The sequence below is a fragment of the Epinephelus fuscoguttatus genome, linkage group LG15 (assembly GCF_011397635.1).
Source record: "Epinephelus fuscoguttatus linkage group LG15, E.fuscoguttatus.final_Chr_v1".
In the NCBI taxonomy this organism is placed as follows: Eukaryota; Metazoa; Chordata; class Actinopteri; order Perciformes; family Serranidae; genus Epinephelus; species Epinephelus fuscoguttatus.
This window is the reverse complement of record NC_064766.1, coordinates 25222838-25462813: the sequence shown is the minus strand read 5'-3', so window position 1 is coordinate 25462813 and position 239976 is coordinate 25222838. Positions and strand designations below refer to the sequence as shown.

At 41.1% G+C, this 239976-nt stretch overlaps 7 protein-coding genes and 2 long non-coding RNA genes across 14 annotated transcripts; 1 reads left to right on the top strand and 8 right to left on the bottom strand.

Moving 5' to 3' along the window:
- Window positions 1-13080: 13080 nt before the first annotated feature.
- On the bottom strand, window positions 13081-53181 carry cdc73 (cell division cycle 73, Paf1/RNA polymerase II complex component, homolog (S. cerevisiae)). The gene is made up of 17 exons (XM_049598275.1): window positions 53014-53181; window positions 52175-52280; window positions 51945-52014; window positions 50892-50954; window positions 50623-50675; window positions 49940-50028; window positions 49573-49786; window positions 44885-44983; window positions 44477-44555; window positions 41077-41141; window positions 26098-26155; window positions 19329-19364; window positions 19093-19180; window positions 17944-18105; window positions 16541-16641; window positions 15021-15162; window positions 13081-13942 (listed from the first exon to the last, which is right to left on the bottom strand). The coding sequence occupies exons 1-17, from the start codon at window positions 53142-53144 to the stop codon at window positions 13906-13908; spliced, it is 1593 nt and encodes a 530-aa protein (XP_049454232.1). The 5' UTR covers window positions 53145-53181; the 3' UTR covers window positions 13081-13905.
- Window positions 29390-42593, top strand: LOC125902135 (beta-1,3-galactosyltransferase 2-like). 3 transcript variants are annotated; one of them, XM_049598284.1, is made up of 3 exons: window positions 29390-29529; window positions 29862-29989; window positions 36613-42593. In XM_049598284.1, the coding sequence occupies exon 3, from the start codon at window positions 36841-36843 to the stop codon at window positions 38107-38109; it is 1269 nt and encodes a 422-aa protein (XP_049454241.1). In that variant the 5' UTR covers window positions 29390-29529; window positions 29862-29989; window positions 36613-36840; the 3' UTR covers window positions 38110-42593. The 3 variants fall into 3 exon arrangements, with proteins under 3 accessions (XP_049454241.1, XP_049454237.1, XP_049454238.1); XM_049598280.1 differs by having other exon boundaries at window positions 29862-34901; XM_049598281.1 differs by lacking the exon at window positions 29862-29989.
- A 1238-nt stretch (window positions 53182-54419) lies between the features above and the next one.
- ro60 (Ro60, Y RNA binding protein) lies at window positions 54420-68629 on the bottom strand. The gene is made up of 9 exons (XM_049598274.1): window positions 68509-68629; window positions 66230-66833; window positions 64041-64261; window positions 62327-62473; window positions 62102-62239; window positions 61887-62003; window positions 61441-61557; window positions 58146-58292; window positions 54420-56308 (listed from the first exon to the last, which is right to left on the bottom strand). Exons 2-9 carry the CDS (start codon window positions 66813-66815, stop codon window positions 56156-56158), a joined length of 1626 nt encoding a protein of 541 aa, XP_049454231.1. The 5' UTR covers window positions 66816-66833; window positions 68509-68629; the 3' UTR covers window positions 54420-56155.
- Window positions 68630-70813: 2184 nt separating this feature from the next.
- LOC125902140 (regulator of G-protein signaling 21-like) lies at window positions 70814-77524 on the bottom strand. 4 transcript variants are annotated; one of them, XM_049598293.1, is made up of 5 exons: window positions 77269-77524; window positions 75713-75781; window positions 75547-75604; window positions 75290-75456; window positions 70814-72166 (listed from the first exon to the last, which is right to left on the bottom strand). In XM_049598293.1, the coding sequence occupies exons 2-5, from the start codon at window positions 75728-75730 to the stop codon at window positions 71894-71896; spliced, it is 516 nt and encodes a 171-aa protein (XP_049454250.1). In that variant the 5' UTR covers window positions 75731-75781; window positions 77269-77524; the 3' UTR covers window positions 70814-71893. The 4 variants fall into 4 exon arrangements, with proteins under 4 accessions (XP_049454250.1, XP_049454247.1, XP_049454248.1 ...); XM_049598290.1 differs by having other exon boundaries at window positions 75547-75608; window positions 77269-77523; XM_049598291.1 differs by lacking the exon at window positions 77269-77524 and adding an exon at window positions 76785-76947 and having other exon boundaries at window positions 75547-75608.
- A 13385-nt stretch (window positions 77525-90909) lies between these two features.
- On the bottom strand, window positions 90910-92687 carry LOC125902141 (regulator of G-protein signaling 13-like). Its single transcript, XM_049598295.1, has 5 exons — window positions 92529-92687; window positions 92348-92407; window positions 92197-92258; window positions 91936-92102; window positions 90910-91824 (listed from the first exon to the last, which is right to left on the bottom strand). Exons 1-5 carry the CDS (start codon window positions 92597-92599, stop codon window positions 91639-91641), a joined length of 546 nt encoding a protein of 181 aa, XP_049454252.1. The 5' UTR covers window positions 92600-92687; the 3' UTR covers window positions 90910-91638.
- Window positions 92688-102810: 10123 nt separating this feature from the next.
- LOC125902018 (regulator of G-protein signaling 21-like) lies at window positions 102811-105110 on the bottom strand (the record flags this gene model as incomplete). Its single annotated transcript, XM_049598104.1, has 4 exons — window positions 102811-102987; window positions 104498-104664; window positions 104744-104823; window positions 105034-105110. Coding segments are annotated over 4 exons (501 nt in total), but the record flags the coding sequence as incomplete, so codon positions are not given.
- Window positions 105111-115078: 9968 nt separating this feature from the next.
- On the bottom strand, window positions 115079-123214 carry rgs18 (regulator of G protein signaling 18). The gene is made up of 5 exons (XM_049598289.1): window positions 122985-123214; window positions 122376-122480; window positions 122102-122163; window positions 119866-120032; window positions 115079-117454 (listed from the first exon to the last, which is right to left on the bottom strand). The coding sequence occupies exons 1-5, from the start codon at window positions 123104-123106 to the stop codon at window positions 117200-117202; spliced, it is 711 nt and encodes a 236-aa protein (XP_049454246.1). The 5' UTR covers window positions 123107-123214; the 3' UTR covers window positions 115079-117199.
- LOC125902144 (uncharacterized) lies at window positions 115079-156893 on the bottom strand. Its single transcript, XR_007451060.1, has 2 exons — window positions 156816-156893; window positions 115079-115769 (listed from the first exon to the last, which is right to left on the bottom strand). It is a non-coding gene; the product is annotated as an uncharacterized LOC125902144 (long non-coding RNA).
- A 28709-nt stretch (window positions 156894-185602) lies between these two features.
- Window positions 185603-186493, bottom strand: LOC125902145 (uncharacterized). Its single transcript, XR_007451061.1, has 3 exons — window positions 186358-186493; window positions 185798-185906; window positions 185603-185646 (listed from the first exon to the last, which is right to left on the bottom strand). It is a non-coding gene; the product is annotated as an uncharacterized LOC125902145 (long non-coding RNA).
- Window positions 186494-239976: the final 53483 nt, after the last annotated feature.

Sequence of the window (239976 nt, the reverse complement as noted above, 5' to 3'; positions counted from 1 at the left end):
ACGAAATGTTAATTCATGTTTCTCATTGTAAGTCTGTTCAGGTTTGTCTCTGTCTTGTAGGTCTTTTTAGACAATATATTCTATTTTATTATTATTTTTTTTTAAATGGCCAAAATAAATAAATCAAATCAAATAAGGAAAATCCAGCCTGTAGAATATGACACGCCCACAGATGTTGTCATACTTCGCATTTTAGGTTAACAAAAATCTGCTATTTTAGGACCAAATTGTTGGACTTCAAACCAATTTATTTTTGATCTAAATGCTCCGAATGGTTCAAATCTAGGTGCAGGAAACAGAATGGAGCCTGTTTCATGTTGGTGTGGTGGACCTGACGGAAGACAGAAATAACGGTGTTGGATCGAGATAGACGATTCAAGCAGCAGTAGTCTCAAATTTGTTGTGGCACAAGGTGCAATATTTTCGGTGTTTCATTCTGACATACTTTAAAAGTAATCCAAAAGTATTCAGATTAGATTACATTTTTTCATAACCCAATGGCGATACTGATTCCTACATCGTCGTGTAATTCGTATTCAGTAACTGACGACATTTCAAAGTAGTCTGACCCGGCCTTGCTTCCCAGCAAACGTTGCAGCATTCAGGAGTGTTGCCTCCATGTTTGTTTGCACAGTGATTCATTTGTTTAGAGTCAACATTTCAAAATGATTTCCCGGACTGCTGCGATCAGAGGTCAGCGTTATGAAATACCAAACACAGTTGGGCCAAAGGTCAATTTGAAACCACAGAGAGGAAATAACTCTGTGTTCTTTGTATTCGAGTGGAGAACAAAAACAGACAACCATCCTCTATATAAAGTGCTAACATAACTCATACTGATGATTATAATGTGATCATACAGTTTGTGTTTGACCTCAGCCTGTGATCGCCATCTGCTGGATCCTCATGTGCTCTGCACCCCCTCAGAGCAGTAAGAGCTCTACAGGCTTGCTGTCTTTCTGTCTGGGGCCAGATGTTGCCATGCAGTGTCTCAGGAAACATCTATGAACCTGAAGACGGAAATATATCTTATAAAATATGTGTTTATTTGTAAAATTGATTTACATTTGCTCACACTTTTATAAATATTGCTTTTATCTGTAGGTCATGAAACACACAAGACAACAGAAACATGAAATACACAGCTTTTTCAATTGATTTATGTTGTATTAAAAAACATTTAATAAAATAAAACTGAGTAATTTGTGTCCAAATGTAACTATTTTGACTGCTGCAGCATAAGACTCATTGAGTTTGACATATACAGTTTGTTATTTAAAGGTCCAGTGTGCAGGATTTAGGGGGATATATTGGCAGAAATGGAATATTATATAGTAAGTATGTTTTCATTTGCGTATAATCACCTGAAAACAGGAATAAAGAGTCATGTTTTCATTACAGTAGAGTGTTTGTATCTACACTGGAAGCAGGTCCTTGTCTGCATAGATCTCCATGTTGCACCGCCATGTTTCTACAGCAGCCCAAAACAGACAAACCAAACACCAGCATAATTAAAAGCCCCTACACAATGAGATTAAAAAAAAGATGAGCACACATTAGCAGGTGCTAGGCTAACGGCCCATCTGCAACTTGCCAAATCACATCGAAGAAACACTGATTTGTAACGTGCAACTGCTTCATTCAATATTTAATTATTTTTTTTGGAGAGGAAGAGACCTCTGTGGATATTTCAGCTCACAGTAAAAACTTCTTGAACAATGAACACTGAAGGAATCAAAGATTAAGCAAGTTGCAATTTGCAATCTTCACTGCTAGATGCCACTAAGACGCCACTGTGTTTGATTGAAGACCACAAGCATTCATTCCTCCATCTCTCTCCAACTCTTCTTGTCACATATTGTCTGCGATTGGACCCAAAATGTTCATACTTGGATCCGTCACTCCGTAATACTCTTTTCCACTGATCTTTATTCCAATCTTTGTGAGCTTTAGCATATCTTAGCCTTTTCAGTTTCTTGGCTGCTACCCTTCCACAAAGACCGTTCCTGATTAAGCTTCTTTGGACTGTAGAGGGGTCAACTTCCTGACGGATCCTGAGCCAGCTCCTTGCTGCACTTCATCCCATCTCTCAAAGACGAAACTGAGAAACTTCTCATCAGATTCTGACATTTTTCTTGCCCTTCCAGTCCTTTTTTTCGTCCTTGACCTCTCCTGATTCTTTAAATTTCTTTATAAGAGCTTGAATACCACATCTTGAGTATCCAGTTTGTTTGCTTGAGAGTGACCTTGCTGATGCAATATCATGATTTCATGTCTGTCAAATTCTTCGCAAGCCTCCAAAGACTTACACTCTTGCAACATGTGTATGCAATGCTGAAACATGTCTTGTGCAAACCTCCTTTTTTACAGGACAAATACAGAAGTTAACAATGACATTAATTAGGGTTCCATTCCATTTAGGTTTAAGAGAACCAGGTTCCTGCAATTGTTCAAATGTAAAAACAGCTCACTTAATACTTGTCACTTTAGCCTATAGAAGCTGCTTTTCTGATTTTTTTTTTGATTTTTTTTCCCCTGATAATAGTTTATTAATACTGCATATCCATTTGTTGATTTTCTGGTTGTATTCTAATGAAGAGATCAAGAAATTATTATATACAGTCATTATAGCATTGCTAAAACAACAAATCCTAAGGCCTAAGACTTTTGCACAGTACTGTATATATATTAAGGCTATCAAAGTTAACGTGTTAATAACAAGTTCACTCAAATTCCTTTTAATGCCACTAGTGTTTTGACTCGTGATTAACGCATGTACCTTCTATAACGATGACCCTTGGCCTATCCATTTGGGAAATCAGGAAGTGATGCAGCAGTAACGTGATGGATGGCGAGCAGAAACAAACCTCCGTGAGCAGAACTGGATTAAAAAAAAGTCGTCCCTCGAACAGTAAGTTCAGCTTCAAAGCTCTGCCGGATGGTTCTTTTGGCAAGACCAAAATTATTTGCATTTACTGTTGATGTGAATTGAGTTGCCGCCAGAGTACATCAAGCTGTTTAAAAAAACGGGATGCTTAGTTAACCTTTACAAGTGTAAAGTTGGACACTACATTGTGTTAATATTACTAAGTGATGTTACACTCAGGTCAATATGTCCATTGTGAATTTACCATGGTTTGCTTTCAGCATGCAGTCAATTTCAGGTTATTCTGGAGAATATTCTCGACAATATTTGCCATTGTTTTGGATGGCTGCAATAACATTATAAATAAACTAGTCCATACCCATTAGTAGCTTTGTCACCTTCTACCTATGCCAATCCTCAATGCCTCTGTGCAGTTTCACATAGATTGACCACGTCAGTGAGTAGAAAAACGTGGGACAGACAGAATGACTGACTGACAGAATGACACACCGACAGTTTCCGTGATTATGTACAGCATACCATACCATGACTTAGTCATACCAAAAATTAGAAAAAAACACCAACATTGGGCCACAGGGGGAGCCACAGCGATCGGTCACATTTTAGCCATTTTTAAGCATTTTTCTGTTGTTATAGCGCCACCCAGTTGCCAATTACAGTTAAATTTCTCCAGTCACCTTGAGGCGTCCTGTTCTACATATCTACCAAGTTTAGTAAAAATCGTTATGGCAGTTAAACCTAGATAAGAAATTAGCTCTCTAGCGCCCCCATTTTGTTTGATGGGGTCAATAATGGAGGGGTCCCCTCACTGCCCCTAATTGCCTTATAGAAGCTCAGTTTTAGTAAGTTTTCCAACTTTTGCCAAGAGGGAACTTTAGATATTGGTCCCTAGACTATGTTCACTGAGTTTCATGTAGATCGGTCAAACTTCCTAGGAAGAGATCGATTTCAAGTGTTTTCCAAAAAATTCAAAATGGCGGAAAATCTGTATAAGTTAGTTAGTTAATTCATTTATTGTCCACAATGTGGAAATTTGTCTTTGGTCTCATAACAAACAACAAGCAGGACAACACAACAACAACAACAACAACAGCAACAACAGCAACAAACAGCAACACTTACACACAGACTTACACTTACACTCACTGTCACTTACAGACAGATCTTCAGGGCAAAAAGCAGGACAGCAGTGGCAGTTACATTACAACACATCAACGGGACATGGTGTTCAATGCCCCAATTGCGTTAGGAATAAAGGAATTTTTAAAAATATTTCGATTAGCCCTTGGCACTTTATAACGTCTACCAGAGGGGAGAAGTTCAAACTCCCTATTGAGTGGATGAGAGGGATCGTTTGCTATTTTTTACAGCTTTTTTACTAAGCACTTCCTCATACACGCTACTTAAATGTTTCTGTCTTATCCCTATGATTTTTGAGGCAAGGTTTACTATCCTCTGCAGCTTGCTTCTTCCTTTTATGTTTAGGTTACCATACCACATTGCCATATTAAAAGTTAGAATTCCCCCTATCAAGCTCTTATAAACTGTTTCCATAATGTGCTTGCTCACTCTGAAGGAGTTGAGCTTGCGCAGTAGATGGAGACGTTGGTTACAGGTTTTAAAAATATAGTCTGTGTTTTCACTGAAATTTAGATTACAATCAATATATGTACCCAAATATTTGAACTTGTCTACTACCTCTTCAATTTGTCCCCTAATTATAAAGGGGCTGTACAGGGTCCTTTTCATGAAAAACAAGTTCCTGTGTTTTTATTACATTGATCTCTAAGGAACTTTCATCGCACCACTTCTGGAGAGATGACACATGTGCTCTATATACTTCCTCTCCGACTACGTCCCCCTTCTTTAATAAGGCAACCAGGGCCATATCATCCGCATACTTAAACAAACGAAACTTTTCCAGATCTAATTGGAATTCGTTTGTGTATATGGAAAAAAGTAATGGGGATAAAATAGTCCCCGGAAGTTATGGGTTCATGAGGCCAATTTGTTCCTCATGAGGAGAGGCATCTGTGTGCAAAGTTTCATGTCTATACAACATACGGGGCATGAGATATGCCCATTCAAAGTTTGCAATTTCAATCGGTTGCTATAGCGCCCCCCTTCGGCCAATTGATGTAATATTGCTTCATTCGCATCCTCCCATGACCCTCTACCACTGTGCCAAATTTCACATGGATTGACCAAGTCAGTGAGGAGAAAAACGTGGAACAGACACACAGACAGAGTTTTCATCATTATATAGTAAGATATTTGCATATAGCAGGCATATTTATCCACTACCATGCTCATACGAGTATTAAAAACTTAATATCCCTTTAAGGTACATTTTGAGCAGACAAAAATGGATGATTAATTTGCAATTAATCACAAGTTGACTATGGACAATCATGTGATTACTCACGATTAAATATTTAGATACATAGTATTCTGAATACACATTTAGTGAAGCTATTTTTTAAGGGATCAGGAGTCTGAATGCCTGACTGTAACCACACACTGTTTCAGAAAGATTCATCTCCTGGCTCGAGCAAGGACAAACCTCAACAACGTGCTGATGATCTACAGTAAATTCTACAATATTAATTGTTTTATTTTCTCCATGCTGAAACTGACACACAGAATTATCTTTGTTTTAAAGGATACTACAGTAATTACATTAATTACTGTAATTGCTAAATGTATGTATTTATGGTGCATGCTAAGAAATGTTGCAACCTCACTGATTTTGATTCACTCACACACACATTCCCTTTTTTCTTCCTTTTGATAAGTCATTCTCTTTAGGCAAAGTTTCTCTAATGCAGGCTTAAAAACAAAAGCAAACGTCACTCTCTTTGATCCCCAACCCCTCCTCACATGAATCTGTGGTGTGTGGAGAGTTCTAACAAAAACAGGAAATGTTTACAACCACTTTACTATAGTCAGAGCCATATTTTAACACTTTTGAACTTGTAAAGCTGCAGTGAGATAACTTCATGGTGAAACTACACCAGTAACACAGCAGCAGCGCTCAGTGACCGAGAAACAGGCTGCAGTGTAACCACATGGGGCATGTTTGCACCATCAATGTACGTCCATTAAAAGTGTTTGTTTTGGCCACTGACTGGCTCAGATTGTTATTCTAATGTCTGACAACATTATGGAAAGGATCCCTACAGAGACAGACCTTTTTGTTAAACAATAAGATCTTTCCAGCAAGATCCAAACAGCCTTGAAGGTGCCACCACCAAACCCACCAGACCACATTTAAATTAACATTAATTTAATCTTTGTAAAACCCTCTTCATTAAAGTCGACAGAAACGGAATAGAATACACAAAAAACATCTTAATTTTTCTAACTACTATTAAAAATCACCAAGTCTAGTTTGGTTGAAATTAACCCTTAAATCACCCAGTTAGATGTAAAAACATGCTGCCTCTATCTGTGCTAAAATGACTGGGCCATTTTGGGGCTGTTTCTGGTTAAACAAAAAGGTCTATCTCTGAAGGGATCCTTTCCATAATGTTGTCAGACACCTGTTTGAGCCTGTCAGTGGCAAAAACAAATACTTTTAGTGTGAGTGGTTGGTTACATTACAGCCTTTTTTGCCACTGCCTGCTGCAGCCCTCTCGCTCAGTACTGGACCAGTTTTTAAAATTTGTTGTTCACATAAGTCACAGACACAAAAAAAAATGGGAAAATAAGGTCCACATTGAAAAATACTTAACTTAACAGGGTTGTTTCTGGATATTGAAGCCCCGTTTCCACCGAGCAGTACAGTTCAGTTCGGATTGGTACGCTTTTTTTTCCATTTCCACTGTGAAAAGTTGTGGATGGTACCAATGCAACTGCTCCGTGCCGTCCCCATTTTTAGTCCCCCCTCTGTTGGGGTACCTAGCACACAGATCTGGTACTAAAAGGTGGAGCTGTGAACACTGCAGTCAGTTGATTGGTCAATAGAATCAAATCTCAATAGTGCAATTTTGACCATTACTTAGGTTTTTAATATGACGTACAATTTCAGTGGATCTTCAAGCATTTATCTTATAATGACGAAAACTCTGTCTGTGTGTCTGTTCCACGTTTTTCTCCTCACTGACTTGGTCAATCCATGTGAAATTTGGCACAGTGGTAGAGGGTCATGGGAGGATGTGAATGAAGCAATATTACATCAATTGGCCAAAGGGGGGCGCTATAGCAACCGACTGAAATTGCAAACTTTGAATGGGCATATCTCATGCCCCGTATGCTGTAGAGACATGAAACTTTGCACAGAGATGCCTCTCCTCATGAGGAACAAATTTGCCTCATGAACCCATAACTTCCGCTTATATAGATTTTCCGCCATTTTGAATTTTTGGAAAACACTTAAAATCGATCTCTTCCTATGAGGTTAAACCGATCTGCATGAAACTCGGTGAACATAATCTAGGGACCAATATCTAAAGTTCCCTCTTGGCAAAAGTTGGAAAACTTACTAAAAGTGAGCTTCTATAAGGCAATGAATATTGCGGAGGCATATGACCACACATAATCTGAGGGGACAAAATGGGGGCGCTAGAGAGCTAAGTTCTTATCTAGGCCTAACCGCCATATCGATTTTTACTAAACTTGGTAGATATGTAGAACAGGACGCCTCAAGGTGACTGGAGAAATTTAACTCTAATTGGCAACTGGGTGGCGCTATAACAACAGAAAAATGCTTAAAAATGGCTAAAATGCGACTGATCGCTGTGGCTGCAATCTTACTATCAAATTCACAAAAACTCTGTCTGAATACACTGCTCTTCTTAATGGGTTCAGTTGATTATTTAATCTGCAATTTCCTATGACCTGTATCCCAAACACACACCATGTGAAACTGTACGTGGGCAACTGTGCACTCAACGGGTATGGAGTAGGATATATTAATTTCGTCCGGGTTATGTGAACTGCATATATTCTAATCCTCACTCAAAGGAAAAAAAGCGTCATGGAGCGTTATTCCTGTGGGCTACAGCAACACTAAACCTTAGCGCCTGCCTGAGGACTAAATGCACAAACCCACTATTTTTAAATATCCCATGGAAAGACTCTCACTGCAGCCTGTTTTATTTTGTTCTGAGAATGTTGCCGTGCAGCCTTGTTCTGTGGACGATAAACGAGAGTCTGGTACCATGTTTGAAGGGTTACTTTTGGTTCCAAAGGTACCATACTGAAAGGGTTTAGTGGAAACGGTGCTGTAGGGGCTCTATCCACAGTGATGTTGCATTACAGGCCTCTGTACTTGACCTTTGAAAGCTCAATGAGTCAAGTCATTTCTGATCACGTCCTCTGTTTCAGCTGTCATGTCATGTGCATGTTTATCAGCCGAGTTACTCTCGTTATTGTACATATTCAGTACTACGTCCCAACATTTCCTGTGGCACTGACAGGATTGCTCAACATGCTTCAATTTGAGCTCCAGGGCCAGAAGGCCTCGCTGGACATCATCATCAAAAACCATCAGAAACCAATTACTGACCCACAAAGAGTACTGTATCTCTGCTGAGGGCGACTTTAGCAAGTGACACAGGATCGAAGGGTAGGATGTTGTAAAAGAGGGGGGAGGTCTGGATGTAATTTGTCCTCGTCTGTGTGCGAGGGCCCTCAGTCTCCTGAGAGGTCCGTATCGACTTTTCTTTCCATTATCTGCTTTATCAATCTCGTCCTGTCGTTGCTGATTGATGAGGAACCTCACTTGTCTGTTCTTCCTCGCTTGCCATTCGTCTCGCCACGCTACACCTTCCCTCGACCTAGATTTTCTTCGAACACCTTATTCGAAGCATCCAATTCCAATGCAGTGAAGTGAAAACCAGTGAGCTGAAGGAGGATATAATGAAGACACTTCTGTGCCAGTGAGTGGAAAAAAGCTCCTGTTGATATAAAATTAATTTCTCTGGTAGAGCTCGAGAAAACATGAATCATGATATCATGAGATAAATCTTCCATTTTATTTAATGCCTTCTAATTTGTGCAAATTGCCTCCAGATTCTTCATATTTGACTTTTCTGCATGTTTCAGCCTTGAAAGCGGCTCCTTAAACACCCACTGTGTGGACGAGCTGTGCGGATAAAGCGCTCATTACTCTTCATTTAGGAAACATCCCCTACAGACTTAATCTGCCAATACAGCTGCAGAATAATTACTGAGCTTTCAACACTTCATTTGGAGCCAGGATACTGAGGATATTTGCTACAGACACCTTGCAGCCAGCCTGCATTTTCTGTTAAAGATGGTGGAAGGAATGCATGATGCAAAGCGTATGCTTCATTACAGCTAAAGTTAATCTATCAAAAGTTCATACTGACCTTACAGCAAAAAGCTGCCAGTCGAAGTTAACTGAGAAGTTTATTTTTTTTAGGCTTTTAATGCTTTTTTCCCTCCGCTAATCTTTGAGCAGCAGAAGGAGCTCTGGCTGTGGGCCCTGGTCAAGTGCGGTTCATCAGATGAGTATTTATTACCACGAGTGTGTCATAGACTCTCATCACTCCCCCAAAACACACACACACACACAGAAGCAAAGGGATGTAAAGATGGTCACACGGTCTTTCAGAAGTGTGTTGATACCTCTAGCCACACGATGCGAGTCTGGAACCACCGGCTGACGTGGCTGCCTGCCTGCATGGCAGTGTGAAGCAGCAGATGGAGGGAAGGCCAGCGGGGGTGGTGGGGGAGGCAGTTGGTGCTCTCCCTCCAGAGCGGTCGCTGTGAATCTGCACGCCTCTGTGTGGAGCCTGAGAAGCAGAGGGCCATGGGAACGACGCATCTTCCTTCCAAGAGAGCACAGCTGATGAATCCCACAACAAAGGCTTCCTGTCAAAGCATCGATGTGAATCAAGCTGCAATCTGTGATCTGTGAAACTCTAAACAGCCGCGAGTTTAACATCCAAGTGTTGGGGTGTTTTCACATATAGTCCTTTTTAAACAAACCGAACTCAGTCTGCTGAAAGAGCACCAAAAATTGGACCAACAGAAGGGGGACTCATTTGAAAGACGACTCAGTCCTCCTTCAGTTCACACTATAGCCTGTATAATATATATATTGACATAGTTTTGTTTTTACATTGATGTGGCACTGCAGTACGGTTTTGAAACACCTTGCTTTCTGATGAACCTATAATTGGAGGAAAACCTCTAATCTGGAGACGTGCGGCATCTTCTGCAGACCAAACTACTCCTTGTCCTATGTCCTTATAAGTGTTACAGGTTGACGTGATTTTTTCAAGCGTCCCAGTGCAATAGCATGTGATCTAGAGGGCTAAATACAATGGCAAAGAGCAAAGTGAATCTGGAGCGCTTTGTGTTAACAAGGCATAGTTTTAGGTGTTTTCACACCAGGATAGTCCGGGGGACTCAGTTTGATTGGGTGGGGAATGCCAAAAAATTTCACATCTTCATTTGGTTTGGTTCACTTTCACGCTGCACTTTTTAAAGTGGACCAAACGTCACGCAGTTACAGCAGCCGTTCGTTTGGGTGCGGTATTGCCCGAAACGACCACTGACCAGGAAGAAACAAAGCATGAGGAAGAAGAAAACCCTACTCATCGATTGGCCAGGACCGAAAACGGAAATCCATCCCCTTCAGCCGGCTTGGTCACCACAAAAACAACAAAGCAACACCAAATTTATGCAGTCTTGGTGTTTCTGTTTTTACTTTGGTGTTCAAACCTAATTGTTTTTTCACAAGAAGCGGCCCAGTATGAGCAGCAGGCGAGGCAGCGAGTTATCCAGCATGTTGCTGTGTACATGAGACGAATGCAGCAGTGCCGAAAAAGTGAACCACACCGCGGACCTGAAGTGAACCATATCCAGCCAAGGAGCAGCCACGACAAATCCTTTGTAACATAGGTCAACGTGTCAAAGGAGTTACAAGACTCTGTTTACTGACTGGCTGTGGGTACTCTCAAACTGCAATTTGCCACTTAAAGTTTAGCCGTCTCCAACTTTTGGTGAGACGGCAGAATCAAACAGCTGCAGCGCAGAGCTTTCACTGGCCACTGCATAACTCACCACACACACCGATGCTTGGTGTGTTTTCGTAAACGTAGCAGCAGTTGTGCGATTAGTGTGGATATAGCCACAGCTGCACCCAAGTGGCCAAAATTATCACTTATTGTAGATTCAAAATAGCAAAATGCACCAATTTGAAAATACATATACGGCAGACCCACAATATTACAACATATTTCTGGAACTAGCGGATGTACCGTAAAACTGCAATTAGTAGCCCAGGCTATTATTTGCTTAAATCACTGAAATCACAGGCCTATATTTGGGACAGGTCTTAAATTCCTTTTACACAAAACTGTTTCTCAGCAAAGATGGGAAATATGATCAAATTGTTTATTTAAACTAGTATGAATATTGTATAAAAATTAGGCTTCAGATAACATATCGAATATGAATCATTTATTTGATCTCGCTCTGACAGCGCATCAGAGAGTTACAGCACTTCAGGATTTTGACACCTGGCATTCGGACACACCACCATTTTATCCTGTTAAAATAATACTCACAATTTGGATTCATTTTTATGAAAAACCCTTCTGATTCTTTCCATCCGAGGACCCTTACGCACTAAAGTAATATGAATGACTTACAGGGTAATCAAGGAATGGACACATAGTTTGAGGTAGCCAACAACCTGGTTTTCAATGTCCGAAAAACTTCTATGAAGACAATGAACTACTTGGGGAACAGACCAGGCCTCTAATTGAGACAGGCCTTTATTTGTCCAAATGTGTAGCCACACTGGGCTGGTAAAAGGGACTAGGCCTTTAATTTAGACAAGGCTTTTAAATTGACCTATGGCTAAGTCCCACCTTCAAACGCGATGAGCCAATCAAAGTACGTATAGTCATTCCCATAAACTCGGACATTCTCTGCCTGGACGTTCATTGAAATGCATTACAGAAAGTCAGTTTTTTTTTTTTTTTTGGTTTTATGAACTTTTTTGGAGATTTGAAGTTTAGAAATGGTCAAATGGTGTGCATGGGGTACATGCAACTCTGACACAAGGTATCCTGAGAGGCTGGGCGATGAGGTGTAATTTTTACACTTTAAACCACATCTCAAACGAGAAAAGTGTCTCCTATGGATAAAGTTGTGGGGTAACGTTAGACCACAACATCAACTCAACGTGAATAAGATTAACAATGATGTCTACATTTGTTTCAAGGTAAGTCAACATCGTGTTGAGGCAACATATTTTCACTTTGCTGCAAATAAATATAAAGTTATCTTTCACATCTCTAGCTAATGTTAGCTAAAGTTAGCCTAACGTTAGCTCCTAGCTGCGTTGTTCATCATGTCACCTTGTTTGCTGGGAGTTCATTAGCCTATTTTGTTCTAGTTTTGTACTTTGGTGATCGTACATCATTGTTAGCTGTTGTCCAAAGGGCTCTAGTTAAGCTAACGTTAACTTCTGGAGCTTAGCTTCATTAACTTATCTGTAATGGCAGAGATAACAAAGGTTGGCAAACGTTATGCTGAATGATTCAGTGTAAATACTGTAGCACCAAACTAATGGAGAGACACTCTTGGTAAAGATGGTAAAAAGGTCATTATGCTTTTCTCATATTCTGAGCCAAAAACCTTAACTTCAGTGGCACTTTAACTTGTTGTCTTTGATGGCGACGGCGATGAGATGCGGTTCACAAGCGTACACTGTGACTTGAAATTTGGTTTGTAATTTAAGCTTTTCATCGACCTTCTCAACAATGAAATGAGGAACATATCCCTCCAATGTGTAGTTTAGGCCCTTTTGGTTACTTCTCAATGACATCTGATCGTTATGTCTCCAAAAATCATCAATTGCCTCCTGCGAAATGCCGTGTACTGTGACACCTGCCATAGTGCCAGTCACTGAAAGTTGATAGTTTGTCCAAGTGAGTGGAGGGGGGCGTGGCTTAGCCATAGGTCAGTTGAAGTTTTTAGTGGTGCTAATTCCAAAGCAAATGTGTAAGTAATGAAATTAATAAAAAGCTACTGACCTTGCCCCGTTGGTAATCCAGCCTCGTTTCCTGTTTCCTAAAGAGGAGACTCCTCTTTGTTGGTTGTCTTTAAATGTATTCATTCTTTTACAATCAAATGAAACCCATATGAAGCTACATTGAAATGATTAATAAAGTGAACACTAATCATCTACAATAGGCAAAACACAGATATTCATTTCTCTGAGGCTTTATTGTCTATTTTCATGTGACGACTTAAAGCAATACTTTCCATCATTTCTCTCCTCTAGCACAACACCAACAAAGGAACAGAAAACTTAAACAGGGTCATTGCATGACCGAGAGATGTGCTGATCCATCAGAAACTGAGCTAGGGACCTGACTGCTTGGCTGAGATCATCTGGCTGTTGCAGAGCAGAGTAGTATTAACATATCACTTACCTGCATCCTCCTCTCTGCTCAAAGAGCTTTGGATCCGATAGGTTTTATCATATACTGTATGTACATTCAGACCACAAACACCCAAAAGAAAAGTAAAAGTGTAAAGGAAGTCTCTTTCCCCAAACTCAGTGGCCGTTTTGTTTCTACCGAGAGTCATTTTCACGTTTCTCTCAGTCTAAACAGTTCTTAGTTCACAATATTTCCCTCTTAACCATTGACAAAAATGAAAACCTCTGACCTCGTCCTGTTGCTTAATATCTCGTTTAAACTGTTTCCACAGTATGTTGCCTTTTTTTGTTTGTTTTTATACAAAACGTATTTTGGTATTTTTGTTGAACTACATGAAAACATTAGAAAACAATTACAACAAAAACACACACACAAAAAAAATCCCCCAAATCTCCTCTCCAGTGTCCAGAGTAACATATCCAGCGCATTGCATCAGGAGGAAGTGTCAGAGGAAGTTCACTGGATAACGCGTTAAAATGGGGGATCAAGTTGGAAGATGGCAGCTCGGATGAGAGGGGATACCTCTGCGAGAGGAGGGCCGAAGAATTCATTTGTAGGATTTTCGGAGATGGACGCTGTGATCTGGGCTCAGAACCTGAGGTGAGATTTGTGTTTCACCATGTATCTGATAAACGAGAAAGAGAAGACAGGTGAGTCAGTGCAATGTCATCATTGTCAAGAATTAAACATAATTCTATTAAACAGCTGAATAAGTAACAGAAGCACAGGAGACAAACAATAGCTGGGTTAACATTAGGGATGCACCGATATGGATTTTTTCAGCCCGTACTGATAACTGATAATCACTTGCTTCTCGTGGCTGATAACTGCAACAATAACCAATAATTTCACATTTTCGTATTTTAAAAAGAAGTGTATGACTTGTAGTTTATGTGTGTCTGTACGGTGTAGATGCACGATGCACGAGTAGACTGGAGGTTTAAAACAGCACAGTGGGAAATTGGAGAGATGTCCGTTTACATACTGTTTACATTCATACTACACGGAGCAAATGCCTCATTTCAGCTGAAATTTAATTATAATTAGATGTTTTATTAACTTTACAAGGCTGCTATCAACTGTCATGCAGTCGCCAGCCACTCGGGGGTGCTACCGAGCCGTCAGACAGCAGTTCCCCCCCCCCCCCCGAGGTAATGCACGAGTAGACTGGAGGTTTAAAACAGCACAGTGGGAAATTGGAGAGATGTCCGTTTACATACTGTTTACATTCATACTACACGGAGCAAATGCCTCATTTCAGCTGAAATTTAAAATCTGACATGGTTGCTGGAAGATTGTGATTAAAGGCTTCAAAGGGCTTTTAATGCACACAATATTTTATGGTGACTTCCTTCCTAAGTGTCTTCCTCTGGATCTGTGAAAGACGTCCACACTGCAACATGTTTTGCCCTCCTGACACCATACTGCAGTTGTTGTTCTTCTCTGTGTTTATTGGCGGCTCACAAGCCAAATTTGAAGGCACATGTACTGCCACCCACTGTGTCGGGTGTGCACATGCTGCCCTTGTTAAGTCATTAAAGCAGTCTGGCTTCATATTATCGCCACTTATTATCTGCTATTATTTTAATTATCAGAATAATGCATGATTATAAAACTGTCCCATTATCGGCTGATAATTTATTGGCCCAATATATATCGTGCATCCCTAGTCAACATAAACATACGCAAGAATAAAGATGCACCTGTCGAGGGTTTCCCAAAAGCGCAGGAAGACGGGCCGGTCCAGGTGGCGCCTGTGGCGGCTCAGCTCCAGGACGGTAACATCCCACTTCTGCACGTTGGGGTCTGTCTTTGCCTCATCATACTTCAAATGAAAGGCTCGAACTGGTGAGGAAATGTGCATGCACACATTTATATAGATGAATCCAGGTTTAGGGTGGAACAAGCTGCTGTCAGTGCAGTGACACCTCAATTATTCATTTATTTATTTAACCCATATTTAACCAAGTAAGTCCTGTTGAATTCAACAATCTCTTTTACAAGGGAAACCTGGCCAAGACAGCAGCACACAAAAAAGTTACAGCCAAACAACCACACAATGAAAAACATAAAAAGGTACACAGTAACGTAGAAATATTAGGACACCTACACACAATGACAAGACCCAACCGACTCTTTCATCCTTTTACTTATGAACTTTAAAGTTGGGTAAAGAGACCAGTTCACGTCTTGAGATCTCAGACTGTAGCTACAGTCAGATCTCTGTTCAATCAAAGTACAAATGTACGAAAAAAATGTTGAAAAATTGCAATAAATCAGAAATGAAAACAATAGTATAATTTCCTCCTACTATTATTAGAACAGTCATATGTCTGCCTTTGAACAGTGCCCACACTAATTTGTTTGCTTATAGTTTGCTGGAGGATTTGTTTCATTTTATATGGGCATGCGCAGTAAATTTTAAGTGACACGTTAGCAAAATGGCTTGATCACGTGACTTCCTGTGTAAAGCCAAGACATCATCAGTCACACATCGCTAAAAGGGGATTTCAAAGGTCATTATACTTTTTATTTGACCTCAGTCAACCAAGGGGAAGCGGTATAATCTGATATTTTAGATCAGATTTTTGAAAAAAGCATCAAATCTTGCAGCGGTCTCCCTCGCACATCTTACCGGGGAAGCGACGCATCATTCTCAGGGAGCAGCCTGTCACTGCTTGTCTTTTTGCAAAGGTGCTACAGTGGCATTCTGTAATGATTTTTCAAAAATTGCTCAGAAACCTATATTTTGACTTTCCTTGTTGTGAATTAAGCCATGAAAATAGAGAAATTATCATTCCGGGAAAAAATAACCACCAGGTAAAAATGTGTGCTTTTTGCATTTTACAATGGGTTTCAGTGGGGCCATCAGGAGGACAGGTGCCAATGTTGTATACAGTGCATTTTAAGGTGTAGACAGGAGATCTTCCATGAGCATGATGTACCCTGGAAAAGAGACCTAGGAATTTTATAGCATGATCACAGCCAAAACGACAACCAAATGAAACTCTGGAGAGTCCATAAAACGGCCCATCAGGACCTGAGGGTTTTAAATTTACATCAATTCAAATATTCAGATTTGCAATTTGACCAGCATGCCAATGCCAACAATAGACAGACCAGTGTCTGCTGAGTCATTCTGTCAACATTACCAACCACTCTATGATGACTTGTTAAAGTATGGCCACATTTTCGAAAGAACTTTAAGGTCTGTGTCACTCACTTTTGGCGAAAATGTCAACAGGAGATCCATCAGGCAGCAGCCATGGCCAGCCTTTGAACTGCCAGGCAGGACCCTGCACGAACACAGCCACCACTCGGTCCCTGCAGGAGGACACATTCACTTGAGTTCGGTACCATTCTTATTTGAACCAAAACTGGCACCTGGAATTCAGTACCTGTACCCACAGGTACTCCTCCTCTGTACTTTGCTCTCTCTGTTACAACAGAAATGAAATTTAGCCACCAAGCTCTTTAACAGAAATGTTTAATGATGGTTTGTGTTGTTTGCTGGTGCACAGTAAATATGTTCTGTTCTTTCAACACTGGATTGTGTTGTTAATATGCTAACTGGCTAACTAGCATCAAGATGGTCTTCCAGTCTCCCCTTTTGAATGACGAATACAGACGACAGCCTTCTGCTGGTATAAAGGGGTATATCCTCTCACACAGGTGCATAACATACATGCTTGCTGGCCGTCAGTTTGGTGTGTTAATGTACAACTTTTTGGCCGAGACAAAGCGACGAGAGGCAACGCACCATGACGCTCTTATCTGCACTAGTTCTCCCACGTTGGTTTGATGTGTCTGGTGCTTAAAACTAATACATAAGAATACAAAGAGGCCATTATTATTTTGTACCAATTAGATTCTAACACAGATTCTAAAATATCCTTGAAAAACAAAGCTTGTGCATGAAACACAGGCTGCATGTATAATCCTGACTCATATTTGTCAAACACTAATGACTCAGTCCCACAGACGCTGGTGTCAAGAGCTGAGCCATCTGAAGAGTGGACTAATATGTGGCTGTTTCATGATGTCACTGAAGGACACAACCAGCTGTACAACTGTGACTTGTCGTTCCTAGAAAGACATTAAGTATTTTTCCTCAAACATTACAAGCTCATACGTGTAATGAGGGTCAAAGGACAAAGTGTGTTGTAAGCTTCACAGATTGTAAAGCCACCTGAGACAAATTTGTGTCATTGGGCTGTATAAATAAATTGACAAGTAAAAGAAGCAAGTTGAAGTTATGCCAACCCCAGATCCCTCGCTGGTTCAATCCATGTACAGTATTTAATTACATATGTGTATGTCTTTGTGTTTGAATGTGTCGGAAAAAGTCCACAAAGGTAGAAAACCATTTAGAGTGTGTGTGTGTGTGTGTGTGTGTGTGTGTGTGTGTGTGTGTGTGTGTGTGTCTCAAAACATTGCTGAATAGGCTACACCACCCAAAAGGACATCCCACTCATGGCCCAAAGCACAACAGAAAAGTACAGCCTGCAGTATGAATCGAGCAAGGGAATGGCCATCGTATACTTCCATCACAATGTTACCCCATAAGAAAGGACAAAAATGGATCTATGGTAGAAAGGGATGGTGCTTAAGAGGTTAAACGCTCACCAGTCTTGTGGAGCCAGTTTGAGCGGCTGATCGATGATACGGTACGGCACAGTGACACTCAGTGTTGTGCCCCCGGGCTGGATCTGGTCTTTGCGCCTCTGAAGCAGAACCTCATTATCACGCTGGATGCCCTGCTTCTTCTTCTCCTCTGACGTGACAAACCTGGTGCGGCACAGAAAACAAGACCAGGTCAAACCTAGTAAATGGCTGGACCGAGTATGAACAGCTAGAGAGCTTGTAGTTTGAGACAAAGACTTTTAGTTTGAAAGAGGAAGCGGTGGCATATACACAGTCACAGACTACTGTCATGACATTCCCTTGCAGCGTCAGTGCCCCAGTCATCCCTCTCCCCAGCAACACTTTTCAGCTCCTCCTGGGGGACCCCAAGGTGTTCCCAGGCCAGATGAGATATGTAATCCCTCCAGCATGTTCTGGGTCTGCCCCGGGGCCTCCTACCAGTGGGACGTGCATGAAACACCTCCAGCGGGAAGTGCCCAGTAGGCATCCTGATCAGATGCCCGAACCACCTCAACTGACCCCTTTCAATGTGAAGGAGCAGCGGCTCTACTCCGAGCTCCCTGAGGATGTCGGAGCTCCTTACCCTATCTCTAAGGCTGAGCCCAGACACCCCACGAAGGAAACTCATTTTGGCCGCTTATATCTGCAATCTCATTCTTTCGGTCACTACCCAGAGCTCATGACGATAGGTGAGGGCTGGGACGTAGATGGACCAGTACATTGAAAGTGTCGCCTTCCAACTCAGCTCCCTCTTCACCACGACGGTCCGGTGCAGTGCCCGCATCACTGCAGACACTGCACCAAACCGCAGATCCATCTCATGCTCCATTTAACCCTCATTCGTGAAGAAGAAGACCCCAAGATACTGCAGTAACTCTCCCAGCTAAAAGGGGGCAATCCACGGTTTTCCTGCAAAGGCCTCACATTTGGAGGTGCTGACTCTCATCCCAATCACTTCACACTCAGCTGGAAACCGTCGTGTCTTCTCTCAGACTTTTAGAAAGATAACTTTCAAAATACACATTCACGTGTTAATTTTAGTTTTGATTTCTCTTCTGGAAATGTATGGTTTCATGGTAATACCTTTCTCCCCTTAAATGTTCTAACTTATTCACAGGTATGTCCACGTACTTTAGATCCTGCAGGAGATCCTTGGCATTGAGCATTGTGATGAGTGAGGTGGTGGCGGCGGGGATGATGACGATGGGTGTCCGGGACCCTGTGAAGAAAGTCATGGAAAAAAGGTCTTAAAAACTGGTAGTGACGGATAGACAGTCAAATAAAAAGACAGTTATATGACAAGGAAAAAATTAGGTTGTATAAATGTGTTGCTTTATATAGTATCTAACTAAGTGAAAGCAGTGTACCTTTCTTCTGATTCGGTGGAGGTCTGGCTTGTGAAACTAGAGAAGAAAAAGACAAGAAAAATATTAAAAATGTTTGTATAAATGCAAACATAAAGATGGCATTACAGTAAAAAAGGCAAAAAGCTGTTTTACTGTTGCAGGTCTGTTACTCCCGATGATTATTTTTCCAGCAACAGCCATAATAAGTATCAGAGGTCGGGCTGAATGACTTCAGTAATTACGATACTGTACTACAAGGTGCAAATATTACATGCTTTAGCCGGAGGTTAAACTACATGATTCTGTGAAATTATTTACTGCAAACTCACTCACTTAAAAAGCTAAAATAAAATCAAAGAAAATCAAAAGAGCCTGAGGCTGCATGTAGACCGTTTAGTCTGCAGGAGATGCACACCTTTCTTTGAGCTGCCCTAAAGTATGAATGTCTTTGGAGCAGATGTGTCACAGTCAAACCATGACTGACAACAGACAGACTGACGCTGCTTTGTTTCGCCCCCATATATCCTGCCAAAGAAAGGAAGAAAAGGCTGCAGAGGAGCATCCTGGGCCGAAACAGACACATGATTCTTCCCTCCGAACAAAAGCCCCTTTCACAGAGGCAGTTTCATCTGGAAATCATGTGCATATTTTCTATGCTATGGTCATGTGTGGCAGAGGTCGCTAACACAGAAACTGCGACCCTGCGGTTTTATGCCCAAGGCTGAGTGAAGCTTCCTGTAATTTTCCTCTGTGGCTGAGTGAAAGAAGAAGCACTGCTAAGTCAAGGTCAGCAATATCAAGAGTATGAAATCTGGTGACAGACTACGACAATATTAAAGGATATTTTGGTCATCTCATGTACCTTACATTTACCATCCCACCTTGGGTAATGATACACGGACACAAGCTTTTCTGCTGACATTGGACGGGGGCACATACAGTACAGGCCAAAAGTTTGGACACACCTTCTCATTCAATGCGTTTTCTTTATTTTCATGACTATTTACATTGTAGATTCTCACTGAAGGCATCAAAACTATGAATGAACACATGTGGAGTTATGTACTTAACAAAAAAAGGTGAAATAACTGAAAACATGTTTTATATTCTAGTTTCTTCAAAATAGCCACCCTTTGCTCTGATTACTGCTTTGCACACTCTTGGCATTCTCTCCATGAGCTTCAAGAGGTAGTCACCTGAAATGGTTTTCCAACAGTCTTGAAGGAGTTCTCAGAGGTGTTTAGTACTTGTTGGCCCCTTTGCGTTCACTCTGCAGTCCAGCTCATCCCAAACCATCTCGATTGGGTTCAGGTCCGGTGACTGTGGAGGCCAGGTCATCTGCCGCAGCACTCCATCACTCTCCTTCTTGGTCAAATAGCCCTTACACAGCCTGGAGGTGTGTTTGGGGTCATTGTCCTGTTGAAAAATAAATGATCGTCCAACTAAACACAAACCGGATGGGATGGCATGTCGCTGCAGGATGCTGTGGTAGCCATGCTGGTTCAGTGTGCCTTCAATTTTGAATAAATCCCCAACAGTGTCACCAGCAAAACACCCCCACACCATCACACCTCCTCCTCCATGCTTCACAGTGGGAACCAGGCATGTGGAATCCATCCGTTCACCTTTGCGGCGTCTCCCAAAGACACGGCGGTTGGAACCAAAGATCTCAAATTTGGACTCATCAGACCAAAGCACAGATTTCCACTGGTCTAATGTCCATTCCTTGTGTTTCTTGGCCCAAACAAATCTCTTCTGCTTGTTGCCTCTCCTTAGCAGTGGTTTCCTAGCAGCTATTTGACCATGAAGGCCTGATTCGCGCAGTCTCCTCTTAACAGTTGTTCTAGAGATGGGTCTGCTGCTAGAACTCTGTGTGGCATTCATCTGGTCTCTGATCTGAGCTGCTGTTAACTTGCGATTTCTGAGGCTGGTGACTCGGATGAACTTATCCTCAGAAGCAGAGGTGACTCTTGGTCTTCCTTTCCTGGGTCGGTCCTCATGTGTGCCAGTTTCGTTGTAGCGCTTGATGGTTTTTGCGACTCCACTTGGGGACACATTTAAAATTTTTGCAATTTTCCGGACTGACTGACCTTCATTTCTTAAAGTAATGATGGCCACTCGTTTTTCTTTAGTTAGCTGATTGGTTCTTGCCATAATATGAATTTTAACAGTTGTCCAATAGGGCTGTCGGCTGTGTATTAACCTGACTTCTGCACAACACAACTGATGGTCCCAACCCCATTGATAAAGCAAGAAATTCCACTAATTAACCCTGATAAGGCACACCTGTGAAGTGGAAACCATTTCAGGTGACTACCTCTTGAAGCTCATGGAGAGAATGCCAAGAGTGTGCAAAGCAGTAATCAGAGCAAAGGGTGGCTATTTTGAAGAAACTAGAATATAAAACATGTTTTCAGTTATTTCACTTTTTTCTGTTAAGTACATAACTCCACATGTGTTCATTCATAGTTTTGATGCCTTCAGTGAGAATCTACGATGTAAATAGTCATGAAAATAAAGAAAACGCATTGAATGAGAAGGTGTGTCCAAACTTTTGGCCTGTACTGTATTAAACAGGAGACTAAGGCTCCTCCCCCTGGGAAATTTTAAGCATCGATCAATTCATTTCCTGCATTCTAGTGAAGTTTATGCACCTATCGACTGTGGAAATGTCTTTATTCATGTAAAGGAAAATACAAAATTCTGCTTTTATGGACTTGAAAAGCTCATTCGTGTTTCAGCAAGATTTCTGCCAATGTTCAAAACTTTCTGCACATTCAACAGACATCCTACATATCTGTGTTCTCTGAGATTTCAAGAATAAAGTCGTGACATTTTGAGAAAACAACTACCTGTCCCATAGTCTGCTGTTAATTCCGTTACTGCTCGAGTGTGTGCTGCTCTTTAACCAAGATGGAAACCGAAACAAAATAGACAACACCTCTGATCGGGCATAAAGTTTGCTTCACCACCTCTGATAATCTGAAGCTCACAGCTGCTTCCCTGAGCTTTTCAGTGAAGCCGCCACACTGCAGTCCAAACTTTTTACAAGCCAAATTACTTGCAGGCTGCAGCAGGCTGGACTGTCAGGAAATGCTAAAACATGCACACGTGACTCTAGGCCCTGGCCATCAGTTAGCACTAGGCCGTTGGTGAGCGTCTGCCGCCCTCCTCTGCGCTAGTTGGCCTTTTTCCCCCCATCGGCACAGTGAAGCTCTGACAAGTCACTCTATTTGGCAATTCAGCTTGAGCACGGGAAGAAAGATGAAAGTAATGCAACGTAAGAAATGTAAACAAAGAGCTAAAGTCAAAACCAAAACAAACTTGTTACATAGCTAAGATTATTTTTCTTTAGTCACTGAGCGCTTTAGCAGAAACACTTCCTGATGGTTTGTGTTACTGTTCACCAGTGTGCGATAGATATTTTGTTTTACAAAATTGGATTGTGTATTTAGTTCATTTGAGAAGGGACAGTGCAAATTAATGAATACACTTGGTATAAAAAATGTGATGTTAATATGCTAACTGGCTAACCAGCGTCAAGACGGTCTTCCAGTTTCCCTTTTTTAATAAGGATTACAGACGACCACTGTCGGCTGGTATGGAGGAGTATGTCCTTTTACACAGGTGCAGAACACACGCGCTTGTTGCTCGTTAGTTTGGTGTGTTAATGTTCAACTTATGGCTGAGACACAGCGACGAGAGGCGATGAAGCAGGGGCTTTCATTGCCACTAGTTCTCCGACATCAGTTTGGTGTGTCTGACTCTATTCTTTCAATATTACAACTTTTTTCTCATAAAAACTGAGGCTTTTCTTGTAGTAATATAACTTAATTCTTGAAGTCTTAAATTCTTATTTTTTCTAAACAGTGGCCCTAATATACTGTCGTAGTATACAGAGTAGAACTCCACCTTATTTTCCGGGAGATTTGCAGCTATATTAGAGCAGCTATTGCCGTGTTTACTCCTGTCCTTCCTCTTCAGCCGCCACCAGCTCTATCTGCACTGTCCGTCAGAGCGGAGTCTCAACATCACTTCTTCTTTCTTGTTATGTCTGACTCGTGTTCTAGCAATTCTTCAAAATTAAGTCCTGAGGGGGACATATTCACTAGTAATAAATATTGAGAGGGCGTGTCCACTGCCAACCTCAAAAACCTATGCCTAGGGGCGTCGGTGGCTTAGGCCACAAGGCTGTTGCCGCAGTGGCCCGGGTTCGACTCCAGCCTGTGGCCCTTGGCTGCATGTCAGTACCCCCCTCTCTCTCCCCCTTCATACTTAAGCTGTCCTATCTATAAAGGCAAAAATGCCCCAAAATATCTTTAAAACCTACACCTACACATGGACATTTTATAAACAGTAGCCACAGATCAAATGAAACCCCCTGGAGCTACCGTCTTTAGAGTGTGACTGATTGGCTGAGGGGTTAATGTGGTGTTTTCCCTTCTCTCTTTGTCCCTGTAGATGCTGGCTGGTCCAAATGATGGATACATGCAGACAGCTGCCTGATATTTACTGACAGCCAACGCTGGGAGGGAAACCTCCCCCAGACAGGACAGCCAGGAGTTGGTAATCAGGCCTGTGTCAGTCAGGGTCAAGGATACAGAGGACAATGACAGAAAGCCAGGGTGCTACAGGAGACTTTTTCTAATTTTCTGAACAAAATTTATTAAATTGAAATACGTTTTTTTGAAGGGTAACAGAACATTTAACATTTTTTTGACCCTTGAGAAATTTAGCAGAAAAAAGGAACTAACTGAATCTGCACATGGGAAGAAAAGCTGCTTTGTTGCAGTACATACTGTAGTTATTTTATCCAGCAGAAGGATTTTCCTGCTCTTTCAGAGTGACAACTATTCATGAATGTTAGCAGATGCAGAAGGGAGCAGATGTTGCATGACATTTAGCACACTGAAACCACTTGTGTGTGTCAGTAAAAGTTACTCAGTCGCAAAACACTGTTTCCCTTTTCAATTAAGAGCATTAAGACTAATCGAGTCAACACAGCTAGATTTCTGGAGGAGAAACCCAATTACACGGCAATGCATTTAGCCAGATTTCATAGAGTTCCCGACCACATTTCATTATATTTAAACTTAGCAAGAGAGCTGAACTATAATCAAATTACTTTGAATCTGCATTATGAGTAAAATGTCAACATCATCAAAGCTGTGTTATTACAAAAAGATGACTTTTACTCAAAAAGTAATGGGTGAAAGTTGGCAACATCAGCTGCCAGGGGTCGTGACAGTCCTGTGAACTGTGGTAGGCGTGCATAAAACTCTGACATCATGACCCGAAATGTCTCCTGACTCCAGGTGGCCAGCTGGCTCAGGTCATCTCGTAGTGAGTTTAACAGTTGCCTCTACCTGAAGGGCAGACTGAAGAAGGACTCTGCACACTGACCGGCCCTCTCAGCTTGTGCTTGTTAACAATTATCATCTCTGGTGGTTCTGGTGTGTTATTATTCTTGCTCAAGTGTCATGCAAATTATGTCCTAAAAAATGGGATGTGTCAATCAAGCGAACAGATTTCATTTTTGGTCAAATCGTGCAGACCTCCTCAAGGGTAGGGCTGCTCCTTGAAAGTCGCAGATTCGAATCTCTCAGTCAGAGACTCCTCAGTTGACTGAGATTGCTTCTGGGACTGGGTTAAAATAATTGAGTCATTCGATTCAAATCGATCTGCATTTGAATGACCTGTAATTGATTCATAAAACCAGATATCGATCTTTAAAAATATAGGTTTTTCCCCCCCACAGATGTGTGACGCTAAGTTATTAACGACTGTAGTATTGAGAAGCTGAGAAGCTCCAACGTCACTGGCTCTTTCTATGTTTTGGTGTCAGCAGCCTCTCCTCCTGCTGTCTGTGCGTCGGGGCTGCTGATGCCGCAGATGAGACAGAGCGGTAAAGATAGAGATACAGGTTGACCACAGATACGCTTGTTTCTGTAAGTGCAATAAATCCTTTACAAGGAAAAAGCCAATACTTACTCAATACAGCTGTTGAGCAACATGTAATCATTCAATCTGCTCTGTCTTCAGTCTCTCGTCCAGCGCCACTAATATTATATTATAAACAAGTCAGTGTGCTGTGCAGTGTACTTCTAGGGACTTCTTGGTCCCCAGATTTTGCTGCAGAGTGAGCGCTCCGTACTTTCACGCTACTCTTTGGTCCAGGCTGCTGAGGATGGATGTGATGGAGCAGTAGAGGAGGAGAAACTTTCCAACATAGGGCTCCAAGACAGTATTATGTCCTCTCTTCTGCTTGTTTTACAGCTCACAGTTACTTAATATGATACAGTCTTTGACTTGTGTTTGATACCTAGTGTCGGCATATATGTTGTTGCACATTTCCCATCAGCCGTTAGCTTATTTACCAGATTACATGAATGCCGCTTTAACACTGAACGTCCTGCTGAGCCCAATCAACTTAAAAACTTTATATGTAAAAAAAAAAAAAGTGAAAAAAAAAAAAAAAAAGTTGAATATTTGGATTAACCAGCCGAATCTGATTCGACTGACATAATTCTGTGTTGGGTACAGCCCAAGGTGGGGCGCTAAAGTCTCTCACCATGCACCTTTTCTTTTTTCTGACAAAGACATCAACCAGTTTTCTGTTCTATAATTAAAAAAGTTCCCAAAAATTATTCTCACTTCCCCCTCTGATACAGACCAACATGTGGACTTCAGGGGCAGTTATGAAAACAAATGAGCAGTATGTAGCCTTTAAAAAACAAACAAAAAAAAAAAACACTGTAAGTAGACATATGCATTAAAGTACACCACCAACCTGGACGAGGGACAGGCTGCAATGCTGGGGTCTGGGCCTTCCGAGCAGATGCTCCTTCCTGGAAAACACGACAGCACCCAAATGTCATAATCAAAAACATACTATCCCTTTGACCAAGTAAACACTGCAGAAACAAAAACGTTGCTAGTTGTGTTGGTGTGCATGTAAAGGCCTGACCCACTGAATGGTGATGATTGATTCAGACGGCTCAGACACACTCACTGACTTAGAGACATATTTGAGAGTTTAAGTCATAAAAACAGTCTGAGAGGAAAATGTAGATTAAGAAAAAATGTGGGAAAAGTTCCGTTTAAAAATGGTGACCCAAACAGTTTTTTTTGTTGAGCACTGCTCACTGTCAACTCCCGCCAGGTCACTGTTGATTCCCTGTAGGGAAGTAAGTGTGTGTATGCGTGTGCATGTATGTATGTGTGTGTGTGTGTGTGTGTGTGTGTGTGGTAGGTGGAGAGGCCGGGGCCACGTTAGGGGTCACAGTCTAGCAGTAATCCATCATCGTGTGACATGTTTGCAGGCTGGAGCTAACGCTAATGGCGGAGCTACAGAAACATACAGACATTGTGGAGTTTGTGAAAACCTCACAGAGCGGCGTGAAGCCAATAAATTGCTTGTGTTGTCCGATCAACAGTCTAAAACCTGAAGATACTCAATTTACAATAACACAAAGTGCCAGATAATAAACATTAATGGCGTACTCCTTGGCTGAGTTGTAATGTTGGTTAGCTCAGTGGTGCTAGGTGAGCTAGCAGTAGGTGGACGCTTCCCTCTGCACGGTGATACAGATGGCAGGCGTAATGTAGCAGAAAGAAAATAGTTCCTACATGAAACTGCTCACAACAAGGTCTGTGGATTATCTTGAGTAACAAGGTCATGATTTATGGAAAGAGACACTGATGTTGAGTTTTCAAATGTATTTTTTGGTACTTTGGTGCAAACAGTGTGTGGGGTGAGTGAATCAAATGCTACTATGTGTGAGAAACTGTCTATTCACTCCGCTGAATAATTTTTAAAAGACAACACGCTGACACCATCAGTAAAGCAGCTGCCAGCTGTCACTTTCTCACATCACACATGATCTTGAGTGAATCTGCAGCTTGAAGTGCATGTGCTTGAATTCCAAGTGTCTCACATGTCAGACATCAACCACTGAAAATTAGGGCCCATATCTTTTTTCTTGTCCTTATGTAATCAAAATTAATATTTCAGTATTTTAATATTCTTCTCCTCACTTTTTGTGTATTTATGCAAAATTCAGTAAGTATTTTGTTCTACATTTTTTTCTTGACGAACGTGCAGGCCAGGCTTTCTTATTATTGTCAAATAATTCATTTATTCATTCCTTTGTTCAAAGAGGAGATTATGTTCCTGTTTCACTATTCTATAGGGGTAAAGGGAAAATACTGTTAATGCTTCATATGACTGAGAGATACGACAAAAAGTTACTTACAAAGATGTCTGAAGCTCTTCTAATGCATACCATACACTAGAAGACTTTGTAAAGACTTTGAAAGACTAAAGTTTGACACTCGCTCACATCTACAAAGCGCATTTATACTTGTGCGGCAGCTGTATGCAGAGTTTACGCTGCAGCCTACTCATGTAGCCTACGCTGTTGTGAGCATTTATACTTGTGCAGTGGTGTGTCTGTCACTCTGCAGTTACACCTTCAAAACACTGGACAGTGGTGAGGTTTCTGTGATTTCTGTGTTAAGTTGATTAAAAACACACATTAAACGCACATTAAACATGGATTAATAGAGACAATTTCAAACACAAGCACACAAATCAGCTTCACTATAACTCGCAGCATTCATAGACAAACACTTGTGTTTTGCTGGACACATTTTCCTCATAAATACACATGCTAATGTATTTAGCACAAGCTTATGGCATTTTATATTGTATAAATTAGCCTAGTGGCTAGTGGACTATTCCTCTACTCATGAGGCCAGGGACAACAGCAACATTTAACAAAGGTAACATTACAAAATTCAGCTCCATTACAATTCAAAGGTTCACTGCCAAAACAACTGTCTTATACTAAACAAGTTTTCCAAACAAATATAACATGCTAACATTATTAGCACAAGTCTATGGCATTTGACATTGTATACATAAGCCTAGCAACAAGCGAGATTTCCTCTGCTAATATGAAGCCAGGATAAATCACACGCACAAGACTTAAAATGCTATTTTTGTGAAGGCTTTATTGTCTACACTATTTATTGTTTCTTATCTGTGAAATGAAAGTAAATAACAGCTTAGTTTCCACTGAGGGAAATGGTACATTTCTGAGGGAGGTGCACATCAGGCTACTTCGCAGAAGTATAAATCCTGCATAAAGACTGAATTTTCAGTGACACACTATAATATTTTGCAAAGACTGGGGATCTCGCAGGGTCACTATTTGCTAGACTACAACTAGATTCCTTTTGAGATCATTTTCTGGTAGAAAATATTACGCCAAACTCCCTTAAAGCAATGTGACCTTAATGATCCCTTACATGTCCTTTCTTACATGTAGAGACATCTTATGCTGATGACAGTATTCTTGTTCATCCAGCAACAAAATTATCCATAAATGGTATTTGCGTACAAACCATTCATTTATTTATTTTGTTGCTTCAACTTGCTGCCAGCTTCTGTTGGTTAGCTGTGCTACTTTAGTGGAGGGAACCGGGGGTATGAGAGGTGAACTGTTTCAAAAATTAAGTTTTCTCACTAAACTAAGTGCTGGTTGGTGGATCAGATACATGTTTTTGGTATAAAGGCGACATAAAGTGTTAAAAGTGAAAAAATATTTGAGTTGGGTCATGATGTTGCTGAAAAATCTAAAATGCAAAACTTAACTGTTACACATGCTCTGTTATCGTGCTCATGAGCTCCCTTGAAAGACATTATTCAAGCTGTTTCCTCCGTACGAGTAATGAACAGTGTGTGAATATTTTATGAGATTCATTTAGAATATCCTCCATCGCTATAGCAAAGAAAAAAAACCTATGAAGGAGCTAAAAGGCGTCGTCCCGATCCTGTCAACTGATGGCAGGACAGTTCATCCCTGCCAGTCAAAGCAGCTCTAATGTCAAAACAGAGCACTGAGAAAGCAAAAGCTCTGCACCAATAAGATAAATGAAATACAAAGATAAATAGCTGTTAGTGGGCCCCAAGGTCTGCAGTATCAAATCTATCTACTCTCCTCCCATCCCCCGAGCTGCAGGGCAGAGTCTATCAGCAGCACTGCACGATCACTGTCAGTTACAGATAAACTGCTTGTCAGCAGCTCTGCAGCAGCTTTGGTGCATTTATGTCCTTTCCAGTGATGGTAAACGTCGCACCAAAATATGTTTTGCTTTACAATAGAGTATTTAAAGAACTGAAACGTGTAAAGAACCACCCATCAGGCTCTGGATGAAGGTAAGGCTGTAGTGAGTAGGGCTGGGTATCGAAGTAGGATACTTTTTAGGCACTGACCAGATTGCCTCCATACCATCGAGTGTCGTCGTTCCGTACCAAATTTCGATACCTAAGGGGTTAATCTCATCAACGTCAGTGAGCCAGTGATCATGCAGCATGTATGATTTGCTAATATTCAAAAGTGCTGGTGATTGGCTGTACTGAGAAATCCAGGAAAAACACTAGGTTATGTCACGGAGTTGCGCCTAGACACGGGGGTTATCACAAGTACGTGTTGTATTTTGAGAGGCTGTGTGTGTCTTCGTTGTCTACGCTCACTTTCTTGTTCACAGAGTAGGCCAGAGCTATTTGCTGAGGAGGACAAGGCGACTGAAGAACACAGACCGCTGTCAGCAGCAGTACAGAGAAGGGTCAGGCAGAGATAAAGCACTACAGAGGTTCTCCTCCTACGCTGACCTCAGTGAGTCCCGTAACCTGGTGATGGGATATGACGGACATTCTGCCAATAGTTTCTGACTTGGCAGAGCAAACGTGTTCTACTGATGGGGACAATATCAGCCAGGAGCGGGCTTGGCAGTTGCAGACATGTTGATTGATTTTTAAGAATTTCTGAATGATGTAAAGGTCTTACGGTGGATTTATACTCATACAGAGTGGATATGACGCATCAGTATAAATCCTACTTTAAGTATGCAGCAGTAAGCCTTATGTACTGACTTGCAACCGTTCATTTTTCACTGTATTGGTCACATTTTGCTCCTTTGTGCTTTTATATACTGTTGGAGCTGCAGTGGTTCAGGATACAAGGCAGTTGTGGTAATCTGAAGACGGACAGTTTGATTTTTGCGCAGTAAAAATGTAATTTAATGATGCTTCATAAAATTGGTATCAAAAACGTATAGTTCAGGAACCAGTGTCAAAGTCAAGGTATCGAAATTTTAGAATGATACCCATGCCTAGTGGGGAGAGAGGGCGGACCCACCGATCTGAGTGGGTTAGTGACAGTGAGGAGTGTCAGCATTTTACCCAAAGTTGAATATTTTCCAACTTTCAGCGACCATGACGTAGGACAACCACTGCCCCACCCAGCTTAGTCTTGGCAAGGTGCTGGAAACATCAGTAAGTCCAAATTGTATGTTCTGAGAGGATATAATAGACTGAAAGCTCCAGAATTAAAGCTACACTTACCTTTCTGGAAATTGTACGCTTTTCTTTGCTTATGTTTAAATGCTACTAGTCCATACCCATTAGTAGCTTTGTCACCTTCTACCTATGCCAATCCTCAATGCCTCTGTGCAGTTTCACATAGATTGACCACGTCAGTGAGTAAAAAAACGTGGGACAGACAGAATGACACACTGACAGTTTCCGTGATTATGTACAGCATACCATACCATGACTTAGTCATACCAAAAATTAGGAGAAAAAACACCAACATTGGGCCACAGGGGGAGCCACAGCGATCGGTCACATTTTAGCAATTTTTAAGCATTTTTCTGTTGTTATAGCGCCACCCAGTTGCCAATTACAGTTAAATTTCTCCAGTCACCTTGAGGCGTCCTGTTCTACATATCTACCAAGTTTAGTAAAAATCGATATGGCGGTTAGGCCTAGATAGGAAATTAGCTCTCTAGCGCCCCCATTTTGTTTGATGGGGTCCATAATGGAGGGGTCCCCTCAGATTATGTGTGGTCATATGTCTACAAAGTTGCGTGGTGATCGGTGAAACCCTTGAGATGTTATACACCTTTATGTGATGAGCCACGCCCTCCGCAATATTCATTGCCTTATAGAAGCTCACTTTTAGTAAGTTTTCCAACTTTTGCCAAGAGGGAACTTTAGATATTGGTCCCTAGATTATGTTCACCCAGTTTCATGCAGATCGGTCAAACTTCCTAGGAAGAGATCGATTTCAAGTGTTTTTCAAAAAATTCAAAATGGCGGAAAATCTATATAACCGGAAGTTATGGGTTCTTGAGGCAAATTTGTTCCTCATGAGGAGAGGCATCTCTGTGCAAAGTTTCATGTCTCTACGACATAGGGGGGATGAGATATGCCCATTCAAAGTTTGCAATTTCAATCAGTTGCTATAGCGCCTCCCTTTGGCCAACTGATGCAATATTGCTTCATTTGCATCCTCCCATGACCCTCTACCACTGTGCCAAATTTCACATGGATTGACCAAGTCAGTGAGGAGAAAAACGTGGAACAGACACACAGACACACACAGACAGAGTTTTTGTCATTATATAGTAAGATTAATAAACTGATGGCACACTAAAATGTAAGGGGATTCCACCAGAAATGAAAACTCATAATTATACCATTCTCATTTGGTTCTAAGAAAACTCTGACCAATCACTGCATTCGGACCAAGCCTCAGTATCATCTTCCTTGTTTGTTGCCAGTCACCAGTACTATCTAACGTTAGCATTTACGTTATATTATAAAACTCATCAGTCATCACTGACCCCGGATAAGTTTCAAAACACCGGGGCTGCATTTGACTGTGCAGGACAGGCGATGTTATGTTTAGTTTGCTTCTAATATAACATATAACGTTATATATGACAACACAGCATCCAGTTGCTAATAGCTAACATTAGCGTACTGTAGCGTAGCCTCTGAAACATTAACTTCCTTATGCATTTCCACTTACTACTATCTAACGTTAGCACTGTAACCTTATTCTAAAACTCATCAGTCATCACTGACTCCTGTTGAGTTTTAAAACTCTGGGGTTACATTTGACTTGGTTGTAACGTTACACTCACTCTCTTCTTCCGTGTAACTAAAAGTACATTGCCAACGCCTACGTCTATCATAGACGTAATGAGGACGTAATGGAGGAGGGGGGAGTAGGCCTTTGGAGGGAGGTGGAGTTGTGGGTGTTCAAACTGTTTCTAAGTGCTGTGTGAAATGCAAGAAACGTCAGAGTTGCTTTAATTGAAAGCCTGCATAGGTGTAAGTGTGTGGAAATCTTTTCTACCAGTTTGAACTCTTAGTGGCCCCCACTCAGTACAGACTAGACACTCAGCACCTCATCACACTGCTAGCAATAGTAGCAGAATGTAAATAAACTGCGCTTCTCTTAAGAAGAACACAGCAGTTTTGGTGGTTGCTTGTGGTTGTGGTTGTGGTTATTCCAACAGCCCTAATGAGGGACTTTCCAGGTGAATGGCAGCCATCAGACAAAAAAATAGTATGTACAAGACAGTTACTTTTACAGTCAAACAATTAGGGACATTTTATCTTCTGACAAGATCATGGCGTAAAACGGTAGCAATACATTGTTGACTTCATGAAGCAATCTATCAAGAATGGACTCTTGAACATATCCTAATGGCTAATAGGGCTGCAACTAACGATTATTTTCAATGCTGATTAATCTGTGGATTTTTTTTATCGTTTCGGGTTTTTAACGGTGAAAAATATATCAGTGTTTCCCCAAGTCCAAAATGACGTCATCAAATGACATGTTTTCTCCGCAACTCAAAAGCCCTTTTTAAATAGAAAACTTGGGCACCTCGGATCAACTCGCCAATCCGGCTATGTGTGTGTATAAATGCTCACAGCTTGCCGAAAATCTGGCAGTGTAAAAGGGGCTAAAGATATTCAGTTTACTGTCACAGAGGAGTAAAACAAAAAGAAGAAAAACAAAAACAAAAAACACAGAATATATTCAAATTTAAGAGGCTGGAATCAGATAATTTTAACTTTTTCTCAAAAATTCTAAAATTTCTCAAAACGATTATCAATATGATAGAATAGAAATTAATTTTACAGTTGACAACTAATCGATAATCGATTCGTCTTTGCAGCTCTTTTTGCCAACACAGCGCCTTGCTTGATATCGCTGCACTCGAGTTGAGCCATTTTCAACTTATTTTGCCAAATAACCCAGGGCCATACCGTTTCTATTTATTGACCATGTTAAGAATATAGCTCCCAGGAAATATAAATATGTCTGCTGAGGAAGCTACTTTCTAATTTTCCTGTGAATACACACAAAAAAAACAACCCTCCCCTCTTCCCCCACCCTCCTCATGAAAAAAATATTGCTCCGAGTCACAGTGTGGCAGAATTAAAATGACAATGTCTAAATATGAAAATTCAGGCATTGCAGACCACCACGGCTAAATGAGCATAGCGGAAACATTGGTGTAATTATCTGTGTTCTAATTATCCTCCAATACAAGAGACTGGCAGGAGACACATTAAAGACAGTGACTGAACAGGCTTCTGAGTTGCTCTGTCCATCACTGCACGAGTAAACTCAATCCTGATGTCTAAGCAAACCTTTCAAAATTTGTTGAAGTGCTGACATGAAGGCTTGCTTCTCCCCCTTCTCCTCTTATTTCATAGCAAATTGCGATAATGCTTTATTCCTCTTTCTGGAGAGTGGGTGTGAATACAAATAGGTCAGCAGCCCAACCCCCCCTCCACCACCACCCTCCCCTTTAACAGGGCAGGCAGCAACAGCAGCAGAGACGGCGTGATGTGGTGGGAGAACGTGCTGCCACCAAGCCTGGAGCTGCCTATCAGAACGAAAAACACACAAATCACAGCGCTACCTCCCGTTCATCTTCCTCCTCCCCCGCTGCTCTCAACCCTCCAGCCCTCTCGCAGACAACACAACGACAGCCCACAGGAGCTGCTGAATGAGGAGGGTGAGAAAAGGAAAGTGGAAAAAAAAGGAAAGCGAGGCACATGGTAGGGGGGAGGGAGGTTAACATGAGAGCATGTGAATTAAAGAGGAAGAGCGAGAGGAAACAAGGATCCACGAGGAAGTAGAGGCTGAACAAACGGAGAGATGCAAAGCTTGTGCATCATCCAGAGATGATCTCGATCTATCCGCTGCTGCTTTGATATACAGAATACGACAGGCGAGGACAGCGAAAGGACCCACGGCTGCAGCTAACTGTCAACCACTGACTCTATACTCCCTTTGGCAAAAGGCAGCAGCAGCAGCAGCAGCTCCGTTAGCATCAAGCCTCTGGGGACAATGCGCCAAGGCAGATGGAGAGACTGCAACACTGGAGCTCTGACACATGTTCTGCCCATGCATGCAAACACAGATACACTTGTGCATGCAAGTGGTAGTTAGCTTCGAGTGGCAGGAAAAGGACCAAATTTCTCCGTCCTTCTGCGTAACAGCCACATGTGGGCTGGGTTAAAAGAAGAGGATGATTTGTCACACGTTGAGAAGGAAATAAATAAGGACCTGAGTCGTCAAGCTGGAGCTGTATGTGATTTGGCTACAGGGACGAAAGGAGCAGTGACCAAGAGGGCAATTTGTGAGTGAGGATTGTAATTCATCATAGTCAGCAATGATGGATGCCAGAGAGAGACGAGTACTTGGATTAAAATGGGTGAGTTTATGCAGTTAAGATGCAAACGCACATCAACACAATGCTGAAAACAAAAATTCATGCTGCAAAATACGAGCCCAGTTTTTATGCACAGTACAGGATGTGAAGGGTGTGCCTTTTTTGAGGGGGAAACGTTCGCTTCTATTTCTGTTGATGCATGCAAGAGAGCTAACAGAAGTCTTTTCAGTGCTCCTGTGAGCTCTCACAAACCTCTCTTTGTCTTGTTGGGGTCCTTTAAGAGGGTAGTCTGTAATTCAGTAAAAAACTGAGAGACCACACTGCAACTGAGGGGGCCAGCAGCACGCAAACACAGACTGTTCTCTCTAAAACCATTTCTCATGTGGATGCTGTTCAAGAGCAAAAGAATGTTGAGCTGAGAAAGCAAAACATATTCTGTGTATTCTTGTCCTGAGAGCCATATAAGATATCCCTTCAACAGAATACACAAGGATTATGTAGACAGAAATAAAGTTCAGTGCACAATCAGTAATCATGAGGCTGTGAAGGTAACTTCTATAGTTAACAGTATATGGAGTTTATTTTATTCTGCATTGGCCTGCTGTGCTTCCCCACTGAGTGATAAAAATGTGTGCACTGTCTGAGAGGTTTTTGCTTGGGAGTTTGTAACATGCTGATATCGACACTGACATAGAAAAGCCGATTGATTCTTCACAATTTGTTACAGCTAGTATTTTACAGTCCCTTTGGGATGTCGCTATCACAGTGATGAATGCAAATTCAGCGCATACCCGCGGATTCTGCTGCTGGACACATTCAGTCGTGCTACATGGAGCGAGTGGATAGACTTCACAGCCTACAATCACCACAGCATTGGGACAGACAGTAATATGCAAATATGTAACATGGTTACAACAGACATGCTGCCGATAAACATCGTTGATGGACAGGGATTTCGAGAGGTGATAAACTACATTGAGCCAGGGTATAATATCCCCTCTAGAAGGACCATAACTACCCACATGGAAGCAAGCTACGTGAGGAAGAAGGCGGAGTTGAAAACACAACTTGCAACCGCGAATGTGGCCCTCACAACTGACTGTTGGACTTCCTTAAATACAGAAAGCTACATCACAGTTACATTAAAGTAGCCTACATATTATTGCATTCTTCTATTCAGGAATGTATTATTTAATTTTCTATTCAGAATTTATTTTTTTGCTGCTAAGAGACAGCGCACTCATTTATTTTCATGTTAAAGTAGCCTACATATTGTATTCTTCTATTCAGGAACGTATTTTATGCTGCTATTAATGTTTCCCATGTCACAGATGAGAGAATGCCCAATTTATTTTCATGTTAAGTAGCCTGCGTAATATTTTGATATTTACTGTTCAGAATATCTTTGATATGCTACCAAAATGCGATTGCCTGCCCTCAAGTGTATCCAAAATATATCCCAAAATAAATCTTTGCTTAAGGAACATGATTTGCATTTTTTCTGTATTTCATAAGGAAGATATAGCTTTTTATGTTATGTATAGATAGAACCTATTGATTCAGAGGGAAATTCAGCTTCTCAGGAAAATCGCCGCTTATCAATTAATCGATCAATAAGATAAAACAACTATCGATTAATGAATTAATCGATAATTTGCATCCCTAATTGAGTGTGACGGCTATGATGAGAATATGTTACATGCTGTATCAATCTCTTTGCTCACACATGTCCCCTTTCTCCTCTGTCTCATAGGCAATCATGAGCCGTACAGCATTAGAGTGGACTCACATCTTACAGCTGGCTTGCTGGACAACAACACTGTCTGTGATGAGAGATCAACATTGGGTCCAAGTCCCTTAAGGAACCCATCACACACACACACTTCACATTGCCTCAAGGGATCAAGGACTGGTCAGAAGCTGCTGACAGTAAGCCTTGGGAGCGTGACACCTGTCTGAGTGAATTCCTCCTTCTGAAACCATGCAGTGGAGACGACGCCACTGCTGTACACACACAGCTAAATTTCTCTCTCTCCTCACACTGTTGGGTCTGTTGGTCTTTCTGGTCCAACAGGTGTGGCTGCCTAAGCTCACAGGTATGCCACGGTGGAGAGGCCATCCTGTGGTGTACGGAGGGGGTGAACTGCATACCACCAAAGCCAAATGGAACATGAGTGCCCCACATTCAGCGTGGAGGTTTGTCATTGTCCCTCAGTCGACTTTCAAGGCTGATACTAACAACAGCTCCCCTGAGAAGGTGGGTGTCTCCTCATTTCAAGGAGACCCAACTTTTGAAAGCACACCAGCAGCCAACACTAGCCAAAGTGTAGAGGGAGACCTTCGTGACAATGTAACCCATGGGCCTTTCACTTATATCATCAACGAGCCAGACAAATGTGTAGACAGCGGACCTGCGCCTTTTCTGGTGTTGCTTATAGCCACTGAGGCTCGGCAGGTGGAGGCAAGAAATGCCATACGACAGACGTGGGGGAACGAGAGCGTGGCTCCAGCTCTGGGATTCATCCGGCTGTTTCTGCTGGGGAAGAATGAGGGAGAGCTGGGACTTCTACAGCAACGGATGCTAGAAGCAGAGAGCCGGAGGCACCACGATATCATTCAGCAGGACTTTCTGGATTCCTACAAAAACCTGACCATTAAGACATTGATGGGAATGAACTGGGTGGCAATGCACTGCCCAAAAGCCGGCTACGTCATGAAGACTGACAGCGACATGTTCGTCAACACAGAGTACCTCATTTACAAGTTGCTCAGACCAGAACTGCAGCCTAAGAAGAACTACTTCACAGGCAATAACATGAGAGGCTTTGCACCCAACCGAAACAAAAACAGCAAGTGGTACATGCCCCCTGAGCTGTACCCAGGTGAGAAGTATCCCACCTTCTGCTCTGGGACTGGTTACGTCTTCTCTGGAGACTTGGCGAGGAAGATCTATGGCGTATCGCTGAGAGTCAGCCGCCTGCATCTGGAGGATGTGTATGTGGGAATATGCCTGGCCGAGTTACGAATCGAACCCACTCCTCCGCCCAATGAGTTCCTATTCAACCACTGGCGGGTGTCTTATTCCAGCTGCAAATACAGCCATCTCATAACATCGCATGGGTTTCATCCCAACGAGCTACTTAAATATTGGCATCACCTGCAGAGCAACAAACACAATGCCTGCATCAACCCAATGAGAGGAGGCAGGGCACACTCAGGCAGAGTGTACAAAGAGAGACCAGCACAGTAACTGACAGATATCAATGAACTCCACTTGTCACAAGCTCTTTGTTAGATGCAAATAATGTTTTAATCTCAGACCGTTCTATTCTTAACATCAAGGGATTAATCCAAACTTTATCCACATACTCACTAAAATACAAATTCTACATCAATGTTGTGTGCAAACTCTACAGCTATTGCCAATTTTGTATAAAAGAGATTAAAATGTTTCTATGTCTGGGACAAACCACTGGAGATTTTATGTACAGTTATATTTTACAACAGAGTGAGCTGTGTTTCTCTGTGGTGCAAAGGCTACTTTTTTGTAATGATGTGAGATCTACTGTCTGTGTTTTATATATGCTGCCTTACAAGTACGGGCCACTCTAAAACTAGAGTGGACAGGGTACAGTGCCAATAAATGTTTCCACGTGTGTAGCAAAAAGTCAATCAAGTCATTTCAAAAGACACAAAAACAAGTCAGATACTACAGATTGTTGCATATCGACTTGGGAATTCTTGTGTGTCTGTACATATAAAAGTGCATTTAAAGTCAAAGCACGAAGTTCCCCTTGTTACTTGAGTGATGTACTGTCTCATGATAAAAAGAGTTACAATGGTAAATGATGACGCACCTCTAGAGACGCTTATCTTAAAAATGATAAGAGAAAAAACTTTCCATTCGGTGGTTTATGCTGATCCTCTTCAAGATACCAAAACAGAATGAGCAATATTTTTTTTTCATAGACTGAATACTCTATTCCTGACATTTTTAAAATGTGGTCACTTGTATTGACTTTATTTAGAGGGTAACTTGGGTAAAATTTAACCTTGACCATATTTTCCTCTGAATTGGTGTCTAAGTGACTAATGGAAACAACGATTTGCGAAAACTGCAGAGCAAGCGCTGCAACCAGCAGCTGTGAAACAGGCTGCAATGTAATGTGAATTGGCAATTGAACGCTGTCAATTTAAGTCCGCTTAAAGTGTTTTTGCCACTGACAGGCTCAGATTGTTATTCTAAGTGTCTGCAAACATTATGGATTGGATCCCCACAGAGATAGACGTTTTTGCCACAGCCACATAATTGCTCTCACCAAACATACCAGACTCCATTTAAATAAACAGTTATTCTATCAGTGTGAACACACTTCATTAAAAGTCAAGAAAAATAAAATAAAACATTCAGAAGCCACATCTTGGTTTATCTTTCAACTGTTCCAACAATCAGCAATTCTGGTTTGGTTCAAATAAACCTTAATTCACCCAGTTAGATGTGAAAATATGATGGCACTATTCACATTAGAATTACCGTTTCTTTAAACAGAGTCTGGTGGGTTTGACCATAGCGATCTCAAGGCTGATTCTGGTTGAATAAAGTGGATCATACTCTTTATAAATAGGCCTATCTCGGTAGGGATCCTTTCCAAAATGTTGATAAAATTACTGTTTACTGAAATGGAGTCTGGTGAGTTTGATGATCGCCATTTCAGGGCTGTTTCCGGTTAACCAAAAAGGAATCTACTCTTTGAAGGGGTTTCACTCACTCACTTTTGTCTAAATGAGTGATAGGATGTTCAATATGTGACATTCCTCCAATACGAAGCTTGGGCTGACCTGCCTGCAGCTCATGAGCGCGCTCTTTATTTAATAATAGGGCACTCAACCCCCGTCAAACAACTTCAAAATACGTCCACTAAAAGTGCTTTTTTTTTTTTAAACACAGATAGGCTCGGATTGTTAGTATAATTATCCAACAACATAACGGAAAGGATCAATGAACGTCTGTCTTTACCTTTAGCTGGAATCGGACATGTTTGTTGCGGCAAGCCAAAACACTTCCAAACACACCAAAGAAGAAGAAGAATCTCGCGAGACATGAGATTGCCAAGCCAGACTTTCACTCTCTGAGTGAGTGTTTTGACTTGCCTCAACAAACATTCTGAATTTTTACCCGATTTTGACCAACTGGATCTGGATGAGCCATTTGTATTTAATGATCGCCCGTATTTATTTGAACACGGAGTACACGGATGCAGAAATCCTCTCTCTCTGAGGAGGGAGAGGGAGCAGCAACAGGTAGAGGAACATGTCTGAATCCAGCTAAAGGTAAACACAGACGGTCATTTCTCCTTCTCCTTATGTTGTCGGATAATTATACTAACAATCCGAGCCTATCTGTGTGAAAAAAATGCACTTTAAGTGGACGTATTTTGACATTGTTTGACACTGTCCCAGTGCCCTATTTTTTAATATAGCGCGCACTCACGGGCTGCAGGCAGGTCTGCCCTAGCTTCGTACTGGAGAAATGTCAAATATTGAGCATCCTATCACTCATTTAGACAAAAGTAGATCAGAAAATAGGGCCCAGGTTGAAAAAAACATTAGTTCCCCTTTAACAAAAAGATCTGTATCTTTAAGCGCTTTCCATAATGCATTCAGACACTTGAAATCTTCATTTGAAATCTTCACTTCAACAATCTGAGCATAAAAACAAACACTTTTAGTAAGATATAGTACATCGAAGGTGCATAATTGCCCCGAGCGGTTACATTGCAGCCTGTTTCACTGCTGCCTCCACACTAGATCAACTTTAAAAACTTCTCATGTAGGCAAAATTTAAAAAAAAAAAAAAAAAAACATAGGCAAAAAGCGCCCTGGTAGAAAAGTACAGACGTTAACCTTTAACTACTTGAGAGAGAGAGAGAGAGAGAGAGAGAGAGAGAGTAAGTGGGTGTCAACTGACTGATGCTGTGAGTCATTATATGGCAATAATCACCTTAAATATATACCACACAATTTTGTTTTTACTGCTGTAAACACACAGAAGTCATCATCACTGAGGTCACATCGAGGCTTTGGTTGGCAGCTGCTCTAACAGACACCAACAAATATAAATGGGTATTTCCTCCATGTGTGCAAAATGAAACTCACATGCAGAGAAGCTCTGGCTTACAACACTAACAGCAAACGGCTTTTGGAGTTTTGTTCTTACCGTCACTGACTTCAGGGTCATGCCGTGGTAGGTGCCCATGGTGTCGATCTTGAAACCCTCCGTTTCTAAGAAAGCAAGTGTATAAAATATAATGATTTTAAATATGTAACAAGTTTGCATCTTTCAATTCTTACACTCGTTCAGGGCATATTGTCATTTAATTTTATTTATAAAGCTCAATACCACAAATCACAATTTGCCCCAAAGGGCTTGACAGCTTACAACATGCCTCTGTGCTTGGACCCTCACATTTGATAAGGATAAACTTCCCCCAAAAAAAACTTCATCAGGGAACCTTCAATCTTATCTCTACTATTTTTCCTTATTACCATGTCATCCCTACTGTCTGTATTTGCTTAAAAGTAGAGACCCTGTTACAAACACAAGTGCACAGAGGATTATTACTGCTGTACTCAGAGCTGAAGCTGTGATATGACTGCATATGTTACAAGAAGGGGTAAAAAGGTGAGAGTGTACGCAAGGGAAGGAAGCAAAAAGCAAAAACACCACACACTATCAAAGATGTGAGAGTACGCCAGTATGAAAGCAGCTGCGTGGCTGCGTTTCACAATGGGTGGAATTTACACGAGGCTGCCCTGCCGGCTTAGTTGACACAAAGATAGTGGTATCAGTGCACATTTTTACAGGTCATGAGTGACAGATGTAGATTATTGACAGGCATGTGCAACTGAATACAATCAACTATTAGTATGTTTCTACAACATCGATGTGGGTGTAGAGCAGCTTGAGGAACTGAATCAGGAACTCAAAGTTTCTTTGTGCCTTTTTTATTTTCACATGCATATTTGCATTTTTGCCAAAGAACCATGACGATGAGGCAAATTAGACTAACAATAGATTAAAAGACTGACAAGTATGACATGCAATCTACACAACAAAACAAAAAACTGTTGTTTGTTTTCCTGTAATTCACTGTGACTCATGCTGTGATGAACAGGGGTGGGGGAAATAATCATTTCTTAGATGCACTGCAATGTGGACGAGGGCGATTCAGCATCGATTCTCAAATGTCAATAATCAGTTATCTTAATGTTTGTTATTAACGAGATGTTGACGGAACGAAATAGGCTGAACTTAACCAAAGGCAGCAGTTGCAAGCATGTTTTAATTTCATATCTAAATAATTATATTCACATAGTGAATGTGAAGTATATTGTGAATAGTTTCTACACCAGCACCCAGAGACGAAAGTTAACAGAATGCCAGTAGCTACTAACAGGATACTGATTGGTACAAAGCACTGTGGTTCAGACATGAATGCATTAAACGGGATTTGTACCTATGGTGTAGGCTATGCGTCGACGTAGAGCCTATGCCATATCCTTCGCCGTAGCCTGACATGCACCTTCCCAAAAAAGGTAACTACATTTCGCAGCGATGCAGACCTCCTGTCTATTTTTGTAAGCTGAAACCATTTCCCCTCAGTGGAAACAAAGCTTTTATTTACTCTTATTACACATATAAAAAAACAATACATTGTGAAGACAATAAAGCCTCCACAAAAATAGCATTTTAAGTCTTCTGTGTGATTTATTCTGGCTGTATTTGAGTAAAGAAAATCTCAGCACGTAGCTAGGCTAAATGATATAATGTAAAACGCCATAGGCTTGTGTTAATAACGTTAGCATGTTATATTTGTTTGGAGAACATGTTTAGCATATGACAGTTGTTTTGTCTGTGAACCTTGTGAGTTGTAATGGAGCCAAATTTTGTAACATCATCACCTTTATTAAATGTTGCTGTTGTCCCAGGCTTCATCTGAGTAAAGGAAAAGTCCGCTAGTTGCTAGGCTAAACTATACAATGTAAAATGCCAGAGGCTTGTGCTAAGTACATTAGCATGTTGTATTTGTGGGGAAAATGTGTCCAAGCCATATATAATATGTGTTTTTGGTGTGTTTTTGAATCAACATAACTTAATGGCATGTCACAGAAACCCCACCACCGACTAGTGTTTTGGAGGTGTAACTGCAGAGTGACACAGACACACCACCTCACAAGTAGAAATGCTCACGACAGCGTACGCCATCTGCGTAGATTATGGTGTACGCTCTGCACATAGCTGTCGTACAAGCATAAATCCCGCTTTACTTGAAGCCTGACAAAAAGGATTATCATGTAATCTCATGATTCTTGTATGAACTCGTGACAGCACAAAAATTCAGCTATCGTGAAAGGTTAACGTTTAATACCAGGATTGTACGTCTGGATTCTGAAACCTCTCTTTATTTTTATTTTTTTAAAGAATAGCTTAGAGCATTAAGGTTTGCCAACTCAACACTTAGTCAGACCTGTTTTTTAATTATGATCAGGTGGAACCCACACAATAAGCTGATTACCTTTCATAAAGATATAGGTTTTAATTATGCATGCAAACAAAGCTGTAATTTATATGCTCCAGATTCATTCTGGTTTGGCCTCTCTGTGTATCAGACAAAGGCTCCATTCACCGCCCTTGAGGCATCCTACACCTGATGACGCACAGAGCAAACAGGAGCAACAAGCACTCGTTTCAGCCTTAAAGAGGACCGATTATGCTTTTCCTTATTTTCTCTCATATATCATGTTAATGAGGGACTGGGGAGGTTGTCTGGCAACAAGGCAGTGCAGTGCACCTCATGTTTTGCAAACACTTTCTGTGTGATCGGGGCCTAAAGCACATAAATATGTTGTGGTAGAAACCCAAAGTACAAGTATGAGCCTGAACATTAATGTAAAACTCTGTACTATGAAACCGAGAAAGCTGTGGTTTTCTCTTATTTCCTTGAACCAGCAGGTGTTGGATTTTGCCTGAAGCATACAACCTGCTGATAATGGGTGAGATGGTCTATAGAGAAGCATGTCTATCTTTTACAAACACATAAAGTTGAAAATCACTGGAGTGGTTCTTCCTGAATCCAAGAACTCCACTGCTCCACTGACATGTGTGACCCCACTTACAGGTGACATGTGATCTGTATCTAGGTAATTATGTAGATGACATCAGATCTTGGGCTTTTAACTTTACACCTAAAATTAATGACTGCTCTTGTTACCTTGATTTTATCTGCACTGTGATCAATATGTTAATTATTTGGGCAGCGAAGCAATGCTGCTGTATGGGCTCTATTCTTTTTCCTGCCTGACATCCAATCACACTTCTGGTTTTGGAGGCGGTCTGATCGATGCAATGTGCTCTGCTTGCGTCACACCTCATCTCTCATTGAAGCACGTTCATTATTTCCACGTGTAAATGGGGTGAATTGAATCTAAATCGCACAGACTTATGCTCAGGCAACTCTGTGTATTCCTTAACTGCTCCACACACCTTGCCAAACACACACTCTCTTTTGTCAACGTTCAGGACTAAAATTAGCTACAGGAGCACAAATCAAACTCACCCTCTTTTCCTTTGAATCGCTCCTGATCGTATCTGTTGTAGGCAGCTGGGACAGGCTGCTTGTTCCTTAGGGACGGGTCCTGGAAACAACACAAAATAAACAATTCATTACTTTACACACCTGCCAGTTCACCGCTAAATCAAAACCTTAGGGGGCGATCACACAGAAATGAGATGCTAGAGACGTGGACGCTTCAAAGATGCTTGAAATGCTGGAAGCGCTTATTCAATGTGCGCTACCTACTGGCATCTGACGCTCAAAAGACGCGTTTCATCTCGGTGTGATCGCTCCCTTAGTAGTCATCTATAGACTTGCTGCTGCACACACACGCACGCATTTATTTTGACATGTGTCTGACCAAATTTAAACTTTCTTGAAATATATAAAACGGACATATGTCGTTCTTACCACTTGAGTAGTGTTCTGTGCTGGTCTCTGCTCTGGTGCTCGGCCTTCTTCTCTGGCTTTCACTGACTGAAGGATGGCGAAGATGTTCTTGGAGAAGTTCTGCAAAGGAGCAATACAGATGAGAGGATACGGTGAGTTCAGCACCGCTGCACCAAAGAATTGATTTTCTCCTCATTTGGGGAGAGGTGGGGGAAATAATTGATTCTTGGATGCATGGCAATAGGGACATGGACAATTTGACAGCAATTCACAAATGCTGATAATCAATTATCCAAATGTATGTTAATGACGTGAGGCTAAAGCCTAGTTCACATTACGCTATTTTCACCGCGATTTTGAGGATCTTGAGCGCCACCTTGGGTTGCAGGTGAGTCGGCAGATAGTCTGCCACGATGAGTCCTCATGTTTGAACAAGCCTACAAGCAAGTCGCCCCCTTGTCTGTGACTGGGACTGGATATCTGGCATGCTAGAAAACAGGAGAAGTCTGACACGACTGACAATGAGCATCAGCCAATGAGAGGCGGGATACGTCCCACGTCAGCACACAGGAGGACGGAGGAAATGTGAGGAGGACAAGCCATAGGGTTGCCAGGTCCGCTTATTAGCCACGACTTTGGGCTTGTTTTTTTTTGTAACGTCTTGCAAATATTGGTAGTCGCAGCTTGCTTTTTTTGGGCTTGTTTCTAAAGTGGAGTTGCTCTAAACGTCGCCTTTCTCTATATATATCTGTTGCTTCTTTTGGGCTTGTTTCCATAGCCCTGGTTGCTTGTTTCACCCAGAGACGAACATTAACAGAGCAAAGCAGCGATCAGCAGTAACGTTAACAAACAAGACCAGCTGACCAACACACTGCAGCATTTAACAACTTAAACAAATTCTGTGGAGATGAAAATAACTTTGCTCAGTCTTTACCCAGAGGTGACAGTGCAGCAGAGAGGCTGCTCTCCACTGCTCGAGGCGTGCACACCACCATCCCCTCATTTTTTCATTTTCATACACTCGAGAGACAGTTACAGGCTCTCAAATTAATTTATCCATCAGCATTAATGCTGTTTACATGTATTATTCAACAGTACTTGAATTGCATACTATTTCCTGTTAAACGATCAGTATGCAATCACTGGACACTACGCCAACATAAATATCCCAAAGTGGGTTAGTGAGCAACCACAGATGGATACAATCCAACTGGCGCTCCCTGGTTTAGAGGCTCTGGTATGGAAGCTGTTTGGCTTCTGTGAAGTTGAATAGAAAAGGGACCTGGACAAGAGCCACACTGTATGCAAGGAAATTCATCTGTTTTTTAATTATGGGTCATTTGAAATACTGAAAGCTATGTTTTAAAAGCAGCGAATAGTCACGCAGTGAGAAAAATTAATCATGTGTATAAATAAAACATTTTGATGCATCGATAGTCATTTCAGAATCAAATCCTTCTGCCCTCTGAATAGTAATCAAATCGTATTGTGAGGTGCCTGGAGAGTCCTGTCCCTATTTGCTGAACAACACTAAGTGACATACATCAGTTTCAGGGTCTTTCATGTGCTTTCAAGTAGCGCTGCCCCCCGCTTAGTTGCAGCTGTGCTTCGTCAAAATAAATCAAACCCTGTATGACTAGACCATGAGGGAATTTAAATTGAAAGGACAGACACAGGAAGTGGCCACGCTCAGCAGTCAGACAGGAGTCACATTACAAACCAGTCACAGCTGACAGATATCTTTCCCTTCTTCTGTAAATATTCAGTCTGATAAATATGGAAAAGTTGATCATGTTAGTGCAGGGCTACCCAGAGCTTTACATCTGTCCCACAGACAATAGGCCTACACACTTATAAACAGCTCCTGGAAGAAGATCAGCTCTGCACTCAGGATTTCAGGTAAATAGGCTATACGATGCTTGTTAAGGTTACTTAGGCGCAACCTGCCGCTGCACTCTTGAAAGCTGGCACAAAAAAGGCACAAGAGTAGCACCCAGTGCCTGACCTCGCGCTTTCCAGGTGGTTAAAGATGCGGCACATGTGCGGCCTCTAATTTCCAGGACTGGTACCTGTGGTTATTCCACAGGCTAGTTAATAACATGTCGGGCAGGAAATCCAAAGTGTGGGATCATTTTGAGAAGGTGAAGGACGAACCCAAGGTGATATGTAAACTCATCTTCATTGGTCGACTACAAACATGACGTATCATCTGAAACATGGAAGTAACTACATGCCCATTAGCCACTTAGCACAATCATTACTGCTTTGCTGACAGCGTCATTAACAGGCGGCTCGCTCAGTGTGTGACGTGCACTTGTAGATAAAATATAGGCCTATATTAATGAAGGTTCATTAGTACGGTTTGTATTTCTCTGTAATGTAGCACAGTGTTAACAATGTTACTGATACTATTCTTTCTCACACCTTCAACTCAAACCATTGTGTTGCCCTTCCCAAAATTCAGAATTTAATAATTAAATTAAAATAGTAAACATGCAGGCGACTAGTCGACTAATGGTCCTAAATGACGACTATTAGTCGACCAGGAAAATTCTTAGTCTGGGTCAGCCCTGCTTTCAAGGTGCCTATTTAATATCACTAAAGAAGACTGTGAATACACTCTAAACTGCCATCTACAGTTACATTAGTGTTTTAGCCTGATATCACGAAGAAGTTGAAAGTAATATTAATCTTTACCAAGAGATTTCAGTCTTTATTGTATAGGACTGTCTACAACGACAGTGTCTTCTGGCAACACAGTTGACCTTCACAGCATCATATGCCTGAGCTCTTCAGTGTGTTGACAGCATAATGTCACACATACCAAACACCATGACAGTGGGACACCACACAATCATAAAATGTTATGAGAACAAATTTGAAGTTCCTCTTTGCACAGTGGTTACGACAGATGCCCATCTTAGAAGAACGAACATGAATATGGCAGCAACAGAGAGGAAGAGATGAATTATTCAATTCAGCATTCTTGGTGCAGACATTATACGCTGAAAGTGATTTATAGGGTGCCAAAATAATTACTCTAAGCCTACAGCCACTCAACTCTATAATGGCTTTGAGATGACTGCGTCAAAGTTCTTCAGAGGCTCAGCCAAGACACATATTTCAAGAGTACATAAACACTGGATGAAAAATATTCTGTTGCTGCCATCTAGTGGTTGAGATTTTCACTTTGTTACACACACAGGGTATTTACACAGTTGAGCTGTCTGAAAGTTTTTCTTACATCGAAGGCCATCATCCCTGAGAGTTCAAGGTGTTTGGTAAAATGGGACAGATGCTTTCAAACTCAAGCGTGTGCAGTAAAGTGGACTGAAGTTAAGCTCAAAATGGAGGTCGGAAATGTGTTTATTTACCCATGAATTCATATAAACCCTTTTTACACAGGGATTCTGCATTAATGCTGCAACAAAAACTCTTCGCTAGCCAGCACTATTTTTTTAAATTTTTTAACACAGAACCAAATAACAACGGCATAGTGCCACCCCAGTGTGTGGGGTTAAATAGCATGCCACTGTTGTGAAAGCAAAAGACGTGAGACAGGAGTTACGTGTAGGACAACAGCATCAGCCTTCAGTAGGGGTGGGTGATTAATCTAATTTTATTTCCAACTATGATTTTGGCTCTTAACAGCTATTAAAACAAAGAAACTGAGATAAAAAAAATTAATTTAAAACATAGAAGTGTTGTTTCACAATGCAATTTTTGCCATAACCTAGCAGACCTTGCCTCTTGTGTTACATATACATTAATATAAGCATCTGACGGTGCTTTCTAAACAATAACAATGGCATAGCATACCATAGCAATAATAATCATTTGCTGTTCGGAGGGTAAGGCGCTCCTGGACCTTATTGTTTTCCCAATATGCGGAAATTTTCAGTTATAGTTCTTTTTTGAGTTAGCTGCTAACTGCTTTTAGATCTCCTGGTAGTGGGCTACACACATAAAGACGTCGTCAAAACGTTAATCCCATCCTGCCGACTCAAACTTTTCACACAGACATCAATTTGGCACCGTTACCACCTCCGCTGCCGGTCTAAAGGCGACACAACTCTGTCCCCTCATTTGGCGTTGTGCCGTTTATACGGAACGACCAGGCAGAATGATGGCGCAACTTTCCCGCCTTGAACAGGCAGTGCAAAAAGCACTACTAGGCCACATCACAGAATTTGTGAGTCTACATGAGTATGAATCTTCTCAAATGAGAGATGTGCCTTGTTTGAGACTTAGAGTAAAGTCTTCCTTCCCCCAAATGACTGAATGACAATCTTGGGCATAAATAAAGTATTTGGACCAAGTTTAGACCCAAAACCAAAAGTTATGCAACACTATACTGCAATGCTACATCACTGTTGTGGGTGGAGAGCAACAAAGCAGACACTTTCATCCCATAAAGGGTCAGTGCAACAATGCCTTCCTGACTTATATATTGTGTGTGGACTTTGTTTGCTCATCAAATCAATGACCCAATCAGGACAGCAATTAAGGTCCAACATTGAGCCAAAGTGCAGATAAGAAAACAGGAAAATCCAATTTCCACGTTCTGATCGAAAGCTGAATTTTACTAATTTAGACGAGCAAACAGACATTTTAGGAAATAAATTAGATTGCTGTAAAGACAGAAAGCAGACTGTTTCCTGAGCAACATCACTGTGATTGGATATCATTGGCTCAAAGTGGACTCTGACCTTTCCAGTGCTCTGGAGAATGGTTGTCCTAGTCCTCCAGACCCTCTCTCTGCTGACAATATCTCTGGTGACCTCCCCCTCTGCATCCACAAAGCTTCTCTGCTTCAGAGTGATGTCATCATCCAGATCTGTTTTGATGGTGGAACGTTTCTTGGCCATAATCTTGGCCTTGATGGCTGCAATCTTCTCCACGGACATGGCCTCAGACAGTGATCTGGAGGAGAGGGAGAAGTTAGGATCATTTGAACAGCTCACAGCTCTGATGAACTGGTCTGTGGGTGTCATATTGTGGTAAAGCAAGGCATATGTTGTTGCTTTATCAGAAAGCACATTATGTTTAAATGCAGCTGGGGCAAATCTGTTCTACCTGATTTGGTCGGTCTGCACGATGCCCTCTTTGTGGCCCTCCAGACGGGCAGCCAGACGCTCCTTGTCCAGACGCACTCGCTCCTCATCCTTCAGAGGAAAGCAATGTACACACTTTTAGCAAACTACAGAATAAAACAAGATGTCATACCTGATGCCTATGATTTACCAGGTAAGCCACGACAAATACGTTTTGTTACTGCAACAAAAAGCATGTAATTCATTACTTAACATAGAAACAGACAGCTTAATTTTGGCTGATTATGTACTTACTAAATGAGCAATCAAATGCTTTAATAAACAAATTCCATGGGGGTGATGTTAAATTCTTTAAACCCTGTTTATTAAACTGTCTTTAACTTAATTTTAACGGCCATCCTGGACAAAATAGTTCTGTTCTTTTACAGTGTCGTAAATAGTTTGGGTCAATTATATTTTACTGTGGTTAAAAAACATGTCAGGACAAAAGTTCCCCACTCATATTCTGTGTTTGTACACTACAGCAGAAGCTATTTATTTCCCACCTGTTACTATTAAGCAACAAAACATCACTGTCAGTAATACACTCTCTATGTACTGGAACTGTTCCTGCTTGTGTAATAGAGATAAGGGAGCAAATGCTCTAGAGCTGCACTGACTGACCTGTGAGTACAGTGTTTAAACTAAGCAGCTGTTGGAGTTTACCTCAATCCTTGGCTTTTTGGCTTCAGAAGAGACCTCATCAGCTGCTCTTTTGACTAAAAAAAGCACAACAGTGGTATTGTGTCATTGCACAAAGTCCATTTGGTTTTGTACTAACTTTACCTATTGAGATAATACCCCTTTAATAAAAAACATCTGTGAAAATATGGCACGGTTGCAGCAATAGTATGTAACAGACAGCAGCAAGATTCAGTGTATTAAGTTGTATACAGCTCTTAAGACTTCATGCTACAAACATGGTGTGAACTCACCTTGTGTTGGCCTTTGCAAACCTATTTCTATGGGTGCACTTCTGTCAATACTCGTCGACGTTGCTGCGAAAAGACAAAATCAGAAACAGCTTTAATAAGTTACCAATCAGAGCAACTACAACCACGCTCTCCCTCACAAGGCTCTATTAATGAAAGCTGACATGAATGTATAATGTTTTAGTAAAGGGATAGTTCGGATCTTTTGAGGTGAGGTTCAATGAGGTAATCATCTGTACTATTACATACAGTAGGTGTTAGTCAGCAAGCTCCCAGTATGGAGCAGCAGGCAGGAGTGCCAACACAGAGGTTAAGTGATGTACTGCTGTGGACGGCAGCAACAAAACATTTTAGTCACCTAGAAAACGTTCCACCTAAAAATATCAATATCAGGCTAAGTGTATGCTACATTTAAAAGATTTTCACCTTATCTTACAGACAGATTTCTATTTCCGACGAGGAACTAGAGCCTTTCTATCGGTCTTTTCAAAGCCAGACTCCGTTGAGAGAAACAGTGATTTAACATTGTACAGGAGCAAAAACAGGAAGTGTTCGTCTACCGCTGCCTCAAAAGGAGTTTTAAGTCTTACAATAACATAAAATGAACTAAGTAATTGAAGCAGTGGTAGACAATCAGCTTCATGTTCAGAAAACCAAAATTACTGTGTTTGTCAATGAAGTCTGGTATCTTTGACAAGAGCACAGATGGAGAACTGAAGTCAAAAGACGGGCTGTCTGACAGAAAGGTAATGCAGTGAAAATACTCAATATAGCATATGCTGTAAGTGACACAAATGTTTTTCAGGTTGGCCTCAATACATTTTCCTGCAGCAGTACATTGCTTAGCTTCTGTGTCGGCGTCCTGCCTGCTTCTCCAAACTGGGGGTGGACTGACAGACATCTACTGTAGGTGATGAACTAACTATGGATAAGTACCCCATGCTGCTCCACTCCAAAAAAATCCTACCTCTCTCTTTAATGCAATGGACAATTAACATTCTGCACACAATAGAAACACAACACACAATCCCAGTAGATCTCCCAAACGTTACTTACAGCTCTCCCCGTTGAGATACGACAGCAAGCCTTTTCGATCAGGTCGTCTGACAACAGGGATGTTCTCTGTCTATAAACAACACACAAACAAAAACACCTTTTAAGCGCAATTGTGATTCTTTTTAATATGCTGCTTATGACAACACAAGAGGCTAAAATAGTGGATTGTTTTAAAATAATACTGGTGCTGACAGGTTAAGGTAGTTTGATAGTTATTTCAAAGTACTTACTGCAGCTCTTCGCACATAGGATGGATGTGGGAGATGCACATTGTTGAGCAGGAACAAGATAGAGTCCAAAGTATAGTACTCTTTGGGCTGGCCCTCTTTACCAGTACTGAAGGTGCAAACACAGCAAAGAAAAACATCACTCAAACCTTATTTAACCATGCAAACATTTGAGTAAAATATACACAGCCTGCTACAGACTCAACATGCAAGTTTGTCTAAAGTGCATTAAGTCTATAACTTGAAGTAAATATAGTTTAATTACTTGTTCAAAGTATCGAAACACTGGTTCTGACACCAAATGAATACGGAACTATCAACAGTTATCCGGTTAGCTAATGTACTAATCCTTCTGCAGCCTAACTTCTGCTTTGCATAAGCAAAGTTTGCTTTCCACACGGTTAACAAAGCTGCTTGTAGTCATGACTGTTACTGAAAACACCATCTTTCCCCGCTTGATCCACTGGACCCCTGACTCCATGGGAACACAACTCAGCGCTAGCTAACGTCGCTAGTTAGTTAGCATCACATCACTGCTGCAAGTTTAGCTGCGGCTACACATCTCTCATAAACACACTTTAAGTTTAGAAAATATAAACTGAAACGCGTAGAGGGTAGAAAATATGTAGTGTGGTATATGACACAACACTCAAGTATCACGCCAAACTAAGAGAAGATTGCTTAAAGTTGTAAGGAAGGGTACAACAGCGAGGAGAGGAGTTAGGTTAGCATCTTAGCAGCTAGCCTGCGAGCCTTCCGCCGTCACTAGCACCACAAGGCACCGCTGAGCTCCAGCAGCGGGCCCGCAGGAGCGGTTTAAAGATACTGTAGCAGCGACGTACCCCCAGATTATGTAGTTGGTCTTGACATTTTTCGGCCAGGAGAACTCTCCAAATATAACTTCATCTCCTTTGGCGACGATTTCCTTTTTCTGGATGTTATACTGACGAAGAACACTCAACACATCCGCCATCTTCACTTGTCTTGATGTAGTGTGTTTGTAACGTTAAGGCCCCCAGTTATCAACATCATGTGGCCTCGCAGGATGCCTGATCTTAATCTAAGTTTGAGGCCGAGTGTCAGAGATGGAACTTTACACATTTCCTCATGTTTGTTAGCTCGAATTAAATAAACACAGTAGAGACAGTTAATTCTTTATTTTCATTTGATGGTTTGTCAGATACCAATACTGGTGCAGTCCCAGTGCCTTGCTCAAGGACACTTCCACAGTATGGACACTGTAGTCAGTCAGTGATATACCCACTAAAAGTAATGGTAGTTTCAAAGAAGTCATTTACTTGTGATAGAGACAGACAGGCAACTCCCAAGTCAACAAGTCCCAATTCAAGCCCCATGTCAAGAAAGCAAAGCCCTCAGTCAATTCTGAAGTCAAGACTGACAAGTCTCAGGTCCCAAGTCAGGTCTTATGTCAAGAGAGGAAAGCCCTGAGTCAAGTCCCAAGTCAAAACTGACAGGTTCCCAAGTCAAGTACCATGTCAAGACAGGAAAGTCCTGAGTCAAGTCCCATGTCAAGACTGACAAGTCCCAAGTCAAGTCACATGTCAAGAAAGCAAAGCCAGAGTCAAGTCCCAAGTCAAGACTGAAAAGTCCCATGTCAAAACTGACAGGTCACTAGTCAAATCCCAAGTCAAAACTGACAGGTCCCAAGTACCATGTCAAGACAGGAAAGTACTGAGTCAAGTCCCATGTCAAGACAGGAAAGCCCTGAGTCAAATCCCATGTCAAGACTGACAAGTCAAAGCTGACTAGTCCCAAGTCCAGAGTCAAAACTGACAAGTCCAATGTAAAGTCCCATGTAATAAAGACAGGCAAGTCCTACGTCAAGACTGACAAGTCCAAAGTCAAGTCCCATGTCATTAAGACAGGCAAGTTCCAAGTCCCATGTCAAGACTGACAAGTCCAATGTAAAGCCCCATGTCATAAAGACAGGCAGGCTTTGTACTGACATAGTAAAAAAAAAAGTTTGTTCAAAGTTGTTCCATCTCTGATATTTCTGACCTGCACGTTTTGCACTCTTTGAATAACATACTTTTGATCTTTGGGGGACGGTATCAAGTATTTTCAATTCAAAACCTCAAAACCAAGTCGCGAGTCATTAATGTTAAAGTCCAAGTCGAGTAACAAGTCTTTTTTGATTTTGTCGAGTGTCGTCATCAAACTTGTGATTGAAGTCATTGGACTCGAGTCCACACCTCTGAATACAGAAAGCCAAACATGGGACGAGATGTAAAGAGCAGCAAAGTGTTTATTAGGGGTTTACATTGCCACTACAGTCAAGTACTTACATGTTAAGCACGATGGATGCAACAGACAATATGATGGAAAAGAAGTTAATCAAGGTGGTCAAACACTTGTGTACTACCATACCTCATAACAACTATCTCTTGTGTCAGACTCTCAACTACAAACGCAACAACGATCATATTTTAGCTTTACAGCATTTTGACCAAACAGTGGACATTGTCTTACCATTGAAAACAACAGTATCGGCATGTGTGGACCAAAATCCTTCACAGTAACATGGTCAGGAATTTATTCCTCGACATAAAGAGTGAATTACACCAGAATCGATGAGTGACGTTTAGTGAATGCCGTTAGTAATTACAATTACTCTTGACTGAAACAAGAAGCACCACTGTAGTCGTTTGCTTGCCTTGACCCCCAAACTGAATTGGCCCCTTATCCTAAAACTGTGAGCAGCAGCGTGTGTTTATTCCGTTTGAAGAAATATAAAGCATTGTACTTTAAATCTCTACAGTTACATGTTTTACAAAAGTACATTCAGTTCCTTTTTATTCCGGGAAGGTAGCAATTATCTGTTAGTTTTTGCATAACGGACATTCTTACATCAAAAATACAGAAATATTACAGTGCTAGCAGATTCAGTCTCGGTAAACAGTTGTTAAATAGCTTTAATTTGTCCTTCCTGGACTTATAACAAGACAGTAAAATCAAAATCGTGATGCATAGAATCCAGACTCAAATATGAGAAGAAGTCCATTTTCCAATTTACAGTATACTGACTTTGCAGCCCCGAACATTGGCGCTATTGTGTCAAGAAGGAAAATCCCACATAATCCCCCCAAAAAATGTATCATCACATTTAAGAGCACCAAGGGTTTTTTTTTTAATAGGATAAATTCACCAAGAGCAGAAGAGTTTTAAAATAAAATTGGCTTAGGGGAAAACAAATGTTAATACAACTAAAAATCGTATCTAAGCTAAAGGCAAGAGTTAATGGAATTCTAGACGTTAATATTCCTATAAAATATCATCCGACCAAATAAATCAAAGAATTTGAAAAGCCAACAGAATACGCTTCAGTTCTTTTCTGACATTTGGTGCTTTGCTTCAACTCCTCTCTTTTACAGCATATCTGTTAGTCATTTATAATAATGCTACATGAGACGGAGGGACAGGCCTCTACCATCATACCAAACCTGCTAAAATCATACTATAGATACATACTAGAATCAGTAAATCCTCTTAAAATAAACCTACAGTTGCACTAAGCCTCAAACATTCTGACTCTTACGCTGTTCCTCTCTTATTTAATCTGCCAACGTCTCGCTATAGATGAGTGGAATTCATAATTCATTGGGTTAGTGTCTCACCAAGAGCCATCAAAGCACTTCACATACTGAGCGCTGTTTGCACTTAAACTCCTGACAGCATGATATGCAACAACACATCATGTCTTATCACTTCCTTTTTTCTCAAATTTCAGAAAAAAAATATATGCACATAACATTTCCAGAGTGTTGTCCAGCCCGCTGGACACTTTGTCAAGTGACTCGTAAGCGACATAATACAAAAAGAGAACTTGGAATTGTAAATGTCAACATCTTTTGGATTAGTGCTGTTTTAGGGCACTCTACATGCTAACTGAGCCGCGTCGGTACACTTTGTGCCTTCCTTTTTGTGCTCTAACAACATGATTCAGAGTCGGTCCCCGATACTTTATCAGATCAGATCCTGGGCTAGGTTACGAATGACGCTCAGGGCTCCGAGGTCGAAGCCGCAGATGCTCAGTAAACCCCTGTCTTCTGTGTCTGCGATGGCGTGTCCGATGGAGGTCAGCCCACACATCACCAACTTGGAATTGGCTCCTGATTTCTGTTGGGAAAATATGCATACAAAATTAGTTTAGGTTGGTTTTGGTCATTTTTTTATGCAAATAGCATGTGATCTGTTAAGATTTACCCCTTGTTTTGTTTTGAACTCTGCTCACCCCTGATTTTAGAAGAACCTGCAAGCCTTTTTAGGGCGCATTCACACCAGGATAGTCTGGGGGACTCGGTTCGATTGGGCGGGGAATGCCAAAAAATTTCACACCTTCATTTGGTTCAGTTCACTTTGACACTGCACTTTTTAAAGCGGACTAAACAGCCTGGACAACGTCACGCAGTTACAACAGCTGCTCCTTTGGGGGCGGTATTGCCCAAAACGACCTCTGACCAGGAAAAAAAAAAGCATGAGGAAGAAGAAAACCCGGCTCATTGATTGGCCAGGACTGAAAACAGAAATCCATCCCCTTCAGCCAGCAACTGGGATAAATAGTCCTCTGACTATACATCAATAAGTGCTTGCGCCTCCTCCCTTCTCCACGTCTGCCCACGAGACATTTTCCAACTTTTTCTATTTTTACCTCTCCTTCTCCCAGTTCGCACTGTTGGCTTTGTTTTTTTTTCTACACAAAATGCACTGCACTCTACGTCACTTCCTCTCTTTAATTCGCTTGATAGTCCCTCTGCATTTGCATCTACTGTAAGTGAACTGCACCAGGGTTCACTTGCAAGTGAACAGAGACCCCCATTTTTCAAGCGGACCAGGGTTTGCTCGTTTGGTCCGCACCAGAGTTCAAATGAGCATTCACAGCACTCCAAATGAACCGAACTATCCGTGGAAGCGGACCAGGGTTCGTTTAAAGTGGACCAAATAGTGCCAGTGTGAATGCGTCCTTGGAGTCCTAGGGCTATGTAAATCCCTAGGTGGTGTTGTCGGTCCTTTAAATTACTTCTCTAACACTTAAAAGCTACTTTTAAATTGCTCTTAATTATTTATCTTGATCATCATCTTCTCAGATTCCCCCAAGCAGGTGGGAGAAGCACATGGAGGAGGCTCATGAGAGGAAGCTCGCAAAATACCAAGAGCTGGTGGAGCAGTGCAGAAGCTGAGGCTGGCAGGCTCTCTGCGAGCTAACCGAAGAGGGCTGGGATTTGCTGGGCGCCCAATCTGTAAAGCCCTGGCAGGGCTAAGAGTAGCCAGAGCAATGAGGAGGGCCATTTGCCCCGTTACTGACGCTGCAAAGGAAAGCTACTCGGAGGCTTCAGATAAAGAGGGCAAGCCTGTGGACTGCTGCTGGGATTTAATATGGGACTTGATCAACACTGGATGGGTCACCTGGGTAAGGGGGTCTGATGTTGAAAGACCCGAAACTCCTATGACCCCATGAACATCAGTGATGATGCATTCCAGCACATCCTAGAGATGTATCTTGAAACCACTGATGCAGAAAGGATCGTTTTGTGGGTGAAGTATTTTTTTTAAAATTTCTTTGTCACTGATGAATTTGGGCTCAAACTGCTCCACTTTCCTTATTGTGATGAAGACATAATTTCAAAGGGAGCAGATGACTGTTTTTCTAACTCACATATTTACAGAAACAGATAGTTTTCTATCACTCAGCCCTATTACAACCGTCTATCTATTAGAACATTCCACACATTTATGACAAACTGTGTCCTTTTCAAATGCCATCATTTCATTCTGGTAATGAAAGCACAAGAACATCAGCATTAATAAAACTGCCTGATTAAGTCTGCACACATCAAACTGCACATTCATTTTACCTGGTGTTTGTGTAAGCCCATTTTCTAAAACAATACTTATCACAGAAGACATTATTCGATTAAAACACCCTCGCCAAGCAGACACAAATGAATTAATGTACTTGTCTGTGCTTCTTTAGAGACTCCACTGGGCTGGCTGTAAACGTCCACAAGGGGTTGTTGGTCAGAATGATGAACACGTCTACAGCTTTCCCATTCTCTGTGGCCCATGTGATGGGAAGGGTGCAGTCTGTGCTCCCACCTGGGATCTGGAACATACAGTACGGTGGAGAGGTCAGAAGCAGAACTCAAGAGCGAGATATAATCAGTGAAGTCAATATAAACACAAAGCTTATTTGCGACTGGACTGTCCAATATTTGTTAGACGATTTAGCCCTGTTTCCACCACGCAATCTGAAGCTGTTCAGTTTAGTTCGGCACGTGTTGTTTCCATTTCCACTGTGAAAAGCTGTGGATGGTACCAATGGAACCGTTCTGTATCGTCCCCATTTTTGGTCCCCCCTCTGTTGGGGTACCTAGCACACAGATCTGGTACTAAAAGGTGGAGCTGTGAACACTGCAGTCTGTTGATTGGTCAGTAGAGGACAGTCACTCTACTCAGGGCTGAGCTGTGGCTGGTTTTGACGCTCATGTAACCACTGTTCATACTGTGGAGAGTTTTATTAGTAGACTGTGACTATAAAATGAAAGGATGTTTTGCTGCCTCTCACAGCTGCTGGAGTCAAAGAAAAAATAACTTAATTCACTGGGCCGACTGCTGGCAACATTTAAGGTAGAACGTTTACTTATGTTACGCAATGCATGAGTTGACGACATGAATCCATCAGGACACCTTAAATTTCACTGTGACAGCTTAGACCATTACTGTGGTTTTCATTGTCTCTCTTGTATGTCATGCAATCTTAATAATGAGTGGATCTTCAAGCATTTAAAAATTTGTATCAATTTCGACTGGCTAATGTGTCAATATGTGCTAACTGCATATATCCCAATCCTCACTTGGAGAAAAAAAAGAGTGTCGCTGAGTGTTGTTCCTTTGGGCCAAGGCAACACTAAACCCCTGAGCTTGCCTGAGAAGGACTAAATGCACAAACCTGCTATTTTTAGATATCCCATGGAGAGAGACTCTCACTGCAGCCTGTTTCATTTTGTTCTGAAAATGTCGGCATGCAACTTTGTTCTGTGGACGATAAACGATGTGCAGACTTCCACCTGTGTCACTGGTGATGAGGAAATACAGTGAGTGCAACCCCGCCCACATTTAAGAGTACTGTTTGCAATGGTAATGCCTAGCGGACCTAGTGTCTACGTACCATGTCTGAAGGGTTACTTTTGTCTCCAAATGTACCATACTGAAGTGTTTGGTGGAAACAGGGCTTTAGTAACAGATCCTGTGTGGTGGTAAAATTCCTTTATTCTCTAAGCGTACTGATCAGTAGCTCGGGGTGTCACGATTGTGATTTAAACAGAAAATCTATTAAAATGAGCTTTTGATTTCAATAATCAAAATCATAAGCAGAATTTCCTACATTTCCAGTAGCCAGCAGCTGCACTTTTCAAGACATCATGTCCACTGCCAGAATCAGAGATGACATAAAAACAACAACAGAACTGGAAAGTCCTCCTGCTTCACTGACGTCAGCATTAAGGGAACATTTTACCTTCCTTGTGACTGATGTAAACAATAAACACGTGGTTCAGAAAAACTGCAGTTTGTAGGCTCTGCTAGTGAGGTGAAAGTAAACGTGAAGTAAGGATCTGGTGGATTTTTACAGGTGAGGAATCAAGCTGTCATTGTAAAGTAGACTTCTGCAGTCTAGTGGCTCTTCTTTTTGTCCCCAAGTGACTGTTGAAATAAGTTATTATATTTTAAATACATTATTAAAATGTGTGACCATATGGCCTTAGTGTGGTACATTCCAAAAAATGCAGTTATGTGTCACTGGAGAACATGTAGCCTATGGTATTAAGAAGACTTCAAAGGTAAATGACAGTTGTCAGGACATAAAACCAATGATCAAATCAAGACGTTATAGCCTAGAGGGCTCAAATTTTTTATTATTTAATTGAAAAACGGAATCCAAGAGAATCGTGGCTTTGGAGATTTGTGACACCATTATCAGAACGCATGTGTACAGACCCATACATGGAGTCTACTCAGCACATGATCACCCTGCTGCTACTTGGATTAGGGATGCACCGAAATGAAAATCTGTGGCCGAAGCCGAAGCCGAATATTATTAAACGCTTGGCCAAATACCGAGTACCGAATATCATTGTTTAGTTGTTCATTAGTTTTTGCAGATGAACCCCCTCCAGATTAGCGTTGTCATGGTATCAAAATTGGGACCCACTGTGCGATACCAATGAAAATATCATGGTTCTGAGTAGAATCACGATACCACAGCGAAAATGAGGCAGATGTGCCTTTTGTAATGTATGAAAAGATAAATCACTTTTCTATAATACATCAATGATATTTCAATGGAATAAATTATTGACTTATTCATACTTCAAAAACAGCATCAATAAGTGATTAACATAGGGGGGATCAAAATAAAACAAATAAATAAAATAAGAATCAACCAGCCCCCCTCCTCCCCTTCATAAGTAAAGAACAGTCCCTTCATAAGAACAGTCCCTAAAGTGCGGTGAGGTTTGTGGGCCGTTACCTGCCAGAAAGAGAGAAATGTGAAGGCTCGTTTCTCCTCTGACACGTCACATACCTGTGTTCGCCCGGCTCGGCTGTTCAGGTACTTCTGGGCAGTCATGACACCGAGAAGAGGATATTATTGGAACCGACTTCTCCGTCGCCCGGTAGGCCGATGGCCGCCGTATTTGACAGGAATACGTTACTGTCTGTGTCTGTGACCCCCGTTCAACCCACAACCGATGGGATTCGCCTTTCGTTTCTGCTGCTGGTTGAAATCTGTAGGCTGCTCACACAGCGTGCTGAATGATTTAAGCCTATTTTGCTCGCTCAAAACTATTTTTAGTCGCAAATGCGAGTGCCGTGACGGACGGATGGCCACACTACTGTCATTTTATTCCGCCCGTCACGGCATGCCGTTTGATTGTTATCAAAACGCCGCTATTATTCGGCCTTGCTTTTAACTTATTCCACCGAATACCGAATGTGTGTTTTTTTGCAATATTCGGCCAAATATATTCGGTTACCAAATATTCGGTGCATCCCTAACTTGGATTCAGTGCAGCTGCAGCCTTGTTAAAAGCACCTGTGCAGTGTGTGTTACAACAAACCTGGAAGCCACGGACGTAACGTGTTGTTTGTTGCATTTCAAAGTAAAGACTCTCGTGTGTGGCGTATCTGCTTATTTGCTACCACTATCAGTAACTGTAATAATTCATTTCTAATTCTTTGTTGCTCTGACTTACCTTAACCAGTTCGAATGTTGCTTGTGCCAGAGTCATGTCACCAGTGACGGAGCATGGAACCAGAGCTCCTTCAGAGTAGGCCAGCACATGTGTGTCTGCCTCTGTCCTTGCAAAAATCTGTGCCAGACACAAGGGTCAAAAGAAAAGCATGACATCAATATTACACACAAAACACACACAACTACAGACGCTTTGAAGTATCCTCACGTATTAAAATTGGCATGCCTCTCTGTTAATAACTCCCAGAGGGCCTGTGGATGAAGATAATCGCACTGCGGAAGGTATGTCACAGGAATCCATAGTATGTGTCAACAGACCAATTCCTTGACCCAGGCTTTCCCCGAAAGATGGAGCTGCACGAGCTCTGCTCACAGACGCAGCTGTTCCAACTGGGAGAGCAATTTACCCCCACACTGCGTAGCTATCTCGCTCTATTATTGTCTTACCATGGTAATAGCTGCAGCGGCGACTGCAGTGCTGACAGACGTCCCTGGGACAATGCTGCTCAGCGATGTGCTCACGTCTACTGCCACTACAAAGCATTTACCCACAGGCTCCACATTCTGGGGATAAAATCACAACAGAAGTGTTAGCTCACGCTGTTGATTGCGATCTTCTTTGACGGTCTGTGAGATGCTGTGAAAATACAAAAAGAACGCACCATAAAACTCTTGTAAAAGGCAGCGTCCATTGCTTTGAGGATGCTGCTGTCTGGCTCCCATTTTGTTTTACCCTGATAGCCTTGGCCTCTTTTGTAGTTTTCAGAAGACAAGAGTATGCTGAAAGGGTGGAGCTTTGCCTGGTGATTTCAGGACAGGCATTCAGTACTTCAACACTGACTTAAAAACACAACTGTACATCAGTAAGCAAGATCTATAGGTCCTACCTTCGTGAGTGCCGTCTCACTCTGGATTCTGTCGCATACAGCTTGTGTTTCTGAACTTCCTGGTTCAAGAACTTTGTTTGACGTCATCTTACCCAAGATCCTTAGCAGTGATTGGAGAGGCATTTCTTTCAACAAAGCTCTCCATACCTTCAGAGGAAAAAAAACCCCACATATCACCCTTCTCAGTTGTGCTGATTAGAAAAAATAATTTCCAAATGACAGACTGCTGTGATTCTAAAGCAGAGGTGTCAAACTCTTTTTAGTTCAGGGGCCACATACAGCCCAATTTGATCTCAAGTGGGCCGGACCACTGAAACCACTGCATAACAACCTACAAATATCAGCCGCTTCGTTTTTCTTTCATTCTGAAAACATTCTTTCATTCACCAAAAAAACAAAGAAAACTTATGTGCAAACTTTACAGCATGTCTTAGTTTTTCTACTTTCAGCCACTAAAGTAGAAGCTATTGAAGAAGCAGGTTAAGTCATCCCTGCTCAGTTTTGTCAGTGCCTCAGCAGCAGGGTGTCACTAATATTGTTTTAAGACAGAAGTCTGATACAGATTCTTTTGTACTAAAGGTGCTAGTTGACAATATTTTACACAATGTTCAGTATCTTTAAATATGACCATAGACAGTACTTATTGTTATGTCAGAGAGCTGTATTCTGGTCAGAGTGGAAAAACCTCCAAGGCAGTATTTTACATTAAGTATGCGCTCACTGTTTAAATTGCTCCTGAAACCTCTCAGCCTTGACATGTGCATCAACATTAAGGTGCGGACACACCAAACCGACATCAAAGGACTAGCGGCGACGAAAGCAAACTGTTGCGTCGTCTATGTCGCCTCACGTTGCCCTGTGTCAGTTGCATCTGAACACACTACATGGACTACATCCGACGGCCAAGTGGCACGTACGTTCGGCGCCTGCGTGAGAGAGAGCGGAGTGAGAGAGTGGTACATCCTGACAGCTGAGGGGTTTCCTATCTGTGCAGCAGAGCACCGCAGCACCTCCACGGACTACTACATCCAGACGGTTCCGGTGTTTCCTCTGTAGGCTCAACTTCACTCAGCTGCCCGACAAACCTGCTGCTTCTTCCCGCTTTAACCTGAATAACAAACCAGGGCTTGGGGCTCCAGTTGGATCCAAAGCTCAGAGACTAGCGAAGGCTAACTGGCTGTGCTTCCCTCCGGTCATGCTGCGGCTAACACTCTGCTAGCCGCTCCCAGCTAGCTCCGGTTTGTTATTCAGGTTAAAGTGGGAAGAAGCAGCGGGTCTGTGGGCAGCTGAGAGAAGTGGAGCCTGAGGAGGAAGCACCAGTTAGCCCTGCTTTCACTATAGGCAGATTCACTCGCTACAGGGGCGAGGAGATAAAACCTTAACAGCTAATTAGAGTGATCTCTCTCACCAACAAGCTCTGCCGCCGATTCAACATGCTCAATCGGCCGAAAAGCTGCCGACGCCTACGCCAAAGTGCCGACAGTGCGGGACACACTGCAAAAACTAGGCCGACAGACGCTCACCGACGGCCCGACTTTGGTCGGCGGCCGACCGTTGGCTTGGTGTGTCAGGGCCTTTAGGTGTGCAAAGAGACATAGATGGCCGGATTGGATCCTTTGGTGGGCTGGTTCTGGCCCCCGGAGATTTATGTTTGACAGCCCTGTACTTAAGTGTTGGAGGTTAGAGCTCCACCAGCACGAGCTACCCCACTCACCTGTTTGGACTTCAGGTGGTCTGTGAGCAGCTGTTCCCTCTCCAGTTTGTGTTCCTCTATTAAATTGATGACCTCTGTTTCATCACAACTGTGCTTCACCTTCTCCACCACTTCAAGATACGAAAGCACTCTGACAACCTCTTCTGAGTTCTCTTTGTCAGAGTAAGCAAGCTGGACTTCCTTCCATCCTTTTGTCACATATTTACTGATCAAGGCAATGGCTGAAAACACAAGAGGTATGAATACATGAGTCTCACTCAAGTAGTCCATTTTCATCTTAGTCATGATGCAGCGTTAAAACACACATCTTACAAATTGTTAGGCAGGACAGGTTTACAAATGTTCCACAGCAGCAGCGCAGTAAATAAGAAGCTAGTAAAGGTCATGGTTATGCATACTGATAACTGGTATTTAACTCCGCTGCCTTTCTAATTTGCAGTTGTCGCTGCTCGTTGCTCATCCAGTAGTCACAAACACTGCACAATTATCATGTGTAATTTTCTGAAAATATCACAGTCAATTGGTTTTCATTACACCATCTCTAACGTTGATTTAAAGGGTAACAACCTAAACCCACTATCTTGTGTTTTTAAGTGGCTAATGGGAACAACAGTTTTTGAAACTGGTCCAGTATTGAGCGCGACCGCTGCAGTCAGCAGCTGTGAAACAAGCTGCAATGTAACAGGGCAATTGACCCTTTGCTAAGTCCCGCTGCTTGTAATGGTCTGTCAAGCAGACAGGGTTAGCATGGAGTCCAACTTGCAACTAACTGCACTCCCTGAAGAAATATTATCAAATTTTTGGAAGCACAAAACAGTGATTCCAGAGAGAAGCAGACGGAGGGGTCTACGGTCTGTGTTTGAAGGATATATCCAGGATGTCAAACTGACTCAGCAGCAACAACCGGTTAAAAAGACAAAGATAGTTAGAAGCTAAAGCCGAACTATAGACTACAGATCACAGTGTAAAAGTTAACCACCACATCACTGCTGATCGACACACAAGACAATGAATATAAAGGGAAACTTTGCTGATACTGAACCAGCTGCATGGCATCGCAGTGTGTGCAGATGATGTGTTTGGTTTCCCCCATCCCACTGCCAACACCTGGAACTCTGCTGGTGGACTTCTGCCATTGGATGGGCAGAGATCTCCGGGGGAAGCCACACATTGTTCATCTGCGCACACTGTGATGACATATCAGCAAAGTTTCCCTGCTTCCCTTCACTGGTTCCTATACAGCAGGGTTGTTTTTTTTTCACTGTTATAATCATTAAAAAGCAAAAGCAGCATGTGTATACATTCAGTAGGCTATATCTTCAGTAGCTAGCTAGCTAACCCTACACTTTTCAGGGTTCAATTTTGGTTTTGGAACAGGGAAGAAACATATGTCTCCTTCCTTCTCCAGGTAACGAGTGTCATTAATAAACAATGTGCCCCAGGCACAACATTTAGCTCAACCGCACAAAACCATCCTGAAAAATAAAGTCAATCTGAAACACTTCTATGGTCTATGGAACACAGTCGCGATATTGTCGGACTGTTATCGGACTTGGCTGATGCATCACTATGACTGGCAAGTCTGTGTTCGAGGGGCGGGACTTAACGAAGGGTCAATTATGTACCGTTACCTTACGTCTGCTACAAGAGCTTGTTTTTGCCACTGACAGGCTCAGATTGTATTATACGTGCCTGACAGCATAGAAAAGATTCCTACAGAGACAGACCTTTTTTGGATCTTTAAGGTTCTTATTTCATAACAAAAAGGTCTATCTCTGTAGGGATCCTTTCCATAATGTTGTCAGACACTTGTAAAAACATTCTGAGCCTGTCAGTGGCAAAAACAAGCACTTTTAGAGGATGTAAACTAACGGTGCACCAATGCCCCCAGTGGTTACGCTACAGCCTGTATGCTGCTACCGACTGCAGCCCTGTCGCTCACTACTAGACCAATTTCAAATAAAAGGTTTTCCATTTGTCCGTTACACCCCAAAAAACACTTTCACAGAAATTCCAAACAACTACCTAACCACTGCATCTTGCTTTTCCAAGAAAACAAAAAATACCATCTTGTGAACTTCACAAGTTATCTACTACAAGGCAGGGATGTCATAATGTGAAGCAGGCAGATTACATTTTTGCTCATCCCTGTAAACAGCTGTGAATAATGTTGGTCTGTGTAAACTCACCTTCATTAGCTGGTTTAGTGTGAGAGAGCCTCAGCAGATCCTGATGTGACCATCCCTCTCTCTGTTTACATTTGGTCACAGCCACAGCCAGACTCATGGCATCTTGTTCATTGTACCAGTCAGACACTGCTTTCCTCAGCGCACGTCCCCAAATACCACATTTCATGCCATCTTTCAACTCCTTCTTGTTCTGGATGAAAGAAAACAGGTGGGCGGGGTCCCGACAGACTTCCTTAAGGGCTTTGAAGGCTGCCTGTCTGGTCTTTAGCTCCGAGTGCTGGGAGCACAAAGCCAAGGCAAAAAAGGAGGGGCCGAGTCTGACAGCTCGCCCATCCTGAGTGAACCTTTTTATCTCCTCCACCACCTCGGCACCTCGGCCCTCCTGCAGCAGGGACAGCAGAGCTCCAGCGCTTTCCATGCTGGCGTGACCCTCCTCTCTGGCAGTGTATAGATCTCCCTCTGAGCCATAGCAGAGGAAGCGGCACAGTCTGGCCTTGTCGCCGACCTCCCAGGGACAGCCACCACCTGTTGAGTTCAGGGTGTGGTTGTTCGATGAGGATATCGTAGTACTTCCCGAAGGCTCCATTGTAACACTAGAGGAGGCCTGGAACAGAAAAAGAGAATTTTATGAACTTATATTCACTGGCCACAGTGACTAATAATAATCAGTGGGCTAAATGTGGGTAAATATGTATCAGAAGGGAACAAACAGGAATACAGGGAGGTCATGACCATGGGAGGTCAGGACTGTCAACTGGTGTGAGCTCAACCTACTTTGCCTCAACACCAGCGAGACACCCCAGACTACACCAGTGAACATCCAGGGATTGGATATTGAGGAGATAGGAACATACAAATATCTCACTGTTCACCTCAACATTAAACTGGACTGGTCAAACAACATGGACGTCCTGTACAAAAAGGCCCAAAGTTGTCTTCACTTGCTGAGAAGACTGAGGTCCTTTGGAGTGTACAGCCCACGATTGTGGACATTTTATGACACTGTGGTTTCATCTGCAATATTTTACGCAGTGGTCTGCTAGGAAGGCGGAGGCACGGAGGTGTTATGTGATTGTACTTCTTGGTTCTGGTTAAAAGTTTAGCAGCTTTGAGAAATTATCTTGATTTCTTTTTTACATGTATGACCTACAACAGTAGGTACAATAAGTAGTACAATAAAGTGATCCATTGTCCCGTCACTGCTTACTCCTTTTAAATGTTATCATCCCTCACACTGACTGCCAATTTGATGTGTCACACACTCATAATTCCTACATGCAAACAGCTACAAATAGGTTCCCCTAGAAGGTTCATTGATTAAATTTCATTTTTTAGTAGAGTTTGCCTCATTATCAGGAAATGGGTGTGCACAATACACTGATAGAGTCAATTAAATTTATTCAAAAATTCAAATTCATTTATAACTGTTTGTACTGGCCCCCACACTGTGAAACATCTATCTATCTATCTATCTATCTATCTATCTATCGCTCAGATTTAATAGAGTAATACCAGAGTTAATTTTGCATTGATGTTACTGGTGTGGGGATTAAGCAACATGGGACACCAACTCATGCAACTTTGCAACCTCACCATCATGCCATCAGTTTGAGCTCCAGTAAAGTGCTGTAGAGCTCAGCAGCCAACCAGAGAGCCTCCATGAACACTACATAACGTTAACTCCGCTAGCAACAACACTAATTGCCTCAGTGCACTGACAAAAATAACTTAAAGCGGATTACAGGACATGATACACATCAGACAGATGCAGGCCACACTGGGCCATTGATAGACGATGCTAGAAAACCCTAACTAACTAACTGGTTTGGCGACACTGGGTAAGCTAACGTTACCAGTTGAGGTTTGCTAACCTAGTTAAGCTAGCAGAGGAGGGCAGTCTGGTCAATGCGAAGTTAGCTAACATTAGCCCACTGGATTAGCCCATTTAAAAAATGTTATATTCATGATAAATAGGTATCTAGGTAGCTACGTAGTAAAAAATACCCAGGCTACTCCTAACGTCCTTCAGCTGCAGCTACACAGCTGTGTTAGCCACCCGGTTTCCTCTAACCGCAAACTATCCGGTCCCACAGCTGAGCCTCTCCGAGCCGGACACCGGAAAGCGGGGCTAGCCGCTGCTTCATGCAGCCCGCCTGGGATGGGCAGCTGGTTCCAGCTCCGCTAACCTCTATTAAATGTGTTAGCTTTACTGCTTATATACGATTTTATGTTAACTAAAACATCTCGGGCAACAAATATATGACTGATGACGAACTTACCACAGTATATGTGCACAGTACTCAAGTTTTGGATGTGGCGAGATGCAAAGAGGCCTCCCCTCTGACCGACAGTGAGATAATCAGGGGTGGTGCCGCGATGGATGCTGGGATACAGAGTGCCATCACACACCCACCACACACAAACACACACACACCGCCACATCTCTCCCTCTCTGAATAGATTTCATTTGGAAGTAGAGAAGTGTCATGTTTGTAGCACAAATGTTGAAACGGCAGAGTATCTGTTTTATGAGTGTGAAACAGTTCAGAATTTATGGAGATCGCTTCACAATTTGTTGTCCACCAAATCTATAAACGTGGATTTCTTTTCTTGTAAAAAATATTCAGATGGGAGAAAAGATGGGACCAAAGAATTTTTGGTTAACAATTTGATTATTGCAACAAAATATTACATACAAGTCCTCCCCTCCATGGTCTGCACTTAAAAATGAAGTCTCTCTGCTTCAGAGTTGAATTAATAAGATTGATAAGGCTAAGAAACTGTATACACATATGGAAACACTTCAGCTGTGCTAAACCCCTTGTGCTTTTTGTTTAATTATTATTTATTTATTTATTTATTTTTATTTCTATTCACTTTATATCTTCTCCCTTGTCATGTATGCTTCACAACTTTTATGGCAGTTTTTTTTTTATATCTGGCACAATGCAGGAGGTGTGATTTTCTTTTTGCTTTGACATGAGTTGGACAGTTGGACAGAAATGAGTATGTCGCTGTTATATACTGTTCTATTGTTCTATTATCTTCAATAAAGAATAAAAAAAAAATTCTCCCTCTCTGTCTCAGTTCAGTTCAAATGATATTTGAGATGTGTTGGCAAAGCACAATAATAATTAAAGGACAGCGAATGAAATTAACAACTGATCACTTGAAAAACAGTACAGTACAGTATTTAAATCAGTAAACAAAACAGGATAATATATACACACAGTACATATATAAACACACATTTACTGCAGAAAATACCTGTGGATGCTGAAAGCTGAAATACATTCAATCCTTAGCTGAAAATGCAATAGTTCATCGTAGTAGTGTCAGCAGCAGCAGCAGCAGTGGTAGAGGTAGCGGAATCATTAGTAGAAGTATTAAAAGTATGAGTACTAGTAGAAGTAGTTGTAATAGCTGTAGCAGTAGTCATAGTAATACTAATAGGTCTACTGCTAGCAGTATTAGTTAGTAGTATTACTTGTAGTAGGAGTAGTAGTTGTGATAGCTGTAGTAGTAGTAGTAGTAGTAGTACTGCTAGTGGTGACAGTAGTAGTAGTAGTAGCAGCAGCAGGAGTAGTAGTAAAAGTAGTAGCTGTAGTAGTAGCAGTACTTGTAGTAGTAGTAGTAGCAGTAATCATAGTAGTATTACTACTGCTACTACTGGTAATAGTATTACGAGTGGATGCTAGTAGGATATAGTAGTAGTAGTAGTAGTAGAGAAGAGGTGAGATATTTATTATTAGCAGTACTACTACTACGAATTCTCTGATTATTTAACAAGACCTTATGATATAGGTCTATATGGAAGCTGTGTTTGTGCTTTATAAGCATGCACTACAGGGTCCACTGTAATAGTGTGATCTGTGGCCCGTCACAACTGATCCTCCACCCATCACAGTACTTCAATTTTTTTAATCTAGTTTCCAGGTAAAATATCTATTCACTGACCCTACTCACCTCCACTACCTGGTGGTCACAAGCAGTAAGGTTTATACATTTAGTACCTCTGGTCCAGATATATCCTGTGTACTTTATTAAGTAGTACTACTGCTTCTTTGTGTACCCTTTCATTCTTCATCTCATTGTTTCCACCCTCTGTACCTGCTCCTTCTCCTCTCGATGCTGCCAGTTTTGAGCCACTATTTCCATAATCAAATTAGAAATGCCACAGGTAGGCAGGCTACAGGACATGGAGACAGGCACAGAGGAGAGGTCAGTGAAGTCAAGTGCTGACCCACTGCTCAGTATGAGGACTGTTTGGTGTCTGACACCATCCACTCCATGAAGTGCTCATGATTTCAGCAGCCATCCTGTAAATGTAATTTCATTCTTCAAGTATTGTTGAAGCTTTGATAAAGCCAGGCTGTAAAGGCCTATTGGTGGACACAGTTACTATGGGGGACATTTTGACATGTCACAGTAAATGTACAGGTGTAAACGGTAAAATTACAGATGGCTGAATTCCATTTACAGTAGGTGCTTCAGTTTCAATTTAAAATCAGTTGAAAAGACAAACAGACATGAAAAGAATTACCAATTTTACTGTTTTCTTGCTCTCATAAATTGAGGACTTCAGACAATCTAAACATTTTTATTTGTCGGGAAACTGACAAGAAAGGATTTCAAACAGACTGAAACTGAATGGATATCTCTCAAACTTATTTAGGAGCACCTTTTGACTCTCTTCACTCTGTTGTCATATACACACAGGCCTGAAATACACACACGTGCACAAATAGGACCTATACATGCATGAGGGTTCTGCTCATGGACAGGAGCCCTGCGCAGCTGGGAATTCAGTGCCTTGCTAAAGGTGCCAGTTTGTCCCCAGGAGGTGAGCTGGCACCTCTCCAGCTGCCAGTCGACAATTCATATTTGGTCCAGGCGAGGATTTGAGCCGGCAACCCTGCGGTGCCCAACCCAGGTCCCTATGGATTGAGCCACTGCTGCCCCAAATTATGTTTGACATGTTTTTTGTAGGAATTTGTGAAGTTATGTGATATACAAAAAAAATAGAGAAAAGCAGTTAATAACAAATATCATTATAACCATCATTGTCATAAAGGCTCATTGTTGTACACAACCAGTAGCTCAAAATGTAATATTGTTCTCCCAGTCACCACTGGGTGGCAGTAGCACATCAACTGTAAGGAGTCAGGATACCTTTTTATGACAGCCATGAAGACAGATATGAGTTTTTGCATTTAACAATTTTATGATTTCACCACAAAATAAAGTCTGTACTTTTGTAATGTCTCATGATGCGTATACGGCAAAATCATTCAGATTTAAACATTAAGTGCAAAATCACAAATTACAAAACAGCCCTGCAGTCATGTGCATTACTCTTATATAAAATCATAAATATTAAGGTTATTTTTTATACAAGCCAGAAGCACCACAGGGTACAGAAAGTTCTGGTACAGCTTAACCTCTGGTGATGTCCACTGCTCACTGTGCACCAGATGGCACTGCCTGCAGTGTGTTATGTGCATTACTCTGGCAGCTTTCAGTCTTGTCAGACACTGTGTTGTTAAGGTGACATTGTTGAGCAGAGGGGAAGTGCCACAGTGTCTGTCAACAGCAGTTCCTGAGCCTGTGTCTGTGCAACGCTTTAAACCATCAACTTGCATGATGTCAGTTCTTGAGCAAGAGCTAGAGCTCACACTGCAAACTGATTGGTTTTGAATCATGCTGCATTAGATCTCTGGTGCTCCTTATCTTCAAGGCCTTTCTGTGCCTCCCAAGGCCTCTGTGCTTAGAAGCTGCATCAGACAGGACTTTGTATTGCTCAGATTGAATGAAGCGTGGGAAGGAGCCGTTCTCCATCAGGCTGTAGATTTTCCTCTGTGCCACAACAAAACATGTTGGAGTTGGCTGCTGGAGATTCTGGCTGATGATCTCTCTTGTGTGGAAATCTAAGTTTACCTGCAAAGATATGGAAAGGAAAACAGCTAGAATAACTGAATGTAGATTTTAATAGTGCAGCACATATGGCTCAGTGTGTGCAGCCACCTGCATCTTTACCACAGTCAGAAAGTAACTATTTAAATGCTGGTTGCTGTGGTTGATGTACAGTAAATGATACAGGTCAGCCTTTTTTTAGGACTTGAACCTTTTTATCAGAAAATTGCACTTAAAGGGACAGTTCACCCCAAAATCAAACATACATGAATTTTTCCTCTTACCTGTAGTGCTATTTATCAGTCTAGATTGTTTTGGTGTCAGTTGCTGAGTGTTGTGGATATCAGTCGTAGTGATTCTCCAATATAAGGGGCTGTACATATGCTGTGTCTTTAACCCTGAGTACATGAGGTTGGGTGCTGGGCACAACTCTTGTGCCTACTCTGTGCCAACTTTCAAGGGCACGGAGGCAGGTTGCGTCTCAGGTTGCTAAGGCCCTGTTTAGACGACAACGGTTTCTCTAAAAACGGAAAAGTCTGTCCTTTGCGTTTTAAAAAACTTCTGCGTTTATATGACAACGTTATTGAAACGATCCCCGTTCACACAGAGCTGCAAAATCTACTGGAAACACTGTAGTGTGCACGCCAGGTCAATGGGTGGCAGTGTAAATTTGCAAAGCAACACCACGGCATGACGCCATGCACCTGCGCTGAAGCGCCTTCCTCTCCAACGCCGTGATTACAAACCAAAACAAAGAAGACACTATGGCGAAAGCATGCACAGATAACTTTGTCTGGATGACGAGGTGGAGTTGCTACAGTAACAGATCTACACTTCACTTCAAATCAACAGGGTGAGCAGCGCAAACAGAGCTCAGCATTGTTGTTGTGACAGTCGGCATGCCTAGTGACTCGAACCGTAAAGCGCATGTGCCAAAAGTGTCCGTTTTCAGAGGAACTGCATATTACACGTTTACATGACAAGGGAGACGCTGCCGTTTCCAAAAAATTGCACTCTGGAACCCATTTTCAAAACGTTGCGTTATCAGGCACCCAAAACGCCACTGTCGTTAAACAATCGGCCAAAAGGCAACTAAAGTTTACCGTTTTCAGTTGAAATCGTTGTCATATAAACGGGACCTAAGTGACCATAACCAGCATCGTATCATAGCTTGCTTACCAGAAATCCTGAGTGCAGAGCTGATCTTCTTCCAGGTGTTGTTTTGTAAGTGTGTATTAGGCCAAGAATACTGTATGTGGGACAGATGTAAAGCTCTGACAGCCCTGAACTAAAATAATCAATTTCTTCTTCATATTTATCCCAAACTGATATTTACAGAAGAAGGGAAAGATATCTGCCAGCTGTGATTTGTCGTTCCTCGTCACATTAAATGTGGTGCACGCTGCTGCATTCAACAAGTTGATCTGAAGTTTATCTCAGGGCGCAGCCATTGCAGCCTGAAAAACAGGCACTTGGGAACATGTGCGCACCGCTTTGGCATCGCTCTGGCTGAGCATGCCAGCATCTACATTGAAATCAATGAATTTGAGGGCGCAAAAACACATGGCATGTGTACGGCCCCTACTTGAACTAGATGGCACTCAGCTTGTGGTGCTCAGAGTACCAAAAAATACATTTGAAACACTCAACAGTAATGTCTCTTTCCAGAAATCATGACCTGGTTACTCAAGATAATCCACAGACCTTGTTGTGAGCAGTTTTATGTTGAGACTATTTTCTTTAAACAGACCTACGCTTGCCAACCGTATCACAGCACAGAAGGAACGTGCATCTACTGGACAAGATGCTCGTGCTCGTGACCATGGATGTATAAAAAGAACCGGATAGCGTTGGAGGCGGGCCTTGTTCAAGCCAAAAAAGTATGGCCTCACAGTTGTAAAATTACTTGGATCTTCTGCATCACTCCATAGAGCAGGAGGGCTAGAGACTTAGCTGTCCGAGTGGTTTAGCACTTCGCTAGCTTGAATGGGGATAAAATTGTTTAATCGCGTGGTTCTTCTAAACTTTAGAAATGTTACTAAAACAAAAAAATGAAATTCTGACGGTAAAAAACATTCATTCTATGGCAACTGTGACGCCCCACAAAATATATCCACTGATTTACAGACATCTTTTCCCAGTAAGTCTGTGAGAAAGTCTTTTTGGGCCCAGTGGCATCATGTGACAGATCCCGACATTATAGAGTCACAGTTTGGCCACTTTATGTCAAATCAGCATCAGAGTCTGGTGCACTTACTGGGGGACTTGCTAGTGACAGCACAAGTTGTAAACATAAATGGCGTCCTACTCAGTTGAGTTGTAACTTTAGCTAGCTCAATGGTGCTACATGAGCTAGCAGTAGATGTACGCTTGGCAGGTGTAGTTTGGTAGCAAGAAAACAGTTCCTTCATGAAACTGCCCACAACAACATCTGCAGATTATTTTGAGTAACCAGGTCATGATTTCTGGAAAGAGACATTGATGTTGAGCACCACAAGCTATCTAGCCTTATTATATCTAAGAAAGGGCAGACATCTCTACGGCTGATATCTCCAACACTAAGCAACTCACACCAAAAAAATCTAGACTAGGGTGACCATATTTTGATTTCCAAAAAAGAGGACACTCGGCCCGGCCACGAGATAGCCTACTTAAATGATACTCGCAGCTTACTCAAAGATGCCTTAAAATTTTAATATATTTAAAATTTATATGTATGGATAGAAAATTCAGTTATATTACAAAATAATATCTCTCAAAGACAGAAATTCAGATAGGCCCCAATAGGGGACACATACACATACTAGAGTGTGGCGATCTGAGCCCGACGGTACCCGACGGGCCGAGCCGGGTTTGGTCAAAAATGTATAAACTGTATTCGGGCTCGGGTTGGATTCGCCGGACGGGACGTGAAAAGTGGACATGTCCAGGCAAAAGAGGACGTTTGGTCAGCCTAATCTAGACTGATAAATAGCACTACAGGAAGGAGGGAATATGTATGTTTGAATTTAGGGTGAACCGTCCCTTTAACTTATGTGTAAACTAAACAACGTTTTTCTTATGCTATGCTTGTATTTGGGTTTGAGCCCATTTTGCTGGACAAAAGTTCTCCCCTTATCATTCTGGCCCCTCATAGAGTTTGATTACCTGTTTGGGAGACTCGGCATTGACAAACTCTTTATAAATACTCGCTGCTCTCCGTGTCAAATCCTCTTGACTGTCAGAGGTTTTGAACTCTTGACAGGCGAGCCAGAAGTCCAGGTTTTCCTCACAGAACTCTGATTTCAGAAAGTCCCGAAATGCTTTTTGTCCACCTTTTACACGAGAGAACATAACCTCATTATCAGGAAAACAGAAACCAACCATGATATTAGTTTTGTTGCTTGAAAGCGGATGGAAATTACATTTCTTGGAAAGGAGTGTCTCAAGGGATTCTCCCAGTAGGGTTGTTTCATTTGTTTCCTGTCTGCAGACAGGGGAGAAGGAAGGCTTTTGTAATTTGTTCACATTTTAAAGAAAATATTAGACAGGACAATATTAATATGCATTATGGCTAACTTAAAAGAATACCTGTTGATTTTCCTCCATGGCACTGGACTCTGGATGAAGTTATGCATTCTGGATTTCCATAAGTTATGTCTACAAGAGAGGAGGAGAGGTTAAAGGAGTATTTCCCGCCCTAAAATTGTGATTTGTATATCAATTACTCACCCCATGTTAAATTGAATTTGTAAAGAAAACTTTGTTTTCCTTGTATGCCTCCATGGTGAACAGAGAATCCCAAAACACATAACATTCTTGATGAATGGAAGTCATAGGGGTCCACATTAAAAAACAGCAAAACTATATCAAAACATCTGTTTACAAACTCTCACACAACTTGTGCAGTATAATCCAAGTCTCATTTATCCAGTCTTATGCTCAGTGCTTCTCAAACAAACAACTCTTTCTGATGGGGAACTAAACTAAAAGTGAAACTTATCTATACTCTCTTCAAAGCCAGGATCCATTATCAAAAACTGTGATTTTACTTCATTGAACACAGGAGCTGCTGGTCTACCACTGCCTCAATCCATAGCTTGTTTGTGTTACTGTGTGACTTTGCTGAACCAGAGCTTACAACTGAACACACCAAATTCACACAATAACATAAACAAACCAACTGATCAAGGCAGCAGCCAATACTTTTTCTCTCCGACCTTGTCACATGTCAATGCTTGGTCATGGACTTTTCATGTCGAGATATGAGGTGTAAGGTACCCTGGGTGCATTAATTGGTGATGTCCTGGGATGCCATGTCAACTTCAGTCTGTTACGTGCATTGTGTGTTTTCAAAATACATTTCTGTTTTCACAGGAAATGTACACTTTGCATACATACATGTGGTTATGTTTTGCTGACACATACACGTGGTTTGGTGTAGGGGAAAAACAAACAGGTTTTGGCTTCACAATCTTACGGGAATTGAACACTAGCCTCCCTGGTGGAAGTCGATGGTTGTTGGACCCCCCCTTAACTTTCATTGTTGTCCTGCTGCGTTTTCCCCCTAATATCATTTAATAATAACAGCGATTGGCCATGTATTATGCTGACGTGAGAGGATTGCTTTTTTCGTTAGTGTCTGATGTCGGAAGTCACTTACCAAGCGTTGGTATTCGATGACTCAAAGACCAGGTTGCTGCAGTAGACCAGCAGCTCCCGTGTTCATCGAAGTAAAATTACTGTTTTTGTTAATGGAGTCTGGCTTCACTTTCAGTTCAGTTCCCTGTTGGAAAAGGGCTGTCTGTTTGGGAAGTACTGGGCATACACCTGGATAAATGAGACTTGGATTATACTGCATGAGATGTGTGAGAGTCTGTAAATAGATGTGCTAATATAGTTTTGCTGTTGATAAAATCACAGACCCCTTTCACTTCAATACATGTCTCTGTTTTTGGATTCTTCGTTAACCAGAGGCATGCAAGAAAGACAAGTTTTCTTCATGAACTCAGTGTAACACAGGGTAAGTAAATGATATGCAGATGATTATTTGGGAGGTTAAGTATTCCTTTAAGAAAGTCCCAAGTGCATAAAACAAAGAGCCTTAAAAAATAAGCCTTATTGCAAATGAGAAATACTGTACTTACATTCTCTTTGTGTCCTGGAGGTCCAGAGATGTCTTTGAGAGCCCGTTCATGGTTGAACTTGAATCACACTACCTCCTCTGTGAAAGATAATTTCAGTATGCATGCTGATGCTGCTGAATTCTCAGAAGAATTTTCCTCATAGATTTCACTCAAATTTCCAACCTCACAGCTTCACCACTGGCTCCTGACTGCCTCGTCTCACTGATGAGGGTCAAAGCCAGAGTGGAATCTGACTGTGATGTCATGACACCACATGTCTCCCATAACTACAGGTCTCAGCAGGTCTTCTGTCTTTCTATCTTTAACCTCTGTTGACACACAGCCTGATTGTTGCGTAATTAGACGGAACCACATGAATACTCAAAGTGCGTCAAACCTTGTGCTCTTCCTTAATGTTTAATTATAGAACAAAACTATGCTGTGTGCTCCCATTCTCCACAGTTAAATGCCTCACATAGTCTCTATGGTTTTTAGCTCACCAATCAAGTCTGGGCTATTCTTAGTCACAGGTCAAGTAGTCATGAGTTTCTTTTAGCAGTTGAGCTTTTTCTTTTCCTTCTGTGTGTTCTTTTTTCACAGCTTCTGGATTACCTCCCATCCACTATCAGTGCTCATTCATTATATTTGACATTTTTCAATTTTAGCTGTTTGTAATGCTGTTAATTTCACAACATTACACTAGCAAATTTCAGCAGCAGGGCATTACAATGTGTTTTACATACAGTGTGCAAAATAAACATATTATGAAAGGACATTTAAAAAGAATAAAAATCAGCCATTAAAGAGGCAAGAGAATAGAAAATAAAAAGCTATGATAGAATAAGACAGGTATCAAATACAAGAGTGAAAGTTACGGTGCATCTAAGAAATGAATAATTATTTGATTTCATGAAAGGCAGCGGCAAACTGAGAAATGTTCCGTCTTGATTTAAAAAAAACATCACAGTTAACATTTTAAAAGGGTTTTCCTTGAAGACTTCATATCCAAAAAATGGATATGACTGTATTCAGCCTCAGTTTGCTTGGATCATTGATATAATTGTATCTGTGTATTTGAAACTGTGTGTTCTGAAAGTGATATCATTGCCAGGGAGAAGATGTGACAGAGTGAAGGCTGTTTTCTGGGATTTGACAGTTCAATATCAGCAGTAGAAACCTGGGGTGGATTAAAATTGGTATTTACAGTCTTGTGGTCTAAAGGCCTAGTCTGAAATTTTCACCATATAGACCCTTTTAGGGCTGACGTCACATTGACGGCTGGGTTAGGATAAGACTGTGGACATCGCCAAACATGACACGGCTGTGGTGGTACAGGTGCAGCTGGAAAGGCAGCAGTGTGTCCCTAAAAACAACCAGCTTTGAGTGGCACAAGTGCCACAACTGGTATTGTTGTTTGTTAGTCCCAAACATGTTATCCTGGGTCAAGGTCCTGTGTTTGTTTGACCCATTCACCTTAGCGGACTTTCACACTTTTAAATTAGCCAAGTGCGTCTCACACAGACACTAAAGGTTGACCCCAGTGTCATTATAGTGATGTCGAAGATACTGCCCAAGTGGTGTATTTTGACATCCTGGGAGTGAGATTTAGCTGTAGTAAGTATTTCCAGAGGAACAAATAAGCTAAAACATGAACGTTATATTCAAGTGCACACTATCTTTGGAGCCAGAGCAATTGCCTACACTTGTTTCTTTCTAACCAATCTGATAAATAACATTTTAAGAATAGCAGCACTCAAGCAAATTGTCTGAAAGCAGCTTCATCCAGAGACAGGAAAATGGAAGGACATTATTAATAACAATGACAATTACAAAAGTGAGACACACTTGAGATTCCACAGATAACTCGGAGGATTATGAATTCAGTTAATCTATTTGAATTTAGATGGAATGAGATGAGGTAAATGCTGAGCATCGGAGGTGCACATTGCACATTGAGATGTCATATGAATAAAGAGAGGAAAGAAGAGGATACATGATATGAGCCAAATCTGTTTCTTTGTTTCTGATTTATGCAGTTGGATGATTTCTCAGTTATCATATTTTTTGTGTCCTTGTTGGAAAAAAGAACAATAAAAGCAAGTTCATCTCTCTCTTGTTTTGTCTTACTTACTTGGCACCAAAAGGAACATTAAAAAAAATGAAATGACTGATCAGTTTTCATTTTTATTATATAAAAAGCTTCCTTTTGTGTGTTGTTTTTGTTATATTTCCTTAGTCTCTGAGCCAGATATTGGACATTCAATCCTGCTTAATTTTGAACTTAATATTGATCTACCATTAACTCAACAGGCGTACAGAATAATTTCATAACTCAGACAGCACACGGTCAAATAGTAATATTCAAGTGGATGATGATGACGATGAGGAGGATTTGGACCGCACACAGAATGTGGAGGACAGCTCCGCCGCTTCATGCAGCTGCAGTGCCAAATGAAAGACAGGGAAGGAGTGGTGACAGCCAGATAACTCCAGTGGAGAGAGGCAAAGGAGGAAATGTGTCTGTCCATTTCATCACGTATTGCAAACTTCAGTGTGCAAAGTTTCTATGTGTAGCCTAATGATTTTTATCAGATGACAGATTAAAAAAACGATTCCGAAAAAACTGACTCAGTGTGCAAAGGCCTTAATATTACTTAAAATATTGTATATTTTATTAAATGGGTGTCAGATTTTCTAAGTATTTCCAGACCAAAATGGAGCATTGACCATACTGAATGATAACTATTAAACAATATAACAAGACGAAGAGTCTATAGCTGGTGGCTCTGTGAGATTAATTTAGCACAGTCCTGCTTTGAGCTAAATGCTCACATCAGAATGTTAAAATGTTTATTGCAGCAATGCTAATATGCTGATGCTAAGCAAGTAATGTTTACCATGTTTGCTATCTTAGTTTAGCATGTTAGCATGGCACATCCTGATTTTGCCAAGTGGTTATTGTCCTGAGAACAACATTTTTGGATGATAGCAACTACTTTATAATTTTTTAGCACCAACTGATACTTTTTAGCTAGCTAGTTAATGCTTTCTACTTATCAGTTGCTTGATCATTTAAGTTAATAAGTTCTGTCACTGCTAATTTAAAAAGGCCACCATAAAATAGGTGTTCTTGACTTATCATGCGCCTGAGATTGGTTCCCCATAAGCCTCACTTTCATTATGCAATACTTTCTGTCACTGGGCACAATCCTGGAAAAAAATTAGGACTACATATAACGGGCTAGCGCGCTAACACTAGCATGCAGATTTTAGCATGCTAACACATCACAGCTCACTAATTCCAGCAGCCAGAAACAAACATCTATGACTCACTGTCCCTTTGACAGTCCGAAGAAAAAACACATTGTCTTATATATTGGCCTTTCTAAAATGAGCAGGAGTGAAAGTTAATGTTAGAGTATTCTGTTATGATCATGGAGTTAGTACTAAGCTGGCTAACTGTTAGCTAACCTTTGCAAGCTAATGTGAGTTTATTTCCATGGTGGCAAAATACTAACAATCAATCTAAAAAGCAAATATATGTTTTACTGTCTGTAGTAGCAGATGAGCGTAAACTTAAGTAAAACTTTCAGGTTGGGTCTCATCTTGTAATTTGGGCCTCTTTGCACAGTCATGTTGTACTTATTTTGCAGGGCACTGGCAGCAGGGCTCTCTTTGATGACATCACAAATGTTGATTGGCTGAGGCAGTTGTTGTCCCAGGGCTATCATACAAAATGTTGCTCTCAGGACAACTTGGCAAAATCAGGATGTGTTGTTAGGATGCTGACATTTGCTAATTTGTACTTCACACAAAGTGCAGCTGAGACTGATGGGAATGTCTTCAGGTTGCACATAAATGTCTTCAACAGATTTCACAGTGTTACATCTCTCAGAAACATGTTACATAATGTTTATCTGCTGAGGCCATCAGAGGAAAAGTCAGTGGATCACCAGAGTCATTAGGATACATCCTCTGTATAAAATTTCACGTGAATGCATTCAGTGGTTGCGAGACACTCACGTCTAGACCAAAGTGGTGAACCGACAACCCGAAGGACTGACATTTACATCCCAACAGCTACGTCACCAGCAGGGCTGAAAATGTTTCAGTCACACGCTCAAAAACTGGAAATCTGCGGGTTTAACGGTTGGCAATGACAGTCACAGCTGTGTCAGAATCTGAAAGTGAGAAGTACTTCCTCTTATTTCTGGCTCTTCATCAGAAAGATATCCCTCTCACCTGACACTTAATGGGACAGGTTTAACCAGTCACTGGTCTCATTAAAATGTGTACAGATCGTTCTTTTAACAGACAATCTTTGTATCAATGTGTGCTTTACAGTAAATGGAATGAATACGACCTGTTGAACAGAAGGTCATTGTTAATGCGATACTTCAAACACCACACAAACCAAAACACAAAACCGGTATAGACGAGATTGAACCTGAAAACACCACTGACACAAGGTCTTGATTTACGTGAATTAAAATGTGGTTGAGGAACAGGCTGGGCTGTGTGTCAAACAGGAAGTAGCGGTGAGAGTGAAAACCTGCAGCTTCATAAACACATCCAAAAGTGAGCTGTAAAGTTTTAATAACCTGTACTTTGAATGTGCTAACCCTGTGAGAGCACTGCTATCTTCAGCTGTGTGTCTGCTCCAACACCATCAACAGAGAACGTTTCAATCAGCACATCATGACCTCAGTGTTGAGGACTATGCTGTAATGTATGACTATACCAAGTAGGTGAGACATTACTAGTATACTCACTTTTAAAGTTATCACTACAGTTCCCATTTTTTATGTGTGACCCCATGTCACAGCTTGTATTTCTACCACTTGTGACCATAGAATGATTTTCACCCTGTAATTATTGGAGGTTTGAAATAATGAAAAAAAGGGGAAAAAAAAGAAAGAAAACAATGTACAAATATTCATAAATATCCAACCCAATAAAACACAGTAACTCTACTTGCCTAAACCTAAAGACACTTAATCATATTTCTTTTCTTAAACGGACCTTCGTAACTTTACATTAATTACGTAACTTTAAGGATGTAACATCACTCATGGGGTGATAATTTGTAGAATATTAAGCCCCTTTTACACTGCCAGATTTTCCGCGAATGTTGGGCCGTTTTGCCGGCAAGCTGCGAGCATTTAGACACACAGAGCCGGATTGGCGAGTTGATCTGAGGTGCCCAGTTTTCATAGGGTAGTCATATTGGCGCAACCTTCTTGGTTTAAAAAGACAGAGGCGGCCTTCCGCAACGGGAGGGGCTGTTGAAGACTCGTGGGAGGAGCTGTTGATGACGCCGCACGTGCGACCCACTGGTGATGGATAAACAGGAAACAGCTGATAGCAGGAATTGGGAACTGCCCATTGGTCCGACAGCCCATTGGTTCGACATCCCATTGTTCCGACCATATTAAACCCATTGTTCCGAAGTCCCGTTGTTCCGAAATCATCATGATGCCCTGCGGTTAAGGTCTGGTTAGGTTTAGGCACAAAAACCACTTGGTTAGGGTTAGGGTTAGGAAAAGATCATGGTGTGGGTTAAAATGAAAAAGAAAGTGGCAAACACATAAGCCGTGAGCCTGCTTCGCCTCAAGCCTTTCCCAGCTGACCCAGAGCCGGTTGCGGCGCACCATCAAGGCAGAAATACGCCCGCCTGGGAGCCGTTCAGCACCGTGGAGAGCTCTCCACACAACCCCGACCCCAGAGTTAATAATAGGAGGTTATGGTGTTTCATTCTCTTCTCTCTATGACACTTGTATCTCGACCAGCAGCCTACTTTTGTTGCGTTTGCTGATCCCCTATGGTACACAAATACAGTATAGCCTAGTATAATCACATATCAATGGGTTGTCGGACTAATGACATGGACCCCAGGAATTAGCGAGCAGCTAGTAGCAAGAGGAACACGCAAACCTGACAGACACTGTAAGATGAGCAACTGGGGAGACAAGGAATTGTGCGCCCTCCTTGCCCTCGCAAACAAAGAGGCCATTAACCATCAAATGACAGGGACGGTGACAAACTGGCCGACTTACGAGAGAATCGCTGAAGGACTGACCAGCAGCGGCTTCCCTCCCACGTCACTGTTTACGTCACACGCTGAGCTGCACGTTTTGTTACTTGCTCACGCCCCCAATTGCCCCGAAAAAGGTGCATTCTGTATAAACAAAAGTAGGTAGGTGGCATTTTGCCGCACTCCCCGATTTTGTTTTTATACTGCCAATGCTGAAAAAAGACTGATTGGGCTTTCCTACAAATTTGCACAATTCCTGTTTAAAAAGGGCTTTAGATTAGAACTGTTTTCATATATCATACAAACTGCTGTATCAGGATATGTCACCAACCTAGATCTGCGCTAAGCACAGCGCTATCCAGTGTAAAGGCCTTTGCACACAAAGTCCTTATTTTTTTTGTATGTCTTTTAATCTGTTATCCAACAAAAATCATTAGGCACAGAAACCTTGCACACTGAGTCCTATGCACTTTATTGTTGTAGTTGTTGTATTACTATTCAATACCAGGCAAATGGGCCATTTTTAAACATGCAATGATTACAAGCAAAAAAAAAAGGGGGGGCTTGGTGTGTGTGCCAGGGCACACTGGTCTAGCATAGGACCAAGTGGCAACCTCCGGGGCAGTTCTTTGAATGGCCACTTGAGGCGGGTTCAAGAAACCAGTCAGTTGCAGTAGACCTTCATGTTAAAATGCACAAATTTACAGCAGAAATAAAAATGTTTACAGCCTGGTACGAAAACAGTTTTGGTCTCTATAGCTAATTCCCCTCTTCATGACAACTGTACAGAGGTGAATTTTAACATAACTCACCCATTTATGTTTTATTAAGGCTTAAAGTTACGCACAATTAAGGGTTGGACACAAGTAACAAACTGTCTGCCAATAGTGTCCACGGATTCTCAGTCAGATCCATCTCTCACTTCTGGACAGCACAAGCCTCTCACCCAAATATTGTCACTAAAACCAAGATGGCGACGACTGAAATGCCGAACTTAAGGCTTCAAAATGGGAGTCCGCAAACCAATGGGTGACATCACGCTGGCTTTGTCTATGGTTCATCTTCAACCACTATGGCACTAATTTAATGAGGCAAAACATCTATTGTGATTTTAGCTGCTGCTCTTAAATCAATAAAAAATATACATAACTAGACGTAACTGAAATATTCAATCTGAAAACTCCATTTTCAAAACAAGAAAATATGATGTTGCAAAATTAGATTAACATATTTCACTTGATACTGCTTACAGATGCCATAATCTATTCTTCTGTCTATTTAAAATCCTGCTTATTTGCTCTTCCTAGTTTAAAGACATACGCTTTGTTTCATGGAAAATGCGCATTGGAAATATGTTAAATAATCTCACGCTCATAAACTGAAAAACTAAGAATGAGACCACATGACCGTGTTTCTGTAGCTCATATGATCAATTATAAAGGTCATTGTTAAGGAAGTTGTGTAAACACATACAGAGCAGAGACACAAAACAGAACATCTAGGTCTGTTTTGGCATGAGCATTAAACCATTACCTATATAAAACCAGTGTAATCACACCTTTTTAAGCCACAGGGGATGAGAATATTCAAAACACCTGTCACTGTGTGATGAATGAGTAAAACACAGAGGGGGTCAGGTCATCTTTGATCATCACCATCATTATTTTTAGCTTGTGAAGCCTCCATGACTTTCACGAATGATTCAGCAAATTTTGCAGCACACAAAACTGTGTTGTTCTACATCAGGGAGTTATATAACCCCTCTATACTGTCGATGTAAATATAGAGCCTGGATCTGCATCATAGGCTTTGAGCATTGTGGGCACTGGGGTATACTTGTGATCACATATTAGTTTTACATAATACAGCTCTGGCAGCCAGAACCAAGGTTGAAAATAGTTTTACAACCTTTCATTTGCAAGTCAGGGCAGCATGGTGGCTCAGTGGTTAATGTGTGGACGTATTGTTGGGTTTACCATGTTAAAATTAAAGTCAAGTGGATTTTCCCTTTCTCACAGTCCAAAGACCTGCAGGTTGGGCGGACTGGAGACTCTTTATGTGCCTAGGTTGTTTCCCTGTCTTCCAACTGAGGCATGCTGGGATAGATTTGATAGATTAAAGAGGTTTTTTGAGCTATAAACCAAATGATATGACTGTACTGTGATGAAACACACAGTAATGCTGGTGTTAATGTTGGTATTTCTCACCTTTCTGTAAAAAACTGGCATTTTATGGGTAAAAATGTCTCAACACAACATCTACTGTTTAAGAGTAACCCTGAACATTGCAAGGCCAAAGCTGACATAAAAGCAACATGTTGGGACTTTGCCATGGCATGAAATTTATATGAAAAAAATGTTTAAGTTTGTAATCAACTCCTGCCTCACACATCCATGAAGCAAATGTTTCCAAGTGTTTCCAGCAGCCCCGCTGATAGCAAGCGCAACGACTGGCACACAAAGCTTACAATCATGACATCACTAGAGTTGGGTTGATTTTCAGTTTTGCCAGCCGGCAAACCAGCTGAAACGGCATTTGTCATTTGTCAACTTGTACATTGTTTGTTAACGCAAACATTTGTGTATTGTATAGGGTGATGAGAGGAGACATGGCAGAGTTAGTCTCTCAAGAAAATAAAAACTGTACTAAACATAAGTCCTGTGTTAATGATCCATCCACCATCCCAACCTCCAACCTTTTGGGGCTGCTACATTAGTACACTTCAATGTAGTACACTATGTACCTTACATACTTCTTGCGTGGCTAGATGGATGGGTCCAACACTGACTTTCACCCGGGAGAGCGGTGTTTGTGTCCCATAAGATTATAAAGCCAAACCCTGCTCTCCTACTGTGTGTGTTAGTTGTTGGAGAAAAAAAAATCAAATTGCGTTGCTTTCCGTATGTAGTGCGTTTATTTTGAAAGAGACTGTATGTAAACGGTAAATTTCCTATGAAAACTGAAGTGTATTGTGAAAGAAGACGACGCATGTAACCTGACAAGGTGTCCCAGAACATCAACAACCATCGCGCCCACGGTACCTTGTATGTCGTTTCTGGACCGTGACCAAACATCGATATGTGACAAGGTTGGAGTGAGAATGTGTTGGTAGTGTTGTCTCAGATCACACACTGCACTTTTACACTTAGCAGAAGTGACGTTTTTTGTTTTTTTTTTTTAAATGTTAGCGATAATGCTCCACTGTCCGTTTGTAATTTGCTGTTTAAAAAGATGAGGAAAGAAGCGGTTAACCACTATCTCCGCCCACACATAACCAAACTTATGCCACAACATAAATGCTGATTAAAATGTGCTGGCGTAGCTGCGAGCAAGTTAGCTAGTAAGCTAACGTTAGCACTTGCGTTATTGTTTGCAGCACTAAAACATTACAGACCCAACAATCATTACTGATGGCTTCTATTCAACAGCAGTATCAGTACTTAGTGTGAAAAACGTTTAACTAACATTGGTATAACGCAGTGGTGTTCACTGTAGCCAGCTCAGGCTCCTTGTCGTCCCCAGCCGCCTTGTCAAAAGTTGAGAAGTTTGTGACATGGTGTAAGCTACATCACAAAGATAGCGACTGCTGAAGAAGAGAAGTGCCCATCATTCTACACTCAACTTTTGGTCCATTTTGAGTGCGCCAGTACCCAGCCAGCATTTGTATGTGGGGCCTATGTTGGTAGTGAATGGGCTGAAAAATTGACTCTAAAAGGGACTGTCCACGGGTTCCATATTGGCCCCATGACATTTCTTCACATGGGTGGGTTTAGCCAAGTATGTCCTGGATAAGATACCCATTTTGGACCCATAACCACTTTGTAGCCAAGTAGCCCATGTGGGCCCCACCTGGGCAAACCCATCCATGTGGGCAATCGACATGGGGCCAATATGGAACACATGGATGATCCAATATAGGACCCATTTTTCAGCCCATTTAATACCCACATGAGTCCCACATTCAAATGTTGGATGGGTAATACACTTCATTTTTTCATACTATGCAGTGTGAATGCACTTACTAATTCTACTTCTACTTCTACTTCTACTTTCTTCAAATGCTAAAATTGATTCTGTCTTAAATTCATGATGATTTAATAGGTTGAATCACTGTTGGAATTTTTTAAACCACATGTTTGATTGAGGTAGATTTTTATCTGGCTATAAATCTCCACATTGGAACATTTTTCACCTTCCTGTGACACAGACCTGAAACAAAGCCTCTCTTGTTAAACTGGTTATCCAGTGACCTCCTGAACACAGCCCATGTGGTTCTGAGAGGATGATCCTGTCTCATGACACTCACTGACTGAGCGGTATCTGTAGAGAATATCCTCAAAGTTTTCCATCAGTAATTTGCATTCGTGTCAAACAGTGCGTGACAATCCGAACATCCTGTCTCTCAGTTGTGACCTCATTTTATCAGTCTCAGCTTCTCATGGTCATATGACTAATCTATCGCGGGGTTATCATGTTACTAACAAACAGAGCATTGCAAATGAGGAAATGATGACTAGTCAGGCAGTGGTCAATCCGCGTCAGTTTAACACCTCAGTCTGAGTAAAAAAACAGCTAACAACCTTGTGTGAGAAATAAAAAGGATGTTCTCATCCTGCTGAAAGCCCTTTTGGCAAAAACACCAAATTACTGCCTTTATACTGACAATTTGATGCCTATTACTCCCTAAAAGCACAAAGAGTTTCAGTGGCATTATGTGTATGTTCACCTGCCTCAGTCTGTGTGTGCCTGAACAAACACAGGGATGTACAATTGAGATTAAAAGAGGATGTGGTAAAGCAGTTGGGTCTTTACACTTCTTCCATAGGTCTGTAACCTTTATCAGAGTGATACTGGATGGTTTGCCATTTAGAAACTTCCCTTTTAGTGGATTTGTTTTTTGTGTGATATAAATGCAGTTTCACTTTTAAAACTTTCTGCTACATTAGGAACAATTCATGAGGGAGACGCCTGATTGTTGTCCTGATAAATGAAAGACTGGCTTCACAAAAGCTGAATGAGTTGTACAATGTGCTCGAAGCGCATTCAAAAGGCCGGTGACGCATCTGATGTAAGCTGCTGCGTAGGTATGCGAGAGCCCGTCTCGCTGCGGTCCCAGCTGTTAACCCTTCAGACCTCACTAATCAGCATAACAGGCTCATACTGAGTTACCAGATTCAGTTTGAACCCGCAGCGCTCTGTATTAGATTCTAGTGGAAGTTCCCGAAGACACCACGTGTGTGAGGCTGGATTTTGGGGAAATGTGCAAGAAATGATCTATAAAATAACTTTTGGTTGTTTTTTTTTAGTTGGTGTTTCACACAAAATATACAGTACATTTGATAGTGTCACTGTGAAATAGGCCTAAGATGGTTTTTCTAACCTTAAGTCTGTTTAAAGGGAAAACAGTTTAAAAACGAAGAGCTTTTAATGTTTTCAAGCCAAGGACCCTTTAGCTCAAAGAAAGTCGGAGCAGGACCCCCTACTTAATATTGTATAACACCGAGTTGCACTTCAGATCATTCTTAGAATATTTTCTGGCCTTGTCTTGTTTGCGCTTGCCCTTAGCTGCCAAGGGTGCGTTCCATTTGTACCGGGACGTCGCAATTTCCAAGTTCCCAGTCGGGAATTTCAACTGGAACGCCCCCTGTTGTTGAATTTCCAATGTTAAAAGTTGGAGGAACCTCTCCAGCCCCGACCTGAAAATCCCATATGGCTCCTTCGCTCCTTTTTTGGCTTCAAAGCCCACCACACTTCCTCAGGGCCTAGCAAAGTGCCGCACAGTGATTTAGCACTAGCTAGCTCACATGACTGCACGACGAGTCACATTCACCCATTCACACACACATTCACACACAGGTGGCCAAGGCTACCATACAACGTGCCACCTGCTACTCAGTTTTTAACACACTCACACACCAATGGAACAGCCATCAGGAGCAATTTGGGGTTCAGTATCTTGCTTAAGGATACTTTGACATGTAGGCTGGAGGAGCCGGGGATCGAACAACCCACTCTTCCACTGAGCCACAGTCGCCCCCTAGTTAATATTGTGTCCTGTAAATGAAGTGTATTTTCCAATAATAACCAATGCTGGATTCATGTTAATGAGTATTTGCAGACATTTAGATTTTTGGAAGAAAAAAACAACCCAGTAACTTAAAGATCGTAATTTCATCAAAACGAATATTTAAAAAAAAAAACAAAAAAAACCCCACATCCATAGAACGTCTAGAAAGTTATAGAATTAAAGTCTATATTTTCCTAAAAAAATAATTACAGAAGAGAAATAATTGTTTTAGAAATTTTGACGGTTAATTCCAGGTTAATTTCAGATATTTTAGTAAATTCTCCAGAAACAGCGTTTTTGGGACTGTGATTGTTCCGGTTGTAGAGCTGTCAAATAGTGTCGTAAAAAAAGTAAACCTACTGAATATATCAAATATCTAGTACAGTCGAACTATCTTGTTATTATTATTGGTGCGAAGTTATAACAGAGGAATATATTTGCCGTTTTAATATCAAGAACACTTTCGTGTTTTTGTGTGTATACAGGACGTTGTTGAATCAGGGAATCCGGGTGTCCACCACGAAAAAGGATCCTAATTGGTTAATTACGTTAGCATTAGTGACGAGTAAAGCTAAAAATGCTTTACAGAGATTGTTACAGTGTGTTACAGGGCGCACAAGAGAGGATTCATGATTTATTATTATTATTTTTTAATTACTATACCACAAAAGACTCTTCACTTGACTTCACTGTCTCCAGTGTCTGTCGTTTACGAACCTGGCAACCTGTAGAATTGAAGAGTGGAGTGAGAGTTACTGACCGGGAAGTATGAATCCTATATCTATCACCTTTAATTTAAATGATCAAAATATAATTTGGTGCCCCCCTGCAGTTAATCTGACCCCCTGCTGACCCAGGGGTTAAAGGAATGATTGGGACATTTTGGGAAATACGCTCAATCCTTTTCTTGCTGAGAATTAAGTGACAATAAGTCTACAGAACACCAGCAGCTGGTTAGCTCAGCATAGAGACTGGAAACAGCTAACTCTGTTCAAAGGTGTTCTGTTTTTGTACACTTTAAACAAATCAGATGCAAAGTGGAATTCCTAACCCTCAGGCTGAGCCAGGTTAGCTGATTTATGCTAAGCTAAGCTAACCAGCTTCATGACTGTAGCTTCATACTGACTGTACAGACGTGAAAATGGTATCAATCTTCTCATCTGACTCTCAGCAAGAAAACAAATAAGCATATTTCCCCAAATGTCAAACTATTCCTTCAGATAAAGTTTGTAATTTATAAGCACGACAAGGACACACAGGCCTAGTTGCAGACATGTGGGCTGTGTACAGTGTTCAGTATTAGAGAGCACAATGAATACGTCTGGTACACTGTGCTGCTGTAGACATCTCTAAAGTCATAAAAACCACAGGGCAGTAAATATGAGTAAGTATATGAATGAGCAAAAAAATGAATGAATTATTGAATGAACTGGTGACTAAGTTGCTTCGTGGATTCTCAAGGTGATGTATCTTAGGCTTATGGGAACCTGACCTCATTTGTTTGTCTGATAAGGACAGATCTTAGTCACTACAGAGCTGTAAAATATTTTTTTACGCAGACTTCAAGGCAAATGCATGTATTTTTATTAAATATGTACAAATCCACATTAATATTCACATTTACACAACGTTTTTACAAACTGTGGAATACAACACAACATGTAGCTTATGACAAATTATTATAGATGCAAGATCTCAGTGTGACAACACTGGTGTCAGAATGTAATATTAAAAAATATCAAATGCAGAACGCTGTGCATAAAAACCCACATCTACATAGCATCTACTCAGCCATTGCTTTAGTGAAATAACAATAAACTCAAGATGGTGTGCAAGTGGAGGTAACACGCAGCCCGTGCACTTGCATCTTGGGTGGAGGGTGTTGTTTGCACCACATACACTTCCTGGCGCCTCGCACAGAAAGTCCCTAGCATTTTCACTATAATTGTGACATCTCTGGGAAGTCCTCTGCTTTACCGCGGCTATCACAGCATCTGCCAATGTAGCCGTTTTTGGCCTCAACTCCTCCTTTTCAAACCAGCTGGTTGTGAACGAACTCTTTTAACGACAGAGCTGGCTTCACCCCTCTAACACAGTCATATGTGGCCAACCAGAAAGCATGTCTTTTCCATCTAAAGGGAAGCCACGAATGTGTTGAAAATAACATGTCTTTGGTGCTTTTGGTGCTCCCAGGACAGGCAAACACACACCACAGTGTCTCTCAGGTAGTCCAGCATCGGGCTCAGTTTCACAGTTTCTACAAAGACAGTGTCTCTGGTGTCCGCTGTCTCTACATCTTCACTGATTCTGATGTGGAGTCCAGTAAAGCCTGATAGAGCTCAGACCTGAGGAAACGTGGGTAAGAGTCCCTCTCCATTAGCCCGTAGACGATCCTTTGGGCATCGCCGAAGCACACTGGGGTGGGCGTCTTTATGTTCCGCCTGATCAGATCTCTGGTCTTGTGATCAATGTTGATCTGGATGTGAAGGAAAGATAATAATGAGGATGATGACAAAAAAAGCAGCAGGGTTTTCTTTTTGTAGAAAATAAAAGTGTGAATCTGTCATTAAAAGGCCTCTGGGCTTACCTCTCTGGGAGCCTCAGCTTGAATGTAGCGTTTGAAGATCTTTTTGGCCCTGGAGGACATCCTGAAGGAAGACTTGATCTTCTTATAGTCCTCACACACCAGCCAGAACTCAATGTTTTCATCACTGAACTCTGATTTCAAGAAGGCCTGGAATATCTTCATGCCGTCTAAATGGGTAGGAGAAATGAGCAGTTAGCCAATGTTGAGGAAGACTGTGAGACTATGAAACTTGACTATGGGACTACGTATTGATCAACTTACATTTGGATGATAGAAGTCTGTCTAGAGACTGTGACCACTGAGACATCTCCTCGTAACAAAGCCTGCAAAACAGAGTGGCAGTGTTACCTACATGTGCAACAGTTATGTCAACGGTTAAAGTGTTTGTAGTGGTAAAGTTGTCTTCACTTACCCCTCAGTGTTAGTGGTTTGAGACGATTTACACTGCAGCCGAGACTTCAGGTTTCCTCGCCTGGTTAACCAAACACAAACCAACAAGACATATTTACTGACATGTTCTTCTTATATTAAAAATTTTATCAGCAATGACACAAAAAATAGATAAAGTGCTTCAGTTATGATTGAATATTTACCTCTTCTTGTTGTCAGCGTCCATGTTGAGTTCCTGCAGCTCCCTCTGAGGTGGTGCTTCTAGACTCGGCATGGCAACAATGCCTTTTATGAATGTGACTGTGTGTTGGGCTGCGACTGTGTCAGTTGGATAAAACCGCCCGACTTATATATGTACAGCAGAAGTCTGAAGTGAGGTTGGTGAGTAGCGTCACAACATCATGCTGAACTAACCACAGAAAAAGAGGAAGTTGGAGATGACGCAAACATGCGCAGACTGCATCGGCACTCTGTGTACTGTATTCAGACCTGCATCGTTAGTTGTTTGTTTTAACGTCTGGGGATGCAAATGGGGCAGTGGAAAATTCAGCAGCAGATAAGCAAATGCTTTAGCTTCTATTCCAGGCTTAGCAAGCAACAATGCCCCTGTTTCAGGTTTTGGAAACATTTGGTGAAGTATATGCTGAGGCTGTTTCTCACTCAGTCAAATTAAACTGACACACAGGTAAAGATGTGCTCTTAAGCTTTGTGGAGTATCAGCTTATGAAAAACTTTTTCATGTGACGACAGTCCGAAGAACAAATGCGTCATTAGAGTAGAGAAGCAGTAGCACCTAAACAGTAGCAGCTATTCTACTCTTGACATTATTAACGACAGACAATGTTAGTTTGAAAAAGGAAAAACAAAACATTCTTTTTTGTGCAAAAGTTGAACTCATAATAAAATGCATCTTCACACATTTGCAGCCTTAGGGTGCATCCACACCAGAGGAAAAACCATGACACACTGCTGCATGTTAGTTTTGGTTCAATTCCTGTTCACACTGACCTTTTGCAAACCAACCAAGAGGAGTAAACATGAAGTTCTACCAACTGACAGGTAACTTGCGGATTGGACATCCTTCATCATCAGGACCTACAATCTGACAGATGTTTATGCAGCAGCACTTTAATGCTTCTGAAGTGTTTATTATTAATGTTCTTTGATTTCACAAAGAGCTCAATGAGAAATAACTGATGGTAAGCATTGCTAGTAGGCTATCATTTAGGTTCAGGTTACTTTATTTGTACCCGTAGGTAGGTTTGTTCTGCAGTAAGAGCATTTAACATATAACAGAAGACATAAGGCCACACAAAAACAGGACATAGGAACATAAAACATAAAAGGCAAGTACTCAGAAGGCTTACTGATCAGGATTTGCAAGAGCCAGAAGTAAAACTACTGGAGTGCCACAATAAAAGACCTGATTAAGAACATGATGCAAGGGACAATAAACAATTAAGACAAATCAAAACTTCCAAAGATGGTTAAGAATAATAAATAGATAAATAAATAAGAAGGACGGGCAAGGACTGCTCCCTAGTAGTCAACCAAACTTTAGTTAATCAAACAGGTCATAAGTCAGCAAGATTTCTTTGGTCGCTTAGTTGCGAAAAAAACAAATGTGAAACTCTACTAGGAGCTGCGCCTTTTCAAAATAGATCATAACCTATATGACTGGAAGAGGCCACGCTCATCAGTCAGACAGAAGTCATGTTACAAACCAGTCACAGCCAACAGATATCTTTCCCTTCTTCTGTAAATATTCACTCTGATAAATACAGAAAAGTTGATCATGTTAGTGCAGGGCTACCCAGAGCTTTACATCTGTCCCATGGACGATAGGCCTACACACTTAAAAACAGCACCTGGAAGAAGATCAGCTCTGCGCTCAGGATTCAGGTCAATAGGCCATACGATGCTTGTTAAGGTTGCTTAGCAACCTCAGACACAACCTTCCACCACACTCTTGAAAACTGGCACAAAAAAGGCACATGAGTAGAGCCCAGCACCCGACCTCGCATTTTCCAGGCGGTTAAAGACGCGGCCTCTAATTTCCAGGGCTGGTACCTGCGGTTATTCCACACGGGTAGGAAATCAGCTACCTAACATAATCTTACCTAACATAATCAGTTTGTTTCATTCATCACAAGACTCCACGGATTCAACATGCTGAAGTGGCCAAAAAGCCACCGACAAGGGCCAACTGCTGTCAACAGTGGACACACCGCATAAACTAGGGCAACAGACACTCACCAATGGTCCAAAATTGACCAACGGACGATTATCAACTTGGTGTGTCCCTCAAATCTGTCTACCAGCATCACTTCTTACGTAACTCTCAGGCGTATCAGTCAGCTAGCTAACGTTAGCAAAGTGAATAACTGCATTTATCAAAATGTTAAACTACATCTTTAACTTGTTCACTTGGTTAGTTTAAGCTAGATACTGCTCTATTACTGAGCCACGGACAAAACAGCCTTTTCCTCTTTTACCTCTGTTACACTGTGTTTTAGCGATTAGCATCATCCTGTTCAGCCAGAGTTACATTTTGAAGCTGTTCTCACATTATGGTACAATCAAATTAAACTCAGTGTGTTCTTTGGCCTCATAAGTCCCTAACTCAACCTGTCTACATGACTCAGCCGAGAGTATGTTCAAAGGTAGGCTATGCAGGAAACGTCAACTGTGATGTGAGAGCCAACCCGTTTTGTGTACTTGGCGTTTTGCCTCGCTACTTTTTGTTGACACTGTGTTTGCAATTTTTGAACAGCTTCCTGTTGAATGTGTGCTGCTGGTTTGGCACCTGGTTGCTACCTTGTCAGAGAGTCTCGTCCTTACCTGTGTGCTGTTCCCAAGAACTTCCCAAAAAAGGCATGATAAGAAGACAATAAGAATACAGGCAGAGAGCAGAGGCTCACACCACCACAAATTTCTAGTGGGTCACGAGTGACGATTAGGAGTGAATATTTCTGGGATCCATACATTTCTTTCAGGAACATTCTACATAGTATACCTTTGATAATCAAGCAAGTCAAGTCGAGACCTTGCTGTAAGTCAAGGAATTCGAGTCAAGTCATGGGTCAGCTCAAGCAAGTCATATCACACAAACTGCACCCAGTGGTGGAATGTAACTAAACACATTCACTCAGGAACTGTAAGTACAGAGTCTTTTCTTCTCATGTCACTGTCTACCTCTGCCACACTACATTTATCTGACAGCTTTAGTTACTCGTTACTTTACAAATTAAGATTTTGCACTCAAACATATGAACATTTTCATGTACAGCTGGAACTATGAGTCAGTTATTGAATTCACAGAAAATAAATTTTCCACTCTTTTGATAATCATCGAATTGTGTCATGTTGAGGTTTGAAGTGTTGGCTGGACAAAACAAACATTACAAAAGTGTCACTTTGGGCTGTGGGTAAGTGTGACGCTATTTCTCACAATTCATTTCTTGATTAATGGAGAAAATAATCAGCAGATTAACCCATGATGAAAATAATCATGAGTTAATAGTTCAAAATAAGCTCCACCTCAACAACAGTAAAATCCTGCTTTCACATTAATGCATGAGTCACAATCATCTAATGAGATCATATGAATATGGGCACGAATGTCAGCCGACAGGTCCTCCGCCACTGCGATATATTTGTCTTTATATTTTACAAACAAAACATCTCAACATCTAGAAAAATACAGATATTAAATTTAAAAAGTCAAGTCCTTTCAAGTGATCTGTCTCAAGTCAAAATTAAGTCTCAGGTCATGGCATAAATACTTGTGCGGTGGTATATCTGTGTCACTCTGCAGTTACACCTCCAAAACACAACTGCAGAGATTTCTGTGAAGTGCTGTAAAGTTTAGTTGATTCAAAATACACATTAAACACACATTAAACATGGCTTAATAGAGACAATTTCAAACACAAGTACACAAATCAGCTTCACTATAACTCGCAGCATTCGCAGACAAACACTTGTCTTTATCTGGACACATTTTCCCCACAAATACAACATGCTAATGTTATTAGCACAAGCCTATGGCATTTTGCATTGTATAAATTAGCCTAGCAGCTAGTGATCTTTTCTTCTTCTCACATAAAACCAGGGACAACAGCCACATTTTACAAAGGTAATGGTGAACAATTTGGCTCCATTACAACTCAAAATTTTCACCGACAAAACACGTTTTCCAAACAAATACAACATCTTCACAATTTATTGTTTCTTATCTGTGAAATTAAAGTAAGGGAAATGGTTTCAGCTTACAAAAATAGACAGGAGGTCTGTGCCAAGTCGGACTCAAGTCAAGTCATGTGATGTGAGTCCCCCACCTTTACCAGTAGTATGTTAACATCTGAGTTTTAATTAACCTCATTTATTCCTTCAACAAGTTGTTCATAGAAACTTGTATTTCAGGCCTCTCTTGTATCTTTTGCTCTGAATTTTGCTCTGGGTTAATTTGAACCTTCTTTTTCTGCTTATGACTTGTCACAAATCATCAAATTTAATATTGTCTTTCATAGGTGTAGATATCAGCAACATGTGTATTTGTCCCCTCGTATCAGAGGACTTCTATTCTGATGAAATTAAAGACATTTACACCTTAAACTGATGCAAAGACATGCAGACACTGGTGCATAGAAATTCACCAGATGTTAAGTGTTTGATGCTCAAAGTTTCCAGAGGGAGGACCACCAACTCCCTGTTTCACATGAACCCCCCAGTGTTGACACAAACCTACTCCCTTCCTATCTTTGGTTCCACTTTATAGCTTCTTGCCATCACTTGATCTTTGAGAGAGGAGACAGACAGGAAATATGGGGGGAAACAAAGTGGGGGATGACACAAAACACAAGTCGCCCACCGGAAACAAACTAAGGACACTGTGGTAATGTGGTGACACAGCCGCTCCAGTGTTTCCATTTTTGGTGTGAGGCTTGTAGACACTTGAAGTATGTAGCCATCTCTATGTCACTGAGGTTAAAATAAGATATCTGTGGCTCAATGTGCTGTATCTAAAATCTTAGATCTAGATCAAACCGGTTTGTCAACATCATGAAGTGAAACCGCTAGCATGCTCAGTTCTTTCTCAGTGCTGTGAGCCGTGTCACTGAAGACTATTTTATTCACTTCCTGTTATCTTAGCAGGAAGTTTTAACAAAACAAAAGCTTTCATCTGTCTTGTGGACTTTCCTCTGGATTTTCAAAGAGTTTTTAAAGAGAACACAATCAGACATCTGTATTCGTGTTTCTAAAAGGTGTAGTCCCTACCTGCTATGGTTCAGTAACAATGATGTAAGCAATATGACACTGAGCAGAAGTTTTTAAGAGGAAATTGTAGCAGTTTTTTATGTTTATATACCCTTCAGTCGGGTTTTACAGCACATCACGGTACTCGAGCTGTCTCCAGTTATCTGCTATTATCAAATTAAATTTGAGAACTTCAGCATCTTGATATGAAAAAGCATCAATCACAAAGCTGCTCACGTCTCCAAACCTGGTACCCTCTATTGGTACTTTAAGAAACACACCACTTTCATCAGTGAATATCTAATACCCTCATGCATCATGTAAGTTCCCGCTCCTCATACATGATGCAGAATATCTGAACATTTTCAGCCAACGTGGTCCAATTTGTTCCCCAGTCGTGCTGTTGCTGTATATAATAGCATCCTCGGCCTCGGAGAAGGATCAAAACAGTTGGCAAACCTGCTTCTCTCAGCTCATGAAATTTTTAAAGAGGAGTGTTCATCCTTGAGATAAACCTGAAAACTTTCATGCACGCTCCTCTTACATCTCACATGGGCTAATTTAGTGCAATTCTCTCGACTCAGACAATGGGAAGTGTCCCACAGTTGCTCAAAAACACAGTTCAGTTGTTAAGGGTTTTTTAAGCTGTGTTAAAAATGGGTCCAGATCACTCATCCATCACTTCAGCAGTTACCTGCAAATCTTTGGCTCAATTTGAAGCTTTTACTGTGTCATTTTGAAGTGGCACAGAGTTAGATGTTACAGGGCCAATGTGAAGGATTTAGGGGGCTATATTGGCAGAAATGGAATATAATATAAGACATTTTCTTCAGTGTAAAATCACCTGAAAATAAGAATTGTTGTGTTTTAATTACCTTAGTATAAGATATTTATATCTGCATATGGAGCAGGTACATCCCCATTTTAATTTGAAACTACTTTATTCAGTGTTTTACTAGCTTAAATCACAAGATCTGTTTGTTTTGGAAGGGAAGAGGCCTTTGCGGATAATTTGGCTCCCGGTAAAAACCTTCTGAATGTCTGTAAGTTATCAGAAATAAAATGTGAGCACACATTAGCATGTGGATGACGAGCTGCCTGTCTCTGATGTGTCAAATAGCATCAGTGTGTGTTTTTACCTGTTTTAATCACTTGTTTCGTTTCTTCTGGAGAGGAAGAGAGCTCCGCAGACAGTTTGGCTCCCGGTAAAAACCTCCTGAACAATGAACACTGGAGGAATTCTAACTGGGAGAAGTTTCAGCTGGTTGCAATCTGCAATCCTCACCACTAGATGCCACTAAATCCCCCTATCTTTTACACATAAAACCTTTAATGTCAGCATGTTATTATGGCAGTCCATACAGCAATTGTCAAAGCTTTTACTAAAAAACACATCACGGTGGTTTTAGAAGAAAAGTGAGGGGAGCATCAATGTGAAGTTGTTGAGATATTTCAACCTGGACCAAAGTGGTGGACCAACCGAATCATCATAATAAATGTTTACATTGTACTTTTCCGCAAAACATGGATATGTTACAATTGTACATTATTATGTACTGGGTATGGGGAAACTTCCAACAACACTGTGGTTAACGCGCGTTTAGGTCCTGTTAGGGATTGTGTTGTGCTTTGCTTATGGTGCGCTGTTGTGTGCTGATGTTATGTGCAACACATAAATGGCTAATGTGCAGTACTGTTATGTTTTTATGGCATATATATTTCTACTGAACTATTATTGTAAGACAGTAATACTTGTACAGCTCCTGAGTCCAAGATGAATTTCCCTACAAGTAGACAGTGGAGAATATCATATCATATTCTATCATATCGTATCACATTGCATTGTATTGCATCGTATCGAATTGAATTGAGTCGAATCGAATCCAATCGTATCATATCCATAGCCATATTGTATTATATGGTATCGTATTGCATTGCATCGTATCGTATCATATCATATCGTGAATTGAATCGAACTGAATTGAATCCAGTGGTATCGTATCATATCGTATCCAATCGTATCGTATCCATATCCTTATTGTGTCATATCATATCATATCGTGAATTGAATCGAACTGAATTGAATCCAGTGGTATCGTATCATATCGTATCCAATCGTATCGTATCCATATCCTTATTGTGTCATATCATATCATATCACATTGCATTCCATCATACCCTATCATATCGTATCAAATTGAATCGAGTTGAATCAAATCCAGTCATATCTTATCCATATCCATATTGTATTATATCATATCGCATTGCATTGCATCGTATCATATCGAATCAAGTTGAATTGAATCCAATTGTATCATACTGTATCGTATCATATCGTATCGTATCGCATCGCATCATATTGTATTGTATCAAAAAACACTTGTTTATGGTTAGGAAAAGGATCACAGTTTTGGTGGCTCATTCTCGGCAGGAGAGACAGTGAGGGGTTGCCTAAAAACATCCATGTCTGGTGGCTACATAACCCCTGGAAATGCAGCACTGGCTCACTAAAAACCACCAGTTTTGATGTTTGTTGGTCTTGAACCGCAGTCTGCAGCTTGACAGGCAGTGGTCTCGTCCAGGCGTCACGTCATCCACCTTCCCCTCCACCTCCAGATGACAAAGTCAGCTCATATACTATGTCACTTTACAAACATTAATATGATACATATGAAACTTAGAAATGTAACATCTCTAGTTTGCAGAAACATACAACCTTTTCTTCGCCGACTGGACTGGGTGGATGGATTGACTGAGTCATGTAACAAAAAGCGAAACACATTTTTGAGGGGAAGTATCTTCAGAAAATGTATTTCCACAGGATAGACTGCAGTCTGACATTCTCTCAACACTTTCGCTTTTCATCTTAAAACTCATAACTTAATTCTGACTTTCATTTCATATCAATGGTTTCCTGCCTTTGTGCCTCAGTCTACCGTTGCTGTCTGCATGTACAGCTGCATTAAATCATAGAGTAACTTTGACAACAACAGATGCAACCATGATTTTCACAGTGAATACTGACAGTATGTCAAGTGTATCTGCAAGCTGTTTTTCATACTATTGTGAAACTACCGAAAACCATGGCAACACTTTTCAGTGTGTTTAAGAATGTAAAACATATTTTGCAAGAAATGCAGAGAACAAAAAGTAAATGTAAAAACTGGAATGGACCTTTCAGAATGGAGACTTAAACGTAGATTTTACATAACATAAACACATCTTAGGAAAGCTTAGAAGTCGAAATATGGTATAGATTGTTTGGGTAACATGCTGCAAGTGATGACATTTGAAATGTGAATAAAAATATACCAAGTGAAGTGTTTTAAGTAAACTTAATGGGTTGCTTTTGAGCCACAGGTAAGTACTGTTTTCACCACATTGTCTATGTTCGTGTTAGTTTGTTCGACAGGAAATGTTTTGTGTCACGAGGCAGCTGTTGAAGGCTTGCGGCGGAGACACAAACTGTTATCGCAGACATTTTCTTTATCGGCTGCAGCACCCATCTGTGAGTTTCCTCCATCAACTGCTCTCACTCTGAGAAATACAGCCTTGCTCACTGTCATTTTTATGTCTTCCTCACTTCCTGCAAGTGATATCTGCTGCAGTGTCGCTGCAGTTGCTTCATAATAACGATGATGCAGATTAAACACACGGTTTTGTCAAACGCAATCTTCTTACAGTACCCAACGAACTTAACCCTTCTCCCACAATGAGGTGAGCACAACCAGGCTTGTCTAAACTAGAGGAAGTTGTGGTGAGCTGTCTGCACAACACAGTGTGATGTTCTGCAACTCTTAAAATAAATCCCCCGTGCGTTTAATGCCACCAACACAAACAGAACAAAATGTGCGTCTGACACCCTGCAGTCACATGGAGAAACCACGCTGTGCCTACTTCCACTTTCCAAACACAAGAAACACATCAGACAATAAACACATTAGGGTTATACATGCAAAAGGGAACAATGGAGCTGCAGCATGTTACACCTCTTTTAATTCAAGTCCCGTGTGCTGAGTTTATCCTCCACTGTGGGTCTGAACATTGTGTCTAAATGTAGGAGAGCTGCTGTGTTGTGCTCTTTTGTATTTGCATGATTTTTACATAGACGATTACATCAGCTTGTGAAATCCAACATGTCCTGGCTTGACGTGACAAAGCAAAAACCAGACTGATAAAACAACAAATATTATCATACACTGTCTGGCACTTTATGAAACTCTGCATGGCGCAACATAATCTTTCTTTGAAAGGAGATTTAGGCCTTCATAAAGGACAATGAGCTTAGTTAGAGAGGATTTTCTCATCACATTAGATGCAAAGTTTTGATTTGAATCCTCTCAGACACTTTTTTCTAAGTGAATGAACTCCAACGGAACTCCACTGAAAGTGTGCTCCCGCCCACGCCACCCCCCGTGTGTCTGGCAAATTTAACTCGAGACATAGCTGATTCATACAGTTCCTCTTCAAAGTGTACAAACTTCTCCTGTGTGCAGCTGAGATGTCATAGAGGGAGGAAGTGTGAGGTGGGTTTTGCCTTTTTTTCCAAACTTGTGTCTTCCTGTTTACTGAATGATGCTGCATGCAGGACTTTGTTGCCATCTGGTGTATTTTTTGACCAATGACCATATCACAGTGTACACACAGAGCCTCCTGTGACAACAAGATAAGGTGCATTTGCATTGAATTCAAAAGGACCACACCCAAAAGCCATTCAACTGAGTATATTTAGTTTTTAAGATGTTTCAGAAACTTACACAAGAAAACACAGAACTGAGAGACAGATGCTTAAGAATACACTCACATATTTATTTGCATGTGAAAGTTGAATTCTTAGAGGATATTAAGATTTATATTTGCATAATCAATTAAAGCGTTGATAATACTTCACAATAAAAGAACTCTTTATTATTAACCTCATGGAGCGGAGGGGAGAAAATAGATAATTAAAGCAGATTTATGTGCACAATCTCTTTAAAGACTTCTCTTTTTTACCTTTACATAATTAAAGAGATAAAGTATAATACAAGCCGCAAATTCTCTTGAGCTGCAACTGTCTACTGAATCACACAGGCTGAGGAAGAAGCTATTTCTGCTACACTTGGGATCTGGATTGTATGGCGTAAACCTGTTATCCACACTGAAATCAAAGAGTGCTACAGCAGATCAGAGCTGGAGGAGAGATTTCGGGAGCCTCCATCTGAAAGGCTGTCAGTTTTAAAACAGTCACCTTGAATCGGTTCTCCTCAGGAGTCCCTGATAGATGTCAGATTTGAGGAAGCGTGGGTAGCAATCCCTGGCCATCAGACTGTAGATGAGCTTCTGTGCCGTATCAAATGAAGTCAGGGAGGGCTGGGAGATGTTCTTTGTTATGTTTTCTCGGGTACTGCAATCTATGTTGATCTGGAATCAAACAATATTGCCCACGGGCATCTTAAAGCAACTATTTTTTATCGTCATTCACTTTTATGTTCTGTGGAGGAAACAACTGGTGAGTAAAGTGTAACTCTGGTGTTTTCCAACCTGGATCCTATTTTCTCACATTTTTGTGTCTAAGTGACGACTAGAACAACAGTTTTCAAAATCGATCCAGTATTGAGTGAGACTGCAGCAGGCAAACAGGCTGCAGTGTCAACCATGCGGGCAATTGAGCTTTGTCTTTTTACATCAATGAAAAATTCACCCAGTCAGATGTGAAAAAAATGCTGGCTCTATGAATGCTGAAATGACTGTTTATTTAAGAGTCTGGTGCGTGTGGCGATGGTAATTTTGGGGCTACAATCCTTTTTGTTTAACCAGAAACAGCCCCGAAATTGCGATCGTCAAACACACCAGACTCCATTTAAATAAACAATAATTTTAGTGTCTATAGAGGCAGCATTTTTTCCACATCTAACTGGGTGGATTAAGTCTTTATTTCAACCAAAACAGAGTTGCTGATTGCTGGAACAGTGGAAAGACAAACTGAGATGATATTTAATGAGTTTTATTTTGGTTCTTTTGACTTTGAATTAAGTGTGTTTTACAATGATAAAAATTCTGTTTATGTAAATGGAGTCTGGTGGGTCTGGTGATTGCAATTTTGGGGCTGTTTTTGGTTCACCAAAAAGGATTCGACACTTGAACAAAAAGGTCTATCTCAGATTTTAGGAAGTGCTGGGTGATAGACCTTTTTGTTAAAGAGTAAGATCCTTTTAGTTTAACCAGAAACAGCCGTGAAATTGCTATCGCCAAACAGACCAGACTCCATTTAAATAAACAGTAATTTTAGAGTATATAGAACCAGCATTTTTTCACATCTAACTGGATGGATTAAAGGTTGGGAACAGTGGGAAGATGAACTGAGATGGTATTTTATGAGTTTTATTTTGGTTCTTTTGACTTTGAATAAAGTGTGTTTTACAATGATAAAAATTCAGTTTTTTTAAATGGAGTCTGGTGGGTTTGGTGATGGCCGTTTCTGGTCAAACAAAAATGATCATACTCCCTAACAGAAAGGTCTGTCTCCTCCATAATGCTGTCAGACACTTAGAATAACAATCTGAACCTGTCCGTGCCAAAACCAAACACTTTTAGTGGACGTAATTTGACGGTGCATAATTGCCCCAAGTGGTTACATTGCAGCCTGTTTCACAGCTGCGGCCTGCTGCTCTCTCGCTCAGCACTGGACCAATTTCAAAAATATTGTTCTGATCAGTCACTTAGACACATTAACATGGGAAAAGGCTCCAGGTTGAAAAATACCAAAGTTACCCTTTAAATAATAATAATATCTGCAGTTTTACCACCATTAAACACACATCTTTACAGCAGTCACTATATCACTATGGGCTTGGTAAATTCAGATTACAAATAAATGCTCTTAGTGCATTTTTGCAGTTTGAATTCCTAACAAAAGCCTGCAGTTGTTTACCTGTCTGGGTGCTTCTGTTTGGACAAACTCTGAATAGATCCTGTTGGCAGAGGAGATCATCTCTGGCACCGTCTTGATTTTTTTATACTCCTCGCAGGCGAGCCAAAACAGAATGTTCTCCTCGCTGTATTCGGACTTCAGGAACTCTCGGAAAGCTATCTGGCCAGCTGGAAATCGCAGACGACAGTGAGCAGGTAGGAGGTGTACATATGATGAAATAAATGCACAATCAGAGGAGACTCTCACCTTTACAACTGAGGACTTTGTCCACAGACTCACTCCAAGTCTCAACATCATCCAGTGGATCCTTGGGAAAGCAACACAATCTACCCTTGAAAAGAGCATCGAGATCTATCACTAGCCCAGTTATCTGTTGACTCCACAGCACATAGCACCTGCAAACCACACTGGCAGGCCAAGTTATTTAGTATTTATAGTATGCAATATGTAAAGATGACTTGTAAACACTGTAATGCATTGAGCGTCTGACAGCAAGCCTCTTCAGGAATAATGGCACAATGCAAAGTGAGACTTACAGTGAGTGAAAACCTCCTCGGTATTTTCCACATGGCTGCTGTAAGCTGTTGCCTGCTGAAAATGGTAAAGGCCCAATAATCAAATATGCAGTAACTCACTTTATCGCCATCTCCTCGTCCTCTACGAAAGGGAGACAGAGATAAGATCCTGCCAGACTGAAGATGGGGTTGTGATTGTTTGGAAACGAGGGAGTCAAGTGACTGAACAAATCTAAATGACCCCCCCCACCCCCCCACCCCCCCCAACCACACACCCAACATGAATGGAATATATGGAAATCTGTATGCAAAGTGTTGATGTTGGAAGAGACAGGGCACCCTTCCATGTCTGTCGCACCTCGAGGAGGAGAGAGCTCGGCTGTGATTTAGGCTGATTGCATCTGATGTCCAAAACAGTGGCCATCATTAACATGAATGTGACAATATGAGGGTGACAGGTAGTTTATATTTCTGTATAAATGAACTGAATTAAGATGATTTAAATCCAACAAATTCTAGATTACAGAATATTTCATTGATTCATTCCTTAGAAAGAAGTATATTATAGTTTTTTTATTTTTATTTATGAGTTTTATCAGGTATTTAGTGACATGATTGCCCGCTGTGGTGGAGCACTACATGTCAAATTCAGAATAAGGTTCAACTAAAGCAGTGAGTGATGATCAGGAAGTGCTGGGAGAGATTCTGACCATAAACAAATAGCCATAAACAAATTCACTATTAAGGAAAACTCTCATCATCCTGTCATTTGCATATCTGCAGTGTTCCTTCATCAAGGTGACAAAAAGCATAAACAAGCACTGATTCATCAACGTGTCTCATACTTCAATCGCTGGAGGTGATCACGGACCCTTGAAACTGAAAGGTTTTGATTTGAACAGAGATTCTGCACGTTGGTAGATTAGTTTGGGCCTCAGAATACAGAAAAGGGATGATGTGTTAGATGAAAAATGAGTTGTGTGCAACAAATTTCAAAGCAATCCTTTCTAGTTGTTAAGACGTTTCACTGTAAACGATAGATGTGAATCTCGTGGTGGTGGTGGTGGTGGACGAAAAGGCCAAAGTCACCAAACTCATGTACAAAATTTTGTGCCCATCAGGCGGCAACCTCCGGGGCTGCAAAAGGGAGCCAGCATGGAAGTGCCAGAAACAGCAGATCCTTGAGTGGTCATGTGAATCCATAATGTCACCCAATGGCTTGCGGACTCCCATTCGAAGTCTTAAGTTTGGTAATTTGAACTTTTAGACCCAGAAGTGGCCAGATTTGGAAGAGAAGGTGGAGTTAACCCTAACACTAGCTTCTAGCTTGGTTAGCACTGGGCATTTACAGCTGAAGTTGACTGTGCTAATGCTAATGCTAATTTTCGCTAGCAAAAAAGCAGGCTTTAAACAAAAACGGAATATCTGACTCCTTAAGTCCAGTTCAGACCACAGATTCACAATGAGACGAGCTGAAGCGTGCAGCTACTTGCAGAGCTCTGTTTGCAACATTCTGCTGGTTCACACCAATGCAATTATGAGATGGTGTATCATCTCTATGCAACAACTCTCTGTACTTCTGTTCTGATTTGCGGCTTTTCAGGTTTATTTTGTGGCTGAATATGATTTGTAGCTTCTTAAAATATGAACGAGGATAGTGAGAGTGAGATACTAGATACAGTTGCATTTGTAGTAGTGATGAAACGGCGAAAGACAGAAACAAAATGAGCATCAAGATGGACTGTGTGTCATGTTCAGTAACTTGCAAACTGCAGCTTCAGCTTAGCGTTAACTTTAATTTGCGCTGCACATGAGAACTTCAACACAGCTCTTGATTTTTCTCACCACAACCTTATATCCGGAGTCTGTCATAAAGCTGCCATGCTTACTGCAGCATCTATAGCTGCAACCGCTGAGGCCCATACACAACACTGTATTCATAATAAATACGCCACTATAATAAAAATAACCAGCGTCAATTAATCAGTTAATAAGAATGTGTGTGTTGGGAGGCATAAGCACGTACAACAAGCAGCGACCAACTGTCCGATACCAGCACACGCGAGGACGGAAACAGAAGACTCGGTGGGGACGGAACAGCTGCTGCAGCAAGCAAACACGCTGTCTGCGGTCATTTTGATTTGATCAGCAGACTTCACTACAAGCCAGTTGGATGTAGAAACAGGTGACATGCTTTATTGTCTAAAACCAGCTGCCGGGGATTTGACCAGTGGAGTTGCAGGTGACAACATCAGCCAACTTCAGCCAACCTCAGTCCAGCCACTTCACACTGCCGCAACTTTTCTCTGCAACATTCTAAAACGGTTTTGTCTCGTCACGAATCATTGGCCTAAACTGGGCTTATGACGCTAAACAAGACTTATCTTATCTGACCAAAATGTTACCATTAACTTAAATGAACTGAGATAGCGACAGCTACACTATACTCTGTGAATCTAGGGTTACGGTAGGGTTACATTACTTTACCAATGTTGTCACCATGGTAGTGACTTTATTATGGGTAACTTTAAGTCTTAATAAAATGTTAATAGATGAGTCATATAAAAATTCACCCTTGCACAGTTGTCATTAACGGGTTTTTTTGTACCAACCTGTAAATGTGTTTATTTCTGCTGTAAAGTTGGACATTTCAACATGGGGCTCTATAGGGACTAACTTACCTTTGGAGCCAGCCTCAAGTGACCATTTGAGGAAGTGCAGTTTTTCGCATTTCGACAATGGCTTCATTTTTCAACTCTGGGCGTTGCCTCTTGGTCACTCCCCATAGACTTTTAGGCCTCTAGTTTCGCAGACCGGGCGAGGCGGAGGCGCAGCGCACCTGCGCTTCGCTAACTGGGTGTGGCCAGGCAGATTTTGCAAGTTTGGCACACTGTGCGCACTGGTGTAGCTACTCCTCTTTCCCACCTCTGTCCCTCCTACCTGCACAAGTTGGAAAGAGGGAGGAGAGAAGGCGTGGAGTGGGTTTTACACAGCCAATTCACATCACACCAATCAAATGAGCCCCTCTCCTCGCCCTTAAATGTGCTGTGCAAAGGCGTAATGAGAGTTTACTCAATTCGCCATGGCAGAAGACAGCCAGCGTCAGACAGCCAAACTTCTTCCAGGAGGAAACTGATGTTTTGGTCCGGGAGGTCAAAGCCCGCAGTGTCCGAATATATAGAACTGCGAGCAGACCTCCACGGGGTTCTATTATGCGTGCCAAACATGCATCAGATGTGACGGGACAGTCGATATAGAGATACATTTATGTGCTGATTGCAGACAGCTGCATTGAATAGTGGTTTTTGTGGGTATTTACTGCATTGTTAATGTGCCTAACATTCTGGAAACCTGCCTGTGAGGTTTTGGTGACGTGTGCGCACTGTCCGCTGGTCAGCCAAACTTCCGCTACACCGGCTGCGCTACACCGGCTGCGCTCCGCCTGCGCTGACAGTAGACCTGGTTTCAGCTGGCAAGCTTTTAGCGCACCTTCGGCAAAGCCTTTTGGCATGAAACTGTCACTGCGCCAAGCTGAATCTGTCGACACCTCCCCCTGCTGCACTGCCACACCCATCTTAACGCACCTCGGTCTGCCAAACTACCAAACTACTAGCAACTACTGTGCTGCTCAAAACTAGCTCTGCGTGGGGTTCGCCACCCTGCGCCGAGCCGGGAAACTAGAGGCCTTAATGTAAAAAAACACAAAAACAAAATGTCAATCTGCTGGTGTTAGTAGTGGAAAAGCCCAGGGATCACCACAGTTAGTGGGATTCATCCTCTGAGGAACATGAATGTGTAGAGACTTTCATGACAATCCATGCAGTTGAAATATTTCAGTCTGGATCAAAGCAATGGACGACCAAACAACTGAGAGACAGAGGAACATTACCATTCACAGAGCCATCCCACTAACAATCTAATTCTTCTCTTAATGACATTTTAGTTTGTTTTACTCTGTGTTTTATTATGTGTAAAGGCTTTTAATTTGTTTCATTCAGATTTAAATGTGTTTAGTTTTATTGCAAAGCACTTTGTAACTGTGCTTTGAAATATAAATAAGGTTAATTATTATTTTAACATGAATAAAAACATCAGGTAAAGAATGAAATTAATTTTTCACCACACATATTCTCAGTGTTGTGATCAGCTACTGCTTCAGATGAGTCAGCAGCAGTATGCACAGTGTCTGCTGTGTGTTTTTAACTCCCGTCAAAAGATGTTTGATTTAGATGATATAATCCTCACTAAAATATACTCACTAAGATAAAGCAGAATGTGTAGCAGACTTCATTTCTACATTTTGTCCTTAAGAGCATATATATTCTGTATAATTACATATTTTTGTGATTTGAAATAGGTTAACAAAAGAAAGATATTTCATCATTGCTCAGTGGTGTCCCCAGGATGTTTTTCACAGGGGTGGCCAGAGGGGGCCACTGAAAAAACTGAAAAAAAGGATGGCACACCAAAACCAAAAGCCATGACCAGGAAATCTCTGATGCTGTCGCAGTATAGGCTGTAGGCTAACTGGAAACTGTGTCAGTATGAGAGTTAAGGAATAGCGTGCTGATATACTTTGACTCCTTATTTTAAAGTTAACGTTGATGTGCACAGACTAATAACGATACAGTGAACATTTAGATTTCCACAATCCTGCTTAACGTGTTATGTATTTTTCTTATATTTATCTTATATTTCTCTATATTTTTCTTTATTTCTCTGTAATTCTCTTATATTCCTTTATATTTCTCGTATGTTTATTGTATTTCTCTATATTCCTCTGTATTTCACTTATATTTATGTTATATTTCTCTATGTATCTCTTATATTTCACTATATTTTTCTTTATTTCTCTATAATTCTCATATATTCCTTTATATTTCTCTTATGTTTAATGTATTTCTCTTTATTTCTTTTATATTTCTTTATATTCCTCTCACATTTATCCAATATTTCTCTATATTTTTCTTAATTTCGTTTATATTTTCTATATTTCTTTATATTCCTCTTATATTTCTCTGGTATATTTCTTCTTCACAAGTGGGTCAGAAATCTACTTGCCCAAAGTCTGTTATTACTTGCCCCTATACATTTTTTTTTTAAGTTTATTTATTAATTTATTTTTAAGCGGTTCTCAGATAACAACAAAAGCTCATAAACTTTGTCTTTACCCGCCGTCATTTTCTTGCAAGTGCACAACTGGTACCGCACATGTGCAACTTTCAACAGAAATGAGAAGGAAGTGAGATTGCTCAACTTCCATCATCAGCTTCATAAAAAAAAATGATATGTTTATTTTGTAATTTTTTTTTAACAAAAATTTTGGTTAACCACTTGCCTGATAGGCTAAATAAGTTGCTCAATGTGACATTTACTCTGCTAGGAGATTTGTTCTTCAACGGGCTTTAATAGACTATAAAACTTTAATTTGAAGGAGCACATTGATTGTGAGGAACCAAACATTTATCAGGAACAAGCCTACAAAGGTTAAAAATGCCACACAGAAGCCTCCAACACTTTTTGGCTATTTTTGTGGGAGGGGAGGCACCAGCACCACTGGTCACATGATCATGAACCACATGTGGAGGACCTACCCCACTGCCTTGGGTCAGTTGTGTGTATCCAGGTTGTGTCACACAGTAAATTGTAATATATATATCATGATGTGCATTTCATTAACCTGTCTTGACCTTCCTGACCATTGGTAGAGATGCGATGGGCCCAAACAAACCAAGAATGTAAATCACAACAGGTGATGGAAAACACCCAGGCTGTCCCTATTTGCATGTGTGTAGACGCACCAGGTCGAGGGATTTGTTTTACAAAAAAGGCAGGAAAGATATGAGGACTGTGCTGAGGAGTGTCGTCTCCACGGGCTCACTGCAGATCATCCGAGGTGCTTTGTCTCACTGTGGTTTTAGGCTTGTATGCTCTTGAATCAAACGCTGAGCGGTCAGTGTGACTGTCTGAAGGGACAAACACAGCAAAGGCTGATTTTGTAATAGAGATTTGCTTTCATACTCACATCTACAATGAAACATGCTGAGTCTCACTGGTGATACAGCAGAGCATTTCAGTCCAAGTTGCAATTTCCCCACCGTGCACAGGGTGGCACTCTAGTCCTCCCTGGGCTCCGTATATCTACAATTGTATCCACCTTTCTGTGTAACTGACAGCATTGAATTTGTGTGTTTCTCTTTGCTCTAGGTCCTGCTTGTTTTATTCATTCAATCATTAACAGGGTTTTGACCCTTCTCCTGCAGGGTGGGCATTGGTGTAGAGTGCAGATGTAACCAAAAAAAAACGATTTTGAATTAGATTTAAACCCTGAGAGTAAATCAGTAAGCATGCCTTTGATTTAATTAAAAAGTCTCATCTCTTTCTCTCGACTCGTATTGTGAAAACAGTGAGCAGCAGGATCCTGAAGTGACCTTCGTTTCTTTCTTTCTTTACTGTCTTTCACCCTTTCAGCAGTAAATTGTGTCCAATATCTGAAGGCCCTTAAATAATGTATCAAGCCGATAAAAAAAAACTCTAGGCCAAGCATCTACTCAACCTCAGTGGAAAACACAATGAGGAAAATAGTCGATTTAATAGTAGATTTTTTTTCCTTCTCTATCAGTCTAACGCTGCTGACAGGCAGTGGTCTTCCTCACAGAATTAGTCTGAATGATATTTAGCCTTCAGCCTGCAGAGGTTCTTAAGAGTCCACCACCTATTCATTGATAAACATGCGGGTGCTTTTAGAATCGAGGGAAGTTGTCTATCAGGCATTCAGCTGTATCTCATTTTCCCCACATAATAAACACGTGTCTGTAAATATGCTCCTGATACTTCAGCTGAAACACGGTGTTTAGAGTGGAAGGTACAAAGTCTCACCTTGAGACTTTCATCAGCTGAACGTGGCCCTCTGTTCGCAGTCGCACTGAAATTTTATTCGGGTCTGTCAATATCATGGCAGGCCAGCAGCATCAAGTGCAAACGGGTTTGTAAGGGGAAAATTTCACAACTCAATATCTGAGCCTGGGAGTCAGCAAGTCTGTTACTAAATTTGGCTCACATAGAGTTCGATAAAAGCTTCCGAGATGAGACAAACTGGTTCACAAAATGGGAACTTGTGCTGTAAAAGTTTGGATACTAGAGCCCAGTGGCGGATCTTCCTATGGGCGACAGAGGCAGCCGCCAACAGGGCGCTATCCGGGAGGGAGGGCATAATGGTACAGTGAAGTATATGTACAGAGCTTAAGAGTAATAGAAAATGAAAAGCAAAAACCTTCCAGGGCGCAGTACAAAACAAGAAAATGCGTGTGAATGCTGACAGCTGAAATGAATCCAACAACACTGCTGAAAATGCAGAAATATGAAACAAATTGCCTGAAAGATATTAAAACCCAAAAGCACTGACTATACTGCTGGAAAACCTGAAAGCTACAATGTAAAACTGGCAGAAATGGGAGCTGAGTTCAATTACATTGGTTTTCATAATGTAAAGGAGCTGAAATACCTTGCTAAAAAAAAACAAAACAAAAACTGGGAGCACAAGTGCAATTCTTTTAAATGACTGAAATTGGCCGAAAATGCTGAAATAAGTAATGCATTGCGTTTTAAAGACATAAAAAGCAGAGAGAAGTTGAATAAGACCAAACTGAAAAAGCGGAAATAAGAAATTCATTTCATTTTTAAAGGCATAAAAAGTAGGGGGAAAAGCTGAATAGGTCTAAACTGAAAAAGCTGAAATTCAAAACACATTGAATTTTAAAGACATTACAAGTAGAAAAAAGTTGATTAAGACTATAAATGTCTTGAAATGTCTTGAAAGACCTTAACATTATGGCATTTGATTGGTTTGGGTAGCTGATAATATGCACCATTCGAAGTTGAATTACTTTTTGACCTGTTTAAAGCTTAAATGAAGTCTGCAGGTAACAGTATGCCGAGTAGTAAATTTTCTAGAGCCCAGTGGTGGATCTTCCTACCGGCACCAGGAGCAGCTGCCTGCAGGGACACCAAAATTGCCAAGTGAAGTGTTTGTAGAGAGCATTAGAGTAGTAGAAAATGAAAAGGCAAAAATCTTTAATCCGGGGCACAGTATTTGTCAGTGTATTGCTACTTGGATTTACACATTCGAAAAGGAGCAGGAGGAAGTAAATTTATTAAATCCAGCCCCTTCTCTATAAGTCATTGAGCGAAATGAAACGAACAGATTCCTAATATAGATACATTTAGTAAATGAGGATGATATGAAATGACACAAAATCAACAGTATGTATAAATGGATTAAGGCAAGAGGTAACACTTTTGGCAATACTGAGAGAGTATGACTGGGGACGCAGGAATACGCCTACTTTTTAGCAGCGTTGACTCAGGCTGACGTTTCTCAGAGGACCCCGAACTGTTGCTTGCGGCTCCCAGGCTTCATGGCACTGTTTCCCAGCAGAACGAAGCCAACTGGAACACAGTGATGTAGGGTGGTTGAGCCTGACTGCGATGTCCTTCAGGTGGCCCTCAAATGTCGGTTATCTTAGGCTGTGGAAAGTCTCTTGGTTTGGCGAATAACTTTGGCAGGTTGCTGGCAGCGCTGGATCCAATGAATCTTTGATGGACTTCGAGGTGAGACCAGGGGCAAAGCCATAAACCTTTGACTCTCAGAGTGGCCCATCTCACCTCTGTCCATTTACTTACAGTTCAGCAGACTGTTCCTCCTACAAAAATAACCCATGTGTATGTATATAATAGTGATAACCAAATATCTATCTTACAAAAACCTGTCTTAGTATATAGTTTAAATGACCAATTATCCAATTATAATAATACCAACTGTATGATATATATTTTGTCTTTGCCTTACAATTTTTTTTAATATCACTTATATATCTTCATCAACTATCTTTTTATATATATATATAAATAAGTATTAAATATGAGTATGACACAAAGGAATTGGAAGGGAAAAAAAAGCAAATTTGCACATACCGTAATCTGTCATTGTTTAGTTTTCCACTATTATCGTTTGTTAGCTAGCTATTTATTTATTTTTTATTTTTCTTTCCCTCTTGTTTGTGATAAATGTTGGGCACTGCTAGAGCCCGAAGGTGCAAAACTACTGCCAGACTTTGGCAAAGATTGAGGAATGTTTTTTTTTCAAAAAGAAACCCATTCAGTTTGAGAAAATCTGTGTAAAACTCCGCCATTAGACACCTTACAATAAGCCTTTTTGTTTTAAACTCCTCTTAGGCTGGTATTCATCTTGTTTTACAAGCCTCATATCTCCAGGCAAAGTGCTTTCTTACTCTTTTGTTTCCCTTCAGCGGCTCCACAATACATCTTTAACTTGTGGATGATTTCAGAGGCTTTTAGCGCAGACTGAGTCACAAATTTAAATACCAATGGGAAAGAAACAAGAAATCTGCCAGCAGAATTCTTAGCGGGCAACTAATCTTAAGCTTTGATGAATTTGGCAGGCCAGCTGAGCTCCTACCTTTGTTAACACATCATTACGTTTTCCCCTCTCTTCTCTGACTATTTGTGTGCGAGGACAGCAGGAACTGCAGCACGCGCACGCCGCCGCTGCCGTCTACATAGATGCATAATTAATGTGAACTGTGAGGCATTCAATGCCTTTTTTTTTTCTTTTTGTAAAATGATAGTAATTTGGGCTGAGATGGACTTTATCCTCTCAAGGCTACTAGAAACCCTGACATCTGTGTTAATGAGATAAACCAACTCTCTGTGTGTGAAGCTTTATGCTGTGCTCATGTGTTTACTGTCATTTCTCTGCATACACACTCAAGAGTTTGGGAGGAACTCAGTGGGATCACAGACAGTTTCCAATTAATGCGTATTTGTCTTTGCAAGAAGTATAGCTTGTGCATACATATACAGTAACATGAATGATTCTGTGCTGGAGTGGTGGGAGTTGATAAGGTCTATTAATTTTTCAGCAATTTGGAATGGGGAGCTACACATGATCACAATTTTCCCACTAGTGTAATATGCACACATTATGTCTCCATTTGTCACACTTGGATGTGATCATTCACACAAATTAATGACACCAAGGGCCTCATTAAAACTGCTCCTATAAGAAAGTGTTTATTTGAGTTCAGTATGTACATTTTACAACAGCAAGGCAACACATATGAGCATATATAGTGATACATAAATTATATTAGATGGTAGCAAACTGAAAAACAGTAATCATAATTAATATAATGTCATATTAGTATTCAAATAAGATAAATGCATTGTCTGTGTGAAAATGGGATACATTTGAATTCATAACAGAAATGAGAGATATAGTGTATCCCTCATTAAAAAGTTTCGGTGCTTTGCAGTTGCCGTGGTTGCAGGCTTTCACTGCAAGTTAGTCTGGAGGGGGTTGGACAGCGCGGGGGATAAAAATCATGAATCCACTTTAATGAGATATGGTCAAATTAGCTTGTGTGCCATATCAGCTGTATTAAGGTTGTTTAAGGTGCTACTGCTGGATCGGAAGACAAAGCAACTGAAGTGTACTGTGTCTGAGGTCGGGAGAGTGGCCTCAGTGTGGCTGGCTGTGCAGCTGGCTGGATACTGACAGCATCATGTGGAGGCTCTGCAGTTCAGATTCAGTCTCTAAAGCCCCGTTTCCACCAACCTGTACGGTATGGTTCAGTTTGGTGCACTTTTTTTCCGTTTCCACTGTGAAAAGTTGTGGATGGTGCCAATGGAATCAATCCGTACTGTCCACATTTTTGGTCCCCCCTCTGTTGGGGTACCTAGCACACAGATCTAGTACTAAAAGGTGGAGCTGTGAACACTGCAGTCTGTTGATTGGTCAGTAGAGGACGGTCACTCTGCTCAGGGCTGAGTTGTGGCTGGTTTTGAGGCTCATGTAACCACTGTTCATACTGTGGAGAGTTTTACATACATTAGTTAACTATAACTATAAACTATAACTATTTTGTTCTGAAAATGTCAGCGGGCAGCCTCGTTCTGTGGACGACAAACAAGGTGCAGACTGATAAAGGAGGAAATACAGCCAGTGCTGGATGGAGCAGCGAGTGACAACAGCCCCGCCCACATTTAAGAGTACTGTTTGTGGGGGAAACGCAAGGGTCTAGGTACCATGTCTGAAGGGTTACTTTCGGTCCCAAAGGTACCATACTGAAAGTGTCTGGTGGAAACGGGGCTTAACTGTTGCACTTTTGTTCAAATTCGGCTTCAAGATTTGAGCTTTGCCTCCCTGAAAGAGAATGAATGGACTGGTCCACAAGTGCAAAGTGAATACTCTGGTTTTACACCATGGCCACGGAGAATGCTCCGTTCTGATTGGCCAGAGGATGTCTGTTATTTTCAGATGACCACGTGCCTCTGATGTAGTGGCCCCATAACATTTCTTAACTTGTTGATATAGCTGAAAGGGTAAAGGTGTCAGCTGTTATCCAGCTGTGTAGTATAGTACTTACAGTTTGACATCTTGGGAAATATGCTTGTTCAGTTTATTGCCAAGGCGAGGAGAAGAAGATGATAATATATATAATTAATATTAAGCGTAACCCGCCCACCACTGCTCTTTATTTAAACAGTGACTTCCTGAAGTCTCCGTTCACACTGACGACAAGACCCCAGGAAGTTACTGCACACATTACAGGAATCCTTCATCCCCCCAAATAACAACACACAATCCTCTAAAACACAGCAGTGTTTGTTTTTTCACTCGTAGGTTTTTACACAGAACAAAAATGATATAAAATGTTAATTAGCTATCTTTACAGGTGCTGATAGGGGGATTTTTATTATCTTTTATCATTGCACAGAGCCAGGCTAGCTGTTTCCCTCTGTTTCCAGTCTTTATGCTAAGCTAAGCTAACCAGTTGACCAAAGCTGCATTTATCTACAAACATGAGAGTGGTGTCAATCTTCGAACTGAACTCTCAGCAAGAAAGCAAATGAGCCTGTTTCCCAAAATGTCAAACTATTTCTTTGAATTGTTCACCACTGGCAAGCTGCCATGACAATATGTGAGTGACATGATCCACTGTGACATCAGTGGTTATAAAAAAAATAACACTCACTGCAGAAGCAAACCTGTGGATAATAAGCCTCTGCACCAAACATCAAGTTTCAACAACTGTGCTACTAATCATGGATCATCTCCTGTGTAATAATATCATCATTCACAGAGTGAGCAACTTTGCAGTTACCACTACCAGGCCGAAGGTTCGTTGGTGGCCTCGCCCCTGTCGTTGAACACACAGGAGCGTGACCTTCTGCGAAACATGGTTGCCCCCGGGCCTTTCCTCCTGGTGAGACGCATATAAATGTCAGAGTGGAGGAACCTGGGGTAGGAGTCCTTTTTCATCAGGCTGTACACTTTCATCTGGGCCGCTTCAAAACAGGTCTTTGTGGGATGTGCTATGACCTTCTGAATGGCCATCTTGGTGTTGTAGTCAATGTTGACCTGAGTGAGAGAAAATTATAATGCAATGAAAATCATGCAGGATAATAATGTGGCACATCGACAGCATACAGGAAATCTAGACTGAAGGAATGCCAGCCCTCACAATGACAACGGCTGCACACGTTTGTGCAAGCAGCTTATTACAACCCATATTTACGTTTATTGTTAGGCAGCGTCCCCTATTGGTCGTAGTAATTGTGACTGTAGCAAAGGAGGAAGTCAGGTAATGTAGTATAAAGCGCAACAAAGTCTGGGACAAGGTCGGGGTGGACAGGTGGGTCCAACAAACACAGGACTTTCACCCAGGAAACTATTGATTTTTTTTTAGGTGCTCCATAAATTAGGAGTTTGAAATACGTTTTACTGCTGCTGCCATCCACAGTCACCAGACTCCTTTGACGGAAACAGTAATTATAATTTTAATAGCACCATGTTCCACCTCAAAGCTCAAATCGTCCAGGCTAGCACTTGTCAGCGTGTGTTTGTGTGTGTGTGTGTGTGTGTGTGAGTGTTGTCAGAGCTGTTACCTAAATCATTGCTATCTAATGAAGGCTGAGTTTTCATTTGAAAAACATGGGAAAGAATGTAGGTCGACCTGCACTTCAAGTAATGTCATGTACAAGGTAACTTCCATACCTCACTTAAATGGCCAAACAAACATACCTACTTTAACCCACACCATGATCGATTGTCGAAACCTAACCAAGTAGTTTTGTTGCCTTCAAAATAAAAGCTTTGTGCTGTTAATTCACTGTACTTCAAAAAAAAGTGTGTTTGTACAAATTCGACATGTTTGCGAGTCACTTGCGGTCCATTCAGAATGGACCCATGACCTGCTTTTGGACCGCAACCCATCAGTTGGGAACCACTTGCCTAAACCATTTCACAATGTTAACCACGTGTTAAAAACTGTGACAGCAGTTCATGTGCCTGTGGCTGCTGCTCTCCAACAGTCATGGCAAAACAACCTATGGCTTCCTGTAAGTACGAGGATGTGTTGATAATTATGCACACTTTTGTTTTAGATCTGAATCCATGATTTAGGTTTTTGGGTTTGTGCTTGAACAAAGGTTAGAACAGCACGATAACAGACCATGTGTTGCACATGGGGCCGAGTAGATTTGTTGAGAACACATCAAATGGTGACGAGAAGAAAGGGGGGAAACCCCGAGGTTCACAGTGAGAGCAGTGTAAGTACTTGAAACGGAGAAAATCAACATTTGCATGTTTTCAAAGATTACACACACACACGGCATCCAGAATGAAGTTTCATATTTCATTACTGCATACTTCATTCATTTGAGATTGTCAGGATGCTTTTCAGTGCTTGTTCTCTTGAGACAAGTATCAACTTGACATTCTTGGGTTTGATGTTTTTCTTTTTAAAAGGTGGAATCATCTGAACCAGAGCCAAAATCTGTGTTATTTATGGCCCTGTTTTTTCTGGTGATAGATAAGACTGAGAATTGATAAGGAGACATTCTCTGTTTTGTTGGCACCAAGTGACCTACAGCTAATTTAAGTTTACAGCTCATACAATCAATCACTGATACAAATCAGCTCCCTGGATATCACCATGGATATAGATGTTAATTATCTGGCGCAGGCTTTTGTGAATGAGTTGTTTGTTTAAAAATACTAATTAGGACAATGGTAGTTATGGGAGTTACTGGCTGTGAATTGTCTTTAGGAGTTTTTCTTTAAAAGATTAACAGCGCCGAAGCTTCTTACACAGCAATAAAGATAATCAACAGTAGCACAGCTCTGAAAAATATTCATGTGTTTCAAACAGTGGCTCCCCAGCATCAATATTGAAGGTTACATTCATTTACATTTGGATCTCTCTGCAAATCACTCGAGCTGGTACACGCTTTCATGTTAGTGCAGCATGCTCCATATTTACACAGACATTCATCTTAGACTGAAAGTGTGTGGGTGACATGCTCTCCAGCTCTGCAGAGGAATGTCAAAAACCTCAAACCAGACGCTAAACTCTTAACGGTCAGATCTGCTGCGGGCCACGAAAGCATATTGGTTGGTGGTCGCATCATCCTTGCAAGGGGAATGGAAACCTTTGAATGTGCGACTCTTGCACAGAAATAACCCGAACTGCTTCGCAGCGGTGCATGCACTAGATGCATGACCTTAGTGAGCTGCTGCTCTTAACGATTGTTCACAAAGGTCAACCTGCTGCAGGCTCATGACTATGCAGTGCTTAAGAATTCGCCCACTGTTATTTTTATACAGTGACATAAATATTTCAAACCTCCAACAGCACTCAGTGACAAAAAAACAAAAAGCCAAGGAAAATGTTAAACCGCAGAGGTTGAGTCCTCACAGCTCCACTTTATAGCCCATTATGCAGCGCTACATCTGTGCAGTTTATGAAAAATAAACATGCCACTCCGTACCTCTTTAGGTGCCTCCGATTCAATATACACCGTATAAATATATTTGGCTTTGGACAGCAGTTTTGTCTCAGAATCAATGGTCTTGTATTCTTCACAGGCCAACCAGAATTCAATGTTTTCCTCGCTGAACTCTGTCCTGAGGAACTGAGAGAAGCTTTCCACCCCATCTGATGAAGAAACAGACAGAGACACATTGTTTACCAGAGTGACACAACACAAAGATGGGCCACTCTTCAAAACAGAATCAGTATTTTTCTGAGCCTGTGGGCTAAACACAGCTCAGATTTTATTGTAGCAGTATATGTTAGAGGGACAGTTCATCCCAAAATCAAAAATGCAGATTTTTCCTCTCACCTGTAGCGCTATTTATCAGAATAGGTTGTTGTGGTGTGAGCTGCTGAGTGTTGGAGATATAGATATCAACAGTTAACCATTGATCACCAATCCACAGAGAATATTTTTGACTGGTTATGAATGTCAGTCAATAGATTCATTTTTCTACTCTTCAATTTACTTCACTATGCACATCTGGGGTCTGGTGGGAGCTAACTAGCAGCGCTGCTCACTCTGCGATTACTGCCAGTAATGCTGTCCTGACCCAACAGTGTTGCTATGGAAACCAATTTTTGTACCAATCCTCCGGTTTCCCCTCAGGTTGCCCCGGTAAGTAAGCAGCTCAATTTGAAGCCACAAACTCCCTTTAGCATTGTTAACTTGGCCTGTGTTACCATTGTTAGCTCTGTTAGCACTCTTAGTAGCGTTAGCATGGCTAGTGGTACTAACATACAAAGCTAAAGGGGTTTTGCAGGTTAAAATTGAGCCGCTTGCTCACCAGATGACCAGAGGGGGGCCACCATGGTTCCGCAGCAACACCGTCCTGATAGCAGTACCAGCAGTAGTCATGAATGAGCAGCGTTGCTCTCTGGCTCCCACCTGACCCAGGTGGTGTGCAGTCCAGAATGGCCAAGGCTAAGGTTAGCTAACCAGCTGAGACGATAGGCACTGTTTTCATGCTTTGAAATGTGGTGCTAAAGCTCACTGAGTCAATGGAGTGGCGGACTGAAAGGAAAGGCCTCTTGTATTTCACATCATTTTGTCTTGTGTTGTTGTTGTTGTTGTTTTCATAAATATTAGCCGATTAGGTACTGGTTAATGAGTATCAGGCTTTCAAATGCAAAATTAACCAAAGCTGACATCTGGTGTGCTGTTAGTGACAAAAAAATAATTGAAAAACTCAACAGCAATGTCTCTTTCCAGAACTCATGACCCAGTTACTCAAGATAATCCACAGACTTTGTTGTGAGCAGTTTCATGTAGGAACTATTTTCTTTCTACTGAACTACACCCACCAAATGTATCATTGCACATGAGGAAGTGTGCATCTGCTCATGGGCGAGAGGCTGGTGCTCATGACTGCATGAGATGTAAACATAAATGGCGTCCTCCTTGGCTTAGCTGTAACAATAGCTAGCTCAGTGGTGCTAGGTGAGTGAGCAGTAGATGCATGTGTCCTGTAATTTGGTCGACAGAAAATAGTTGCAACATGAAACTGCTCACAACAAGGTCTGTGGATTATCTTGAGTAACCAGGTCATGATTTCTGGAAAGAGACATTGATGTTGAGTTTTTCAAATGTATTTCTTGGCGCTTTGAGCACCACAAGCTGAGTGCCATCTAGTTCCATTATATCGGAGAGAAGGCAGACATCTCTATGGCTGATATCTCCAACACTTGGCAACTCACACCAAAACAATCTAGACTGATAAACAGCACTACAGGTAAGAGGAATATGTATTTTTGATGTCCCTTTAGTAAGGCATAGACTCTCCATAACTTCATCATCCCATAGTTTCTAAAATGCCCCTACTGTACCAATAATTTCATTATGTAGAAACTTAAATATACATAGACAGTATTCTTGTCTTCATAATGTAGCAGTGACTGTATGAACATTCCCAAATGAGCACATACAGTGTAACACAGTGTTTCAGTGAAGTACTAAAATGCAACTTCTGTGCTCATGAGGAAGTTGCAGTTTCTGTATTGCTATCTGTGCTATAACAAACATTAAAAGATGTAGTGAAACTCTCACTGCTCTCTCCATTAACTATTTATTGCCTCCAGCACTTCTTTACAGTTTACAATTCAAATGGAGCAAATTGTTTGACAGCAGAAGAAACTGCTTTGGACGGCGCTTCGACTCAACGTTCTTGAGAAGTTTTGGGTATTAATCTGACCTGAGTGCTTCAGCAGTTCTTCAAAGGAGTCGCTCCATTGCAAAGCTGCCTCTGCTGTGATGCTGCAAAAAAACCCAAAAAAAAACAGAGACATGGTCAAGTCTCGCCTAACGATGCTGCGAGAAATGTTTTGGATTCTTGTGACACGTCTAAATGCCATGTTTCTGTATGTGTGCAATGAGTCATGGAGGGTGCTGGAAAGCGAGGTTAAAAATGAATAATGCTTGTCAAACACAACAACGCACGTATATGAAATTAATGGGTTTTGCCTCACTTGCTGGGTGTCGTATTTGTCTTTTTATGGGGACTGACGTTTTCATGAGAGCCTGACTTGGTGAGAAAAAGGCTTAGTCGGCTCTTCCTCTCCTTGTCTTTCTGTCTGCAAACAGAGGAGAAAATACATCAACTTCCACAAACTGTCTGTACGTGCAACTGTGGCACGGTTCACCAAATCAGCAGCTTATCAGAGAATTACTGCTCACAGACACAGTTCTAAAGTGGCTTACAAGACATGTTGTAAATTACACAATGTCTTTGTGGTCCAACACAACTTGCGAGACAAACTTCGCTTGCACGTGTTTAAACAAAGAGACTCATCAGCTATTGAAAGTCAGCGTATATGATGTCAGCTGTAGTGACATTCAAAGTTATATTAAAAAAATACATCACAAAACTATCTATTATAATGGTGTTATGCTGCTACTGAGAAACATAAGGTATTTTTTTTATACAGAAACAAACTGCTGCTTCAGCTCTTTTCTCATGATAAAAGTGGCACTACTCACATTTCTGACATTCACTAACATTTACTAAAACACACTGTGAAATGACTCATTCCCAAATCAAGTAAACACCCCAAAACAACCAAGTTTCACACACCAACCTGCTAGTATCGTCCTTCATCTTTGGTGCATGCAAGTCCTCTGGACCAAGCATTTTGAAATACGCTTCCTCCTTTGGGGCCATGTAGTTGAATTGAGGAAATAGAAAAAGAAGCGTCTCCATGCTGTTCTTTCTGTGGCTGGTTTGCGAAGCGACAGGCCACAAATAGCTCTCTGATTTTTTTTTTTAACCTATCACCCGACGAACCACCTCGTCTTTTATAAACCCTGCTCGCGTTTCATTTCCCATAGCTTTTGCTCTACTTCCTGTAATGGTTGTGACCACTTACTGCTAACAGCTCCATCAGTGATATAGAAACCCCCCTTGGGTTCAACATCCTGTCAACTTTTTACTTAGAAATTTCAAAAAGACAGCTGGTTTACGCTCATTCACAGATTTTTTGGTTTGTTTTTGTTTGAGTTAATATCTTACACTTGTACAGTAGGGGGAGGGGGGGGGGGGGGGGTTGCAGCAATATTTTGAACATGTATATTTGTCTCCCCTAATGAAAACATGAAAGTGGCAGAGAACTTTTCTTTTGACAAAATTAAAGACATTTCCTTCATTAAAGCTCCAGTAAGCAACACTGTTTTGGTATAATTGAGTAAACATTTTATAATATCCTCTAAGCATAATGTTCAGTTCAGACCACTGCGTTCCTATTGGCTGTTCTACTGTATATGCGTGTTCCCGTGCCATTGGCAGAAGGGGAGCGTAAGCGGCAATGTCGAACAGTGCACCAGGTAAAATAGAGACTCAAAAATCAACTGTTTTCAGGCTTTCTACCTACTGCAGCTTTAATTGATGCAGGAAAATTCACCAGAAGACAGGAAATTAAACCCACTAACACCCACTAACATTTGCACCTTTTGTATTTAATAGGAAAGATTACAATCAGCAGTCACTCGCACGTCAAATGACTCTGCAATAGTCATGGGGATATATCAGCTCCAGCTCTGATTGGCTCTGATCGGCAGTGATGACATAAATAGTAAATAAACTGCATAAAAAAAGTGCCTTCCCAGTCTTCCGACCACTCAAAGCGCTTTTACACTACGCCACATTCACCCATTCACACACATTCACACACTGGTGGCTGAGGCTACCATACAAGGTGCCACCTGCTACTCAGTAAGCATTCACATGCACTCACACACTGATGGAACAGCCACTGGGAGCAATCTGGGCTTCAGTATTTTGCCCAAGGATACTTCGACATGCAGACTGGAGGAGCCGGGGATCTTACCGCCAATCTTCCAATTTGTGGACGACCCACTCGAACTCCACAGCCACCACAGACATGATGAAAAGACGACAGCCATGATGACGCGCTAATTTTAGCCTCTTTGCCCTTCCTTTGTGTCAAAGTGTGTCGCTTGAACATTGTTTGTTTAGTCGGCACCAAGTTTGCAATGCATTTGTATCCCAACTTGTCAAAATATCGCCACTAAATACAACGCACTAGGTACCCTCCTACGCCTGTTGTTGATGCTCTGGAAAGCGTATGAATATACACTTCAAAATGCACTTCCATTTTCACAGGAAATGCACAGTTTCTGCTCGTTAAATGCATACAGTCTTTACAGTCTAGTTGCAGGCGGCATTAAAACCTGACGCCACCTGGTGGGGTTACAAACTGTCGCCTCCTAACAGTGTGTCATATCACCGCAAAAGGTGCTGAGATCACTGACAAAGCAGCGGTATTTGACAAGCTGGGAACGGGATGGAGTTTGAGAAAGAGACTGAATAAGTAAGTCATATAAAAAAGAAGTAACCTCAGTAACATTTTCACTGGCCTCCATGCTGCTTTCTACTGTTTACTAACCTGTTTTCTGGCCTGTCCGTAACATCAAATATGACACACATGGAATAAATAAATACAAACAGACAGACATATTTATCTGTTGCAGACCTGTGTACAGTTTTTCACTTATTTTTTTCTTGTGTTTAAAAAAACCTGTATACATGCACTAATTTTGGTGCTGAAACAAAACCTATTCAGTGGTGTTTATACACGCTCCTTGCTGCAGTGGTATTATATGATTGACACTATTTAATGAATCAAGCTTGCTGATAAACGTGGTCTTTAAGTGTGGATCCTGGGCATTATGAGACAGATCAGGCTTATTCTGTGATTCCGCCTGCACCACCAGCAAGGACAGACACTGCAGAGATGGAAAGAATGAAATGTAATGAATAATAAAAAGTGTCTGCACAGAGTCCAGGCTTAGCTCTTTCCACAGCATCAGAGCCTTAATGGAGAAAGACAAACTCACGGTGACACAGTGGAAAGCAAAAGGGAATATATGCGTTGTGGGGAGATGGAGACAAATGTAATGTCTCTGTTAGAGAGAGACTGAAACTGTCTTTGAGGATACCAGCAGAGGGTCTTGACAGTGTTTATTTAGGTCTGACAACCAATGAATAAAGTGCTGACAGAAAAACAGCAGGTGTACCATAATGAAAAAGTCATGGTTAGCTCAAAGGTCCAGTGTGCAGGATTTAAGGGGGTGTATTGGCAGAAATTGAATATAATATGAATAACTATAGCCCTGCGATAGTCTGGCAACCTGTCCAGGGTGTACCCTGCCTCTCGTCCGATGTCAGCTGGGATAGGCTCCAGCCCCCCCGCGACCCTCAAGAGGATGAAGCGGTTAGAAGATAGATGAATAAATGAATGAATGAATGAATGGATAACTATGTTTTCATTAGTGTATAATCACCTGAAACTAAGAATTGTTGTGTTTCCTTACTACAGAAAGAGATGTTTATATCTACATATGGAGCAGGTCCTCTTTGATGGAGTCCACTGTGTCTCTACAGTAGCCCAGAACCGAAAAACCAAGCTTTATATAGGACCACTCTCTTTTTTACAACCCTTGTTCTTTAAATTTGTTGCAATCTGCTATTTCACCACTAGATCTTTAATGTATAGATCTTCATCAAAGTTCACCTCAGCTCAAAAATGTGTGTTTTGCTTATCGTTAACATGTACCAGAGTCCTGCACCGAGTCAGATACCCACTGATTCCCGACTGCGTAATGAGTTAAAATACGCGGGTAAAAGATGAGGTGGCAGCCCATGTTGAGTTCAAGACACCCCATGAGGATCTTTTGAGGTTTTATGGTGGTGGAAGGAGCATGCTAAAATGTTTCCTTACCTGGGAGTGATTGCGCAGAATGTGATACCGTGAGGACAGAAACGGAGGGTTCGGCGGGGACGAAGCACTTGCAGCAACAAGTGAACCCGCCGTCTTCGGCCATTTTGACTTGACCAGCGGACTTCACTACACGACGACTGTTGGAACATGTGACGAGCTTTATGTTCTAAAACCACCTGCTGGATATTTGACCAGATCACCAACATCAGCCAGGTTTGCTTCATATTTCTGTGGTAACGTTCACAAAATTTGGAAAAAGTACAAAAAGGTTGGTTGCTGACATAATTTTACGATAACATGAACAATCGTTAGCCACAAAAGATCAAGGCTAATATTTATTTGTTTATATTATCTCTGTAAAGTTGTGTTCACACCAAACACGATGTGAATTTTTACATCACATTAGTCACAAGTCTGAACACTAGAATATTTTGTGTTTACTTGCTCAATATGCGTGAAAAACTTCCATAATACGTGGGTAAAATCAGTGAATTGATTAATAAACTTCTGCCTGTATATCCTCAGCATCATACGTCTCTGGAGGATCTCAATGCTGATTGGCTATAGCAGAGTGAATTGATCGTTGAAGTTCAGAATTTTCTAAATTGCAATACTAGCTTAATTCATGCCACTTGATTTGCGTATTTCATGTCATTTACATCGCATCCATTGCACCGCCGATGGGAATTTGCATCTAATTGTATCTTTACGTTATATTTACATGTAATTCACTTGCGCCAATTGTTTTATTTGCACGTGGTATGAACACAACATAAGCGAGCTGCCTTTAAGTAAGCTGCCTTTTTTGATGTTATTTATCTGGATATGTAAACAATGTCTAACATCCCATTGTGAATGTATCCTTCTATCACACACTGCAGTCCTCGCGTCTACTTCTTGAGGCTATCTAATACACACTGTGGTACCCAGAACCAGCATTGCCATGTTTGTTTCTGTCAATCTTGTCTGACCTAGCAACAGTACAATTACAACTGGCTTTGCAGCAAACGTTGTTGGGAGTAAATATCAAAACCCCAAGATCAAGAAGAAGAAGAATCTCGGCTGTAACGTTGCTCTTGATGACCAGCCATTGTCGCTTGTTGATGGATTTTGTCCTCTTCCTGGCAAGTTGGTTTCGAAGTATTAGATTCCCAACTGTCACCATATCACAGAGAATGTCACACCAAAGGTAAACAGCAACAAATTAGAAGTGGCAGAGGAGGCCGGGATTTAATTTGTGCAAATTTCAAAGCGAAGCAAAATCATATAAAGTAAATATCAAGACGTAATGGAGGTAAATAGATGCAAATGAACCCACAGTGGTGCAACACACAAGTTGAAAATGAGTCGACTTGATTAAAGTTTTTGGCCATGTGTTAAACTTTGTGAGTGCAATTCATGAACTATGCAGACGAGAGAAAAGGAAATAAGGGTCTGGAGGTAAACTGTGGAAAGAACTTAGTTCCTGTTAAGTTTTGAGCTGTCACACACCCGCAGCACAGGCACACTGCACACACACAATTAGTGCACAGGTCACTACTCAGCTAGCAACCTAGCTGCACAGTCCAGCAGTCAAAGTCAAAAGAGCACAGCAAGGTGAAAAGTCTCTGTACTTGTCATACACTCATGTAACTTCAGGCTAGCAAGCCTTCCTCCACATTAGAAACAACACCCATTGATTAAAAGAGACAAATTCTGTTCTGCACAGGCATGTGTGCAGCTACAGCCCAGTGGGCCGATAAACTGAAGCTGCAGTATCCTTTCCCTTCAGGTAAACAGCGGGCTGCTGAATCACTAAAACCAAATTAAATAGCAGTCATTTAGCTTCACGGTATGTATTTGCCTCTTGTCAACATACCAGATGAGAGAACCAAGAAAATCAATACACACACACAGAGCCAAGGAGGTTCTCCCGCCAGCTGGGCACAAAAGATTAGCATTGTGTTATTTGATCATTTTGAAATAATATTCCCATTTACAGTTTTAATTATGTAACTACCAGCACCGAGCCCTGTGTTTGGTTCTGCGTGCAATGCGATTATACATTGTTAGCAAAGACTGAAGGAAAAACAGCTGTGCTTCTGCATTTATTGCCAGAGAAGAGGTTTGTCTAAAAGCAATTTAGCTCAGGGATAAACAGTTTGTCTGAAGTGCCACTGAACTAAGCATTAAATATTGTCAGTTACACTAATAGGAAATCACATGGTGTCTGGTTAACTGTGTGCACAGTGCGCACAACGGTCCCCATTGTTTGTTCCTGTATTATGGCATCACTAAACACAACTGTACATCTGTAGGTAACGATAATATGCAAATATGTCTTTATTATTTTGTTTTGGATGTTTTTTGGTGAAAGGGGAAGTGATAGAGTTGAAACTGCTGACGCGAGTTAAGGGGGAAGGAGGGTGTTGTTACTTCCTGTCTGTAAACATCTGTTCACGTAGGTCTAGTCTGCCTGCCTGGCAAGTCTGCACAAAAGAAAAAAAAAGATACAGACTCCAGGGAGTGAGCATGACACACACACACACACACACAGAAAAAAAACACAAACACAAAAACAAAGTTAAGGTTTGAAATTTCTTCAAAATAATTTGCAATATTCCATTTGCCTTCATGCATTCAAATGCCAAATGAACAATACGCCTCGGTGGGATTGCTTTCATCTAAAAATGGGACACTGCAAGTGTGATGAAGAGAAAGGCATTTGGATGCTGAGCGGAGAGGCTGGGCATCGATAAGGCCTTGATCTTTCCCGAGAGGGTACAGTATGTCAAACCGGGATGGATGAATGAAGAACGTCTTCTATTTCCGTTCATCATTTGCCACATTAGATATTCTATTTAATGACATCAGCTTTGAATTATTATAAGCTTCTATCCCATTTTTGATATCAAAAGTATTTTATCCACTCGTTCATTTATTGAATGATTTAAAAAGAAAAAAAGTTTTGACTCAAGAAATGTATGTCAGCCTGGATGTGTCAATTCACCGTTCACTCAAGCGTTATTTTAGACTGCGTCGTTATTATGGGTGAAAGTGTGTCATGGACCAAACAGGCTGGGCGTGTTGAGCCACTGTAAGAGGTTAAAAATGTTTTTATGGTTAGGTCTGGGGATAAATATGATGTGGGTATGAGGTTGGTGTGGTTAAGGTCTGGGTGAGAGGGGCATTCTGCACCTCATGATTTACGTCTGGTGTAAATATTCAGAAAACAGTGTGCCTTTAATGGTAGATGGGCATGAATCACATCTGACCTTTATATAGAAGACTAGAGATTGTGTCCTGGGCCATCACAGAACTGAAATCAGTCTTTTCCCCTCTACCCAACAACCAACCACAATCTTCTTGTATCCTTAAATCTATAGTATGCGGGCATTGTCCGTTGATGTCTTAAAACACAACATTCAAACTGGCCCCTCCACCCTACATTGCTTGAACGTACACTGCAAGCTACTATCGTAGCCTGAACACAAGATCTGAACTCACGTTAAAAAATGCCTCTTTTTGTTGCTACAAACATAGCTGGACATGCTCCAAACTCATATTAAAAAAAATTCCTGGGTTTGTCACTACAAAGACGGCTGGACAGATCGCAAACTTCTCTTTAACAATACTCGCTTCAGTCACTACAAACAAGGCTGGACATGTCCCGGACTCTTATTAAAAAATACCCACTTTTGCCGCCACAAATGTGGCTGAAAATGTCTTAAACTTTCGTTAAAAAAATAACTGCTTTTGTTGCCACAAACACAGCTGTAAATGTCCCAATCTCTCATTAAGAACATACCTGGTTTTATAGTTAGAAAGATGGCCAGACAGGTCCCAATAATTTTGTTAAAAATATACCCGGTTTTGTCGCTACAAACACAGTTGGAAATGTCCCAAACTCACGTTAAAAAAATACCTGCCTTTGTCGCTGCAAAAATCGCTGGATATGTCCCAAACTCTTGTTGGAAAAAAACCAAACCTTGTTGTGCAGCTACAAACATGGCTGAAAATGTCCCAAACTCTTGTTAGAAAAATTCCTGGTTTTAATGCTACATAAACAAGTCCCAAACTTTTGTCCAAAAGTAACATCTTTTGTTCATACAAATTAAGCTGGAAATGTCTCAAACTCTTGTTACCTGCCTTTGTTACAACAAACACAGTTGAAAATATCCCGATCTCTCATTTAAAAAATACCTGGTTTTATTACTGCAAAAAGCTGTGTTAAAAAACACTCAGTGCAGTCGCTACAAACAAGGCTGGACATGTCCTGAACTCCTGTTAAAAAAAATACCTGGTTTTAATGCTACAAAGATGGCTGGACATGTCCCAAACTTTTGTCAAAAAAATAACACTTTTGTCACTACAGATACGGCTGGAAATGTCCTGAACTCTCGTTAAACAATACCTGCTTTTGTTGCCACGGACGTGCTTGGAAATGTCCCAATCTCTCGTGAAAAAAACTCTAGTTTTATTACAACAAAGACAGCTGGACAGGTCTCAAAATTTTGTTGAAAAATACCCAGTTTGGTTGCTACAAACACAGCAGGAAATGTCCCAAACTCACGTTAAGAAATATTTGACTTTGTCGCTACAAACAAGGCTGGACATGTCCCGACCTGTTCTGTTTTTGTCTCCAACAATGGTCTGCTGCTTGTCATCTACCATCCCCTCCACCACCTGAAACACAGCTCATATACACGTAATCTCAACTGCATCACACATATGAAACATATAAATGTAAATGTACACAAAGCCAATATCTTAGTCTGGCGTCTGAGCTGGTGGGCCCCTAATGAGATGAAGCAAGCAGGGCTGTTGTGACAAAGATGGCCCATGAGTGAGAATTCACTTGGTTACCTTGTGGGCTGAACATGAGTTGGCGTACAGTCAACTAGAGTGGAAATCTAAATTGTAAATAAAACTTCATCTGCAATGCCCTCCCACTCCTAGCCGAGATTTCAATTCTGACTGCTTGCACAAGTAAAACTCCGTATCATGGCTGTGCAAAGGAACAACATTTGCCCACCACGCAGTACCCACTTGAGGTGCTTCTCAGCTTCGGTCTTGCAGTTTGTGCAGATGGTTTTGCCACACTAATGACTCCTGCTGGGTTGCTTGTGCAGCGAATGCAAAACAAAAAGTAACATATAATATGTAACCTGATGGGTATTACTGGGCTTAACTGGTTTCAAACATGAGTCCAATTAAATGGAGGCATGAGCAGGCCATGTGAGGCCTGGGGTTAATTGAAGCTCCTTGGCTACATTAGCAAATCACATGTGCAAACTGTTACGGAGTCAGTGGACAGATGGAACTAGGCATTGTGACATGAATTATATAGTATGTTATAAATTATATAAGTGATTTTATCCCTGTTATTTTTAATTCAAATCACATACATGTATCTATAGGGGTGGACTATCTGCTAACACTATTAGTTTATATATATATATAATGAAAGGTGACAAGCTGAGTTACACAGGTGGATGCTGAATGTATATTCCATCAGAAACCCTCTAGTTCCACAACGGGCACAGCCAGTGTATCGCTAACACATCAAATCAATACATGTATTAACAGTGGGAACACAGAAAGCTGAGAACGAGGGAGCAGCAGGCACATCCAGAGACAACAGAGACAAAAGCAACGAGAGCCACATCGAGATATAATGTTAAACCTGTGATAAATATTAATGCTATTTTTCTCCAATCTGTCCAGAATGTTATATTGACAATCTCACAGGCTGTGTGCAAATAAGAGTGCATAGATAGATCCCTCTGAAAACTGGTGAAACCTTTTTATTTTCACAGAAATACGTCTGAATAATACAACCTGACCACTAACCACTAAAACCTGTGACAGCATTTGTTTGTTTCTCATCTATTCTGGGTTAAATGAATATGCATCATGCTCGCTTTAAGGTTCGAATCTGTTTGAGTACGCTGTGAAAATGTTTTCACAGGTTTGTCTGGTTCACAGCGTTGCGATCAAGCGTGGGATCTCCCTCATTAGACTTTACAAGAAGGTTGAGAGCTTCCTGGAAATGGGCTCCACGTTTAGCTGATGTGTCTGAGAAACAGACTGTGCACACAGCAACATGGCTGCGAAAAACTGGTGACATCATTTCCCTGTCTGTGAGTCACACAGGTGCTCCCTCCAGAGATGAAAGGTGCGTTGTGTTTCAGTGCAAATTGTCGCTCGCAGCATGAAGTGAACGGGGAATGTACAGGAAGGGACCAAAAAAAAAGTGTTTGCAGGGGTTTAATGTGAAATGGCTGTGATATGGGAAATGACTCGACACATATTCAGAATGTGTTGATTCTCTTGTACTGAAACAGCAACATCCGATTCAGGAACTGTAGTATTTCTTTTAAATATTGTTGTAAATATTGTAAAAACATTTGATTGACGTTAGACGGTGGGGTTTACAGCATCAGATTATCTCACGATAGTGTCAGATAAGTCACTTACAGTAATCTACAGTAAAATTCTAAATGTTAAATTCGTCCAAAAAAAGTCCTGTGACACGTTTGTGTTTTTACTGGTGGGGACAAATGCACATGCTCTAAATACTGAGGGGACGAAATCTGTAACTAATGCATGACCACTTATCCTGGTGGGGTCACGGGGGGCTGGAGCCTATCCCAGGTGGCACTGGGCAAGACGTGGGGTACACCCTGGACAGGACGCCAGACTGTCACAGGGCTGACACACAAGCCCCTTTTACACTGAGAGAGCCGGAATGGCGAGTTGATCCAAGGCGCCCAATTTTCTGCCTCGTAGGGTAGACATAATGGCAGAATCCTTTCAGTTTAAACAGACAGAGGCAGCCTTCCACAACGGGAGGGGCTGTTGAAGACTTGTGGGAGGAGCTGTTGATGACGCGGCACGTGCGAGCCACTGGCGGTGGATAAACAGGAAACAGCTGATAGCAGGAATTAGCAAGCAGCTAGTAGCAAGAGGGAAACGCAAACCTGACAGACACTGTAAAGATGAGCAACTGAGGAGACAAGGAATTGCGTGCCCTCCTTGTCCTCGCAAACAAAGAGGCCATTAACCGTCAGATGACGGGGACGGTGAAGGACGGGCCAACTTATGAGAGAATCGCTGAAGGACTGACCAGCCGCGGCTTCCCTCCCACGTCACTGTTTACATAACACGCTGAGCTACACGTTTTGTTACTTGCTGACGTCCCCCATTGCCCCGAAAAAGGCGTATTCTGTATGAACAAAAATAGGTAGGTGGCATTTTGCCGCAATCCCCGATTTTGTTTTTATACTGCCAATGCTGAAAAAAGACTGATTGGGCTTTCCTGCAAATTTGTACATTCCTACCTAAAAAGGGCTATTGAGACATCCATGCTCACACCTACAGCCAATTTAGAGTCATCAATTAACCTAATCTGCATATCTTTGGTTTGTGGGACCCAGATAAAGCCCACCCTGAGTCCGACCCATCAACCCTCTTGCTGTGAGGCGACAATGTTAACCACTGCCCCGCCGTGCCGCCCTTATGCATATATGGATATTGCAATACTTTTGATTGCAGGGTTCTAAATTTGAATTCTTATCTCCAATCTCTACTTCTGGGGGGAGGTACTGGATGGTTTACCTCTCTAGACCTTGATAATGTATTAAAATAAGAAGATTAGAGGTCAAAATTTGTAATTTACAAACTTCTGAAAGCTGCAATGAGGTGTCACAAGAAGACACGGCTTTATTTCAAGAGGTCACAAGCCAAAAAGGTTGGCAAACACTATCTTATGTAATTAAAGACATGAATATCTTAAGGTTAGGGGTCTCACATGTTTTTCAGGCCAAGGATCTGTTCGCTGAGAGTGAGCCGGAGCAGAGACCCCCTGCTACATATACTGTATCAAACTGAGGTGCATGTTCAACTGGACCATATGTTGGATGTAACACACCTTTTTATGGTGCATACAATATGAAGCTATTAAAATAATATTTGGCAGTTTCATATTCATGTCAGCCACTGTAGTTGTAGAGGCCCATCTGCAACAAGCAGCGTTGGGAAAACACTGATCTGTAATGAAATTGCTTTATTCAGTGTTTTTACTGGTTTAAATCACCAGGTCTGTTTGTTCTGAAGAGCAGGAGAACTCTGCAGATAATTCAGCTCCCTGTAAAAACCTCCTGAACATCTGGATGAGAAATAAGGTGAGCACACACTAACGCTGGGTTCGCAGTGGACACAGACGCAGCCATCTGTCAGCAGCTGCCTGGCCATTCACACCAGAAGTGCATTTCTCTGCGCTGGTCAGCAAGACATTCTGCTCCTCTGCTGTTTAAATCACATGTAGAGCTCTGTCTCCAGAAGCTCGTGTGTGTATCTGTGTGTGATTGTGTGTGTGGGTGTGTTGGCTCTCCTTGTCTCTTTTGCTCTCTGTTTAGACACAGCTGACACATGGAACCTGGGTACATATTCTATCATTTGTCATAGTCAGATCATTTATAGTATATTTAATATATATCGTTTAGACCAGTGGTTCCAAACTGATCGAGCCACAAGATCCAGATTTGTCCTTAGTCATTAGTTCAAGGTCCACACAATTTAATATACTTAGTGTCATACTTGCATTTGGCCATATCCTTCAGCTAGTTTACTGTCTCTGTCTGTTAGTCACTCACTCTACAGCAGGAAAAGGCACTTCAAAATAAAAACTCTGCACCAGAAATTCACTGTACTCAAAAATAAAGTGTGTGTGTTTTTTTTCCATCCAGAATGGACCCACAACCCACTTTTGGACCCTGACCCAGCAGGTGGGAACCACTGGTTTAGAAAACATTTTCAGCGTGTTTTCTTGTCAGATTGGCTTGCAGTTTGTGGAAAAACTAGATCAGATGCCTAACTATCAGTCCAGTGTGAACGGCCCAGTCAGTTGAAGTGGGCGCTAAAAGCAAGTGGGCAGCGCTCCATGGAAAATCATGGCGCCTTTGCCTCCAGTATCCCGTCCAATTCTCACCACTAGATGCCACTAAATCTCCCCAAATCTTAACACAGCGGACCTTTAAATTAAATTATCAAGCCAAGGACAGAAGTTAAGGTGGCGAAAGTCTGAGTGGGGCGGATGGGAGGGGTGGTGAATGGGTCCAACAGACACTGACTTTCACCCAAGAGAGCGATGTTCACGTCGTGTAAGATTCTAAAACCTAAAATCTGCTCTCTTAACCATGTGTGTTTGTGGTTGAAGGAAACAAAACATTGATTTGCAGTGTTGTACCGGCATTTATTTTGAAAGAGACAGTCTATAAACGTTAAATTTCCTGCGAAAAAAGAAGTGTATTTTGAAAGAAGACAATGCATGCAACAGGCAGAAAATGACTCGGCGTCCCAGAATGTCAACAACAAACACACCCAGGGCACCTTGCACGTCATATGTGGACGTGGAAAGTCCATGACCAAACGTGGATATGTGACGAGGTTGGAGTGAGAATGTGTTGGTTAAAATCCAAGGCTTTAAATTTTGGAGAGTTAGTCGTTTGATCGTCTTGGCCTTCAGGAAATTGACCCCAAACAATTAATTGATTAACCAAGAAAATCATCGCCAGATTTACCAGTGACGAACATCATGAACCAAACTGATTGCAGCTCTGATTTTACACTAATATAAATGTGTCCTATCCATCAATGGTCACCTACTTAAACTGAAAGTTGATTTATATAGCACATTAAAAAACAACCACAGTTGACCAAAGAGGTGTAAAAATTAAAGAATGACACACAAATACACAGCAATATAACATGTACACAAATATAAAACAGAATAAAACCGGTAAGAACGCTTACATACATTAAAAAAAGGCTATAAAATATAATTGAAAACATGTACATTGTAAGATTTCTCTCGAAAGTGTCAGTGGAAAGAGAGGATGTTATAGAAAGCTGGAGATTATTCCTGAGCTTTGGAGCAGCGACCACAAAGGCACGATCTCCCTTATCCACCAGCCTCAATCGTGGGACAGTTAAAACACATTGTTCTGAGGAACTAAGAGGTCGGGAGTTCAGCAATGTACTGGGGTGCCAGCCCATGTGACTTTAACACAGCCCAGCAGGTGTTGTTTACAACAGTGAGCTTTACATGAGATGCTTTGACAGGCCAAACAGACTCAATGCCGCCACCTCATGACATGTTGAGGCATCATACTATGACAAAAACCTAAACATCACCAAGACAAATGTAAAACCAGGTTTCTATGAGTAATCCCGTTTTATGCCACTGAGGAACATGAACAGATATTTTCCTCAGCTGGACGACTGAGTAGAGACTCTACACAGGATGATGTATTTCTATGTCTGCTAACAGTTACACATACAAGATGTACTGTCTGTACCTGCTCTGTGAGCCAGGAGCTTAGTCAGAGCGGGCTTTTCTGCCTGCAGTTGCAAAATGCTAACTCCGTCCTGATTACCATACCCGCTGCTGGAAAGATCGTTTTTCACATTTTATTTTTCTCCTTTGCCAGCGTGGTGTTTCAAATCAAAATGGACCACCCCTCCTACTCTTGTGAACAAATTGGCTCCGCCGCTGCATCTTACTTCCATTTCAAATGAGAATCAAATGCAAGTCAGATTCCACCACTCTGCCTCCCCATGAATATTACATCTGTTTTCGCACACATTCATCAAGACATTTATGTTTTAAAGTGATCTTAAGTTTAGGTTCTTATCCAATTCGAGTTTATTTTTCCTCCTTAAATTATTCCCTTCTGAGATGTGTTCCTGCAGGCCAGACACAAGAATCTCTGCTGGGAAGGAGCCGAGTTAAGGCGATTGTGCCAAGACAAGGTCTGTAACGAGAGGTGTTTTTTTTGTTGCTGTTGTTGTTGCAATGCACTGTTCCTTTTTGCAGACACCCTGAGTGATGTGGTTGTAAAGAGGCCTGGACAGAGTTCTTTATCATAGGTCTATGAGACTTTCAGAGTCTCTCCAGTAATCAGGTCCACATGCCAATAGTGATGGATTCCACTCTGTGGCCCAGACAACACACACATACAAATCAGAATTTACATGCCCAAGTCTTTCTTGATCAATAAACATTTACTCCTGGGGAGAGACTGCATCTGCAGGCCTGTCTTTGTAATCAAATCAAACTTTCTGTTGATGCATGAGAAAATGCATAAACGGGATGACCTCACAGATTCTTTCTGTCAATGCACATAAACAAAATCTCCATTTCTCACATCAGCATGTATTGTTTTTAATTTTAGTGCAGACTCTTACAAGGATCGACTGCTCTCGCTGTCAGACACAGAGCAAAATGCAGGTAGTCACACAGTCGCTGCAGCTGCCAAAATCATAAGGATGCCGATGACATCAGTGTAAAATACAGAGATCATTTTAATCAATTAGCTGAGAGCATTTGCGTCGCTGATGAAGCCAGACAGGAAAGCAACAAATAGCTTTGCTCCTCAGGTTGGATGAGGAGGAAGTCGCCCTATTTCAGCCGTGACGGATGTTGGAGCACGCCTGCACGCTGCTGGACTGCTAAAACTTAGCAGACGGGCGCTTGATATTTCACATTCGACCTCAGTGCGGCTCCATAGCAAGAAATGTAATACATGTTTGACTGCCGGACTATGAGAGAACAGGCTCACGCTGTGACACAGATTGGAGTTCGAATTGTGAAGAGCCTTTCTGCAGGACCAGCAGTTTGAGCAATCTCCTGCTGTCCTATTTTATATCAGTAATATTTGTTTTTTTATGTAAAACATATTCATCCCCTGCCATGCTTCCTAGAGTAATCATTTTAACACTAAGGTGAACGGATTACAGCCAGAAATGGACTCTGGGAAATGGACTTGATTATTTTTCTGTCATTATTATTTTAGGTATGAATACTAATGTGTGTCAATTTAGCCTCTCCAAATAGAAAAAGTTTAGCCTTTTTTATAATCCCTCACATGCTCAAAATTCTTGGATAATTCTGAGCGCTGCTGCCTCTCACTGAATCTGTTTGACCGGTGCTGCTATCTCACCCGTGCAGCCAGGGGAAAAGTAGATAGAGTATCACACCTAAAAGCAGGGAGATTTTTTTGATTCACTTACTCCTCTCCATCTGCGGGGAGGTCAGAGGTCGGAGTCAGCTACAGGCCAGTAGTCCTGGAGCTGGTGGGGATTCAGTGTCACTCTGAAGGACATTTTGGTGAGAGTGTCTCTTGCTGAGTCCTCTGGTATTAAGGTCGATAACCCTGCTCAGTGTGCCACCCTGCTGCCACACAGTCACCTCTGGAACATTTCTTCTTCTTCTTCTAAATATACTCGAGCAATGTTTTGCATTAATTACTTTTCTTTCATTGACTGAGTTTCCTTTGTTTGTAAATTGTATTTTAGAACAGATGGTTATAACTCTAAAGAACGCCTGTGTCATAATCCAAATAAAATTCAAAAGATTATGTTCAGCACATATCCATAGCAGTGCTGTACCAAATCAGCTGCCAGGAAAAAATATTATAATTATACGTTTCTGCAAACCATGCACGGATATGTTACATTTGCATATTATCTACAGTGCATTGAAAATTTAGGTTTCAATAATGCTGTGGTTAACGTAATATATTTAGGCATAAAAACACTTGGTTATGTTTAGGAAAAGATCATATTTTGACTTAAAATACTTGCTATTTGGGGCATTACGCCCGCTGGAAAAACAAAAATAGGGTGCAAAAAATGGGGTGAAAAGCAGCTGGAAAAAAGAGCCATGGGTTTCCAAAAAATTCCAACATTTGGGGGCTAAAAAAGTTGCAGGAAGAAGAGCCTAGGGTCCCTATAAGGCACCAGTGTTTGAGAGCTAAAAAGCTACAAGAAAAACAACACTCACATTTGAAATCTAAAGAGCTGAAGGAAAAACAGTGCTGGCTACTTAAATAACACCAAAAACTAAATAGCCACAGGAAAAACTAATGGTCCCAGAAAAATATCCACATTTGGGGGCTAAAACTTGACTAGAAAAAGCGCCATTGCTCACTAAAAAACACCCATGTTTGAGAGCTAAAAAGCTACGAAAAAAAACACGAGTCACTAAACAACACTCACATTTTAAAGATAAGAGCTGCAGGAAAAAACAGTGATGGGTCTTGAAAAAACATCTATGTTTTGGGGCTGAAAAGCAGCTTGAAAAAGACCAAAACACCCACATGTGGAAGCTAAAAAGTTGCAGGAAAAACTGTGCTGGCTACTTAAATAACACCAAAAACTAAATAGCCACAGGAAAAACTGTGAATGGTCTCAGAAAAATATCCACGTTTGGGGGCTAGAACTTGACTAGAAAAAGCACCACTGCTCGCTAAAAAAACACCCATATTTGAGAGCTAAAAAGCCAGTACAAAAAAAGCCATGGGTCACTAAAAAACACTCCCATTTGGAAACTAAAAAGCTGCAGGTAAAACAGTGATGTCTTCCAAAACAACACCAATATTAAGGGGTGGAAAAACACCTAGGAAAGAACCATGGGTCGGAAAAAAAAACTAGAGTTTGGGAACTTATAAGCCACACAAAAAACTGGGACAGGTCCCAGAAAAACACACGTTTGGGGTCTAAAAAGTCACTAGAAAAAGAGCCATAGCTGGCTAAAAAACACCCATGTTTTGGGGGCTAATAAGCCCCAGGAAAAATAGCCATATGACCCTAAAAACACCTGTGTGTGGGGGCTTAAAAGCCACTAAAAAAGGAGCTATGGGACCCAGAAAACATTTATATCTGGGGGCTATAAAGTCACAGGAAAAGGGTAACGGGTCACTTAAAACACCCACATTTGGGGGTTGAAAAGGACAAAAGAGCCATGGGTCCCTAGAAACACCTATGTTTGGGGGCTTAAAAGCTGTTGTAAAAGAAGCTATGAGTCCCAGAAAGCATTTAGGTTTGGGAGCTAAAAAGCCCTGGACAAAGAGCCACGAGTTGCTCAAAACACCCATGTTTGGGGGTGAAAAGCCCTGGACAAAGAGCCATAGGTTGCTGAAAAAAACACCCACATTTGAGGGCTGAAAACCCTCAGGAAAATGAGCCAGGGGTCCCTCAAACACACCCACATGTGGAAGTTACAAAGCTGCGGGAAAAACAGATACAGGTTGCTATAAACACCCACATTTGGTGAATGAAAACCTCAGAAAAATGAGCCAGGGGTCCCTCAAACACACCCACATGTGGAAGTTACAAAGCTGCGGGAAAAACAGATACAGGTTGCTATAAACACCCACATTTGGTGAATGAAAACCTCAGGAAAAAAGCCATAGGTCTTTAAAAACACCTGTTTTTGGGGGGCTTAAAGGCTGCTAGAAAAGGAACCATGTGTCCCAGAAAACATTCAGGTTTGGGGGCTGAAAAGCCACAGGAAAAAGGGCAACAGGTCGCAAAAACAACCAGGTTTAGCGGTTGAAAAGCCCTGGAAAAGGAGCCTGTCCCTAAAAGACACACACTTTTGGGGGTTAAAAACCCTGAGGAAACATGGCACCTCCACCCCCTAAATCACAACCAGTTTGTTGGTCTTGAACTGTGGTCCGCAGTGGTCTGTAGCTTGGCAGCCATCTCGCCTTGGTCTCATGCCATCCACCATCCCCTCCACCTCCCGCTGACAAAGCCAGATCATACACTACATCACTTCAGGAACATTGATGTGATACATACGAAATGTTCAAGTAAAACATATTTGTGGTTTTCAGAAATGCCAACATTTTCTTCTGGAGACTGGGCTGAATCAATACAAGTCCAAATTGAACAATATTGCTGTGCAGAAATCTCCCATGTGACGCCTGATCTGTTCTCTGCCATGTAGGAGAAAGTGAGTCACATTCATCCCACTGCATGCTATTGTGTCTCTAATTACAGACGGTACATCCTCATATTTTCATTTGGACTATTTATGGTAAATCATGAAATGCTGCCACAATGCCACCTGCTTTCTGTCCTTCCTCGCTCCCCCTCGTCTTTCTCTGAATTGTTGTGAAGGTTTGAATGTTTTGTGACTCATCATTGAGGTCGCTCTCCCTCCATACCCCCACCCCCCCTTCCCTCGCTGTCTCTCATCCCGGTAGCCCACAATCTCTGAAAGTTCAGTTCTCCTGCTCTCACTTTGTATGAGGCAAGTCTAATTAGAGTGAATTATTTGGCTGATGGTCTGTGAAACACATTGCGGCAATTATCAGTGTACTATAAACAGACTGTTATCTGTGAAATCCCTCTGCCTGGGAGCGGACGAGGATGGAGGCGTGATTAATATGCAAAGAAACCAGGTCACAGATAAAACTATCCATCGGTCAAACTGGAGACTCCTACAGGGGAGGGGGAACAACTGTGGTCCCTGCGTTTGATTCTGAGCAGGGTGTTTTGTCCCAACATGAGGAATGTCTCAGTTGGAGGTGAAGAAAATCATTAACATCATACAGTTTTACTGAATACATGTCAAAACATTTAAGAATAGACTTTTTTATACAAAGGCTGTATACTGCTGTGAACAGGCTGCACATGTTTATTTCAGGATTAATAATTAAGTTTGTTTTAGTAATGGTGAACATCTGTTTTGAACGATACACATCAACGACCACATTAATCATCTGTCACTGAAGGATACAATTAGTCAGAGTGACTCAGACACGTCTCTGTTGCCACTGCAGAACTGAAAGAAATAAACAGTGTATTTACAAACACTTCAGTGAGTCATCAGGTCACATTGTTTTAGGAGTTAGTCCACTGCAACGTATCTCGTACTTGGTTTCACATGGGACACAAACACCTTTGAGAAAAGTCCTGGGCTTGTTTGACCCCTGCACCACCCAGTGGTGTCACGCAGGGGGACACAAGTTTGGACACATGGGGCTCAGCTACACTGACACAGCTTCTTTGTCTTGTCTTGTTTTTTTGGGGGGGGAAAAATAGCTAAGCATTCAGAGAGCCTCAGTATTGCCCCCTCCCCCCTCCAATTTCGTGTAATGGTTCGGTCCTGGACGGAGTGTCAGTGGAGCTGAGCTTCATGTGTCAGCTTCCACAGGAAATATCTAGGTAGCAAAAATGAAAAGAACGACAGTATGGGGGAGCAGTTGATGGGTCTAACAAACCCAGGACTTTCACCCAGGAGCCCGGTGTTGGCCTCCAGTGTGAACGTAGAGCCAATCCATGATGGTTTTTTTCTAAACCTAACAACATGCTTTTGTTGACATCCAGGTATTGGTTGCGGTGTCCTGCAACATCAACAGCAGATGCAGGAGGATACGTAGCACAAAAAAAGATGTTTAAGTCCACTGACAAAGCAGCAATATGTGATCACTTGGGATGAGAACATGTTGCTCATTCCCAGATTGTCAGTTACCGATGTTTTGTCATGCCCCATCGCCATCTCATACCGACGCTCAACTGTCTCCTGGGTGAAACATGTTGTAACATGTTGTTAACGTTGTCTGTGTGAATATGCGGGTGAATGTGATTCTGTAGTGTAAAGAGTTTTGAGTGGTCAGACGACTAGAAAGTTGTTATACAATTGCAAGTCCATTTAGCAAGTCCAACCTAGAGTGTTATTTTCCCCTACAGCAGAATGAAATGTGTACTTCCAGACTTTTCTCTAACGCTGACAGAGCACTGTAGAGATAGTTCTAGCTACGCTTGACTAACTGGGCAGAGACTGGCTGGAACTAACAAATCACAGTTATCTACCTTGATCCCAGTGGGACCTTTGGCTCCAATAAGCTTCTTCAGTGTGTCATGGTCTTGTGCCTTAGCTGATGCTTCACGCCACAACAGACTCATCTCCTCTAGCTCAGCCAAAACCATGTTATCTTTGGTCTGTCCCTCTTGCCAGATGGGGTCCATCTTAGAGCAGCTTTAGGTACCCTGCCACTGAACATCCCCAGGACATGACTGAGCCAACTAATCCTTTTCATCTTGATCTCTTGGGACATGTCCTCATAGCCTGCCTTCTTGTGCAGGTCCTCATTGGATATTTTGTTTGGCTAATAGATGTTGCAGATCTTTCAAGAGGCAGCTGTTGTAGAAGGCATTGACAGTGTTCATGTCTTTCAGCACCACTCTCCAGCCATAAAGGTGCACTGATTTAACTTATCTCTTATATAGCCTGATCTTTGAGTTGATGCTGTTTGGACTTCTAGATGTTAAGGATTCATTTGTAAGCAACTCTGGCTGTGTTGAGCTGGGCCTTGAGGTCCTTTTGGGCACCGTTGTCACTGTGTATTAGGCTACCAAGGTATGTGAAGTCCTCAACATTCTCCAGTGCCTCACTATTGTTGGTAATTGGTGGTTCAACTGGTGCATTTACACACATCACTCCAGACCTCTTCTTGTTAAAGTGGAAGCCAGTTTTCTTGGCAAAGCTAGAGTCTGTCAGTCTCCATTTAGAGATGGCCATGTGTTGATGAAATAACAGCAAAATCAAGTTCCTCCAGCTGTGCAAACATACTCCACTGAATGCCATGTGGACGGTCAGATGTTGTTTGTCACATAATCCAGTCGATGGTTATCAGGAAAAAGACAGAAAAGAGAATAAACCCTGGTTGCCACGGTTCCTGCAGTTTCTCAAAAAAGTCTTCAGTGGCATTGGATTCATTATTCTAAAAATAATGCCTTAATTGGTATTAAAATGTCTTATATTAATCTTCTGAAAGTCTTAAATATAGTAAGACGTGGGAATTAAGATTAAATGAAATGTGTTTTCTGACGTGGCATTATAAAATCTCATCTCTACCAAATGCTTCTTGCATCAATGTCACATATATCAGGATAGCGGAACAACACCTATATTTTGTTAGCTAGCTACCTGTCACTGTACCCTGGACGACATGGGAAAATGCTGTCAAATTCAGCAAAAACTGGCTATTTGACCAAGATTTCAGAGCATGGTAGAAACCAGTACAAGACAATGCATACCTGGCTCTGTGTATTTTAGGAAAAATGTTTTTCAAATTTGGCACAGAGGGAATCAAGGCAGTGAAATCTCACATGTGGATTTAACAAGGATGTAAAGGATTACTGTTAACAGGAAGTCATAAGCAAAACAATATTATTACTTTTGAAAAGAGTAACAAGTAATGACTAATAAATTACATTTTTAGAGTAATGAGCCCAACACTGACATAAGAACATTCCATTCCAGGTACAACAAATCAAAACTGAATTATAAGGTACATTCACTGGCCACTTTATTAGGTACACCTGTTCAACTGCTTGTTAACACAAATAGCTAATCAGCCAATCACGTGGCAGCAACTCAATGCATTTAGGCATCCATCTCTAGGGTTTACAGAGGATGGTCAAAAAAAGAGAAAATATCCAGTAAGAGAAAATGCTTTGTTGATGCCAGAGGTCAGAGGAGAATGGCCAGACTGGTTCAAGATGATAGAAAGGCAACAGTAACTCAAATAACCACTGGTTACAACCAAGGTCTGCAGAAGACCATCTCTGTAGGGTTTACAGAGGATGGTCAAAAAAAGAGAAAATATCCAGTAAGAGAAAATGCTTTGTTGATGCCAGAGGTCAGAGGAGAATGGCCAGACTGGTTCAAGATGATAGAAAGGCAACAGTAACTCAAATAACCACTGCTTACAACCAAGGTCTGCAGAAGACCATCTCTGAACCAACAACACGTCCAACCTTGAAGCAGATGGGCTACAGCAGCAGAAGACCACACCAGGTGCCACTCCTGTCAGCTAACAACAGGAAACTGAGGCTACAGTTCACACAGGCTCACCAAAACTGGACAATAGAAGATTGGAAAACGTTGCCTGGTCTGATGAGTCTGGATTTCTGCTGCCACATTCAGATGGTAGGGTCAGAATTTGGTGTAAACATCATGAAAGCATGGATCCATCCTGCCTTGTATCAAGGGTTCAGGCTGCTGCTGGTGGTGTAATGGTATGGGGGATATTTTCTTGGCACACTTTGGGCCCGTTAGTACCAACTGAGCATGGTTTAAACACCACAGCCTACCTGAGTATTGTTGCTGACCGTGTCCGTCCCTTTATGACCACAGTGTACCCATCTTCTGATGGCTACTTCCAGCAGGATAACGCACCACGTCACAAAGCTCACATCATCTCAAACTGGTTTCTTGAACATGACAATGAGTTCACTGTACTCCAATGGCCTCCACAGTCACCAGATCTCAATCCAATAAAGTGTAGGCTGATCCTGGCTGATTACCATGAATGCGCACAGAGCAGTACTGGAAACTTAATGAACATCAAGTGAAATGTGGTTTGTTTACACTGTGCTTCTTATTGGGTTAAATAGAGGTGAACACTTAAAGCTCTTTGACTCGTTATTAGTGTTTATATTGAGTTTGTAATCCTTAATGTCCGACCTGCAGAGACACCTTAGACACCAGGAACCCCAATCCTCTTACAGCAGCTAATCACAGCTAACCTCATTATGTTATAGAATAATAACAATAATGTTTACACTGCAGTTTCCAGCATTGCCAGCTCATGATACAGCACTTAATCTTATTAGTGATTCTGAATAGCTCGTGCTCTAGTTAACACAATTCATTTGGGTCTCATTAAAGTGTTTATAATGAATAAAGAAGCAACTTAATGTGCCGCTGTAGTGACCTGTGATGGTTGAGAACATCATTAGAATCACCAGCCGTTAAAGTGTAGGCTGATCCTGGCTGATTACCATGAATGCGCACAGAGCAGTACTGGAAACTTAATGAACATCAAGTGAAATGTGGTTTGTTTACACTGTGCTTCTTATTGTAATTACATCTCATATAAAGCCAACAGCTGCACACATTATGTAGTTTTATTTACTGTGATCAGACATCAAGTACAGTACAAAAAAATACAGTGTAGGTGGGTTCACATTTATGGATTCAACTACTCATTATACCAAACTGACCCTATGTGTCTGTGTGTCGTTACTCTTAATGACTTGTGCTATTTCAATAAAAGAACTGACAAATTTCCATGGATACCACGTGTACATATCAGCAGCCTTGTCAAGTTTTAATACATTTTACACGCAATTCGCATTATGGGAATTAAACGATCAGTGACCTGACACTAATTTAGTTATGATTCTATTTCATTTATTTAAATGACCAAGCTCCAGAAATACAACACAGGATGTGCGACCCTGTCATTTACTGTAAGCCATGTTAGATATACAAATGATCTGCTCGGTTGTGATTTGGTGGCTCATGCTAATTACGTGTTCTCACAGTCTGGAAACAAGTCTAAAAATAGACTGTCTATTAAGTGCTGACTGCAAAATCAAAGAAAGGTTAACTAAGTTCAGCAGATAATGATGCGAGTGCTGCGACAGGAGAAGCAACTTTCTGTATCCATCACCTCTAAAGTCCACATCTCACACAGCTTCAAATGACCTAAAGTACGTCTTCATTACGTTGATGTTTGATTATGAGACCATGGGCCCCTGGGCACAGATATGCAAGGCCCCACCAACTCTCCTACAGAGGCGCAAGACACACAGACTGGGTGGTGGTTTTGTGTCCCCTTATGGATGTTTTGTGCCTCTTTGAGCTAGTTTTATGCCTATTTGAGGTTGTTTTGTGTCCCTTTTTAATCTTTGTGTGTCTCTCTGTGGTTGTTGTGTGCCTCTTTGAAGTAATTTTGTGCTTCTTTGAGGTAGTTTTGTGTCCCTCTGCAGTCGTTGTGTGTCTCTCTGTGGTTGTTTTGTGCCTCTTTGAAGTAATTATGTGCTTCTTTGAGGTAGTTTTGTGTTCCTTTGTAGTTGTTTTATGTCTCTTTGTGGATGTTTTGTGCCTCTTTGAAGTAATTTTGTGTCTTCTGTCATTTTGTGTCTCTTTGTAGTTATGTTGTGTCTCCTTGTGGCTGTTTTGTGCCTCTTTGAAGTTGTTTTGTGTCCCTCTGTAGTCGTTTTATGTCTCCTTGTGGTTGTTTTGTGAATTTTTGTTTTGTTTTGTGTCTCTTTGTAGATGTTTTGTGCCACTTTGAGGTAGTTTTGTGTTCCTTTGTAGTCTTTGTGCGTCTCCTTGTGGTTGTTTTGTGCCTCTTTGAGCTAGTTATGTCTCCCTTTGTAGTTGTTTTGTTTCTCCTTTTGCATGTTTTGTGCCTGTTTGAAGTAATTTTGTATCTTTTTGTTTTGTTTTGTGTCTCTTTGTATTAATTTTGTGTCTCCTTGTGTTTTTTTTTTTTTTTTTTTGTCTTTTTGGCAAGTCAAGGCAGCTTTATTGTATAGAACATTTCAAAAGTGCTTTACAGAGCAATAAAATATAAAGCCTAATAAAGGACACAGATTTACAATAAAAGAGTAAAGAAAAAAAATACAAAGGGTAAAATGAATCACTGAATGATTTGCAATTAAAAGAAATCACCATTGAAATTAGCAAAAGAGCAGAGAAGAGGTGCAAGGATAAAAAAAAATACCAGAATAAAGCTGCAGCGCAGTTAAAATCAATGTAAGTATTTGAAAAATAAAAATTACAGTGCTGTGCAAGAATTAAATAAATATTTGATTGGATAAAAGGCAGCGGCGAACAGATAAGTCTTCGACCTTGATTTAAAAGAGATGAGAGGTTGTGCAGCCCTGCAGTTTTCTGGGAGTATATTCCAGATATGTGGTACATAAAAACTGAATGCTGCTTCTCCATGTTAAAGTTTGGCTCTTGGGACACAAAGCAGGTCTAGATGGTTCATAGTGTAGCAGAAGGTCAGAAATGTATTTGGGCCCTATTCTATTCAGTGCTTTGTAAACCAACAGCCGTATTTTGAAGTTGATTCACTGATTGCAGCCATTTGGGTCTATTTGAGATAATTTTGTGCCTTTTTCGTCATTTGTCAAGTCAAGTCAACTTATTTACATAGCACTTTAAACACAAACATAGCTGATCCGAAGTGCTCTTACAGCACACAGAAGAGCAAAGCAAGAGAAAGAAGAGGAACGTAAAAGTTTGTAGTCATTTTGAATCCTCCTGTGGTTGTTTTGTGTCTTTTTGCAGTTGTTGGGGTCTCTTTAAGGTAATTTTGTGTCTTTTTTGGTCGTTTTCCGTCGCTTTGTAGTCATTTTGTGTCTCTTTGCAGTTCCTTTGCATCTCTCTGTGGTCTTTTTATGTCTCTTTGTGGTCATTTTGAGTCTGTCCTGACTGGTAAGTGTTTATTTGACATTTCATATTTTGCAGGTGAAGGCCAGGGGGGCCCTGAAACTCTGAGCCCCTGGGCCTGTGCCCTGTAGGCCCGTTCAATAATCCTAGAGGTTAGAGAGTGAGGCTTATGAATGATTCTCATATCTGTTTCATCTGTGAACATGAGTGTGGAAGGTGAATTATTGAGAATCTCATGTTCCGCTTGTTCAAAGTATAGTGCCCTTGAGCGAGGCACTTTTCATTCAACCATCTGCAGCAGTGTGGCCTTCAGGAGCATGTAACCATGTAATCAGTAAAACACTGAAGACTTTATACATCTGAAAGGCCGAGATACAAAACATTAGCATGCACACATGAAGATTTAAGTGGAATTTACTGAATGATTTTCAAATTAAAATAATTTCAAGGGGCAATTAATTTCTACAATTGCTCAGTGACTAACATTGTCATTTAACTGTAAAGCAAGAATTTTCTGTCTGTATGTGTGTGTCCTTCACACAGTTTGAGAACTACTCATCCGATCTATGTATGTTACATGTGGTGGGAGTGTTGCTGGTGTACTTGGGACATGCAACATGTTTATGAATAAACTTTGTATAAACAAGCAAACAAGCATTTCTCACTAGAGTATTCCGTAGTGTGTCTGACTGCAAGTAGCCGCAACTTGGGTGCGTTTTTTGGCTGTGAACAACTGCCACTCTACCTAGTGGATGTTTCCAGCCGGTGGCACTGAATGAAAAGTCAGGGGATCACCAAAGTCATTACGGATCACTTTCTGGGCATCATGAATGTCTGTACTGATTTAACGGCAATCAGTCTAAGTGTTGTGGAGACATTTCACAATAAACTGTCCACCTCATGGTGGAGCTAAGGGTAAAGTCAGAGAGGTTCATCCTCTGGGGACCATAAAGCGCCATTTCCACCAGACACTTTCAGTATGGTACCTTTGGAACTAAAAGTAACCCTTCAGACATGGTACCTAGACCCTAGAGTTTCCACTGCAAACAGTACCTTTAAATGTGGACGGGGTTGATGTAATTCTACCCTGTTTTCTTTCAGCAACAAGCAAAGCTCTCGCGAGATGACGTCACACACAGCCGGGAGGAAGTGAAGGGTAAGGGAAACGCTTTGTATGGCATTTACAGAGATAGCACTGGCGATCTGAACCGGTCAGTGGCGAAAAAAAGCACTTTTAATGCGCAAACTTATACGGGACACATTTGCCCCCATATCTACCTCGCGGCTGCCGGCTGCATCCACCTCCCTCAATACTGAACCAGTTTTAAAATTAGTTCTATCTATGAATCATACTCACACATACACATGGGGAAATAAGGCCCAGGTTGAAAAATACCGAAGTTATCCTTTAAGGCGTGCTGATTGATTCACGTCGTCAGCATGTGCATTGAGTAACAAGTTAACGTTCCACCTTAAAAGTCGTCGGTGTCGGCCCAGTGACTTGAGTTATTTTTTCTCCAACTGCAGCTGCTGCAAGAGGCAGCAAAACATCCTTTCATTTTATAGTCACAGTCTACTAATATATGTAAAACTCTGCATGGTATGAACAGTGGTTACATGAGCCTCAAAACCAGCCACAACTCAGCCCTGAGTAGAGTGACTGTCCTCTACTGACCAATCAACAGACTGCAGTGTTCACAGCTCCACCTTTTAGTACCAGATCTGTGTGCTAGGTACCCCAACAGAGGGGGGACCAAAAATGAAAATGGAAAAAAGGGTGTCAAACTGAACTGATTTGTACCGCACTGCTTGGTGGAAACGGGGCTTAACTGTCTGTAAAAAATATATCATAGCAATTCATGCAGGAGTTGTTGAGATATTTTAGTCCATCTGACCAACAGATTATTTCCATCAGCACAGCTATGCTAGAGTGGCTAAGGACTGGGCACACCAATGTGACATACCTCAGTATCACATTGTATGAGCCAGGGAGAGAGATGTCAAATTCAAGCAAAACTACTGTTTAATATCTGGACTTCTGCTATAAGGTAAAAGTTTCTTGTCTGAAGCTACTTTTTAGTAAACGTGGGCTGATTCCTCGCCCACCGTGAACTGGACAGGAGCAGAGGGATCCTCACAGGTCAACAGTAAACACACACACACATTAGCATTCACACTCATTTTTGTAAATTAGAGTCTTCGGTTTACAGACCCTGCCTTGCAAGACTTTGGAATGTGGGAGAAAATTGCAGCACCTACACAAAAGAAACCCACATGAATACAGACAGAATATGGATTTTCTTAAGGCTGGATGTGCTGCGTCCATGTTGCAGTGACCTTTGTCATTGTGAACACACAGTGAACACACAATGTAAAGATAGCTGGTAGTGATTTGTGTGAGTATGTGGGAGTAAACAGTACAGTTTGCCAGTGTCCTTTGGCCCCTCATGTTCATGGCTATGAATCACCAGGTGCAGTATGTTGCTGCTGTTTTCTGGTTACAAAATACAACACAACATCATTCATCTTGATACACTGCAAAAGAGTAACTACATTAGAGACATATTATTGGAAACATGTGAGGTATACTTCTTTAATTTGACATTAAAAACACCAAATATCATTTTTGACATCAGAGCGAGACTCTGGCTTGAATTCAACTTTTCATGTGTGAGAGGAAGTTTAGTCTTACTTTAATGTGCTTTCACTCTGTTACTCCCAGAGAGAGTTAGCCGAGTACGCTGCATGCTGGGAATGCATATCCATTCATTTTCTACACTTTCTTATCCTAGGCAGGTTTGCAGAGGGGCTGCTGGAGTCTGTCCCAGCATGCATTGATCCGGTACACCCCCAACAGGTCACCAGTCTATCATAAGGCTAACACATACAGCACAGGTAGAAAACCATGTACGTTCATTTTCATACCTACAGGCATGTCCAGCCCAGCCACCAGAGGAAGATCTAGCAATGAAAAACCACAGATACGTTACATCTGCATCTGTATGTTTCATATTGTTGTTTCTGCAGTGACGTAGTTCTGATTACGTTTATGAGCTGAGCTGCAGACCACCTTTCACTCAAAGAAATAATTTTGTCTATTTTGTCCAGCTAAGGCATTTCAATTACATATAAAATTTCCATCCAGTTGAGTTACGCAAATTTAACTTTCACCTAAAAGGTAACATTTATGCAAGGTGGGGGCGGCAAGGAGTCCAGTCTCACTCCAAAGTTGTTGAAACCCAGTGATTGTTCAGTGACTTACGGCATTAGAAACCAACGAAAGTAGGTGTCCTTTAACGCCGGCATTATACGTGGCCGGTTGCGGTTATAGTTTAAAAGTGCCTGGCAGCATCGGGGGGAAACGTGACACGACAAGAATCAAAGTTAAGGTAGTAAAAGTCCAAGTAGGGTGGGCGGGAGTAGTGGTGGATGGGTCTAACAGACACAGTGGTGTTCACGTCCCGTAAGATTCTAAAACCAAACTTTTTTTCCTAAACCTAACCACGAGTTTTTGTTGTTGAAGGAATAAAAAACTTCAATTTGTGGTGTTGTACCGACATAGTGCTTTTATTTTGAAAGAGACTGTATGTAAACGTTAAATCTCCTGTGAAAACGGAAGTGTATTTTGAAAGAAGACAATGCATGTAACAGGCAGAACTTGACACGGTGTCCCAGAACGTCAACAACCAATGCACCCAGGGTACCTTGCACGTCACATGTGGACGTAGAAAGCCCATGAGCAAATGTCAATATGTGACGTAGGTCCTGGATGATGTGTTCAGGCCTGTGTATATGACAACAGAGTGAAAATTTTGAATTTCCCCATCAGAGATTAGTGAAGTATATCTTCCTCTTCTTCTTCTTTGACAATAATAAAGTTTATGTAATTACTGTTAATAAATTTTGTACTTTTCAAATGTGTTTAATTTACTTGAATAAAGTTTGTATAATTACTGTTATTAACAATAATTACAAGTAAATTCGAGCCAAATACAGACTCTGCATATCCCATGTGAATGCCCTACATGAAACAAAGACGTGGTGGGTAATGTCTTCATCACATTAGATCCCCTGGTAATACTAGTCCCGTGCGAATAGGGCTTTAGTCTTGTTTTGTTCACTATGGTGCCTCCTGCTGTGTGTGATTGAAGAAAAGCACAAGGTAGATTTACAAGCATCATTTCAAGAGCAAAGCATAATGTACATTTTTAATGATTTATCATTGAGGTACTGCTCAATATAACATATTAACTTTTCACTTTAGAAATTTAATGTAATACAAATTTCAATAGGCTATAGTCCTCTTTCATGGTAGAGCAGGAGGCAGGGGGGTGGATGGGTCAAACAAACCTGGACTTTCACCCGTGAGCCCCCTGTTTGCTTCCATGTGAATGCTGAGCCAACCTGTGATGTCCTTTTTTAAACCTGACTGCATGCTTTTGTTGCACAAGGAGATTAATGTAAAAAATTGCTGTTTTACCTACATCGTAAGTGTATTTTGAAAAAGACTGTATATATGTAACAAATGTAAATTGTAAGGCTGCCCCTGATAGTCAACCAAATGTTAGTGGACCAGAAAGGTCATTGGTCGAAAAGATTTCACTGGACACTTAGTCGCAGGAAAAAAATAAAAAAGAAATGTGAAACTCTATTAGGAGCTGCGCCTTGTCAAAACAAATCAAAACCTATATGACTGGACCATGTGGGAATTTAATTTGAAAGGACAGACACAGGAAGTGGCCACGCTCAGCAGTCAGACAGGAGTCAGGTTTATTCCACAGGCTAGTTGATAACATGTCGGGCAGGAAATCCAAAGTGTGGGATCATTTTGAGAAGGTGAAGGACGAACCCAAGGTGATATATAAACTCATCTTCATTGGTCGACTACAAACATGACGTATCATCTGAAACATGGAAGTAGCTACATGCCCATTAGCCACTTAGCACAATCATTACTGCTTTGCCCACAGCGTCATTAACAGGCGGCTCGCTCAGTGTGTGACGTGCACTTGTAGATAAAATATAGGTCTATATTAATGAAGGTTCATTAGTACGGTTTGTATTTCTCTGTAATGTAGCACAGTGTTAACAATGTTACTGATACTATTCTTTCTCACACCTTGAACTCGAAACCATTGTATTGCCCCGCCCAAAATATATTATTTAATAATTGGGTGAAGGTAGGTAGTTGTGGGACGTATCCCAATCCCCTCCCACCTGCCCTACTCAGACTTTTGCCCCCTTAACTTACGTTGTTGTCCGGCTGCGTTTCCCCCTGACGCCGCCAGGTGCTGTTACACAATAGCGGCAACTGGCCACGAATCATGATGAGAGCTATTTTGTCATTGTCTGATGCTGGAACCCACTGCCCAAGCGCAGGAATTCGACGACTTCGCAGTGAGTCCAGTTTGGACACAAACAGTAGTTTCCTAGTTAAAAGTCCTGTGTTTGTTGGACCCACCTGTCCACCTCAACCATGTCCCAGCACAGATTTGTTGCGCTTTATACCACGTCACATGACTTCCATCTTTGCTACAGTCATAATTACTACAGCCAGTAGAGGATGCTGCCTAACAATAAATGGAATTTATTAGTAGTAATAAGCTGCTTGCACAAACGACCTATATGGCTGTTTTCTTAGTGGGGGCTGGCATTCCTCAGTACAGATTTCCTGTATGCAGTCGATGTGCCATGTTATCATCCTGCATGATTTTCATTGTAGACCAGGTTGGCCATTCACGGAACTGTAGTTTTTTGGTACTTCATTTTTCAGCCCTGGAGGCTGCTGCTTGGTTAGAATCTGTTTTCAAGTCTTTGGTCATTTGTTCCTGTACATCTTCCATCTGAGCAAAGTTGGGCAAGTCAGACATCGGGTCAACCACATCACATGTGTAAGTTGGGGGATCACAAACCTCAATGAATGATGCCTCCGCTTTCTATTTTTCAGATTAAATTTCAGACTTGAAAAACATCTATGCTAATCATCCCTATAACCATGCATTTCAAATGGTGCCCTTGTTGAGATGTATCAACACAACATCTTCCCTGTGGTGGAAGGAGTGGTGTTTTGCCCTAATTAACCCACTTAGATTGTATCCGAGGCCAAGATTAAACGATACCTTTCATTCTGTGCCAGCAGTCAGCCTCATTTGTCTTCAGGACACAATCTTCCCCGTTTTAAGTCAAGGGTAAAAGAACAACTCACTGGGTGGTTTACCAATTGTATAACTCAGAGACTGGCCAACTGAGGCGACACAGGACAGAAGCACACCAGCGCTCGCTTATGAATCAACGACTTGTGCATCAGTCTGCCAGTTTCTTTCTGTTCTTTTTGTTTCTTTGTCTCTGCGTGTGGAGAGAGCGGAGGGGGGAGACCATCATATGACGTGATTTACTTTCAATGGAGAAAAACGCTATCACAAAAAACAGGAAATTAGATAGGTGAGGCATTCTTCTCCTCTTCAAAAAAGTCCATCTTTGGTATTCATGTGAGCCCGTGAGGGGGCCGTCGACGTACCTCCCTTCTAATATTCAGGAGGATTAACTCTGGGTGTGATAGAGGACACCCTTCATTTCCCACATTCCTGTTATAAGAACTAATTAACAGGCAGCAAAAACATTCAGCCTCAAATATTCATTCTATTCAATTCAAAAGACTTGCAGAGACCACTCATCCTGAAAATGTCAGTTTGTGCCCAATAGATTTTTTTTTTGGCAAAGTGAATTAGTCAGTACTTCAAACTGTGTGTCAGTCAAGCACTTGAGTAATGAATAAGTAATTCAGGTGTTTGCTATCTAAAGGAGGAATAGATCAGTTGGAGAGATCTTCAAAATGCAGCCATATCGCTCACTGACAGAAGAAAGGAGAACAATCGATGGATCAGATTTAAACCTTTAATCAGAATGTCTTTTTTTTCAGCAAGGACTTTCTGACAACTGATAAACAAGACGCGTTTTGCATGCAGTCGATAATGTTTGCGGGGCCGTTAGACTCAGTCGGACCGATTTAACAATTAACTTTTCACCCCGCACCAAAGGCTATACTTAGAGCTTGTCAGCTTTTGACCACACACTTATACGAATTAAAGCAATCCAGATATATCGTTAAGCTTTCAGCATGAATCTTTCCTGCTGTTTCCCAGACTTCTATCACACATGGCTGTTTTAGATTCTACTCACAGAAAACCAAGGGTAGATAACAAGCTGAGACTGATCCTCTGTAAGTTAACTGATTAAGAAAACCGGGCTCTGAGTCCAAACAAAAACAGATATAAAGTTTCCATATTAAACCTTATAAAGCTTGGTTTTCCTCTGCAAGAAGTTTGTGCTCCGAGCTCTACTAAAGTAATTTTTATTCTATTTGCGTGAAAACTGTATGGTGTCCTGATAGTGACACATTACAAATGACTGTAATGCAGAAAACGATAGAAATGGATGTGTGGGTGCTGTCATTTAATGGATGCAACTTGAAAATAATTAAGCTTAAGAACTTTATCTCGTATAAAAGATAATGTGGGACTATTGAATCTTAAGTGGAAACAGGACGTCCAGAACACTTTTGAGGTTCCTTAAAGGTCAAATCTGTGATCACAGCTTTATTTATACAGAGATTTATTGGACCGAATATATAATCCATCAATCAGAAAATTATTAATTGAGCTTTTCTAATACAAGGCCTGTCATTATATGACAGAGAGAATTTATGATGTGTTATACAACAGCCAAAAATAGCTTGATTAATTACAGTACAGGACTATTGTACTACATATCACTGGAGTTGCCACGAAACAGGACTTTGAATTACAATGAATGCTAATGGGTTAAGTTTCTAAAATCTTACTTTTTTATAAAAGTCAAGCTCCTCTTTGGCTTTTTTCCAACAGAATTCTCAAAATGAGTTTAAACTGCATCTGTAAGGGTTCAGCTACTGGACGAAAGAAGCTGTGAACACAGCGTTGCCATGTCATATCAAGTTGATATGACGAATTTGTTAGTGAACATGTGCTTTCTTACACATTCAGCCGACATGGAGCAACACTGCATTTATTTGGAGTCATGTTTCTGTCAACCTAATGAATGTAAATATTCACTCTCTTTGAACTCTGTTTTTGGTCACTACCAACTCCTGAGCAGAATATTTGCCTCTTTAGCTGCTAAATACTTCCCTGTTAGTTGCTAACTGTGTGGGTCTGCTGAGCAGGTAATGTACAGTGGGGTTTTGGGAACTGTTTTGCTAAAAAAAAAAAAAAAAAAGACCTATACTATAGCCCTGTTTCCACCGAGCAGTGCAGTACAGTATAGTTTGGTATGTTTTTGTCTGTAAAGTCAAGAGTTAGTAGATACTTTTGTAGGTCAGCAGAATCATTTTATTGTTCCAGGCTTCTTTTTTTCACTCTGGTATTAAAATAGCTTCTGACAAACGCAGAGCTTGTTTATGACGCTGAACATATGATGGTGATCTTAACTGCAGCTTAATAGTGCAAAGTTTATTTTATATCTGGAGTGATATCTGACAGTGTGGCTGATTTTACACTCTGATTCCATCACTGCAGCTCAGAATAACATCAGACACCTGTGTGATGAGAACTGGATATAAAAACAAAATACTGTCCCCATTTTTGGTCCCCCCTCTGTTGGGGTACCTAGCACACAGATCTGGTACTAAAAGGTGGAGCTGTGAACACTGCAGTCTGTTGATTGGTCAATAGAGGACAGTCACTCTGCTCAGGGCTGAGTTGTGGCTGGTTTTGAAGCCTGTGTAACCACTGTTCGTACATCTCCACCAAACTCCTCTGCACCAGTGACGGCTGTGGCCTGAGACATTGTGTTTTTTGGGGTTGTCCGTCCATCTATTCCATTCTCGTGAACACCATAACTTGAGAACACCTTGAGGGAATTTTCTCAAATTTGGCACAAACTTCCACCTAGACTCAACAATGAATACTGGTAATATTGGTGGTTGAAGTCACTGTGACCTCATGAAACATGTTTTTTTTTTTTTGCCATAAATCAAGAATCCACGGGGCGTTGGTGGCTTAGTGGTAGAGCAGGCGCCCCATGTACAAGGCTGTTGCCGCAGCGGCCCGGGTTCGAATCCAGCCTGTGGCCCTTTGCTGTATGTCACTTCCTCTCTCTCTCCCCCTTTCACGCTTGTCTTTCCTATCAAATAAAGGCTAAATGCCCAAAAAATATCTTTAAAAAAAAAAAATCAAGAATCCATAAGCACTCCAGTTAAAGTCTCGCGTGCAGTCATTTTTTAGCTAAAAAGAGCCACCTGCTATGCTTGGAAACAACGCCAGTGAGAGATGGTGTGAGTAAATCAAAACAGTAAAGCTGCATGAGGCTGTAAAACCAAAACAATGAGCCAAAAGACACTAAAACGTTCCATAAAGCTGATGTGAACTGCTAGCCTGGAAATCCAGACCCAAATCTAGAAAGATTTAGGGTCTGGCCATGAGTGATGCAAATGGCCCAACTCGAGGGGCGGCACCAAGCATGCATTTGAAAATATCACTGCACGCAATTGGATAACACTACGACCAATCAGAGCAATACACAGGGTGACGTATCCAGAGCGCTACCAGGGGAGCTAACTGGTAGATTAGACTCTTGCTGTATCCGGTCGGCAAAGGACCGCAAGGACGTCCTTGCAAAGGAAAGATTTGAGCGGCGTCTTCTGTTCCTCTTTTAGAGAAAAAGCCAAGTCTAACTCGTTCATTGTAGCAGCCAAAGCCGTTTCAAACAACTGGTGTTCATCTGTAGCTATCTTGCAGTGTTTACTGACTGATTCCAGACTTCATTGTCGCAGCGCTGTCGTCTTCTGTTTAGCTCGCCTCTGGCCCGCCTATATCAGATACACCGATGTGATTGGTGCAGCTCGGCTCCAACGGCATGGGTAATGAGCATCATTACTGATTGCCAGAGTGACTCGCTGAGCAAATTCAAACTGGGCTCTTTTGAGAACTCTGGATTTGGGTGATAATTTTCTGTACATGCATCCCCTTTCACATTACTCATGGTCACTTTATCTGTTTATCTATAAAAATATTACATAGTGCAGCTTTAAATATAACTGAGGAAAATTAGGCCACAAAATTAATGTTGATATGGCAAACAGCACCAGGTTGTATTGTATCTGAGAGCAGGTTGCTTGTTAAGGTAACAGTCTTTAATCTGTCAACCCGTCTGTCCCCTGAAGAGAAATAAGCCTGTATGAAAAATTAATTAAACTAAAAGAATCTGAAGTATACTACAAGTAAAACTAGCCTTAACTCAGCTAGAAATAAATAATGTTTCCATGGATGGTGGCACACATCGAGCAGATGGACTTTTTAGTTTGATCCTGTTTGAAATTTAAACTGGGTGCTCGGGGATTTTAAAGAATAAAGTAAGGAAAAACGTCCAGTGTTTAGTCAGAGATTTTGTCGTCCTTCATTTGAAGGTTAGAAACATTATTACTCTTCAAAGAAGAATAAAAGTGCACATAAAACATGTTCACTTTAGTGAATCTTAAGTAAAAGAAGTTCAAATAACAACCGATGAGAAAACTACAGATATAAAATGCATAATTCCTCTGTGAAAAATGTTTAAAGGGCTAAATTTGGAATTATGCCCCGCTTGTTTTTTGTCCTTTGTTCATCATGAGGGAAAAGTTGAAACAAAAGTGTTTTCCATGCTTGCTATAGGGCCAAATCATTGCTGTAGTCTTTTTGATCTAGGAAGGAGTGTGCGTCCTAGAAAGGATCTCCACTGGGAGCATCATGAATGCCTCGCGCCGGAATGTGAAACCGTGAATAGAAAACACGCCGTAGATGAGTGACGGCTGCCTAAAGGTGAGAGAAGATGCTCAGAGACTCAGAGGTTGTCTGTTCAAACCCTCAGACTGGATGGGAAAATGTGGGCAGGGTAAGTGAAGGAGTTACACTCTCCCCACCCTCAACTTGTGGCACTGATCATCAAGAACACATCCCATCACTGCTAAAAAAAATCCCATTTCATATTACAGGCTCGTGTCACTGCTGTACTCAGTGGCAGCGCGTTCTTGCCAGTCAAATGATGAAGCCTTTGAGCTGTTTTGAGGAAGTTAAGTGATGCAACCTTCTATCTCATATGCTGAAATGTGGCAAGTCATGTAGATGAAGCACACATATTCTCTCAGATGTCAGGGCGGGGGGGACGAGGGTCTCTGCTGACATTATTGTTTCAACAACACACGATAAAAGGCTGCGAATGTGTCTTAAATATTCACCGAGTTTCACTGACCGGCGTCGACACCGGCGCTCCTCATTCCAGTCTGACGTGCCTCAGACAGATGAGAGAGGGAAACATTTGCACACCTGTCACTCCTTCAGTCATAAAAAGGGTGAGCCTGCTGTTGTGCATCAAAGGAGGGCACAGCATCCGAAAGCTCTGAAAATAAGTTTACGTGATGAAGCTGGAGATATTTGAGATTCAGGGGCAGAGATAGGGCTTGTGTGCCGAGACAAAAAATGTGTGTGTGTGGCTGGAAGAAGTCTTCAAGTGCTGGGAATAACATAGTCATCAACATGATTTCCACAGTAGATAACACACACAATCCAACCAGCAAATGCAGCATATATCAAGGATTTAAATATGTAAGAGTTTTGATTTGACTAAACTCTCTTTCAAAGGAACTTACGAATAAAAGTTTCAGTGCCACTAATCGCTGAATGCATAACTCATACACTCACTGGCCACTTTATTAGGTACACCTGTCCAACAGTTTATTAATGAAAGTAGCTAAGCACCCAATCACATGGCAGTATCTCAATGCATTTAGGCATGTAGACATGGTGAAGACGACCTGCTGAAGTTCAAACCGAGCATCAGAACGTAGGAGAAAAGTGATTTAAGTGACTTTGAACGTGCCATGGTTGTTGGTGCCAGACAGGCTGGTCTGATCTACTGGGATTTTCACACACAACCATCTCTAGGGTTTACAGAGGATGGTCCAAAAAAGAGAAAATATCCAGTGAGCAGCAGTTCTCTGGGTGAAAATGCCTTGTTGATGCCAGAGGTCAGAGGAGAATGGCCAGACTGGTTCAAGATGATAGAAAGGCAACAGTAACTCAAATAACCACTGCTTACAACCAAGGTCTGCAGAAGACCATCTCTGAACCAACAACACGTCCAACCTTGAAGCAGATGGGCTACAGCAGCAGAAAACCACACCAGGTGCCACTCCTGTCAGCTAACAACAGGAAACTGAGGCTGCAGTTCACACAGGCTCACCAAAACTGGACAATAGAAGATTGGAAAAACGTTGCCTGGTCTGATGAGTCTGGATTTCTGCTGCCACATTCAGATGGTAGGGTCAGAATTTGGTGTAAACAACATGAAAGCATGGATCCATCCTGCCTTGTATCAAGGGTTCAGGCTGCTGCTGGTGGTGTAATGGTGTGGGGGATATTTTCTTGGCACACTTTGGGCCCCTTAGTACCAACTGAGTATGGTTTAAACACCACAGCTTACCTGAGTATTGGTGCTGACCGTGTCCATCCCTTTATGACCACAGTGTACCCATCTTCTGATGGCTACTTCCAGCAGGATAACGCACCATGTCACAAAGCTCACATCATCTCAAACTGGTTTCTTGAACATGACAGTGAGTTCACTGTACTCCAATGGCCTCCACAGTCACCAGATCTCAATCCAATAGAGCACCTTTGGGATGTTGCGGAACAAGAGATTCACATCATGTATGTGCAGCCGACAAATCTGCAGCAACTGTGTGATGCTATCATGTCATCAGGTTTAAGGCCTATACACAGTACCATATCTACAACTCCCCTGGTTCTAAATGACATTGCACTAGCCCTGGAGTGCAAGATGTCTTGTGCTGCTCTGTTAATAGACTTGTCTAAGGCATTTGACATAGTTGAGCATGTGTTACTTTTAAAGAAACTTTCTTGTATTGGTTTTGATTCTGACAGCTGCCTGCGGTTTAAAAACTACCTCTCTAATATACTGCAATGTGTAAAGATGAATGATGTTCGTTCCAATTTTTTAAACATTGCAAAAGGTGTCCTACAGGGCTCAGTGTTAGGGGCAATATTGTTTTCAATTTACATAAATGATATCAACTTCAAGTCTAACAAAATTTAAATTGGTTAGTTATATACAGTTGTCATGGAGGGGGAAATTAGCTACAGAGATCAGAATTGTTTATTTGTACCAGGCTATAAACATGAGCATTTCTGTAGTAAATTTTGCCATTTTAACATGTGGGTCTGTGGGGATTGACTCTGTTTTGGAGCCAGCCTCAAGTGGCCATTTGAGGAACTGCAGTTTTTGGCATTTCAGCCAACATGGAGGTTGCCACTTGGTCTAGCACTGCCTCAACCAGTTAATCTGTTTGTGTTGTCTGACTTTGGTTAAACTGAACTAATCCCTTAGGCCCGATCTCACAGAAGGCATTTTAGTGGAGGCACCTTTTTGTGATTGTTTTTTAATGAGAATGAAGGTTTTTTTGCTTGCCTGGCATATTTACCAAAGCATTCTGAACTCCTTGAGTTGAGAAAACTTCAGCTCAGAGTAGGAAAAACGCCCCACATCATCCTTTTTCCGATTGTCCGATTGGATGATTTGAGAGGCGGGCATTCTGTGGTGATAACAACAACAAGTTACAGTTGGTAAACAATGGAGGAGAAACTGATGGTAGTGCCTGACAAACTATTTACTGACAGCCTCTCACCCTCAACCAGAGCTACAGCAACTTCCCTCTGCCTCAACATTTTAGGAACTAGATACTAATTACTGTGGCAAAAAAAAGGCAGATTGATCACATGGAAAGGTTAGTAGAAGGACGTGATGGGGTGGTTGCCTAGTGGAATTCAATTTTTTAAAAAAGGCAGTGCAAAGCGCCTCACAATTTCCAACCTGGAAAACGCTTTCTGTGTGATCAGAGCCTTAAAAAGCCAAAGTCACACAATGACACAAACAAACTAACTGACGGAGGCAGCTGCAGACCAGCAGCTCCTGTTTAGTGGTGTTAAATTACTGTTTTTCTCAAAGGAGTCTGGCTTTGAAGAGAGCGATACAACGGCTTCAGTTCCCCACAGGAAATTGCTCTCTGACGTGGTGAAATTATTCCCAACATAGCGTTCATTTAAAGTGTTATAGATTTGTTTTAGTAGTACTTTTTTTTAGGTGGCTACAATATGATTTGCTGCAGCCCCTGTCCACAGCAGTACATTGCTTAGCTTCAGTGGCAGTCCTCCTGTCTGTTTCTCCAAACTGAGAGCGTGCCAACTCCACTTCAGAACCACCAAACATTAATCATAGCTGTTCATCATTTGACAAAGATGTTCTTATTTATGCTTGACCTCTGTATGATGGGCATTCAAGTGCCAGACTGTCATGAAAAATCAAATCTATTTAGTCTTTAATTGGAAACTCTGTCAGGTGGGTGGTTTCTCTGATGTATGAAAAACATGTTTTTTCCCCTCCTCTAATTGCATGTAATTTTTGTGTCATTGTCAGTGTAATTTCTTCCAAATTAATTATTACTTCCATCAAAGAGCTCCTGTTATTAGGCGCATATATTCATCACGGACAATCCATTCCTGCACAACTCTTTATATTCAATGGATTTAGATATTCTCTATTCTTCTCATGGAGCCAGTGTGGGTATTTTGATGCAAATCTGAATCCAAACGCTTGAAAGTTTATTTTCTTATAATGCTCAACTTAGGAAACTGTGCAGCCTTGGCAGAGGTATGCCCTCTCTAGTTCAGTGGTTTCACAGCACCTCTTCAAAGGTAATTTTTTTGTAATGGCACACCAAGCCACTGAACCCTCAATAAACTGTAACATGCATATATATGAATCATGGTTTTTAATACATTTAGATTATAAAGTTTAACAATATATTTCTCAATCAGAATAAAAGCCAACAGATGCTCTGCAGATTTACAGATAAATATTTAACTTAAAATAAACAATGAATACAATTCAATATGCTAATATGTCAAATGTATTTCTTTTATTTCTTTAGAATCAAAACTGGCTCTAACAGAACAAAACAAAAGGTTGCAGGCATTTTAATGAGACATGTGAGCCTGCTGTTGATGTGAGGAGAGGGAGCACAACACACAGGTCTGATTCCACTGACAGTTTCTTGTCTTGTTTTCATGTGAACCAGAGATGAAAGAGCCAGAGCACATATATATATATATGCTCACATATATGATGTTAGAAATATGCAACACAGTGAATGTGATAACAGTAATTATGGATATCCATCTTTCACAAGCAGTCAAAGCCTGTCCATTAAAGGAACACTTTACCCCCTACATTACTCACCCTGTGTTCAGGCCAGCTGCTGTAAATATGGTCAGGGGGACAAAATCACTATACAAAATGTTATACTTCCTGCAGTTAAAGTAATGATGTATTTAATAATGCTTGCAAATGAAGGTGGTATTACATCATAAAATCAAATCATGACCTAAAAAATACTACTTTAGTCAAATACTGGTCAAATCGTATGAAGAACTGAAACAGTTTTGTTGTTTGTCGTTCTCAAATCATGGTGTGCAGCTTGGCAGGTGTCTCCCCTCCACCTCCTGATGATAAGGTCAGTTCATATGCTACATCACTTTAGAAACAGTTATATATGTAAGACATGCAAAATGTAATGTGGGTACAATGCCAACATTTTCTTCTGGTGACACATTCCACTTAAGTCAAAAGCCCCGTTTCCACCAAGCAGCACAGTACGGTTTAGTCCAACATCCCATTGTTCCGACCATATTAAACCCATTGTTCCGAAGTCCCGTTGTTCGAAATCATCATGATGCCCTGTGGTTAAGGTCTGGTTAGGTTTAGGCACAAAAACCACTTGGTTAGGGTCAGGGTTAGGAAAAGATTATGGTGTGGGTTAAAATGAAAAAGAAAGTGGCAAATACATAAGCCGTGAGCCTGCTTCGCCTCAAGCCTTTCCCAGCTGACCCAGAGCCAGTCGCGACGCACCATCAAGGCAGAAATACGCCCTCCTGGGAGCCGTTCAGCACCGCAGAGAGCTCCCCACACAACCCCGACCCCAGAGTTAATAACAGGAGGTTATGGTGTTTCATTCTCTTCTCTGTATGACACTTGTATCTCAACCAGTAGCCTACTTTTGTTGCGTTTGCTGATCCTCTATGGTACACAAATACAGTATAGCCTAGTATAATCACATATCGGAACAACAGGACGTTGGACTAATGAGAGGTTGGAACAATGCTACGGCACCTTTTGGTCCCCCCTCTGTTGGGGTACCTAGCACACAGATCTGGTACTAAAAGGTGGAGCTGTGAACACCGCAGTCTGTTGATTCAAACTAAGAGCCTCTGAACTAAAATGCCATAGTGTGAAGAATATGATGAAAGAGCCTGGTCTCATTCCAAAGTCATCGAAATCCAACACTTGGGCAGTGACTTGCAGAGTCAGAAACCAACGAAAAAAAGGCTTCCTTTAATGTTGGCATGATACACAGCTGGTCGCCTCTATAGTTTAATGGCAGCTGGCGGTGTCAAGGGGAAATGGGGAGGGACAAGGACAAAAGTTAAGGTGGCAAAAGTCTAAGTGGGCTGGGCAGGAGGGGTTGTGGATGGGTCCAACACTGACTTTCACCCGAGAGAGCGATGTTCTCAACCATGTGTGTTTGTTGAAGGAAAGAAAACGTAGATTCTGAAGTGTATCTTGAAACAAGAGAACTTGACACAGTGTCCCCAAAAGTCAACGACCAACACACCCAGGGTACCTTGCACATTTAATCTGGACGTGGAAAGTCCATGACCAAAACGTCAATATGTGACGAGGTCGGAGAGAGAATGTGTTGGCTGAATCGGCAGAAAAAAGGCCAACTGGATGGATGAATAAAGGGCCAACAGTGCAGGACACACCACACCAACGAGGGCGGCAGACACTCACCAACGGCCAAACTTTGACCTTCAGCCAGCCATTGGCTTGGCATGTCCGGGCCTTTACGGTTACTATTTTTCTAAGCTCCTAAAATACTGTGAGCGAATTGTTAGATAATTAGCTGCATCATCAGCTGCAGTGTTTCAATAGAGCTCCTTTTGTCTTTAGTCAATGTAAATGTTGCCAAGATGAACAATAGAGTGCTAAATCTTGTGGGACCCTTGCATCGTCCTCAAGGCAGCCCTGTCCAGCCCAGTCCAGTTAACCCTGGATTGAAAATACTCAACAGCGGTTGAAATAAATCTAAAAGATATCAAAGAATTGGACGGCCTCTGGAGCCTGTCTTTGTACAGTATACTGTACCACGGGACACCAGATGGCCACAAAAACCTCTCTCTTTTATTGCCTGTGCCTTTTATCTCCGCTCATTAAAAAAGACCCTTTTGAGAGAGGAAAGCCCTGAACACAACCTCAGACCTCAATACACAAACTCCCTTATCTGACTCTGCCTGTAACAAGCCTGGGTATAGAAATTTATTGAATGAAAAATCTCACCCATCGACACAGACCAATTATGACTGTGTTTATTCAGGTATGAATCACTGACCCTAAAAACATGAACAATAATGACCTTCAGTCCTTTAAGTGGTAAGTATTGAGCAGCCTGGAGAGTCATTGGCCTCTAATGCCCTGACTGAGAGGGGTAAGAGATGAAGGAGAAAGAGACGAGGGACAGAAAGCTCTCTGGGCTGCAGCTGCCAGCCCAGCACCTCTCATGGAATAAAAATGCACCTCTTATCTCTGATTCTGTGGCCTCGGCTTGATCCACACTGATCTAAAATGACTTTGTAGTTCCAGAACATTATCCTGCCTCTTCGCAGCCATCAGTGGCATCGGCCAACACACAAGCATTAATTATAAATCCATTAAAAGGGCTGGTTCGTCCGCAATGCAGCCATTATCAGATGACATGTCATTATTTTCCCTCCTCACTGCGGCAGTGAGCGGCGGCGGCTCCTGGCGGGTTCACAGGAACAAACATCTCATCTGTTTAAGGGCACTGGTTTGGGAACATATAATGCACGATGAGCAGGTGAGGGGTCTCGGGGGGTAATGTGGCGTCAGGTCTGACAGCATGATGACAGTGGTTCCAACACTAATTGAATACATTTATTTACCAATCCTAAAATAATGTGGACGCCGGCCAAGACACTTTAATGCACTGCAATGTGGGAAAAAAAAATGCACGCCATAAAAAAGTCTTCACCTCTTTGCAAACACACACATATATATAATGCATCGAGAGGAAATGCTGAAAAAAGAAAAGCTAATTACAGCTGCTGTGATCAATATTAACAAGTGTATGTGGAGGCGGACACTTGCAGCAACAAACCCACAGAGAATTATCCCCCAATTCTGCAGTTCAGCTCAACTCTACAGAGTGTAAGTGCCTATCCATCCATCTGCTTTAAGCACATTTTCAATTTGCGCATAACATAACCTGAGTAGACACACCAAAAATGTTTAAAATATCGCAAAAAAAACAAAACAAAAACGTTTTTATGCTTGAGGGAGTTGGAGAAGTTGGGGTACCAATAAAAGGTAAACAGATTTATCAAATAGAGGATGACATCATCGGATAGGCCAGAGAATGGTCTCTTTGTCATCTCTGGATGGCTTTTAGAACTCTGATGGGACTTATGGGATAACTATGCCTTCAATCATCTCAATGAGGGGAAGGAGGCAGAGAGGTAGTGGTTTCGAACATGAAAGTACAGGTATGACGTGGCTGCTGCCCACTTGAAGGCACTAAGTTGACTGTGTTGTCCTGGCCATTGCCAAATAGCAGGCATAATGGGAACACAAAGAAAACAAGATAGAGGAGCTGATAATGTTGATGTGTATGAATACCTGGAAATACATCACTAGCAACTTATGAGGACAACCAGAAGAAAAATTGGGCCTGTAATAACATTTCCACCAAACTTTAGGTTGAATGATAAATTGCCCACATACATAGAAATCTTTGGTGATTTCAGTTATTATCATTGTCTTGTTAAAGTACCGTCAAACTTAAATTAAAAGCCTCGTCCCTTCTAAACACCCAATCCCTTTTAGGAGCCCGGTTTGACCACACATTTTGACAATACATGCCTGTCTGTTTGCCAAGCAGTTCTTTTTCTAGAAGTTCTTCAGATGTATAAAACTGGTTTGCTGGTCACCTCAAATTAGGTGTTCATTCCTCGATTACCTTGTAAGTTAGCACACACTTCTTCATGCTAGCTTCAGTCGCACAACCCTCATTGCAGTTGCTTTCACAGAAAAAGCTACTGCATGGAGCACCATACAGCTACAGATTTAGCTGTCAGCGACAAACTGTTGAATATGGGTAAGCTTTTATCAGCTAAAGAGCCAAATATCCCTCAGCTGTTGGTGGAGACCAAACACGGAGCTAAAAGGAAAGTATTGGACTTAACTTTTGTCAGATAGCCAGGAACATGGCTAATGCTAAATGCTAATGTTACGCCCCTTATTTGCTAGATATGTAAATAGGCAACTGCAAACTTATGAGTTTACGGCTTGTTCTGCTGCCCCCATGTGGCCAAAAATAAAATCAATTAATGCAGGATGAAGAGATGGGACCCTAAAAACTTGTTTTTCACCTAGATGGGTGTGGTTTTGCAGGGCGAAGCAGTACACACTTTGTCGAGCTCAGTGACCATCTCAGGCTGTGCTCTGAGTGCACGTTCACAAGTTTTCTACCTTATATGATAACCTGTGTGCACCTTTGTACGAAGGCAGAACAAAGATACTGAATACTTTTGGTTTGATGAAAATGACACGTTGGACAGGGAGACTAATTTAAAAAGTAGTGATTCATTGAGGGTTAACACTGGGTGAATAGTCAGTAACTAATACTATCACAAAAATATCATGCTGTTTACAAATGTCTTCTACTAGAGCTGTCTCAGTACATCACATCTCTTCCTAAATTTAAAACTACTGCTCATCAGAAAAGATCCCAGGACTGTCAGACCCCACGAGTAAATTCTGAACTTAGGACGACTGCCTTCCAGTACTTTGCTCCATATAAGTGGAATTAACTTCAAAGAATATTGAAAGTTTCATCCCACTGCAAGTATTCAATCTTTTAATTTTGAACATTTTTAGAGACGTGTTTGATGCTGTGTGTAACTGGGTGTGTTTTATTGCGTCGTGTCTCATCTCTGTTCTAGTTATCCTGCTGTACTCAGGTCTCTCTTGCAAAAGAAATCTCGATTTCAATAAGACTCCCTAATCAAACAAAGTTGGAAAAAAGTCTGAATTTTGCAATCACTTTATCAAAACTAAAATAAGCATCAGCTCCCATGCCAACAGTCCCAACTGAAGATCCACTTACTAGCTTTTTGTGTTGCTTTAAGCTGTGTCACATAGTTTTAATTTAGAAATCAGTGATGAAGGCCATGTGATGCTTTATTTATCTGTCCTTTAATTAGTCAGGAAGGTCCCATTCAGATATATGATCTTGTCCTCAGAACAGCAGCATAATGGGTTTCACATAAAAAATAACTTCACATAATAGAACACGTGCGATACATAAAGGCAACATAAGGCAAATAGTAAAAGAGGAGAAGCATCCAGGCTCCACCAGCGATATCCAGAACACATTCCCAGCCAAATCACCAGGAAAAACGCTGGCACTGTACATTTCTGCAAACCATGAATACCTGATATTTGCACACTTTTATGTAGCAGACACGTTGAGACTTTACTTTTCTTTACGTTTCAACAACACTGTGGTTAACGTGTGGCAAGGTTTAGGCATAAAAAACACTATCATCACTAGAAAACAGTTACGGGTTGTTATATAACACCCATGTTTGGTGCCCACATAGCTGCGGAAAATACAGCAATGACTCGCTAAATCACAACTGATTTTGTTATTTGTTAGTCAACAGTGGTCTGCAGCTTGGTAGGTGTCTCCCCTCCATATCCTAATGACAAAGTCAGCTCATATACTACGTCACTTTAGGGTGCTTTCAGGCCTTGAGTTGTCTTGCTTTGGTCCGAATCAGGGACTCATTTTGTCACAAAGTTGCATAATTGCCTAGAGTTGGTTCGTGTTCTCACGGCAACATTTACAAGAGGACCAGATCAAATGCCTTGTGAGAGAAAGCTGCTCTTGATTGGTCAGAATTTCCATGCAGGAAAAATCCAGGAAGTAAACCAAACGTTGAAGAAGAGTACACTTGCAAGATAAATGTGACACTTTCTAATGTCACAATGGAGGGACAACTACGCAGGTTGATTTTAGCGCTGCTCATCGTGGACTATATTGCTGTCATTGTTCATTTTAGTCAAACCATACAGTTTGAAAACGAGGCACGGCTCCAACAAGAAAACAATGTTTTGATGCATTGGATGTGCTGAATGTTCCACAGGTAATAAGGCTAACAGGTACAGGGGGCATCTTAAAAAGGCTCAGGAGGTCACAAGCAAGGATGGTCACTTTTTGAAAAACTGTGGGGGTAAACAGTTTGAGAACAACTATTCTCAATGCACAATTACAGAGCATTTAGGGATTTCACCATCAACAATCCATAATATCATCAAAAGATTCAGAGAATTCTCTGCATATTAAGGCAGTACAGGAGGAGGTGCACATTAATAATCCTCCAGGACTGTAATATGCTCATGTTTAACCCAAACAATGTGTCATGTGACTGCAGTTGGTTCAGATTGAGGTCGGAACACGTTCTCACCACAAATGAACCGCACCAGAGTTAGTTTGTAACCGGACTGAGACCACCTCTTCAAGAAGGTCTCAGTCAGGTTGTTCTGGTGCACACCTGAGTGTGATTGCTGTGTTCACACCTGCCTAAACGAACCGCACTTAGGTGGCAAATTAACTTGAGTTTGACTGAACCAAACCAAACAGGGCAGGTGTGAAAGCACCCTTAGAAATGTTTTTATAATGTAAAAATAAACATACAAAATGTAATGCATGGTTTGCAGAAAGGTACAAATGCCACCACTTTCCTCTGGTGACTGAGCTGCGCATTCCACCTTAGATAAAGCTTATGTAAAGCAGCAACAGGTTTCTTTCAAGGCAATTTGTAAAAAACCTTTAAAGGTATTCAAAGGAAAGAGAACTTCTAAGGTAATGACATTTAGGAGCTCATTCCATGCCCAGGGTGCATAAAAAGAGAAAGCCGTTTTAACAAGTTCTGAGCGCACCCTGGGAAGATTTAAAAGAATCCAATTTGTAGATCGAGTGCAATAGTTGGTGGTATGAAAAGATAAAAGACCGGAGATGTTAATAGCTAGTTTACCAAAAAAAAAAGCATCAGCAATAAATAGCAGCATGTGTATTTTTCTCCTCTGGTATATGAGGACTAGGGATGGATAACTGAATGGGCCCACTGGGCACAGGCACCCAAACACTCAAGGGGCTCCCTGGCTGTCACCTGCAAAATGTCACTCAAATTAATATATACTCAAATATATGTACTACAAGCGACACAAAACCTTCTTAAAGTCTGTGTGTCTTACTCCTGTGTAGCAGAGGAGGTGGGTCCCTCTGCATATCCGTGCCCAGGGGCCCATTGTGTATCAATCCGCCCACGATGAGGGCCGTCCAAAAGATTCATAAAAAATGCAGTGGAGAGTGTGTGAGCCTGCCTTTGTAACAACACATAATGTAGCTAGCAATCATTTATTTGTCACATTAAATCCAACAATGTACCACTCCAGCGGAATGTGATCCTGTCAGCTCCGTGAACTTGTGCATTGCAATTTAATCCTTTTTTGCTTCTTCTTACATTGTAAGCTGCTGCTTTATAATTTTCCACGTTTCCACATGGTAATTCATGGGTTCTGGTAGTGGAATGATTTGACTGTAGTGTTGAGTGAAGTCGCTTCTGTCGTTAAACAAATCAAATCCAACCTAGACTCAGTGAATTCAGGCCTTGACGGCCTGGGACGTGCTCCATACTCTGATTGGCTCTATCTCTCGCATCACTGGAGGCATGGATCGTAGTTTGTTTACATATCTTGACCTTAACAAGGTGGCTGCATGGTCACTGCTCCTGAACACGGGCAGTGATTCCACTGTAGTCACCTCTGAACGCTTCATAGCAGTGACTCAGTGTTTATTCCCTTTGTGGTGCAGGCGAGCAGGAACAGGACAGCACCTCACCTTCCCACCCTCACACCAGAGTCCTCTGTTCTCTCGGATTGCTATATCGAAAAAGAGTCAATAGTTTGAATGGCGCTGTTCGATTTACAGCACGTCCTCATCCCAACTCGTCAAATATCGCTTTTTTTAGTGGACGTACACGTCAAAATACGATGTGCTACATACCCTCCTGTATCAGTTTTGGATGTTCAGGGACAGTGTGTCAGTTTATGCCTGTTACATTCATTGTCAGTAAAATAAATACGGCTGTAACTTAATGTCACGTCATGCGACATACAATACAGGCCAAAAGTTTGGACACACCTTCTCATTCAATGCGTTTTCTTTATTTTCATGACTATTTACATTGTAGATTCTCACTGAAGGCATCAAAACTATGAATGAACACATGTGGAGTTATGTACTTAACAAAAAAAGGTGAAATAACTGAAAACATGTTTTATATTCTAGTTTCTTCAAAATAGCCACCCTTTGCTCTGATTACTGCTTTGCACACTCTTGGCATTCTCTCCATGAGCTTCAAGAGGTAGTCACCTGAAATGGTTTCAGTCTTGAAGGAGTTCCCAGAGGTGTTTAGCACTTGTTGGCCCCTTTGCCTTCACTCTGCGGTCCAGCTCACCCCAAACCATCTCCATTGGGTTCAGGTCCGGTGACTGTGGAGGCCAGGTCATCTGCCGCAGCACTCCATCACTCTCCTTCTTGGTCAAATAGCCCTTACACAGCCTGGAGGTGTGTTTGGGGTCATTGTCCTGTTGAAAAATAAATGATCGTCCAACTAAACGCAAACCGGATGGGATGGCATGTCGCTGCAGGATGCTGTGGTAGCCATGCTGGTTCAGTGTGCCTTCAATTTTGAATAAATCCCCAACAGTGTCACCAGCAAAACACCCCCACACCATCACACCTCCTCCTCCATGCTTCACAGTGGGAACCAGGCATGTGGAATCCATCCGTTCACCTTTTCTGCATCTCACAAAGACACGGCGGTTGGAACCAAAGATCTCAAATTTGGACTCATCAGACCAAAGCACAGATTTCCACTGGTCTAATGTCCATTCCTTGTGTTTCTTGGCCCAAACAAATCTCTTCTGCTTGTTGCCTCTCCTTAGCAGTGGTTTCCTAGCAGCTATTTGACCATGAAGGTCTGATTCGCGCAGTCTCCTCTTAACAGTTGTTCTAGAGATGGGTCTGCTGTTAGAACTCTGTGTGGCATTCATCTGGTCTCTGATCTGAGCTGCTGTTAACTTGCGATTTCTGAGGCTGGTGACTCGGATGAACTTATCCTCAGAAGCAGAGGTGACTCTTCGTCTTCCTTTCCTGGGTCGGTCCTCATGTGTGCCAGTTTCGTTGTAGCGCTTGATGGTTTTTGCGACTCCACTTGGGGACACATTTAAAGTTTTTGCAATTTTCCGGACTGACTGACCTTCATTTCTTAAAGTAATGATGGCCACTCGTTTTTCTTTAGTTAGCTGATTGGTTCTTGCCATAATATGAATTTTAACAGTTGTCCAATAGGGCTGTCGGCTGTGTATTAACCTGACTTCTGCACAACACAACTGATGGTCCCAACCCCATTGATAAAGCAAGAAATTCCACTAATTAACCCTGATAAGGCACACCTGTGAAGTGGAAACCATTTCAGGTGACTACCTCTTGAAGCTCATGGAGAGAATGCCAAGAGTGTGCAAAGCAGTAATCAGAGCAAAGGGTGGCTATTTTGAAGAAACTAGAATATAAAACATGTTTTCAGTTATTTCACCTTTTTCTGTTAAGTACATAACTCCACATGTGTTCATTCATAGTTTTGATGCCTTCAGTGAGAATCTACAATGTAAATAGTCATGAAAATAAAGAAAACGCATTAAATGAGAAGGTGTGTCCAAACTTTTAGCCTGTACTGTACATCAAGTAACATAGTTCAATAGCATAGCATGCTACACATACTAGCGCTCTACATTGTTACTAAAATAAAAAAACATTTAACTTTACACAGGAAGTGAACAGCGGGCTCATGGGTGAAGATTTAGAGTTTGTTTGACCCATCCCCTTCCCAGCTCCCAGCCACCCAGTGCAGATTTCTTGGTCTTTGTATGACGCTATTTGCCATCGGTGTCAATAACAGTTGCTGCCCGGTGTCTATCATACCACTAAGGCTGCCTCTGTGTGTCAGTTAGGGGTGGGGGAAATAATCGATTCTTAGATACACCGTGATGCAGACATGGACAATCCTGCATCAGTTCACAAATGTCAATAATCGATTATCGAAAAGTTTATTAATAAGCTGATTTTGATGAAAGAAAGAGGCAGAACTTGGAGTTAACTCGGAATTCATCTTTACAGAAGGCAGTGATTGCAAGTTTGTTTTAATTCAGTGTCTAAATAATAACATTAGTGAGGCGAACATGAAGTATATTGTAGATACTTTGTACGCCGTCACCAAGACTGACGTAACAGAGCAGAGCAGCAATCAGCATTTACATTTTAACCTTAATGAATCAAATTATTTATCCCTGTATTAATTCAACTTGGCTGTGCATCATGCACATTTTAAACTAAACATTTTTAATAAGCACTTAGAGTCCTAATCCTGAAAACCAACTGGCAACCACACGCCGCCAACCACCATCCAATACCACCCACAAAAAGCACCAATGTTCGCAAATTTAAAGCATTAATTTAACCGAAATTTAACGGAGCTTACTAAATAATGGCTGCCGCTACGTTATGACTAAAGCCCAGTTCAGACCAAAGATTTGCAACGAGACGAAACCATCTCAGAGAAAAGTTGCAGTGGTGTGAACTGGCCGCCTGAGCTCAACTCAAGCCGGCTGATGGAGTCACCTGCAACTCAACTGGTCAAATTGCCGGTGGCTGGTATTAGAACATAAAGCACGTCACCTCTTTCAACAGCCAGTAAGCTTGTATTGAAGTCTGCTGGGCCAGTCAAAATGGCCGCAGGCAGCGTGTTTGCTTGCTGCAGCAGGTGCTGAGCCCTCTGTTTCTGTCCTCACGATGTGCCGATGTCAGACGGTGGGTCGCTGCTGCTGCTGCTCGCTGTGTCACTGGCTCACCTTTCTCCCTTTTAAGAGCTGTGGCCATGTGGGTAACCTGTGAGGGTGTGATGTGTACTTCACTGTGTGCTTCAGTGTATGTGGAGGGAAGCTGCTATCTCGGGGTGTCATAGTGAAGACGACAGGCGGCAAAGAGTGATGATAGTCAGCAGAATTAGGTAAGCTCAGGGCTACTTTTAAAAAGAAGGCCACATTTGTTGCATGTTTCAACTCATCTCATCATTAATCTTTGGCCTGAACTGGGCTTAAAAGCTCTGAAAAAAGCTGATAAACCGACCTTGAGTTGAGATTGCTTTTTCAAGGTCAATTCCAAACAAATTTGTAGCATTTCATGTGCTCCGTCTGTGTTGTCAAAATGGTGAAGATCTTTTATTTGGTTATATTTTGTCTTTCTGGATATGTTTTCTTAAGTTGCAATGCGTTGATCTCCGTCAGCCACTGATTTCTTTGCAAGCAAATGTTAATACAAAACCCAAAATACTGTACGGCAAAATAAGCTCAATGCTTTTCATTCTTTTTTAACTTTTGGGGGGGATTTCTTTAGATCAGAGATGAAACCGTTCTTCTCAGAGCACTGAGGCGTATCATGTTAAAAGTTTTCTAAAGTTGGAGCTGCTCGAACACACGGGCTCAGATGTTCACTCAATCAACTGGGAAAGGGATCATATGTCTGTGCCAAATCATACTGTAGTTTGTTTGTGTAGCAGGTGGACTGTGCGCAAACAATAAAACCCAACCCAATCCAATTTGATTTTTGCTATGTTGTGCAGGGAAGATAAGCTATAATCAAATTATGGTGCAGCTCTAGAACAGGGAAATCATGCCTTGGGAGTACGTTCAGAAGGCTTTTCTGTAGATAGATTGTTGTCCTCTGTGGGGTAAACAGCTTTCTGATGTTTACATTTGAAGGACCTAAAGGATGGATTCGCAAGCATAAAAAATGCATGCAAAATCACTTTGACCCAAGATGACTCAATCGGTGTCTTCCTTCAACAAGATAAAATGAAAGGGCTAATTAGCGCTGTGCAGATGGCCACCTAAAATTAAGTCCTGCCTGATAATAAAAATGAACAACTATTGAAAGGAATTCAAATCCCCCTATCTTCAGCACCACAATTTCTCTCATTCTATAAAAATCCCAGCATAAAGCTACAATGAGACAGGAAAAATCTGCATGTACAAAATTAGCCCCGGGCTTATCATAATTTGCCCTGATTCAGACTCAAACATCTGAGCCTCGGGGCCCGAACGCAGGCCTGAAGGCACAGTGAGAGAGAGACAGAGCTGAGTGCACCTGAACCTTAACCTTTCTCTATTTATAGACGTTTGTTCTGTCAATAGTTCTCCGAGGCTCAGATGACTAGATGCCACTCTCTGCTTTTACATACTTTCACTTCCCTGGTGGTGCTTCTGGAAGGACTAATGATACCAACGGTACATGTTGGTTTCTCCTCTATTATCCTCTATACGAGACGTGCTCATTATCTCCAACCGCGCTCTCCAAACGCAGAACACCTGAGCTGTAATTCTTCTCCTTGTTAACTCCTGCAGGCTGGAGCTGATCGTCATTACGCGTTGCTCGTGTTATCTTGGGCGGCATGCTGATTTTAAATGATGCTAACACAGCTGGAGCGATAAAAACGCTGACAACCTACTTTAGACTTTATTTGTGCCTTTGTGTGTCAAATCTGTGGGACTGTAAACAACCATTTGTCCTTTTTTACCGCAGTTGATGTGATTGTTGAAGCTGCTGGCGCACCACATGTTGAATTATGTTATGCAACATAATTACCACACCAGGGTACTCTGATGTAAAGTAGACCCTCATGTGCTTTGAGATATTATTTTAAGTATGATAAAACGGACAAAATTTGCAGAACTCCTGTTCACTGTCTTACTTGCAAAAATATATATATTTAATATGTTATTTCATGCTAGACCTTATCATTTTTTATCATATATTCATATTTTGTATTATTTTTGCAGGTTAGACACCGTGCAGGTGTTTGTCTGCAAATTCTGTCTCACTCCTCTCTCTCCGCACCTGTTAAAAAAATAGATTGTCAAAGTCTTCTTCCATTCTGGAATATGATGACACCCCGGGGAAGTAGAGAAGTAGAAAATAAAGGTAATCAAACACAGAGTGTCTGCAATACTTTCCATTACAGCCCACAAGCTACAGTGTCATTATTCAGTTTGTATGTCATATCATCAAAGCAGCATACAAGTACAATGCAATCAGACAAGAGACAGGGTAATGAGGGGATAGCATCTTTATAAATAAATGGCACTGTTTTTCTTTAATTACTGAGCACCTATTTAATAATTACATAGCAATTAGACATATTGTGGGATGTGCTGTGTTGTCTGCATTGTCGTGTGTAGAATGTGGTTTATGTATTTAATTGTGCTGTCCGTGTTTATAGTGAATTGTGGTTGTGTGATGTTTTAAATTGTATGTTGTATAACATTTTAGGCCTACATGTAAAAGCCAAACTAGGGACAAGAGTTGAAAATTAGCAATAGCTATAAACTCTCTGTGCAACACATCAGTCCCATACTCTGTATTAGAACTATGTTAAATTGCATCATCCGTATCAAATAAAAATAAATATATATATAACAATGTAGAAGAAAGAGGAAACAGAATAGAAGTGTAAGTTACGGCAATGAAATATGTTGTATTATCATTTATGTTAAAATTATGATATGCTGGCAAAACATTGTCATTGGAAAATTATGTTGTTAAAGGGACAGTTCACCCAAAAATCAAAAATTCACATTTTCCCTCTTACCTGTAGAGCTATTAATCAGTATAGATAGTTTTGATGTGAGTTGCTGAGTGTTGGAGATATCAGCCGTAGAGATGTCTGACTTCTCTCCAATATAATGGAACTAGATGGCACTCAGCTTGTGGTGCTCAAAGCGCAAACAAAAATACATTTAAAAAACTCAACAGCAATGTCTGTTTCCAGAAATCATGACCGAGTTACTCAAGATAATCCACAGACCTTGTTGTAAGCAGTTTCATGTCGGAACTATTTTCTTTCTACTGAACTAAAACTGGGTGATATGGCATTTAAATGATGTTGTGATATTTTTAGGCTATATTGCGATACAATATATATATTGATATTTTAAAATATTCTTTAAACCACTGTAGACTACTAAAATACTAAACTACGACTGTAAATAAAGTTAAAAAATATAGGCCTACTGTTATAGTACAGTGAAATAAAGTGCTCCTATAATAAAAGTTAAATAAAATACTGTCTAATACTTACAATTCGGCTTTGAGATCCCTACCCAGATGGCTTAACACCCATTTATACATGGGCTCGTCTAACATAATGACACGCATGATGGCCAGGTGGGTCGCCTACTCACATGTGATCTTAACGACTTGGCACCAGTCCGTTTAGAACTGAAGATAAGAGGGGAAACATCTTCAAGAAACTCAAGCAAGTCCAGTTGTCTGTAGCACCTACAATTACTGTTACAATAAAGTACTGTTATAATGAAATAAATCAAAGTGGAACCACTGAAGCACCTGGCTCGTCTCAGGCGGGAAGGTCAAACTAAGAGAGAGCTGAACATGGTGCTTTATTCACTGTGAGCTGATAATAAACAGACACCTCTTCAGTTCATGTAATAATAATATTTGCAATTCATATTGGTGGTCCATGGTCACAAAATGGGACCAAATAGCAGCACTCTGTAGCCCTACAGATACAAAACCACACACCTCACTTGCTCAAACTATCACCCAGGAGAAAGAGGTCTGCATGGGTGGGAGTGTGTGTGACGTATCGTATTTGTGTGCCTTTTTTGTGTCTGTGAGAGTGAGAGAACCAAAATGCCAAAGCAAGTCTCATGCTGGTGAAAAACAAAAAATGACGAACTACACCAACCAACCATATTGCTGCGCAGAAGGAAGCATATATCTACTCATGGACGAGAGGGTCATGCTCGTGACAGGGCGAGATGCAAACACTGATGGCATCCACCTTGGCTGAGCTGTAATGTTAGCTAGCTCAGTGGTGCTAGGTGAGCTAGCAGTAGATGCACATTTCCTTCAGCGTAGTGATACAGTTGGCAGGTGTAGCCCAGTAGAAAAAAAATAGTTCCTACATGAAACTGCTCACAACAAGGTCTGTGGATTATCTTGAGTAACTCGGTCATGATTTCTCATGACCGTGGTCATGAGTTTTTCAAATGTATTTTTTTGGCACTTTGAGCACCACAAGCTGAGTGCGATCTAGTTCCATTATATTGGAGAGAAGGCAGACATCTCTACAGCTGATATCTCCAACACTCTGCAACTCACATCAAAAAAATTTGTATTATTTTGGGGTGAACTGTCCCTTTAGTAGTTTTTAAATATGAAGTCATGCAATGTCCATTAATATTACAGTTGGTGAACAAAGCAAGGGAGTGTGTACAGTATGTCTGAATTTTCTAAGGAACTGTTCAAGGTTTATTTGGGAGGAGTACTGACTGTATGTGACTTTGAAAGATGGATGAAATTACGCCTTTCAAAAATCTGGCTAGAACGACGCACACCATCTCCCAAAGGAGGTTTTAGCTATCAAATTTCTATCCTTCTCGAAGCTTCTCGGATGCATTTACACTTAGCTTTTTTTGAGATGAGATTGCTACTCCAAGATGTATGAAGTGTTATTAGGTTAAGAGTGTCAAACTCATAGCCCTGCTGCGTTTTTCATACACACACACAAAAAAACTGCACTGCTTTCCTCTCTGCCTGGTTTGTATTTTCCTCTCACATTTCATAATTACACTACTCTCTGGTGACTTCTGTGAGTAAGAGATGATTAGCTGTGCCTCGTGTCAGCACACTTTGGCATTAAGGTCGGGAAAATGAACACCTACAAAAACAGCATCTCAACAAACAGAGGTACACATGGAATATTTCATGTGCTCCGATCTCCTTATCTTTGCACCCTGAGCTGACAGCAAGGCAGGGAAGGTTAAAGATTTAAGCTCATGTGGACTGCGAAACTGGCAGCTTGGGTCAAGGTTGCTCTTCGGCTTGAACTCTGAACATCCGGGTGAACATCATGGCCAACCCATGCAGTACAATAAGAAAATTAAAATATGGCTGTTTGGCCACAGATCTAACTCTCATCACTGGAGTCCGTCTGTATTTGACAGTGTCTCCAGATGGCGGGAGGCAAGGGGACATGGCCACATGACCATATCTTTCTCTGCAGTCCATGCTGCGAGGAAGATGGCAGTACTGTTGCTGTCTGCAGTGACAGATTGCCAGAGAGGAAGCCTGTCCAAATAAAGCACAGATATCTCTAATGAACTCGATCCCATGTTTGGGATACAGAAAACATTCTGCTTCTGTTCTGCATGTTAAATTATAATTTTTAAAGGAACACTTCACCTCCCTAGTGAATATTTGTGTATCAGTTACTCACTTCATGTTACACTGTATTCATGAAGAAGACTGTTTTTCTCACAAGCCTTCACGCTGAACCAAGAATCTAAAAACTGAGAAAATTAATGATGAACTGAAGTAAAAGGGGGCCATGTTTAAGAACTGCAAAACTACATGAAAACATTAGTGTATAAACTCTCACACAACTCATGCAGTGTAATCCAGGTCTCATTCATCCAGTCATAAGCTCAGTGCTTGTCAAACAGACATCCCTTTCAAACGGGGAGTTTAACTGTAAGAGAAATTTACCTATGCCAGACTTGATTGACAAAAATATTAATGGCACCTCACTGAACACAGGAGCTGCTAGTCAACTGCTGCCTTGCTCCAATTTAAGTCACAACTGCATATATAAGACTTGGTTTAAACTCCATAATGCATGTTTTTATGTAGTGTTGCTCTTGTTGATCACAGTTGACTATGATTTCAATTTCCAAACCTTCAAAGAAAAATAAATTTAACGTACCATGCAACACATTCTCACTCTGACCTCGTCACATACTGACGTTGGGTCATGGACTTTCTAAGTGGAGGTATGGCGTGCAAGGTACCCTGGAAATGTACAGTTTACATATAGTCACTGGGTCTCACGCCAACGACTTCTGAGTGAGACCAGGTTGTAACATGGGGCAATCGCACTCAGGTGTGCACCAGAACAACCGGACCGAGACCTTCTTGAAGAGGTGGTCTCGGTCTGATTACAAATGAACTCTGGTGCGGTTCGTTTGTGGTGAGAATGTGTTCTGACCTGGATCTGAACCAACTGCAGTCACATGACACATTGTTTGGGTTAAACATGAGCATGTTACAGTCCTGGAGGATTATTAATGTGCACTTCCTCCTGTACTGCCTTAATATGCAGAGAATTCTCTGAATCTTTTGATGATATTATAGATTGTTGATGGTGAAATCCCTAAATGCTCTGTAATTGTGCATTGAGAATAGTTGTTCTCAAACTGTTTACCCCCACAGTTTTTCAAAAAGTGACCATCCTTGCTTGTGACCTCCTGAGCCTTTTTAAGATGCCCCCTGTACCTGTTAGCCTTATTACCTGTGGAATGTTACAACAGGTGTTTTTTGAGCATTCAACAACTTCCCCGGTCTTTAGTTGCTCCTGTCCCAACTTTTTTGGAACACGTGCAGGCATTAACATCAGAATAAGTGTGTATTTTACAAAAAACAATACGTTTATCATTTTGAACATTAAATATCTTGTCTTTGGACTTTATTCATTTTGAATATAAGTCAAAAAGGATTTGATTGTTATTATTTACATTTTACACAATGTTCCAACTTTTTTGGAATTGGCGCTTTATTATGGAGCTATGAAAACTCCCACTGACAAATACATTAAAATACAACCAACAAAATCTTAAAGTCCAATAGTATTTATTTTCTTTGATTTCCTTTTTGTAGTTCTCCCCAGAGAGCAAGCCATACTCTGGCACAATGCAGGACCATCTCTACAACTGTGGTGTCAATGCTGAAGAGATGAGTTGGGTCTGTCCTGCTGTCCAGTGACTGTGAGGCGACAGTGGCAAGGAAAAACTCCCACAAGAGGAAGAAACCTTGGGAGGAACCAGGCTCTCTGGGGGCCCATCCTCCTAAGGGCAAGGGAACCATCAGCTGCTCCTGGCCACGGACATCTTCTTCGCTTCATCCTCCAGTCGTCCTTTCTTGGTCATCTGTTGTCCACCGTCACGTTGAACAACTGCACCAAGAAAACAGACAAGATTAGGAACTCACTTACCTTCCTTGTCCCGCGGCGGGTCTCCTGGCTCCATGATGGTCATCCTGTCTCCGTATGGTGTATCCAGGTCCCTCAATCCGACATCACGTCTTGACTATGTCCAGGTCCCTCAATCCGACATCACGTCTTGACTATGTCCAGGTCCCTTAGTCCGACATCACGTCTTGACTGTGGCAGGTCCCTCAGTCCGACATCACGTCGTCAGTTGGGTTACACTACTGAGAATGAAGAGAACACACTTGATATAAACACTATGTTGGCGCATTTAAAAATCTCTCTCTTCTTCAGGACTTGAGTTAAGGATGTGACAGTGTTGTCCTCTTACTTCTCTTGTAGAACAGGATGTAAGCACCCCTCTTCCGCTGCTCACAGACTAACTTGCCGGACGTCTTAAAGACCATTGAATCATTGTAGGTGAGCCAATGATCACCTGGTTTGTCCGGATTGTGGTCTGGGTGGATGCCTTGGCTGATGTAGTGTCCTATTAAGAGAGAGATCTTGATTAATATCTTGAAACAAAGTGGAGGTTATGAAGGTTAACTGATAACAGACAAAGGGGAATTTTTCAGAATCACGACAGCTCAGCGTATAACTCACCTAGAAAGCATTATTATTTATTTCTTAACCATTCATAAAACCATTAGTTACAACTTAGAGAGTGGTATCAGAAAGATTCTGAATATGACATGATGTTTAAAACTTTTATGGTTTTCTACATAAAACATAAGAACGTAGCAGAAATGAGTTCCAAATAAAGCAGAGTGCTAATAACTAAATTCATCAATCAAAAGGAAAAAATAACCATCAATTTCACACAGAAAAGGATAAAGTTCCACTAAAACTACTCAGAATAAATAAAGTGAATAATTATAATTGGTTAATTCCATCAGGACCTGAAACGTTTCTATCTACAGCATGACAGAGGACAGACGGTCACATTCAGCCTTCAGTGTGTGCTTCTCTTACCCATTTCTGTGGAGCCAAAATGGCTGATGGCGCTGACCAGGCTGTAGCAGCCTCCATCCTGTGAAGGAACACAGTTCATAAGAGTTAGCTTCACACGTATACACACACAAAACAACAGCACACACTGTACACATGTTTACTTTCACGTGAGCCTGATTTTTGTGTTTCTGTTTTTCTTTACCTGTGTGGAGGAGACCGGCAGGTCCCTTGTCAGCCTGACAGGGTCATCAACCTTCTCAAGCTCAAAGAAGGGAGAGTAGCGAAACCTCTTCAGCTGCAGGATGAGCACTCTGAGGGAAAAGGTATGAAAATATGAAAGGATTAATGTTGAGCCTAAAGACAAAGTGGAGCAACACATTCTCATCCTAACTCATCAGATACTGACGCTTTGTCAGTGGACCTACACCTCAAAATATGACACCCTAGGTACCCCCCTGCGTCAGCTTTGGATATTCAGGGACGACACGATAATCTACACTCCTTACATGCATTGTGTCAAAATACACGTCTGTTTTCACAGGAAATGTGCAGTTTCTGCTCGTTACGTGCATACGTTCTCTCTCAAAATAAACTTGAAACGTAGGTAAAAGACTTCCTTTTTATGTTTACTTCCTTTCTATTTCAGGTTTAGGCAACTAAAGTTAGATTTAGACAAAAACCAACATGGTTTGGCTTAAAATAGGTTCAGTCGTTACCAATGTTGTTATGTTACATACGTCACGTGACATACCTCAGTAGTGTAGCGTGCTACACACGCTAGCACACTATGTTATTATCAAAATAACTCCACTGATTTTGGTTTCACACTGGAAGTGAACAGTTGGCTCAGAGCTGAAAGTCCAGAGTCTGTTTGACCCATTCACCTCCTCCTGCCTGCCCTATACAGACTTTCTTTCCCTTTATACTACAGTTGTTGCAGGCAGCGTCACAAACTGCTGCTGCCCGCTGCGTGTCATACTGCCACAAAGGGTGCCTCTGCGCGGTGTCTGACGCTGAGATCAACTGACTCTCAAGGGTCCCTCAGGGTCAGTGGACCCTAGTTTGGGAACCACCCAGGTCAGGTGATCATTTATGTCAGATGTGATGTCACTTACTGTGGCAGAGTGAGGAAGGATGATCTGCAGCTTGACTTGTTCCCTCCGCAGTCACACCTGAACTCCACCTCCGTCTCCTGCAGAGCAGCACAGAGAAACAGGCTGTGTGTTATGAACACAACTACAACACGTCCACATGCTCAGACAGAGGCAGTGTGTGTGTGTGTGTGTGTGTGTGCATGATGTTTTAGATCAGTCAGTGATCATGTGACTGAAGGAGGATTTGTGGATTTTACCTTAAGGTACTCCTGGAGCATCTCCTCCACAGAGCCTCCAGGGATGAGGTCTAGAGACAGGTTTGTGGATTCCTCCTGTCTCACTGACTGTGCTCCACAGCTGCACATTAGAGACAATACACATTAATATTGGCTGCAGTGGTCACAACACAGTTTTGTTTCATAACAGGACAAGAGCAGGGCTTATTCAAGACCAGATCATTAAGGAGGCACCATTAAAAATTGACTGTGTGTGACCCTGAACTGTGCCGTCTCACCTTTTGCATGTCCTGGTGTTCTCTATTGTGATCACCAGGTTATCCTCTACAGGGCAGGTATAATGTGTGCCCATGAAAGCTGCTGTCTCCTGCAGCAGAGGGGCCAGACCTCTCATCTGTTCCAGGACTGTAGTCAGGAACTCATGAGCGTCCTGAATACACAGAGAAGAGTTTAAACACAGAGCCCAGACAGTCAGGAGGTGAAACAACAGAATGTGAAGGCCGCTGACTCACCTTTGCTGAGTGTCCCAGAACTCAGGTGCCTGGGCAGAGACCACATCCTTAAAGGACTTCAGGAGGGATTTTAACTCGTATGCCTATGGACGAATGAACGTCCCTGACATCCATCAAGCTTCTGCAGAAGGCGAGAAGAAAAAAAAAGAGACATTTTTGCATGTGTTTCATTTTGGTACTCAGGTTTGTGGAAAAACTTGAGAATGACGTAAGTGTGAATGTGTGTGTGTGGCTGCTGTACCTCATCAGTTGAGCCTCAGGTACTAAGCTCCAGACCTTCTCCATGCGACTGATGCCCCCAGTGAAGTCCTCTAATGTTAGGAGACTCTGCAGGCTTGCGTTCATATAGCAGGTCTGCCCAATGTTTGGAAATCTGACACAGAAACACAGCGAGTCAAAACACCGTCAGTATTCATTCTTCACTGACCAATCACAAACAGGTATTTCAGTTTGATTTGATGGATTCATCTCTCATTACAACTTTGATTCATGTGCAGATGTACTCACCCAAAGCACTTGATGTTGTTTGTTTTATTGCTATGGAGATAAAACAAAAAAACACAAACACAGGGTTAATAAACAAGCAAGAGGCTGACAGAGCAGTGTGTGTGTTTATAAGTTGACCGAAAAACTGGGAGAACATGATTTCATTAAGGTTACTTATAGTTAAAAATATGATATGTTAGGAAAAGTTTATCTATGTGAGAATATTAGTCAGTGAATATAAGAGGAATTAAGAAAAATTATCAACTGTTTATGTTCCTGACAGACACTGAAAGCAGCATGGAATGAATGTCACTACCTCCTCTCAGGCTTTGGTGAGTCCGTCTTTTTGTCGTTGGTGATGTTGGCTGGTGAGACACGTTTTCTCTGTTGGAGGAAAAACAAACTTGAATTGTTCAATAATGCAAACATAACAATTAACTATATCAGTACTCTCACTGAGTCCTGGCTGGTGAATATCTGGTGACATTGGCTCTGTGAAACATACCCTGCCGTTGATTGACAGCCAACGCCAAAAGTTCCTCACGGCTTCCTTTTGTGACGCAGTTTGAGCGTCTGAGGTGGTGACAGTAGGTCTAAAGAGAAACATGGTTGGTTATTTTACAGAGATAAATCATACAGACACGCTGTGTCCTTGTGCTCATCTCTGGAGTTTTGTGGGGAAAATTAAAGAGTTAGCAAACAACATGTCTGTAGAAACAAAAACGCACTCTGAATGAGGGTCTTACCTTTCCTGTGGGGCTGAAGGCCTCCTACCAGGAACACTTTTCTTCTGTAGAGTGAAAACCAAAGCAATATTATGAGGAAACTGTTTTAAACTTTTTTTTTCGCAGCCATTTCCAACTAAAATGTTTACATATAAATGTTACAGTCTACTAAAATGAGATTAATGTGAAGCTCTGACACTCTGACGTCAAACATACGTCAAGGTAACCAAAGAGGCGATTCCACCAGCTCTTCTTCTTTGGCTGTCGGTCCTCCCAAGCTGGCTTTGCTGAGCCTGGAGCAGCAGGTACATCCTGGACACCGCCACTGGTGGTTAAGAGAGACACAGTTAGTTTTTCTGCTTTCGAGGCCAGATAAATGAATCATAAATCATTTGCAAGAATCGTTTCCAGAGAAATCACTCTCACAGTTAACACAATCAGAAACAATTTGCGTCAAACTTAAACACTTGACACTAAAAACACTAATCTCAGACAGTTTGTACATGTTGCCTGTATATTTATTATTTTATTTTTTTAGCGCTCCAAGATTTTACCAGTTAAAAAACAATGAGAATTTTGCTTTCAAATCTCAGGTCTGCAGCTCTGGCACTAACTCTTAAAGGTTTGGATTACTACCAAGAAACTACATACTAAAAAATGTAAATACTTGTATTAATACTACTTTATTTCTGGTAAAATCCTTCTAAACCCTTAATAAAGGCAGCAAATGAAACAGACCACTGAAGTGTATTTTGTACTGAAGTGTATGTCCTTACCTTGTCTGATGGCTGGAGTGCTGTTTCTTCTCATCAGACACAGTCTTCACAGATCCTTGTTTCTTCTGTTAAGAATGAAGAAAAATAAGATGAACACTGACTGAAAATTAAAATGCCTTTATAGAGTAGTCTGGGAATGAGTCCTAAACCCTGAAAATGAGTTTGCATTTTTGCACACTTGGTTTCCTTGTTTTGAGGTCAATTAGTTTTTTGAATCTGGTTTTGCACCAAAGACTTCCACATTTTGTTCTAGGACATAAGATATGTCAGTGAATATCCCTCTTGTGAAATTTTAAACCTTTAGTAAGTAGTAAGTGAATATAAGGGGAAAATCCCCTCTGCTTTTGTCGAGGGAATCAGGGTAACACTAGCATCTGTGCTGGACTACCAAAAAACCTCTAGATAGACTATAATTTGACTGCACGTATCGAAAAACACACTGAAGTCATGGAAACTTTTTCATTTCACAAGGTCACGTTAAAAGCCATGGATCTACAGAAAGAGAGATAGAGACAAACCTTTCGGCCAAAAATACGTTGTCCGAGCATCTTCGCGGTGTTGTGGATCTCTCTTGAAATTCGAGTTGTGATGTCCGTCTGCACTGTTTGACTGCTGTAGTCAAACTGTCTGTTGCAACATTCCACTTGTACTTACCAACTTCTGGCCCCACAAAGAGGTTCTACAGAACATGACACTACGTTCTGTTCCAGAACACATTCTGCATCTTTTAATTTTCATAATGTGAGCATCTCTGTAATATATTCAAACAAAAACAAACCACAAGCTACAACAGTTTCAGTCTTCTTCACATTGACACAAGGAGTTGGCGACATGGAGTTTAAATAACGTACAAAAAATGTCAGGTATAAACCAGAACACAACAACACATGAGGTACACATCAAATATGTTGATACCATTCAAAATCAATGCAAATGGAGCCTCTGGGATTTTTCCTTCACCAAAACATAATAAGATGGATTAAACCAGAAGGAACGGCATTGATTGCAGAATTGTATTCATACAATGCGACTGGCCAGAACCTTTCACGGTGTTATGATAAGCCACCGGTCAGCCACATGACACCTGTCACAGCAGAATGATATGTGGACAGGCGCCGTCTGATGGAAGTGTACTTTGAAAAGACACAATACATTTAACAGGCGTAAAATGACCCATCCCAGACAACACGTTGTCACTCTGACCTCGCCACATATCCACGTTTGGTCATGGACTTTCCACGCCCACATACAATGTGAAAGGTACCCTGGGTGCATCAGTTGTTGATGTTCTGGGACACCGTGTCAAGTTCTGCCTGTTACATGCATTGTCTTCTTTCAAAATAAATGCACTACATCAGTACAACACCGCAAATTGATGTTTTGGTTAGGTTTAGGAAAAACAAACGGTATAATCTCACAGGACACGAACACTGCTCTCCCTATGGGGTCAGATCAGTCTCATAATGAATGAACTCACACAGGGTTTTTCACGAATGCACATGCTCTGGTTTGCAGTTGTATTTCGGACTCACTCATGCACACAATCTGGTTCGCAAATATAATGTTTATGCAAACTTGTAATTTAAGTTTGGAAATGCACATGGTTTTGGAATGGAGGGCTGTCCCCAAACTGACATACAAAAACATAGAAATAGCCAAAATATTTTCATAAAATGTCTCATAAAACCTTTTTGCTGCAGCTGGCTTTTGATCATATTTAATCTATATCCAATTCCCGCAGCTGGCTTCTGATTATGATCAAAAGTCAGGTGCGGAGGGGAAAGTTTGTGGAGAGTTGGTGGTTATTGTGATCGTGAGCATTGGCGAGTTGGAAATCAAAAATCAATAATGGACATGGATCGGAGAAGGCGTTTTGGTGCAGTTATTGCAGCAGGATTGCTGTCCCTGCAGGCTGAGGAGGAGGCTGCCCAGCTGAGGAGACAGATCCGAGAAAGACAACGGAGAATGCGGCGGAGGATGAGGATGAGACGTGCTATATGTATTGAGTATTTATTGATCAATTTACATGGAGGCTACATGTAAGCAGCATTTAAATGTTGTCATGGTAGAACTAATTTTAACACCTTTCACTGGTGTACTAGTCTAATGTATCAATTTGTAAATATGAAACTTACAACATATAAAAACAAACTACTGTTTTACAAAATCCCACTTCTGACACATACTTTGTGGCGGCAGTAGCTCAGTCCATAGGGACTTGGGTTGGGAACCGGAGGGTCGCTTGTTCAAGTCCATGTCTGGACCAGATATGGAGCGTGGACTGGTGGCTGGAGAGGTGCCACTTCCTCTCCTGGGCACTGCCGAGGTGCCCTTGAGGGACCGCTTGGGGCGCCTGACCAAGGCCCTCACTCTGACATGCATGTTTGTGCATGTGTGTGTCTTTTGGACCTGTGTGTTAATGACAAAAAGAGTGAAAAAATTTAATTTCCCCTCAGGGGGATTAATAAAGTATATAAAATTAAATGTAAAAATCTATCTGAAACGTAACTATAGCTATCAAATAAATGTAGCTTGAGTAGAATGTACTGTATTTCCCTCTAAGTATAAAGTAGCACAAAATGGAAATACCCAAATTTGTACTTAAGTACAGCAGCTACTTACCTGGTACACCTAGATAAAGACAAAAGCAGTTTAATATTGTATTAAGTCTGACATTTTATTGAAGTGTTGAGTTGTAGATTGTGGTGCTGTTGAACTGTACTGGATTACACTGACAGCAGTTTCTCATTTAGTCTGTCCTCACCAATATAAACGGGATCAAACAGGTCAGATGTTAAGAGGAAAATTTATTCAGCCACACTTCAGACATCAGGTAAACAATTCATATCAGATAATCAATATTTAAAATGCTGTTGAACAAATACTACAATAAATACAATTAATCTTTAAATACAATAAATAAATTACAATAAATTCTTAAAATCATTATTGAATGGTAAAAACACATAAATTAGCAAAAGACTACATACAAAGAACAGCAATTAAATTAACAATGTTACAACATTTAATAATATAATAATATATCTTATATACTGAGACCGAGTGTTGCCCATTAGACATACCCCAAACGAATTAAATTTCATATTTAACCACTACAGAGATATCAGCAGCGAATTTAAAAGGACTACCCGAGAGAGGCTGCTCTCGGTGAGGCGCTCATACACATGTTTATTATCTATGAGCACTGACACCGCTGTCATCTAGCGGGACCTTACATTTATGGGTGCAGATCTGATGACAAGTTGTGATTTTTTTTTTTTAATTGCACGTGTGCAAATCATGCCCACAGAGCGCTTGAGATTGCCAGCATATTTCACGATTTCATAGAGGCTCATCATCATCACCAAGTCATTCAAAAAGCACTACACAGAGAATCATATGCTTACCTTTACTGTTTGTTTCTCTTAAACAGCCAATAGTACATGGAACCAGCCATCATCCTCCTTTTCACTGCTTCGCTGTTAGTTAATGCTACTTCTAGTTTCAGGGTCTCAGGCATGTTATGTCCACTCATGTTCTTTGTTCTTTGTTCTTTATTAAGATCCCCATTAGCTGCAGTACTACTACAGCTATTCTTCCTGGGGTCCGACAATTATAAATACAGTCAGAAAACATAAAAAACATTATAGGCAAAATTAAACAGAAAATGAAGTGATCTTTACACTTTTAAGTTTAATATGCACATTCAGCACATCAAAACATTGTTTTCTAGTTGGAGCCGCGCCTCGTTTTCAAACTGTATGGTTTGACTAAAATGAACAATGACAGCAATATAGTCCACGATGAGCAGCGCTAAAATCAACCTGCGTAGTTGTCCCTCCATTGTGACATTAGAAAGTGTCACATTTATCTTGCAAGGGTACTCTTCTTCAATGTTTTGTTTACTTCCTGGATTTTTCCCACATGGAAATTCTGACCAATCAAGAGCAGCTTTCTCACACAAGGCATTTTATTTGGTCCGCCTGTAAATGCTGCCGTGAGAGCACAAACCAACTCTAGGCAATTATACAACTTTGTAACAAAATCAGTCCCTGATTCAGACCAAAGCAAGACAACTGTAGGTCTGAGAGCACTCTAAAATGATAATTTGAGGGGCTGAAGTATTCCTTTAAGCAGTGCTGGAGTTACAGGCATGCGTATCAGGCAATTCCATCATCATCAATCATAATCATATGTATTACATTAACTCTCTCAGGCCCTTCCAGACAAACCCGGTTTAAGCTGCGCTGCCGCTGGTTCAGTGAACAAAACGCAACTGTAGTGTGAGCTCACCGAGCAGGGCCCTCCCTTTTAGATTACTAATACATTTATTAATACAGTCAGTTGCCTCTGCTGAGCCTTTCTTTTTTTTTTATTTTAGCTCATGGAAAAAATACTGGTGTTCAACAATGGTGTGTCATTAACATCAATGCAGAACTTGCTCAGAAGCTTTCATATAATGACCCAATTAACAACTATGCAGGTACAAAATGCAGTCGTGTGTGCCAGAGACTCCTGCAACTGATGAAAAATGCCTGTTTTCTTATTTGTAACATTGATAACAAAAATATTTTTTTTCGACTTAGCTTATTTAAGATTTCACTCCTAATTTAGCACACACACACAAAAAAAAAAACATAAATTTTTCACCACAAAACAATAATGCTCAGGCCCCCCAAATGGCAAACAGCGGCCCTGCCTTTCAGTTTCCTGATCCCTGCAGTGAATACCATTTGTGCTGCAGCAGGCTGTAATGAACAGATACTGTACTTGTGGGGTGTTTTACGTCAGATATAATAATAATCACACATCGATGACGCTTCTACTGCTCTGTATAAATTATGCCAACAGGGGGTCTGGAAGGAAATTGCTCCTTTGCATCCTCTAATATATAATTCCACATTTTTTCCTGGCCTTTGAATTGATGAATTTGATTCGTTGCTGATCAGTAATTTTCAAGACTTTTCTCCACCGCTGTCATTACGACAGTGAAGTCAGCCAAGGAGCTGCATGACTCCACATGTGAAAAGAAAAGCTTTTGGAAGAAATTACAGGGTAAAAGTGTGCTTGAAAGCACAGCAGCCACTCTGCCATTCAAGTGTGTGTTTTTTAAAGGACAGTCTCTATAGGGTCTCCTCTAGGAAACAAGTCCTGGAGGGCTCCAGCACTCCTACCATAACCCACTGGGGTTGTTGCATTCATTTCGAAAGGAAATCATGAATTTCCTGACATAGGAAATGACTGCTCTCAGTACCAACAGCACAGTGTAATATGTGCACATATTTTTATTAGAGCACCAGAGTAAAAACAAGGTTTGATTCGGACCAGCAGAATAGGGGGACATACTGTAATAAGGTTGCAAACAACATGTCACAAAAAAAAAAAACATATTGAGAACTGTACTGCATCTCATCCGTGTGATTACAATAGATAGAAAAAACTCTGGGATGGGGATGAGAGAGCTCCTGTTATAATGGAGAGGGAGCCATCTGGTGAAACATGGTCTGGAAAGAGCACAAGCAATCAAGACCTTGTTCTCAGCTGCTTTGGCAGACTGGAAGTAAAAGGTTTACATGGACACAGATCAGTCCGCCAGCTTGAAGGTGAGCATCACACGGGACACGGAGTGACAAGACGGAAGCTGACACAGAAAACAGATGCCGACACCAACGCCAAGACACGCAGCGGGAGAAGATCAATTGTGTCTTCTTGGCTTTCATCAAAGTTTGTCAGGAAAGAAAATGTGTCTGTGCTTTCTCGCAGCCCCCAGAGGTTTGTTTGTAAATGTCACACTTGTCAAATCGTCAGCGACCGTCAATGCCATATTTTCCCTGAAACAGAGAAAACCAGCAGATGCAAATTACAAAATAACCATCTGATATTTACTCTAATTGATTTTTTGGGATGATTTTTCTGGTCATCTACAGGCAAAGGATTCCTAAAATTGGATTTTCCACTTAATTTTTTCATGTAAATTAACACTCCAGCACCACACACACACACACACACACACATACACACATATGTACAGTATATACACGCACAGATGAACACAGATGTTACAAGATGCTTCCTGCTGCACATCGGCAGACAGTCACCTCTCAACCACATCTCAGTTTGTGTCTCATTAAAAATGTTTGCCTGGATGACACTGTTCTGTCTGTAACCATCTGTGACCATGTCATCTGTCCCAAGAATCTGTAAATCATCTGTGACAGTCCATTGTCTTTTTTTCTCTTGTCTTAGCTGCGCTGTAGATAAAGTTAAATCACTTCAAATTATCTGGAATAAACCAAGAAATCACAGTCTTCCTAAATCTGAAAGTACATCTGTGTTATCTGCCAAAATTACAGAAATGAAGACAGAAAGCAACTAAACGGATCTGCCAAAACAAAAACACTTCCTCTGTGGTAAAAACTGTTATTGGATTAGTTCCATCAAAGGACATCAAAATGTGTCAGATCTGAGTGTGTGAGAATAATTTTGCTTTGTATTTAGTTAATAAAATTACAGCCAAAGATTACAGATTTTCAAATTTACAAGTATTTAGTGTTCAGATGTGAACTGCACACTCACCAAATTGATTTAATCCACACCATGGGTGTCCTCTAGAGGTGTAATGGTTCACAAAATTCACAGTTCAGTTCAGTTCGATACGATTCTGTGGTGTCGCGGTTTGATACATTTTTACTCAAATCTTTTTTCTTTTAAGGTATTTTTTTGGGCATTTTGCCTTAATTGGACAGGACAGGTAAGTGTGAAGGGGGGAGAGAGAGAGTGGGGGATGACATGCAGCAAAGGGCCACAGGCTGGATTCGAACCTGGGCCGCTGCGGCAACAGCCTTGTACATGGGGCGCCTGCTCTACCACTAAGCCACCGACACCCCTACTCAAATCTTTTTTAATTGTGATTTTTCAGTATATATGCATCACTATATACCAGTGGTGGCTGCTGGTCTTTCAAACAGGGGAAGCTCACTTTAAGTTTACATCTTAAAATTTGTCATATTGTAGCGAGGCAGTAACTTATAAAAGGAACATTTAATTGAAGCCGTTTTTCAACCACACTGATGCCATAGAGCCACAGCAAAACACACCTCAAAGATTTTCAAATAGGTTTAAACACCTGAACTGTACTGTACAAACAGTGAAAATGAGCTATATCGCTTAGAAGACTCCACTCGCAAATATCCGGATGGAACTAAGCTCGAAATGCGAAGCGCTGTCAATCACAAAGGGTTTCAGCCTTTTAGACAATTCCTCCAATCATCATCATACACTGAGCGTCCTCTCCCGCCTACCGCTCCATTAAGTCCCAGGGAAGCTGAGCCTCCCTGGAAGTGACGATTTTGTCGCATTTATCCAATGACCGTCTCGCTTTGCTGCATGAAAAAAACCTGCTCAGCGCTGTCTCATAGGAATGCATGGAGGCTCCGTGTCCACCGTGCTGACACGAGAATGTATGACAGGGAGGGCGTGTTTGAAAACTGGTGATAAACAGCTGACGTATGAACATCATAGTCATGATGTGAAACGCATCCTAGCGCACGTTTAATTGTAAATTCATATTTTAAAGTAAACTCAATAGCGCATATTTGACCATTTCGTCTATGAAATTTTAGGGGAAGTTCAGCCTCCCTTGTTGTCTCAGAGCAATCGCCCCTGGTCTATATTGACAGTACAGTGCTGAATCTGTGACAGTCCATTGTCTTCTTCGTGCCAAGTTCTGCCTGTTACATGCGTTGCCTTCCTTCAAAATACACTTAATTAAATGGTTACATACAGTCTAAAAAAAAATAAAGGCACTATGTCAGTATAACACCGCAAATTGACCTTTTTTTTCTTCAACAAACACACATGGTTGGATTTTAAGCAACAAAAAGATGTGGTTAGTTTTAGGAAAAAAGAACAGAGATTGGCTTTATAATCTTACAATATGCAAACACCGCTCTCTCAGGTCAAAGTCGGTGTTTGTCTTTCACTGCCTTAACTTTCACTGCTGTCCAGCCATGTTAGGTGCCGTTGAACAATAACAGCAACCGGCCACGTGTCATGCTGACGTGAAAGGACAGCTTTTTTCATTGGTGTCTTACGGCAGAAGTCACTGACTAAGTGGCGGTTTTCGACAACTTCGCAGTGGAACCGAGTTGGTGCTGCTGGCGTTGCTGGTTACGAGAGTCTGTTGCCTCTAAGGCAGCAGTTTTAATGAAGCAGGCTACTCACTGCTTAACTTGACACGAAGAAGACAATGGACTGAACTCTGGCACCTCTGAGCCTTCACAGTTGTATAAATATTAGGTGTGCAAGGTCATGTATTGGGGCAGATTGGACCCTTAGGCCATATGTTCGACATCCCTGTTGACAGAGTTCAACAGGTTAATACTTATTCACTTTTTCGTAGAGCATTAGATGAGACAATCAATACCACTCTTCTCATTTAACTCTCAGTAATTATATTTCCAAAATGTTGTATCCCTATAAAGTAAATGGAACCTGTGAAACCCCCAAAACTGATTTTACCACGTGTACATGAACACCTTATAAGAAGCTGCACAAAGAAGTTTCTGGAGGAAGGACCAAAAAATAAACAATAATGTGAAAATACAGGAATTTAAGAGACTCTACACTGCTTCACAACATCCACCTCCTCGCCGTACACAGCTCGGAGGTGGATGTTGTGAACCAGTATCAATATCTTTTATAACACCTTGAGCAAAACACAGACGCTATAATTAAGAAAGCACAACAATGTCAATACTTCCTCGGGAAACTGAATTCCTGTCATGTGCAAAAACCCATCCTGACAACTTTCTACATTTTCTTCATGGAGAGTATTTATTGTTTCTCCTTCCCATCCCTCACAGTCAAAAACAGAAAGCATCTCCAAACCATAGTGAACACCTGTTCCAGAGTCACTGGAGTGTCCCTCCAGAGTTTAGCCTCATTCTGTGAGGAGCAGGTCAGAGCAAAGGCCCCTGACATCATGTGCAGTGTTGGGAGAGTTATTTTTAAACATATCCCTCTATAGATTACTGAATGCATGCCCCAAAGTATCACCTGTAACATATTCCTTTAGATTACTCAAACTAAGCAATGTAGTTTGAATATTTAGGATTACTTTTAGAATACCTCAAACTCATCTCACTGAGCTCATTTGTCTGGCTTTTATATTTTTAAAAACGTACAACAGTGTCCTGGCTGTGCAGCTCCTCTGCCATTGTCGTGTGGCAGGTGCACTGTGCACATTTCCTCATATGAATTTCAAACCATGTCCTAACAGCAACTGAGTGGCACGCTGTCCACGCTGAATACAGTCAGTATGCACCTCTGTTACAACCAAACAAACCACATCTGCTTCCTACCAGCTTTGTCCCTGACTGAAGAGGTAACTACTCCTCATCTTTCTACGTTTGTACTTTTTCAAAAGAAAACACATAATTTGTATTGTGATATACTGGGAATGAGATGAAATACAGCCAACAGGAAGTAGCTTGTTAATAGCGATGGTCAATTTCCGAAACTATCAGCTCCCTGGTGATCTCTCTGCAGCCAGCTGCCACCTTATTTGGGTTTGTGTTATTAAACGAGGAGGTCATGTGAAGATAACTCATTTCAACTTCATCAATTGACCATTCTTCGTACATTGTGGAGCTTTCAAAGGAAGAGACAGGAATAAATAGAATCAGGGAGTCCGTGAAAAGTTCAGCTCAAAACAGCAGCGCTGCGTCGCTCATGGCCAGTTGGAGCGTTTCAATAGAGAACAATGCGATCAAACTGACCTTCGCTGACCTGCATTTAGTCAGAACATTTGGTTTATCAAAGATGCTGCTAAAGCACCACGGTACATAGAATAAGCACAGCAGAAATGTCAGATAGGTCGGACCACTATAAAAAGAGAGAGACGAGTGGTTGCTCTGTACTTATGAAACAGGGTCAGTCATACAGCAGGAATATGTAACAAAGTTAAATGTAGTTTTGTAATACTAAGTATTACAATTCCACAAAATTTGTTTCAGTTGTTATTACCTGACACGCTTAGGCCTCCGCACACAATATGTGGAACATTTGATAACCAGTTTCTGTACCCCTACGATCACCTTTAGGGGTACCCCACCTATAAAGGGGTGTCCCGCTCCGTGGGAGAGGTAAGCGACATTACTTTTGTGGTAATTTTTGTGTGTTAGCGCTGTAAAGATGTATGATTTTAAGTTAATTTTACGCTAACATAATCTTATGTCACTTAATCTGTGTAGGGGATTTTGATTTTGTTTTTACTACCTGTTGTCAGGAATAAACGGAGATTGCCTCCAAAGATATCCACGGCCTGGCCATTTTTACATCTACACAATGCAGGCATCATTAAAGTCCAATGTGTCGGGTGCTTGTGGAGAACAGGAAACAACGGGATCAAAGGAACGCAAACCAGGCTCTCCAAAAAAATATAGAAAAACAAGATAGGAAATATAAAAAATCGTAAAATAATAAAAAGCTACAATAAAGGCTTTTTATTATGTCCTTCCTCATTTTTCTATATTTTTTCAGAGCGCCTGGATTGCCTCCCTTGGTCATGCATTTGTTCTGTATATCAGCACGGCTGTGACTCAGCCTGTGGCCTCGCGCCGAAGATAGTCACAGCCGTGCTGATATACAGAACAACAGCATGACCTCGAGTGTGACATTGCTTTAACACAACTTCAAGCATCAGTTATCAGCAGTAACAAGCTGCAACGGGTGATGATTTGTTCATTTATTTAATTATTTACTTGGCTCCACCAACACAAATAGTTCGGCAACTGGACTGAACTGTCGCCAAGCAACGTAGTAAACACTCCTGCACTTGCTGCTTCGTGTAGGTCAACACGTTACCACAGGCTGCTCTTACATCTACGTCTTTACTTTTATTTTGCCACCAGTGAAATACGAGTCTGCTGACAGTTGCTTTGGTGGCGTACGTGTGCTGCTGACGAGTTAAAAGCTTAATTAGTACGTTGCTTTGTCTTCTGATGTTGTGTACGTATCCCTGGAGATTTGCAGTGAAGTATTCAGGCTTCTTTCCGTCCCTTCCTCCTCCCTGATCATTCATTATTTAACATAAATGTTATTTGTGGTAATATGTTTCATTTCACGGTGCAAAGTTTGTTACGATGACCCTTAATGTCAGCTAATTAACGATTAAGATAATTAACTGCTCATAACACCTGTAAAGCGGATTGACAGATGCATAGTTAAAGTCCCCGTGCTGTTATACTGTATAACAGCACTCATGTAATGCCTCCTGTCCAATCAAATTGCTTGGTTGGAACAAACTGTTGCATAATTAACAATATATCTTTTTACAGCTGAAAATGACAACAGAAATAACCTTGTTTGCACATTTCACAGATCTCTGCAATTTAAATTAATTGCTGGTTGTCTACCTGGAAGTGATTGTTGTTGTTAAGGCAACGCCACAGTGATTCAGTCACCTCTGTGACACATGACATGAAACACTTAAATGCCTCCCTGCTGTGTGGACTACTTCTATATGAACTTATTTTATCATTTTATTATGAATTTTATTATATTTTAAAAGCAACCGCATCATCAGCCCAACACAGTCTTAAAGAGCTGCTTGTAAATGTCTTCCTGCCTGTTTTTACTCGCCCCAAATTAAATTGCCTCCGCAGATTAATAAAGTTGTATTGAACTGAATTAAAACGTCATCATAAAGCAATTAAAACATCGTAAAGAAAACAGCTGAGGTGGCAGTTCCACACTGATTAACTCGTGCTCACACTTCAACCCTCGGGCTGTTTGTAGTTTTATGCTGGTGATCAGATCACCCATGATGGTGCTAATAGTGAACAGGATCTGTGAGCAGCAGGGAGCCAGACATCCAGACTGATCCGCCGTGTGAAGGCGCCGTCCCCGCTTTGACAGGTGCCACTTTTAACAGGCCCATAAGTCCTCTGCACCAGCACAGGCAGAACAACTGTATAAATCATAAATCAAACAGTTCATTGTGTCTGTGACATCACTGTTTTTAACACGGATGAGTCAGACAGAAAGAAAGGCAGTGAGAGACCGGGAGACTTTCGCCGCTGCAGTCCATCACAACATGTGATTACATTCAGGTTCAGCAGAAGTCAATCAAACATGCTTGGTAATCCTGAACTTACAGCCCGTGACCCAAAAGAGGGTCTGAGCCCATTTCTCCTCCTCTGTCCATCACATAGAAATCTCTGAAGCTGCCGGTTTAATATTCTAGAAACATGAGGAAATGAGGCTTTTCATGACTGCATTATGGCTGTGGGAAATGATGCAACACATTATTATTACATTATAGCAGTTTGTCAAAATCATAACAATGGATCCCAGGAGAGCTTTAATTTCCTTCTGTTTTTTTTAGATTGTTGGTCGAACAAAATGCACCATTTGGAGGTATCGTTTGACTCTGAGGAATGCTGAAGGGAATTTGTCATTCTGGTTGAAAGCTCTCATAATGAAAATACTTTATTGTCTAACATGGCTGGCCTTGCTTTATCTGACAACAATCAAGCAACCAAATCTGCAGCCTGTAACATTTATTTAAGTGCCTAAAGATGAGATTGTTCCTGACAATAAAAAACATTTCAAAACCACACATTACTGTAACATTGTAGTGTAGTTAGAATATATATTTCCTGAGTTTTCACACTATTTCACTGGTGAATTCTGTGTCTGTGATGTTCTGCGTTGCCACAATGCCGAAGTAAAATCTAGAGCTCAATGGAAATGTAAGAAAAAATATACATTGCTGACTTTTATAAGAGCTCAGATGGTCTGTTTCTATCAGACGCTCACAATTGAGGTTAAATTAAAGGTGAAACCGTTTATCATCATATGCACAGTTAAAAACAGGTTTCCCTATTCAATGAAATAGCTTTCTTGGCCTTCTACTCTGGCGTTTTCAAACAGAAGGTATAAAAAGTGAAAGATATAAATACAAGAACATAAGAAAATGAGATACAAGAGAGAGAGAAAAACGAAGGATCCAAAGAACATGATGTAGAATATACAAAAATACAGTATCAGCAGATGTATGCAGTATGAATATATTCACAGTGTCAGATGAAATATCTGTGCAGAGTCTATTTATATGCATTAAGTGGGTGCATGTGTTTGTGTATGACACTGCCAAAAATGTAAAATTAAACAAATATGTTATGGCAAAACCCTAAAAAAAAATCGTCCTTAAATCGAGCCTAGATGAGCTACTGCAATCTGGCCGTGGGAAATGATGTGACATTATTTAAAAATCACAAAAACTGATCCCAGGGCAGGTGTACATTAACATGAGCCACCTGTGTGAGCTCCTGTATGTTTGACTGATCCCGATATGCTTCCATTTCCTTTGTTTAACCTTGTTTTACAAACTGAAACTGATTAAAATGTAATATTGTAATCCATGTCAGAGAACTCACTGCATGAGCAGCTGATGGATATCAGTGTCAAACTGTTACATTAACAGGATGAGTGATGACAGTTTTGCCCTTCAACTTCACAGCGTCATTTGTCATTTGCGAGTGGCTTTACCTGCCACTGTGTCAACATGACCACATGCTGTAACACTGTGCAGTGTCATTGAGAAAACATGGCACAGGACCTTGTTTTCTGGTCCACAACCATCCATCACAGCTCCTTTAGTGCACTTCCAGCTGGACCACTCGTGGCTCGCAGCCCAGTCGCCAGAAGAAGATGTTGGCATTTTATGTTTCTGCAAACCCCGGATACCTTACATTTGTATGTGTTACACGTATGAGTCATTCAGATTATATGTGCTGATTGTTTGATTGTAATCAGGAGGTGGAAGGGGATGGTGGATGGTGCGAGACAGCTGGTAAACTGTGGACCACTGCAGACCACTGTTCAAAACCAATAAACAAAACCAGTTGTTTTTTAGCAAAACATTGCTGGATTTTCAGTGGAAAGTTCGTGCCAAGTATGAGTGTTTCACAGTGAGACATTACTGCATTTTTAGCAGCAATTGTGACACCAGAACTGGGTGTTTTTTAGTGAGACATCGCAGCATTTCCAGTCATGATTATTGCTGTTGGAAATCTTTGCATTTCCAACAGTGATTGTGGCACAAAGACTGGGTGTTTTGTAATGAGGCATCACAGCATTTCAAGCCAAGTTTGTGATACCAAAAGCAAGTATGTTTTGTGATAAATCACTACATTTCCATCTTATTGTGACACCAAGACTAGGTGTTTTTTTTTTTAGCAAGATATCACTGCATTTCCAGCAGCGATTGTGGCACCAAGACTGGGTGATGTAGTAGGACATCACTGGCATTTTCAGCCGTCATTGTGGTACACAAACGTGCTTATGTTTCCAGCGCTGATTGTGGCACCAGGACTGGGTGTTTTTTAGTGTGACATCAAAACATTTCCAGCCATGAATTTGGTACCAGTAGTAGATATTTTTAGCAAGACATCACTGCATTTCCAGCAGATATTGCGGCACCAAGACTGGGTGTTTTGGGATGAGATGTCACTGCATTTCCAGTGGCAATTGTGGCACCAGGATTGGGTGTTTTTAGTGCGACATCAAAACATTTCCAGCCATGATTTTGCTACCAAAAGTGGGTATTTTTTTTTAGCAAGAAATCACTGCATTTCCAGCAGCTATTGTGGGTATTTTTAGTGAGACATTATTGGAATTTCCAGCTGTGATTGTGGCACAACACCTGGGTGTATTTTCTCGAGACACTGTTGCATTTCCGTCTGTGATCATGGCACCAAAGCTGTGAATTTTAAGCCGAAACATGATCTTCTTCTGTCCATCACCAAGTGGTTTTTGTGCCAAAACATGGCAAAAACATGTGAAAAATGTTCACATGTCACATCCACTACATAATAATGTACAAATGTTACATATCTGTGGCTTGCAGAAACATACACTGCCAACATTTATTCTGCTGAGTGGGTTGAGCCAAATACACAGTTTGCTGTCACTTGATTTTGGGAATATCTGAGGGGAATTTGTAATTATATTTGAAGGCTTTCATGATGAAACTATTTTATTGCCTGGCATGTGTGCCCTTGCTTTATCGGACCGCAATCACACATCAAAATCTTTATGCTGTAACCTTTATTGTAGTGCTTCAAGAATAAAAAAGAATAATTTCAATCCACACATTATGTAATATTTTAGTATGGATAAATTATATATTTTGTGAATCTTTTAGGTTTTTGGATTGAGTTTTGTGTGTGTGATGTTCCTCTACAATGCTAAAGTAAAATCTAGACACAATCAACAGCGCTGCTGAAATGCAACGTTTCAACATATCTGCTACATGATACTGTACAAATGTTCCACATCCATGGTATGCAGAAACGTACAATGGCAACATTTATTCTGGTGGCTGTGTTGTGCAGAAAGCAGCCTTAACCTCACTTTAACTTTATCCCCAACAAATAGTGAGGCTTATGATCCCAATACAAACCCATTTCCCCTCAATGTCCACGAGTTATGTGTGTTTTTTTCCAATTTCCAATCTCTGTTTGGCCTAAAATGGCAACATGAGCCAATTGATGAATGCAGGGTTTATGTGGGCAGTGGCCTACTTGAATGTTACTGTGTGACTGATGGCTGCATCCATCACTTCAATGTCATTATTCAAAAGACATCAAGTAACTATCGGGGAAAGTGGGTCAAAAAGAAGGAGAAGTTGTTGAGTGGACTGATTTGATATATGGGAGGGTTGCATCAGAGCATTTGAAGTTTAGTTTTGGCTCTCCACCCCTGTGACAAATCACAGCAGCACTGGAGTTAATGTCAGCGCAGTAACTAAATTAACATTAAATGGGTAAACCCATGAGCAGAGACGGCAAAGGTGGAATTTACCTCGAGGTCTAGAAAGTTAACACATAATCCTGCATCGGAGGAATACCTGATGAGGACATGTTTATATGTATGAGGGCTGCTGCCACTTTTTATATGCCCATGAAATGGTGGAGCAGATGGTAATAAAATTCACATGCCTACATGTTAATGTTGTGCGTGTGTTCATGCATGTGTGGTGTGAGAGAACAGGAAATGTCTTGTCAAGTCATACTGTTTCCTTTTCTTGACAGCAATGCTAAAAAAAATATGGTAATGACCGAAAAAGTGGTTTTACTTTTTATAATCCTTTTGTGGCTAATTTTAAATTATACCACAGATGCTTGAAATGCCAGAACAACGACACAGATATGCAAACTAACTCTGGAGTTAATGACTACTTTTACGTGTGCACATAAAATCATGTTACTGGGAGAAATCAGGTTAAGGCAAGAAATCAGAAATGGCATTTACATGCACTGCAATAACCTGGTTACAATAAAACTTCCCAACATAGTGCCAAAATTTTGAACCGAGATTGGCATATTTCAAGTGAACTGGTGAGATATGACTTCAGTCTGAAGAGTTTTGGTCAGACTGTTTGCACAACACAGCAAGAGGACAGTCTCTGTAATTTTACGTGTCCATGTGTGTTTTACATAACTGACTTGCTTAGTGTTGTTGGTTTCAGGTCCAGCATCCACTTTGGATGTAATTATTTTGAATCTAGTATGAAATTATCTTTTCATCCCCCTGTACTGCTGTTACAGCAATACTTGCCCTGTCTGAAGTCTAAGTCATGCACATGCTTTCTAGTGGGAATACTGTTGGAAATCTAGTTTGGATGTGACTTGGGAAATAAGACTAGATGAGTGATTTTATAGGAATAGTTGGATATTTTACAAAATATGCTTATTCGCTTTCTTTTCAAGAGTCAGATTAGAAGATCGATATCATTCTTGCATCTGTAAGCTAATTGTACAGCCTAGAGACTTTTAGTTTAGCTTAAAATCAACAAACAAGAGAAACAGCTAGCCTGGCTGTCTGGAGGTAGCAACATCCACCTCTAAAGCTCACTAATATTGTATATCTTATATTTTAATTCTGTGCAAAAATCAAAGTGTAAAACCCCCTGGTTCCAGTCTTTATGCTAAGCTAAGCATCGACTGACTGTAGCTTCATATTTACTGTATTGACACAAGGGTGGTATACATTTCTCATCTAACTCAGCTAGAGAGTGATGAGTGTATTTGTTGTGTAAATGTTAGAATATAAATAACTGTCTGGGTTTTTTTTTAAAAATAATTATGATCATTATTGAAAAAGCTCCCACTACTCAGCATACATCTATATCCAAACCTTACTGTACTGCTAGTGTTGTAATGTTGCGCTATAGGTAAATACGTCACTACTGTCTCTAGTGCTTTTAAAAATTGCATGTCCTTTTATATTGCATCGATTTTGACTCAGGTTTTAGCACTGAATCACACATTTGATGATCATTACATTCTTGTCACTAAAAAATCATGTTAAAATCATTTCTTGTTGATGTGTTGAAAGAAGTCTTTATGTCTGTATGCCCTGGTAGGTAGCCTTGTGTAACATCTTGGCCAAGAGACTACAGATGAAAAATAGCCTTTTGGCTAATTCTGGCATTTTTATACTGTGTATTTATTAATTTACACTGTCCTTTCTTAAATTAACTAAACTAAACTAAACTAAGCTGTATAAGTCTCCGTCAAGCCCCCAGGAACACACCAGGCTTTAAAGCCAATTTTACAGTGGCCAAAGTGTGTAATTACAACTTCTGGGTCTGTCACATGATGCCATGAGGCCCAAAAGCCTTCTTCCCAGAGACTTGCATTGTAAAAGAAACATCCGTAAATCAGTGGATACATTTCTTTGAGCATCACAAACCCTGCAAATTGACTCATTTCACTGTAGGGATTTGATCCCTTTGGTCCAATTAGGGACACTTGGTTGTTTATGAACGTGGAGGGGGTGGTGTACAAAGGGGGAAGCATGTCAAATCATTTTTTAACACCAGGGAGGGATTTATGTTTTTTATTTTGGCTTATGAGAGGGACCTACAACTTTAAATGGTTGTATTTTGTTTTTATTTTACCACTTATCGCTAAAGACAACAGGCAAGATTCTTTTTTTTTTATCATGGTATCACACTTCAACAGGAATCATTAGATTTTCAAATTTCTAACAAGCCTTGGACATATCATGTGTAACGAACACTTCCATCAGAAAAAAAGTCAAATCTGATTCTTAAATAGTGATACTTAATCAAAATCACTCTACTCTACGTCTGATTTTAAGATTTGGCTAAAATAAAAATCCAAGTCTTTTTTCAACCCCGTCTCACTCTGAAGTCATCAAAAGCTAGTGCATGGTAAGTAATTTCCGGCATCAGACACCAATGAAAAAAAGCCGTCCTTTCACCTTGACATGATATGTAGCCGGTCGCTGTTATTGTTTAACAGCATCTGGCGGTGTCACAGGGAAAAGCGGCAGGACAACAACAAAACTTAAGGTGGCAGAAGTCCGAGTAGGGCAGGTAGGAAGGGTGTTGGATGGGTCCAGCAACCACCGACTTTTACCTGAGAGAGCGGTGTTTGCCTCTTGTAAGATTCTAAAGGTCAACAACCAACGCACCCATGGAAACCAGTCACTCACAGAGGCTCAAGAAAAACATTGGTGGCTTTGGGGAGCATCAAAAGTCACACTCCAGCCACCTTCCTCCACTGATAAGTAAAGAACAGTCCCTAACATTTCTAAAATCATTGTGCATTTTATCCCCATTCACGTTTGCACAAAGCTACACTAGAAGTGCTGCTCAGCCGGTGGAAGACTCTGGTGCATATGCTCTATGGGCCCAACAATGCGAAAGATCTGGATATTTCTGAACCCAGTCAAGTCAAACTTTTTGGCTTCATGCGCCACTGAGCAACTTCAATGAACGGGGCCCCGCCTCCAACGCTGTATCTAGTTCTCTTTATACATCCATGGTCTCCGTGGGTACATTCTTCCTCTGTATGTGACTCATTCTGAGGTTCAATAAGGTTACAAGGTTCATTATTGTCATTCTACAATGCAGGGTTGCACAAGAACATCTCTTTACAATACTCAGGATAAAACAAAACAGTCACATTGCAGCACTCAAGGGCAATGCCTTGCTCAAGGGCACCTGTGTTCCCAATACTTAAGGAGATGTGTGTGGAAGTTGAATAGAGAAATAGCCACCCAAACACATAGAGAATATGCTAACTCTGCACAAAAGGAACACTATGACCCCACAGTAGTCATAATGTTCTTGAGGTTTGCCCTGACGTAATGTAGATTAAAGTAAATTTAAGTTACTTATTATCAAAAGTTTGACAAAATGAAATAAGGAGACAGAAGTCATAAAGCAGTGAAAAGAAAACCATTTGAGAAGTGAGAAGCTCTTTACTTCTCAAAGGAAGACATTTCTTTATTCAAAATATTTCTTTATCCAGTTATATTCAGAAGAATAATGACTCAGCTGGCGGAGGGGAAGGGAACAGAGCAAATGGGACTGCTCCTATAAGGCAAGAGAGTATACAGATATAACAGAGAGTGTGTGTGTGTGTGTGTGTGTATGTGTGTGCGCGCGTGTGCGTGTGTGTGCGTGCGCAATCAAAGCAGAGTAGAATAATGCTTTTGAATTCAAAGTCTGTCACTGCGAAGGTCTCCAAACAGACAATTGAATTTACTGGGTCAGTTTGAGCTTCTGTTGGGCAGGTTTAAAACACACTTTGGTTTTTGGAATTTTGCTGATTCTGGCAGCATCCAGGTGATAACACAGGCATAGCTACTTTGTTCCACCATCTGCCATTTCTGCTACTGGGGATAGTTACTGCAAAGAATTCACAGTGATTGGTAACTGGGGATATCTGACAGCTACTGGGGAAAACAAAAGTGCTATCCTGTTAGTGTTTGGTTTGCACAATGGTTGAAGTGCTTAATTGTATCTCCATTCCTGGAAATCGTACACTGGCAGACAGAGTTGCACAGTGAAAGGCTACAGGGAACCAATCTTAACACCAATGGTGTTTCTTCATAGTGACAAGCAAAAAGCAAGCAAAAATCTGTACATTTCCAATTTGAGAAAATTAATTATATAAATGTGGATACTGTTACAATAAAGTTTTTATACAATTAATTTAGGTGGTTGATCAAGTTTGTATTTGTAGCCTCACTACCACACTGGCAGATGCTGAACATTTCAGCTATTATTCCATTTGTTCAGGCCTCTTAATTCATTAATTTGACCTAATTGAAAATAGCTAACTAACTCAACTGTTTATCCATGATTATTAGCTTACTATTTTAACTGTTTTGACTTTCGGCTAACTATTTTTACTGTTTTGACTTTCAGCTAACTATTTCAACTGTTTATCCATGACTTTTGGCTAACTAACTATTTAAGCCGTTTTGACTTTTGGCTAACTATTTTAACTGTTTAGACATTTGGCTAACTATTTTAGCAGTTTTGACTTTTGGCTAACTATTTTAAGTGTTTTGACTTCTGGCTAACTATTTTAGCCATTTTGACTTTTGGTTAATTATCTTAACTGTTTTGACTTTTGGCTAACTATTTTAACTGTGTTGACTTTTGGCTAACTATTTTAAGTGTTTTGACTTTCGGCTAACTATTTTAACTGTTTTGACTTCTGGCTAACTATTTTAGCCATTTTGAATGTTGGTTAATTACCTTAATTGTTTTGACTTCTGGCTACCTAACTATTTAAGCCGTTTTGACTTTTAGCTAACTATTTTAACTGTTTTGACTTCTGGCTAACTATTTTAGCCATTTTGACTTTTGGTTAATTATCTTAATTGTTCTGACTTTTGGCTAACTATTTTAGCAGTATTGACTTTTGGCTAACTTTTTTAACTGTGGTGACGTTTGGCTAACTATTTTAAGAGTTTTAACATTTAGCTGACTATTTTAGCAGTTTTGACTTTTGGCTAACTATTTTAACTGTTTTGACTTCTGGCTAACTATTTTAGCAGTATTGACTTTAGGCTAAGTGTAACTATTTTGACTTTTGGCTAACCCTAACACTAACCCTAACCCTAACTATTTCAACTGTGTATCCATGACTTTTAACTAACCTTTTCAAGTGTTTATGAACTATTAAACCTAACCATTTGAACAACTATTAATGACTTTTAACCAACTGTTTTATCCATTACTTTTAGCTAAGTGTTGAGACCTCTCTGCACATTTGCTAACTATCTCGTGCACTTTCAGGAAGAGCTTGTATTCAGGTGTTACTTCTGACTTAATAAAACAATTCCATCAAATCTGAATGTCCATTTTCTTTTTAAATTAGTTCGAAAATTAGTTTAAATTATTTGCACTGTTCTACAATCTTTCCATGTCCCCCTGGGAACTACATGTACCCTCTGGGGTCGATATACTTGTTTGGAACAACACTGATTTAGGGTTTGGGGTTTTTTCAGATTCACAGAATCATCTATGTTTTTTTTTTTCTTAGAAAAAGACTTGGTTAGTAGTCTGTGTTTTTAAGCAACAGTGATAGTAACAGAGCAAGGTGAAACTGTTTACTTGTGAATACTTACAAATACTAAGACTTTTTTGTGACTATGTCTTTGTGTAACCCAGTGCTGTGCTCATTAATACAAAGGTGTTGTTCTTAAACAGCTTCAAGGGGGAAAAAAACATCAGCTCATCCTTGCTGATGAAGTCCTTTCAGTCGGATGTCGCTCTTCAAATCTAAAAAGTAAAATAATTGAAAAAGCATTGCTACAGGTGGGTTGAACAATAATCTCCTTCAGTCTCAGTGAAGGACTAACATTCAGCACTATGGGGAAAGTTCAAGTTTTATCTACCTGCTTGAGTACCAGCAATGTATTCCACAAATTCTTTCATGCGACTATTTTGTATAATCAAAATACATCCTAGTGCGCAAATCAATGAATGGTATGACAAAACCTTCCTCATCTACAGACAAAACTGAGATGCCCTCGGTTCAAAAGAAGTGAGTCTACAATGCACTCATCTCCACTTTCTGTCTTCGATAACCAAAATCCAACTCAAAACTCTTGCTGTTTTCATGGATTTAAATTTTAATAACTGTATCAAATCAATAACAAAGTGCGGTCAGTATTGTCTGAAAATGTAGCAGTAACCACAGGATTCATGTCCTGACATAACTCCAAAAATTGTTGTTGGAACAATGTTTTTTCAGAATGCTTCAGCTTTTCATAATGTTGCCCTTCGGGTCCACAAAGTTTAAGAAACTTAATTCCATGGTCTCTAAAAATATGTCTGATAATAGGCTTTTTCAAACTAACATACATAGCAACACCATTCACAATATTTAATTTATGTGCATACCAAACACATTCTCACTCCCAACCATAGACTGTATTAAAATGATGGACATGACTTCCGGTTTGTGGACTCCTGTTTTGAAGCCTTAATTCTGACATTTCGGCTATCACCGTCTTGGATTTTTGGAGCCAGAAGTGACCATATTTTGATGAGAGAGGGGATCCAACTTGAGAACACTATTCATGGTCATATCGTTAATTATGCCTAACTTGAAGTCTTGATAAAATTCAAAACAGTGAGTTGTATAAAAATTCAACCTTTGTACAGTTGTATCGACATTTCACATGAGACAGGTTGAATGTGAATGTGTTTGTTTGACCCATCCCCAACCCCTGCCTCCTACCCTCGGGCTTACTTGCTCATACTACATTATTGCAGACCGCAGATGGCGGTTAGTTGAAAGCCCTTTATGTCTCATACAGATGCTAAGGCTGCATTCACACCAAATCAGGCACTGTGGGGAAAATGCCACTCCTCCTATTTATATAAATGTGGGTAGCATGTTAAGACTACGGCAGTAGGGCCACAGGGTAAGGGTGAAAAAATACGCAGCAGCCTAGTCGAAACAGATTCAACTTTTAAAGAAACACAACTTGAATCACGCTGCAGTGGCCAATCACTAAGCGGCAATCTCCAGGGCTGGAAAATGAAGCCAACCTAAATGTGCCAAGAACTGCAATCTCTTGTATGGCCACTTGAGGCTGGCTTCAAAAAAGAGTCAAACCATACAGACCCCCATGCTCAAATGCCCAACTTTACAGCAGAAATAGTAATGTTTACAGCCTGGTACAAAAAACAGTTTTGGTCTCTATACCTAATTTCAACATTTATGACAACTGTACAGGGGGTAGATTTTTACATAACTCAACCATTTAAATGCAGTGTTATGGTGGGTATGTCTTTTATTTTTATACAGTCTGTGGTTGGAAGTGGGAACTTGTTGTGTAATGTTTATGTATGTATGCATAAATAATAAGGTCATGTCTGGCTCCATAAAAGCAATGTGGTAATGTCTGAAATGCCAAAATCAAGGCCTCAAAATGTGACTCTGCAAACCAGTAGGTGATGTCACTTTATTCATTATTTTATACATATATGCTGATCGTGTATCCAGCAATCAGATCGGAAAGATGTCCACAGTCCACAGGGACAAGTAATACAGTCTCTTTCTATCATCATTGCAGTCACTAAAGGAAATAATGTTAGCAGATTGTGTACACTATCCTCCAAAGGAGAGCATTTGCTTGGTTTGTGTGTGTGCTCACATGTCTTTCATGGCAGTAAAGATACTACAGTAATGAAAATCAAAAGGAACTCCACAGATTTTTCAAGCCAATATAAACAAACTCACCAAAGACAGATTCTCAGTTGCTGAGATAGAAAGATTGGTTTCCTCCACCCTCCACTCCCCCACAAATGGACCATTTAAGTGACACTCCCACACCACCACACAACCCTGTGGCTAATTGCAGCCAAGTCTGATGTGGTTTAAATGCAGCCTAAAGGGTGCCTTTGTAGGTCAGAATCAAATGCCAACAGCCACGGACAGACCATGGACAAGCCCCAATATTGAGGACAGGCTGACAGACATGCTGTTGACTTGTTGCTTTCGAAACACAGCAGCAGTCTATTTTCATTAAGACTACACTGAAGCTAACACTGACCCTGAATCTTAACAGCTTCGGAGCAAATGTTGACTCAAACTTTTCAATTTTGGTGTCAATAACTTTGTGACCTCTAAGTAATCACTCAAACAGCAGTCGATCGTTCTGTCTGTCAGAGGAGAAAAATACCTTTTCTGGCGATGCTTTGTCTGTGACAAATCCACTGACCAAACCAGTGACACAGGAGTACTTTACTGTTTATTTCCAAGGCACTTCAACCATTTACTACATAATAATTATTCCAGGTTGTTGCACACTCAGAGCTATAAAGTCATCATGAGATCTCAGTGCTGAACATATGGTGCTATGAACTATAGTGTTGCCAAGCCACTAAAGCTATAAAATCCAAATACATTAATTAATGGTGAAACTTTGACATTAATCACTTTAAAAGCGTGCTTTTCTCTTCCCACAGAACACAAGTCACACGAAGAGCTGACTTCTGCAGTCATTATAATTGTACGGTAGCTGCATTTATGATTTCTGAAAAAACAAATGCAAATTGCAAGAGACAAACATAATTGCATGCTCTCGCATCCTTTATCCTAATAGTCACTTCTGTATAAAATGCACTTTGTTACCCTGTAAACAGGTAAATTATCCTATGTGAATCGTTGTAATGACCAAGCTAAGTCTAATTTGTAAGAATGACACACAGAATATGATCTAAGGAGAGGATACTGCATTATTTTTTTGGTCTTTGTTATAGTTGAGCTTCTTTGTCTCTTCCTTTACTGCACATGGTTTATAATCGCTGCCATCAGGTTGTTATCTCTGCCTTTGTTGCTAGCAGTGAGCCAGAACTGAGATGGGATTTTCTTTTAGTTTAAATGAATTATTTGCAGCTATTTCTTTCTTATCCCTGCAGGCTATTGTTTCATAATGAATTGCAAAGGACAGTTGAGGTGTCTTATTTGCTCGGCAAATAAACATTCATAAAAGACAAAAAAGAAACAAGATGTTTTTCAAGGTGAAATAGCTTTTTCGGCCTTAAGGCATCCAAGCTATGAACAACTTTACAATGGGTACTCATCATGTATGCCATTGTACCCAGCTTTCTGAAAACATAATTAATGTGCGAGTGACATTTGTTGCTGTTTAATTAGTTAAAATGCCAGTAGACAAGGCCAAAATTGTTTCTCTGAAAGGGACAAAGGAGTCTGTGTTTTGGAAAAACAGAGGATATTTTCTCTGAATATACCATGAAGCATTCAATTTCAAATCCATGTTCATCAGGGCTTGTTTTGTTAATCAAAATCACTGTAAGCGGAAGCGTTTGTATGCGAGACAACAGACAAATCTGAACTGAGTTCAATCAGCAGAGACTAAGAGCCGAGATGATCTGAAACAACGCTTTGTGCTCTGATAACTACCTCCCGCTGGCAGCGACAGTCACAAAATGTAAAGAAAGAGACCTGAGTGGAGCGGCCTTGTTTCAAGTGATGACTCTTGAAAGGATTTGTTTACCCACTGCACTTGTTGAGATTCTTGGACCTTGATGCCATCTGCCACACAATGTAAAGATCAACTGATAAAGCGTTGATTCAAGAGACAATGGGTTCTGATCAGTGAAAATAATGAGTTGTGTTTACATGCAGATCAAGGTCATTCACAATCATCTACCACAAGTCATTCACAGAAGGTGTTAGAAGTATTCAAATCCCTTACGTACAGCACAGGCCAAAAGTTTGGACACACCTTCTCATTCAATGCGTTTTCTTTATTTTCATGACTATTTACATTGTAGATTCTCACTGAAGGCATCAAAACTATGAATGAACACATGTGGAGTTATGTACTTAACAAAAAAAGGTGAAATAACTGAAAACATGTTTTATATTCTAGTTTCTTCAAAATAGCCACCCTTTGCTCTGATTACTGCTTTGCACACTCTTGGCATTCTCTCCATGAGCTTCAAGAGGTAGTCACCTGAAATAGTTTCCACTTCACAGGTGTGCCTTATCAGGGTTAATTAGTGGAATTTCTTGCTTTATCAATGGGGTTGGGACCATCAGTTGTGTTGTGCAGAAGTCAGGTTAATACACAGCCGACAGCCCTATTGGACAACTGTTAAAATTCATATTATGGCAAGAACCAATCAGCTAACTAAAGAAAAACCAGTGGCCATCATTACTTTAAGAAATGAAGGTCAGTCAGTCCGGAAAATTGCAAAAACTTTAAATGTGTCCCCAAGTGGAGTCGCAAAAACCATCAAGCGCTACAACGAAACTGGCACACATGAGGACCGACCCAGGAAAGGAAGACCAAGAGTCACCTCTGCTTCTGAGGATAAGTTCATCCGAGTCACCAGCCTCAGAAATCACAAGTTAACAGCAGCTCAGATCAGAGACCAGATGAATGCCACACAGAGTTCTAGCAGCAGACCCATCTCTAGAACAACTGTTAAGAGGAGACTGCGCGAATCAGGCCTTCATGGTCAAATAGCTGCTAGGAAACCACTGCTAAGGAGAGGCAACAAGCAGAAGAGATTTGTTTGGGCCAAGAAACACAAGGAATGGACATTAGACCAGTGGAAATCTGTGCTTTGGTCTGATGAGTCCAAATTTGAGATCTTTGGTTCCAACCGCCGTGTCTTTGTGAGACGCAGAAAAGGTGAACGGATGGATTCCACATGCCTGGTTCCCACTGTGAAGCATGGAGGAGGAGGTGTGATGGTGTGGGGGTGTTTTGCTGGTGACACTGTTGGGGATTTATTCAAAATTGAAGGCACACTGAACCAGCATGGCTACCACAGCATCCTGCAGCGACATGCCATCCCATCCGGTTTACGGTTTAGTTGGACGATCATTTATTTTTCAACAGGACAATGACCCCAAACACACCTCCAGGCTGTGTAAGGGCTATTTGACCAAGAAGGAGAGTGATGGAGTGCTGCGGCAGATGACCTGGCCTCCACAGTCACCGGACCTGAACCCAATGGAGATGGTTTGGGGTGAGCTGGACTGCAGAGTGAACGCAAAGGGGCCAACAAGTGCTAAACACCTCTGAGAACTCCTTCAAGACTGTTGGAAAACCATTTCAGGTGACTACCTCTTGAAGCTCATGGAGAGAATGCCAAGAGTGTGCAAAGCAGTAATCAGAGCAAAGGGTGGCTATTTTGAAGAAACTAGAATATAAAACATGTTTTCAGTTATTTCACCTTTTTTTGTTAAGTACATAACTCCACATGTGTTCATTCATAGTTTTGATGCCTTCAGTGAGAATCTACAATGTAAATAGTCATGAAAATAAAGAAAACGCATTGAATGAGAGGGTGTGTCCAAACTTTTGGCCCGTACTGTACATAAAAGTACCAATACAACAATAGAAATTCTCATGTACAAGTAATATTCAAAATACTGCTTGAATAATAGAGATATTATAAACTAAACATACTGTAAATACTAAGAGTAAGATAAGTTGTTCATTTAGACTCATGGCCCCTCTGAGTGTTTTCATACCAGTATAATACATTATTGGATTGTCCCATCCAACATTTGTATGTGGGGCCCATGTGGGTAATAAATGAGGTGGAAAATGGGCCCTATATGGAACTGTCCAAGGGTTCCTTGATGGTGCTATGCCAGATGCCCACATGGGCGAGTTTACTCAAGGGGGCACAAGATGAGATGCCCATTTGGTGCCCGGGTACCCGTAGTATAACCCATGTGCGGCCCACTTGGGTAAATCCACCCATGCCGGCATCTGACATGGGCCCATTATGGAACCCATTGACAATCCCATATAGGGCCCATTTTTAAGCTCATTTACCAACCACATGGGGCCCACATACAAATGTTGACTGGGGTTATTGATGCATTAATGTTTAAGTAGCTCTTTACTGTTGTAGCTGGTTGAGTAGGAGCTAATTCTTACTTTATTATACAATAAAGTTGTGACGTAGGAGGAGCTGCTGGTCCCTGAAGGGTTTGTCGTCATTCTGAATTCCTATTCAGAAAGTCTGTTAATAATTTATTCATTAATGATTAATGATTAATGGTTACTCAACACAGTAACACATCAGTCTCTTGGGTAATGTAATGATTATATAGGTTTATGATCAGTTTGAATTATTTCAGCGTTGTTTCTGGGAAATCATGTTTTGTCCAATATGCTCTGAATATACACTACCCATGAGCCTCTGGCAGCCGTTGCTCGGGAGAAGAAGCCAGTAGGAGGCGCCAATCAGAATGGGAGCAAATTCAAAATGTTTCGTCACTAAATTTGTGAACAAAACATGACGTGCCAGAATCACTAAATCTCAAAAATTGCCCAAGAATCCAAGAGAGTAGATTATAAAATGGACAATATCAGTCCTTGATTATGATTGGCTGAGCCCCATTTGAAGCCATTTTAAAATACTCTACAAACACATATCTGTGACTGCATTACAGTGTCAGTATTACTGTGCCACTTAGTCGCCTATTGCCATATGGGATACAGATCTAAAAAGGGCAACCGCCAACTGAAGCCCAAATCATTTATCACCCACCAGGACAGGAGCAGTCAGAGGTACGCGACGCCTCAATAAATGCATAGAAAACCACAAGGAAATTGCAAAAGAATCAGAGAGAGCCTACATAGATTTATGTTTCAGCAGTCAGGGAACCCACTGTGCAAGGAAAATTTAAAACAAGGAACAGTCACGACGACAGTGAAAGCGTTCAAGGAGCCAGAGTTGGTGTCAGTTCTGGTGGAGTCAATGGGGCAGGCATCAGATCTGAGTATAAGATGCAGCTCAACCTCTCCTGCAGTTGTTGTACTTAGTTGGACTTTCAGTTTCTTACTAAAAAGCCAGATATCTGCTGGCAAAGTTGTTAATATTTTGTACTGGTGACTCAACCAGTGTTCAGAGTTTCATTACCATCCAAGCCGTGAAGTACTCCAACTATACCACCTCCCACCCATGGGTGGAATAGGCGAGAAGGGGCCCCTGGGTACAGACATGCAGTGGGCCCCACCACCTCTCATACATAGAGCAAGACTCTCTTTGTAGTCATTACGCATCTCTCTGTGGTTTTGTGTCTCGAGGCATTTGTTTGCCATCTCTTTGTAGTCATCTTGAGTGTGTCATCTTCACATGGAATTCCAGAGCTCGTGATTACTGCCTGGATATGTATGTACATGATATGCTTGGAGTTCAAGTGGTTACGTTGTGGAATCTAGAAGCCACTGAGGGCTAACAATTTGGCAAGCGACAAATTGCAGGAAATGCATTACCACACCAGAGGAGCATTTATATGGACTTTTCTCAATAACACAGGAAACATAGTTGTAGTTGCATTGTTTCTCTTTGCTGTCATTTTGATTCTCTTTGTAGTTGCTTTGTCTCTTTGTATTTAATTTGCGTTTCTTTAACAGTAAGTTTGTGTCTCTTTGTGGTTGTTGTGAGTATCTTAGGGTGCTTTCAGAACTAGGGTTCTGAATCAGGGACTGATTTTGTTACAAAATTGTATAATTGCCCAGAGTTGGTTTGTGTTCTCACGGCAGCATTTACAAGTGGACCAGATCAAATGCCTTGTGTGAGAAAGTTGCTCTTGATTGGTCAGAATTTCCATGTGGGAAAAATCCAGGAAGTAAACAAAACGTTGAAGAAGAGTACACTTGCAAGATAAATGTGACACTTTCTAATGTCACAATGGAGGGACAACTACGCAGGTTGATTTTAGCGCTGCTCATCGTGGACTATATTGCTGTCATTGTTCATTTTAGTCAAACCATACAGTTTGAAAACGAGGCGCGGCTCCAACTAGAAAACAATGTGTTGATGCATTGGATGTGCTGAATGTGCATATCAAGACAGTACAGGAGGAGGTGCACGTTAATAATCCTCCAGGACTGTAACATGCTCATGTTTAACCCAAACAATGAGTCATGTGACTGCAGTTGGTTCAGATCCAGGTCAGAACACGTTCTCACCACAAATGAACCGCACCAGAGTTTGTTTGTAACTGGACCGAGACCACCTCTTCAAGAAGGTCTCAGTCTGGTTGTTTTGGTGCACACCTGAGTGTGATCACTGTGTTCACACCTGCCTGAACAAACCGCACTTAGGTGCCAAACGGACTTGAGTTCGATTGAACCAAACCAAACAAGGAAGGTGTGAAAGCACCCTTAGTGTCCTTTTGCAGCCGTTTTTTTATCTCGTTGTGGTCATTTTGTTTTTCTTTGTAGTTGTTTTAAGTCTTTTGGTTGGTACCTGTTTCTTCGAATGACATTTTTCAAGTGAAGGCCACAAGGGCCCCTGACACTCTGGGCCCCTGTGCCTGTACCTGGTAGACCTGTTCAGTAATCCATCCATGTTCCAACCTGCAACTTTATGAGATAGTTTAGTGAAGTATTTGCCAACCTAGATGTCAGACACGCTCCAGAGTATCACAACATAAATCCTGCGGGTCATCGGATGATTATTGCAGTAGGATAGAAGAAAAATGAAAAAGTTTTGCTACACAAATCTGTGTAAGATACATATATATTTATTTATTTCTCTCTTTTTGGAAATTATTGGATCGTTTTACCTCTTTCAGCCTCAAACTATTGATCACATAAAACTAACTGAGAAGTTTATGGGAAAATCAATCTTTTGTACTAACAATTCATAGATACCACTGATAAAGAAACTGTGCAGTCGCCCCGAGGCAGTGGCTGCAGTCAGATCTGTTGCTTCCAGGTATCTTTTGGCCAATGGACTAAATAATTAATGTGATGAGAACTCACAAGATATGAAGCCTGAATGATTACAGCTATGATCAATACTGTGATGTGAGAGATAGATAAACAGATTCATGCCACACCAAAGCTGTCAATAGAGTTGGGGAAAAAAAAAAATCATAAAAACACCCACTCCTCCTCTGAAATGCATTCTTCTTTATTTTCTCGTAGTTTTACGCTCCACCACTTTCGATATTGATCATGACTCTTCCATGGCTATAAGAAATATTTTGATGGGTTTCTTTTTAAGCTGCAGACAAAACGCCAGTGTGCATTCATGTTTGGGTGGGGTGCTTTTGTACGTGCCACATATCTGTGTGTGTGTGTGTGTGCATGTGTGTGTGTACAAAAACATTTCTTTAATTCAGCTTAGCGAAGCATGGGCACTCACGCCTTGTGCTGGTGTTCATTTCATACTCCCATTTGTACTGCACATTTGGAATGCAGATGAGCTTCACTGCTGGTGTTTTAGCACTTGCTGTTTGGCTTTGTCTTAATGAGGTATCAGTAAATGGGTTTCTATTACAACGGATATGGCGCTCAGAGGCAAGACAGAAATATGTTGACACAGACCAGTTGGATAACCTTAATGAGCTCAGACTGGAGAATCCCCGATACAGATATGCAGATAGAAATCGTGTCATTATGTGTGATAACTTGCAAAGTCCTGTGATAAGTGGACTTCTGTTTCCTTCAGGGCAATGTTGCTTTAACGTTAAACTGCTGCTTCACTTACACATTAAAATCGCTGCTGAGTAGCTGAGTGTCACATCTCTCTGAACTAATATTTGTTCTAACGCCCCAGAAGGAATTTCACTCTATTTTGAGGCACTGCTATGAGACTGCACCCACCTACTCCTCACGATACTCACACACACATATGCACAGGCATGCATATTGTAGGAGCACACACACACACACACACACACACACACACACACACACACTCCCCTCAGATGTACTCTCAGACTCCAGAGCTCCCGGGGATTCAGTTAAGAGGGATCGATGATGGTGTCCGCACCTTGTGACCTGTGCTCCGAGTCCCTGCCACCTCTCCTCCAGCCTCCAACAGCCGAGAGGCAAAGAAAAAAAACCCCACACACACCACAAACTCACCGTGAAATGAGATACTCGCTCTGAAAAATGTCTGCGGCTTTATGCACTCAATGCCACGAAAGGCCCTTGAAATCCACTTATGCTTACAAGAGTGCCATCTTAGACAAAAGGTTGAAAGTGAGGTGGAAATTTACCTTAAAGTGCCGCTGAACTTTGTCAGGTTTCAGCTGTGTAGGATGATCTGTCACATCAGCGCTGCTGAAGAGTGCTCCGCCAAGGTTAACAAGTTTAGTTCATTTTAACGCAACAGGGACAAAGTTAGAGGAAAAACACGATTAGAATACAGTGGCAAAAAAAAAGAAAAAAGAAAAAGAAAACACACAGAGGGGAAATAGAGTGAAACTAGTGCAGGTGATATTAAAAACCCAAGGGGCTCATGAAAGCATTCCACTTCAAAACAAAGAACAAAAAAAAGAAACAACACTTTGATCCCCTTCTATTTATACCCTCACTTACATTTTAATATGAAGTTTGTTAATCTTAATGATTAAAGCTGTAAAAATTAGAATCCTTTTGATCAGAGAGTCGCTGTAAACAGGCCATCACATGCTATTGTTACGATTCAAAAGTCCTCTTTAATGTGGAAGTCTGTGTTTAATCTCCTCAGAACCTCAAGTGCTTAATTCAGTTCAGATTCCAGTATTCAACTCAAGAGCAGAAATACCACCAGTGTGCCATTCTGTGTAATCCCTGATAATATTTGTGATGATGGTTTCTCATTTCATTTCCACAAGTGCCACGTCGGCACTCTCACACCTGCAGCACCGTAACCTCCAGCAGACCAGGACTCTGATCTGTATGCTGGTCACCGCTAAGTAAACATCAGCAGTAATAACTGACAACTAGCAGTCAAAGAGACCTTTGGTGAGACCGACATTAACCTGAAAGCGTAAATAAATCAAAATACCATGTGACTGCACTCTTTTAGAAGCATGAAGATGTGTTAGTGTGTGCCCTTGGGAAATCAGTGATCTCAGGTCAGCCATTAACAACACAGCAGCAGCTGAAGATCTTCCTCCTCTCTGATAAAAAGTGACTAATAACCTGAATTAATGTGAAACCGGCTGCTTTTAAGAGGACGTGTTGTGCTTTTCTATATTTTCTGACATATATATAATGTTACTGTGTTGGATGTTCACATTAAACGTGACCAAAGTTTTAAATAATGAGGTACACATATGTAAGAGCCATCCCTGTGAGCATAAACCTCAAGCCTCAGGGCATTCTGAATACTCTGTTACTCATGTTTTTTGACTTTGGCTCCAAGCTCATGATACATTTTTTTATATGGTCATCTGTTCCAGGCACATTACTACAAGTGTTTACATTAGCTTACCTACACTGCTACATGTAGCTACATGCAAACGTCAGGGAAACATGTAATGTTGGTTGCGGACTATGTTAATTTCTGTCCAACGTTTGATCACATTCCTGCTGTAACCTGGTCGGGTGTCTTTAGGAACTTTTACTGCGATTTTTAATGGGAGAAAGTGACGCTATACACAGTCATTGCCTGGCTGCAATTACCCTGCTGATGTTAGCTAGATGCTAACATCGGGAAAACATTAATCTTGGTCTCAAAAAGTGGTTAATTTCTCCCCAATATTGGCTCATATTCCTGCTGGAACATGTTTGGTTGTGTGTTCAAAGCTTTTACTGGTGATTCCTACAGTAGAAAGGGCTGCTATTCTCTGTTACAGTCATTCTCAAAATGCAACTACACTGCTACATGTAGCCACATGCCAACTTCATGGAAACAAGCACTCTTGGTTGCTGATGTTAAATTTCTCCCTGATTTCAGTTTGTCCATTTGTATTTAGAAGTTGTTATTGGCAATTTTTAACAGGAGAAAGTCTCAGTCATTTCCCGGCTGCAATTACACTGCTACATGTAGCTACATGCTAATATCAGGGAAACATGTAATTCTGGTTGCTGATGTTGTTAATTTTTGCCTGATTTTGGATCACATTCCTGCTGTAACGTGGCCAGTTGTGTTGAGGAGCTTTGACTGTGATTTTTAAAGGGAGAAAGTGACGCTGTACACCATCATTTCCTTGCTGCAAGTACCCTGCTGTATGTAATGACATGCTAATGTCAGAGGAACACATAATCTTGATAGCTTTCGGTTTTTCATTTCTCCCTAATTTCAAAACATATTCCTGCTTGAACATGTCCAGTTGTGTTTTTGAAGGGAGAAAGTGGCACTATTCTACATTACAGTCATTTCTTGGCTACACATACCCTGCTCCATGTAGCTACATGCTAACATTGGAGAAACATGTACTCTTAGCTGCTGGATTTGGTGAAATTTCTCCCTGATTTCAGATCACATTCTTGCTGTAACATGTCATGTGTGGAAGCTTCTATTGGCAATTTTTACCAGGAGAAAGTGTCATTATACACAGTCATTTTCCAGCTGCAATTTAACTGCTACATGTACATACTAATGTCAGGGAAACATGCAATTTTGGTTGCTGATGTTCCCTGATTTTTGATCATATTTCTGCTGGAACATGTCCGGTTTTTTGGGGGGCTTTTACTGGTGATTTTTCTTGGTAAAAAGTGCCACCATACGCCATTACAGTCATTGTCCAGCTGCAGTAACAATGAAGAAGACCTGGAATCACTGACCAATCAGAGAAAATTGGGCATTTTCAGGACAGGGGACTTGAAGAGGCACTAAAATGGAGTGTTGCAGATACAGGTGTTCCAGCACAGATGAAGGCAAACATGTATTTTTTTTTACACTTGTTCTAGTTGAAAACCAAACATACAAGTATGAACCTGAAAATGAGCATAGGTCCTCTTTAAACACTCGTCGCTGTGCCCCATAATTCAGACAGGTACATAGACTCTCGAGTTTCTTTATTCGTGTTTGTGTGCTGAAGTACATCAAACGCTGTCCTACAGTGAACCTGTCTTTTAAAATGCAGAGGCTGCAGAGCGGACACAGTCCAGCTGATGTAGATCCAGACTCTGCTGCTTGGACTATCATGACTCATTAACCCAAACAGAGTGTGCAGCTCAGAGGCCCGTGGGCCAGATAGGCTTCTCACACAAAACAACTGTCTCTTACAAAATATGTTAATATACTGCTTATTTCATTTTGTACATGCATTTTGGAGTGAATATAATTTCTGCTTTGTGTTGATTTTTTTTTGTACTGTGCAGGACCTGGGGTTCACATTGTGTGTGGTTAGGTTTAGGCAGCTTAAATTCTTAGTTGATATTTTTAACATTTAATCCATTCCACAGGCTTGTTCAAACAAGCACTCAGTTTTTAAAAATACTAGAATAATAGTCGGAAATTCCACCCAGAAGAACTTCACCCATTCGCAGAATTTTTTGACTAGCCACCAACCAAACAGTAAAAATGATGAAGAAACTCTGAATATTTTACTATTTACTATTTTTACTGTTTAAGTGTTGAATTATTGAATATAATTCTGGTGGAAAATACTAAATAAATGATGTATTTTTATTTTGAGCCCAGTAAGGCTGCATTTAGGCACAGGAGTGCTTTGAGCTAAATGCTTAACATCAGCGTGATTGCATGCTCACAGTGACGATGCTAACATGCTGATGTTTCACATGTATAATGTTCACCCTGCTCACCTTCTTGTGACAAAGTGCATCTGAGGACGATGGGAATGTCTGTAGTTTTGCAGGTATTTGGTTTTAAAGGGGACGTCTTATGCTCATCGTCAGGGTCATACTTGTATTTTGGTGTTGTACTAGTACATATTTACAAACTTTAATGGTGAGAAAACACTTTATTTTCCTCACACTGTCTGTGCTGGAACACTTGTTTTCACCCTCTGTCTGAGATTCTCTGTTTTAGCGCCTGTGTCTTTAAGGCCCAGTGTCAAAAAAGCCCAGTGTGCTCTGATTCATCAGCACGTCTGGGTTTTCCATATTTTGGCATCTCTGCACCATCACTAGAGCGAGGGAATGACTGTAATGGAGAATAGCAACACTTTCTACCATGAATAGGTGGGATTGCGTCATTGTTTTTTAAGTCACAAGTAAGTCTCAAGAGTTTGCACTCAAGTCCCAAGTCAAGATGGATAAGTCATGAGCTAAGTCCCAAGGCTGTGACAGGAGAAGTTGTGCTGGACTTTCTGTCAGGACGTCATGAGGAGTCCAAGACACGGCATCAGTTGTCATCTACTATGACACACTACACGAGATGAAACGATGGATTATCAAGTACGACACTCATTGTTGTTCACAATCCGAGCCAACATAACACTCGGGTTATTAGTGGGTTATCGTGTAGTGTGAACCTAGCATTAGTCATCTTTCACATGGGACAGCCTAAAATCGTACAGTGTCATCAAATTTGTGACTCAAGTCTGACTTGAGTCCAATCATGTGACTCGAGTTCACACCTTTGAAAATCACCAATTAAAGCCTCTAAACCAAAATCTGCACAATGGGACGTGTTTCCACAGGAATATGATCCGATATCAGGAAGAAATTAACAACATCAGCAAACAAGATGTTTTCCTGACGTTAGCATGTCGCTAAATGTAGCAGCATCTTATGTAAAATAAACACATATGACCATATGAAGAAATCTGTCAAGTCAGCTTGTCTCAAAAGTAGAAAAAAACATTAGAAAAGAGTATCTCTGACATTTTACTGATGTTTCTCTTCCAGTAATGTGTAACTACATATAAAAAACTGAATAATCCAGACATGTTGTAAAAACCAACATGCACTCATTTTCTGCTTAATCTAACAAAACCAGAGCGAGTGGAGTTGAGGACATCTACTGATGTATGTAAACAATCTCGACGAGCAGGTGTTAAACATGACTTCTGAGTTTATTCTTGCCTTGAATTCTTACTCTGAGCAAAACCTAATTTCAAAATTAATCCTTAATCCAAAAATCCTAATCCCCCACTACCAACTGGACCGGGTGAAGCGAGGACTGGCCAAAATGACCTCACTTCCCCCAAAAGTCCAAAGCTCAAAATGACACTCACAAGCAAAACAAAACTAGTCCACACACACACACACACACACACACACACACACACACACACACATACGCACACACGCACACACACATACACTGTCTCTCTCTCTCTGTCTTGATCTCTTTTCCAGGATTGGACACACTTCATCCACTGGACAGCGTAATCTCAAACCCGCTGTCTCCAACTCCCTAAGAACTTAGTACATGAAAGCACGGGTGTCAAGCATGCTATGTGCGGAGCAAGTGTTGTCATGATAAACGGACGACTGCAGCTGAAGAGGTTAATGAGGACCAGCGGCTCCTACACAGGTGACAGGGAGGGAGTGATTTCCATATAATGAGAGGTGAGCTGCAGACAAGAGGAGCACTGAGTGACAGAAAACATTGCATATGTGCACAGATGCTTTTGGATTTTTAACTAACCTCTGGAAAGTGGCGCAGGGGTGTTTGCAACAAATTTGCTTCCTCCTCAAACAAGTTTGAGACAGGTTTAAGTGTGAGAGGCTGCAGGGCAGAGATTAATAGATAAGTAGACAGACATATATACACAGAAACGGGGAATGGGAGAGGAAAAGCACATGAAAAGAGCAAAGACTTAAAATTCAAGTAAGAGGCTTAGTTTTAGTCAAAAGACTCTTTTTAGTGTCCTTTGGTTCTTTATGAAAGCTGACAGGGCAGATTATCCTGACAGCAAGGGGGTCAGAGTGAATGTCATGTCTGTCTTTCAGCACAAAACCCAACAATTCCTCACGTCAATAACACTGTGGCATAACCAACAAGTCTTCCAACCCACATAAGTTGTTTGTTCCACCACAATACCACCCACAGGAGGGTTTCGTAAAATTTTGCACTCATACTGGTGCCAGGAGATCAACACAAAAACAAATAGACACATGATTAACGTTGTTAAATGGTCATGGTTATGTTTAGGCTTTTTAAGTTAAAAAAAAGATTATGGTTTGGATCAAAGATTAAAGTAACTTGAATTGTAAAAAATTCCCTTTTAATTGACGTTTATTCTCCTGCTTGGTTTTCAACTCTGCTTCCTTTGTTCAGTGTCCTGGGCTCTGTAAATTCCCAGGTGGTGTTGTTGGCTTTTAATTCCTTCGAAATTTCTAAATTAATTTTAAGTAGCAGGGCCACACCACATCAGCTATATATGTTAGTTAAAATAACTAAACAATGATTTTGGTTTCACAGGAACTGCCCATTGGTTCGACAGCCCATTGTTCCGACCATATTAAACTCATTGTTTCAAAGTCCGTTCCGAAATCATCATGATGCCCTGTGGTTAAGGTCTGGTTAGGTTTAGGCACAAAAAACACTTGGTTAGGGTCAGGAAAAGATCATGGTGTGGGTTAAAATGAAAAAGAAAGTGACAAACACATAAGCTGTGAGCCTGCTCCGCCTCAAGCCTTTCCCAGCTGACCCAGAGCCGGTCGCGGCGCACCATCAAGGCAGAAATACACCCACCGGGAGCCGTTCAGCACCGCAGACCTTCAGACTAATGGCATGTCGGACCAATGACATGGACCCGGTTTCACAGGGGACACGTGCAGTCTTGGTTTAACTCATTGAACTCATTAAAATGCACCATGATGTCCTAGTGTAAATGTGTCCTACTTATTGCAAACACATATACAGCCACTCACAAAACATAAATCTCTGTATTATAAATAGCAAAAAATATATATTAAACTGCTGTATGTTGCCATGGAAATGCATGTAAAAACAATGTTCTGTCCTAAGTGTTAATCACTGAACGCTGACATTTACACTGCTTCTCTGTGTGATCATTCCTTCAAATACCAGCACTGAGGCACAAATATCAAATGTAGCTCTGCAACACTAAACCATAGGAACAGCTTTTTCTAGTATACTGTTACTCTACTACAATTTAATAATGAACAGAAATAGTGAATCACGCTTTAGCACGCACACACATTCACCAAACACACATATAAATACCAGAAAAAGCTGGTGGAATTGTGCCTCCCGGTTCCCAAACAGTCAAGACAGGTCGTTCTTATTCTGTACTCGTCAAATACTGCCGCTTTGTCAGTGATTTCGGTGTCAGACACTGACGCAAATAGGCTGTAAGGAGCTGTACAGACCTTACAGGGTGGGTGGGACAGGAAGTTGATGGGTCCAACAAATTCTAGATTTTTTTCTGGGAGCCCGCTGTTGACTTCCTGACTGTCATGTTTGAGCCAAAACATGACGTTTTCTTCCAAACCTAGCCCCATGCTTTTGTCATACAAGGAAGTAAACAGAAATAAGGTGTTTTACCAACACTGTACGTTTATTTTGAAAAGACTGTTTTCCCCCAAAAGCCCAGTTCAGTCCAAAGATTTGCAACGAGACGAGTTAAAACATGCAACTACTTGCAATGCACCGTTTTGCAATGTTCTAAAAACCTGCCAGTTCACACCAATGCAACTAGATGAGATAGTGTATCATCTCTATGCAACAACTCTCTGTACTTCTGTGCTGATTTCCAGCTTTTCAGGTTTATTTTGTGGCTGAAGATAATTTGTAGCATCTTAAAATATGAATGAGAATAGTGACAGTGATAGTGAGATACTGGCTACAGCTGCATTTCTATTAGTGATGAAACGGCGAAAACCATAAAACGAGCATCAGATGGACGTATTCATAATAAATACGCCACAATATCATAATTAACCAGCACCATTTAATCAATCAATGAGAAAGTGTGTGTGAGGGGGGCGAGCAGAGGCAGTGACCCACCATCCAACACCAGCATACAGTGAGGACAGAAACAGAGGACTTGGCGGGGACAGAGCGCCTGCCGCAACAAGCGAACAAACCATCTGCGGTCATTTTGACTTGACCAGCGGACTTCACTACAAGCCGAATGACTGTTGAAACAGGTGACGTGCTTTATGTTCTAACACAAGCCACTGGGGAATTGACTTCTGAGTTGCAGGTGACACCATTTGCCGACGTGCGCCGAGCTCAGACAGCCAGTTCACACTGCTGCAACTTTTCTCTGCAGCATTCCAAAATGGTTTCATCTCGTCGCGAATCTTTGGTCTGAACTGGGCTTAACAAGCAGAAACTGTACATTAACTGTGAAAACAAAAGCGTATTTTGAACAGATAAATTGCATGTAACAAGCGTAAATTCACATGCTGTCCCGGAATGTCAACAACAGACGCAGGCGGGGACCAATCGCGTCATACGTAGACATGAAAGTGCATAAATGTGTGATACTTGACGAGCTGGGATGAGAACATGTTGGCTGTGAAAATAACAAAAATAGGGACTGGTTCTCATATCTTGTGTCTAACTTTAGTTGATCATAACAAACAGGGTATGGAATCAATCTGCAGATGCTCCAGTTCCACACGGGACCAAGCTTTTCTATGAATGTCGGTTTTTGAGCTGTGACGGAGGCCAAAATGTGGCCCGCCACAGACTAGGTTAGGCTTGTTGTTTTTAGCCGAACTGGTTTCCAGAAAACCAGATTATTGAAAATTGCTTTTTATCCATTTGGCCTATTTTACCACTGATCACATTGTTTCATGGACGGCATTATTTTTACTGGGGTGGCAGACTCTGACATCCCTCCATTTAAGTCATGTATAGGTCCTGTTTGTGCATGTGTATGTGTTTCAGGCCTGTGTGTGTATGAAAACGGCGTGAAAAAAATTGAATTTCCCCTCAGGGATTAATAACATATATCTTCTAATCTGTTACACTGGCACGTTAGCATATTTACCAGTAAGCCCAAGGTACAGCTGAGGCTGATGGGAATGTCATTAGTTTTCTAGCTTAGAAAGCATAAAGAATAGGAGAAAATTTAAACCTTACACTACATGAAAAATTGAGGGATCACTAAAGTTGTTAAAATTCATCCGAGGAGGACATGATTGTCTGTGCCAAATGTCATGGCAATCCATCCAATAGTTCTGGAGACATTTCACTAAAAACCACAAATGTGAATTTCATGGTGGTGCTGGTGGAAACATCAGCAGATCCCCAAAGTCACTGGGTTTTGTTCTCTGGGTACCATGAATGTATAAACAAAAGGTCCTGACAATCTGAGCTATTTCAGCATTGCCATCCCTACAGCTGTGCCTTTAACTCTGACAAACAACGGTTCTTGCACTCTGTTTCGCAACTTTGACAAAACAAACAAAGCATCACAACATCATTAAAATCACACTAAGAAGACATTATGAAACTATGATAAGAGGAAAAAATGTTTATCTGTCTCTTCTGACCACAGGGTACACAGTAAGTCTGACCTTGCCGCTAGAATGCATCATTATATATTCTTTTGGTGTAATGAGCCAGTGGGTGTCTTTTGCAGAAGAGTTTTTGGCAACTGAGTTTCCCATCTCGAGCAAATTACTACCACAACCTAATATAATGAGAGCTGAAGGTCACACTTTGTTTGAAAAAACTGCCACCTGTACAGGTTGAAAAAAGTTTGGAGGTGCTCGGGAGAGCCAGCAAACTGGTTTATTTGGAAACTGCGCGACAGGTTCCAGAGTATGTACACAGCTTTGCCCACAGTGAGGATGGATATATTAGCAATTGTTTGGATTAGACGTGATGTGATGTATTCAAATGGCACCGCCCTGGAAAAAAAATGCTCATGATGTTTTCTTTCCACGTGTTAATGCGCCACTGACCGGGGAATCATTACATATTCACTGCCAAGCTTTTCCTGTGCTAAGGCTCACAAAAATACATTATGAGCAATTATGATGCATGAGGAGCATCGCGAGGCTGTCAGATAGAGCACTCGTAACATTCATCTTATATAATAATCAAATGATGACTTTGTTCTTCTGTATAGTACGCAATAGTCCATCAAATAATCCTCTGTGGCTCTCTTTGTGTCTCTGAGCGGCCGGCTGTCTGACTCAAACACCCAGCAAGCTCAGTCCTGATTCCGAGGTCAAATGTGTCGATCAATGGAGTGGCCCAGCATGGGAAGTGCGAGTTTATTAGTGTTTCACAGTTGCAGCTGAGAAAAGTAATGATTTGAAATGATTCAAAGTAAAAAAGAATCAGCAAGAGTTCTAATGGCAAAGGGCCGTCAAAACAATTACAGGACTGCGCCAGTGTTTTTGCATGTTTTATCTTATTAACAAATCAGGTGTGTGTGGAAGAAGGTGCTGTTCACCTTCTTCCACACAGCCACCTGATTCCACTCTTTTCACTTTGATATAAAACCTCGCAGAGACGCAGAACCTGCTTCAGGATCGATAATCCATCAGCGCAAACATCATACTGTATGTGCTGTTGTTTTTGCCAAGGTTAAGTCAACGTTGTAATGCAGTGCAGAGCTTTTAAATCAAGCTGCACTTACAGCTGCGTTATCTCATGATGATAATGCATCAGAGACAAAAGGCACACGCGATGTTTGCTGTCATGGGTTATTGATCTCAACCATGTTGAACTTTAGGAGGAAAAGAAGTGTTGTCGCTTGAGAGGAATGCAGGAGGAGCAATTTAAAATGACAGCTATGAAGCTTAAAGACTTTATTCCATAAGCTGACATGTCTGCAACAGAGTGCCTTCTTCACAGCTCAAAGTGGAGAGCATGACAACATTGTATTTATAGCTTCTGGGGCAACCGGATGCACTGGGAGAAATGACTGGATTAGATAATCAACAGAAACTAAACAATTCTTACAAAACATTTGATAAGCCCTACTCTTAAATCATTCAATTCTGCAAAAGTTTACCTATAAAATGTAGATAATGGGATTCAAGGATAGCATACCCAAGCCATTCTTATTCCTTATTAAGTACCAACCCTTTGAGACGCCCCTCTGCATCTCATAACGATGCAGAGGGCACCTTTAGCTTCTCTGTGTGAAGCACAGTTACACATTGTAATGGAACTGAAATGGTCTCAATTAGTTTTCAGGCTGTTCTTAAATTTTCTGATGAAAATTGGGCTGCGGGGGGGCTGGAGCCTATCCCAGCTGACACTGGGCGAGAGGCAGGGTACACCCTGGACAGGTCACCAGACTATCACAGGGCTGACACATAGAGACAGACAACCATTCACGCTCACATTCACACCTACGGGCAATTTAGAGTCACCAGTTAACCTGCATGTCTTTGGACTGTGGGAGAAAGCTGGAGTTCCCAGAGAAAACCCACGCTGACACAGGGAGAACATGCAGACTCCACACAGAAGGGCTCCCCCACCCTGGGATTCGAATCCCCCCACCCTAGCCGAACGAACCACGAACCGCAAACTGGGAACAAACTGCGAACCCTCCAGGAACATGCTCAAACTGGGAGCCCTCTAGCTGTGAGGTGACAATTCTAACCACTGCACTACTGCACCACCTCCCATGAAAAGTAATGCACCAAAATTTGTACATATCCCACGCAATGATGAGCCAGTAATTTGTGCATAACCCACACATTTTCATGAGGCTGTAATCAACCCAACTATGTTTCTTTTCCAAAACCTAACCACAGGTATTTTACTTCCTTAAACCTTACCTCCGTAACTTTAAATACAAAACTTTACATTAAGGACAGAACGCCTTTCGTGGCGTTCATATGAACTGTTGAATAAGTCTGCACAAATATGCACAACATTTTTTTAAAGTAGCCATAATATATTTTTATTAACAATGGCTCACATGACTACAGTGACAAACCCAACTCTGCAGTTACGGAGCTTTAAAGCATCTTTTAACTCATTTTCTTTTTTTAGGTTTTCCAGCCAACAACTTTACTGTTTTGGTTGACTCCTACAGCTCTCATCAGCACTGTTTTCAGCTGCAACAAGCACCATGTTTTCAGAAAACAACCCAAACCAGCCAAGAGGGAGGAGGACAAAAGTTGGTAAGGAGACAAGGAAAGTAAATATCGGACATCATCAGGTGGCTACAAATACAACTCCAAATGGATGCTACTATTGTTTCCAGCCTGTCTTTATTCCCAGGTTATGGAAAACATAACATATTCTCACTCCCAACTCGTCAGATATCGTCACTTGCTCAGTGGACAGTCTTTTTCAACATAAACTTAGAAGTGCATATACTCCTTGTGCCTCCTTGTGCCACAAAAGCACATGGTTAGGTTGACAAAAATACATCATGGTTTAGCTTAACAGTCTGGGGCTTCCTGTAGAAGGTCCAGGATTTGATGGACCCATCCACCACCCCTCCCATCTGCCCTAGAGGGACTTTCCAGCTCCGTTAGTTACATTGTGTTTTGGCAGCGTTCCAAACTGACGCTGTGTGTTGGCGTAATAATCTGACGCTGCCCAATAGCGTATCATGCTTTACTTTTTTGTCAATGTCTGATACAGAAATTACTGATGAAGTGGCAGTATTTGATGACTTCAGTTGAATAAAAATAGGTTGCAAAAAAACCCCCAACTTTGTCACATCCCTTGACATGTGATATTAACGCCAAGGCATTCTTTGGCGTCTCTATGTGATGCACCAGGCTTTTAGCTTACTCTAATGTGAAACCATCTATGTCAGAATTTGACACTCAGAGCAACTGACGTAGTATAAAAGGGAGAGAAAGTCAGACTGTTTCAACAGTCAGTTCTATGTCACATAACTTGACGTACTTATTTTAACCCAAAACATAATATTTTTCAAAACCTAACCAAGTGGTTTGTTGCCCTAAACCTAACCACAACAGTTTGTTACAACAAGTTTCACCCAGGAGACAGCTGTGTGTCACATACACACGTTAAACAGAGCTTCTTAACACTTAATGTTGATTTTCATACTGTGTAAAAATGAAAGGAAACACGTGGCACACCGGAATGTAATGTACAAAAGAAAAAATGTAAAATGCATATTTGTCAGTCAAAACATGCAAAAACTGTGACTGAAGCTAAGCGTGTCTGCGATGAGACCTGACATGGCGAAGGACAGATCTTTGTTCCTGATCGTAGCAATAATAGAAGACTTATTATGCACAATTATGGTTATTATTCAGCACTATTTTTTACTCTTTTGTGTTGACTGAGAGTGAAAACAGCAGAATTTGTGTTAACTGATTAACATCAATTGCTGATTTCCTTCAGTGTCTCGCTGTCGGCGATGATCTCTGCCTGAGAAGAAATAGATATTTTTTGCTCACAACCCAAGACTGAAATCCACACATTCTGAGTTTCCTTTATAAGGGGAACAATAAAACAACCTCTACATGGGTCTGAGGTCATGGTGACTGCTCGTCTTCTCATAAGAATAGAGCTTTAATTTATTCTTTCAAACTGATTTTGAAGTGACACAGCAATATAATAAAATATGCCAATAGGTGGCTCACAAGGATCCGGCTGTTTTGTGTGTACCTTCGACAAAATGTGACATGTTAAAACTTTCCCCATAAAATAGGCTCTTGGTGCAAAGCAACATGCAGAATTTTCTCTCTTAGAAAACTTGCAAATTACTTTACATTCATTCTGTCCAAGTAGGTTTGAGTTATAAAGCGAAACAGGAAAGGAAGAATTAAGTGGCTTTTTAAGAGCTTTTCATTATTCTTTAAATGCAGCAAATTACCAGCCAATTTCCCAATAATGATCACATTAAAAGAGGTATAAGGAACAGGGGGCAAAGAAACACTTCTGTGAACACCAAAGTGACTTACAGTTACTATATTGTCCTCTCTTGAACTCTGGTGACTGCATAGACGTCCCATTGAGAGAGAATTTACATAATGGCAAAGTAAGAAGTTCAGTTTCTTTTTATTCGTTTTCCTGCCAAACCTAATGCTCTTATTGCATTGAATTCTTTTTTTTCAGTGCACAGTAACTTTAACTTCTTCATAAGTGACTTTGAACGTAAAAGTTTGGCAGTAATTTAAAGCTCTCACATTAGAAAAGGTTACCTCTGCATAAATTGCTTATACTCCTCCGAACGAAAAGCTAAACCAACAAACAGATGAGATAATAAAAAAAAATGTCAGTAGAATAGTTTGACATTTGGGAAATTCACTTTGTCTTTGAGAGTTAGATGAGAAAATCCATATCACTCTGAGTATTCAGCGTATGTCTGTAGGCTACTCTAAATATTAGGGTATATAACGGTACATCAATCTGGATCAATATATCACTCAATGATCAACAATTCATTATCACTGATGCAAAGTACAAAAAAATCATATATTGTATATATAATTTTTAGAACTTTATTTTGAAATTCCCATGGCTTGTCTTTCTCACTATTTCCATTCAAGCACACCTCATTCCTAAATATTCAAACAGTGCTAGCGGCCTAGCACCCTCTGTTAATTTTGATAGTTATTTTAGATTTAGTCTTAGTCTTGAGACGAAAATGTTTATTAATTTTAGTCACATTTTAGTCATTTTTATCCTTCATAGTTTTAGTCTAGATTTAGTCGGCGAAAATTCATGACATTTTAGTTGTTACTGTTAATTATCCATGTTAGTCTGGAGATTTAAAGTCACCTCTCACAGAGTCTCTGATTGAAACTAAACTTTCATCTCTGCCTGAGAAAACTGATCTGAGATCAGACTGCTCACTTACAGCACCTACACTCACAGATAACTGAGCCTCCTACCTGCATGTCAAACAGCATTAACTTAAACCTTCCTGAAATAATCCGGACTAAGTGGAGTCCAAAGGGGATTAGCTCAGTGGCGGTGGCTGCTTGCTCTGCTGCCATTTAGCTTCTAATGAGTGGAGTCACCGCTGCAACTAACGGACTCCACAAATCCATTCAGCAGCTCTATTGTCAACAGTCAGACACACATAGCTGATTATCTACTGCTGAATTATAGCACACAACTTGCACCAACGGCTGATGCTGCTCCGGTGTAAGTGTTTTTGCTGGCTAGCGAAGCATCCTGGCACAGACTGTTTGCTGGAGTTTACCAGCCTGTTGCTCATGCGGCATTTGAAGATGATTACAAGCACGGCTATTCTCACCTTTCAATGTCCGATAGTCGACCACAAACATTTTTGTCAAGTCTCGTCAATGAAAATGAAGCATAGATTTCATCTTAAATTTTATCATCAAGATCTATTTTTAGCTTGTCATTGTCTCATTTTCATCATGGAAAAAGGGTTGTTGAGTTGAGAGTTTTTGTCGCTAGCCCCTGGCTGATAATGGCAAGCAGCCAAGAAAAAGACAGTGAGGATATTTACTGATATCTAACTACATCAAATCAAAATCATATCCTGGCAGACATTGTGATATCAGCTAATATTGCATCGTGATCCAAAGATTAGACATAATATTGAATCATGTTGAAGCTTGTGATATTTACCCCTGCTAAATATGGAGCTACAGCTAGTTAACTTAGCTTAGCATAAATGGTACATGGACTTGCACTTGTTTACTTGCCTTTACACTTGCCGTTTTTGTATTCCGACATCTCAAAGCTCTTTTACACCACATGGCACATTTACCCATTCACACATGCATTCATACTCTGGTGGTCAAGGCTACCATAAGGGCAGTTTAAACATTCACATGTGCTCACGCACCTATGGCACAGCCATCAGAAGCAATTTGAGGTTCATTGTATTTTCCAAGGACACTTTGGCACAGAGACTAGAGGAGTTAGGGATCCAATGGCCAATCACTTGATTTTTTGACGACCCCCTCTACTTCCTGAGCCACAGCCGACTTAGACTGGGAACAGGATTAAACAGCTAACCTGGCCCCGTCTGAAGATAGCAAAAGCCTACCAGCACCTCTAAAGCTCACTAATTAACACGTCCTGCCTTCTTTGTTTACGTTTAAAAAGTTTTCAATCAATCAATCAATTTTATTTATAAAGCCCAATATCACAAATCACAATTTGCCTCACAGGGCTTTACAGCATACAACATCCCTCTGTCCTTAAGACCCTCGCAGCGGATAAGGAAAAACTCCCCCAAAAAAACCTTTAACGGGGAAAAAAACGGTAGAAACCTCAGGAAGAGCAACTGAGGAGGGATCCCTCTTCCAGGACGGACAGACATGCAATAGATGTTGTACAGAACAGATCAGCATAATAAATTAACAGTAATCCATATGACACAGAGAGAGAGAGAGAGAGAGAGAGAGAGAGAGAGAGAGAGAGAGAGAGAGCGAGAGAGAGATGCAGGTAATGACAGTAGCTTACAACGACATTATTGAAAGTAATAATATTATAGTTTTAGTTCTGGTTACTGTGGTACAATATGTTGAAAGTATATATTAATATCTGGAGTATACATGTGTCACAATAATCATATGTGTATAATAACAGTAGAAGTATGACTAATGACTAATAATGGCAGGAGGCATCTGGCAGGACCATGGCAGCAGCACAACCACACACGTCACGCTGTCCAGGCACTGCTGACAACCCAGAGTTGAGATCAGGACTCAGAGTCGCAGTCCTATACGCCTCTCTGAGCTTCTAGTTCGGTTACCCAGCCAGAGTTTTCATAGTTTTATACAAACGGTGTCTGTCCCCCGACCACCTAAATTATTTAAATCTAAAATTAAACAAAGAGGAGTTGTGCATAACAACCTCATAAAAATTAAAACCTCTTCTGTGACAGAAAGACAAAACAGGAGAATTAAATGCGGACTGTTAAATATCAGGTCTCTATCGTCTAAAGCAGTGTTAGTAAACGAATTAATATCAGATAATCATATTGATTTACTCAGTCTCACTGAAACCTGGCTGTGTCAAGATGAATATGTTAGTCTTAATGAGTCCACTCCTCCCAGTCATAATAATACCCACATTCCTCGAGGCAGCGGCCGAGGAGGGGGAGTTGCAGCCACTTTTAACTCTAGTCTGTTAATCAGCCCTAAACCTAAACTAGATTATAATTCATTTGAAAGCCTCGTTCTTAGTCTTTCACATCCGACCTGGAAAACCTCACAGCCACTTTTATTTGTTATAGTGTACCGTGCTCCTGGCCCGTATTCTGAATTTGTATCTGAATTCTCAGAGTTTTTATCCAGTTTAGTTCTTAAATCAGATCAAGTTATTATTGTAGGCGATTTTAACATTCATGTCGGTGGGTTATGTGTAGGGTTGCAAAAGTCAAAGAATATTCAAGAAACTTTCCATGGGGATTAACGGGAAATAACAGGTTTAAAAGGAAAATATACTGTAGGGGTCATTTGCTCTGACTGTACTTACCATGTCATATGTAGATCAAAAACAAATCTTTTAATCTATATTGGTCAAACACATACAACTTGAAATGTGCCACGTGGTGAATAAATTAGCTTGAAATTTGAGTCGACAGTGTTGACCATGTGCAAACTTGGGGTCCAAAGTGAACGACTCATTTATAAAAGATTTTTTTCCAAATAAACAATGACTGGAAATAGATTAATGAACCTTTCTCAATTACCATGTTCAATCAAGCTACATTCCACGTGGTGATAGCTGGCAGAAACTGCTAAAAAGTTGTAAATGGTGTACTTGCTACTAAATGCTGGTAAACTGAAATGGGTCTATTTATCATGAAACATATAAAATACATTCACTTTACAAGTATTAACCAAAATTTAAATGAAAGCATGTAGTCCTTTGGCTCAGACAGTGCAGCAGTGTTAGCAGTAGGGTAATATGGGCTGTACATGTGATGGGAGAATGCACTGTGCATGCAGGAGGGTGTAATTGTACTGAATCTCTATTTAATGAGATGCTGGCAAATTATCTGTCCATGTGATGGAAAAATGCGCTGGTGGTGTGGTTGCAATTCAACTAAATTGGCATACTTTTAACCAAAACATTCTGTGAGACATTGTAGCCCATAGAGTGCTCCAGGCATGATGTTTCTCTGGAGGCCAACGTGGAAGTTAGTATTGCCCTGTTCTCCATTAAAAAGCCAAAGACATTTTTCCAATGGATTATGGACTGTTGCAGAAAATAAGCTCTGCGGCAAACAAGCATTTATGATACTACCACATTTTGTTCAGCAAGATAATCTTCACAAATTAACACCACTTTTATGATTTCTTTAAGCCTAAATGCAGTCGCCAGAAGTAAAATGCTAATAAAGACTTAAAACGAAATTGCACTATATTTGCATTATTTAAAACCCCTACCACAACAAAGCTGCAAAGCTGTGTGCAGCATTATAATGTTCTAATTTTCATTTAGACACTTGTCAGCGACCAACTTTTTAAGACACAACACCTTTTTTTACACATTAAAGCTTCAAAATTTACAAGTGGGGTAGTTACTGACTTATTTTATGTCATTGAAAAAAACATCTCTTAAAGCCTGTTCAGCATTTGTGAACCTTAATTTAGGCATCCAACCAAAAACCTATTCAAGGAATCCACTGATTTTGAGACGAGGGAGCCAGGAGTGCAAAAAATGCTAACTCATCTCCACTTATGTATGTGTGCAGAGACGAGGCAACTGGAAGTCTATTAATTCCTGTGGGAATCTCCGTAATATCTGATGTGCCTGCGAAACTCCTCCCTTTCGTAATATTTTGGTCCGGAACTTTCTGTGAGTATGTTAAAAAACCTGAACTTTTGTGGTGGATTTTAGAGAGACCGTATGACAGTGTGCTAGCTTAGCTAACAGACTGCTAAGTGGCTAACAGGCTATTTACTCCAGTTCAGTTGCCTGCTGATTGTCAGGTTAGTTTGTATGATTGAAAAGAACTTACCTGAAACTACCTGTAGCCCCCACGGGTACAGGTAGTTTTTATCAGGTTTCTATTCATCCATAAAGAAATACATTTCCGTGCGATGGACACTAGAGGCATAAAGGCAGTATATTTACGAATCTATAGACACAAATCACACAGGTAACTGGAATCGAGGCATTAGGACTTGCTCCTGGGACACTCTATTGCCCTCACCAATAAGGTATAGGTCCGAATTTTATATTTCAAAAATCCCAAAATTCCTGAACTTAATTCCTACAGGAAATTTTCCTGAAATTTATCAGGAATTTCTCAACCCTTTGCAACACCAATTATGTGCCATAACCTCAGAGACTCCAGTTTATTCAGCATTAACAGGAGTGTGTAAATAAACATGTTGCCTCTGAAGTTAAACTGATTTACATATGCAGATTTTAGCGGATTTGTTCGTTGTTTTTACTGCATTACCTGAAAAACACAAGTTCAAATAATAATATCAAAGGTTTATGAGAAGTGGCACCACTTACTTAAAGTCCTCACAGGCGATAGATTGAACTCTAGCACTCAATAAATAATTACCCATTGTGTGCATATGTGCAATGTCATTCAAAGGCACCAATCATCCTCAAGTGCATATATCAGCGCTGCTATTGTATCATGGGGCTATTTAATGGAAAGAAAAGCAGTTTAATTTCCTGAGTGGTTTTACTGTTTAGTTACCTTTTCTGTGCACATATGTTCCTGTCCTGTTGTGTGACAGGCTTTCAGTATTCTAGGTCAGCCCTCCAATGCTCCAGTGTGACTCAAGAATGAAAGGGCATGTACAGGGAAGAAGCAAAAATAGCAGCTGGGCCACAGAAGCCAAAGCTTTGACAAAGCTCGGACATGTGTGTTCCCTGACCTGAATAACCAAGAGAGCTGCGGAGCACTCAACCAGGTAGGCCCCGGACGCGTTCGGAAAATAACACTATTTTTCTTTTCACATCCATCGGCACTTTTCATTTGTTGTTCGCTCCCTCAACTTTCAGCAAGAGCAGCAGCAGAGCTGACACACCATTTTGTTCACTCAAAAAAAAAACCAACAAAAAAACAACAGAGTGTAGAGGAAAGCTAATCAAACCTGAATTCATTTATTTTAATAAATCTCAGCATTGAGATCATGTTTAATGTGCTGAGACGATTGCTAATGTGCCTCGGCCCCCCTTGCGCTCGCGCGAAAGCACGGGGGGCATTTGCAGTTTCGCCTCCAAACATCTTTTCTGCAATGCTTGTCCAATTACTCACACCAGAGAGGTTTCGGTCCAATCGCTGTCTTCACTCCGGGGTTAAATGGAATTAGCAAAGCCGAGACCTCATCATCATCCGTTCCGTTTTGTTCGCGCTTTCACATTCACCACCTGCCAAGTTGCATAGCCTTTCCATTTTGGAGAGACTTTCAAAGAACAATGGGCAAGTGGCACACAGTGTGTCCATGATCTGTTTCACATTGCGCTCATCAACTACAATTCATTCTTTCACAATAAAAGGTGCAGGAGAAGTAATTACTCAGTAAAAACACGGTTTTAGTCGAGGGGGAGCTACGGTGTGTTATCAGTCGAAACAGAAAAGTGTCTCTGGGAGATGCCAGAGCTCTTGAGAGAAATTAGTCATTTTTATGTCATGTCAACAGAGACAGCGCCAGCCTTCACATGCACACAGTCACAGACAGTCCTGTCTCATGCCAAAGCCTTCATGTTATAAGGTGCAGCCGAACATCTTCCCCTGACTTCCTCACGTGGGAAGAAATCACAATGTCATTCTTGACTTGTGATTACTTTGGCACATTGCATGTTACCGGGCTAGAGGCGTTTGTGTTGAGGCATATTGACACCACCACCGCGTCAAGCCCTTTCACATCATCTTTCTTCCTGGACAATTCTGAGTTTCCCCGCCCTTTTCTCATCCGCCGCGAGAGGTTGATTCAGCGGGACGGTCGGGGCGCAAATGATCAAAATCGGCTGCGTTCGTCCTAAAGCTCAGCAGGCGGCTGAGAAGCGGAGGGAAGAGGAAGGGGGGGGAGGGAATGAGTCAAACGAGAGATGACAGAGAATTCAAATAGAGAGGAGAAGCAAAGATGCCGAAAGAAAAGGAGAGACTGCTGGTTTCGGGGTGGTGGAAGGGAAGTGAGGGATGTCAGGCTGGGAAACTAGGATAGAGAGAGGAAAGCAAAGGCAGGAAGAGAGGAACGGAGGGGGGCTGGAACTTTTCAATTACAGCACACACAGACAACAAAGACCCAGATTTCAAGAGACTATAACAGTCTGCAGCCCGGAGGGAAAAGCTCATTTAGCCTCCTTCATTTCTCCTATCCTTTCTCCACACAAATTACAAGTTGGAATATTTAATGCGTTCCTTTTGTTGCACAAGCAAAACGCAGACTTCTGTATCATTACAGATGTCCCGAGTTCAGCTACCTGGGGAGGCAGATCCTCCTGTTGGAAGATTACAAGGAAAAACTACCCCCCCCCCCGGTTTAAATTTCAAAGTGTTTCAGGTGATTGAGGCCGGTCAGCAGCTCAGACAGTGACTACAGCTATTTCGGCTTTGAAGATGAGATCCCTGGTTATTGAACTGACTGTCTTAATTTGCGCTTGAAAAAAAAGGAGAAAAAACAAGACGTCCCCTGGCATCCTGGGGGGAGCTTGCCAAATAACATTAAAGCAAAAGGGAATCAATGGAAGCAGGCTATTGATTCAACCCCATCATGGATAACAGACACTCTCCTCGCAGCCCATTTAACACAGGGAGGCCTTTGTCAATCCGGTTTTCAGTGTGAATGACAAGCATAATGACAAGATGGCTAGAAAGAGTGAGACAAAAGACTCTCCTGGCAAACATAAACTATAATTGCCCCAACATCAAATAACTTTTGGCTGAGGAATTTAGCTTCTTTAATGTTGTTGTATAGTCCCTGAAGAGCAGACACAGGAGTCTAATTAGAGATTCATCTGCTGTACCTGTCGACCCCCAAACACACACACACAGATCTACATACCAGCTACCTCCTTCACCTTAATTTGAAGGCTTGTGGCAGCTAACTTCCCTCTAACGTCATTCAGCTCTCTCACGTCTGAGAGATTTGTCGACTGCGCGTCAAGTAGTTGTGATGTTGCTGCGAGGAAAGGGAGGTGGGGAAAAAATAATCCACATCAGCATCTGTTCCTACACCTGTCTCGCCCATCACTGTCTGAGAAACACCATTAGCGATGTGAATCCACACTAAAAAGGTTTGGAGCGTTCGGAGTTTACAAGTTGCAGGTTAAACGTTTCTTTCTGT

What these genes read in the sequence shown, in the direction of transcription:
- LOC125902135 (XM_049598281.1), top strand. Translation starts at nt 36,841, where the DNA reads ATGCAGTGGAGACGACGCCACTGCTGTACACACACAGCTAAATTTCTC.
- cdc73 (XM_049598275.1), bottom strand. Translation starts at nt 53,144, where the DNA reads ATGGCGGATGTGTTGAGTGTTCTTCGTCAGTATAACATCCAGAAAAAG. An exon ending in CCAAAAAGCCAAGGATTGAG is followed by an intron (nt 50,029 to 50,622) that starts GTAAACTCCAAC and finishes TTTCCTCTGAAG; the next exon opens with GATGAGGAGCGAGTGCGTCT. An exon ending in GATCTCCTGCAGGATCTAAA is followed by an intron (nt 18,106 to 19,092) that starts GTACGTGGACAT and finishes GTGCCGCACCAG; the next exon opens with GTTTGTCACGTCAGAGGAGA.
- ro60 (XM_049598274.1), bottom strand. Translation starts at nt 66,815, where the DNA reads ATGGAGCCTTCGGGAAGTACTACGATATCCTCATCGAACAACCACACC. An exon ending in ACCACCTGAAGTCCAAACAG is followed by an intron (nt 62,474 to 64,040) that starts GTGAGTGGGGTA and finishes TTTCCTCTGAAG; the next exon opens with GTATGGAGAGCTTTGTTGAA. An exon ending in CAACATTCGAACTGGTTAAG is followed by an intron (nt 58,293 to 61,440) that starts GTAAGTCAGAGC and finishes TGTATGTTCCAG; the next exon opens with ATCCCAGGTGGGAGCACAGA.
- LOC125902140 (XM_049598290.1), bottom strand. Translation starts at nt 77,318, where the DNA reads ATGAACGGGCTCTCAAAGACATCTCTGGACCTCCAGGACACAAAGAGA. An exon ending in CTCCAGGACACAAAGAGAAT is followed by an intron (nt 75,782 to 77,268) that starts GTAAGTACAGTA and finishes CCTCTCTTGTAG; the next exon opens with ACATAACTTATGGAAATCCA. An exon ending in ATGCCGAGTCTCCCAAACAG is followed by an intron (nt 72,167 to 75,289) that starts GTAATCAAACTC and finishes ATATCTTTGCAG; the next exon opens with GTAAACTTAGATTTCCACAC.
- LOC125902141 (XM_049598295.1), bottom strand. Translation starts at nt 92,599, where the DNA reads ATGCCGAGTCTAGAAGCACCACCTCAGAGGGAGCTGCAGGAACTCAAC. An exon ending in GACGCTGACAACAAGAAGAG is followed by an intron (nt 92,408 to 92,528) that starts GTAAATATTCAA and finishes TTGGTTAACCAG; the next exon opens with GCGAGGAAACCTGAAGTCTC. An exon ending in AAGCTGAGGCTCCCAGAGAG is followed by an intron (nt 91,825 to 91,935) that starts GTAAGCCCAGAG and finishes CTTCACATCCAG; the next exon opens with ATCAACATTGATCACAAGAC.
- rgs18 (XM_049598289.1), bottom strand. Translation starts at nt 123,106, where the DNA reads ATGGAGACGCTTCTTTTTCTATTTCCTCAATTCAACTACATGGCCCCA. An exon ending in ACAAATACGACACCCAGCAA is followed by an intron (nt 122,164 to 122,375) that starts GTGAGGCAAAAC and finishes GTTTTTTTGCAG; the next exon opens with CATCACAGCAGAGGCAGCTT. An exon ending in AGAACTGCTGAAGCACTCAG is followed by an intron (nt 120,033 to 122,101) that starts GTCAGATTAATA and finishes TTTCTTCATCAG; the next exon opens with ATGGGGTGGAAAGCTTCTCT.